This window comes from Miniopterus natalensis, chromosome 11 (genome assembly GCF_054644295.1).
Source record: "Miniopterus natalensis isolate mMinNat1 chromosome 11, mMinNat1.hap1, whole genome shotgun sequence".
Taxonomy (NCBI): domain Eukaryota; kingdom Metazoa; phylum Chordata; class Mammalia; order Chiroptera; family Miniopteridae; genus Miniopterus; species Miniopterus natalensis.
This window is the reverse complement of record NC_142091.1, coordinates 49,277,182-49,565,539: the sequence shown is the minus strand read 5'-3', so window position 1 is coordinate 49,565,539 and position 288,358 is coordinate 49,277,182. Positions and strand designations below refer to the sequence as shown.

The window sequence follows — 288,358 nt, the reverse complement described above, 5'->3', positions numbered from 1 at the left end:
AGACAAGTTCTAGAGAATCTCATTGGGTTCCCCACAGTCTTCAGCTTAATGCTGACTGATGAGTGAAAGAATGGGGAAGAACTACCCAAGGATGGAAAAAGAAACACTAGAAGGCCGTGAGTCAAAAATATTCTTACCTTAACACAGATCTGGGAAAAGTTCGGTCTCCTAGGCAGAGTAGAGAGACTTCGGGTAGTGTTTACCTGGAGTTGCAAGACTGCTCTGGGCCTGCAATGGCAAAGCTAAAAAGCTAACCTCAAAAGTACCAACCCGATCTACAATTTACTACAGTGTCTGTCAGAACAAATCCCAACATCCTTTAAATAAATACATAAAAATCTATTGCCCAAGATATAAAATCATAATGTCTGACAGCAATCACAAACTACCAGACATGGAAAAACAAAAACAAAAACATAAAAGTATGACTCACAGACCAAGAAATAACAGAGGGTGGAATTAGTAAACAGTTCCCTTAAAGCAATTATTATAAATGTTATTCATATGCTTAAATATGTAGAGTAAAACATGAACGTAATGAAGAGAAAAATTAAAAATATAAAAAAGGGCCAAATGGAACTTTTGGTGATTAAAAATAAATGGGGGGGGGGGATGTAAAATATATTGAATGAACTTAATAGCAGATTAAATACTGCAAAAGAAAAGTTCAGTGAATTTGAAGTCATAGCAGTAGAAACTGCCCAACATGAAGCACAGAAAATAAATGATTCTCACTTTTTAAATTATTCTACTAGTGGGTTTGTAATACTTGCACTCAGAAGCACCCTAACTGATAAAACTATGTGTCTTTAGGTAAATTAATTGCTCTGTGCTTTAGTTTCCTTGCCTCTAAATTAGGGATAATAATAATAATAATATTTACCTGATAGAGTTTTGAGGCAGATTAAATGAGATTATGCAAGTGAAGTATATAATACAATGCCTAGTAAGCACTCAATACAGGTTGACTGCTATTATTATTATTATTAACTAATATAGTGGCTCTCTCCCCTGCAAATGAGGAAAATTCATGGCTGAAACAGAGATTTAGTTCCATCAACAAATACCTATTGGCTGCCTGCTGTATGTCAAGCCCTATCACAGTATCTGTGAATGAGTCCATCTCTCAAAGCTCACAGACTACAGGGGAATAGAATCAAGAAAAGAGTCACTTATGGTCCAGTGCTTTAGTAATTTACAATTCCTTTGACTTGTTAAGTATGGGGTGTCAAAGTTACACAGAGAAAAGGGCCTTTAACCATGGCTTGGGAGAGTGTCAAGTCACTAAGAGTTACTGGAGGAGGTAACATGTAAGCCGGGGCCTTGAGAACACGAAAGAACTATCCAGATGAAGGGGATCCAGTAGACTATTTGGAAGGTGTTCCAGGGGGAGGGAAAAAACCACAAACAAAAGCTAGGAGACAAAGAAGAGCATAGGGTATGTCGGGAACTTCAAACAGTTCAGTGTGGCTAAGCCATAGATTGTCAGGCTCTGAGATAGGTAGGCAAGTTGAGGGCACTCATGTAGAGTTTTTCTAAGTCATGAAAAGGAGGAACCTGCAGGCTCCTTGGAAGAGCGTCTTCTAATTTAGAATCCAGCATAAAGTAGGTCTTAGTAATGAAAACTGTGCTGCTCCTGGTTCATGTCTCTAAATATGAATTTGACCTGTTATTTATTTAAAATGCGAAGCTCTTGCCTATACATCAAAGACCTAACTTAAAAAAACATAAAATCTGGCTCAAGTTAAGATTGGAACTTTTAAAGTGGGGCAAGTTATAAATTAACAAGTTTCCCACTATATGCATGAATTGGAGGCTTATACTGAACTAGGTCACAGACCTGGATTAGACTAATTGGCCTTGACTTTTGGGGTCGCCCCAAGCTGTGATATTCTGGGAAAGGCAGAGAGGGAAGTTGGGGAAACTGGACAAGTAGTAAGGTCCAGAATTACAAGAGTAATCAAATTTAGAGACAGTTCAGAAAGGCTCTTAGAGACTCTCTCGGGTCAGAGTTCTCAAACTTTTAAAAATCTGACACCCTTTCTTCAAATATTCAAGTTTATCTTGGTGGATTGCAAAACTGGCCCCAAATTCCTTCAAGCAATCCCTATATCCATTCCTTTTGTTTTGTGACTTCCCACTTTTTCCTATCAAGATACAGAGTCTGTGTCTCTACTCTTTAAATCTCAGTTTGGCCCAATTGCTTGTTTAAACCAATGGGATGTTGGCAAATATGGTGCATGCAGATACTTGGAACTGACTTGCTCAGAAGCACTTGCTCATTGCAGTTTGTCCTATTTTTCTTATGCTTTTGTTCAAACAGCGATGTTCAGCTCTATGACACATAAATTCTAGCAACACTGATGCCCTGACTGGGAATCTGACTGACAGCTTTTCGGTGCGTGGGATGACACCCAACCAACTGAGCCACACCAGCCAGGGCCTATTTTTCTTCCTTTTGGAACCCTAAGATTACCATGTAAATAAGCCCATGCTAACCTACTGGAAGAAAATAGACCGTGTAAAGAGAGGTCCAACACCCTAGCCATCCAGGCAAGGCTATCATAGACTGACCACCCAGCTGCCCTCAGTCTCATGAGGGCGCCCTGCTGAGATAAGCAGAAGCACCACAAAGCTGAGCCCAGCCCAAGTAGCTGACCCTTAGAATCATGATCTAAACAAATTGTTACTGTTTTAAGCTACTATGCTTTGGCATATTTTGTTATACAGCAAAAGCTAACCTATACAGTCAGTAAAAATTTCAACATAAAAAAACAACTGCAATAAGACTTGCTCATTGAAACAGTGTGAAGGAAAAGGAGTCTTTTGGCCACTCTCTTCCTAAAAGCCAGGATCATATCCCTCTCTCCTGGTAGTCGCTGAAGGGGCTCTGCAAAATCACTAGATTCCTGAATGAGAGTTTGACATACTTGTTAAAGTCCGATGCCTATTTTATAGATGAAGACACGGAGGCCCAGCGGTAACCCTGATTGGCCTAAGTAAATCCATACACTGTGAATGTCTGACCACGGTTCCCAGACGGGTACGTAAAAATGAATTAGACCCAATGAAACACTTACACTGAGAAGATATAACGCGAGGAGCAATTTCAGCCATGGTGAGAGACAAGCCTTCCTGAGAATGAAGTCATCATAGCATATAACAGGGGGAAAAGGTAAGTCAAATCCCAACGACATGATATGAGCCCAGTTGAAATCAAGCTAGATCTGCCTCTAGACTTTCCAGTTTTGTGATGAAAAATTCCCCCTTTGTTTCTTAAGCCAGGATTAGCAGTACTTTCTGTCACTTATAACCAGCATTCCTAACTGACTCACTTGTGCTGATACAGTTATTCAAGTTCACTTGGATGGTCAGTGCCCAACCTGAGATTCTACACTATTGATTCCAAATATTTCCCCCTTTGTCTCCAACAGGACAGGATGCCATGTAGCACTCATCTCTTGTATGTCTTCCTGAAGAGAACAGGAATCTAGAAACCTTTTCATACAAAGGCAGGGGTGCAGATCAGGTGAGAAGAATCTTATATGGTACCCCCGGAATCAGAAATAGATAGAAATCCACCCGGGTGGACTGGCAGTTTATGGAGACATGTCAGCAGGTGAAAGAGTAGGTTGGAGCTGAGTCCAAACGGCTAGCCTGAGCCACTATCAGGGTTCTTCAAGTGTCTCCTCTGGGATCAGAACTGGTCTCAGGATGTGGGTGGAAGAAAAGGGAGCTTTGCTCCTAGTGGAGATGAGGTGATCTGAGGAATGAGGAGACAGTGGCTGCATGGGACAGAGGCCAGACTCACTAATGCCACAAAGCAGACAGGAACCCTGACGTGCAGAACATCACCAGCCTGAGATGTCACCACTGAGAGCAGAACCCTGTCTCTGACGTGAACCCACAGCACAGTTGAACAAATGTAGGTCCTATCTAATCATCGGAAAGTAAAAATAAGCCTCTCCCTCCTCCACTTGTTTGCAAATTGAAAGTCTAACAACTTTACCACTCAACTGCTTGATGATTAGTAGGCGGTAATTTAAACTACACACATTATGCTAAGTATCCTTGTATTAATTCAGTCTGAGTGAGTTTTTATAAAATGCTTTGTTCTGCTCAATAAAGTTAATTATATGTTCTATGTTTCATAACTGAATGTCTTGATTTTTTTAAAAACATAATGGCAGCTTCAATTGCATTTCCTTATAAACTCGGTGTGTTACAAAAAGCAATTCATGTAAGGAAGCGGAGCTGTCCACTCCCCACCCCCTGCCCCTTACAGAGGTGGGGAGGTCCTGTATGTTTATAAGGCTGTACCTCAAGTATCTAGGAAACCAAAGTGCTGAGCAAATAGGTCCCTGGGAAATCTCTCCAGTGTGGAAGGGGAAGGTGAGACCAGGTATAGGAGCTATGAGCATAAGCACCCAGAGTCCGTTCTAGTGGGCTTTGAAAACAAGAGATTAAGTGGTGGCACTTAACCAACACCTGAGCAATTCCACACCACATAGCCCCGTTCTGGAAAGTGTAGCTCATGGACCCTGTGCAGATCCCCCCTCAGATAAGCAGGGCTGTGTGCTGCACCCAGCCTGGGTCTTGGGTCTAAGAGCCCAGGAAGACACGAAGGAGAGATATCTTCATATAGAGTTAAAACAAAAATATGAATGACTAGCATTTATGGAGCACTTCTTCTAAGCACTTTACATGTATCAACCCATCGAATCCTCCTTAGAATCCTGTGAGGTAGGTATTATTACCCCCAATGCAGAGATGAGGAAAACTGAGGTTTGGAAAGGTTAGGTAGCCTGGGCACAGAGCCAGGTAATTAATTCATAGAGTGAAGAGGGGAGATCAGGAGTCAGCGTCCTGAGGAGATAGTGAAATCAAGGCCAGGCCATTATTCTGAAGGGACTAGGCAGAAATAACACAGCTAGACGGCTACCAGGGGGAACAGGAAAGCGGGAGGTGAAAGGCAGAGGTGGGGGAGCAGAACCTACATGGGTTTCTAGGACGGATCATCTCTCTTTGCATTGAGCATCTGTGGCTTCAAGCACGTACAGGAAGGGAGCCATTAAGAAGCCAAAAGATGTTGCTAAACAGCAAGAAAACACGAGACCCAACAAATGCAAGGGGAAAACTAGTTGTTATTTATCTCGTGTTTACAATAACATAAAGTTAAAGTCATTTTAATTTAATCGATACAATTTACATATTTTAGTGTATTAGCTTATTTAATGATCTTATCACACTCCACCCAGCACGGTGTTTGGTACATGGTAGGAACTAAATAAATATTTATTAAATAAGTAGTTTTATTGATGGTTATTACTAAAAATAATGTACATGCACAGCAGTTAATTTATTGGAAAAGTGGTGAAATTGATAGAACAGTATTCAAGTCTAGATTCTAACTTTTTTGTCCGTGTGCTCTTGGAGAAGTCATTTCACCACTCTAAGTCTCATTTTTTGCAAGAGTAAATAGGAATAATATTTTTATAGTAAACTTGCCCTCAGGCCTGTTTCTAAGATCAAGTGAGATAAAGCATGTGAAATCATTTTAGAAACTATAATATACCATCTCCAAGTTAGGTGCCTTTAACCTAGCTAACCTTCCTGTTTACAAATACACTGCATTTGACAGTTAATATTTCACTTGATTTGTCCATTGGCAATGACATTCAGAGCAGAGTTACAGATCATCAGCCAGGGGTGGCTTCATACAAGCTTCTCTTCCTGATCCATTTATGGTGGAAAGCCCCCTGGGCGGGTAGGCAAGAACTCACACTGTAGCTCCTAGCTCTTCCGTTCAACTGCTGTGTGACCATAAATAAGTTCATGAAATTTCTGAACCTCAGTTTCACCCCTGAAAAGTAAGGGTGAGAATAATAACTGCCCTGTTCACCTTAGAGGGTTGTGGTGAGGAACCTCAGACTGCAGGAAACCTGAGCATTGAAAGATAACTTTAACCCCCCCTGATTCAGCCACTACCTGCTGGACATGACCAACCTGAGACACAGCATATCTAAGGTCAGCCTTGGGCACTAGGAGAAGCGGGGACAATACTCTGGCGGACTCAGACAATGAATAAATGTTCTGAGCACCTGTGAGTTCCCCAAATCCAATTGGGAAAATGAAGATGCATTTTGCAGACAGGAGAGTTTCCAAAATATCAGCTAATTCCCCTCACCACCACCAAAACAAACAAACAAACAAACAAACAAACAAACGGAAAACAACCCATGCTTTACCTAGATTCAACACACATCCCCTCTCAACCTACGAAGTGCTGGTGTCACATTCTCCCTGGCCCATTTTTATTCATGTTTTCAGTAATCTCCCAATAACCCAGGGAGATCATGGTTCTAGACCTATTTACAGAGAAGGAAACAGCTTCATAAAATGTCAGTGGTACATGTCAGGTTTCCCGTCTCCAGGGCAGTGCCAAGCTTCCTGGCCTGGGAACGGAGAGAGCCGCGCAGGGCAGCTGGCCCTTCCTCCCGAGCCTCAGTCTCCCCATCCGTAACACCAAGGGTGAGGGGGCTCTTGCTCATGGCTGTGGTGGCCCATGATTCTGAGAATGTGGCAGCTTTGTTTTTATTCTGCTTGTGTGAAGAGTCCTATGAATTATTTATGGCCAAAGCCTCTTCTTCGCTCTATGGTTCTTTGAACTTATTCCCAGATATTTGTCAGTTCAGTTGTGGGTTTTATTGAGACTTATGGGTCAATCACGCCTTGAAAAGCCAGGGTAAGAAAGATGCGGACTGAATGTTCCACTCAATTCTCTCCTCCAAGGAGAAACTTCTTTTCCTTCACCTTCTAAGGAGAAAAAGGAGTAGTTTTAACCACTAATTACAACTAAAGGAAAATGCACTCTGTTATTACTGACTACAATGGCTTGAGGCAGACCCCAGGGGACTCAATATTAGATCAATTTGAGGACAGAGGCTGTAGGAAGGTGTAAAAAGCTCCCACCATGGGGCCATTGTAGAGCCCTGTGGGGGCAGCACTTGACTGAGAAACATTTAAATCTATTTTCTTTTTACCTCTGAGGACTCTTAAGTGAAAGGGTAAAAGAGCCCTTTGCAACAGGTCTGATGTTTTGACTTTCATTTCCTAGGGCACAGGGTTTTTCTGGAGGAGAGGACAAACACTTACAGTTAATGGAAGCCATGCTGGGCAGCTGGTGTCATCAGAATTCCAGACTGAGCTCAGGGACAGGGCCAGAAAATTGGAGAAGACACCGAGGGGAGGTTTCCAGGGGAGGAAAATGAGAGGTGTGGACAACCTCAACCAAAGACAATGCTCAGAGAGTGGAAAGAGCCTCGAAGGCAATGAAGACAGTGGCTTCTAATTGTCACTAGTATTTAATAAGCACTTATCATGTGCCTGGCACTGAGGGAAAGACCAGTGTTTTACCTCTATCAGTCTCTCCAATAACCCCCTGTGGCAGATAATGTTATCCCCACTTTAAAGGTAAGGAACAGACCTACAAAATTGAGGTATCTTGCTAGTTTACAGAATCAGAAAATAGCAGACCTAGGACTCCAATATGGACCTGAACTTAACACCCATGTTCTTAATCATTATGTTATTCTACTTTCCTGCATTTTCACTAACTCATTGGGCACATGGAGCAAGAGCTAGCTTCTCTGAGCTTCATTTTCTGTGAGGGTTAATTTTATGTGTCAACTTGACTGGGCCATGGGATGTCAAAATTAAACATTATTTCTGGGTGTGTTTATAGATAAGTCCTGGTAAGATCAACGTCTGAATGGCTGGCCTCAGTAGATTGCCCTTCCCAATGCGGACGAGCACCACTCAGTCCTTTGGCTAGAAGGGCCTGAGTAAAACAAAAAGAGGAGGAAGGGACCACGCGCTCCCTTCCCGCCTGCCTGCGTGAGCTGGGCCATCAGCCCTCTGCCCTGGCACTGGGATTTATATCATCGGCTCCCCTGGTTCGAAAGCCCTTAGACTCAGACTGGAATCACACCACCAGCTTTCCTGGTCTCTAGCTCGCAGAGGGCAGACAGTATGACTTTTCAGCCTCTATAATCACATGATCCAGTTCCTCATAATAAATCTCCCTGTATATCTATAGTCTATATATTCTATACCTATCTAGCCTATATAGATAGATATAAATATATAGATGAGACAGAGACAGAAAGAAATGGAGACAGAGACAGATATAGAGATAGAGATATAGAGACACAGAGAGAGATACAGATGTTCTGTTTGTCTGGAGACCCTGACTCGCCTCAGCCGTCTGCCTATAGGCTGAATGCTGGACTCCTGCCCAGTGTCCAGGGGCTGGGACATCTCTCTTGCTAGGCGATGGGAATATTGGGGTATGAAGGAGGACAGATATTGGGGACCTATTGTTTAGTTACTCTATGGACTACCTCTGGTCAACTGTTTCTCCCTCATTTGGTTGGCTATAAATTAAGGTTTCCAAAGGCATAGCCTAGTTCTAGTTGAAAAGATTAACCTACTTGCCTGGGTACCCTTGAATCCTGGTGAGGAGACGATGTGAGAAGCCAACAGGAAAAGATGAGATGGCTCTGAGCCTAGCTTCCCAGCTTCCTTGAGGGACTGAGAAGTGGCAAGAGACTAGGTAACATCGGGAATATCTTGGAGACAGTTGCTTCTGTGGACAGGAACAGCAGTAGGTGGTGAGCACTGTGGGCTCTGCCGGACCTGGGTTCACATCCTTGTTGCATCCCTTACTAACTAATAACTATGGGACAATGATTAAATCTAGCTGAGCCTCAATTCTTCATCCTTAAAAGGGATCTCTGTGCATAAGACTTAACCTCTTAGAGATTTGTGAAGATTAGGAGGTAAGGCATAAATATGCTCAGCCTTGCACACAACAAATGTTACTCATGACTGTCACCTCTGTAAGAGAGAGGGCACAGTGGCTTTGGAGAAGGAAACAGGGTTTGAATGTGTGAGAGTGCTGGCCACAAAGCTGTGGCGAGCTTGGCAGAGCTCAGCTGCAGCGTGTAGGGCAGCCTGGTGTCCGCAGAGCCATCCTGCAAGGAGGAAAGGCTAGGCGACTCGCCCAGTTTTCTTACTTTCAACAGGCTCCCCCTGGCGCTTGGACCGGGCAGCCTAGACCAACAAGGCCCAGAGAAGAAAACAACACAGCAGAGGGTGGGAAGCAGGAGGGTAGTGGAACTTGGTAGGGCACAAACTGGACCCCAACTAGAGATGTGGAGTGACAGAACCTTGGAACACGGCCCATTCTATGTGGTGACGAAAGGGGGCAAGAAGTGGACTTGAAGGATTGCCTGTTGATGCAAACATCAGAAAAGAAATGGTTCTTCTACTGGGCTGAAGAATGTAAGAGGTTTTCTCCACTATATTCAATCCCCTGCTAGTATGAAAACCCCAAGGTTTGGATGGGATCAACTCCATCCCAGCTCCAGAACTGGGGCCTGAAGACTCTAAGCCGGGGATTGGCCAACTTTTTTGTAAAGTGCCAGATAGTAAATATTTTAGGTGTTGTGAGCCAGATGGTTGCAACTACTCAACTCTGCTGCTGTATTGTGAACTCAGCCGTAGACCTTAAGTAAACAAAAGGGCCTGGCTGAGTTCCAATAAAACTTTATTTACAAAAACAGGCAGCAACATGAATTTGGCCTGGGACCATAGTCTGCTAGCTTAAGCCAATCAAGGTAACCCCAATCCACACTTTTCCAGAATGATGCTTAAAACAAATAAATGGTGCATGACATTCCAGTGGCTACAGTGATTGGCCCTGGGATGGTCTAATCAGAGTTAATATTGGAGATTCTGCTTGATGGTTGGCATGGGGGACAGGCTGGTGGGTGGAGGGGCAGTGCATTATTTCTCCCTGTATATAAGAAAATGATCATAAGGAGAGGCAGGCGGAGAAAGAAGCCATTACATTGGAGAAGAAAAAAGCAAAGAATATATTAGAGAAACTGCACATAAGACATAATTGAACAATTTCTGGAGCCAGCCTCACATCCTGGCATCATAATTATAAAAATAAATAAATAAACTCCCATTTTATAAGCTATTTTGAGTTAGATTCCCTAGTACTATCAATCTAAAGCATCCTAACAGATAGAAATCTGAGATTATGTTAACTAACAGAATGGAAAGAATGCTGCACTTTCCCACAATTAAAACAAAATGTGTGTGATGTTTAATTTTATGTGTCAATTTAAATGGACCATGGAGTGCCCAGATAGTTGGTTAAACATTATTTCCAGGTGAGTCTGTTAGAGGGTTTTGGATGAGATTAACATCTGAATTCATAGACTGAGTAAAGCAGATTGCCTACCCCAAGGTGGGTGGGCCTCATCTAATATGTTGAAGGCCTGACTTGAATAAAAGGCTGAGAAAGAAAGAATTCTCTCTCTCTGCATAACTGGCTTCAAGTTGGGACATTGGTCATTTCCTGCTTCAGACTGGAACTTAAACCACTGGCTCTCCTTGTTCTAAGGGGTTCAGACTTGGACAGAAATTTACGTCATCAGCTCTCCTGTTGCTCAGGCCTTAGGACTCAGACTGGGTTCACACCACTGGCTCTCCTGGGTGAGGCTTCTCAGCCTTCACAACCATGTGAGCCAGTTCTGTATAATAAATCATGTATGTGTGCTTGATGGGCCAGGGAAGAAAGACAGTGGCATATATATATAGTTTCCAAAAAAAATCTATACACACTTTTTTCTGATCGCTCAATTGATGTTTCTTTCTTTTCAGATTTAACCCATTGGAATGAATAATTATCCAAAGTGTGTATACACTTTTTTTGGACACCCTGTATATCCATCCTATTGGTTTTGTTTCTCGGGAGAACCCTGACTAATACAAAATGGAACTGCTTTTGATGCAGCTCAGGGTAGGGAATAAACGTGCCCCAGGCTCCACCCACTCCCTGCCCACCCCCACAGTTCCTGAGGCATCTCCCCTGCCACCTCAAGTTCCAAAAGCACACTTTGAAAACCACAATCTGAGATCATCTCTGTCGGGCCTTTTGTTATTTTAGAAAACATATCTGAGAGAAGGAAAGTTGGCTAGATCACAGAAGCTCTGAAATGCATCTCTTCATACGCTCTGACTTGCTCTGGGAGTCCCCCTATGGGCCTCTATTTCCTCATTTGTAAAATAAACTTCCTGGATGAAATGAGCGTCAGAAACACCTCCTCCCAGCCAGTATCAGTAAGAACAGGTTGATCATCTCTCTGGCAGAATGAGACTGTGGGTAGCTAAAATTATTTTTATTCTTCACACAAAAAGGATACAAATTCCCTGGAAACATGTAGAAATAAACCTAAGGGGAGAAAAGTAGAAAATACAAATCATTCATAATACCTCACTTGAAAATAACAACTATGAACATTTTGGTATGAATATGTTCAAACTTTCTCTCTCCACCCCACTTCCCCACACATATATAAACAAATACAAAGTATCATACTGTGTATGCTATTTATAACCTGTTGAATTATCTTAAAATTATAGTAATCTTTCCATACCAATAAATATTCTTCCATACTATAATGTTTTAATAGCTGTAAAGAATTTCAATTGCATAGATGTACCAAAATTTATTCATTCAACTCATCTCTTTCTGTTGGAAATTTAGGTTTATCCAATTTTCTGCTATTTTAAATAGTATGATGAACATTATTGTAGCTAAATCTCTACACATTTGCATTATTATATCCTTAGGATTTATTTTTAGAAATGGGATTACTAATTCAAAGAGTATAAACATTTTAAAATTGTTTGATGCATGTTACCAAATTATCCAGAAAGTTTATGCAAATGTAAGCTCCCTTTCCCTGTATATGGGAAAGTCTGTTCACTCACTCTCACCACCATTTGGCTATTATGTTTTAAATCTTAATAAGTCAGAGGAAGTGAGAAAAATGGGACTCTGGATTCCTTATGAGAAGATACCTTGGAGTGCGTGTGTGTGTGTGTGTGTGCGTGTGTGTGTGCGCGAGCAGTGGAGGGGACAACCTCCCCCCCAGGTCTGATCTGTAATTGGACCCTGGAGCTATGTGAGGATCTAACTCTAGTGGCTTAGCTGCGATAAACAATGGTGGCACATGAGGACAATCTGATTCCTCTTTCAAAATCTAAAAATAGAGCAGAAATAGCCTCGTGGTACAGGGAGGAAAGGATGCTTGATGGGCCGAGGGAGGTCAGTGGCTAATGGGTATTAAGAACAATTCCAAGTTTTCTGAATCTTCCCACATATTCCCCTCTAACTCCTCGAGCCTCAGTCTTTACTGAGCAGCGTCTTAACTGCGACACAAGAGCTGGTCCAGATTCCATTGACAGAGCCAGCTTTAATTTGCCTGTCTTCCCTGTGATTCTTCAAGATAATTCTTTTTAAGTACAGCCACACAATTCTCCCAGGGAAGTCTGGGAGCAGTGTGTGACTGCTTTAAAGAAAAAAAAGACCTGAGCCTAAAATTAGAATTTGGCGTGTCACATTCTTTCACTAAGCAATCTAGTCCTTTCAGAAGTGGCCATTCCACTCCCAAAATGAATCGTTGGTACTGCTGTGTGACAGTGGCAAGATGACCTTCAAAACCTTGCCCTCAGTGGCCACATCACTGCAGATGAGCACAGGTGAGAACCACTTTGCCTACGAGGTGAGCCTCAGGTTTTCCATATCTGAACATGAACAGGAGTTTTTAATGCTTTCAATCCTAGCCAAGTCTGATGGTCGAAAACATCTTCCGTACTGTGACTGACAGATTTTAATGTGACATTCCAATGATCACACGGTGCTCCCAATTTTTATGTGACCTTGGGTGTGGGCAAGAGCTGTGACTGGCTTCTAACATTTACCAATAGACCATGGTAAAAGTGATGAGATGCCACTCCCATGATCAGGCTACATTATATGGCAAAGATGATGGGCTGTCACCTCGTAATTATGTTACAATACACTATATATACTATATGTATGCATATGACTACCCACCCCACCTCTCCCTCTGGCCTGAAAGAAGCCATGAGTTCCACAGCTTCTGTCAACAACTTTAATATGAATTTGGAAGCAGATTCTTTTCCACTTGAGCCTCTGTTGAGACCATAGCCCTGGCTACACCTGGATTACAACCTGCTGAGACCTTGAACCAAAAAAAAAAGGTAAGCCATGCTCAGACTTTTGACCTACAGAAACTATGAGATAATAAATGTGCTATTTGCCATTGCTAAGTTTGTAAGAATTTGTTGTGTAGCAATAGAAAACAAATATACCCACATATTCCTCTTTCTATTACCAATTTCTGTAATAAGGTTCTCAACTGCAGACCACACTTATCTGATTTAGACATAAGCAATTAATTGAGAGATAAACCAGATAGGCCACAGGATCAACAGAAAATCTATAGAACTGATCTTGCTGAATGAGCAGGAAGTGAAGGAGACCAGCAGCAGAAACCATAGCTAAGGTGCTTCAGCATCAACTTCTTTAAGATACCACCACTGGTACAGGTGCCAGTTACCACTCCTGCTAGACAATGCCACTGGACCCCCGTGCTACTGCTAGACCCTAAGGGTACCAATACTGCCACCACTGGGTGTAGATGCCATACAACTCCGCCATTGCATTCTCTACTGCCTTGCATCCTTGCATCACTTCGTTGAGATTCAAAGTATTAGGTGAGAGGATACTATTCTGAGGTTAAGGCACACATCCATGTACTAGTTCAGAAAGCAATGGGTTGGAGTGTCTGCTCAGGGACACAGAATTGCTCAAATCTGGAGTACATGTGAGTGTTTTATGTTGAGGGTGCCTTAGAGTATTTGGACAACTATAATAAAAATACCATAGATTATGTGGCTTATAAACAATGGGAATTTTTTTTTTCTTACAGTTCTGAAGGCTGAGAAGTCCAAGATGAAGGCACTGGCAAATTTGGTGTCAAGTGAGAGCCAGCTTCCTCATTCATAGACAGCCGTATTCTTGCTGCATTCTTGTATGGTGGGAGGGGCAAGGGAGCTCTCTGGGGTCTCTTTTATAAGAGCACTAATCCCATTCATAGGGGCTCTACTCTCATGACCTAATCTCCTCCCAAAGGCCCCGTCCTAGAAATATGATAAATGGGGATTTGATTTCAACATATGAATTGGGGGCAGGGGACAAAAACAATCAGCCTTTAGCAAATGGCATGCCATGGAGTTTGAGAGAATTCAGCTCTTCATAGACCACAGTGTAACTGGTGCCCTCTAGAAATATGCAGTATATAGCTATACACAGATATTACTATGAGAATGAGAACCCCTTGGACTTGCACACTGTGGAACTCTGTAATGCTCTCATCCAGCCTCTGTTGTGGAAGCAGAAAGTTCCATCCTATGAAGACTTTGACTATGGAATCTCCATCCCCATAGGAAGGTGCAGGGCAATCATGGAAAATTAAAAAAGATAAATGGCTCTTAAATGGGTAAAAAAGTGGTAACTGAAGCCATATGTCCAGATAAGATTGCTTGGTCCAGAAGTAAAGCATGAGGATAGAAGAACCATGGAAAAAGCCTTGAGGAACTCCAACCTTGCATGGCCAGGGAAAGAACAAGTGTGCAGAGATGGAGAGTGATGCATGCATCTCCCAGGTCTGAGCCTGAGAAAAAACTTCCCAGGCTGGCTTCAATTTCATATAACAATTAATTAAAGATCAATGAGTGTTTAATTAAACATAATTTTATTTCCAATGAAAATAACTGTAAAAAACATGCGCAACAATGTCTTTTCTTTAGACGTCATGTCCTGATTTGGGATTCAGAAGTTATGGTTACTTCAGAGGCAAAGTTCAAACTTCCACTTGGAGTCTGGAGTTGGGATCAGGGTCCAGGATTTGTGGCCCAAACATCTTTGTGGGGTCAAAATAATTTCAATCATATTGCAGCCTATCCAATCCCCCAATTCCTAATGTATTGAAAGATACATTTGTAAAGTTGAATGAAATCTTTCCTAAAATAACAAAAATAAATGTTCTTTAATCATTGAGAACATGATATGGTCATGATATAAGACTAAAAAGTTAATCAAGAAAAGTTGCAGAACTTAACAAATTGGGCATGGCAGGCAATCACATTTCTCTACAGAAAAGCAAGGATAACATCAAATTTTAATCAACCATGTCTGACTTTTCCGGTTCATGGAGAGAGTGGGGAAAGTCTCCCTGGAAAAGTCCATGAAGAAGAGCACAGAAATGAACTACATATTTATGCATGGGAAAGGAGATCATTCTTGCTAGAGGGTGGATTAAAAAAAATAGTGAAGAAATTCAAGAGGCGGTAAGGGAAGGTGGCAGAGAAAAAGAGCTTCTCGATTGACCAGGAATGACGGGATCCAGGGAAATAAACCATCATACAGAAGGGGGGAAGAGAAGCAAATGCTCTAGCCAGCTATTGGCTCTGGGGTAAGCTACAGGAACAGGCTATTCTTATAAGAGAAATTATTTTAGAGCATCTCTGTATTGGAAAACCCCATGGATATTCAAGGCCAACATATTTCCTTTGTCTAGGAGTAAATCCGAACACATTTGTTTGACCTTAAAAACTCTCTAGACAAACTGTCTCCATTTCTCTCTACTCTGACCACACTGTGGCCAAATATTTTGTTTTCCTTCCAGACCACTGCTCACACCAGGACCTTGTCTTGGTTTATTTTTCCAGACCTCCATGTAGCAACTCCCTCTCCTTGGAAACTCTGTTCCTGTCCAGCTTTCTTCCAAAGGTGGTCATCACCCAGCCCTTTGTGTCACTGCCCTGGCAGTTGGCACAGACTTTATGGAATTATTTGTCCTAAACCAGATAGGGTTTGTCATGACTAAGGGAAGGGTCTTGACAACAGCAATAAGTAGATAAGGGCTGAATGCAGGTAGGATCATTTGAGGAGAACCATGCCAACTATGAGGCCAGTCCTCAGCGGGGTTATCCAAGAAATCTGAAAAGGATGTCCAAGGAGGCACAGTGAATTCCGATTGATTAAGATTAGTGTTGACCCTTGAGTAGGAGCAGAGTTGATGTTCTGGTTGGTCTGTTTAGAAGAGGAAGTCAAATTCTATCCAAAGAAGATATACCTGGTCATAATGAGAAAAAGTCAGGAAAACCATAGACTTCGTAATAGACATTACTCACTAGAGCAGGAATCCATTCCTTGCACAAAAACAACTACAACGATTTAGCAGCAGCTACTACTGCTACCACCAGCAGCAGCAGCATTAATAGTTACCATCCGTTGAATCTCTTCACTGTTTTAGTCTCTGCAGCCAATTCCTTGTTAATGCCTCACAACATCCTTGAAATGGCATGTTATCATCACCTTTTTGCAGAAAAAGGTTATACAGTTGGATGGGCACAGCTAGAAAGTGGCAGAGGCAAGATTCAAACCACCAGATTCCAAAGCCTACATGCTGTCCTGAGTCACGGTGCCTCTGCAGAAACCGTCAGGCTGAAGTGGAAGCTGAGGCGAAGCTGTGCTCTGAGGAAGGGGTGGGAACAGTCTTCAGTTAAGGGCAAATGATGGTCTGGATCAAGCACACTGGGTCTCGGGCTGCTGGCAGCCCAACTAATTCCTTTCCCTGCACGCTGAAGGGGTTCAGCCTTTCCCATATTGCCTGTCCAGTGGGGATTGGCTCAGGAACTGAGTGAACATGGTTGAGTCTGCAGTTAATAGTGGCTGAGGGAAACCAGGGATGGCATATTCTACTCACTTTTCCAGCTGGAAAATAAGCCCCCTGATTAGAGGGACCAGGGCTTGTCTATCTTCTATACTCATCATAAGGCTGGCCCACAGTAGGTCTTCAGCATGTACTTGCTGATGGATTGATTGGTCGATTGATAGATAGACCAACTGACTGAATAAAAAGGCATTAGGGAAAGCAACAATGGGTTTAGTTCTTTCATTATCCATTATCCCCCTGTGTTTCCTCAGACCTGCCTTGCAGAGACGTGACTTATTGCTTCCCTCCCTCCCCTCCTTCCCAGATAACATGACATGACCTTTCTAGTTCCGTAGAGTACATTTATTTTCCCCCTGGGTACTTTCGATTTGCAATAATTTCGAAACAATGCTTACTTTGCTTTCTCCTCTGTCCTTAACAAGTGGGAGCCCTGACTATCTTCAGTAACCCAGACAAATAAATTGTGCATGTCACATGAGCTCTGAGCAGGTCTGCTGGCCAAGCTCAGCAGGGGCAGTGGGTGTACACGCATCCCATGCCCCTCCTCTCATCTCTCTGCCCCATCCTCTAGCTAACTTGGGTAAGATATGAAGGATGGTGCATTAAGCTGAGTGCCTCGAGGTAACATGCAAAATCTCCTATACTGGCCGGTGGAACTGATCAGGAAGCCAGAAGAGTAACGGGGCAGCCCTTCATCACAAGGGTTGTCTCGGGTGGCACTAGACATCACTGCCTGAACTCATCTCAGAGAAGGTCAAGTCCTTGTTTGTTAAATGCTGCACAAACCCTGACTGCTGTGCTGTCTCACGCACTAGGGTGCTGCCAGTCCTCTCCCAGGCATCCCGGGCTCCCCAAAATAGAACCATGACTTCTTGTCCTAAGCCCTCGGAACATTTTGCGTTCTTATCTTCCTTCAGAATATTCATTTATGGCCCGGCCGGGTGTGGCTCAGTGGCTGAGCATGGATCCAGGAGATCGCGGTTCGATTCCCGGTCAGGGCACATGCCCGGGTTGCGGGCTCAATCCCGTCGGCGGCATGCAGGAGGCAGCTGATCAATGACTCTCTCATCATTGATATTTCTATCTCTCTCTCTCTCTGAAATCAATAAAGATATATTTAAAAAACAATATTCATTTATGAACTCCTCTTTACTAATATTAGCATTAAGTTATTATTTGAATCAAGAAAGTGTGTAGAGTGAAAGAGATAACTACTAATAAACATACAGGGATAAGAGACATTGGGGCTGTCCTAGACAAACCAGGACATGCTGTAACCCTACTGTCTTCTCGAAGTACAACGAGAGCTCTCCTCTGCTCTCCCCTCTCCACTTAACCCCCGCACCCATCTTCTGAGACCCCATTCTATCCCTCTTTAGTCCCATCTTCAAAACAAAAACAGCTGTTGGTTGGCAGAAGGTATCTATTATCGCTTCATCCCCTGAATTCTTTGAGGATCTTGGTACCCGGGGGTTTCCTGAGTTGCTAGCGAACCAGGAGCAGACATCAAGTCTTAGTCATCCATCTCGACATTGTTGTAGGCACAACACCCACACTGTCTCACTGATTCTTCCTGCCAGTCCCATAAGTGTGATTACCTGCTTTGTCTTACATGTGAGAAAACTAAGGCTAAGCGAGTTTCAGTGGTTTGCCCAGAGTCACAGGGCTACTCTGCAGATTAAGACTCTTACTTGCTGGAAAGATACTGAACACTTGCTGAGACGCAAACATACAAAGTAAAACAACACTAGATAGGTTACCTGAGAAGTCCAGGGAAGGGGCCTGAGCAGGAGTCACCGTCTGGGAATCCTTGTCAGGACACGTGACTATATTGTTTCACTGTGAGGCATTTTTCTGTATCCTGCAGTCATTACCATGCAAACAACTCCCCAGGGTCGGCTAGGACCTGGGAGCCAGAAGGTCTCGAAGTACAGTCTCCTTAACTACTGTCCTACATTCAACAAATAGAGGCAAACCTTTTAATTCCGAGAACTCTGGCAAAGCTGTGTCCAAGAAAATATTTCAAGGACTTGCAGTTTAATGCTTCAAACTGTGCAATCACAAAACAGTAGCCAAAAACATGCAAGCGGAAAAGGGACAACAGGGAAATACATCAGAAAGCTAACGTGGCAATGGTAGAATTACTTCCAATTAATTTAAAATAAAAATCTAAGATTTTACATCATTATTCTAGTCTAATTTCTTTTAAGTGTAGTGGATAGAAAAGAACATGAGATTTGAACAAAAGCTCCACTCTTTATTGGGTTGGTGGTTTTTACTTCTCTGAACCTCGGTTTCCTCATTTTACAAACGGAAGTCATAACGGCAAAATAATTCTAGATATAAATAGTCTAACTCATTGTCTGATGTTTAGTGTTACTCCCCTTCCCTTCCCAACACTAAGTGAATAGGCCCAGATCTACTAGAGGTCAGTCATTTCCTGGTCTTCTCCTAAGGAAAGTTCCCCCAAAGTCGGGGGGCTGGCGTTAGGACCCAGCCCAGTGCCCACAGATCCATCCATCTCCTTCCACCACGTGCACAGCATCAAAAGAACAGCTCTGTCCATGGAAATCATCGCACCAGGAGGAGGGAAATCAAACCCAAAATTAATCAAACAGGATGTAACTCCCAGAGCAAGCACGCATCAATTAGGGGAAACGTTACCGTCAGGTGCCGGGTTTGGAATTTCACCGGGGACTCGTAAGGTGAATAAACTAAGCTCTGGCATTGATTATGGAAAGCAGTGGCTGTGTGATGTCAAGGCTGCTGTGATCAGTTCCGCCAGAAATTCACTTTTCAGAGTCTTGATTTCTGGGATTACCTTTGTGCTGACTGACAGCCAAAGAAAGAAGAACGGCACTGCTTAATGGGAAACCTTCTCTGATCTGTTCGTCTAACAGCCCACTGATACATCCATGCTGATTTTCTTTGCCTATTTTCCAGCCAGACGTATTCTCTAAATTGGAGCAAGTCAAAGCAAGAAATTCTTCATTGCCCCTGCTATGTACAAGGTGCTATATTGACACAGCGAAGATGATATGAGAGGAAAAATATCTCCTCTGTGGGAGGAAAGGGAAGGAAAGCTGACTGCTACTGAGACCTGCCTCTACGCCAGGTACTACGTCCCAGGCTTTAGGTCTATCATTACCTCATGTTTCCTCCCGACAATCATATGAGGTATGTGTATTGTTCCATTCTCTGGATAAGAAAACTGAGGCTCAGAGAGGCCACTGATTTGAATCCTCGCTTGGTGAATACTGAAGTCTCTAAACCTCATGGCCTCATAATCTATCCCTTGACCAATGTCCCCAAATCACCTATTTTCTGCAGAGACCACAGAATGGAGCAGAAGATAGGGAGCATCCGAGTGTTATGTCAGATTTGCTTGCACCTGCGGGAAACCCAGGCATCTGCTCCCACAGAGGCCGAACTGGGAGTCTGAGAACTTTCTCGACTCATCTCTCCCAGTCTGGGCAACATGACCCACGCCCTGAGAAAATGCTGCGTTCTCTCCACTGGGAATTAATCACTCCTTCTCCCTGCATTTTGTTTGAATTTCTCTTAGGAAAGTTATTATTTTGCTGAACCACAAAAGGCCCTGGTTGATTTCATGTCTATTCCTCCCCCAACCATTCTGCTATTTTGAATCTATTTATCCTCAAAGAGTTGACCCAAATGACAGATTTAGCAACGAACTGTTCTCTAGTTTGAGCCCATACGCACACCTTTATTCCTACCCCTTAAATCGGACGTGAATTTCAATCCATCAAATCAGCTGGACGATGTAACTTTTTCTCTCTAACTCAGCTGTCCTTTGAGAGCCTCCTCTCATTTGTTCCACATTAATCTCTCCCTGCCGGTCACTGACAAGCGGTCCCCCTTTCCGTCTGCAAGGACCCTCTCCGTCGTCGAGTCCCTCCTGCACTTCCATGTCATGCTGGAGGTCAGGGGTTCTCTTTGGTACTCTCCTGGCCCGTATCTCGCTAGATGCACCAAGCAGGCGTTTCCTCTCTGCCTCCCTGTAGCTCTACCAGAAGTGGGGACCCTCTGCTCTCAGGTCCCACAAACCCATCTGGAATCCTAGCTCTTCGGGGTTCCTTCCGCCTGGAAGTCAGAGTCCAAAAAGCTCCTTCTCCAGGGCCTGCCGTCACCTTTATTCACACAGCTTTGACAAAACTCTGATTTTCAACATTTTGAAGACCAGGAGGATCCTTTCTAGTTGGGAGTTGGGATGAGAGAGAATCTTTTTCCTCGAATCATCTAACATTTTGGCTATACCTGTAGTCTCTCCATTCTCCTAACAGCACCAGCATTTGGAAACTAAGGACAGTCGTGCCTTTCTCTTAAGGAAATAAATGATAAGGAATGACTGATATGATTAAATAGGGCAGGAGAAGTTTGAGGGGAGGAAGTGCGAGAACTGGCAGCAAAAAACAAAATGCCATTGCTTAATATGTCAAAATAGCCCGCTTTCCTCTTTATTGGCATTTAGCTCAGGGGACGATGGCTGACTACTTTTGGCTCTGCCTCCCCTGAAAACTTCACTGTTGTTGAAGTTGAGGGGCACAGCCTGGGATGGTGGATGGAGTTATGCATATTGGGTGTTGGGAGACTTGGGTTGTATTCCTGTTATAATATTAATGATATGTGTGGCCTTAAGAAGGTAATTTCCTCTCTTTCTATTTCTCCTTTTCATGAGCCATAAAAATCACTGGATTGTACCATATTTAATATTCCTAATTATTAATCATACTACTTTCATAATTATGCCAGATCTAATTGTCATCCGTATTATTTTTATTTAATCATTAAATTGACTCCTTTTTCCTTAAATTGTCCCACTTTTTCTTACTTAATTAAATCTACTGTCAAAGGAAACCTTATGTTACTGGCATATCATTTAACGAATCTAAAAAGTAACCAAAAAAAGAATCGAAAACCAAACAATGTTATTAAATTTTAGCTGAGCATTTTGCTTGCCAAATACTCTTTGTTAGAAAGTGGAACTAGCACCTGTCCGAGAGGTGTTAAACACACAGTAGCAGAAACGCTCAGCTTTCTTCTTGGTAAACAGGTGAGCTGAAAAAGATCCGAAAAGGAAGTAACTGCCTCTCGTTAGTGACTCAGTGTTACGTAAAGGTTGCCCTGTACTGGGCAAAAGCGTCCCGTGCCACCAGAGGTGGAAGTCCTGAGTTGAAAGCACTAGACTGGAGGATACTTTAGTCTCTTTACAGCTCTAACATTCGGCCTAACCCTGTTCTCTGCATTCTTGGGTTATTTGCACAAAAGCTGTTTCTTGTCCAGATCTTCATGTTTCACTTCAGTTCTCAGTCCAGCTGTCAGGCTTCAATTTTCCAGTCTTACTGCCCCCTTGAGAGTTTGGAGTGTTAGGGAGGTCCCACTTCTACCTCCTAGGTGTCATAGCATCTTCATTTGAGCTCTTCAGGGTTTGTGCTTTCCCTCTGTGCCCACTGCACTCCATCCCCAGCAGGAGGAGGCCGCCCCCTGAGGCTCACGGGCCGAATGAGCTCCTGGCACACCTGGCCACGCTGCTGAAGCCTGTATTTTTCAAGTCTCACACTTGTCTGCCTCTGTCACTCACACCTGTGGTCAGCACTGTCTTGAAAACACACCTGCTCCAGAGCCAAACCTGCAGAGAAGGTGTGTCAAGCATGGTTGACGCCCCATCAGGCTCTAGCCTGTAGGAACCTTGGGTGAACTGGTTTTGGTACTTTCCTTCCCAGGGCCAGGCCTCTAAGGAAGCAGGGAAAATTGCCCAGCATATTCCCAGTGGCAGATATGAGAACACAAACTCACCCTTTAAATCCATATCTAGAGTGGAATCAAAGCTGTATTTCACCATCTCTTAAAGTTCCTCTTTGGCCACTATAATTCTCATCCTTTCTGGTTTTGAAAAAGAGCACATAGAGTAACTTCTGCTCCTGAGAGTATGAGAATCAGATACGCAGAAGTGCTCTCCCACTGCACACCAATCATGTGCTGGATAAAAATACTGTTGAATGCATTGCTGGTCTCTCGGAAAGTACAAGAAATCTCCAAGCACTGACCTTCCCATTCCAAAGAAAAAAAGATAAAAAACATGAGTGTGACCTATAAGCAAATACGGAAGACAGGTTTCTTCTGAAGTAAATCTTGGTATTAGTGCTGTATTCTGGCAAATACGCCTTGGACCAGCTCAACAGTGGAGTCGTTTCCCCTTAGCCATCCACACTAAGCTGGAAACGCAGGAAGAAGTTTAGAGGTCCCAGGTAGGTAGCAATCTTTGCCTCCTGGCAGGAGCAAGTAAAAATTTTCTCTGGAAGAAAGCACCCCTTACTTAGGTCACACAAGACTCCTCAAACTTAGAATCAAGCTTATAATAAAATATCATCAAGTATACAAGAAAATGTATCGTCGTGGGTAAAGGGGAAATCAGCCCATGGACGAATTCTTCCTCACACCTCCCCCTGGATGGATGACTGGGAGGTAGTTTCTATGGCTGCCTGAGAGGATGTTGCCCAGCATAGTCCTATGCTGTGGACTAATCAGCTGCATTTAGTGGCAGCCAGCTCATAAGTCATCCTCACCTAGAGCGTCTCTCTTTCCCTGCCTCACTCCCTCGGTCCTCGCTCCTGCTCCCAGGACTGTACTCCCTAAAAAACCAGTCACAAATAACCTCTGATTCCTAGACAACTTAGACTAAGTTAAGTTAGGAACTTCAGATATTGTAGTTATCACATAAAATAGATAACAACTATATGTAAAATATTTTTTAAAGCAAGCAACTAAACACTATAAAATAGACAGGCAGATAAGAAAAGGCTTAAAAAAAACAGAAGTGAAAAATATAATTGTTGAAATAAATGTTTAAATAACTCACTGGATATGATAAATAGCAGATATGAAAAAGCTGAAGGGAGAATTAGTGAAGTGAGAATGAATAAAGAGAGAATTTGTGAAGATATATCTGAAATAATTACCCAAAGTGTCGCACCAAGAACAAGAAGATTAAAAATATGGCAAGTGAAAAGTTATGGTGCACAGAATGAAAGGTCCAACATATATTTAATCAGCGTATGGACCATAAAGAGAGAATAGAGAAAATAGTGGAAAATAAATATTTAAAAAGGGGTGAGAATTATGCATAACTAATGAAAGACATAAATCCATAGATGCAGGAAGCACCACATTTACCAACTAAGACAAATAAAAATGAGCCTATACTAGTAAAGCAGAGTGCCTTAGGGAAACAAAGCTTATCAAAATAAGCTTTGATATTATTCAAAGCTTAATAATAGGGGGAGAGGACACACACACACACACACACACACACACAAAATGACAATTAGAATAACTTTATTAGCCAGGGTTCTCCAGAGAATCATAGACAGACAGACAGATAGATATTATAAGGAATAGGCTCACATGGTTATAGAAACTGACATGTCTTAAAATCAGTAGGGTGAGTCAGCAAGCTGCAGACCAAGGAGAGTCAGCTCCAGTCCATGGGCTGGCAGGCTTGAGACCCAGTATGCGTCTGAATGCAGGGAAAATCCCAGGTCCCTATTCAAAGGTAGTCAGGTAGGAAGAATTCTCTCTTACTCAGTGAAGAGTCGGCCTTTTTGTTCTATTCAGGCCTTCAACTGACTAGATGAGGCCCACCCACAGTTGGGAAGGCAATCTGCTTTACTACTGATTTAAATGTTAATCTCATCCAAAAACACCCTCACGAAAACACTCAGAATAACATTTGACCAAATATTTGGGCACCGCATGGCCTAGCAAAGTTGATACATAAAATTAACCACCACTCTGACTATAGCTTCTTGAGTGAAATAATAAATGCTCAAAGACAAGGAGTATCTTCAGTGCTAAATAAAAATAACGGTGAAATTAGGTGTGTGTAAGCAACAAAACTTTCTTTAGGAAATGTGGATAAAATAAAAATCCCTATATTAAAGTTTGTCACCAATAGATACTCACTTTTTTAAAAACCTCTAAAATATATTCATATATCCTAAGCAGGAAGAAGGATAACTATCTGAGAATAAAAACTATTCCAGAAGGACATTCTGAAAAGCAAGAAGATACAGTGAGAAAAGAAAAGCTAAACTTTAGATAAATATAAACAGATCTTTTTGGTTTGAAATAATAATAATAACAATAATATCTAGTTTGTACATAAAAAAGAAAACTAAAATACTCAATAATAATGCCATGCAAGTAGGAAAGTGTCAAATTAAGTGTTACCAGGCCCTTCCATTGTTCAGGAAGAGAATTACAATATTAATTTCAGATTTCATTGTGTGTAAATGGTAAATATCTCAGATAATCATCAAAAATAGAAACGAAATGTATATTTTCCATGTTAGAAGAAAAAAAGAAAAAAGGAAACAAAATCAGGGGGAAAAAGCAAAAATGGAGAAAAACATGAAGCAGAGATGTACGTTAAAAAATAGTAAAGACAAGCTCAAATACATCACTAACCCTGAGAAGCACAAAGAGATTAAATTCACCAGCTAAAGGCAGCAATTCTCAGTTTGGCTAACAAAGCAACATCTAGTTTACCTGCTCTTTATAATAGACGTACATAACACGACAACTGGAAAGTTTAAAGGACAGAAAAAGAGATACCAGGCAAATATCAACCAAAAGAAAGCGAGGGTGGCTGTAGAGTGTCAGGCGAACCAGACGTGGGAAGCACCCCTGAAGGCGGCCCCCCTCCTGGGGCTCACGACCTTGCGCCATCGCCTCTCCTTGAGTAGCTTGCTTCTAACCAACAGAGTGACAACACTGAGTTAATGGCACCTCTATGATTCTGTTACGAGATTATACAGAACTTCTGTCTTACTAGCAGTGTCCCTCTGCTGCTCGGCCGGCTGGCACACCCGAGGAAGCAAGCTGCCACCCGGAGAGGCCCCGTGGCAAGGAACCGGGAGCAGCCTCTGGCCGCCACCCGAGACTGCCTGAGACCCTGGGCTAACTGCCTGCGAGGCATCAGTGACCCGCTGACAACCACAGACCCGCCCGCCCCTGCAGGGGGCCTGCAGACCCCGGACTGACGCCTTGCCAGCAGCCCTGTGGGAGGCAGTCAAGTGTGGGCCCAGCAAAGCCGTGCCCCGATCCTGCATAGAAACCGAGATAAGAAACGGGCGTTGTTTTAAGTTATGGGGTTGTTACTCAGCAAAGATAACTGATATACTAGAAGCATCATTAGATATGGAAGAATTGTTAATCACTACCTAGGATAAAGGTTCGATTTGCCAGAAAGACATAGAAATTCTAAACTTATGTGAATCTAATGTAACAGACTCAAGATACATAATAAAATTAACACTTTGGGGAAACGCAGGCGCATTGCAAAGAGCTTGGTCAAGAATGACAAACAAGCCCTCAGCTTGACTTTGCTGCTAATTCTCTGTAGAATCTTGTGCGACTTATGTCATTTTTCTGAACCTAAAATCCCTACATTTCTGTGACTATGTGTCCAATATATTTTACATTTCTTCTTCTTTCTAAGTTATTTTTAAGTCTATAAGCATTTACCAGATGATATAACTTTTAAGTGTTATTACAAATGCATGTGTTTCCCTTCTGTTAACTAACACTGGTTTGAAAGTTATTTGGGGCACCTGGACTAATCCAGGCAAACACCCCATCTTGCTTGCCAGAGTGCATGGAATAGCAGGCCAAAGTATGACTGCAGAAATCCGGGAGAGTTTCACTCAAAAAGAATATAAAACAGGCCCCTTTGGGACATGTCCCACTCCTCCACCCCAAATATTACAAAAGAGCTTTGTGCAATTTGCTCCCTCCCTTTAAATCAGTAGGTTGTCATCACGATTGAAGAAACCAAGCCAGATGGGCAGCAAGTGAAAAAGCGCATTTGCGGTAGGGCCAGATACGGCAAAGAATTTGCTTTCAGGGGGAAGTAGAAGAATTCTCCGCAGGAAGCTAGAGACCACGGAAACATGATCACACTGAGGCTGACAGGACCTGTCCCTCCCAATAGGTAAGGCCATTAAATAATGCAAAATCAGTCCACCAGGTATCGATTTGGCATAAAAAGTCTCACTGGTAAAACTATATACTTATGTATAAAATATATATTAAAAGCTGCAAGATGAAAAATAAATATGCATTCAGATATGTGTGTGTGTGTGTGTGTGTGTGTGTGTGTGTATTGCTTTATCCTGCTGCTTAGTAAATGTAGGCCCTGATTCTTTGTCTTCGGGCAGAAACTTCGCCACATTCTCCGGCAGGTAAGTCATCTACAAATTCTAGCCTGAGGGGAGACTTTTCTACTTTGTATTTAATGCTGTTTGAAGATGCCTGAGTGGAACTTATGAAATTCCCAGCATCACAGAAGGGGTTTGTATTTTCCATTTAACCCCTGAGTTCCGCCTCCTTTCCACAAACTGTCTCTAAGCTGGGGGCGGTCGCCTCCAGCCCGGAGCTGCCTGAGCCGAGAGAGGCCCATCTGAATCTTGCAGGACAGCTTGAAACTGGCATAAATATTTTCACCACGTCCAACCCCGGGCAGATGCGAAACTCGGAAATATTTGTATGAAGTCAGAGCGCATTTCTAGCCCAGAAACAGAGCTGAGCAAAGAAACGGTTTAATAGTGCTGGCATCAAGTGGTCCTGTTTTCAAATCCTTCCTCAGCCACTATTTAATTTGGGGTAAATTTCTTAATCTCTTGTAACCTCAGTGGCCTCCTCTGTAATATGGGAATGATGATGGCTCCAGTCTGAGAAGTTTTCTCTGAAAACAACCAATATTAAAATGTATCTAAAGTACTTATCATAGAACATGACATAGAGAAATTTCAATAAATTCTGGTTATTAATAATAATATAATTATCACATAAGGAAAAGCACATGAGCATTAGTATGTCAGCACTCCCCAACCAGTTATAAACCAGCTAACCCAGCACTGCAGGGACCAAAATGATAAAGTCCTCACCCCATTATTTCATAGGCCAGAAACCTGAGTCTCAGAGATGTCAAGCAAATTGCTCAAGCTCACACAGCAAGGTCAAGCATAGTCTTACAGACAAATAGGATTCACATTAACCAAAGCAGAGCCAGTAGGGACCCTGTAAAGTTAATTCATATAGCTCACCCCTAAAGCTAATATATTTTTAGGACCTATAAAGCTCGTATAATGGGGAATGCTCAGAATCCAGATCTACTTGGCATTCTCAGAAGCGTCCTTGGGATGCTTGAAGATTCGCAGCCTATAGCTTTTGGCAGTCCCCAAAGAGGGAGCTCTTTCCACTAACAAAATACAAAATGCAAAATTAATAAAAAGACCCTTTGAAACTGAAAAATGTGCCTCAGGCAAACTATCTGCCCAGCAGCTGGTTAAAATTTAATCAGTTAAAAAAAATTTTTTTTTTAGGCCTATACATCTTTTGTATGGATCTTCCCAGTCTGAGTGTGGTCAAAGTTTGTTAAACAAGAAATAATAGCTAAGGCTTTTTAATTCTGCAAATAAGCAGTGGATGCTTTAAATGGTTCTGCAACATTCAAGAAACTAATTGCCCAGGTCTCAACAAAGCTGGATAATTTTTTCATAATTTCTGTTCTTTTCCTTGGAAACTTAAATTGGCAACTATATCCAGTGCAGTGAATCTTAACATCAACTTAGGTTTATGAATTACATTGTGGCTTTTTCTGGGAAGTTGATCCTGCCCTAGATGGAGAAGAGAAGTAGAAGAGAGGAGGGAAAAAATGAGAATGAATCAGCTGTCATACGATTAGGATTTTGTATTAAAAAATTCTGTAAAAACTTAGAGTCTAAAGCTGTCACTGTCACTAGGCTATGGGGGAACCAGAGGATTTTCAATTCTTGGCCAATCAAATGTTCTCCTATCAAAAGTACCAGACAAAAGGGCCTGGCCCAAATTTGATTTTTTTTAACCTACTCCTCTCCCATAAACATGTACACAATTGGACCAGAGGGAAGCCCAGATAAACAACCATCTAAGAGTGAAATGGGCTACCAAGAAGTAAATTAGACAAGCCCCCAGTTGCCCACAAACTGTAGCCATAATCACACAACTTCTTCAGTTCCAAATGTAGCTTTATTCATGAGTGAGGAGAATGAGGGTTGGAAGAAAGGAGAGTTGCAGTGGATGGTGAACAAGATGACGTAGTTTTGCAGTAAAGTCTTAGCCTTACAAGAGAGTCTAAAAGAGCAAGACCTTGGAAGGGAATTCCTGGGGAGCGGAGGGAGGGCTGGGGAGGGGTGGTGGGGGAGTCCTCTAGGCGCAGCCTGGAGGCGGCTCACATGGGGGGGGGAGGCAGGGAGCGTCCCGAAGGGAAGCAGCTCCCCCCTCTCAGTTCAACAAAGTGAATAATTGCTAATAAACGCTTTCTTCTCTAAGAAGCCAAGTCATTTGTGTGTTTGTGGCCATAATATATCCCACGCTGCCCTATTTTAGGATAAGATCGGGTGACTCTGCTAAAAAGGGGGCGGATAATACCCACAGCTACAGCTTGCAGCCCTGGGAGGCAGGCTAGCGGGAGCCATGGTTATTGGCTTGAGAGTGATCTCGCTCTCTCCCTCCCTCTCTCTCTCTCTCTCTCTCTCTCTCTCTCTCTCTCGGCCCTCCACATGGCAACAACTTTACCTAAGCCATGACTTTCCCTCTTTGAAGCTTATTTTCTTCATTTTAAATTGAAATAATAACACTTGGCTTTCAGGGTTATTGGGAAGGTTGAATTAGGTAATGGTTAGAAAAGGAACGGCGTGGTGTATGACCTGTTATAGCAGAAGAGTCAGTGATAGCTTCTTGCACACATTTATATATACCTATTAGCTGTACACTCGGGAGCTCAGAGAAGCGCTCTGTCAGGCTGTGAGTCCTGCGAACTCACCCACTTCCCTGGTTCCAAATCCTTGGCTCCCGCTCCATTCCAGTTCCAGACTCAACTTGGCACTTGCGCTCGCTGGAAGGCCCAGTAGTTAACTCCTGGCTTCACTCTGTGGTTCTCCTCTTTGCTTCTAAGGTTATACTTAACAAAACTCTGGAAAACTCTGACAGTAAAATAACAACAAAAATAATTTCTGACACTTACTTGAGGCCAAATATATTAGGTACCATTTTGCTAATGAAAAAAACTCAGTAAGAGAGAAATGAAGTGGCTGGTCTAAGGCCAAGAGAGCGAGGATTGGAATTCAGGCAGTTGAGCTCCAGAAGTTTGTTCGTAAAACTAGAGCTGGTCTGCAGTGGTTGGATAAGTGGCATTGGTTGAGCACTTACTATGCACCACCTGTTAAATTAAATGCTTGATATGTTTCATATGTTTATATCTTCACTGTGACCTTGGGAAGCGGGTGACATTATTAACTTTACTTTCAGGGAAAATGGAAGCTGGGATACGTTCAGGGATTTATTCCAAGTCCATCTGACTTCAGAACCTACTTAACTGAAATTGCAGTACTACCAACAAATGCATCGTCTAAGTTGTCCTCTAGGGAAAGTCTTCATATATTAAAACCCAGAAATCAAGTAAACGATTCATTTTCAAACTCTAATTCCCAAGCTCTAATTCCCCAGTTTGGATGAACCAAACAAACAACCAAAGCAAATAAAAAGGAGTCCAAACTGGAAAAGAATAAGTAAAACAGTCTCCACGGGTGACATGATATTATATAGAGAAAACCCTAAACTCCACCAAAATATATTTTTTAAACCTGATACAACTAATAAACAAATTCAGTAAAGTTGCAGGATACAAAATCAATATACAAAAATCAGATCCATTTCTATACACTAACAACAACCTATGGGGAAAAGTTAAGAAAATTACCTCATTTATAGTTGCACCAAAAAGAATAAAATACTTACAAATACATTTAATAAAGGAGATGAAAGATCTGTACAATAAAAGCACAAAACACTGATGAAAAAATTGAAGAAGACACAAATAAATGGAGAGACAGTCCATGTTTGTGGGTTAGAAGAATTAATATTGTTAAAATGTCCATACCCAAAGTGACCTACAGATTCAATGGAATCCTTACCGAAATTCTAATGACATTTTTACAGAAATAGGAAAAACAATCCTAAAATTATATGGAACCGCAAAAGATCTTAAATAGCAAAAGTAATCTTAAGAAAGAAGAACGAAGCAGGAGACATCACACTTACTGATTTCGAACTCTATTACAAAGCTATAGTAATCAAAACAATATGGCATTGGCTTAGAAACAGACACGTAGATCAATGGAACAGAAATAAACCCATAGCTGGTCAGCTAATGTTGACAAAGGAGCCAAGAATATACAATGGAGAAAGGATAGTCTCTTCAATAAATGGCGCTGGGAAAAACCAATATCCACATGCAAAAGAATGAAACTGGGCCTCTCTCTATCTTACACCATACACAAAAATCAACTCAAAGCAGCTTTTCCCTCTCAATTAAAAAAAGTGAATAATTGCAAGTTATAGAATTGAATGTAAGACCTGAAACTGTAAAACTCCTAGAAGAAAACATAGTGGGTTAGCTCCTTGACAGTGGTCTTGGCAATGATTTTTTTGGATTAACACCAAAAGCAAAGGCAACGAAAGCAAAAATAAACAAGTTGAACTAAAACTTAACTAAAAAAAGATCCTATACAGCAAAAAAAAAAAACCAGAAAATCAGCAAAATGAAAAGACAACCTATGGAATGGGAGAAAACATTTACAAACCACATATCTGATAATGGGTTAAATAACATGATTAAAAAGTGGGCAGAGAATCTGAAAAGACATATTTCTTTAAAATAGTGAAGACATTCATATAGTTTGAACATTTCCATCTCTTATGTTTGTGGGATTCATTCATTTTTTTGTACATTGTGGTCTGTTCATTTCTATGGCATCTATTCCATTGTATGAATAATATCACAATTGATTTATCTATTCTAAATAGATAAATACTTTTGTTGTTATACTTTTGGGTTGTTTCCAGATTTGGGCCAGTATGAAAAGTGCCACCATGAACATATTTCCACATCCTTTTGATATGGAAAATGTACACATTTCTGTCAGGTATCAGTTAAGTTCCTTTCGAAACCTTGTAAGTGTCTTTCTTTTGGAGTGCCAGCGTGCCTTTTGGAACAGCATTGCCAGGGATTCTGAAGGGTGCTTTTATTTCTTTGTGCATGTGGAGAAAGCTCAACGATTCTGCATCACCCAAGCTGTGGCTGAGGTTCAAACAGCAAGAGGTCCCCATTAGCCCACTAATCTTCATATTTACCAGAAACAGTCATCACAGTGTGAAAGTTTCCAGAGGGAAAGCCCAATTTTCTTGGTGTTTCATCCGTAAGGATCAGAGGCACATATGAGGTGCTAATGATTGCCGGTCTTTAATCATGTGAGTTTAGTGATAACAGGGCTGCCAGTTTGGGGTTGTTCTGCCTAGATTTAGTGTTCTCCAGACCTCCCTGGCTATCTTCCAGAGTTCTAATGGTTTTTCTCCTGCTTCTGCACAAGGCTGGGTTTTAAAATTCACAGGAAACACTCTCTTATAGGCTCCTTTTTTTTTTTCAGTTACTAGGCGCTCTCCCCCACCCATCTACTCCATTCACCTACTTCAGTGCCAAGAAAAGGAAAGTGTGAAATTCTACCCAGCTGGAGTTTTTCTAACTACACATATCAGATGTCATTAGATGGAGAAATAAGTCCTTGGGGGCCTACAAGTCTACAGAAAATTCCTAGCCTGGTGCTTGAGCCTCTCTACAATTTGGTTCCCACATAATTTTCAATATCATTTCCTATTGGTTCCAATATGCCCTTTGCTGACACAGTTGTGCCGCTTTCCTCACTGCTTCCCATCTACTGAAGTCACATTCCCACCTCCCTGATTTCCTCCTGCCAGTTCTCATTCCTAGAAAGTCTTACTGCAGCCCTCCTCCTATTCTATTTAAATATTTCAACCTTGATTTTCTATATTCTCCCTGTGCCTGAGGCACTCTGCTAGGTGTTTGGGATAAAAATGGGTAAAACATAGACCTACTTTTAAGACACTGTTATTTTGATGGGGAGACAGGAGAAAGATAAAGGTAAGTCCTATTATCGGTGCAGGGAGACATCTAGGTAATACTCGGATGAATGTTACGTCTTTGTCTACACTGGAGCTAATCAGAAAGCTCTAGACAACAGGTCTGACTACAGAATTTGTAGGGTGCAGTGCAAAAAAAAAAAAAAAGTGAGGCTTATTTAAAAATTATTAAGAATTTAAAGATAATGACAACAGGGCATTAAACCAAGTGTGTGACTGCCCACGTTGCCCATGAAGCTGTCCCATTGTTAGAGACTAATCAGGAAGAGGAAATCAAGAGAATACTTCCCACATCTGCCTATCTCAAGAGGAAATTTAGACAATCAGTCAAGAATGGGATTGAATTAGTGACGAGTAAATAGAAAACTAAGCAAACATCAACAATAGAATAAGACAACTAGCCTTCTAGGGAAAAGAAGTTGGGCAGGGGAAAAAAAGTAATTGTTTATTTTCATGGCTCAGCTGTGGATACTGTGCGTGTGTGTGTGTGTGTGTGTGTGTGTGTGTGTGTGTGTAGAAAAAGAGAGAGATTTATTTTAAGGAACTGGCTCACAGAATCATGGGGCTTGGCAAGTCCAAAATCTGTAGGGCAGGTAAGCAGGCTGGAGACCCAGGAGAGCTGATGTTGCAGCTTGAATCCAAAGGCAGCTAGAGACAGAATTTCCTCTTCCTCAGGGGGTGTCAGTCTTTTCTTGATTAACGTTCTCAACTGATTGGGTGAGGCCCACCGCATTATGAAGGATAATCTATTTTACCCAAAGTCTGGTGATTTAAATGTTAATATCACCTAAAAAATACCTTTATAGTGACATCTAGACTTGTGTTTGACCAACTACCCTAGCGAAGTTGACACATAAAATCAACTGCCACACATAGTTATAATAATTTAAACACTAAATACAGATCTAACCAAAGTTACGACAAATTATATTGGAAGGATGGGGAGGACAGGAAGTGTGCCTGTGTACCTAGTTTGGGAACTGGAGAAGAACTGAAACAAAACCTCATCTTCCGCACAAAACGGGGAAGCCAAAGAGTAAAAACAAAACTGACAAATCAGGAGGAAGCAATACAGCCGTGTTTTTTAGAGAAAGGGAAGTAGGTGCTAACATGGTCAGCTGGAAGAGGTCAGAAGGGGTGCCTCTGGAAAGGGGAAGAAGGGTAGGAGGCGTGGGAAAGCGCTGTTTTACATAACACACCTGCAGTTAAATTTGGCTTTTTAAAGCATGTGCATGTATAACTTCGATTTCAAATGTAAACACTTAAGAAAGGGAAAAGAAAGGAAGAAAACATCCACGGGAGTAAAATAATAACAAGTCAATTATAAAACAATAAAAGACCAGTGAGATGTTGGCATAGAATGAAGCTTATGTTATGAGAATAAGGAAAGGCCCACTGAGGACTAACTGAGAGGGACGTTTCCTTAAAGGACTCGCTTAAGCCGAATAAGAATTTGCATGGAAAACAAGCACTTGGAAAAGACACTCCATGCAGATGTAGGGCCTTCCCTTCCCTGAGCTCCATTTTGCTCCCTCACAGAAACTTATCGAGAGCCCTGCTTAAGTCTCCACTCATCCTTGACATCTTTCTGAATCCTTCTAGAAAGCCGATACTTCCTCTGGACTCCTGCAGCACTTGGCGTTCGCCTGACATCTATTGAATCGTTTAGTAAGCGGATCCTCCTTCCTTGACAAGATCCCAAATGCTTTGGGGTCAGGATCCTGTCTGATAGTAATAAATCCATGGCCACCCTTTATTGAGCAACTACTTTTGTCTGAACACATATCACTTAATCTAGCAGTTACCGTATAAGTGGAGAGTTATAGTTACCTTTGTTTTACGGGAAAAGGAAATTGAGGCTTAGAGAGTTCACTTGACTTGCTGGCTAGGAAGTGGCAGAGACAGGATTCAGAATCTGATCTGTCTCCAAAGCCCATGCTTCCAATTTGTCTGCCGTATTCTGTACCATGACCTCAAACTGCCCGTTTTATGGCACGCGTTTAGGATAGTATCAAGCCTAAGGCAGGTGCGTGGAAAATGGTGGCTGCTTGGGGGAGAGAGAGGAACGGAGAGCAGCATTTGGAGGTACCTTGCTGCCCTCTTGCAGAAACACACGGAGCCAAGTTTCCCGAAGCCAACTAAGCTGTCATGGTGACGGAACGTAGCTCTTCTGACCTTACACATGCATCTAATGACAGCTCGCTGTGTGTAAACAGATGTCAGATTTAAATCAATCTTGCTTCTGACACCTTACTTAAAAACAATAATTATGTGCTCATTTTTGAATATGCAGCCCTAGGTAAATTGTCTATCTCCACCCTCCTCCCCAAGTTTTAATTTTTTAATATCAATTAAGGTGCGTTGTGTTTTTTTTAAGGAACTCACAGCAGGAGACACGCACAATGAATTCAAAACCAAAGAGTGAGCGTCTGCAGAGTGGGCTAGAGGAGAGGGTCCCAAAGCAGCAGCAGAGCAGTGATGTGAAAAACAGAGGTCACCTGCAACATAAGCAAGCACAAGGTCACGGTAAAAGGACAAAGGCTAGCAGGGCGCAGTGCAGGGACCCAGGCTGGTCAGATGCAGAAACAGGAGCAACTCCAGCAGGAACGGGCGTGAGAGGGCCGGCGCTCAGTAATGCTTTGATCTCTGCAGACTTACAGATTCCAGACCTGACAATTTGAGGCTCTTCAGTATCCCATGCCTGAGACAGGGATCGGATCCCTAATGATAGTGACACCTCCCCCTCTGCCACCCACCGAAAGATGCCAGGACAGGAGGAGAGTGATCCTCTCATCTCCTGGAAGGAAGCACGGGCTTTTAATTCAGATCTGGGTTTGAATCTCAGTTCTTATTAGCTGTGTGATCTCAGACAAACACTTAAGCTCTCTGAACTATGAAAAATTAACGGTGGAGCCCAAGAGGCTATGCTTTAATTAAATGCTGTGTAACTTTAAGTTGCCTAACATTTCTAAGTTTTAGTTTTTTCGGGTGTAAAATTGACACATTACTTGTTCCTACCTCACGGGGATGTTGCAGAGAATAAACATAAGACCGGTAATTCTCCTACCATATGGTCCACTAGTAATGACAAAATAATAATTTTCTTTCTTCAGGACTTTGATGAGTAATTAGACAAGAATGTATTTGAAGCATCTTGCTCAATAAATGTCAGCTTCTTTCTCCTTTTTCTAGGTGAATTATTGTTTAATCATGGAGGAGGGGTATCTGACCTTGGCCATCAGTATTTCATCCTGGGCAATGAGAGCCAAAATGGAAGGAAGGGGTCTTAACAGACAGAAACACAATAGGACAGGCTGACCAACAGTTGAATGAGATAAAGCCAAGTGAGGCCAAAGCAACATGCTCAACCTGAAGATTAAAAGTCACAGGAAATACAGATTATGATCCAGCTATACCTGAATCACACTGGGATTCCCCACCTTTTCCATTTGCTCTACCAGTTTCCATAGAGCAAATGTGACTCCCTCTCTGCCTTCCGAAATTCCATCAATCCGGACTGGAAGGCAGGAGGGTCTCCTACTACCCTGGCCACACTTAACTCACTGAAAGACTAAGCTAGGGGATGTGCAGGTCTCTCAAGGGACAGCTTCTCCTCTCACCTCTGCCTGGTCCTGTGCATTACTCTGCACCACCCCCTAGGTTCCTCCACTGGCATCTCAGGTCTGAACTACTTGCCAGGACCTAGGCCACCTTTCTCCCTTTTAGTTTGTGGTGCTTCCCACCTTCCTAGCTTCTGACCTAGTTACCTGTTCCCACTTTCAGCCCTAATTTGTCTCCCAGATTGGCCTTGGGCACTGGTTCAGGGACTACACCTTGGCTTCTCTTTACCCCCTCTCTCCATTGCTACAAGCTGCTTTAGCTAGGAACCCCTCAGCTCCTCCAGGGTTTTGCACCCTCTTCAGCATCCCTGGGGTTCACACAATCGCCAGCTCAATGAATGAGCCCTCCTTGCCCATCAGATGCATCCCAAACTCTAAAATGCCTATGGATGGTGGGAGATGCTGCTCTTCTGCTCCTCAGAGCAACACAGCCATTCTTTAAGGTCCAAATTGTGTGTGTGTGTGTGTGTGTGTGTGTGTATGTGTGTGTTTGCTTTGCTTTATTTACTCACGGAGAGAAGCCCTGAAACATTATTTTAACATAAAAAAGCTATTGTGGAAACCCAAAGAAATTAAATGTAGGAGCACAAGAGGACTCATCTAGAGACTCCAATATGTCCAAGCTGAAAGTACCTTTGGGTCCATCTTTCTGGTCTCTTCTTTGTATAGAAAGGGGTGGTGATCATTTGACCAAGGCCCCAGAGTGTAGTGGGATACAGCTAGGACTACAACGCTGAACCCCTATTTTCTGGCCCACTACTTATCCTGTCACACGTATCCACTTCTACCTGGTGGGTTTTAAACAAATCGACATTCATTAGCCTCTAGTAGCAAACCGGGCTCCCCCAACTGTGTGTATATGACTCATCAGGAATCTCTGCTGGTTTGCAGACTGCCCCTTGCTCCCATCTAGGTCCATCCACTAAGTCAGGCTCCATCTCTCATAGGTGATCCACTTGGCCCTTTGAACTGGAATTTTACCCCCTGCTTTGACTCCTCCCCCAGCACTCTGTGGCAGTTTCTCACGTTGACTGGCTCTCCTTGGGCTCTCTGGGACCCTAAACTCCAACTTGCCCAACTGACAAGTATGCAGTTGGGGCCCACCTGCTCCCTCAGGAAGGGACATTTTAATACCTCTTGAAATGACACTCCACAGGTGTTTACCCAACAGCCCCTTGAGCCCTCAGCTAATGGCAGTGGCAGTAACTCTGAGCAGGAGGAGGGGACTGTGCCCAGAGTCACACTTAATTTGAATCCATAGATGTAGAGGTATGGGAAGTGTTCTCATCAGTGTCAGGTGGCTGTGACTTTCCTGATATTTTGCTCTTCCTTCACTCACTTTAATGCCTCTGAGTAGCCAGGACTAGTGTCCTCCTGAAAGAATCTTCAATAAAGTAGGAGCTGCTCTGCAGATGTCCACAGAGAGAAGGGGTGTCAGGGACTCTCCCATTAAGAATAGGATGCCCTATAGGTATTGAAGGGACAGGTTTATAAATACCTCCCACCCCCCAAATACTGGATGGGGGCTCAGGCCCAGAGCCAGCTTCTCCACTCGGCATGAGGAAGCCATTATCACTTCATAAGCCTCTCTCTGCCTCCCTGGGAACCACCGCCTGAATGTCTACTTTGACCAGGCAACCCGGCCCCTTTCCTCCCACATTCCAGGACAGAAACGAGAGAGAAGCTGCAAAAACGTTCGGAGAGGGTCAGGTAACTGACACCTGCTCTGGGAACCATTCTCTTCCTTCCCCCCTTCACAGGGCTGCAACCCCATGGCCTGGGGCTTTCCTCTGAAGGCTGCCCTGGGGCTGGGTGGAGGAGGCACAGTGGTCTCTATTGTTCATCCCTGGCAAAGAAGGTTCCTGATGAAGCGCATGAAGTCATGGCGGCAGAGGCAAAGCATCTCCTGGGGGGTGGCTCCAGGTCAGTTTTGCTTTCAGAAACAACCATTTTTAAGATTCATCATGTATCAAGGTGTCCTGAGACCAGAGCAAACACAGATATGAACTCAACAGAGCCTTCTTCCTGTCTTCTGTCATGTCTCTGGTTTATTTGGGAGAGCTCTCTGCGACAGGCACTCATCTGAGCCTGGGAGAGTCAAAACAGTGAGTAAGTCCAGCTCCTCCCTGGTTGCACCACTCCAGGACCTCCACAGCAGGAAATACATACCCTGCCCCGACCCATGGCAAATCCTCCAAGGGAGCTTCCAGTGCTAATACCTAAGACAGAGGCTGCCACATGGTGTGTTCATTCATTCATTCAGTCAGTCAGTCAGTCAGTCAGTCACTTGGCATCTGTTTATTGAGCCCCTGGGCATTGGACATGCAATGGCGAGTAAAGCATCCTCCTCATGGACCTTGTAGTCAACACTATCAATAAGTTGTTTAAAATCATCACTGTGCTAAGTATCTTGAAGTTGTGCTGTGAAAGGATGAAGCGTGTCTATTACTGAGGCCATAAAGCCCACCCCCCAACTCAATTTGTGAAATTGGTATGTTATCATGCTCTATCTGATTTTACTAAATTCTATCATTTAGCAGATCCATAAAGTAAGATCTCTTCAGGCCCTTCTCCACTCAGAGATGGTGAACACCTGTCCTGTGAGCCACCACTCCCCCTGTCCTGGGGCATGGCAGACAACGCCAGGTGCTTACCACACGCTCACCACACGCTCACCCACTGAGCCCCATAGGTGGCTCAGAACAGTGGCCAGCACGAGCACTGGCCAGGTGAACAGAGATGCAGCTACTGGCCATCCAGTGATCTGTAACATTAACTTCAATCTTTGGCTGCACATTCTAATTACTTGAGGCGATTTAAAAAAAAAATGGAAAAGCAAAAACCTGGCCCACCCCAGCCAACTAAAGCAGACATTTCAGGGGTGGGACCCAGGGATCACTGTTTTCTCAAATCTTCCTAGGTGATTCTAATGTACAGCCAGTGCCAGGAACAACTGAGTGCTATTTCCATCACCAACGCAGTTTAAATGAGGAGATTCAACATCCCAAAGGCGCTGGCCCTCCGATTCCATTACTAACCGCTGGTTGTAGGTCAGAGAGCATAGGCTCAGAAGTTGGAGTTATGAAGAATGACAGAGATTTAGCACAAGATTTGCTTACACAAACTTTTTAGATATATCAGTATTATTTTAATATAGCACGGTGTTCTTCACGTTTAAGAGTTGCTTCATATTTGAAAATAAAAGTGTCATATCCTTTCAGAGTTCAAAGAATCTACAGATATTACCTAAAACCATTTCAAGCCCTCATTTTTAAAGGGTTGAAGTTGAGCTCCAAAGAGGCTGGAATTTACATCACTAACTAGTTGCTGATGGGGAACAAAGCCTCAGGCCTCTCATGCTAGTGGCAAAAGCTGGAGGTGCCATCACTGCTGTCCACCGCCCTTCCAGCTCAAACTGACCTGTCCCTACCTACTTCCCTCCCTCCCTCCCTCCCTCCCTCCCTCCCTCCCTCCCTCCCTCCCTCCCTCCCTCCCTCCCTCCCTCCCTCCCTTCCTTCCTTCCTTCCTTCCTTCCTTCCTTCCTTCCTTCCTTCCTTCCTTCCTTCCTTCCTTCCTTCCTTCCTTCCCATGATGCGTCCCACAGCACGGACACTACCTTTGGGTTATGCAGAAGCCTTTGCTGGCTTCTCGAAGAGCAGTCGTTTCCTGCCTTATAAACACGTGTGTTCATTGGCAACTGCTCCTTGCCTGCTCCCTGTCAGGTCATCGGCCTACCAACCGCCCAGCGGCTGGGAATGCCTTTCTCCCCAAATACAGACTCTGCCCAGCAACTTACAATCCACAGCTTCTGGCTCCCTTGGCAGGGAGGAAGAGAGAGGCCTTCCTTCGTGTCTTACTTCTTATATCACTCATCTCTAAAGGGGTCAGGCCCTCCTTCTGTACATTTTATGATTTACAGTTAGAAGAGTATATGGTCTGGACACTGTGACTAATCTTTTCTATAAGTAGTTTTGGTCCCCAAACTGAAAATCTCCAGAGATGAGGTATGTGTCCAGGGAGTTGATTCTGTTGGTTCGACATGCCAATGAAGCAGTGCACCTTGAAAATAGATTTCATGTCTTATCCAAATTTACAACACCCGAAGTCTCATGCTCAGACCATGAACTGTCCAGACAATTAACTTGGCCTTGCCCTCTGTTCTACAAGCTCTCACCTGCCCTCTGCCCTCTGACTTTGCTGATGCCTTACCATTCTTTCCACCCTCTGACATGCTTTGTGCCCTGATCTGACACCTGCCCTCTAACCCTGATGAGCTCTTACCTAACCTCTAACCTTTTATTTCTTTTCCTCTGTGACTGCCAAGCAGCCCCCATCTCAGTGTCCTCCATCCTCACTTGTACAGACTCAGAGCTCGGTGATCTGGGTCTTAGGCTGGCTCTGTCATGCTCCAGCCACATGGCCCTGGGCAAGTCACTTAACCTCCATGGACTTCATTGTCTTCGTCTATAAAAAGAGCACATTAACCCAGATGATCTCTAAAGTCCTTCTCAACACTCAACATTTTCTGGTTCTAAAACCCAAATGGTATATACGTGAATCTTCTCTATGCACACATTTAAACTATTATTATATTTATATTAAAGGGGGCATCCAACATAATACAAGCAGCAGTTCTAACAGATACCAGTGATTTTTTTTCTGACCTCCCTGTTCCAACGGGCCCTTTCCTCGGGGAGCACTTGTTTTCCCGCTGTCTTTGAACCTCTCACAGGCCTGCTCATTACTCTGTTGTCTGAAGAAGCAGAACATTTCTGTCATTAATTAAGCAAAAGGCCCTGGTGCTGATTGCGCAGGAACCATCAGATAATCACGCCTTTGGGGTACTCACCAGGCCTGGGGAGCGGCCGGGCTGGGGTCCTCAGAGGGTTGATTAACTCCTGGAATCTCTGGCCTACCCTAGACACATGGCCCCTGTAGACACCACCGCACCTTATAGAAACAGTCAAAGGCTCACCTCGCAGGGTGCTGCAGGTATTGGAGGGTTGGGGCTGCAAGGTTCCCCAGGCAGGCGTTCTGTTGGTGTGTCCAATGGTGGACCTTGGGGGTTGTTGAAGCTGGAAACTTTAAAACAAGAGTTTTCGCACCTTTCCTGGGAGACCCAGGGGTTCCACAGAAGCATCTCAGGAGCCGCCTGGGTTTGGGGGAATAGATGAGAGCAAGTGGTGGGGCTCTACCCCAATTCTGCTCGGTGTAGACGCATGTATCAGTTTCAGGGCTCAGCTCCCCCTAAGGTTGTCCTCTTCACGCCTGATGCTGGAGCTTGGACACTGTGGGGCAGACAGAAAGGGAAGATTCATGTGAAGTGGGAAAGAGCAAGAACAGACCAGAAGCCACAGCCATGAGCTGGAGCCCATGACAGGAGACCAAAACCAGTCCTGATCAGTGACATGTGTCGAGTACTTACTGTGCGCTATGACCTGTGCTATCATAGGCACCGCTTCTTTAATTCAATGGCAATGCTATCGGGAAAGTACATGCAACTCTCTCTGTTCAGATAAAGAAATTAAGCTTCAGGGACGTTAAGTCACTTGTTTGAGGCCACACATTTAGACAAAGGCAGGCTTAGATTTAAATCCAAATCTTCTGATGCCATGTCCACTTCTGGCTCAGAACTGGCAACGAAACCTATGCCTTCAGCCCTGCTTTCAGGCAATATTAAAAATATCAGTAGCATAACTCAGGAGAAAATCTAACTCAGCTTTGGAAGGCTGGACCCCGCTCTGGAGAAAGTGGAAAGTGCAGTGCCAGAGGCCTTAAGGCCGGGGTGTGAGAACCTTTAGCAAACCATCAGGCCTCGTGCTAGAGGGGAGGCTGTTTCCCAGGGAAGCGAGGAGCCTGCAAATGAGCCCGCACCCGCCAAGCGCCTGACCCTCCCAAAGCCATCCGTTGATTAAATTAACTCAGAAGAGGAGTTGTCTAGAGGACCTAACCAGAAAGAGGTGACAAGCAGCCAGTGGAGGGTGTGAAAAATGGGGAGGGGGTAGGATAGGAAAAAGGGCCAGAGGAAGATTTCTGTCCCCGAAAGGCTTCCAGGCGGGGAGAGGGGATTAGATTCAGGAAAGAGGAAGACGGGCCATCGTGAGCCAAGGGGGCTGGGGGGCTGGGGGGCTCTGAAATATCAATTCCCAAACTGTCCTTCCTGCGCCCTCAGCAGACGGAGGAGGTAGAGGCTTATCAGGAAATTTGGGCTTGGGACGAAGAGTGTCTGTGGAAGCAACAGGCCTAATCTTAAAATGAGTTCGGTTAGAAGGGAATGATGAAGGAGAAGGGAAGCAAGGAGGCTGGTGAGGGTGCTAAAATCGTCTACGAGAGAAGATAAGTTTCTCCGGCAAGAACAAGTTAGCTGGGGCTCACTACGAGGGGCGGAGGTGGGGTTAAAATGATGCCAGCCTTTTCCGTCCTGGTGGCAGAGGCATCTCCGGACACCAGCCCGTGGAGGCGCCCAGCCCTCTGAGCTCCTGCCTGAGGCTCTGGAGCGACGCCCCTTCTCCCGCACCGCACCTGACAAGCCCCGGGCCTCCCGCATCCCACACGCAAAGCCTCGAGCCGGGAACCCCGGTGCTCTGCTCGCCTGTCTCCCGTCTCCCACCCATCCCGCTGCATAATCACCCCGCAGTCTGCAGGAAGGTGTCTCATGGGACACCTCTTGGAAGGTGCACCTGCTAAGGACGCCTGCAGAGAAGTGGTGCTTGTGCTGATGACCTCAGGAGCAAATCCGGGTGTTCCTGTGTCCCCTTCCCCACTCCGAGGTTGGGCACTGCCGGGGCTGGGTGGGGAAATAAGACACTTAACCACTCTTCCTCTTTCTTCTATATTCCCACAAAACTTCCAGGGTGGAGGAAGGAAGTCTGTCTCCTTTTTCTGCCTGTCGGCTCAAGATCTGCCCGGATAAGCCAGCATCTAGTCCACCAGGCCCACCTTTTCACATATTAGAGGAAAAACAACCGTATGCATGAGAACGTAAAAGAAAAAGACATTCGCATCTTTCAAGAAGGCTAACCCGACTTAAATTAGAATGTAATTTAGCACTGATTGGAGAAAACTGATGCTTCTACAGTGATTCTCCCCATTTAAAACTTTGATATAATTCTCCATTTACTCAGTTTTATTCACTTCCCTTGATAAATTCTAATTTTTTAAATTAAAAAATATATTTTAAATAAATTATTGCTTTCTGCACCCGGCTCCTTTCTTCTACATTTAATTCCTTTTCCTGAAGTTCCTTCTGAATGTCTGTGTCAAAATGTTTTTAGTTTTCCTGAGGCTATTTTTACATTGCTCTCGCTTTACTTTTGAATGGTAATTTAGATGTGCATAGAATTCTGTGTTGATGCATAAATTTCCTCAATATTTTGAAAATAGTATTTCACTATCTGCTGGTCTCTGTTTTTGCAGTTGAAAGGTTTGATGTTCAAATTATCATATATTTGTTTCCACAGTCTTTCTTCCTAATTACTTCTGAGATCTTCTTCTTGATTTTGCTGATCCACAGTTTTATTAGCATGTGGCTAGAGTGATTTATTTCTACTTATTTTGATCAGAACTCCTTTTAAACCCAAGGCTTCATGCCTTTCATCAATGCTGGTAAATTTTACCGTTATTTCTTTGGACTTTGTTATCCCACATTCTCTTTACTCTCTCTTTCTAGAACACCTATTAGTTGCCTGCTGTGTTTTTTAAATTATATCTCTTAAATATTCATTTGTCTTTTCCATTTTTTCCCTCTTTGAATATCTTACCCAGATTAATCAATCAGCATACTCACTCTCTTTTCACTAGTATCTAACCTGCTCTTTTCTTTGTCAGTGGGGTTTTTGATGCCTAGAATTACATTTGCTCATGTCTTTAAGTTACAGTGGATACTCTGAAAGAAACCGCTCAGGTTTTTTCTTAATATCTCATTATTTTTTGAGTCTATTACTTATATTTCTATCCATTTTAAGGATACTTTTTATAGTCTTTCTTCAGATTGTTTTATTTGAATTTCTTGGGATTATAATCTCCCTGTTGCCTGCCATCTATAATTCACAGTGAGCCATCTCTTTGTATTTACATGTTATTTTGAATTTTAGCTCATCTTCAGGGGCCTTGGGAATGACACCATGTGGGCTGAGGTATGGAAGTGTTATTTCAGAGAGGTCTCGAATTTACTTTTGCCAGGCATCCGAGAGATATCTTAGCTGGGAAATAATTTCTCAACATCAGTTATGAACCTCATACGTAGTATAAATTTCAACCCCAAGCCCACACAAAGAGCAAAATCATCATTTAGATTTCTCAGGGTTTTTTTTCTGTTTTCTCCAAGGACTCAAAGACAGCTTTCTTTGTCCTCTCAAAGTGTGTCCCTTTGTTAGAAGTTTCATTTTTCCTAATCCACCCCTTGCCCTGAGGGAGATCCCCTTCAAGGACCCTGCTGGGGCAGGAGTCTCTCTCTGCCTTATGCGTGTAGGTATCGGCCTCGCCCCTGCGAGGGTGTTGAGAGCCAGCCCCCTGCTGCGGGCTCATGCCCTGAACTCTACTTACCACGGGGCGGCCGCTCCCCCACTCACCGCTCTGATTCTCAGGTTCTTTGCCTTATCTGCCTCCTGGGGGGGTTTCTTTCTTGAGAATTTAGCTAAGAATTTTCCCTTTTCCCTTATATTTAATCCAGCATTTCCAAGTTATTTGTAACAAAAGAGGTTTCAAGTATCTTGGTGTATCATCTTGCTAGAAATAGAAGTCCATGTTATTTTTCTTAATGAAGATTTTATATATTTCTTGGTAAATGTATTTCTGTTTGTTTGCTTGTTTTTGCTGGTGTTTTGTTGCTTTCAGGATTTAGATCTTTATTATTATTACTATTATTTGCTATTTATTGCTAATATGCAGAAAGATCACTGATTTTTATACACTTTAATCTTTTTTTCATTCTTTATTTTCATTATTGACACTATCACAGATGCCTCCGGTCCCCCGCGCCCACGTCCATCCTGCCACCAGCCCCTCCCCTCTGGCTATCACCACCCTGTTTTCTGAGTCTATGGGTTATGCTTATATGTTCTTTGGCTAATCCCTTCACCTTCTTTCATCCAGTCCCCCTTCCCCCCTCCCCTCCGACAGCTGTCAGTCTGTTCCATGTATCCATGCCTCTGTTTCTGTTTTGTTCATCATTTTATTTTGTTCATTAGATTCCATGTATAAGTGAGATCATATGGTATTTTTCCTCCTCTGACTGGCTTATTTCACTTAGCATAACAATCTCCAGGTCCATACATGTGATTTTTATACATTTTTAACCATTAACACTACTGAATAAAGCTAGCTTAAATACATTATCAAGTAATTACTAAGGAGATAAATGTATTTAATACAAAAATGTAACATGTATATTTTTTATTTTTTTAATTATTACACTGTGTATTATTTTTAATTTTGCACTGCGTGGGTAGAGCTTACATAAAAATATTTTAAAATAGTAAAAATAATAGGGATTCTTGTCTTCATTTTGAGTATAAATACTCCTGCTTTTTCAAAGTTTTCCATGGTACTTGTTTGAGAGACTATTTTTGTCATTTTAAGAATAATATCTCCTATTCCAAGTAGAGGGAGTTTAAAAATAAAAAATGGCGATTGAACCATCCTTGCATTTTTATAATAGGTTTTTTTCCCCTTAGTCTTGATACATGTCTTCAAATAGTATGTTGCTGGATTTGATTGGTAGGCGTTTTATTTTGAGATTTTTACTTTTAGTTTATAAATGACTTTGATCAGATATGATCTGCTGTTTCCTTTCTTCTTCCTCTCATTTCTTCTTTTCAACCTGCCTGCCTATCAGCTTTCTTTCTTCCTGTCTTATAGTTCAACAGTATTCATTTCCTCCCTTCCTCGTGTCTTTCTTTTATCCAAGCTTTTGACTTTAAAACTATGATTATTTAACTAAATCAATTTGGAAATGTGTCAGTTTTTCTACATTCTAGAAAAATCTGTTGGAATAATTTCACAACTTAAAAAACAACCAGAAAAGTCATATTGGCCCAGTGGATTTTTTTTATTGAAGCTAAACTTTCACATTTATTAAAAATTTTTATCTTCAGTTATTTTTTTCCAGGTTTTTTTTTTTACTACTTTTTGAATAAATTCTGGTATATTTTTCCCAAAATAGCAAAAGTTTTACTATCACTATCAAAATAATAGTTTAGATCTCAATGTATTATTCCCTTTTATTTCAGACATTACACACCAAAGATGAAATTCCTAACCTGACCTAAGCCGACTGCTTCTTTTTTTTTTTTTTAAGTGTAGTCACTGTGCTATACTTTATTATTCACTTTTAATCAATTTTGGTAAATGTCTCATCTTTTCCTTTTGTCTTTATCAGGGTTTTTCCTTTGCATAATTTTTCCTTTGCAGTTATAATTTTGTTGTACAGTATCTTAAAACCTATATAAATAAAATACTTTTCATCCTATCTTTTCTTGAATTATTTTGATTGTTAAAAATAATATAATTCCTGCTTTTCTTTTATTTGCATTTGCATACTTGTATTTTCTTCAACTTTTTTTTTCTTCTTTCTGAATCACTTATCTTTATATATGAGTGGGAATTTTTCACAACTGAGACTTGCTCAAATAAACATTTAATTAACCAAATTGCTTTTGTTGTAATAATTGATGTGCTTCTGTTGGTTTTTAAAATGTTTTGGGGAATTTCTTTGTGCTCTGTTCAGTTTCATATTTTAGTATTTGAGCTGAGTTCTTCTATTGTTTTAAAATAGATAAATAATTATTATCTTAATTCAAAGCATAACTGTATATTTCTCCAATTTTCAACATTAACAATAAACCAATGTTTATTAATTACCTTTGTAAAGATAATAAAATTTCACATTTTTATTATTTTATTAGCTTACGCATGTAAAGCCACAGGGAACACATTGGGGGAGACTTAATCTCTACAAATAAAAATCTACTTTATGTTCTCTAAAATTCCACATCTTTATTCTTCCTGTCTTTCCTTCTTACTATTACAGACTTTGGTTAAGAGCTGTGTTTTACATTTACTTCATAACTACCTAATTTTTACAATATGAATCTAAATTTATCAAGGCTAATGATATAAGAGTTTCATTGTATAACCAAATCATAAACCTGATTCAGGGTTTAAATTTAATCTTTTTACAGGACATATTTTCCATTTGTAAGTACTTTGTTTTGAGTAATCTTCTGGTTGCCTAGAGGACAGGTCTTCAGGGTTGATTATGTGTTCTTTGGGGGACATCAATACATTTCATGGGCTATATAGCTATAGGTAGTTTTAATATAATCATTTTTCAAAGCTTCAAACGCCACATGAACTTTTTTCTATAATTTAATCTGCTTGAGAATTCACCTCTCAGTGAGGCTTCAGACAAGTTCCCCTTCCCACCACCCTTTTACATCACATTTAGTCATACTTCTCAAATATCTAGTATCTCTCTAAGGTGCATTGCTCCAAAAAACAAAACTCATGGGCATGAAACATATGGATAACTTAAAATATCCAGAATCAGGGAAACTCATTTAAGCAAGAACTATAAACTCACACCTTCTGTCCATCTTATTAAGATACTTTCCCAATAAAACTACTGTTTATACTTAATATTTTTCAAATGTTTAATATATTTGTTTTTATCATGTGCTCAGTAATAATAATTATAATAAGTCAATTCAGACTAAATCTTTTAACTCTTAGTTTAATGCCATATTCCTAGGAAATAAAAAGTAAGCCTGTATTTATGTACATCTATTTGGCTACAGGGAAGTACAACAGGGAAGTTTTATATATAGTGCTTATAATCATTAAGAAGTTATAAGAGTCAATTTCTCTATGTAGATTGTACTTCAGTAAAGTTAACTTTTTTAAAAAAGTTATTTTTATATTTACTTTTTATATCATTTGCAACTATTCTAACTTATGATGCAAAATTTTAATGACAAGTTAAAATATGTGAAGACATTTTAGACAGTAGACACATTTTTTAAAATGAAGACCATTGGGCTTCATAAAAAAAAAAATGAATGTCTAAGAATGTATTTCTGGTGCACTTGCAGTGAAAAACACCTTAGCTGGATATAGAATTTCTGACTCACGTTGCCCTTCATAATATTACAGTTACTGTCCATTACCATCTGCAGTTCAGTTCTGAGGCAGAGAAGAGTAGGATCAGGCTGATGCATGACAAGGAACTCGATACTATTTGTCTACTCTACATTGGTATACGTGGGATGTTTTCTTTACTCTCAAAATCAAATTTTCAATAGAACAAATCTGTTAAACACTTTTTAAATTAATTTTTCCTGAAGTTCTTTTCAACTTGAAAATTTTTAGCTTTTAAATGCTGCGTCTTTTTTATTGCTTCAGACCCATTTTTTCTGGTTCCTATTTTCGAAACCCCAAATATCTGTACATTCGACTTCTTGTCTCTGCTCTCTACATCTATCAACTTAGAGTTTACAGTTTCCTTTTTAATCTTATTGCTTCAAGTTTTAGGAGAGAGTCTCAAAAAGTTTGTCTTCGTCGTTGCTTAAATTTTCTACAGTGCTTATTTTGTTCTTTAAGGCTTCCAACACAATTTAGGTTTCGCCTTGGCATTTTCAGCAATCTTTCTTTATCTTCTCCAGTTCCCCTTGGTAGTTTTGCCTTTCTCTCTATCAGCTTCATTAGTTTCTCAATCTCGTGTCTTGTTACATTGAATTTTATTAAGAACTCAAAGCAGAAAGAGAAAAACATTTACTTTAGTTTCTGCTTTTCCTCTGTCCATCCAGAGCTATGCTCTTTTTTATGTTGTGGGTCATTTTGAATAGGTGTTTCCTGTTACTTTTTCTAAATTCTCATTTTTGAATGATAAAAGCTCTTTCAAGACCTGATTTTATCAAAAGAGGATGGTGGAAGAAATTCCTTTTGGATTGTGTCACCGCCAGGGAGCATGGTTAGAAATGTCCTTCCTGCAGAGGCGTAGCCTGGTGGCTGTGATTGCGTGTGGCCTGCTCAGACCTGCCCGGAGGCGCAGGGCGAGGGCCCAGCCCGAAAGCTCTCCCCCGGGAGCGAGTGTCTCTGCGTGTCCTTGTATTTGCTGGAAGGCGGTGTGGGGCCACCAGTCCAGATGGGTTTTCTATTTGAACTGATCAATATTTCAAGCACCCTGGTCCTTTGACTTTGAACCAAAGCAGCGCTGGCACCGACCAACTTTCCGTGTATGTCACTCACATGCGGGTGATTTACCGTATAAATGTGACTGCGCGTCAGTGCTCCCCGAGGGTCATGAACATCTCCCTCACTCAACCATCACCATTTTGAATTAGGAGGAGACAGCAGAAGTTTCTTCTGTAGCCTTGTCAGGCCACAGTGTCACCCCCTCAAGAGAAAATGTAGGGGTCCGACTGCCTGCCCTCCTTCAGTCTAGCCCCGGCTTTATTACAAGCAGCAGTGACTTCTTGAAACTTCCGTGGATGACACACACTCTAGTTTCTAGGTACAGGTTTTTATTTTCTCTTTTTTTAATGATTGAAAATCTTTCTCAAATATGTAATCCAGGACTGGAAAATGGAGCATTCAATGTGGAATTTCAAAATTCCCCCCAAACTCAGAAATCTGCTTATTCGTTTAAGCATAGGTAATTGAAAGGTTAGGTGAACAATCGGAAGAGAAAATAGTGACCGTGTGAGAGCCCAGAAGCACTGCTGTAACTGACAAAGATGTGATGTGATGCTGAAAAGAGCTACTCAGACCCCCAACCAGGGCTCCGGTCCAGCCATGCCCTGTGTGTAAAGTGCTTTTATCTTTCCTCCATGTAACTGACTCACTGGACTAACACTGACCAGTCCCTCAGAAAAACATTGACTGATTCCCTCCACACCCTGAGTTCCTGTAGCCAACAAGCTGCTCCCTGGGGTGCTGCATATAACTGCTCTCATCACTTAGGTGCAATTGTACACAAACCTATGTGGGCCAATTCCACTTACTTTTAATTATATGCCTAATAAAATATCACACAATCAATTAAATACAAACATGAGAAAAGAAAAGTTTTGTTTCTATGAAAACAAAATTAAGTGCCTTGGAAAACTTTAGCGGGATTATTGCTAAAATATATTGTGAATTAAGAGTAAGCGAGACGAAACGAAATAAGCCAGTCAGAGGAAGACAGGTACCCCATGATCTCACTCATATGTGGAATCTAATGAACAAAATAAGCTGATGAACACGACAGATACAGAGACATGGAAGCATGGATCACACTGAGGAGTCTCAGAGGGGTGGGTGGGTGGAAGAGATTAACCAAAGAATTTATATGCATATATGCATAGCCCATGGACACAGACAATAGTGCAGTAAAGGCCTGGGGCGAGGGTGGGTGTGGGGTAGAAGGGGTCAATGGGGAAAAAAAGGGGACATCTGTAATATTTTCAACAATAAAGATAAATTTAAAAAAAAAAAGAGTAAGCAAGACAATTCTAGTGAATCAAGTAAGTTTAATAGTAAAAATCTAGAAGGATTCCTGTTTTAAATTGCTTCAAGGTATCATTAAGTTACAGGTTCACTTTAATAGAATCAAAACTAAAATTCAGAACCAATGAATTATGGAAATGTTTATGTGACAAAGATGATTCAGAAGTCTAGTAAACGCATACATGGAAGAAAGGCTTTGTCATTAAAACATATAAACTAATTGTCTTAGTCCATTCAGGCTGCTCTGACAAAATACCACAGACTAGGTTGTTTATAAAGAATAGAAATTTACTGCTCACAGCAGTGGAGGCTGGGAAGTCCAAGATCATGGTGCCCGCAGATTCAGTATGATGGCTGGCAAGAGCCCATTTCCTGGGTCATAGGTGTGTTTTCTTTCTGTGTCTTCACATGGTGGAAGCAACTAGGGATCTCTTTGGAATCTCTTTTATAAGGACACTAACCCAGTTCACGAGGGCTCCACCTTCATCTCTCAAGTAGCTCCCAAAGGCCTGCCTCCTAATGATATCACTTTTGAGGGTTAGGATTTCTACTTATGAATTTAGAGGGAATACAAACGTTCAGACCGTATCACTGCACTCATTTTGCTGGCTATCATTGATGCAGCACACAGGGGTCCAAAGACAGTTCTCTCTGTGCTGGCCTTTCGCTTTTACTCCCCAGTCCATGTTCTAACTCTCTCTCCCTTCCTCCTTCCCTCCTCCTGCTGTGTCCCTCTCATCTCCACCTGCCCTTCCCAGTCTCTCTTCATGTCACCGATTCAGTCCGTTACCTTTGCTCTCTAAGTCTCTGGATGTGACGTGTATGTTTTCTCTCCTCCCACTTTGTCCCTCAGAGCCATGAGATGATTGTCCCTTGGTCCAGATACTATAGAGCGACTAATGAAGCGTGAGTGGTAGACTGACGTGGTCTTTGAGGAACCACAGCCTTAGTCAAGGCCCACAGGCATTTGCTGGTGAAACACAGTTAAGCCAGGCTCCACCACCTCTGTATCTGATATTCCAGCTCTCTTATTAAGAATTAGACCTTCATCTTGGGCCAGTACTTGGAATTCAGGCCTGGAAGTTTTTGAAGAACAGACATAAGGGAAACATATATTAGAAACTTTGTTATCAGAACCCACATTGGTTGACAAAAAGTCTGTTTAAGTGCGGAATAAAAAACAGTACATATTTACTTCCAGCACTCCATTTTCTTGGTGTGGTTAAACCTGGTGAACGGTGTTTTTGAGGAAACACTGCCCTTGCTCCAATGGCCCCAGGTGGAAACAGAATCCTCAGCTGGACAGCCCAGGCTCTGATTTACACCTGCATTTCTAACGCACGTCTATCCTCACTCAAGAATCCAAACACACAGCTTCCCAGTCAAGGTGTCTGACTTTGTGGAAAGAGAATAGGATGTAGAATACGACAAAATTTCAAATATAAGACCTTGGGGAAGTTCTTTTCTCTCTCACATTCCATTTTCTCATCTATAAAATGGGCATGTCTCATCTCATGAAGATAAAACGAGATTGTGAAGATAAAACGAGATTAAGATGTGCATCTAGCTCATTTGATTGGTTTGGCCACCCAATCAAATCTTTGCAGTAAATCCTGGGGAATTTTCCACTCTCCAAGATTATGGCTACTCTAGATCCTATACCATATGGTCACAAAACTCCAAACACTGAGGCTCACTACATACAGACATCAGCTTACAATGTACTGTGTATAGGGAGACATTGCAATTGAGTCCAGGTTATGGTTTGAGCCTGTGTTATATGGAGGCATCTGGGCTGACCATGCAATAGTAAGAGTTTTCCCTTTGGATTCTTTCAGAGACAGGCACAGTAAAATGAATCCCACATCAGTTATACAGTGGTAGGGATTTGAGATAGAATTTTCCCCTTCCTCTATATACAACTCTGAAAAAAGGTGATGCCCCAGAGGAAGAAAAATCATTCTTCTTTCATGGGCATATGAGTAACTGTGCTGCCTTGATAGAAAATTCCAGACCCTTTTCTCTCGACACACACACACACACACACACACACACACGACAGAATCTTTTCAGTTGTGGAAACAAAAATGCCTCTTCAATTAATCTCTCCCACCCACTCCCCCACCCCCGCCTTCCCTCTGAGATCCCTCAGTCTGTTCCATGCTTCTATGTCTCTGGATCTATTTTGTTTATTTTGTTCATTAGGTTCTACATATAAGTGAGATCATGTGATACTTGTCTTTCTCTGACTGGCTTCTTTCGCTTAGCATAATACTCTCCAGGTCCCTCCATGCTGTCCCAAAGGGTAAGAGATCCTTCTTTTTAACAGCTGCATTGGGGGGGGGGGGGAGGAGATACCTGTAATACTTTCAACAGTAAAGATAATTTTTTTTAAAAAATGCCTCTTCAAGATGAATTTATGTGATAGAAGAACATAGTTAAGAGTAAGGGATTTGGAGTCAGACACATCTGGGTTCTGCCACTTAACTAGCTGTGTGATGTTGGGAATGTCATTCAACCTCTCTGAGCCTCAGCAAGTGCCAGGTAAGACTGAAAATAACTTTGCAGGATATTCTTTAAAGGAAGAGATATTATAGCATCTGGTTCACAGTCCCTGCGCACCTAGCGAGCAGCCAATAAGAAGCGCAGTGGTCGTTACCACAGCACATGCAGTTGTTGCCGCTGTTCCTGCGGTCACTGCCCGGCCTGGGAGTCAGGCACCTCTTCCCCAGGCGGTGAGCGGCGAGCAGGAAACAGGCAGTTCCCAATGGCACTGTCCCAGAATGAAGGCTCCCTGGGCTTTCTCCCCTTTTCCCTCCGCTTTCAAAAAAGAGTAGTGAATGTTCGCATGGTCTCCACAGAATGGGAATGAAATCTGCACCAGGCTCTGTGCCTACCGCCCACCCCGGGGATACCAGGCAACCTCACATGCTTTGTGAGCCTCATGCCAGCATTTGGAATTTTGAAATGGAAATGATGGATGACTTTATTCTGCACCCCAGCAATCTCAGCCCTTCCAACAGTTCCAACAGCTTCTAGTCATAACCCTGTGATTTGAGAACAATGAATCTTAATATAATTGAGTTAACTGTATCATTTTTAATGTAAGACAATCTTGATTACAGCCAAAGGGCACCATTAATACGCTGAAGGAATGGCCGAGATTTTAGCATGTGAATGTTGTACAGAAAATAGAACTAATTAGCACTAATTTAATTCGAAGATTAAAGAAAATTCTGCTTTTAATTTTTAATTTAAGACAAACCATTTTACTCTGAACAAAGAATGAATAATAAGTACATTTTTTTTCCATCTGAAAGGCAATTTTTACTTTTGCATTATTACGCTAATATGGGACTGTGGGAATCCTGACCCCATTAGAGATCAAATAATCAGCATTTAATTATTGACAGCAAATTAATATTTAATAAAGACACAAGGGTTCCAGTATATGAAAGAAAGACACCAAGGTTCTGCTGACCCAGAAATGTCCGGAAAGTTCCGTAGTCAGAACGTGATCTCCTTGCTGAGGATAACAAGTCGGGATCCCCAAAGGGTCATGGAAGTTTATTTCCGTCCCAACTACTAAGACAAGGAGCACGAAGTGCAGAGTCTGAGCAATTGTCCCTTTCAGTTCCTACTCCACCCCCTGCCAGTTCTTCCTTAATCAAGCACTTAAGCTAAATAATACATCGAATGTCATAACCAAAAGGAGGACAGTCATAATAAAAAAATAATAAAAGAAGTGGCCAATCCCCCTTTCTATTCCGCAAAATAATAGTGACTTTTCTTTGCTGTGGGACTGCTTGTCAGGGATAATTTCTAACCAAAGAAGACATAATGGATTTACAATGAAACTCTGATGCTTTCCTACAGCCTCTGGAAGATTCTGAAAATAAGCACGATTGCATTAGTAGTGCAAAGAAAGCCAAGGAAAAGCTGTTAGTCAATTTCCTGAGAAAGCTGGAGCTGTGTGCAGAAAATGGCCTGTGGGTGACCTGGTGTGGGCTCTAAAAACCTGTCTGCCATCCCTTCGGATCTCAGCACGAGAAATCAGACCAGGCCTTCTCTAGACCTGCAGAACTGATGGCGGCTGCCCTGAAGTGGGATATGCGTGAACCAGGACTGGAGGCTGTCTATTCACCAGGGGCCGCCTGGCTCCAGGCCTCAGATCCTCATATTATTTTTTAGGTAGCCGCTTTCAGGGCTTACAACTTGAGCATACAAGGCCAAGCCAGCTTACCTATCTGGAGATACCAAGTTAGACTGACGTGCTGGGTCTGTGATAAGGTAGAGGAGCTTTCTCGGGGCCACTTTCCATCCCCCACACTGCAGCGCTCCTGAGCTCCACACCGTGGACACCACACCCACTGAGCTCTCCACCTGGGTGACCCTGGGCTCCTCACGCTTTCCCATGTCCCAAACAGCTTCTCCGCACCGACTTACTCCTCCTGTAAACTGAAGATATGAACAGCAGATTCTCTCCCCTCCCTTTGAAACCCTTCAGTCCCTGTCCGTGGGAATTATGTATTTACAACAATTAAAAGTCTTCATATTGCCTCCCTTCCCAGGTATGAGATGTTGCCTAGAAATGCAGTTTGTTCTAAGATATACTGAGTCATCATCTCAAGGCTTCTTCTGCACGGAGTCTGTGTCCTTGAATGGGTAGAGTCTCTGTAAAGAACCCCATTTAGAGAGTTAATATAGTGCTATGCAGAGTGCCTGGGTACATGTGCCACCTCACCACCACTTAGCTGGGTGACTTGGCCACTGAACCTTTCTAAAGCCTCACTTGTTTCATCCATAAAATGGGGATTCTCATAGGTAGACTAAGTGAGTTAATCCATGTAAAGTGGCGGCACACAGCAGTGCTGACGTTCATACATGCAAGGTGCACCACAGACCCAAAATATATTCTGTAAACCAAAAGCCAAAGAAAAGAGGGCCTTGTGCTCCCTGGCATAGCTACACAAGTTCTACTCCACTTGGGGCAGGAGTCTTTGTAGACTGTATCTCATGTAGGGGATTGTTTTCCCTCACTAGTGGGGATCTAGACTTTTTCATCCAGGAACTAAGGTCCGTCTTTCTGAAATGTTGGTTTGAATCTGAGTCAATAGTAATGAATGAATTAACCTGCTGAGTAATGAATGAATTATCCCCCTAAAACCTCTTGGGTCTTACTCTAAAGAATTCATAGAGGGAAAATGTACGACTTAGGATCACTGCACCCCAAGTACCACCTATTAAAGGGGGAGGGAGGGATTCTAGCACAAAGCTAACTTGTTACTACAAATGGGGGTTTACCTCAAAAGGAGTGACCGTTCACATGGAGAGGGTTTAAGAAACGAGGTACCTTCTCAACACAGGGAGATCTTAAAGGCAGGGAACAAGGCCAGATTGTGCCCACAAGGGGACCCCCCCATGGAGGACTTATCTTCTGCAGTCAGATTTCGGTAAGAGGTGAATGGAGCAGGGAAGGGAGGCAATTTCATGATATTAAGATAGAAGAATCAATGTGTTTTATGGATGATAAGTAAGAGGAGTAGTAACCTGAATGTTACAATTTACAGGATTCCTCATCAGGAGTTTCAGTTCCATTTATTGCTTCCAGCTCTTCAGTAAAATCTGAGATGACCCTACAGCAGTGTGTGAGTCTAATGCCGAGAACAAAGGGTTTGTGGCAAACAAAGAAGGGTCACCTAGCCCCATTCACCCATGTGAGAGGAGCAGGATTCTGGTTAGGAGAACAGGTTGTGAACAGCACCACAGGCAGCGTGCTGCCAGGTGGAAGAGAGAGCAGCTGCAGGGACCTAGGAAGGGAAGTGGCCATCAGGGGGACGAGCCAGGCAATTCAGTGGTGTGTGAACTTACAACACACACCTGTCCTGGCGTATGCCAGAGAAAGGGATCTTCGAGAAGGGGAAGGGGAAGCTGGTTTGGGACTGCGCCTCTCCTGTGTTCACATCTTAAGGAAGGGGTACCCAGCCAACATGTCTAATAGGTAGAAGTCACCCATGACACCACTCTCCCCACTCACACCCACATCTAGTCATCAGCCAGGCCCCGCTGATTGGTATGTCTTAGCATCATGCATTTGTCCCTCTTTTCTCCTTCACCTTTCATCTCAATCAGACTTCATCATCTTTTACTTCAGTTTATCAACAGCTTCTTAATTGGTCCTCTGAACTCCAGCTTTATACCTTGGGCCCACCTACCATAAATTTGTAATTGTTAAGCTGGAGTCAAATGTGACTGCCCAGGCCTCACTCCCTCCATCTCCACAAAAGGCCAAACCCTCCCTCAGCTGGCGATGTGGCCGTGGTTGGGTAGGGAAGGGATAGGGGAGGGAGCAAACCGCAAGTGGAGCTCTCTTGCGTGAAGTTCCAGTTGTCTCTGGGATAAGCCTAGGCCTAAAGGGGGCACATATAGAACTCTGTGGTTAATTACCAGTGTTTGCCCAACCACTGCTAAGGAATCTGTAAGGCTCTCTTAAAGGCAGCAGACTATTTTAACTCAGGCTTCGTTTTCTTCTTGCTCTAACCCAGGAGCCTGTAACTTACACAGACCACTGTCATCACCCTATTAAATTGTCCTGGGCCTGTGTGTCCTCAGATATGTTTCTTGCCCTTTCAGGGGTCTCTCTGGCTTTGTATTACATGGATGCTGACTCTTGCAAGCTATCTTTCCAGGCTCCTTTATCATGTAGCTTCCAGATGGAGTCAGTCAATGGGAGGTATTGGAGGGAGATTAGAGGGCAGGAGGGGCAGGATTTCTCTGCCTCAGGGGGCTTCTCTTGCAGTAGCCTCATTTCCTCTTTGGTTCCAGCTCACATACAATAGGCCTGTCTTGGTTCCAGGTTCCACTGGGTGACCCAAAACACTGCCCCCTCCTTCTGTCCCTCCAGGCCCAGAGCAGTGGTGCCTTCCTGATTTCGCTAATCTCTGGTTACTACACTGACCTCTGGCTTCTGATATCTTCCAAAATCTCCTACATTAAAACCCATCCAGGATAAATACTTGAATATTTTTTTCTGGTTAGGCCATGACTGATACACACAGTGTCTGGTATATGGAATATCCACAATATAATATTTGTATTTGTACTCATTTAAGTATATAGGTACCTATGATACCCATCAAAAATTATTATAATAGCCCAGCCCACCTCCCTAAGGAAAGGGAGACAGGAAATGAACATTTGTTTAGTGTCCGTCCTATGCCAGGTCCTGTGGTAATTTTTCCATACATCATATTATTTAGGCCTTATAATAACATCATGTGGTATGTTTTAGTATCCACATTTTTAAGAATGAGAGAACTAAGGCCAAGAAAGATTAAGGAGTTTGGCAAACGCAGTCACTGGTAGGTCTAGCAGGACTTAGAGACCAGACCTGCTGAACTTCCAAGCAAGCCAGTCTCCTTTCACCTACACCGGAATTCTAAGGTGTTCTTGTTTTTGCTGTGTTTTTATTGTTGTTATAGTTGGCACTCCAAACCACTGTGCAAATACAACCTTACTGTGACCCCCATTTGATAAAATGAATAAAAGCTCAGCTGCTCTGAGGACTCTGGTTGGAGCAGGAATGGACCCCAAACTGCACCCTCTCACCTCCCCACCACCTCCACAAGGGCTTCTTGAACCACTTCGGGACCACTTGCTCCTCTGCACCAAACGGACATCTATTTGGCTCCCTTGCATCAAGCCTCTTTCCTTCTCAGCCCGTCCTATATTCAACTGCCCAATTAATTTTCCTAACTCTAAAATCATCAATCCCTGCTCAAAGAAGTCTTCCCTTTCCCTGCCAAATTGAGAACAAATTCCTATTATTGGCGTTGATGATTCAGTACAGGCCCATCTCACCGCGGTCTAACCTGTGTTCTACCCAAGGCCGAACTATTCCTATATTCCAAACATTCCCACATTTTTTGGCTTAATACCTTTCCCCAGCCTCCCCAAGAAAGGTGCCATCTGATTCTTCCAGCCCCTAATGAAGAGCAGCTGGCTCCCCACTTACCCCTTCACACACCAGAAGCAGTGAGCTGACAATACTTGTCTTGCCACCTCCCGATGGCAGTCACCCTCGCTCTTTGTAAATGAGTAAAGCGGTCCTAGATGCTGGCCTTGGGCCATCCAAGTCTAGGGCCTGTCATGCTATTCCCACTGTCATGTTCACTGGATCACCCTTACCGGTCTGACTGTTCCTACTGTCATTTTGCAATCGTCATATCCATGAATAAAATGTCCCCCTCCCATCACCCTTCTGTCTCTCCTTGCCTCATTTCCTGAGTGACTAGTTTGCTCAGTCAGGGACTTTTTTGTTGCTTTGCTAAAAGGACACTTGGAGGATGTATAACTATGCTCAATGGAGGCAGAATTCATCTGGCAGGTTTTGGCCTTTCTGTGTCCACATGGTTTCTCATCACTGCCAGGGTCTGCTTCTCACGGCGTCGCGGCTTCCTCTGCTATCACAATCCCCATTCCCCCATCACAGTGACAGAGAGCATTGCCTTTGGTTTGCCTTGGCTCCAGCTCTCCGTCTGACCCCTCGTGACCTTGTAGCTCTAGATCCCACCACGGTCTAATTGGTCTCTTTCTCCTTACTACAGAGCCTCACAATAGGGAATTTGATTGGCTTGACCCAGTTCCCGAACTGATCCCCGCTGGACCAATCATCTGTTGTCAGGGTCCTGCGGGCACATCCATCCCTTTGGCAGGGGGCCTGACTAAACTGTCATTTCAAAGTTGGGTACACAGTTCAAGATATTTGTAGGGATCTCTGATGAGACTTTCAGCTTATGAAAAGAGATAGAAAGTGAAAGAAGGAAATGAGAAAGGAAAGAAGGCCGGAAAAGAGAGGGGGGAAGAAGAAAGATAATAAATCTAAAGTGTTGAACCTCCGCTATGTGCTAAGCATAGGTTAGGCTCTTCAGCTTACAGCATCCTATTTTAGCCTCACAAAAATTCTTCCAAGTAACTGTAATCACTTCCTCTTTTCATGCTAAAGGTGCAGTCTCAGAAGAGTAAACTGAGTCATCCTAATGTTAGGGGAAGAACAAAAATTTGAACTGGGAAATATCTGACTTTAGAACTCAGGCCTGATAAGTTTCATCAGAAGAGGCTGTTCTATGTGATAAGTTTGAAGAAATAACATCAAAAACAGTCTTCCTTAAAACAAAACTAAAGAGTGATTATTAAAGAATGTTAATTGATATCTCACTGCACTGGTTACTTTTGCCTGATGGTTTAATTATTAGTAGCTCAGTGAGTTTCATTAGAGACCTATTGTGCTGCTGTTGGCAAAACAACTTGGCAACTCGTGTTCAATAATTAAAAGCAGGAAAAACAAACATTCTCTTTGGAGCCCTGAGTTTATAAATAGCAGTGGTATGTGATTTCTTTAATCAATAACTAGGCTATTAAGCCTGGCTTGGATGGTGGAGACGATGGGCCTTCTTGTCTCCTAATTCCCCCTGCCTGATCTAAATTTACAAAATCTAACTGGGCAGAAACTAGACTTCTTGGTAGCATCCTATTTGTAACCCTGCTTTTTGGCCACATGGCCGCTAAAAAATAGTCTTCTAAAAAGGCAAAATAATGACTTTTGTATATAAATGAATATAATATATAAGATGAACATGTGTGAAACAATTGGAAAAGATGCTACTACCTATTTAAAGGAGAAATGAACAACCATAAATTTATACAGAATAAAGGAATGTTGAAAAAAATTTATAAATTGATAGTAAATTGCTTTGCTTTTCTGAGGGGATAGAAGAGGAGAGTCAATTAAAACCATACTGGGCAGAATTTATTTGCATCTGCGTAGATAAAAATTATTTTGCTTTGCTATCACTTATCTATAACTTACATCGTAAAATAGCTCAAAGGCAATGAAAGGCTAAAACCAAATAAACCTTAAAAGTGTGCATGGTTTTCCACTGGATACATCCAGTAATCTTTCTCGCTTATTCCTTACATGGTACAGAGAAAAACATGTGCTTCAGGGTCAAATCTAGGTTCAAGTGCACTCTGCTGCTCATTTGCTATAGGTGACCTTAGACAGGTGATTAAACCTCTCTGACACTCAGCTTCCTTATCTCTTCATAGGCTTAAGAAAGGATCAAGTTAATAACAGGGAGCTTAACATAGAGCACAGAGTAGCATTCTGTACGTGTTCATTGCCATAGGCCTTTCCCCCACTGGGCATGCCAGGGATTCCAGAAATCGGCAGGAGGACTGTGTTAATAAAGTGGACACTGGACACATCCTCAGGTCCACATGTCTCTCCGGCCCTTGGCAAAATGACACAGAGCCATCGCATGTAATCAAATGCGACCAGAGGCTGTGATTCTCTGAGAGAAAGAAGGGAAAGAGGCAGAAAGATAACATCTCTCCTTGAGGTCCCCCAGGTCCTCAAAGCCAGCACATAAGGGATTCAGACCTGGGAGGAGGAATACTGAAGGGAGTGGAAGCTCACCTGATAGGTCAACCTGTCGATTCTGGCAGTGCTGGCTGTAAATCGTACAACACTATTTCATTCAACAAATGTATGGTTCACCTAGTAAATGACCAAAGCAACTGGGCGCTGTGGGAGGTGGTGTGGCCAGCAGTTCTGATCACAGCCACTGGAATCGGGCTGACCTGGGGCTGAATCCTAGCTCTGCCACTGATTAGCTCTGTGATCTTACATGAGTTCATTCATGTCTTTGGCCTCAAGCTCTTAACTACTTAAAACATGGTGCATCTTTTTTGCTCATAAATATTCTGTACTATAAACACTGTTTCTATAGTTTAATTTAAATGTTTTCTTGGTATTAGCTTTTCCCAGAAAAAGAGAAAGAGAGAGAATGACAATAGCAACCTACCTAAAGTATTATTTTCAGGATTAATGAGAAAATAATTTTAATGAGCTTAGTAAGTAGAGGAATAACAGATGACAGTTAAAATAAATAAAGGTGGAAAGGGAACCTGTGTTCCACGCTGGCCTGTGTTTATACTCACTGAGGGGTTCTTACAGCAAAGCTGATGACAGGACTAAAATATAAGGTAAGGAGAGCTAAGGAAAGGAGAATCTCCACCACCCATGGTGTCTCCCCTGTACACATCCAGTGCGTTGGTCATGTGGCATAGGAACAATCTCTCAGCCACTCAGAGGGGATATGACCACAGCCGCACAGCCTGTAGCCACCCTGGTCCAGCCTGGGTGTTACAGGAGCTGTAGGCCTCATCTTCCTTCTCCTGTGATCACTGGATGGGTATGAAGTCTGGGTCCCACCCAGAAAGGACGTTCCCTTAGAGACAGTGCTAGTGCCTTGTGCCCACATGCAGACCTGAAGCCATCAGGACCCTCTGAAAAATCCGAGTTTTGTTCTCACCCTACTAGACCACTAACATTGAGAAGCATCCCATTAAGATATCCGCTGGCTGGAGTTTCCTGTGCTCTGATCTCAGCATAGGGACTTAAGAAGAGGGCAAAGCCTTCCCCTGTGCCTGCCTCTCACTTGATGCCAACCACTTCCTGCTGGGACTTGATATGTGTCTGTCATTCTTTCACCTAAGGCCTGCACTCCTCGTCCTGCTATCCCACGATTACTGATGAGCGAGTCTGTGTAACAAGCCCTCTGAGAGTTTGTTGACACTGACCTTCTAGGCAGCTGTGCCTCTCCTTTTCCTGGGGAACTTGGAGTCTTTTCTCTTATAGGAGACACCAAGGACAGGCTCCTCAGGTATGTCTAGGGCAGACATGGGAGCCATTCCCTTAGACGCTGCCCTCTGACAAACTGCAAGTGTCCTGCATTTTCTCTATGGTCTAAGAGCCTCAAATGCAAAGGTGAAGTGTTTACCTAATTCAGCAAGACCTGAGGAGATAGGATTTCCCACCTGGAGACTGGCACAATCTGAATAGGTCATTGAGTGTGTCAGTGAGAGTGACCTGTTCCAAACCAAAAGAAAAACAGAAACCTGAGTATTAAAAAGGGAATGAGATGGCTCTCCATAGGGCTTATTTGTTTATTCTGAAAAGAAACCACTAGAATTTAAACAAAGGATGTTCTCCGCAATGTGAAAGAGAAATACTTTCAGAGATAGGTAGGTGAGTATGACTTGCTATTTTCTTGTGTATGTGACAAAACCTACCCAGAGAACCAATGATGGAAAAATCAGTCATTTTCCTGAATCAAACAGCCAGGGAGAAAAATGGGCAATAGATTCTAGAATGGACACCTTCCCCAGCAGCTGAGCCCTGGAAACTCTGGCCCAAAAGGCCAGACAACTCGCTCTCCTCCTCTCTGAGCCCTGGGGCTGCTCCTGGTCCCACTTTGCTGCCCAGCCTAGTGGATGTCTGTAGATGGGTGATAAGTTAAGCAAAGCTAATGTCAGATCAGTCATGATGGAGAGTGTGTATCCCTCCTTGAGATTCTTTATCACTCAGAGTGAGTGTTTTATAGCCCTGCATAGAGGTTGCCATAAAACACCATTTTAAGGAGCTTGAGGCCATATTTCATCCATTAATGTCCTCTTGCCCCAAGAGGCAAAACAAACTAGCAGGTGGCTCAGGATTAACATCTTTATTACAGATGACCTCACTATTGTGTTCTCTATAAAGAAAAAATATTACAAAGCATTAACGCACTTTAACTATTAAATTAATACAGATTTACGGCTCATATCCGGATCTAAATTTCTTGGCTTGCAGGGTCGTTATTTTTCTGAGATTTTTTTTTTTTGACAATATTGCTAATGGGGACCAGAGCAATATTGATATGAACTGTGATGGTGGATGCATGAATTCAGAGAGGCAGCGGGTTATGTCTCTTCGTAAATCAGTCTGATGGCAGTTTTGTACCAGAACTTACACAAGTATTTTCAATATTTGAGCAATAGCCACAGAAGGATATTTAGCTGAGAGGACGCAAGTGTTAAGATTCCAATATTTACTTTGTTCTGACAAATGGCAAAACATGAAGACTGTGCTTTAATTACCTGAAGAGGTTTTGGTGCATAACTCCCCCTGCCCCCACTCTTTCTCTAATGCTTAAAGTAGCCATTACTTATTTTAGCTCGATGGGTTGCTATTGAATGTTGCTTGTGCCCATATATACTATGAATTGAAGTTGCCTTCATTTCTACTCCCTTCCGGGTTTCTGAATGATGATATATATACACTGGTCACTAGTTAAATAAGACCCAAAGTATTAATTATATTGTTAATTACCAGCAAGCACCTTAAGTCCCAAAGTTGGGTAAAAATGGGTTGTAGAAGAGGGCTTAGGACTAAGGCTGAATGTAGTCTTCCTTCTTCCTTCTAAATCTAAAACTTGGGAACCCCACAATTGTTCATGCCTTAAGGGAATGAAAGAGAGAAATGGCCTATATGCCAGTCTACTGATTGTGCCACATGAGTGAGAAAAAGGCGGGAAGCTCAAGATAAGATGAGAGGTTAAGAGGACATTTGCATGAGCTCTGACCCTGAGCACAGAGGTCCCCTCTCCCTGGGGTAATGTGGCCCTCAAATGTAAGGTTTTCTATACTTGGGTGAGCAACTTGTCCTCTATGGGAAAATGTGGATGTGCAAGGTACAGAGAAGCGTAACTGTGGTCCCTGGGGGAGGAGAGAAAAGGGTCCTTGAAAATAAGTCTGTGTTCCCTGTGGGCTTGGGGTGTGGGGGGAAACCCTAGTGAAACGTAAAACATGGCATCTCATTTCAGAGGATTTGCAGTCCAACTTATTACCGTCTAGTCCAAGTTTCATTTAGGGTATCATTTAGGGTGAGATAATATCTTGACAAGTGGCTCTGAAAATATATAAACCATGCCTTGGCTCAGTAACTTCCTCCATGCAAAGTCTTGAAAGAAATATGTGTATGTGAAATAAAATAAAAGCAAAGCATCTTAACGTTAGAGCAAATCTGCTCTTTTATAACAGCAATATCTATGGCCCCAAATTCTAATGCTGAACTCCAGCCAGCTAGGCTGGCCTGGGAGGAAGAACACTTGGGTTAGTCTCAGATCCCCACTGGCTGCCAAGAGAAAAGGGTAGATCTGTGAATGTCACAATGAGAGCAGAGAGTGCATATGTCCTAGAGGTGATGTTGAGGTTGAGGAGGGAACTTCACCAGATCCTTCCATAAGTCATGGAAGCCCCTGTGAAATGGCCGCTCCTGGAAAACAGCAAAGAGCACTTTAAAAATAACATATGAGATGGAGATAAGAATTGACTTCTAGAAAGAAACATCAGCTGGGATTTCGCCAAAAGCCACCACTGGTGATAGCTGCCATCTAAAGAATCTATATCTCAGCTTCGGTAGTTTCTGAGTCTCTCCTCCTCATATCACTGATCAAGAAGCCCTCCCTTCATCTTCCCTTTTCCATAAAAGTCCAGAGAACAGTCAGAAGAGAGAGCTCCAGAAAACATTCAGCCCCATCAAAAGAAAACTCCAGTCCCAGCAGAAGGGGTGGGCAAGCACATGTCCCTGCTGCATTCTGATGGCTTTGGCCAACTAAAAAAGCAATTTTTAAAAAATCTTACTGAGAGACAATGTGGAAAACCGCTGGCACCAGTATATTTCTTGACCTCTCCCCAAAATATAATCTCAAGAAACATAAGAAACAGTTCTCTTTCTTTCTCCCTCTATCACATGGATATCCACTGGCGTCTAGTCTGTGTGTACATGCATGTGTACTCTGTGTGTGAACATATATTGCCTTCTATATTCTGGGCATGCAATGGGTAATCAGATGCATACATATTGGTATGCTTCCATGTACACCCCATGAAGAGTCAGGCACCTGTATCTATGTGTGTGTTCTGTGCATATCTTGCACACAATTTTGCATGTGTACATACCCAGGTGTGTTGTGCATAACCTGGGAGGCATGTCAAGTGCATGTACAAGTGCACGTGTAGCTGTGTGTCTGTGTGTTTGTGTGAGTCTGCGTTCTTAAGCCCTACCACGCACCAAGCTGTTTGCAGCCAACATTGGGTTGCTAATGATTTTAATGAGAGTGCCTTCTGGATTCATATTTTTTTAATAAAATACATCACACTAAAACCAAATCAATGAGAAACATTAATTAGGGCCTTTGTAGATGCCTTCTGTGGTGGTGTTTTTCTTTTGAAAAGCACCAGACGAAGAATGCTGGGTTTTATTTAAGCTAAGTTGTTTGACATTTAGATGAGAGAAAAAAGGGGAAGAAACTAGCCAGCCCAGGAACCGTTTTTGACAGCTCTTTGTCATGCAAGGGAGAAAAAAGGCACTGGCTGTGAGAGTCTACTTTGAAGCCCCAGAAATTTGTAATGAAAAATTTAAGATACAAGAGAGGCAGAAAGATGAGCTATTCACAGGGCTCTGCATATATTAACACTTGTAATGCAAACTAAAGGTTTGCTATGTGTTTTTATAATTTGGCCACTAATAAATATCTTCCTGAAGCACTTTGATTTTTTGAGCTCCGGTATGGAGTTCGAATCCATTTAAAAGTAAAATAAACAATTGGCATTGTACTCTGGTCCCTGATTAGGAGACCACGCACATCAATTATTGCAGGCAGACCACTGACTGATTTCAAAGGATGCTGGGAGCCCTCGTGTGCTTAGAGGAAGCGAGGCATCTGTGGGCATCTCCGCTGCAACCACCCTCCATGCCAACCTCCAGGTCAGCTCCTCTGGAGCAGCTGATCCCTCCTCTTCCTTGACCACCTGGGCATGATTACTGACACTTCTGTCCCCAGAGCCAGGAAGAAGCTGGGGATCCACAGCGGACGTTCTCAAAAAGCAACATCTTTATTACAAAAAGGACAGAGTTTCTATGATGCCAAGACAACTTTTGCAAATTTGTGATACTAAGGCAAACAATTGCATCCATGCGTTATATCCTACAGGCCTAGACCATGCTCCTCCTGCCCAGCCCCTTCAATTCCTGAGCCTTCTGCTATGTTCGGCCCGAGGTGTCTTTGCTTCCTCTTTCTAGATCTTCCAATGTCCTACCCAACCCTTTTTTTTTCCTGGAAGTTCTATTTCCTGGTTAACAAAAACCCAACACCTTTACACATTCCTCAAAATTCTCTCCTCTTCGCCTTATGAGCAGACACTCTATGTTAGCAGGAGTGCAGGGTTGGAAGTCAGGTGGACCTAATGTTCCAACCCCACATAAAAATTTGAGGGAGATGGGGCACAGAGGCCAAGGAGTACGGGAGGAACAGGCTAGCAGGTTCCAGCCTGAGCTTTGAGCTTTGACTCCTGTGCTGAGGCATTGACATCCAGTGCCCAGGGGCTTCACCTCGCAGATCGAACAAATACACAGTGCTATGTCCCTGGACACCTGCTCTAAATACACTGATTTTGGTCTCTCTTGGAAAAATTTTCATCCAGAATTCTCTGAGTTTCTGAACTTTACAGATCAATCCCAGAAGATACCCCTGTGGATTTCTTCTGATCCCTCAAGGAGAAAAAATACATTAGATCATGGTTTCTCAATCTCTGTTCTATTGACATTTTGGGCCAGATAATCTTTATTATGGGGAGCTGTCCTGTGTGTTATAGGATGTTCAGCAGCATCCCTGACCTATTCATCTTCAAAATGGGCAACATCAAGTGAATTGCAGGCCCACTGGCTATTCCCATGAGACCCAATGTGGGGATCCAGGGCCCAGGCAATGTCCCTCTAAACCACAGTCATGGTTTGTAAGGCTGGAGAAAAAATTACAAAAGGTCATGAACTGGAACAGGGGCATCAGCCAGGGACCTGGAAGCAGAGAGCACCATTTGAACTGGTAATTTAAGGAGAGTGTACAAAAGAACTATTTATAAGGGTGTGAGCAAGGCTTAAGAGAAGGAGACAGTGCTCTAGGGCTAAGAACAGTTAGGAACCACTCTTACCTCTAGGCCATAATGGGAAGAGAAGAGAGAGACCAATCAAAAAGTTGTAGGGAAAGGGCCTTCAGAGAACTCTGGAAAATAACCACCCACAGTGATGGGGGGGAGCAGAGAAGAAACTCCCCACCTCACTCCTTCCTCCAGAAACAATGGAGCCATCGAGGCAGGGTAGGGGGAGTGAGGGATTGAAGGCAACAGAAAATATCCAGCACAGGTGAGAAGGAAAAAAGGTGAAGGTGTCCCACAGAGGATTTCTGGGCTGCAACTATGGCCACGACATAGTCAAGGGAGTTAGGGCAACAATTAGAGGCAAAGCCCAGAGCCACAAAGGGCAAGGCTAAAGAATCAGCCTAAAGCTGTCAAAGTGACCTGGTCGAATTCTGAATGCCTGCTAATGGCAGTGGTGGCTCTGGGCTAGCTGTCAAGCTCACCTCTGAAGGTAGAGGGTGTGTTCGAAGGAGACTAGCATGGAGGAAACCATGTTTAACTATAAAAACCCTTGGGCTGTTGGCTCAGACTTTCCTGTTCTTATTTTATACATATCCAGCCAAAACCAAATTTCCATCAAATTACACGTCTCCCGAGGAGAGGAATCTTGTCTGATTTGCCTGTGTATCCACCAGCGCCCGACATGGTTTGAGCTCTGGGATGCCGTCATCTGTCTGACACAGCCCTGTGGCCACCACCTGTAAGAGTCCAAATCACCAAGGTGTACACCTTAAATATATACAATTTTTATCAGTCAATTATTTCCCAATAAAGATGTGTAAAAAGAAAAAGAAGAGTTCCCAAGAGTCACTGTCAAAGCAAAGGGCCCTGCATTCTCTTGTTCCCTTCAGCAGGGGGGAGAGTCCGTCCCACAAAGTGAGCACAGTTCGGGCAGGGCCCCTGGCCACCTGCCCACTCATCGTCTACTGCTCAGGGCACCTGGAAGCAGGGCAAGGAGGAGGAACTTGAGGTTACAATATGTACAATATTTCTTGTTCCCCAGGAAGCTGGCATTACAATCCTGGCTTATTCCAGCTGGCAGGAGGAGAGAGATGCCTTCCTCCACAGGCACAGCACCTTGCTCCTCAGGCACATTCTCAGTGCTGTGGCACCGGGCCACCTGGCTTCCTGAGAACAGCAAGCTTCCCTTGGTCCTGACTCCTGCCACGAGCCTGGCCACAGCCTCAGCCAGCCTCCTGGGACACGTGCAAACTGTCCAGAAACCAGGTCCCCGGGAATCCCTCCTCCAGGCCATCTTTTCCTGAGCAAGGAGCCAGGGCCCTAGCACACGCTGCCTCCACAGAGTCCTTGGGTGTATCTGGAATCCCCAATTAACAGCATTTCTGTGCTTCTACCCTGAGCTTGGTATGACGAGGGTCATTCAGAGACCTTAGAAATCATATATCACCTCCAAAGAATTATATCCAGCAGGAAAGGTTAAAAAAAAATCTCTCTCTCTCTCTCTCTCTCTCTCTCTCTCTCTCTCTCTCTCTCACACACACACACACACACACACACATATGTTTAAATTGATTCCCAGTAAAAAGGGACCAGTGGAGGTATTCAGAAGAGAAATCCCTGGCTGATAGGTGCCACTCGCCATGGGGTGGAGGAGGTGGTTGTGGGCAGGTGAGGAAGGGTGTGCAGAAGGCGCGCTTGAGCCAAAGCTTGCCTATGAGCAGACTCTCATCAGCTGGGACAGCCACATCTTTTGAGTCCTATCCAGTGTGTGAGACCTTCCCACTCCCTTCCTGCTGTCCCCCCTATTTGTGATCGCTGGGAAAATGTTAGGAAGGAGATGTCCTAGCGATGTTGCTTAAATAGCTCTGTCTCTGGCTCTCCATTTGAAACTAACTTCTTAATTAAGGCACCATCGCCTGGACCTAAATGCATTTATGTATATTAATTTTTGTTCCACTTAGTAGAGTGGTCACTTAATTAAATGTCTTCAGTTGTTTTATTGAGGGAAAAAAAATCCCTCCCCGCAAGGCATCCCTCCTTCCCACTTAGCTCCTCTGTTGTGCTGTGAATTTGAACAAACTATTTGTTGCTTTCCATTCGGTTCATTTGTAACCCCACTGCCACCGCATTTGTAGGAACTGATATTAAAAAGTAATATCTGAGGCTAAAGTCGCTAGACTGTTTAGTAGATTTTTAAATTGAAACCAAAATTATACAGATTTTTCATTCTGATAATTCCACCAATTCACTAATTCTTTAATCTTTACAGGTCATTGAACAGTTCCACATTAATGAGATGTAGTTAAGAACAAATTTTACACTTTTTCCTTTTTTTTTTCCTTGAAAAATGTTTCCTATCATTTGTAAATTAGAAAGAACTTGTTCCATTTATGGTCCATTTATTTAAAATAATCGAATGCATGGGATCTGGCTGAACACTGTGTGTAATGATGCTTTTAAACAAATTACCATTTATTTATAAGCAAGAAATAGACTTTTAAAAAGCACCCAGACTTGGTTACGTTATTAATGGTGTTCTCCAAGCCCAACAGTGCTGGGGGCTGTGGGTGTGTGTGCGTATGTGCGTCCGCGTGTGCAACACATGCGTGAATGTGCATTTTATTCCAGTGAGGAGGTTGAGGATTTGAGAGTAAAACCAAAAGAAAAACAAAAAAAAGGCTCCTAGAAAAGCAGCATGTTTTTCTTTTCAGAAAGTTGCACACATTGGTGAAATATACCCAGATAATCGGTCCCAAAACCCTCCCTGAAAATGTGTGGCTCTCATCACAAAGGACCCACAGCTCCCATGGGTGAGCTGCAGCGCGGCCTGCTCAGCGCTGAAAACGCGGCGCGAATGGAAAAAGCCCTGGGCCGGCCGGGCCAGAGGCGCTAGTGCAAGCCCAGCGCCTCCAGCAGTGGCCCAGAGCTCCTGCCTGGAGAATAATTGCATTTTCATAAAATGCTGTTGAGTTAATTGCTTGGATTCAAGTACTGTAAATTACTATTATTCCTTGTCACACACTATTGCAGAGATGAAAGTGTTTATCCTGGTAAGTGATAGTTAAGGAGCTTATGTTGTAGAGAACCAAGGGAGGTGCCTGGCGATGCTAAGGATTAATGGGGGGAAATCATTCCGGCTCCGTCAGCTTTGGCTCTACCCATTCATAAGACTGCCCTCATTCCCTTTATAATATCCCTTTTCTTTAATGCTGATCAATTGAAGAATAAATAAATAATAGGTAGCGCCTAGGACTTCCAATAGTCAATCCCAACCCCATCCTCTCAACTTCCAACAAGGGCAATCCCCCGCAAAATAAACGGAAATAGCCCTGTTCACAGACTTTTTTCCTTTGAGAGGGGAATCTATAAGCCTGGAAGGAGTTAAAGGAGAAATACACACACACACACACACACACACACACACACACACACACACACACACACACACACATATATATGGAGGAGAAAATGAGAGAGAAAGGTGAATAAGAAAGCGGAAGAAAAAATATAAATCTAGGGTGCCAGAGGAATCAAAACTGCTAATCAGAATAAGTGATATTAAAAGTTTTTAGGCCTGAGAGGATATGTGAATGGGACTGCTTCCTGCTAGTGTTTTTTGCGAAATCATGAAAAAAAACTAATCAAAAAGAAAGATGCTTAAAGGCATCATGAATGTATATAAGAATAACTCTTGTGTTGCCAGAACCAAAAACAGTGTCCGACATACAAGGGACACTCACTGAGTATTTGGTGAATAAGTGAATGAATGAATGATGCTGTGTTGGTTTTCAAAAAAGGCAGACATAGATCCAGACAGTAGAGGCTAGTTATTTCATCCACTAGCAAAGCAATAATTATTAAGTGGGCAGCTTTGGAAGCTTAGAAGACAGGCAAAATTGGCTAGGTCCCATAAGGACAAATCTTACCAAATAAACCTAATGGGGGTTTTGTTCATTGAAATGTTAGTAGATCAGTCATATCCTGTTTTCGGTCAGGTGTTTGACAAAATATATTGTGATAAGTCTGCAATCATAAAAATATGGGAATTTGCTGAATAACTGGTTGAACATTTGCATTGAAAGTGATGACACGCCCGGCCGGGTGTGGCTCAGCAGTTGAGCATCGACCTGGGATCCAGGCGATTGGGGTTCGATTCCCGGTCAGGGCACATGCCTGGGTTGCGGGCTGCAGCCGATCAATGACTCTCTCATCATTGATGTTTCTATCTCTCTCTCTCCCTCTCTTTTCCTCTCTCTGAAATCAATAAAGATATATTAAAAAAAAAAAAAAAGTGATGACTATTAGATAAAAATCTCTAGTGGAATGCTGTAGGCCCATCGATATTTGTTGTACCGATAATTGAAGGTCATAGAATAGAGTAGTTGTGATTAGGACCATTATAAAAAATTCCAGAGTTTATAGTCACCCTTAGTAAGAGAGATCTGTCCTTGCTGTAAACTATTTAATAGTTTTCCCAGAATTTTTTGTAGATGTCGACAGCATATCCATCAAAATCTACAGATGACAAAAAGTTGGAAGAGTAGTCAGAAACTGAATGAAACATAGACAGGTATCAACTTGACAAGGAATAAATATAATGTTTTCAATAGGTTAAAAAAGTCAACTTCTCATAGATAGGCATGGAGAAAACCTAGCTAAACAGCAGTCTACCTGGGAAAAAATATAAGCTTAAGCTGTGTTCACTAGTCACAAGTTTGATATGAAAAAGCTATGCAATGTAATTGCCAAATAATACAAGTTGTTGGTGTTTGTATCAACAGAGACCACCATTGGAAGATGGCAGTTGATAGAAGGAAATGAGAAGGGAGGGGATGTGATATATATAGCATGGAGATGATAAAATACAAATTACCCAAAAAAAAGATATGAAAATCAGGGAAATTAGAATAGAGGGCCAATTTTTTAATTATCTTAATCTTTTTGAGAAAAAGATTTCCTCTATACGAGGCAAACATATTTGAAAACACGGAATTGCTTTGACCTTCAAATTCCCCACTTGGTTAGACATTCTTTGGACCCCTTCCTACTCACTGGCTCTTAGAGGACTTCATTCTACTCTGCGGTCCCTGGACCTGTCTCTGCAATGTGGACCCAGGAGGGAGCTCAGTGGAACAGCTGCCTTTGGTCAGGTGATGCATGATCTGAGCATCTCAATCAGGCTCTTGAGTCCGACCATCTACACTCTGCCACTAACTAACTGCATAACTTAAGTTGTGTCTCCAAATCTAGCATCCTCATGTATAAGTGGAAAAGGTGTGGATACGTGAAGTGATGCAGGTAAAGTGGTGTGCACGTAAGTGCTCATTAAATGTTAGTTGGAAGTCAAGTACTGTATGATATCATTTATATGTGGATTCTAAAAAAGTTAATACCTATTAAAAAAAAATACCAGTAAAATGGTGGTTACCAAGATATGGGGTGTAAGGTGGGGGATATGAGTGATGGTATTTAAGGGTACAAACTTACAACAAGTAGTGATTAGCCATAGGGATCTAATACACAGTATCATGAATGCAGACAATAATATGGTACTATAATTACATAATGTGATAAATATTGCCACATCAGGCACCTTAAACTTACACAATGTTGCATATAAAATTTATTCAATAAAATGTATTTTTTAATTAAAAATTAAGGATAAAAATGAAAGCCTAAATGTTAGTCGGTATTCGGTTGCAGGTGGGTCTGAATCTGAGCGGCAAGGGTAGCCTGTGAACTCTGGGAGGTCTGACCGCTGAACCATATTAGGCCTGAATCGCATACTTTCCTGGGGCTCTAGCTATTCAGTTAGCATCAGCTAGACCGCAACTGCGAACTCAGCTAGGGGGTGTTTAAGAGACACAGCCTTTGCCCTGAGCTTAAGAAGGCCTCATTAGCCAGGGCCTCTGCTCCCTGGGGAACTTGACCTCCACACTTTGCAGAATGTGTTTACAAATATGTTTCCTGGTACAAGCTCTACCACCAGCTTCCTCTCTTGAATGGACAGGAAGAAACCCTCCCAAGAAATATCTAGAAGGAACGTTCCCTTAATGTTTAGCCCTGACTGCCTTGGCTCACAAGTTCACATATATTCTGGGCAAACTTGAGCACATGTAAACATGGAGAAGGCAGCCGGCACCCCTCAGAGCTGCACAATATTCATCTCTGCGATGGTGGAGTGCTGTGCAGAAGCTGGAGAAGATGCTCACCAAAGCTTTTAGAGAATTTTTCCAATCACATCCAAGGAGAAACCAGTGGTGTAAATAGTTACATCCTAAGGCAGATCCACAAGCCCCAAGTCCTCCAAGGCCTGAACCAGAGGAAACAGGCAAGGAAAATGCTTTTCATATCCCAAGTTGTTTGCTGCCATGAGGTTCCAAGCAGAACTGGAGTGACTGATCTCTGAGAAAGGATGCAGAGTAGAAGCTTCCGAAATGACATTAGTTTGAGTGCAGTCACTTGTTCTTGAACTTGACATCTCAGGGATGTGGGTCTCATTTTTAAAATAGGAATTTAAATAATGAAGACAAAAAAAGAAAGAATATAAAACAGTTGCCCCTGTCCAAATCCTTCCCAGAATCCTTACCAAGGAGCCTGGGCCTCAGTAAATTAAGAACTGCAGCCTGTCAGAGGTGGAAGGATCCTCAAAAATCACCTCCTTCACACCCCTCTTTAATAGCAGGGAGGCCGGGGCCAGAGAAGGGGCCTATGCCAGGTGTAAGGCAGCAAGGTCAGGGGCAGGACCAGGGCGAGACACCAGTTCTCCCAGCTCTCCCGTGGTGCTTCTCAACTGCCCCGCTCCACAGACCTGCACTGGCATAGTTCAAAAACTGCAGGCTGCGAGTTCAAATGATCTGAACCGCTTGGGAGCTTGTGGGCACCAGATGTTTTGCTCCTGTCCAGATGCTGTTCCATTTGTTAGAGGAAGGTCTCAGGGGCTCTTGTGAAGAAGTGCCTTTGAGGTGAAACTGAACTGTGGACTGGGTGAGTTAGATGGTCTTTGAACTTCAGGTGGCCTTGTGCCTCAGGAGTCAGGCAGTTTCTGGGTTGCTCCCAACTATTTCTCACTATCCCGCCAGTGGCACCCTGGTGCCAACCACCATCATCTCTAGCCACAGTATTTTACTATAACGCCACACAGTTGATCCCCTGCCTTCCCCCCATCCCTCCTAGAGTTGGTTCTCAACACAGTCGTCAGATTGGTCGTTTTCCAACATAAGTCAGCTTTATCATTCCTCAGCGCCAAATCTTCATGAAGAAAGAGCATTCTCCTTCCATCACGTATGTCCTCTTGGTGGCCATTCTCTCTTGCTAGGACACATCCCCTTTCATGTTGATAGTTTGTACAGTAGTGCCCTTTATCAGCATGGAATACCTCCCAAAACCCCCTATGTGTCAGGCACTGTTCTAAGTACTTAGGCTACAGTATTTGCAGGATAAATATGCAATTGGGCCTAACTATGTGCTTTGTAAATTAAATATAATTCAACCCTTGTGCATGATCAGCTATCAATGTTTCTATTTTCTTTAGAGAGTCTCGGGTTGAAAGAGGCCCTCCAGGCTGGTGGGCTGGGCCCTTAGGACAAGTTGAGGCCAGTTGAGAAGTGTAATCAGGGCCTAGGAGCCAAAGGTGAACATGCCAGGTGAGAGACAGCTCTGCCCAGCCCGCCTCAAAGAATGGCAAGTGGAAGGGCTTATTCTTTCCCACGGCGATGCATGTTCACACAGCAGAGGACAGAGATAACTGGAGCCACGGACTTGCGGCGCGGAAACTTACTGAACCAGATACAAACGGGGTACAAAAATGAAACGGAAATAGAATATTGAGCAACTAGCCTGAGGGGCAAGGAGTCCTAATATTTCTTCCTTTTTTTTCCTCCAGGTTAGGTATTGTTCGTTTTATTTTCTTTAGAGACAGGAACCAATGATAAGAGGTGAGTAGGAAAGTTTCCATTAGCAAGCGATCCCCTTCTTGCACTGCACACCCACCTTCAAAACCATATAGCAGCTTCCCTGAAGCACATGTTTTGCATTAAAAGAAATAACTTACAGGGTCTTCTTATAAAATACTATATGCAGAGTTCTCAGAAATACACATTTTAAAATGAAATATAAATTGTGAGTTCACTGAACTCCAAGAAATATCATCTTTATTACCATTACCACTCATACCAATAATTATAGCTGGTTGCTGTAATAAGTGCGTATTTCATCTTCTTTGACCCTCACAGTCTTAGAAAATAAATGTGATCATCCCCATCTTTGGGAGGAGGAAACTGAAACATGAAGTTAAGCAACAGGTCCAAGACCACTCAAGGAGACTATCAACCCAACCTCCACCGTGCCTAACTTCCTCTGTAGTAATAAACGCAGGCCATCCATTAATGTGTGTCCCAGAGAACAAAAGAAGGGTAAATAAACCCACATGGAAAAAGAGGGAAAAGATCTGACCATCAATGCCCCCTGTCCTGGCCACAGTCAATTGAACAGATAAACTTCAAGCAACCCTTTGCAAGATAAATCCACTCTGTGGACAACTGCTATCATTGCATTCCATGAGAAGCCTCTAGTTGTCAATTTATCTGCTAGCCAGACCCAGGACTGTCCTTTGGCCTGCAGATACTCAAAGACCAGAAAGAAGGGCCGTGATCAGAGCACAGATGAGACTGGGGCAGAGCATGCTGGAGAGGTAGGCAGAGGCCAGATCCTTCAGGGCCTTAAATGTCATGGGGAGGCTCAAGTTCAGATTTTATTCTAAGTGCATGAGATGTCATGGGAAGAATTTTAAGGAAGGATAGATTACAATCTGTTTTATGTTTCAAAAGACCACTCTAGTTGCCCTGAGGATACGAGATAGCAGTATTACAAGAATGAAATGTAAGAGAAGTTATTTCTATTTTTTTATTTACAATATTTTCTGATTTTACAAGTAAACAAAAGTGTAACTTTGCTTTTCTTATATTTTTGTTTCCCAATTTATGTCCTGCTCAAAACTCTTAAAGCAAATGAAGAATTCTCACCAAAAAAAAAAAAGAGAGAGAGAGGTTAGAGGGCCAATTTTTTTCAGTCTCACATAATTCTGCAACAAGATGAAAGCTGCCCTTAAAGTGAAATTAATTCACTAATATTAACACTGATAAGACTTTTAAAACATATACAGTCACACACTCTCAAAAACATAACACAACTTTACCTGTAAAGAGAAAAAAAAAAAAATCTCTTGTTTTCTCCAAACTGTGTTTTCTCATTTGTCGGTAGATCTGATAAAAAGAGTCATTAGTTATCTTTTCCCCTTGGCTGGTTCATGAATACTTCACTGGTAATTGCTTAGGTCCCTTCACAACGGGAAGAGGATTACCCAGCATGACAGCCAGTGCTGTCTGAACACACAGAAATTGCTGATGTTGAAGAGACAAATGGGGTGAAAATCGCTCCCACCACCGCCCATCTCCTGGGGAGTGTCTAGGCCTTCCCACCTGTGAGGGCGAAGGCAGCCTCGTAAAAACAGCTGTGAAGTCTAAGGTCATCATAGGGAGGCCAGAGAGTGTGCCTTCCAGGTTTCATTCATTGCCTCTAACACCGGGATTGCCACTGTTCTTTACTTCAGGCAAAACTGCAATTAGAGAGATCATCGGGATATATGTATATACACACTATTATTTCTTTTAAGAATTTAGAGGAACTCCAGACTAGAATAAGGCTTGCTTATCATGGGTCCTTTCAAAACCTACTTGAATGAATAAAGGGCACATTTAATAAGTTCCTTGATTTCAGTCCATTATATCCCTCACTCTTTTTCAAACAAGAATTTGAAGCGCCTTCGAATTTCAAAAAACACTTCAAAATTTTGCATCTGAATTCCATCTACCCTGCCTAGTAGCTCTATGAACTTATCCTCAGCATGTCTCAGTTTCCTCTCTGTAAAATGGGAATGTTATTAATTCCATAAAGTTGTCTTGACATGCAAATGAACGAGCTGATGTCAAGTACTTAGGAAAACGCTGTGATTATTATTGTTTGTATTACAGGTGCCTCTGAGCCCCAGTCTACATGACTCCAAAGCCTGTGTTATTAATCACACTTCTAGACCACTTCCCTTCGGGGAGACCCAGATGTAATTTGTACCATGGGTCCCAGAGGTTGTCAGCCCACAGCACGCTGGCTCTGTGCAGCCAGCAGGAAGTGGGTCTCAAGGCATCAGAGCCACCTCATGGGCCCAGCCCACCTCCCCCTCTTCTCTCCAGCCCCTCCTTCCCTCACCATCCGGGAGCTCTTGTCCTAGCTTCATGGGGATCACCTACCCTGGATCAACAGGCTTCATACTTTCACAACTCTGTGCCTTTTTCAAGAGATTCCCTCTGCCTGGAGTTCCCTGTCCCCCTTTTTCACCTAAAAAACTCCCATTTATCCAACTCGTTCTAACAAACTGCACGCCCACCCCCTCCACCCGAATGAGTCACTCCCTGGGCAGGGGAAGATTGGCAATGAGAAGAGAACTTCTCGTGTCAGCAGGACCAGGGTTCAAGCTCCATTTCTGACACTTTACCTCTCAGAGACTCAGTTTTAGCATCTATAAAATAGAGTTTGTATCTTCCTTTCTAGATTTTGTGGAGATTAATTCATGTACTGTACATAAAACTACCAGGCACACAACAGATTCTCAGTGATAAGCTCTATGAGCATGGTTTGCCCAAATGCCTATTAGAGACTTAACATATTGTTCAACCATATGTTTGCATATTGTTTCACTCACTAGATGGTGAACTTCTCAAGGTCAAAATGGTAATATCCCCGGAACAATGCCTGGCATAGACTGAACACTCCATACACATTGATTAAATTGACTTAAACAATCAGTCAGTTTATTCATTCATCCATAGAACAGCCATTCAGGACTGTAAGAAAGAAAACGATTCAGTGTGACTTGTGTCCCTATAAAGAATTAGAATATACACACAATTTCTTATTAAAGAATCCCCTATATCAGTGGTATGCATTGGAATCACCTGGAGGGCCTTAAAACACTGGTTGCTAAGCCCCACCCATACAGCTTCTACCTGAATAGGTCTGGAGTAGAACTTGATAATTTGCATTTCCATCGAGTTCCCAGGTGCTGCTCTCGCTGCTGGAACCTCGGCCCAGCCCTCAGTCTTATGCTCTCTTTAGATATCATCTGATAAAAGCGATTCAATTCAGCTCAATTGAAAAAAGTTTCGTTGAGAACCTGAAGGGTGCAGGCAGAGTGCAAAGGGCAGCCTTCAAGGCTTTACTAATTCAGTAAAAAGAACAAATCGCTACCCAAATGCGGTTAGCACCATAATTTTAAAGGCCCCTCTTGAAATAAAAGATCACCATTAGAACACTACCACCACCTTGGTAATAACTGCTGCAGGCAGGATCTACTGGTAAATGCTCAAATTAGCAGGCGAAACATGAAAGAAAAATAGGATATTTGCATAGTCTCAAAGTGTCTCTTCCAAATATTTATTTATTGCTGGGTGATTTTAACATTTGTTCACAAGTTGTTTGATATTCCCCCCTCTAGGAGGTGGGGCTTAATTCCCTTCCTCCCGAGTACCAGCTGGAATTAGTTACTTGATTCTAAGAGAGTTCAGAACAGAAAACAGAGTAACTTCATAGGGGGAAACCTGGCAGACAACACCCTCATCAAGTGGTCATGATAAGTCACATTAAGGAAACTTCACCTCTGTGGTATTTTCCCCCCAAAATCCGTAACTTCAATCTAAATCAAGAGAACACATCAGGCCGTCACAAACTGTGGAACATTCTACAAAGTAACTGGCCAGGGCTTTTCCAAAGTTTCCAGGTCAAAGACAAAGGAAGACCATATAAATGTCAAAGATTAATAGGAGACTGGGAGACACAACAACTAAATATAATATGGTACCCTGAATTAGATTCTGGACACAAAAACGACATTTGTAGAAAAACTGGTAAACTCCAAAGTCTGTAGTTTAGTTAACAGTACTGTACCAATGTCAATTTCTCAGTTTCGATACATGTATCACGGTTATGTAAGATCTTAACATTAGGGCAAGACCAGCTACATAATTTGGTAGGCCCAGTGTAACATGAAAAGGTGGAGCCACTTGTTCACCGTTCAAAATTACTAAGATTTCAAGACAGCAAGAGCACGGGACCCTGGCCCACGAGGCCACGCCTGCATTTGGGGAGGCAGAGCGAAGGGCTTTGTCGGGAGCCCGGCCGAGCTGGGAGAGTGAGCCGAGCTGTCTGTCAAGTGTCAGAGTAGCCGATTAAAGCACGAGCCCAAAATGCAGGCCTTCAGTCACTTGCCGTGCTGGTGTGAGAGGAGAAAACTCAGACACCCCTGTTCCCTTTTCCCCCACGGACGGGACGCTGGCTGAAGGTCAGGGGGTGGCACAGATGTGCAGGTCTCACTGCCGAGGGGGGCAGGCAGGCCTGTGGACTCGGGTCTGAGAAAGGGTGAGGCGCGTCTGGAGTAAAAAATACAGCAGATCCTCCACTAATGTGGTCCCAACAATGCCCTTACGTTAAAATATTGGTGAGGGGGAAAAATCGACTTCCTGCCGAGCCTCATAAACTAATTTCTAAAAAGTAGGTTTTTTTCCTTGGTCCCTCTTTCCACAGATCTTAGACACGAATCACTGAGGCTGGCGCGGGGTCTGCCACGGCCCCTTCACCTCCCTGCAAGGGGCGCTCGAGCGTCTCCTCTCAGATGCGCTGACATTCCCCCGAGCTCCTGGGAGCCTCGATGCAGGAGATTCCCCAGCTCCTCCAGGCCATCATGCCCAGAGAGGCAGCTGTTCCGCCACCGCCCACACTGCTTCCTTCCTAACGTCTGATTTTTAATGACAGTTTCATCTTCCCAGTCACCTGGGGCCTAGGACCTTGGCTGCGCTTAGGCTTCATTCTCCTTCCCACTGCAGTCAATCGGTTTTTCAGTAGTTTCCACTTTATCAATATCTCTCGCCCACTAAAGCCCCCGTCCATTCCTATGTCCCAGTTCTCGATAGCTCCTTCCTGGCCCATTGTAACAGCTTTGCTACCTATTCCGTCATCGAGGCTTTATGCTCTGCCTTTTGCATGCATATCCTCTCTTGCCTCTGAGCCTTTGTACAGGCTGTTCCTCTATCTGTCACACTCTTCCTTCTCTCCCCACAGCCCTCAAACGAGGTAATTCTCTTTCATCCTGTACATTCTTGAACCATCGCTTTTTTCCTGCTCCTTCCAAGGCCTGGCTTAGGTGACACTCACAGCCCTTAACTTCCCCCTACCGTCCTGTATTGTAACAACCCGGTGTGCTTGTCTCTCGTTTCGCCTTGAAGCTCTGTGACAGCAGGGCCATGGCATGATTGCCGCCTTAGCAACCAGCCTGGAGTACGGTACACAGCACGTCTTAGTTAAAACGCACTGACTGAAGGAATGAAGGAAGGAAGGAATGCTGGACACTCTCCTAGACTAAACCATAATTCCTGTTTTCAAAGAACTCACACTCCAGTGGGAAGGCGAAAGTACAACAATTTTAATAATAGCATTTATTATGTGCTTGCTATGTGCCAGGGACTACACACTTCACATGTATTAACTCACCTGGTCATCACAATAACTTTATAAGCCAGCTACTATTATCCCCACTGCACATGGAAAAACTGAAACAACAGAAGTTAAGTAAATTATTCGAGGTCATACAGCTAAAATGTGGCGGGCTGAGGATTCTTAAGAGCCGAAAGCAGGAAATAACCCAAATGTCCACAAATAGGAACAGGGATGAACAACTTTTGGTGCACATGTATAATAGAACACTACTCAGCACAAAAAGCAACAAATACAACATGGGTACAACAACATGGATGAATCTCTAAAACTTCATGACAAGTAAAAGAAGCCAGACAGAAAAGAGTACATACACTATGATTCCATTTACATGAAACTTTAGGAGGAAAAAACAGAAATCTAATAGATAGTGTAAGAAAGCAGGTCAGTGCTTGCCTAGGGCTGGGGAACTGGGTGACTCTTGACTAGGAATGGGAACTTGGGGTGATGAAAATATTCAGTATATAGATTGTGGTAGTAGTTAAATGGGTGTATATAGTTGTCAAAAGTCACCATACTATACACCTTTAAAATGAGTGTATTTTATTTGATGTAAATTATATCTCCATAAAGTTTATTTAATATTTTTTAAAGTGAAATTTAAAAATCCAACAGTCTAACTTTGGAGTCCTTATTTTTAACCACTAACAAATATGACATATGCATTTGTAGAGATTGTATCAAGTATTATAAAATACAAAATTTTGGTTTCTGCCAAGACACAAGTATTTTTCTCTCCTACCTCTTAAACTAACACTGAAAAAACTACAGAAGCAATAGCAAAATATAGGTTCCAAGAACTAACAACAACAGCAACAATAATAATAACAAATGTGAGCCCCCTGGGAACAGGGCCTGGAACTGCTGTGTGTCCAGGAGGTGAGCAGCTGTAGCTTGAAGCTGAGAGCAGCCAGTGACGGTGCCAGGCAATGTGTGGGAGCAAAGTTTTGAAGTTCTGCTCTCACCTCCCTCCTGCACCGCCTTAGACAAACCATCCCCTGTCCTCCCGGAGCCCAGCCTCGCCAACACCGGGGCAGCAGGAGAGGAAAGCCCTGCTGGGGTAAAGAGTTGATGACTTAAAACAACAATGAGATTCTACTACACCTATCAGAATGGTCAAAACCCAGAACACTGATATCCAAGTGCTTGTGAAAATATGGAGCAACAGGAACTTTCATATATTGATGGTGGGAATGCTAAATCGTACTGCCACTTTGGAAGACAGTTTGGTGATTTCTTAACAAAACTAAACATACTCTTACCATATGATCCAGAAATCACACTCCTTGGCATATTTCCAAAGGCATTAAAAACATATCTACGCAATAACCTGCACATAATGTTTATGGCAACTTTATTCATAATCGCCAGAAGTTGGAAACAACCAAGATGTCCTGCAGGAAGTGAATGGATAAATAGATTGTGGCACATCCACACAATGGAATATTATTCAGCGCTGAAAAGAAATGAGCTATTAAGCCATGAAAGATGTGAAGGAACCTTGAGTGCATTTTACTAAGTGAAAGAAGCCAATCTGAAAAGACCACATATTGTATGATTCCAACTCTATGACATTCTGGAGAAGGCAAACTATGGGGGCAATTAAAATATCAGTGATTGTCAGGGGTCAGAGATGGGGGGAGGGATAAATAGAGCATTTTTAGAGCAGTGAAGATAATCTGGGCGGTATTATAACAATGGACATGTTATTTTACATTTGTCCAAACCCATAAACTATGCAACACCAGGAGTAAAGTCTAAAGTAAACTGTGGACTTTGGTTGATTATATGTCAGTGTAGTTTCAATCCTTGGTAACAAATGTACCATTCTGGTGAGTACTATTGATAACAGGGAAAGTGAGGCATGTTTGGGGCCAGAATATAAATGGGAAATCTCTGTGCCTTCTTGTCAACTTTGTGTAAAGTCTTAAAAAGAAGAAGAGTTAATGTAAGCAGGTTGATCTGCCTGCTGTCCTTAGGCCTTTACGCTTCCACCCTGTCCCCTCCCAAACCCAGGGCTGGTGAACACAACCTAAAGCGACCACCATCTCTCCCTGCCCCTTCTCGCTACAGGTTTTAAGTGAAACTCCAACCAGTGGGCCTGTGGGACCTTAGGCTTCCTGCTCTAGAACTTATCTGTTCCCCTCTCCTTAAACCTACAGGGGCAGATACCTGAACTTGACCTCTTTCCCCAGTACACATTACCAAAGTGGTTGATTGATAGTTTCAGGGAAACACAACTTCATAAACCAAAATAACTAGATTTGAGGATATAATTACTATAAAAAAAAGGCAACACAGACAACAATATTTGGAGCAGATTTATTAAAATAAATTATCCAAAGTGTAAAATAGGCATGCCATATACACTTAAGGACATACAGGTGGGGGCAGAATATTAGCAATATGAAGTGAGAATAAGAAATCAGTAAGAGATATCAAGTAAAAATATTAAGAATAAAAAATATAAATAGCTGAAGTAAACAATACAGTCTATGAGATACACTTTTGAAGAGAAATGAAGTAGTGAATTGGAGAGTCAGGCTGAAGAAATGCTAGAAATTATTTTATAAAAAAGCTAAAAAATATTAAAGGTAGAATATTTGGAGTATAAGAGTCCCAGAGAGAGAAATTTTTAAAAAAGTACTGTGAAAGAGAGTACAACAGAGTCCCTAACTCTGCCTGGGAAACCCAAGAAAAGCTTAGGAAAGTTAACTCTTAAACTGAGACGTAAAGAATGGTAGGAGCTTGCCAGGTGGGCCTGGGAAGGAAAAGCATTTCAGACAGAGAACCAGCGCATGCAAATGCCTGAAGGCATGAGCGAAAGTGCTTGCTGTGATCCCGGGGGTAGGTGGTCCGGTGTGTTGAGCGAAGGCTATCTGAAGGAAAGTAACGAAGGCTCATGTTGAAAGGCAAGCAGCAGTCACGTGGGGAGGGTCTTGGGAAACAAGTAGTGTGATTATACCCATTTTAAATACGAGGAAGCTAAGCTCAGGTAAGTTAAGCGATTTGGCCCAGGTCAGGCTTCCAACTCTGACTGCATCACATGTCCTGCACTCTGGGGTGGCTCTGAGGTTGCTTAGCTTGGATGTCAGTGTTTGGCAAAGTCAGTTAAAATGTTTGAAAGTAAATAAAGCTGGGAAGTAGATGAGCTAGCTATAAGTTTGGGATCAGGTGGGTTGTTCTGAAGTAGCTGAGTTTCCAGTTGACAATTAGAAATTCAGGTTAAAAGTAAGAAGACCGAGGCTAAAGTTACAAATCTGGAACCATCAGCATATGGAGGCAGGTGCATTCATGCGAGGGGGTGGAGCTGCAGCAATAATGCCCCTCGTGATGCTGGCAAACACTTTCTCGGACAGAAACTTTTCACTGGAGTAGATCACTGGCCAGAGGGGAAAACTGAAAAGCTCATGATCACGGTGGCTTGGCGCTTTCCCCATCAGTCAGATCCCAGTTCAGTTGTGGCATCTTCCACCAACCAGACACTGTGCTGACATATCAGATACCCTTCAATAGGATCTGAAATGCTTCTGTCAGTCACCTGGTGAAGATAAGCCATCCCCCACACAGACTGTCAAAGTCTGAGTTCTTTTGCATTACACCTACTCCTGGCATCCAGGAATACAGGAGCGTCAGGGTTGCTGGGAAACCTAAACTGGGAAGAAACGTCTCTGAATTCCAGGTACAGAGAAGAGTCCTTTTATCCAGAAGGTAAGCATTATGACTCCTACCTCAGAGGTAAAGAAACTGAATCTTAGAGAGGTTAAGTGACTTGCCTAAGGTCATGCAACTATTAAGAGGCAGAGCTGAGATTCAAATGGAGAGTAGGTTGGCCCCAGAGCCTATGAGATGGGAATAAAAGGAGCCTGAACACTGAGTGTTCCCAGCACTCATTTTCACTCTTGATTTCTCAAAGCCCAACACTCAGAGTGGATCAGGAGGGAAAGGTTCATATCCTTGGTCCTAAAAAGCTTAAGAATTGAGGTCACCATTTAATGGAAAAGAAACAGCTTTGGGCTTCAAGGGAGAAGAACTGGGTCCCAACCCAAACTTTGCCACAACTTGCTGTGTGACCGTGACCAAGTGACTTCCCCTCTCCAGTTCCTCATTCTCAATGAATATGGAAGATTCTGGAATCCCAGGTTTCTGTGTTAGACCCTAAGCCCCACCCACCAGGGCTAGCAGCATCTAGTGGTCTCCTCCCAATGACTTTCCTCCTCTCCATTCACACCAGCCATTCCAGCTCAGGCTTCCCAGCTGAAGGCCGGGTGTGGATTGTTTGAAAAGACATATGGCATCCCAGCGCATCCGAGAGTCCAATCTCGAGGGGAAACCATTGTTCATTCATCTGGACCGAGTGACATTCTTTATGCAAGAATAACTCTTGATTAAAGGGTGAGTTTTAATGGAAACTAATTAGGCAAACTCTTTAGCCTGGGCCTAATGATCAAATGAGCTGTCACACGTACCTGATACAATGATCTCACTCGCTACAAGATTTTATTCCTTAGCAATTACACTCCCACATGGCACTGCGTGCCGTTATTGCCTGGAGCACACATGTCAAATTAAAGAGCAACTTATGCACCTGATATTTAATTATTGCCTAGTACTACAGACACCCGGGGAATGTCAAAGTGAGCAGTCCTGCTTGAGAGAGACAAAAACTGAAATCTTTTGCAATGGAGCGAAAAAAATAGAGATAAAATATGTATAGGTTACTATAGATTCTTATTCAGCCCTCTTACAATTCACAGTTACAAAACCTGCTCTCCTACCTTGAATAATTTACCATTTTTTTCTTTATCCAGAAAAGTCAGCAGAAGGAGACCTGTAGGTCAAGGCAGGGGACCCTATTGATATTTGTTTACCTACGTGGTTGATGCATATGGTCTGGATCTGGTCAAAGTTGAGATCTTCATGCAAGTGATTCTTTCCCAAACAGGCTCTGACAGGAAAGAGGGTGCCTCTTATGCCTCTCTAGCCCAAAGGAGAATGTTTGCCCTCAAGGCTGAGCACTCAGAAAGCTCCATTTTGCACTTTAGACACACTTGGGGACAAATTTGAAAAGCTGACCAAAGTTTCTCACAAATATATTTGTTCAAAAGTTGGGACGATGAGAGGCCACTGAGATGCAAGGATCAGTCTATACTTTGGCTGTATATTGGAATAATCTGGAGAACTTTACAAACATACAGATGTTCCGAATCCCCTCCCAGACTGATAAAATTAGGATCTAGAGAGGAAGACTGGGAAATTATTTTAGGCTCCTCAGATAATTCTAATATTCAAGTAGGGATGAGAACCACTGGTCTGGTTAGCAACCATTGATCTGGTTAGCCAGACACTAACCAGTACATAGTGTTATGGGAGCTGATTTCTATCCTCAAAAACACAGAGTTCCATGCCCCAGTGCCTTTGCACATGTTGTTTTCTCCTCTGGAATGCTCTTCCCCATCTCTTCTTTCTACCTGGAAAAATAATTATTCTTTAACATCAAGGGCAAATGTCACTTTCCTATGAAGTCTCCCCTGATTTTCCCAGGAAGAGTTGCACCAGCATCTACCAGGAGCCAGACACATGCTCAAAAGACCATTAACCCAAACTGCTCCCCTCATTGGAGGTTCAAGAAGGGAATTCCCATGTCTCCAGCAACCATCTGTGTGCTCCAGCTGAGCTCATTCTAAGAATGCCTTGGTCCCTTTTGCACCAAATAAAGAAATTCAGTTTCCCGTTATCAGAATTGCACGGCCTAATACTAAAATGCCTTAATATGAGTGCTTTTGTATTTAGTAAACTGCACAGCTTGTGAAAACCCCCTCCAAACATCTGGCAGGAGGCCCAGCGGAGGTAAGGCTGGAACCTCTAATGATGGCAACATGTAAACAAGTGTTTTGTTTCAACTGATAATCATTAACTTCTAGTGTCAGCCTTACCCCCAGAGGTCTGGTTCCTCAGCCTTGCAAAGGCCTCTGGGAAAACAGCAGCTGGGATGGAGCCTGTGCACAGCCGAAAGGGGAGGGAGAGGGCAGGCAGGCCTGCCACTAACAAACTGGAGAGGCAGGAGGTGACAGGAGCAGCCTGGAAGCATTTGCCGCAGTTGAAATGGCATAGAATTTAACTGGGGAGTCCTACCTGCCTTTCAGGGACTTTGATGCTGGGAAAGGATTGACTCTCAACTATGCAACTGTCTGGCTGTGTGACCTTGGCAAGGAAGCCTCCGTGTCTCTATCAAATGAAGTTAACAAAGCTTCTTACTTTACAGAGCGGTTATGAGAGGTATGTGAGATAATAGGTGCCAACGAGGCTGCTGGAATAGCACTAACTTACAGAAAGCAGTCATTCAAGGAAGTTTCTTTCTCTGTTTTTCCGTTCAGTCACTACTAACTGAGACCTAGATCAGCCTGACAACCCCTTTCCTAACTCAGCAGGTAAAGGCTGTTTGACCTCAGGATCACTGGGCTGAAGTTTGTGGTGTCTGTGCAATGAATACTTAAATAAAACCCATAAGGGAACAGCTGGATTTTTATTCTTTCTGACCACTAGCAAATACTGGTGCTGAGTAATCCTTCTTATTAGAACTCAAATCCAATTATCAATTCATTCAGTAAACGTTAACTGAATAACTGCTATGTTCTAGGCACTATGTTCCTGAGGGTGATTTAAAAGTGTTTGCAAGTTGAGTTTTCTGGAAAGCAGACTATGAGATAGACATCAGTGGGGGAAGGTTATTAAGAATTGTGTTTAGGGTCCATATCTGTAAAAGGGAGATGTTATGGACTGAATCGTGTCCCTCCAAAATTCATATGTGAAGCCCTAATTCCCAATGTGACTATATTTGGAAATAGGGAATTTAAGGAGGTAATTAAGTTAAATAAGGTCATAAGAATTATGCTCCAATTTTATAGAGACAGCGGAGCTCTCTCTATAAACACAAAGGAAAGACCATGTGAGGACACAGCAAAAAGGTGGCCATCTGTAAGCCAGGAACCAACCCTGCCAGCTCTTTGCTCTTACAATTTTAGCCTCAAAAACTGTGAGCTAACAAATTTCTGTAGTCTAAGACACCCAATGTGTGATATTTTCTGGCAGCCTGAACTAACTCAAGAGATGAAGGAAACAAGAAGGGTCAGAGGCAGACACTGAGCTATAATACAACCTGAGTGAAGAACCAAGGTGACTCCGTAGGGAGCTCGGGAGTTGCATGGCCTTCAGCGTCACCTCCAGTTAGAGTGAGGGATAGACCTTGATGTCCCAAGGCCATCAGGAGCGGGAAGCAGGCAGCCTCTGAAGAGAAGCAGACCCTGGAAGAGGCAGTTTCTTTCAGTCGTGGCCGGCAGGACTCTGCATCACAGCATCCCACCCAACGGACAGAGTGACAGTGCCTTTTCCCAGGAGCCACCATGTGCCAGAAGCCTCACAGATGTCATTTCCTTTGATCTTCATAGCACTCCTGTGAGACGATACCTATTTCACACAGAGCTGATAAATACAAAGCTGATAAATAACCAAGACAGAATTAAAGAGCCCTCTCTTTTCCAATGACCCCACATCACACTGCCTCCACTTTGAAATCTGTCACCTTCCGCAAGTAGTGCTCCCTGTCTACTTGCAGCTGTGAAGGGTCCTGATGGCCCTGCACATCTCTCTTCAAAGCCTATAGCACTTGGCCTTAAAGCATCATATTAGTTGTCACATATTTAGCAGCTACCATGTCCCAGGCACTGTTCTAGAGTCCTACATATATTAATTTATTTAATCTTCCCAACAGTCCTCTGAAGTATTACTTTTATCATTTTCATTTAGTGAGGAGATGAAAAGACCAAACCTCCTATCACCACAACTCAGAAGTGATACCCAGCAGTGATATAAAGAATATCTCGGTGGCCATTTAAGCCTGTTTCTATGTGAACTCTACTGACTGGACACATTCCCCAAGCATTCAGACCTCTATCCACTGGGATGCTTAGATGACCCTCGTGTACACCAAGCATCTAACAGATCATCAAAATGAGCCAGTGGCAGGGGGAGGCTCTGACAGAGATTATACCGAGTCCTCTCATTAACTCCAACATTGGCAGTTCACATTATATTCATTCATTCATTCATTCATTCATTCATTCATTCAACAAATGTGACCGGGTTCCTACTGTGTGTCAGGCAGTGTTCTAGGCTCTAAGGGTAGAGCAATGAACAAGCCAGATGAGTTCCTTTCTTTTATAGAGTTTAAAGTCTAGTGGGAGGAGACAAACAATAAATAAGTGGTAGAATTTCAACTCATGATAATTTCTATAAAGTAAATGAGACAGGTTAATATGATGAAAACGAATGAGGTACAGGCAGAAACTGGTTTTGTCAGGATGGTTGAGAAAGGAGCCTCTAAGGTGACATTCGAATTAAGATCTAAATAACAAGAGGTAGCTAACTTTCAGAGAACCTGGGAGAACAGCATTTCAGGCAGAGAAAAAAGAAAAGCGAAGAAAAGTGAGTACAAAGTCCTCGAGGCTGGACTCAGTGTGCCAGGGACAGAAAGCAGGCTGGTAGGAGTGGAGCAGACGAGCGAGAGAGAGAATGGTAAGATACCGGGCCTGAGCTGCCGAGGAGCAGGCAAGGAGCCTACCACCCAGGCCCTCACAGGCCAAGGCATGGAGTTTGGATCCTATTTCCAGCATAATGGGGGGCCACTGGAGAGCTTTAATGAAGAGAAATGCAATATGACTTAAGTGTTTAAAAGGTCACTCTGGCTGCCAAATGAAGAATGAACTATAGGCAACAAAAATGGAATTTTGGAGACTCAGTTCACCTTCTCCTATATGTCTGGACTGCTGTTTTGGCTCCTGTTTCCAACCCTTAAGTTCCTGCTGAAAAATTTAGATTCCCTATTTCTTCCATTCCCCACCCCCAGCTCCCCAGTACTCAACTGTTGCTGTTAGACACTTCAGCCATCATCTCACCTGCCCAGCTGACTCTGCACAAGTGGGGATCAGGTAGGTCCCCTGGATCCCAAAAGGCATTAGTTTAGTTCATAAATGTCAATAGTAAAATCCAAAGGTGTCAATTGTAAGACCCACGAAAGCAGAGAAAAGAGTTGATATTGTTGATCGAGGTTTCACCAATGCTATACAGAGTGGGTGCTCCAAAGACATTGGCTGGATGAATGGATGTACTGGGTGCTCACTGTCAGGCTGGGATGGAGGGAGCCTCCACTGATGGAGGAATCCTGGGGAAAAGCTGCAAGGAAGCTGGAGCCCAGCAAATACCCTCTTATCTTAAAGGTTCCGCACTGGTGGGGGTGAAGCTGCCCAGAGGCCCCTTCTTGGATCAGGTGGGACCCAAGAAGCTGCCAAGCTGACTCATTAGTGACCTGACACCACACATCTGCTATTGTGTAATTTCTATGTTAACTACTACCTCCCACCATAATGAGTGCTCATAACTATGTTTTATATAAAGCCCATTATGCATTTGCACAGAGCCCATAAAGGGACAGTGATTACGATCTGTGCTGGGAGGCTTGGGGCACCCACCATCTACTACCCAGTCTAGACCCGCTGTGGGATGCAATTCAGTGACAAAGGACAGGTAGATTGCGAAGGGAGGGAGCTGTGAGAGCAGGATTCCTGGCAGACCAGGAAGGTTTTTTGGGATTTGTCCTCCTAAGGCACCCAGGTGCCAACCTATTCAAATTCAAGACAGGGTAGGGGCTTAAACAAGAGATTAGGTCTAGAAGAGTGTCATTTCTAGCTTTTTTATTTTCTTAATTTTTCTCTTTCTCTTTCATATTTATATATAAGTGTATAAGTATATACAATATTTGATTCTGCTTTTATTGAAACTTTTTTTAGAAAGTCCTTATGTCTGGGGTTGGTGAATTTTAGAGGACTGGCATAAGGTCTGACCTATAGACTTGGGTTCTGTTATCAACTCCACACTTACTAGCTTGTGTTACCTTGAACTATATACACCACTTCCGTGGGTCTCAGTTTCCTTGCTCATAAAATGGGATCACCATAATCTCGCACTTTTTGGCAGGGTTGTTTTGACAATTAAAACATAATAGATGTATTGAGATTTATGCGTTTCAGGTCCTTCCTATGTGTTAATTCACTTAAACCTCTCAATAATCCTTGGTGGTAGGCACTAGTAACATCTGCTGTTTTAAAATGTAGAAACCGAGAAGTTAAGAGGTTGTCTTGAGGTCACAGAACTGGTTAGTGATGGAGCCAAATCTCAAACACAGGCAGTCTGACTCCAGAGCCAAACAACTCAGCACACTGCCTGGAGCAGAGTAAATACTCAAAAAATAAAAGACAGTTCCTGTCATTTTTACCACCTTTGGGCCAATTCCATACACAAACCTTTGTTACCATCATCAGACCTTGGGTATGGCTCCAGGTCCTTGTTAAAGGGGATAAGGGACACACTGAGGGGCCTTGGCAAGGCAGAGCCGGAGTTGCTGGGTGCACCCAGAGGGCTGATCCCTGGGCTACTGAGGGGACAGACAGAACCCCAGGAGTGAGAAAGGATGGCAGGAAAACAACACAGGGTAGGAAGCCAGAAATCTGGACTCTGGTCCCCGGCTGCCCCCTGCCTGCATGGGACACTGAGCAAAGCAAGCTCCCCTCTAGCTTCTGCCCAGGGGATGGCAAGGCCCAGCTGGGCTGGCGCTGGGACCAGCTGTGAGCACTGAAGCACAGGAAAGAGAAGCCAGGACACTCATCCTGAACTCCAGCTTAGACTGTGCAGGGGGCCTGGGGCTCCATCTTGCTAGTTTCCTTGCTGGAGGTCACCCATCTTGTCTGGTGATCCAGCCTTCTTGTCCTGAGATAGCCAGAAGCTCAAATGTGAAGACCTTGGTAGACAGGGCTGGGGAGCCAGAGGTCTGGCCCTGCCCACCAAGGATCTGTGGCATCCCCCAGCCCAGTTACAGCCCCTTCTGGCCTCAGTTTTTCCCATATGAAAAATGACAGGGTCGATTAAACAAATGTTAGTGGCTCTAACATCTTGAAAATTTAGCACCCCCAAGCCTGACTTCATCCACAGCCCTATACTAATATCCTTGGGGCAGAGCGATTTCTTTTAGGTCAAATGATTTCCCTGCACAGAAACAGGAGTGAAACAAAGGCCCCCTTTCTCTGAGTCGTTAGCTCCCTCACACACACAGGCACACACACTCACACACATGCATGTACACCCTCATAATGCTTATACAGCCCACCCCCAGCCCCAGTTGAGCACAAAGGCACACACACAGGCTCACAGAGGCACAAACACCTGGACTCTCTAAGCTGCTCCTTCCCCCACCCCCTCCTGCTCACCCCCACCCCCCACGCCTTTCCAACTCCCCTGCTGGGAAGCTGGGCTGCCAGGCGGCCTCCTCGAGTCATCTAACCTGATGGGCTGGTGCCACCCAATGGTCAGAATCAGAAATGCATCCCTGGTTCCAAGAACCAAAAGGATTTGGAAAGGATCCAGGGTCACTGGGTCCATCCCTCTCCCTCTAACAAGGCTGCATCCAGAGCTGCCTTAAACACATGAGGCTTTCTACGGTTTTAACACTCCTCAAATAAGGGTTTCCTTACATGATGCCTCTAATTCTTTCCCAAAGATCGGGGGATTATCATTGATATTCTGAGCAGCCTTGCACCAGAGCCTAAAATTATTGGGTGCAAACTGTGTGTTGAGCACCATTCTAGGTGATTTATGTGTGATATCTTTTTAATCCTCACAACAGCCATCTTTGCAGGGCATGTATTATTGTCTTAATTTTAAAGAGCTACAACTGAGAAGAAATGGCACTGAAAGGTTCTAGCTAACTCAGCAGCCACTTGGCCATCCTGGACCCCAGTTCCATCATTTGTACATAATTGGTTTCAATCATTCGTTCAATCATTCATTCTTTCAATGAACATTGATTGAGAACCTATTATGGACCAGGTTCTGTCTTAGAGGCTGAGAATTCAGCAAGTACCAATGCGTGACCTTTGCCCTTAAGGAGGTCTCAATTTTCTGGAGTCAATGATGACTCCCGTCCTCCCAGTGTCCTGACTCTATGACCTTGGTAGTTATTATTTTCCAAATTGTGCAGAGGCCCTAAGGAGAGGCCAAGGGGAAGAAAGTGAACAAGCTACTGTAGGCTAGGAAGGTGAAGCAGCCAAGTCCATAGCGCAGGAGGGAGGTCAGTGTCCTTGTCCAAGGGTCCCCAGGCCCACACCCTGCTAGTCTGGGACTGGTGAGTCTGGAACTGCCTCGAGCCTGCCCAGGGCCCTGACCCACTCAAGAAGGAAGAGGGAGGAACTGTGGTTATCTGGTTCAGAACAGATGCCCTTTGTGCCACACCTGAGACTTCTGGGAGTCCACCAGGTAGGTCAGAGCCAGCAGTGGGGAAGCACGTCAGGAGCTGGAAGATGAAGTGATGAAACAAAGCTTTCAAAATAATCGTGGTTGTTACTACAGCTCATTAATCTGACATTCACAGCCCCTGAAACCTGACCCCAACCTGCCTCCCTCGTGGGCTGTCTCTCCATTTAGTCCCTCCCAGGTTCACTCTCTTCCAGGCTTACTTCTTATGCCCCAGATACCCCAGGGCTCACCAGCTCTTAAGCTTTGCTCTCTCCCTTACTAATTGATGGGCAGAGTAATAGAATAATGGAATCCTAGAATGTCAAGCACTGGAAGAAGTCATCTAGTCCCAACTTTGCAGATAAGAAAAAAAGGACCAGAGAGGGCTTAAAACTTGTGCAAAATCACACAGCCAGTAAGTAGTATGGTGGATCTGGAATTCAGGCATCCCTTTCCAATGTAATTTTTTTTCTATTTTCCTTCTTTTTCATCCACATGCAGTTAGACACTGGTGAGAGTCTACTTCCATTCTGGAACATTTTTTTACGCTTTCTCTCCCCTCCACTTGCCCCATTCTACACTATTAGGTCGTAAGCCCCTTGAAGATAGAAAATATCTTTTCCTTTGCCACAGCCTTAATACTTAGCACAATGATTAGCATGTAAATCCTTAAGATTAGATGGAAGGAGGGCAGGAAGGGTGAGAGGAAATGGAAGAATGAAGCCTTTTACACAGCATTTCCACATTCACCTCCCACCTGCTCTCCCTGTCTCCCATTTCCCCACAACGTGGCCTATTCTCCACAGTGGTATTAGAGTGACCCTTTTAAAAATAAAACTAAGTCTTCCTCTTCCCTTGTGCAAAGGCACTTGAAGACTTTTCTATGATCTAATGGATAAGTCAAGACCAGGTTTCCCATCAAACAATCTAAATGGGTCATTCTTCTACCACATCAGCCTCATGTACTATTAGCCATACAAATCCACACACCCACATGCACACCCTAAACTATAGAAACACCTGACAACTTTCCATTCCCTGAATGAAGCATCATGCATGGCCTCATTTCCAGGACTTTCTCGTGCCATTCTCATATTCTCAGATTCCTTTCCTGCAGGCACCAGCATCTGCTAAAATCCCAACCAACCTTCAAAACCCAATCAAATGCTGCCTCCATGAAGTCTTCCCTAATTCCCTTGATGAAATTACTATGCTCAGAGCATGTAGCCCTTCAGGCCTTGGTAAGCTTGGCACACCGTATTTTACCCTTCCTATAATGACCTTTCAAGACCTTTATCTTGGGCATTGTAGTTGGTTGTTTCTATTTCCATTGCTCCCAACAGACTCTTGGCCACGGATCTGAGAATCTAACACAAAGTAAGTGCTTATTTGGCATTTGTTGAATGGACATTCTTCTTACTACACCATATGCTGCAATTGTCCCTGAGGGTGCAGTTATATTTTATTCTAAAACCACTTAAGTCACTTCCTAGGCCATTATATGCAGGAGCCCTACAGGAGCAGAACACCGTATCTCCAAAGAGCTCTAGCTAGTTCTAGGGCAGGGACAGGGTGGGATGGTAGAGCTGAAAATATTGTGTAAGCAAAAGCAGATCTCTTAGGGAAAAGAGTCCAGGAAAAAGAACTGAATCCCATTGGTAGGAGACCCAAGGAGTCAAAGTTTGGCTAAACACAAGGGCCTTATTCATGATGAGAGCTGTGCAGCCATGGACCAGGCTGCCTCAGGAAGTAGCGAGCCCTCTGGTCCTGCAAGTGGCTATAGATGACCGCTGAGGTCAAGCCGGAGAATATAGAATATTGTATAGGAGACCATAGCAATGGGAATGAGGTCAGACCACATGGTTTGTAAGGTTCGCTTCAACACTGAGAGTCTGGGATTCCATCTAACCTCCCAAGATTGGCCAAGCAAAATTATCAAAAGTTAGAATTAACTTCTATTGCCCTTACCCTTAATTTCAGCACTCCCTCTCACCTTGACCTTGCAAGAACTCTACCATGACAGAGTTACCAGTGATAGGAGATGCTCTGTGGCCCTCTCCTGTCCCCTTAGCCCATATGAATTTTAAGGAAGCTATAGTGGGATTGAGGCCCAGTGCCGACAGTGGCACCCCACTCACCTGTGCACCTTGGCTTCTCTCCTTTTCTGTTCACTTCCCCACTATCTCACTGCTTCCTGGGATCACTTTGTAAGTACTCTACTTGTACCCAATTCTTTGTATGAGGGTCTGCATTGGGAGATACAACACATTCTTCATGATGACTTTGTGGTTACTCAGCACTGGATAGGAAACCCACTTTGGTGACTTTGGGAAAGGTAATAGACATCTCTGAACCTACTTCAACATGTAAAAAGAGTTTAATAAGACCTTTCAAACTTCATAGCATTGTGTGTGACATAGTTCCCTATAGTTACATTCACTATGTGCCAGGAATTGTGCTAGGATCACGTTTTGTGTGTGTGTGTGTGTGTGTGTGTGTGTAATTTTCACAAAAACTAGGAAGAAGGTTGTAGTGGGCTGATAATGGTGGCCCCCCCAAAAGCTATGTCCATGCCCTAACCCCAGGAACCTTTGACTTTATTTGGAAAAGGGGTCTTTGCAGATGTGATTAAGTTAATGATCTGGAGATGAGAAATTCTGATTCCTTCTGATTACTCAAGTGGACCCTAAATTCAGTGGAGAATGACCATTAAGGGACGGCATAGGAGAAGACAGAGGAGAAGGCCACGTGAAGGCAGAGGCAGAGACTGGAGTGGGCATCTGCAAGCCGAGGGATGCCTGGAGTCACCAGAGGCAGAGAGAGGCATGGAAGGATCCTCCCCTAAATCTCTTAGAGGGAGCTCGACCCTGCTGACACTGTGACTTTTGATTTATGGCCTCCAGAACTGCCAGGGAATACATTTCTGCTATTTTAAGCCACCAACTTCATTGTAATTTGTTATGGAACCCCTGAGAAAGAAATACAAAGGTATTATTGTTCCTGCTTTACAGATAAGAAAACAAAGGTTCACAGAAAAGTGACCTACCCAGAGTCATCCAACCAGAATATGGCAGAGCTGGGACCTGAACCCAAGTCTGACTGCATAGTGGTCACTCTTAACTGCCATCAAGTTGTGAATGTGACTAGCACTGTGCCAGGCACGCTATGTATGCTCAGAGAGTATTAATTTGCTCTGTCTACCTAAACTCTCCCTTCCAGTTGCCCATCAATAGGTAGTCAAGAGTTAATCGGCTAACCCTGTTCCTGCTAATCCATGAGCTCTCTCTCTCTAGTGGAGTGGGCTTCTGCCTAGGATACAGTGACACAATCTAGAAGGTCCTTAAGGATCGACTTGTCCGGTAAGCATTTCAGCTCCAGGCAGCTGGCGGGAAGATAGATTGGGGCCTGTGCCTTGAGTTAATGTCAGTCTGAATTGAAGATGTGCCAGCATCATCAGGATAGATTCTTTAATTAACCTGCTAATCCTGTCAGCGATTGGGTTCACTCTCTTTCTCCAGAAATGTGTTATGTGTCTCTTCTTTCACCACTTTGTCATTCGCTCTATTTTAGACTCAAGGTGTCCTTTAAGCTATGCTTTAAAAGACTCTCTGTCCTCTAAGTCAACAGCTGTTGGAAAGTGGCCCCTCAAACAGTGTCTCATTGCTTAACCATCACGACTGTTTTCACGGTGTCTGCAAGGAGCAGATATTCAGCATTTTCGATGTAATAGTATGTTTTGAGCAATTGTTACGGGTTTGGATCTGATCTGTGCATTGAAGATGGCAAATGAGTAAGACCCAGGTCTTGCCTTCAGCACCCGCTTTCCGGGAAGGGTAAAATAAAGCAAGTAACTAGTGTTTCCCAGTGTCTTTCCTTCCTGATGGCATAGAAAATAATCGTGATCTTAAGGGAAAGATAGGACAGATTCACAAGGCTGCTGGTGGTCAGAGGCAATTGGCCCGGGGGTTCCAGCTCCCCAGGCCCCACCAAATCACCCCACGGGATTGGGGAACCAGTATCCCCACACACTAGTAGCCCATTTACCCTGTACCCTTTGGGAGTATATGCTGGTAGACAACCATGGTTCTTATCTTTGCTCTTTGCAGGCATTTGTATTCCACCAGTTGAATGTGGATTCTGCAGTAAAAATCCAACATCTCTAGTATTTTCCCAATTTGTAGAATACATGATATGAACAAGGAACATTTCTTTAGCTACAACCCTTTTTCCCCCACAATTTTTTTTTAAAACTTCCAATCCAGCTACCTCTAAACTGTTAGACTGAGCTCACAGGAAACAGAATGAATGGACAAGGAATGAGGTATTACCAGGAAAACTGAGCAACAAATGGTAATGTTTGGTTCAATAGTTTGTTTTGCTTGTTTGGCATGAGGACATAGGAGTGGTTTTACAGTTTGCTTTCTGGTGTATGTATCTAGGAAGAGTTTCTTTTTAAAAAATCTGTTAAAAAAAAGGGGGGGGGGGCCTGATTTTCAGGCATTCTACAACCTGAACAGTTTTTGAAATCCATTGAAACAAAGCAAGAACTAATAAATCCATCCTCAAAAAAAAGTACAGATAAGGTGCTCTGGAGATTATAAAATTCTGTGTGTGATGAATGTAATGGATAAAGACATGAATTTTCCTCTCAAAACTTATCCTTAGTGGTATTCATTATTATCCTGCTTTTTAATCCACACAGTAGAGTATGTTGTGGAGAGAGAACGCTGGTGAGACAAGCCATAATTGTGCGTGATGTGCTGAGAGCACACCGGAACCTCTTAAAAATATGACTATCTTTAGACTAGAGAATCTTTCCAGACAAAAAGAGACTAAAGATTCAAGGAAATTAAGTATAATGTGTGATCCTCTCTTAACCCCTGAGCCAAAAACAAAAAGCACAGTAAAATACTTAGTTAGAAAGAAAGGAGTATAGATATAAGGGATTATGGCAAAGTTTGACAGTTGGTGAACCTGCGTGTAAGGTATATAAGAGTTCTTTCATTAGTATTAAAATTTTTTGGTAAGATTATAAAATTATTTCAAGTTAAACAGTTAAGAAATTAAAGAGTTGTACATGAATCATGAAAAATTATACCTTGCCTTTACTTTCATTGCTTTCCATTTCCTGTATTCTTTTCGTCTTTCCTCTATTGCTTTCAAAACGTCCACCAAGCCTGGCCGGCGTGGCTCAGCAGTTGAGCATCAACCTATGATCCAGGAGATTAAGGTTTGATTCCTGGACAGGGCACAAGTCCAGGTGCGGGCTCGATCCACAGTGTGGGGTGTGCAGGAGGCAGCCGATCAATGACTCTCTCATCATTGATGTTTCTCTCTCTCTCTCCCTCTCCCTTCCTCTCTCTAAAATCAATAAAGATATATTTTTTAAAAAGTCCACCAAAAAAATATATGCATAGATCATTGAAAATAGTAGGGAAAGCCGATCTAAAATCTCCTAATACTGGGTAATAGAAAAAGTTTACTGATGTTCTTCAAATTTGTTGGTGGAGTGGAAAACAAGGAATTACAGTAGAAAGAATTTGGTAGAAAGGGCCTTTTCTCTGAAGAAGGGATCACACATGCAGGAGACCAAAGGATCACCTGAAAATACCTTCTAGAGCTAAGATTCTTCATATTTAACCAAGCTTGACCAAAATCATCAACTACATTGCCTAACCATTAGGAGCCTGGGCACTGGTCTAGGTTTAGGCTTAGTTTACCCTCTGTATTAATTTGCCAGAGCTGCCATAACAAAATACCACAAAATGAGTGGCTTTAAAAAACAAAGCCTCTCAGTTCTGGAGGCTACAGGTCCAAAGTCAAGGTGTCAGCAGGGTTGGTTCTTTCTGAGGCCTGTGAGAGAAGGATCCTCCAGGCCTCTCTCCTTGGCTGGTAGATGACCATGTTCTATCTGTGTTTGTTCACATTTTCTACCCTCTATGAGTGTCTCTGGGTCCAAGGTTCCCCTTTTTATAAAGACACCATTCATATTGGATTAGATCCCACCCTAATGATCCCATTTTAACTTGATTACCTCTCTAAAACTCTGGCTCCAAATAAGATCATATTCTGAGGTCTGAGGGGTTAGGACTTCTACATATAATGTTTTATTCAACCCTTAACACCCATCTATGAATCTGGAGTCCTGGATTCCATTATCTCTAGAGCTCTTATAGCAGTAACATTTTCCATTTCTGCAAGTTGAAGACTCTCAATGTCGAATCAATGCATATTGGCTGGCCAAATTCAACTCCTGTCCATTCCAAAGACAGAATTTTTCATTCCCAAACCTGAAATGGGGAAACAAATTAAACTTTGGAGAAAACACATCAGCATTACATCTCTATCCTCTTTTGAATCTTCAAAGTAGTAAGATGGAGACGTTGAACTAGACGGCAGGGACTTGATACCCACCATAGTCTTTCTCGTGTACTTCCTGTGGCTGAAGGTTTAAGGGTTAGCAAGTCCTGTCAGGCATTGTTTACATAATTACTTCCCCAGTACCTACTAGTGTAAGGCACAGTGCTAGTGTTGAACAAATGGTGAAAGAGACCAATGCTCCAGGGGAGCTTACATTCTAGGAGGAGTAAATGAGGGCCATGCTTATCGCCAACTAAACCTTGTGTTTAAATGGAATGGAGAGGAAGAGAAGGGGAGAGGGGATCTTGAGAGATAAGTGCTTCAACATGATGCTATACCACGCACAATGAGATTGTGCCCTGGAGGAAAATTGCTGTGGATCTACTACTTCCTCCATTGGCTCACTTCCCGTTGACCTCTCACACTGGAGCTTCTCAAATTTCTTGAGTGTGATTCTGAGAGATTTTTCAAGGCTCGTTTTGACTGTGGGATTTTTGCATTACATATTCCCTAGGTGAAATCAACTACTGTGCCCAGTTTATGGACCTCTGATCAATCACCAAGTTTGGTGGTTGAGGGTGAGAAAATGAGAGAAAGTGAACCGTTGACAGAAGATTGCAGACTAATAAACTCTCCTATCTATTCCTTAGTCCCCTAACGTAGTGCTTTCTGGATTAAGATAGCAAAGACCTGTGCCTAGAGCAGAAACTCCAGATGTCATGGTGCTGAAAGACTTGGCACCCCCAAGCGTAAGTTACAAGGTGTATGAAATGCAAGCATAGCTGTAAATTCATACAAAGTTTGGACTAACATAAAGTTCAGACTTTTATCTCAAAGGCATAAGAATTCTGTCCCAGTTCTCATTCCACAGTAGGCCCTTGATTAAAATATGTTGGTTAAAAAAAAAATTACCTTTCATTATGATGCATTTCCTCATTTTTCTTCCATATTGAGAGTGACAATTTCCATTTGTGATGATCAGCCACAACATAGATGCAAATGTGCTAAGTAAAATTAGGTGTATCAGAGCGGCCGTCTTATAAAGGACCATTTTACATGCTAACCCAGTAAGCGGAGAATTATCCCTGCTCTATGTACTATATGCAAATGCTCAGATTATAGCTAATTATTTTGTTGTAAAGCAGAGCCAAGAAACTGCTACAATACTCCTCGTCTCTCCGGGGAACGCGCCATGAAAAGAACTTTTTCTCTCCTTTGTAAATTACACTATGATATAATTGGGTCTCACTGTTCGTGTAACACTCGGCTCAGGGACAGCGCAAGAGAAACGAACAATGTCTTGCTAAGTCCCTGTTAAGATCATTAAATGTAGATCACAACACGCCAGCACGCGCCCAAATCTTAATGTATCACAGTAACAAAACTGGGAGAGAGAAAAGTGACAAGTTGCGTCATATTATTTTTCTCTTACAACGGAGTTCAAGGTAATAAAGTGTTAATATATTCAGCCCTGTGTGGTTGGCATTGTGAGAGAACTTTTTAAAAAATTTTTTACTACATTGTAGGAAAAATTGTCATATTCTGTTAGGCAGCTGTTTAGAGAAAAGCTTTGACAGAGTATAATTGACTCTATTTTTGCTGCATTTTTATTCCGCATTGTTAGGATTATAAACTGTATGAGTTCTGCTTTTCAGCTTTTACACACTCAGAAAATTTCCCCTTAGACAATTCTTTCACTAGGGATGAACTAGAGCCCAGCCAGCCAGTCAAAAGTTGCACATCCCCAGCTTCTCCCGCTGGACGCCCTGACGGGGGTAATTGAATTCTTGTCAGAATGCTTTCCCAGGGAAGGGGCCTCTAAGATCAAGCCCCTCAGCCCACAGCTGGCGGAATATATAAATGTATTTCTAAAATTACACACACACGGCTCACCAAAGTGCTAACAATAGTTCTCAGGGTTTTCAGAGGTTTTCTCTTAGGAGATAAGGATTTGAAAATTGTGGACGATTGACTGAGTGAGTTTACCTTCCCCCCCCATCAATAACCTCTTTCTCCTGGGGGAGGGAGGACTGCTTTTAATAAGCCAGCTCCCTGACTCCTATCACGGTGCCCTTTGCCTTCTACCATGCTGATTAAGTGTTGCAAACACACTTGATGAGCACTTTATTCCGAAGGGCATTTTAAAGTTTAGTTTTATTTCCCTTTAGATTCAAATCAATGTGTCATAGGTTCTAAGAAGATAATCCTCATTGGTCTCTTTCTTCCTGTTTCCTATTATAACAACGTAATATTGCCTTGCAGTCGAGAAAGGGGCCCACTCATCAGAAAGGACAGTGGCTAAAAACTTCCTGTGTTGCCAACCTGGCATGTCCTGGCTGGACATCAGCCCCAGCTAAGATCATGACCTTTTGGAGTCAGAAAGACTTGTGTTTTAGTCTTGGCTTCACCACAGACTGACCATGTGACCTCAGGCCAGTTAATCTCTTGAAGCCCTTCCAAATGGTGCCAGCCATTGAAATGCCACTAGGGTATTATGAGGCTTAAATGAGATAATACATTTATAAAGTGCTCAGCAACATGCCCGGCACACAGTGAATACTCAGTATGATTTCTATGGCTGCTATGATCCATGCCAGACAAAGACCCAGTGCACTAATTTTTTTTATATAAGGGAGGCATTAATACTCTTGTCTTGACAAACTGTAAATTGATTTTCTGACTCTCCCACTCCCACCCTCGTTTGTACACCTTCCTCTTGTCTATTCATATTTTTCCGTGAACTTGTGGTTGCTGCCAAATGAGTAGAGTGAAACGGGAACTCAATTTAATTGAAAATGCATGTGTCAATGTCACAGTGTGAGAAAGGTGCTGTCGTCTGTGCCATCACTTCCCATCACACACACATATTGGGGGGAGGGAGCAAGAGAGAGACAGAGAGAGAGAGAGAATAAAATGCACTGCATGTATCTGAGTTATTCTATGGATCTCCAAGAAAGGAAAGGCCACCATTTCTTAGTGTAGAGGTGATCATGTGTGGAGGCGAAATAATTATTTTCTAATAGTGACAATAATAGCTACAACTTACATAGCACTGCTACATGCTCTTTCTACATATTAATGGATTTACCACTCACTGCAACCCTACAAGATAAACAGTCTCATGGTACTTGTATCACAGATGAAAAAAGTGAGGCCCAGAGAGGTTAAGTAATTTGCCCCAAATCACACAAAAAGTAAAAGACTGAGCTGGGTTCACACCCAAGAAGTCTAGCCTCAGGGCATGTACATTTACTGTTGTTCTCTTACAATCTAACATCTACCACTTACTGGACCTTTCCTCTGTGCCAGGCACTCTGTGTTTATGGTATCTCATGTACCCACCCTTACTTGATATCATAGAATTAGTAAGGGATAGAACCCAGTTCAGACCTAGGCCCATCAGACTCCAAGTTAGCCCTGGAATACACAAGTGAATGGTGGTTTGGGAGGAATCTCTAGGAGACCCAACTCAAGCACCATCTCCCTTGGAAATGTTTCTGTGAGCACCTGCCTGACTTATCTCACCTTGCTGGGAACCTGCACAACACCAAGCACCCGCATCTCAAGATTTTGATACCTTTGGTTCCCGAATTGTGTCACGTGACTTACTTGAAATTCCTTGAAGAAAAATGTAAGTCACTTGAGAGCCAGGTTCACATCTTTCCCTTCTCATATCCCCAGAGCATCTGACATACTATCAGGCACATAATGGGCAATTCTCATTGTGGTGAGGACTTCATAAGAAATCTAAAGAATGGAAGTACCACAGAAAAGGTCTAGGCAATCTCTGTGCCCCCAGACTCACCCTTTGTCCATGCTCCAGTTATCCCTTTAGCAAGACAGGACCTTGTCATTTTGCATCAACAGCAAAATGAATTTGAGCAGCAGAGACACTGCCATTCTCAGAATAACCTCTACTGGTGAAGCAGGAGCAGTCAGGAGGCATCTCCGAGGCAAGTTTCATGGTAATTTTATTAAAGGACTCACCAAGCTAGTGCATTATCATGTGACTTGAACTTCTGAACTTGATAATAGTCTTATCCAATACAATCATCATGGCCACTGCTATCACCTTCATTCCTGTTCTCAGGGATTCTAAGCTGTCTCCCTATCTTACTCCATGACCCTCCCTTCCATCTTATCTATGGCAAAAACAAAAAGCTCTGTGATCACCAAATTCATTTTCTCTTCCATCTGGGCACTTAGATGGATAACATTTGTAGCCTTTGGCATTAGTTGGGGTCATATGACTACGTTCTGACTAATGAAATGTAGACCAATATCATGCATGTCACTTCTAGTGTGGCCCATATAAATCCCCCACTTGTGATCTTTCTCTTTCCTCCCATTTCACAGTGATCATATATTGATGTTGAAAATGAGATCATAAAACAGAAGAGCCCAAGTCAACATTTGTCAAAGAGCTGCCTGACTCTCACTGAACTGTGAAGAGAAAAAATAGAATCTTTATTAGATTATGTCACTGACCTTTTGGGGTTGTTTGTTACAGCAGTTAGTGGCTGCTTACTCTCTCCATGATGGCAGATGAGTCAACCTCAACTGGAGCTCCAATGGTATCATTTCTAGAAATTGCCAGACTTGTTGTCTCCCACATAGGAAAGCCTTCTGGATGGGGACCGTGACTAATTTATCTCTAAATCCCCAGTGCTCATCACACCTCCCAACCCAGAGAACCCCACCGTAAACCTCTCTATTTAGTAAATATTTGAAACTGCCTACTATGTACCTGGTATTCTCCTGGGCACCAGAGAGACCAGGTGAACCATACAAATTGCCTGATTTCCCAGAGTTCATATTCTAGTAGGGGACACAGACCACAACATAACAACAAAAACATTTTAACCTAATTTCAGATACTCATAAGTACTGTGAGGGAAATAAAATGAAGCCATGTGGTATAGAGATCAACTTGGAATGCAGGACTATTGTCCATAAGTTGGTCAGAAAGAGCCTTATCCAAGGATATGACATTTAAACTAAGACAAATTTATTTATCCTTACACTCATTTAACAAAGATTTTTGAGCATTTAATGTTACTCACTGTGCAAGGAACTAAAAATTGATAGGTGTTTGCCGAGTGTACTAATGGGTAAATTTAACAGGCAATCCAATTCTGTACGTTGGCATTCATGACCTGGCTTCAACTCACTTTCCACAAGGGGAGCAAGGCAGTAAGCAGGGAGGGAAAAAGGTCCGAGAGACAGAAAAGGGAAATGGGAAAGGGGACACGCACGGGGTAGTCTGCCCTGTCATTCCATTCTCTTTGCAGAGCCAGATAACAGGTGCCTCCAGAGAGACCTGGAGGTCTCCATCCTGCAATGTCCCATTCAACTCAGTGAAGGTACCTGGGATCTCCTTCCTAATGATCCTTTCATGCTAGACCAGCATTCTCAGCAAAGGACTTCCTAGGCTCCTCCAACTCTTGGGGTTCAAATGGGCCCCCTTTTTCTAGACCTTCATTCCCCAGTTCTCTTCTGAGAACAGGCTGCTTCTGGATCCATCTTAGGCATTCCCAGGAGGCCCAGGCCCGTGACTACTAAACAAGGGGGGAAGCTCCCAGCAACCCTTTTGAGGAACTAGAATTCAGCACTACCTAGAGAAATTCTCAAACCTCCCTGGATTTGTCTGAGGAAGACCAGATTGGGAGGTGGCTTGGAATGAGGTCAGAGGAGGAAGGGTTAAAGTTAAAAGGTCTGGAGAAGATGCCCCTCTGGGGGTCACAACCCCTGAGGTCACACCTCTACAGGGTGGTCCCACAGAAGGTTTGGGCTTGCTTTTTATTGACCCAAGAAAATAACACAGAACAAAAGACACAAGTTGAGGGTAATAATAAAGAGCTCTTTATAGTTAGCACTAAATGGGGATGGAGGGGAGTGGGGAGATTGGAGGGGAGGGGGAAGAGGGAGGGATGGAGAGAGAGAAGAAGGGGAGAAAGAGATGGAAGAAGACAGGGAGGGAGAAGAGGAGAAGGAAGGGGAAGGGGAAGGAAGGGGGAGGAGAGAGGAAAGAGGAGAGGAGACATGAAATATCTTGTATGGGTCTCTCTTCCCTGCAACCTATCAAGCCTGACTAGAACAACTTCCTGTGATGCTGGTAGGAGCTCATCAGAGTAACTATTATTATAGTTGTTGTCACTACAATTAACATTTATAAAGAGAATCTGAGCCTGGGGTGAGGTTCCTTCAAGCCCAGGAGCCCCCCCGTCCTCACTCAGAAAGCCCCCAAGTGAGATGCTTCCCTTCTTTGTAGCAATCTTGCCATCTCACCTCCTCTGCCCTTCACCACTGTCTCTTCAATCTTTCCACCTCACCAATTCAAAATATTTTCCTAACACATGACAATAAAGTGCAAATAGCAAGAATCAAGTCCCAAGTTTCTGCCAAACCACCTAATCATAAAACTGACAAAGTCAAATGGAGAAAGTCTGTTGACTAGAATTCTCTGGTACAACAATGAGCACCTGACCCAGAGCTCCAGCAGGGAGCTGGGCGCGGCATTAGCCCTCCGGACTCCACACCTCAGTGATGCTTCCAGGAATGCCTCCTGCAGCCCTGGCCTTTCCTGGGCCTGCACAGTGGCTGTCCCAGCACCACCAGAGAAGGCTAGGTGGGCCCCAGCTGTTTTGTTCCCTTTCAAGTGGTCAAGGTAAGATGAAATCCAGCTAAGAGGAAACATTGGGATGCAATGTGTAAACCTTTTGAAAGCAACAGAAGTATGAGAAGATTTCCCACCCAGAGTTCAAGTATAGCCAGGAGATGTCCCAGCAGAACACAACCATATATAACCAACTCCTCCTCCTCACATCGTTCTAAGTCACTGGCTGTGCAAAAAAAAAACCAAAAAAAACATGCTCACATTCTGGTGTAATACAGTATACTTATTTTTAAAATATTTATTGAACACTTACTATGTGCCAGGCAAATCCAGGCACATACATGTATACCATAAACATACATACATGGCTGCATAGGATTACCAGGACACACACAGATACACAAGGATACGCAGACACATATTCCACAAATGTCAACATATGCATGAATGCACACACATGCAAACACATAGCAGTGCAATGTATCCATGTATATAGTCACACAAAATCATGCATATTACATTAGAATCTTGGTGCAAGTGGCAGAAACCCAACTCCCATTGGCTTTAATTAGAAGAGGAATTTATTGTTCATCGAGATGAGATGGGACAATGAAGCTGGGTGCAGAGCAAGGATGAAACTGGGTCTCAGAAACAACTGAACTCAGAACCATGATTTTATCAATTTCATAACCCACTTGATCTCTATTTCTCTCTGTGCTAGCTTCACACAGAAAACATGTGTATAGCCAAATGTGGGAACTAGGACATTTAACCTTGAATGAGAAACATGGCCACACATTTCTTGATCTCTAGGCACAGATCAAAGTAGATAGAAACTACTACAAGTGCTTTCTGATTTCAAGATGAAAAGTCCAAGGGAAGGGACAACTGATCCCAGTGCCCATTTATTTTAGTCAGCTTAAGATAGGTTATGCTACAGTAACAACAACAACAAAAAAGCCCTAAAAATCTCTATGGTTTACGCCCACAAGGTTTATTTCTTATTTGTGTTACATGTTTATCATGTGGTGTCTATGGCTCTGGAACCCAGGGTGACAAAACAGCCTTTATCTGAATATTGCAAGTCTCATGGTAGAGGGAAAGGAGGAGATGGCAAGCTATGCAAGGGCTCTTAGTACATCAAGTGTGCCATGGGTCATCTGGGCTCTCCTTTCATTGTCCAAAGGAAGTCATTCAGCCATTCCTGACATCAATAAGGGAAAGGAGACAATAACATTTTGAATGGTAATCCAATCTACCACATCATCTTGTGATGGTCCATGACCAGGTGAGTGGGTATTAGAATGGTTCATCCCTTGACAAATTAAATTGGACAGGAGGAAGGACCAGCTACTGTGGTGGCTCCAGCAGCAGTGCTAGGAATAAATTGCCCCAAGTGAGGATTGCTGGGTAGATAATACCATTGTGTTACAGATAAACTAACGTGCGGACATGTGCTCAGCCCAACAAACCACATGGCATACACATGTATGCATACTTAACTCCCAGGTGCACATATATGCAGACATGTGCACACACATTTGAACCTGTAGCAGTGCTTGTGCATGCACACATCCATGCACCATGCACATGTTGGGGTCCAGTCTATCCTCATTTACATGTCAACCCACATGCCACCCTCAAGCACACATGCACACTCCAGCTCAGCAGGGAGTGGCTGCTTCTGGTGCTGGAGAGATCAAAGGCAGCTGCTCCCTCTGCATATTTAAGAACTCCCTGCTGCTTCCCTGGAGCTCTTAGCTGAGCCCCCTGCATAGTCAAAGCCCCACTCTGGGAAATGTTGCCTACCCCTCAACTTTACCCCAGGGAAAGGCTTTGGGATCTAATCACTTATTTCTCTAAGCCTTTTAGAAAGGACCCAGTGAGAAGCCCAGGGCAGCCTGGAGGAACAGCCTGGACCCCAGCTCCAGATCCCACTGCTTTGGTCAAAGTGGAGTTACCCTGAGGCAGCCAAGCCCAGCCCCAGGGAAGGAGGGACTGACATTACCCATTCACCCAGAACTTGTATTTCCTCTTGAGGAACACTCATCTGCCCATACTTGATGTCATATTTGAATCTTTGAGGAATAAGTCCCACACAGGGAATGGAGCCCAGGTCACAGTCCTGGCTTTGTCATAAACTCATTTGGACCAGTCACCTCCCCCTTTGGGCCTCAGTTTCCTAGAAAAGTAGAATTCAGAACTTCTAGGAACTGTCCAATCCAGGAATGACAAATACCTAGCACACCAACCACTGTTAGAGCCCCTCCAATGCCCTGGGGGACATCACTAATCCACGCAGCACCCTTTAGCCAAGTCTGAATGCAGCCTCTGAATAGTTTTGCACAAAATACTCTTTGTAGAAATATTGAGTCATCAAAGTAGAAAGAAAGCCTATCACCAGCCCTGATCTATTCCTAGGACTTCGTTGAGTCAATGAAGAAGATGAGGTCCAGAGGAGGAAGAGCTCATCTAACCTCCCAGAAGTAAATTAGGGGTTGAAATAGATGAACTCTCAACACTCCCACCCTCTCCCAACCTAGCTCTCATCCAAAAGAGGCAAATGGGTTTCATTTAGTTTGCAACCTCTGATTAACTGGCAAGAGCTGCAAGAAACAGTGTGTTGGGAACATTTCCCAAGACTGTGCCGAGGCTGGGTAAGAAAGAGCATCATAATCAATTACCTACATCTGCCATCAGCACAGGCACTCAGTGCCCAGTGGAGCACCAGGCCTGTTCTAGGCTAAGTCACGTTTATAATGAGAGAAGATGATGCACTTTCCTACACATGACCTATCTGTAAAAGGAAATACGTTTTCCCCAGAGTGGAGATGCTTTGAGTTGAGCCCTGGGAGATGTGTAGGATCCTGTTTAAAATGCCACTGCCAAGGAGGAGATAAGTCCTGGGCTCAACAGCCAGCCAGCATTCCCTTCCTTGCCTTGGGACCCTGCAGGGGTCTGTTTCCATTGCTGATTCAATCTGCCCACCAGAAAAAAAATGGGCATAGTATTCCTACTCTCTGGTTCCTTTATGAAATAATAACAATACCCAAACAAGAACAATATAATAACAGTTTATTGAGCTCCTACCATATGTCATGTGCTACTCTTGCTTCTTTATACAGTGTGTCTAATTCGCTCAACATTGCTGCAAGCTAGGTTGTATATTCACACTCTGCAAATAAAGAAAGGAAAGCTCAGAGAAGTTCTGTGACTTGCACAATATCGCTCGGTAATAAGAGGGTAGAATTGAGCCCATATCTGTCTGACACAAAAGCCTCTTCTCTTTGTCCTAAATAATGGTCAGATCTGTTTTGAATCAAAATAACGGACAACATGTGCTCTGTGAGTAAGAAACCCAGATAGATTTGGGGTAAGGGGATACTGATACACAAATCTTGATAGTGCTTCTCCCATCACTTGCTTCTTAAATTATGCATCTACTTTTCAATGGAACTTAAAACTAGAGCATGGATATCACCCCCCAATGAAGAAAATTTTAAAAATACAAATAAACACACAGAAGAAAATAAGACATACCCCAACTTCCTAATCTTTCCACCAGAAGTTGCCATTGTTACAGCTTTAGTACATAACCTTCCAGAATTCTCCTGTACATATTTTGTTTACATGAATTCATACTGCAATATTATTTTTATAACCTGCCTTTCCTTTCAATGATTTCATGTTCTTTATCTACTACATCATTTTTATTCACTGGTTAATAGTACATTGTGTGCATCTATCATATTTTATTTAACCAATACCTATTATTGGACATTACAGTTATTTTCAATGAAATATCATCATTAAAAAATAGTATAACTAAATCTTTGCATATCTTATGGTACGTAATTTTCTTAGAATAAATTCCTAGAATTTGAGGGTAAAATATTATCTCTTCCAAACTGCCCTCCAGAAAAAATTTATATCAATTTACAAATTCTATCAGCTTCTCCCGATTTTTGCAAATACTGGACATTTCAGTTTTAAACCTTCAACTGCTTCTTAACACTTGTGAACATGAAAATAGAGTGATGCACTTTGGAGGGGTCTCATGGGGCACCCGTGGTTCACAGGTGTTGACTGTGAAAATGGACGTGTTGATTTATCTAAGTGGACAGGGGTTAGCACCATTTAAAAAGAAGGAGGTGATACAACAGATCACGTGATGACACTCTACCACACAACAGCACTGCGTAGACCCAGGTATTCCACACTGCAGGGTGCTGTCTCTCCAGCCAGAGAGCAAGCCCTGTGAGGGCAGGGACTAAGCTGTATGTCTCTACACCCTGAGAGGGCCGAGTGCAGGGCCCTACACATAGGTAATATCTCTGAATCTACCGTCTTCATCTGTCAATGAAGAGATCACTGGGGGTTGAGCATCCAGCCTGAGTTTCCACTAGGAAAACTGGAAATGGAGATACCTAACTCAGGGGAGCAGGCAAGGGGTTTGAATTCAAGGATTCTGAGCTCAGTTCCTGGCTCCCCTGCTTACTTTGGGCAAATTTCTTAAGGTCTCTGAATCGATTTGCCTCATCCAGAAAGGGGACATTAATATTGACTCCATAAGGCTAGGTTAATTAATAAATGAGATAATGCAAGTGAAAAAGCCTTGCAAATGGCATGGTACTGATGCTCCTTGGACTATCATCATTTCAAACACTTGGAGTTGTTTTATGGGTGTCCCTTACCAGGGAAAATGCAAACTCAGAATTAATCGCTCCTAACTTTTCTCCTCTTTTAAAGGTTCTAATAAATGATGAAGGTTGGGGTATTCAGGTAGGAAGATCTGAGTTTGAATCCTGCCTTTCCCACTCACTAGCTCTGTGATCTTGGGCTAGTAACCTAAATATTCTGAATCTCAAGCCTCCTTGACTCTAAAGTGAGAATGATAAAAGTGTCAACTTCACAAAGAAAATAATATATCCAATGTGAGGACCAAAGGAGATATTAGATGTGTAAGTGCCTGGCCCAGCCTGGAGCTGTAAACAGGAAGTCAAGAAATATCCCCTTCTCTCTAACAACTGTAAGTAGGACTATCAATCAAACTCAGCCTCCTACTTGTCATTTTTGCTGTGTAATATATCACCTCAAGTTTATTGGTTTAAAATAACAACATGCAGTGAGCTCAGAATTCTGTGGATCAGCCATTGATCTGGGATCTGCTGGCCAGTTCTCCTGCTGGCCTCTGAGGGGCTCATGCATGTACCTGCAGTCCGCTAACAGTGAACGGCCTCACTCACATGTCTGGCAAAGGGCTGAGTACAAGCAGGGGCAGAGAATATAACTGGGTCATGGGTCTCATCATCCAGCAGGCTACTGGGGGATAGTTCACACGATGGTAAGTACAGATTTCCAAAAGTAGCAATAGGGCACGTCACTGTGAACAAGTTTGCTAATGCTCCTCTGGCCAAAGCCAGACACATGACCAGGCCCAGATTCCCAAGGTGGAGAAATAGATTCCACCTCTGGGTGAGAGGAGCTCCAACATCATATTACACAGGAGTATACATATGGGGTGGAAAGTATGTGTGGCCATTTTTACAATTTACTGCCGAGGTAAGTGCTTCCTCCAGGGCTGTCTGCCCCCTATGGCCCAGTTGTTCACATAGAAAGTAGATCCCTTCTGTGCATATCAGGAAAGTCTTCCATAACTTTCCCAGCGTTCCTGTAAATTAGTGCCAAAATGGTACTGTGATCTCTAGTCTAGAAGCCTGCAAACAGGAGGCAGAGACAAAAGAACAAATGCTTAAATTATCCCATGAATGTCAGATACATTAAACTAATTTATGTAATAATGTAAGCACAGTGATGGGAAGGTAATATGAGAGACATAAATTATACATTATTATTGTCAGCTCTAGCACTTATCTTAGTAGTGTGTCAAAATACATCCTGATATGTTAACATTTATAGAAATGAACAAGTGCTTGTGCTCAGGGATACGGCAGTGAGAAGCTAGGTGTTATTTGCATATATGCACCAAGCCATCATTGTCTCTCCTTGGGATGACAAGGTAATGAGAAGATGGTGCCTGGTGTGCTTAGCTTCCCTAGACAGCCCTGGGCTTGAATCCCCCTGGCATAGGTTCCAATGGGTGGTCTGTATGGGAAACCATGAAGGAACATGGTTTTGGGGTCAGACTGGCAACTTACCAGGTCTCTAACCAAGGTCATTTCACCTCTCCAAGCCTCAGTTTTCCCATCTGTGAAATGGGAATAATAAACCTATCCTCAAAAGTTTCCCGTAAAGGTAAAATTATTTTGTTACTCTTCTCACGGAGGCACCTGCTGGGTAGTGGCAGGAGGAGATGTGTCTCGGGCAATATTAAGCATGGGAAACCCAAAGGAAGACTGTTCAGCTTATCTCAAGCTCCGTTAGTGACTTTCTGACTATGGTTTTGTTTATTCATCTCCATCTCATCCACAAGATACTGCGTGATGTTCCCCTTTTCCTGTTGTGTTATGGTCAGACTCTAATTCTCATGCCCAGAGTGTAACACCAGAGTGCAACACTAACAGAATCTCCCAGGGCTCACAAAGGTCTGTAGGACACTGTGGATTGATCTTGGACCCATCCAGGGCCGAGCCTCTGAGGCAGGTGAAACTCAGGGTCCGAGAGGCTCAGAAGTCTCCGGACATTAGAGGAACCTGTAAGCAGGACGTCTCCCACTGGAAAGCATGGCCCTGGGGAGGGGAATCCAGCACCCAGGACCAAGCACGTGGGCAGCCATCCTTAGGAAGGATGACCCAAGGATGACAGCCCATCCCAAGGGAGCCAAGGGTGGGCCTCCAGCTAAACCAAAGTCAAGTCCTCGGCGTAAGCAACCCCGGGGCAGGAGAATTGAGAGGAAGAGCTGGCAGAAGCTCGGAAGAGAACCCCAGGAGGAAGACCATACACAGTCCCCAGAAGCTCACCATGTCCAGCAAGGGTGGAGATGAACCAGAATGTACCCATCAGTCTGGACACATGGGCAGCTGAATCTATTAGCGGACACAGTGGGGACTGAGCCCAGAAGTGGGGAGCTGGAGAAACAGAAGCCAGAGACAGAGGGGGCAGCAGTAGCCCTGAGGCTAGAGTCCAGGCCCCTGGAATCTGCCTCCTTTCCCCTCTCTTTCTTTGGACGTACAAATGGCCAAGAGAGCCCGGCCGGGCGTGGCTCAGCGGTTGAGCATCGACCTAGGATCCAGGAGATCGAGGTTCGATTCCCGGTCAGGGCACATGCCCGGGCTGCAGGCTCGATCCCCAGTGACTCTCTTGTCATTGATGTTTTTGTCTGCCTCTCTCTTCCTCTCCTTTCCTCTCTCTGAAATCAATAAAGATATATTTAAAAAACAAACAAACAAACAAACAAAATGGCCAAGAGACATTTGAAAAAATGCTCAACATTACTACTCATCAGAGAGATGCAAATTAAAACGACAATGAAGTGCCACCTCACACCTGCCAGGATGGCTACCATTAATAAATCAACAAACAGCAAGTGCTGGTGAGGGTGTGGAGAAAAGGGAACCCTAGTACACGGCTGGTGGGAATGCAGACTGGTACAGCCACTATGGAAAGCAGTGTGGAGTTTCCTTAAAAAATTAAAAATGGAACTGCCATTTGACCCATTGATCCCACTTCTAGGAATATATCCTAAGAATCCCAAAACACCAATAAGAAAGAATAAATCAACCCCTATGTTCATAGCAGGACTATTTACAATAACTAAGATCTGGAAGCAGTCCAAGTCCCCATCAGTAGGTGAATTGATAAAAACACTGTGATACATTTACACAATGGAATACTACACAGCTGTGAAAAAGAAGGATCTATTACCTTTGGGACAGCATGGAGGGACCTGGAGATGATTATGCTAAGCAAAATAAGCCAGTCAAAGAAAGACAAATATCACATGATCTCACTGTGGAATCTAATGAACACAATGAACTGATGAATAAAATAGAACCAGAGGCATGGGAATATGGAACAGACTGAGGGATCTCAGAGGGAAGAGGGGGAAGAGATTAATCAAAGAATTTATATGCATATATGCATTGCCTATGAACACAGGCAATAGGATAGTGAAGGCCTGGGGCAGGGTGGGAACTGGGTAGTAGGGGGCAAGGGGGAAAAAAAGGGGAGACATCTGTAACACTCACAACAATAAAAATAAAATAATAAAATAAAATAAATAAAATAAAATAAAATGCTTCCTTCCACAGATGCATTTATAAGTTAATCATGGGCCCAACTTCCTAAAAACCCAATCTCTAATAGGTCAGTAATATAATACAACAAGCCAAAATTAATAAATCCCAGCACTATAATAGCAGATTCCAAAGAAAGAGCTTCACCATTAGAATGTAACATCCCCAAGGTCAGGACACCTTTTTTTTTTTTTTTTTTTTTAAATCATCTGTGTATTTGTCCAGCAATGCCTAGTGCCCTAGATGAAAGTCAGAAAAATGCTTGATGACTGAGAAGTCATGGGTCCTTCTTAGGATATAATTGGTGAAGAGTAGTCTCCTTTTTATTGAATGTATTCTGGTTGGCACGGCCACATCTACATGTGACAGTCACTAGAGCAGGGTCAGCAAACCAGGACCCTAGGACAAGGATGGTCCCCAACTCCTGTTCTGGTAAATAAAGTTTTATTGGAACACAGCAGCTCCCACTTGTTTACCTGTTTCCTATGACTCTTTTCACACTACAATGGCAGAGTTAAGTAGTTGTGACATTAACTGAGTGGTAGGTCCTCCACAGAAAAGTTTGCAGACCTTTGAATTAGAGAATCATGGAATATAATACAGAGTCAAGTGCAGATTGCCATGTGAACAGACCTTAATGCTATGGTAAATACTTTCTCTGTGTCATTTCCTTTCTCTGCAATAGAGATAGTGACTTCCTCAGCTCAGCTTTCCTAGGCACTGTGTTGGTGTGATAATCACAGATCCTTCACCACCTGAAGGGGCAAGGAGGTGGAGGTGCCCCCAAAGCAGGCTTCAGCTGGTTGGGATGCCAATCCTCTTGTCATCTGATCTACAACCCCCATGACACCCAACCAGCAATATCATTTTCCCCATCTCCTTGCAAAACCAAGCAACTTTGCCCACCCATATGCCATTCGACGAACTCTTTTAAACAGATGACTTTTAATAAGTTCATCCATTCATTGTCTGGAGCTCAAAACTGACATAAAAGCACAATGACGCCTAATTAAACTTGTTCTGTGAAAACTAATTTGTCAAACCCAGAAGCACAGTTCATAGATAAATGCTAATATTTGAAAGTCAAATTAAAGTTGAAAAGGTTTGTAATAACAGTTAATTAACTCTTGTTTTGTTTTCCTTCACTGCAAACTGGAACCAACTGCATTGCGGGCGCCTCTTTAACATTTTGGACCACAAAGATAAAATTCAAAGCTTTGAGATAAGCCTTTGATGTTGGTATTCTCTGCAGATTCGATATTATTTTAAGTCTCTTTGTTTAAAAATTCATTTTTATTATCCCTGCATGAAATGCATGGCAATTCCCCAAATAACGAGCCATCAGTGCAATTAACATCGTCGATCGACACCAGCGTCCTGATAATTAATACAGACGCGCTGCCTCCCCAGCGAGAACTGCGAGGGCTTGATTTTTCAGAGCAACTGTTCATTTACAGACTCAGCTTCAACCTAATGAAAATGGATTGTGAAACTTTAATGAACAAGACTTTGCTGTCATAATAATAAAGACTTTGAAACAACGCAGAGGCCTCCATAGCAAGTGTCTGGCGCTGTGCTTGTTGCTACGGTACATCAAACCAATTAAGCCATATGATGAATATTTACACCAAGGTTTTTTTCAACTCTATGACATAAGATAAACTCATAAAAGTGAGCATTAATTCTGCATCAACAGTTTCTGACATTACATCGCAGCAAAAACACATCTGCCCAGCCAAAAAGGCTGTGTCTGTCCACCTCTGTTTTGTCTTAATAAATGTCAACAAAGGATTAGAACGTTCTGAAAATCTGATTTGCATGCACAGGTTGTCAGTACAAGTGCAAGGAAAATATCTACCTTGAGGTGCGTGTGTGTGTGTGTGTGTGTGTGCTTTGCTTGTGGATATGTGTATGATAGCATCCGGGTGGGCCTGATTTCTATGTTTGCGTCTCTGTGCCTGAGGGAGTGTGTGTCTGCCTTGTGCACATGGATCTGGGGAGGGGGTGATGCAGTAACAGTGCATAAGTTTGTATCTCTGTGTATATATCACATCTGTATATACATTTACATCTCCAATTATGTGTATATGTGAGTGATTTTATGGGTTTGTTTGAATTTGTATGACTATTTCTTATATCCAGTCAATAATATTTATTGAGCACCTATTATGTGGCAATGTGAAGTTACAATGATTATAAAATCTTTAAAAGCATCTCTACTCAGATAACTAATGTCTGGTGGGGGACTCTATACATCAGTTAATACTCAATCCCAGTAAAGCATGCAAGTGCTAAAATGGAAAAAGGAGAAAGTATTTTTGGTGTGCAAAAGGAGAATAGAACGTAAATTAAGAGAAATTAGCAAAGACTTCTCAGAAGTGTGATGTAAGCCGAGGCCTGAATATCGGGAGGAGTCAGCCGGGCAAAGAAATGGAACCAGGTGAAGAAAATGCACCTAGGTGCCTGTGTGTGCAGACAGGTACTGTGCACATGGCCAATGGGTTTTGTCTAGGGCCTGTATGGGTGCCTGTGATGTCCTTTGAGCAACACATGGGTGCATGCACCTGTGTATACCCAGACCTCAGGATGTACAAATCATAGCATCCCCTGACTTTGGAAGGCTTAGGGCAGCAAGTCAAGCTTTCATGTACCTGTGATTGCCTGAGGTTCTTATTTACAGAAACACAGAACTTCCCAAAGGCAAATGGAAGATAGATTTACCCTCTGATTTTGAGCACAAGGTTAGTAGCTTAGGAATTGGCAAGGCAGGGATATCCAAACAATCTTCTCCTTCAAGTCAGAGTGCCAGATATAGATAAGTCAACCAAACTACAGTAGCTTCTGAATCTAGCTGTATCTCAGCCATACACAATTGTGCACACTTCCATGAGCACAAAAGAACATGTCCCGATTTAGTATTTTTTAAATCAAGGAGTCAGCAATGCTCTCAGACAAGCATCAGAGAGCAGCGTAAGATTCCACAATTTGTTTTCCAGTTGGAGGATTGGTTATAGCTTACACTATGTGTGTCCAGAGAATATCCAGGTATAAGAGAGGAAACAAGATGAGAACCAGCCTAAGGCACTGTCACAAACCCAAATACTTTATCCACAAGCATTTGAAAACTCATTTTACTCACAAAGTTTTTGGATGTTCTTTTTCCAGCCTGCAGAAGAGAAGAGGCAATTAATTCAATTTGTAGAGAAAACTCCCATTCGCAGATACATCAACAGAAGTAAAGAGGAAGAAGTTGATTCTGGGCCATTTATGATGGAGGCACATGGCCCTACCCACCTTCCCCAGGGCATCTCTGAGCAGTGCTTGGTGTTTGTAATGACGACCTGGAGACCGTAAGAGAAGGTTAAATCATACTCAGTTTGCTTTGGTGAAAACAGGTAAAAAGATCTGCAGTAAAATACTTTTTAAAAGATTTGAATGTTTAAAGGGTTAGCCCCTGGCTATCCAGAAAGGTCAACTTTTCAGGTTCATATTCACAAGCATATACTGAGTGCCAACCAGGCCTTGGGCTAGATATTTCCACTACTCATCTCATAGAATCTTTGTCAAAATCCTGAGAAGCAGAATTTATTACCCCCACTTCAAAGATGAGGAAACCAAAGCAGAGAGAATTTGGGTAGTAAAGGGCAAGGACACTTCTTTTGTTTCTCTTTCGACTTCCACATCTTTTAAAACAACAAATTGCCTCAGGTTTCCAGAGACCTGAGGTGTTACAGCAGATGCTTAACATTTTCCCACATCTATCAGCAGGCAGTGTCATGCTAATTGGAGACTCTCTTTCCTTTGCATTTTTCCAAATCCTCTGTCAGTATCCTAGTTCAGAGTTGGTCTCCCCATCAGAACCTGCAGAAATAGGGACTTCTGAAGGCAAAGCTCGAAGACAGACGTTAGGTTACCTAGAGGGAAGCATCGGAGGATGCAGCCCCCTTGGCCGGCTAAAAGGGCTTGGGAGAGGACAATAGCATTTATGCTTTCCCAGTGTTCTCTCACTTGGTCCGCAAACCACCTTGTAAATATGCACATGTATAATGTGCCATTAGAGAATTCGCCTATGCTGTGCCAGGCACCATGCAAGCGTCATCTCTACTCTGTACAGTGCAGCAAGTGGGTAGCATGGCCCCAAGAAACCTGAGGTGCAGAGAGGTTCAGCAGGTTGCCCACAGCTACGGAACTATGGGTGGGAGTGCCGGATACGAATGCAGTGTTCTTTCAGTTACCTTGTGCTCCCTCTGAGAATAAGTCCCCGGGCCCCCAAAAGGCTAACCCTATCACATCTGGGAAGGACCTTCCAGTTTGGGGATCAAGGTACAGAAAAGAGTGTTGACTGTATGTCATCACTGGCCACTGGGACTGCCTAGCTCCCTGGCTGGAGTCTCCTGAGCCTTCAAGGGTGTGGAGAGAAGACCCTAGTCCTGTGCCTCCTGAAGACAAGAGAGTCTTGTCACTCAGCCTGGAGACTTAGAACAGAGACTCCCATGGACCTGTGGCCTTGCAGCAGCATCTTGTCTAATTGTCTAACCTCTTTACAATGTGCCAGAGGCCTCTATTGAAAAGCTCTCAGTAGCTCTGAATTTATCTCAGTGAGATACATTCCATCTTTACAGAGAGTTCTTGTTCTACAGAACTAAACTAGAGTTGAAATCTGTCTCTCTGTAGGTTCCATCCACTGGCTCACCACAGGGCCCTTCCTCCAGGGGACCCCATTTCCATTAAGAGGGTGGCAGCAGCGAGGCCACAGGCTCTTCCTCAGGATGACACCTCGGGTCTGCTGGTGGTTTTCATTCTCCTCAGTGAGCTTCAATGGGTCTCAGACCAGCATGAGCCCTGCAATGATCTGACTGGTCCTCTCTGCACTAAAGATCCTAAAGGGCCTAAAGATCTATCAAGTGCTTAGCAAAGTACCTGGGGCTGAAGGAAAAATGTGCTCTGGTCAGGCTGGAGCCTCTACAGCCTCTTCTGGTCAAACTCTATGAGAAGACCCTATCCCATCAGACAGCACCTCCTCTTCATCCTCAATACTGGGGCCCAGGACCTTAGTGAATCATTCACCCAAGGGGCCTAAAGACCTATCAAGTGCTTAGCAAAGTACCTGGAAGAAATGCCCACTGAGTTTATAGTATTATTATTATTATTATCATCATCATTGTTGTTACCAGGCAATAGTATCCTAGGGTGATTAGTAGGGGGGCGGCGCAAAGACTCGCCAAAGACCCCACACTGCCTTCAATGAACATAAATTGTGCTAATAAGAAAACCTGGGTTTCAATTACAGTTGCACCATAAAAGACGAGGAGGAGGATTTTGATGATAAGGGACACAAGAGCAATCAGCCTGTCTACTGTGCTTATGAACACCAGGCACACAGAACTGAATGCTTACAACAACCCTGTAAAGTGGGTAATATTATTTAGCCCCATTTTACAGATGAGAAAACTGAGAGTTAGAGAAGTTAAGTAACTTGCCAAGGCCGCATAACAGGTAAATGATGGGATTAGAATCTTAGTGGTTCAAGAGTCCCTGAGCCCCTGCTATTAACCACTATGTGATATTTCCTGTCAGTAACTTGCTGTGTGAGTTTGGGCAAGACACTTCCCCTTCCTGGGCCTCAATGCCCATTGCCCAGGGCTTTCACAGCTCCAGTAGCCCATAGTATTGACTTGAGAGAGGCTTGAGAGGTCCTGGAGAAGCTGAATCTCCCCCACTGGATACCCCACCCTCCACCTTCCCGCATGTGAATTCCCTCCTGGCTGCCAGGGCAGCTCTCAAGCTCATCTGAACATGTAAATCAGGATTAATTATTCAAGACTGGGCTACTTTGCATACCAATTCTATTTTCTTCTGCGAGAGAAGGTTCTCACCCCTTTTAACAGTTTGGAAGAATGTGTATCAGGCCTCAAAAAATGAAAACAAAAGTTTTAAAAAAACCTAGAGGAAAAGGTATAAGCTGGCTTTTTTTGCTGTTGCCCTCCCTGGCTGGGCCTGGCTGGGCTGGGCTGGGCTGGGCTGGGAACCAGGAGAGCAGGGGCTCCCGCAGGCTGGGATGGTCTCTGCCCTTGATGTTGGACAAGGGGCTCTTGAATTCCAGGGTCGTGAATACCTTTAAGAATCTCATAAAAGCTGTGAGTCTCTCCTCCAAAAAATTGCAAGTCTGTAAAATGCGGTGTATAGTTATGGGGCATTTTCTAAGAACCTGAAGTTCACTCCTGGACACCTGATTAAAAAGCCAGAAATGGCTCAGATCAGAAATATTGTGGGGATGAAGGCCCAACAGATTCCTGGGCACGCAGGTGTGTCAATGAGATTTAAGGAAGATGCCTGAGTCATTGGCCCCCAACCTGGTCAAGCACAATTTACCTGTGATGCCTAAAGACCCCTGTGTCCTTCATTGAGACAAAGGTGGACAAGGGCCCATCTCAAAGCACCAGAGCCTTGACTGGCTCACCTGAGAGCATGTGCTTAAAGGAAGATATCTTCAACCACATTTCTGCAGAAGATGTAAAAATGTTACTTATAAATTATACTATTTTATATAGCCACAACTATAAGAATAACCACACAGAAACAAAGATGAGAAAAAAATAAGTAAAATTTTCATGGGCATTACTGTTGAGTGTAATTAACAGGTAATTTTTCTTTTAGCTGATTTTCTATATTTTTTCTAGTTTTGCCCTATGATGAAAAACACATGAAAGTTTACATTAAAAATTTTAAAGGGAGGGGGCATGGTTAATTAGCCTCTGAACACAGAGACAAATGGATTTTATCAAGATTTTTTAAAAAATAAATAAAAGTTGGATTAACATCTGGAGATGGCTGTGATTACTTGAATGCAAACAGAGAAAAGAAGACTGGCCAGAGAAGAACCTGAACTAACCCTGTGCTCAGAGAGAGGCTGAGAGCAGAGCCTACACTGCTACTCCTCCCCTGAAAAACAAAGGGAAAAGTCACACCCTCGCTCCTGACTCCCCCAGGAAACCTGGCTGAGTTCTGTGACACAGCTTTAATCTTCCCAATAAATTCTCTTTTTGTCTAAGTAGATTTGAGTGGGCTCGGTCTCATGTAACCAAATGGCACCAAGGACAGTGTGAAGCCGAAAGAACAAGTGTGTGATTGAGTGTCTGTGACATCTGAATGAGAGTAGGTGACATCTGAGAAATTATGTGTAACATCTGCATGGGTGTGTTTGTGTAACAGGCTGAGTGTGTGTAACATCCAAGCATTTGTGACATCTTGAGAGAGAGTGTGTGTGAGATCAAAGTCAGTGTATGTAGCACTGGAATAAGTATGCGTAGTTAGCTGGAGTCAATAAATGTTTAAATCTGTGACCTGTCAGTTGTAATTTCTATCAATTTCCTTCCCACAATCTGGTCTTATACTCAGCCCAAGAGTCCCATCTTTGCAAATCTCAGCTGGGGTCAGGACAGACTTTCTCTGGACACTTTTACATCCAGCTCCCTGTGCATCCCCTCCCTGCTCTTCAGGCAATGCCAGCTGATTTCTCTGAACCCTTTTTTGGAAAACTCAAGCTCAGGACCAAGGGGCGGCTCCCACTTAATATTAGCATCAGGCCAGGGTCTCATCTGATGTTCAAAGCAAACTTGGGTGTCATTAGAGCAGAGATAACTATTCCCATGTCACAGATAAGTAAAACTGAGGTACATAGTGATGAAAAGACTCATCTAAGATACCCGGGTAAGGGGCAGCCAGGATTTGAACACAGTTCTCTTGACTTCAGAGCTGTGTCCTTCCCAGTATGTGATACTCCTCTCAGCCAGACTCTGCAGATGTCATGGTCTGTTGTTCTCAGCTCCAGTCTGGTCTCATTCACTTCCAATTTCCCATCAAGAGCTCCCAGATGGGCATCCATGGCAACACTGAGCCCCAGCAGCAGGAGGAACTACAGACCTTGCTTGCTGGTGGCTTTCAGCCCACTGGCACAGGGGTTGACATAGGGATGAAGGACACTGAGCCTGCAAATTGTACAGGCCTATGCCTAACCAGTGCTGGGAAGGCAGATTCATCCTGCTGGTTTCTTGGGATTGATTTAATTTGGGGAACTGATGACATGGAGATCTCTGCATGATGAAGCCCTGCTAAAAGTGTTTCATCCAGGCTGACACAGGATCCAGAATGCCCAGGAGATGCATCCTGGTTGTGCATTATAGCCTGTGTGTATGTTTCCAAAGCTCTATCAGAAAAATGGGAGACTCTAGTAGTATCCAGTGGGTGCTAGGAAGGCATCGTGCTTGGCTGAAACTTAGAAGAAGACTGTATTGTTTCACCAGGTGCCAAGGCCACTGGGGAATGTGGCACTGGGGGCTAACCTTGTTTTATGTTATTTCCTTCCCTGTTGGTCGAATGAGACATGTCCAGCCCATGGGGCCATCAGCAGTGAACAGTAAAATTGTGTGGGTAACTGCTGTTCCATTTACCAAACTATGTCTGCTTTTCCCAGAGGTCAATTCCTATAATTGGGCTTGAAACTCCCATGGGATTTGCTCTATAAAGGGTACCCTCTGGCTCTACCCCCACCCAGAAATCACACAGAACAATATCCTTCCTTGACACCTCACTATAAATAAATCCATCAGAGCCTTTCCCGAGAGCTGGATTTTGTGGCAAGGATGTGGGGAGCATATAAGGAACCTGGATAAGTTCGGGGAGAGGTGGAGGATGTGGAAACATAAAGAGAGCAAGCTGAAAGCTTAGAAGACAAACTACCAACAGCTCAATTTGCAGAAGGCCTGTCCACTCACATTCAAAGTGGAGATCCTTGTGGCTGAGCACTGATGAAATTATTTCTGCATGTTGGGCACAGTTGTAAGCACTTCATATCCATTAACTCTCTTAATCTCTTTTCTCTCCAGCTCTTGGGCTCACTACTTTGCACCAATAAAGTAATTCATGGGCTAGAAGATTAACAAAATGACTAAGATGGAGAGGGGTGATAGTGAGACAGTCAGAAGAAAGAAAGAAAATGGCCTACAGGGTATCTCTTTTGTGTCACACTGACATCAGTTTTGAAAACATTTTCCTGCCCATATTCTCCATAAACTATTTTCCATGGGTCTATTTTATCCTGGCTGTCTTTTTCCCACTTGGCTAGGAAACCATTGAATGAAAAATGGTAGATTTCTATTAGAAATAGAAGGCGAAATCACAAGCACCACTATTAATGAGGTGACTTAAAAATATATATATTCAATCAAGAGTAATTGGGGCTGAGCATAGTAAGTCATGGAAAATTATAAGCTCTGCCCACTCTAGGGCATGGCTGACTATTAAAATCTTTTTCACACCATTGCCTACAGAAAGCAGCTGGGCACCATGCCACCAGGGATGTGGCAGTGGAATGGCCTCATTCCCTAAGCAGGCTTGCAAAAAAAAGGACAGCCCGGTGGATTGCTGAATCAACTTAACCCTTTGTGTCGCGCTAAGTGGATTTTTGACAAAGAGCAATCAAGGGTTACCTCCTCAACAGGAAACCACCGGATGGTTGGTCCACCTGAAAGACACTCACTGAGTACCCACTGAGCACTTCTGCACTGGGTATCCCGTTTCCTCTCATTCTCAACAAATATATAGCCCATTTTACCCATCCTTTTCATAAAGGCAGAAACTGGTGTTGAGAGAAACCAAGGTGATCTGGCCAACCTCGCCTGTGGCGTAGAGAGCCCGTGGCAGAGCTGCGGGTAGATAGCTTGACCCCTTTCCCAGAGCTCTCCTCAGGACCTCACAGACACCTAGTTTGCTTGTCCTGCATCCCCCAGCCATGGTTCAATACAGACCAACAAACCTCAGTTAGCCAGAACTTCTGGCACCAGGGTTTTCTTTCATGTTCCCTCCCCATTTTATTCAGAGTTAAAGAAAAAGCCCCTCCTTTTCAGCCACAGTAGTTAAAAAGTTTGGAACACTCTACAGATCTGTTGCCTGCACTGGCCCATGCAGAGAGCACGGTGAGTTAGTCTTTCTAGGAAGGAGCTATGCACAAGAACAATCTCTTTGAACACATTCTCACTGTCCAGGACTAGGAGTGGTGGGAATCCCAGAACCCCTGAATGTCCAAGTTCTCTCATCTGTCTCCCTCTTCTTGCCACCCTTAACTTTACCCCCACCCCCACCATATTAGAGATTAAGACCCCAAAAGAGGCAGGGACTAAGCTGACTTAGGTATGGGCTGATCCTAGCTTATATGTCTTCTTTCACACTAATAATTCTTTAATATGAGGCTGTTTATTGTATTATACCCCATGTTCCATTTTTTAAGTACAGGGAAAATTAAAACGCTATTTCAGTGAAGTATTTGATTAGCTAGGATCTATTTTGTTAAGGTGAGAGGCCACATTGTATGATGAAAACTCTAAATCAAGCTTTAGTTAACAAGGGTTCTTGTCTGAAACTCACCGTCTCTTATAGGTGTAACCGTGGGACATTTACTTAACCTCTGTGGGTATCAATTTCTTCAACTTCAGGTGGAACTAATGTTATTTACCTACTTCACAAGATGCTTGTGAAAATCAAGTAACATAATGAGAATGAAAGTATTTGGAACATTTAGAAGTGCTGTCAAAACTGTATGTGTCTTGTGCTTGTGACTTGGCCCAACAACATCCCAATCTCTGACACATGTAATTTAAGCATTACCAGGGCCATAAGCAGAGTGGCATGAAAAGTCTTCGGGATCAGATTGGTGCTGGTTCAAATGTCGACTCTATCACCTGCTAGCTGAATGCCCTTGCACAAATTAATTATGTTTGCTCAGGCTCAGTTTTTTCATCTAGAAAGTGAAAATCGCAATACTTTAGTTATTGAGCATGGAGAGGACTACAGTAGCGTGCTGGAAAATGTTTAACCACCAGCTTTCTGAACTACAAAAAAGCCCTGGTTTGTAGCGTTTGCTGGTTCCTGTGGTGTAAATACTCTCACTGCAGCTGACAGCAAGTTACCAATGCGGCGTCACTGGATGCCGAGCTGGGAAGTTGTGGGCTCTTGGCTTTTGCAATCTTCAGCCTGAGCCAGCATTGCCAGCCCACCTCTCAGATTAGATGAGTTAATGAATGGGAAGCCCCAGGAAAAGTCTCCCATTTACCAGGAAATCAATATATGTCCATTGATTTTATTTTACTTGGGCCTGTCCTCCAAGGCTCAGAATCCGAGGCAGATGCTGAGGCAACTTGGGGAAGAACAGAGAGAATCTGCAAGAAAATACATTCTTGGGGTATCCAAAAAGGAAGGGGCATCTTGGTGCTGCAGTGGGGCCAGATAACTAAAGGAAGACCATCAGCAGAAAAAGGAGGACTTCTTCCCCCAAGCCCTGAAAACAATGAAGGCCTGGATCCTGCCTGGTCTTGGTATCACCCAGATCCTCCTAAGTCCACCATCACCTAGGTAACTGAGGCAAAGTGGGATTAGTTGCTGGCAACAATGCCCTCTACAATGCTCTCTACTCCATGTGCCTAATATCATTCCCTCCCCACAGGCCATTGCCTGTCCCAGCAACACATCCCTCTACTGCCACCCCCAGCCCCTGGATAAGTCAGGTCCCAGGCTTATTTAACCATAGGACACCTGCCCAGAAATCCACCAGTCAGCTTACTCTCATGGAGAAAAAGCACCAAAGACAAAGAGCCCAGGCCAGGAGTCAGGAACCTTAACGTCTCATCTCAGTCCAAACAGGACCAGCTGCTGTGGGACCTTGGGCGGGTTGCTTGACTTCTCTGAGTTTTTGGTTTTTTATCCCCTAAACAGAGAGTTTCCTCTTATCTGTGCAATGGGGATTTTCTTTCATCTGCAAATGGGGGGTTATAATACCTTCTGGGCCAACACACAGAGCCATCCTGGGGTCCATGTGTGTGGAGAGTCCTCTGATGCACCACAAGTGCAAGGGGAAGCGAGGTGACTGTTCCATTTGCCAGCAGTACTGGCACCAAATAGGCTTCCAGCCTCTCCAGAGATGAGTGAAACCAAATCCCTTCCAGGACAAAGCAGGTGACATGTCCTAATGGATTCTGAAGAGGGTTTGCACTCCTGCCCTTAACCATTGTAGAGCCATTTGTACAGACAGCCCAGAATCCTGCCCAAAAGCTCTCTCTCTCCTGGAAGAAAATTGGCAGCCCTGGGAAGTGAGCAGCTCTCAGGTTGGACTTGATTAGGGACCAATTTGGGACTGTTAGCCGAGCCTCCAGTATCATCTCAGCCAATTACTGGCCCGGCCTGGCCTGCAGCTTGCTGATCCCTTCCAAGCTGGACACTTTTATTTCCAGCAGAGCTCTCCCTGCACCTGAGGCAAGAGCCCGGGGTGACTGTGGCCTATTAAAAAGATGGAGAGAGAAATAACTCACTCAGTAAGGTAATGGTGTGGGTGGGGATGGAGCTGGAGGTTTAATTAAAAAAAAGTTCTCAATAAACAGTCTTATGCCTTGCGCGTAATAAGTATGGGAATTTATAAACTCTCCCCAGCTATGGGGCTCTGGTGACTATTAAACTTCACATCTGGCAGAGGCATTTTGGCCTTATGGGCTAACTGTGCTACTCCACCTCTGCCAAGGCAAACAGGTTGGCAACCCAGGAGGGAGGCCGGGGAAGCTGTGCTGAGACCCCCACCACCACCCTTCAAGAGCTCCTGGGGTCAGGCTATCCCCCAAACAGCCCTGGCCCTTAGTGAGACCAGTATGGGCCCAAAAGATCGCTCCTTTCCCGGCCTCTGCAGGAACCTGGACTTGCTCCTGCCTCCCTCCAGTCAAGGCGCTGCTTGCAGGAATGCGAGAGAGAAGAGTCAAACCTCAGAACAGTGTGCTAGCTCTTCCCGGGAGGCTGGTGTTGCCTTGTATATTTAACAGCCCTCATTTGTCAGCATGGTAGTCAAAGCCCTCCCCCGCCCCCACATCTGGCCCTCCTTCCCTAATTTCTTGCCACTCTCTGCTTCCCGCTCGGCCCTCCGCGCACCCTTCATGCTGTCTTTTGCCTTTGGGCTTCTGCTTTTGCAGCTCCCACTGCCTCGATGCCCGCTCCCTTATATTCTTGCCCAATGTAAAATAGTTGTTAAGTGCATGGACCCCAGAGCCAACCTAGAGTTTGAATCCCAACTCACTAGTTATTTTGCTTTGGGCAATTTTAACCTGCTAATACCTCCAACTTCTCCACTATGATTGGAAATTGTGAAATCTACATCACAGGGTATTGTGAAGATTAAACAAGTATAGTGCATGCACATACAGCGTGTACATGTGCATGGTGTTTGACACACATGATAACAGCTATTTGTTATTATTATTATCCTTGAATACAAAAGTTGGCAAATCTATCTTGTTCCCCCCCTTTTTTTTTTTAAACCAGATCTTACTTGTTTTGATAAATACAGTTTTATTGCTGGAGCACAGCCATGCCCATTGTTTAGTATTATCTATGGCTGCTTTCTTGCTACAGTGGCAAAGTTGAGCAGTTGTGACAGAGACCGTAGGGCCCCCAAAGCCCAAACAATTTACCATGTGCCTCTTTACAGAACAATTGCATTGACCCCTACTTGAAGATTCAGTTAAAGAAGATGCTGATTCTGCCACCCCCACCCCCCCCAAGCTGCACCGGGCGCCATCCTTTCTGTCTCTGTGCCCACCTCCTTTTGGATCTTTTCCCTTTTGCACACATATCCCAGCACTGTAGTGATCCGCTGGGATGCCTGCTTCCTCCTTTGGACTGTGAGCCTTCAAGGGAAGGAGCCACATTTTCATTTGTTTTTCTCCATAGGTCATAGCAAATACATTATAAATAATAGATGAACTAGGAAGGGATCATAGTTGATCCCTGAACCACAGAGACTCAAGCACAAGCCTAGCAAGCTGAACCATGCGCCCAGTTTGAGGCGGGGCAGACCCAGATCACCGAGTGGGAGCCTCAGCCTTGCCTGATTCTTGTCTGTGCCTCCCAAGGTGGAGCCATTTCATACTGAAATACTTTCAAAAACATGAGTTCATGGGGGAGAAGACAGAACAACCTAGATATCTACAAGCATTTCTATTATTAGTTGCGTGTTTTGAAATCTCATTTCTCCATCACCTTTCACCCAGTTATTCATGGGAGGTTGGAGGGAATGCGTGGTGATGAAGCAAGAATGGGGCTGGGGATCCAAGAAATACAAGGAATAGCATCCCCAAGTCATAGGGAGGCTGAGAAAATGGAAAGATGGCCAACTCTGAGGTTTTCTAGAACTTTCTTCTGCCTAGTCTTTCATCAAAAAAAGAAGGATGTCTAAGCTGGAAGATAAAAGTAGGAGGAAGGTGCTATGACCTTGATGAGCATCTCATGCCATCGTCATATAAGCAGGAGCTACTAACTCACAGCCTTGACATAAATTATTGTCCTGACAGCAGCAATAGAAAGCCCTCCATGTGCCACAGAAGGAAGGAGGGATTTAGTGATGGGCAGGTGAACAAGCACCGATGGAAAAGGAACCCCCATCCCTGCCTTCAGGGAGTCCACCATCTAATGAGAGGTTAAAACCGGTAGGACTGTAATTATCCTTGTAAACCTGAGTGAAAACCCAACCAACAATGTGCACAATGAGCCCCAGAGACTAAATCAGTTCCTATTACTGTGAAATCTCAGTTTAACCAAAGATTCCCAGCCAGTGACGCACTGACTGTAAGCAATATTTGAAACAATAAAACCTCCTGTAACAGGGAAAGAATTCAAAGAAGCCCTTGGGGTCTTTGTAAAAAGGTTTGGCCTATATAAACACTTGCTGTGTAACTGAGTACCCGAGAACACCAGGCAAAAGATGAGGTGGCATGTAACTGTGACAAAGTTACCGAGAGGACTAAAGTTCAGCCGCATCCCAGAATTGGAAGACACCACCAGTTCAGCAGTTTCTGAAGTGTATTCTCTGAGATGTTTCTAGATATTTTACCTGGGAATTGTTAAATAGGTATCTTCACAGTAGAACCTTTAGCAGGTTCTTATGTAGTACGACTCTTAGAAAGGAATAGAATATATGACATTTCTTAAATATCTTACATGTATTTGACCAGGACGCACCTCTTCTCTAGAGTAGCATCCAGCTCTCTTGTTCTGCAGAGCACAATTAGAAAATCATCAAGGTGTTGCTGATATTTGTGAGTAACTAGAGGAAAGAGTGACTGATCTTTTTGGTATTGCCAGCGCCCAGGACAGAACCTGGCACAAAGTGATTAGAAAAGATTTAGTGGAATGACACTGACCTAAAGTAAGAAGCTAACATCCTGAGCTTAAATCACAGATACACAGTAACCTCAGTCCTGTTTACTTTCCGTGTAGCACACAGAAGGTGGAGAGAAGTTCAAGGAGGATGCTTCTCTAGTCTGATTCCAACTAATCTCAATTTCATCTGAAATTAGCAGGTATTCTTGGCTGCTAATATTTCAAAGAATATTTTAGCAGAAATATGTAGGCCTGATATAAATACGTTTCTAATAATCTCATGAACATAATTCTATAACACTCTTGCTATACCCTTATACATACACCGTTAAAGTTTCTGAAAATTATAGAAATAATTTTATCGGCTACATTAATTTCCTCTTGAAACATCTCAACATATCAACTCGAAATTAAGCATCAGAATCCTGCAGTTGTATTTAAATATGTTAATAATCACAGGTAAACAAACCCAAGGCTGAAATTGGCTACAAAGGATGGAGGGCAGCTTGCTGGAGGTTCACAAACACAAAGTAGGATAATTATAGGCTAAAACAACCCTGGGAACACGCAGGAAATTTACAAAGATCAATTACTCATAAAAAAAGAAAAAAAATGTAATCAAATGAGTTATCTAGTAAATGGCTAGAAAACTTGATGGAAATTCCTTTGAGAACACCATTTGGATTTGATTAGTTGTACTATTTTTACATCTTTAGTAAACAGAGTTTGATTATAGAACAGCTCCTTTTCTGCAGAAATACTACAAATACATTAGTGGCAAAGAACAAAGTATAGAAGGAGATTTCAAAACACATGTTAAAAATTACAACTCACCCTTCTCTCTCCTCCTTGTGTTCTAGCGGTATAGTTTGCTAGAGCTGCCATAACACAATCCCACAGATTGGGTGCCTTACACAACAGAAATTTATTTTCTCACAGTTCTGCAGGCTAGAAGTCAGAAATCAGTGTCTGCAGGGTTGGTTTCTCCTTGGCTTGTAGCTAGCTATTTTCTTCCTGTGTTTTCATGTGGTCTTCCCTTTGTCTCCTCCTATGTCCAAATTTTCTCTTCTTATAAGGATAGCAGTCATATCGAATTAGGGTCCACCCTAGCAAACTCATTTTAACTTAATTACCTCTTGAAATACCTCACTTCAAATCCAGTCACATTCTAAAGTACTGAGGGTTAAGATTTCAACATAAGAATTTGGGTTTGGTGGGGGGCACAATTAAGCCCAGGACACTAATCTTCTCTTCCTCCATTTTTTAAAGGATTCCTTAAATTTTTTCTGCCTTAAAATTTTTCCTCTTAAAAATTTACATTTATACTCCCTAACTCTGTTACCCATATCAAATTATTAAATTACAAATGTGTCTACTGATTTTATCTCCTAAACTTCTCTCTCATTTCTCTTCAAGTCCTCATGATCCTTCACTTAGATTCTTGCCCCAACTTTCCCCCTGACTCCTCCTAACGTCCAGCAGCCAGAGTGACATTTCTGCATAAAAACCTTAGAGCTGCTTCTGCTTAAATTTTTTCTGGATATTTAAATATCCATAATTCTAGCCCAGTCAGTGTGGCTCAGTGGTTAAGTGTCAACCCATGAACCAGGTAGTCACAGTTCGATTCCCGGTCAGGGCACATGCCCTGGTTTCGGGCTCGATCCCCAGCAGGGTGCATGCAGGAGGCAGCCGATCAATGACTCTCTCTCATCATTGACGTTTCTATCTCTCTCCCTCTCCCTTCCTCTCTCTGAAATCAAGAAAATAAATAAAATAAAATGTTTTCAATAAATAAAATAAAAGGAAAAAATGTTTCAAAATTCTAAGAAGTTGTAAATTACACTCCTGTGGATTTATCCAAAGGAAAGAATCAGAAAATTATACAAGTGTGTACTTGCAAAGATTTTTCTTACAGAACTGTTTACAAAGGAAAAAACTGAAAATCACCCAATCCCCTATAACAGAAGACTGGATAAGTAAAATCTAGATGTGCATCCAAGCAATAAAATATCATGTAGTCATAAGAAGGATGACAATGAAAAAATGTCTGTCCTCTATTAATTTTTTTTATAAAGCTAAATAATGGTGTGTATAATATGTTCTTATTTAAAATACAGATGGATGAAAAATGAATAGATTGAGAGATAGATAGACAGAATTTTGGACAGATCTAGATCAAATTGTTACCAGCAGCTCTTTAGTGGTATTACAAGTGGCTTTTAAAACTATCTGGACAGAGGGATTGAACAAGATGGGGGCGTAGATAACCGTGTACCCGCCGCCTTCCGCAACCGCATCGAAATTACAACTAAAATACAGAACCTCCGTCACTCAGAGCCTCCTGAGACCTGGCTGCACAGAAGCCCTACAACCAGGGAGCTGAAGGAGCACCGAGACCAGGAGGAGGGGCGGGGACGCGGGCGGATCGGGGCTGAATCTCAGAGACGCGGCCTCGGGCCCACACCCGGTGCCTCGGGGTAAACCCGGGAGGGAACCTCGGCGGTGGGGGTTTCCCGGAGGAGGGAGGGGTCCCAACCCCACAGCAGGCCCCCAGCCCAGGGCCGTAGGGCCAGGAAGAGACGTCCCCACAACTTCAGGCTGTGAAACCAGCGGGGACTGTCCCTGAGGGTCGAGGAGGCTGCGGGAGCCCCAGCAGCTCCTCTCAAAGGGCCCGGCGCGGACTCACTCGGACGCTCCCTCTGAGCCCAGCGCCGGGCAGCGGCCTGAAAGGACCCGGGACACTCGGGGGGAACTAACCTGCCTGAGATCCGGGCGAGAGCTGGAGGGGCGGCTTCCTCCCAGGCAGAAGGGCTGGCGGAGGCCATGGCTCCTGTGGCGAGTCCTCCCCGCACACAGCCCGCAGGCAGGCGCCATGTTTGAGTCGCCAGCACCTGACTCGCACCTTTGGCCCCGCCCCGTGGTTCCCGGAGGCCCCGCCCCTCCCCACCTGCAGCTCATCCAGGCCATTTCCAGGGGCTTTTCTGTGCAAGTGGCCTCTCGAGCCTCATTCTTAGGACTTTCCTAAAATCTCTCAAACAAGCAGCAGCGGGCCCCATACGGCTTGATAAGGGGCCCCAGGCCTGGCACTAGCGGCAGCTGCACTGGCTCATAGCTTGGCCTCTCCTGGGGACCTCCAAGCCCAGCACAAGGAGCAGCCAACTACGGTTTGCTGTGTAGCTCATGCTGGGTGGCCCTGGGCAAGGCACTGGCAGAGGCTGACTTTGCACCTCCTGGGAGGCCCCAGAGACAGGGCACCTGGTGGTCAGACTTGACCACGCTGGATTACAGCCCTACCACATCCACGAGTGACACACTCAAGGGGTGCACTTGGTAAACACCAAAGCTCCACTGAAGTAAATCCTGCTCCATAGGGGTGTCTCCAGCACAGCAGCTCTTTGGCTGTAGTTGCAGGGGGTGTTCACAGCCAATTGGTCTGGGGGTTAATTCCTCCCAGTGACGCCAACAGCAACCAAGGCTCAACTACAACAGAACAGAGCACACAGCCCACACAGGGGAGCACCTAGAAGGCCCAGCTCAGGTGACCTACTACACAAAGCCACTCTACAAATTCCAGGAGACATAGCAGCTCTACCTAATACATAGAAACAAACACCTGGGAGCAGCCAAAGTGTGGAGGCAAAGAAACATGTCACAAAGGAAAGAACAGAAGAAATCTCTAGAGAAGGAACTAAATGAAACAGAGTCAAGCAAACTACTAGATACAAAGTTCAGAATAGTGGTTATAAGGATGCTCGAGGATCTTAGTAAGACTATTAAGGAAACTAGTGAGATCATCAATGACCTAATAAAAATACCAATCAGAAATGAAGGCTACACAAACTGAAATGAAGAATAATTTACAGGAAATCAACAGTAGAGTAGAAGACGCTGAGAATCAAATCAGCAATTTGGAACATGAGGGGAAAAAAACACCCAACCAGAAGAGCAAAAAGAAAAAAGAATCCAGAAATATGAAGATAGTGGAAAGAGTCTCTGGGACAACTTTAAGCAGCCCAACATTCATATTATTGGGGTGCCAGAAGGAAAAGAAAGAGCAAGAAATTGAAAACCTATTTGAAAAAATAATTACAGAAAACCTCCCCTACCTGGTGAAAGAAATAGACTTACAAGTCCAGGAAGCACAGAGACTGCCAAACAAGAGGAACCCAAAGAGGTCCACAGCAAGACACATCATAATTAAAATGCCAAAGGTTAAAGACAGAGAGAGGATCTTAAAAGCAGCAAGAGAAAAGCAATTAGTTACCTACAAGGGAGCACCCATACGACTGTCAGCTGATTTCTCAACAGAAACCTTGCAGGCCAGAAGGGAGTGGCAAGAAATATTCAAAGTGATGAAAAACAAGAACCTACAACCAAGATTACCCAGCGAAGCTATCATTTAGAAATGAAGGTCAGATAAAGAGCTTCACAGATAAGAAAAAGCTAAAGGAGTTCATCACCACCAGGCCAGTACTACATGAAATGTTGAAGGATCCTCTTTAAGAAGAAGCTAATGAACAAAAGAACCTGACAAACTAAATAGATCCAGAGACATTGATGCATGCAACAGGTAGTCATATCTCAGAGAGAAGAGGGAATGGGGGTGGAGGGTGGGAAGAAATTAACCAAAGAAGTTATATACATATATGCATAACCCATGGACACAGACAATAATGGGGTGAAGGCCTGGGGAGGGGGTGGGAGTGAGGTGGAGGGGATGAATGGGGGGGGGGGGGTGGGATACCTATAAGACTTTCAACAATGAAGATAAATTTTTAAAAATAATAAATAAATGAATAAATAAATAAAAACTATCTGTATTATCTAATTCTTTAAAAATAAATATATATTGGTCATGTAAGAAAGAAAATTTAAAAAGCAAAACTGTGCTACTTTCCTCTTTCCCACAGATACAGGTTTAAGCTTCTTATCCTGATATCCAAAGATCTTTACCCTAAAACTAGACTTTCCAGGTGCAACTCCTGTTACCCTAGCTCTCCCTCCCCCACCCCTCCACTGCACCAGTCCCTCTTCCCCTAGTATGTGATGATATCTCCTATCTCTGTGCCTTTTCATATGCTCTTCTCTCTAATGAATTACCTTTCCCTACACTTTTTGTCTGACAAACTCCTATTCATCCTTCAAAACTCGTATCACCTACTCCTTAAAACATGATTGCTCCCTCTTCTGGATCCCCAGAGTTCTTGTTTATGTTTCTATCACAGTATGTACCTTCTTCCATCTTGATTATATTTTATGTTCCTTTCACTACTGTGTGAAAACGTCAAAGATGTATCAGGATCTTAGGAGTTAAAGAGCCCATGAGAAGTTGGCCCCGCTGATGTAGCATCCTTGCTGAAACAGTGGGAGGACTAAAGGAAATCTTTCGAACTCAGATCCAGTTCCTTCCTTAGGGCAAGCTCTTTCTAACCAACCTTACCTTTGCCTCAGACTAGATAGGGCTCCCTATATTCTTTGAGTGCCAGCCTCCCTCTTGAGGTTGTTTTCTCCCTCAGGGCAGGATCCATGCATGCTCAAGGTGCTTACCAGTACACTCCCAGTGCCCAAGCCTGTAGGCACTCAGATATTTCTGAAAAAATGAATAAATGAGTCAAGTGCCCAGCCTAGTGCCTGGCCCACAATAGCCTCTAGGTAATGTATTCTCTTCCCTTTGCCTTTCCCTGGCATTATGAAGTCTGAATGGCCCATACTCTGTTCTGTGTCTAAGAAACTTCCACTTACTACAGGAGACCCTATAAGAAGTCACATTGCCGCTCTCTTTCAGAAGGATTTCGAAATATTTCCACCAGAGATGTTCCTCTGAGCCTAGAAAAAGCTCTGGCTCATGCTTCATAATGGGCTGTGACATTTCTCTGCGTTTTCTTTATGGCTTTTCCAGGAAGGACCATTAAGAAAAGTGTGGACATAGCTATATGCACTGCAAAAAAAAGAAAGGACCAGAAAGAAATATAATAAAATGTTAGCTATGGCTTTCTCAGGGTGGTGAGACAGTGGGAGATCTCCTCCATACTTTCCTGTAACTTCTAGATTGTCTATATTGAACATGTTTATAGTAATAAAACAACATTATTTTAGAGGGAAAAAACCAGTCTTGGTAAGTCTGCAATGACGCATGAGTAAATCTCAAGTTCAATTTCATCGTTGACAAACAGACATAATTTCACATTTGTGGGAAAGTAGGTACTTATTGGACAGCCAAATGGGAGGCAAAGAGGATGCAAATGACCTTGGTCAGTCTCCTTCCCAGATCATGGGACACCTGCCTGTCTGCGGACAGTTCGGAAAGCCTGGGCCAAATAAGCCAGATATGGTCTCTCTTCCCTGGAAAGCTCCGTGGACCTCAGGATGAAAGTCATGGAGCCTCCAGGGACAGGGAGGTCTCAGAGCCTCTGCAAATATTCTACAGCAATTTTCCTGGCCTCCACTCTTAGCCTGTTTTGTTTTGTTTTATTTTGCCATGACTAAACCCCCTCACTGGAGCCTAGTGTTCTCATAGGACCTTATTTCCATCACTCTGGTCACCTTCGTTTGAGGCAGCCCGCAATATCAACCATCTCTCTTAAAATTTGCTTCCAGATCTATCTTGACTGTGGCAAGCTGTATTAGGGCCGTCACCTCCCTTGCTTGGAACACGATACGTTAATCTTAAGACCCAGCCGCAGTGGAAAGGTAGTCCGGAACCTGTCTGCTTGGTCCAAATCCCGGGTCTATCACTAACTATGTGACATTGACCAAGCTCTCTGACATCCCTGTGCCTCAGATAAAGTGGTGATAATAATAGTATCAACCTTGAAGTAGCTAGGAAGGTTAATGAAAAGCCTTTAGAACAGTGCGTGGCACAAGGAGAGTCCTGAAGGATTAACTGTTGTGACCAAAACTGCACTGCTTTTCATTTGGGTTTTTCTGTTTTGTTTTGTGGGGAGAGAGGACTTGGCTGCTAAAACTCCTTATAGACTCATACTAAAATTAAAACCAAGCCCCCTCAGATCTTGGAGTTTCCCTTATTGGAATCGTGCAATTGATTTTTGAACCTAAAGGCAAACAAATGAATTTGCATTCTTACCAAAGAAATTTCAGAGAGAAAGCCTGGGAGGGGGGCCAGAGAAAGGACAGTGACAGAGAGAGACAGACACAGAGCAGACTGAAGCTGCTACCCTGGCATCAGGAATGAGGCCTTGGAAGAAGCAGTTCACTTCCCAGCTGGTTTTCTTTCTTTTTTTTGGTTCGTTCCTCTTTGCCATTTGCGTTCGTACTTCCCCCTCTTGTGGCTCATCAGAAAATTACAGGGGCTCCTAGCCTTCCGATGGACTCAAAACTGGTGACCGCTTAAGGCTGCAGTTGCGGCCAAGGTGGCAGGGCCGGGCCGGGCAGGGGTGGCGGCCAGGCTGCGGGCACCTGCTCCTTACCCAAGGGTCACGCGAGATGAAGAATCTGCGGCCCTCTTGCCTCAGTAAAGGGGGAAAAAAAGCTCCAAGAGTGACAGTTACTCTACGGAATGCCCTCAAAAGGCTTTTTTTTTTTTTTTGGAGGAAAGGTGCATTCATTTGGGGCCAAACCAGCACAGGCCCGAAGGAGAGCTGCACCCTTCCTTGCTCCACGTACCCTGCTGCAGCCGTCTCGGTGCCTTTGCCCAGACCCTGCCCTGCGCCGGGCGCCTGTCCTTCGAGAACTAGCCTAAGCGTCGCCCTTTCGCGTGTTTCTTACCAAACCCTCCCCGGCCCCGGCCCTCGCCGCAGCTCGAGCGTTTGCTCCCCCCTCCCTGCAGCCCCGCATCCAGGGCTCTAAGGCGGGCTGGTCAGGCCCGCTCTCTGCTGCAATTCTGCGTGTCCTTGTCCTACCTTCATCCCGCGACACAGCCGTGGGGACAGGGGAGAGGCTGCTGTCGTTCATCTTCAAAGACCCGGCCTGCAGCACACGCCTGCTGCACAGGAGGTGCTTCGACGACACCCAGTGACTGTTCTCTGGTCGCGCACTCGGCCGGGGCCTCCCCCATGAGCCACGAGTGTCTCCCTCCCATGACGGGGGCCAGGGTGCGAGGGCAGCAGTCCCGGGGCGCCCCCCCATTTCCACGGGGACCTCCCAGGCCCACAGTTCCTATTCGCCACCGCAATGCCATTCGAGAAGAATTTCAATGGCCTCTGCGACTTATTTTCACATGATTCGGAAGAAAAGAAAGGATGGGAGGGAGGGAGGGAGGGAGGGAGGGAGGGAGGGAGGGAGGGAGGGAGGGAGGGAGAGGAGCAGGAGAGGAAGGTGAGCAGGGGGACAGGAGGGAAGGGGCCCGCAGGTCATGGCCAGCTACGAACTGCAGGGGAGAAGAATCACTGTGCCTCTCTCTCCATTTTCCTGTAGCTCTGAAGTTTTTCAAAACAGAAAGTTGGGGAAAAGCACACAAACGTCTTTAAAATGCTTTGAAAATTTAAAAATAAGAAATAAAATCAAGACACAAGTAAAAATGACTGCCCCTCAAGCTAGGCACCACGAGTGAGCTTTAGGGGTTACAAACCTTGGGAAATTTTAAGTATAAATTCTATGATTTTGCATTTTTCTAGGGAGGAAGTTTATATCTTTCCTCAGACTCTCAAGGGGCTTGTAACTCCCTGTGCCCCTCAAAAATGTGCAAACAGTAACCTAAAGGGACCTGAGAGAATCTCTGTTACCAGACACAGGAGAGTCAGCAGCTGTCAAACAAGACTGAAGTCATCTCATTTCAGAGACAAGAAGTCCCTCGGAGAGCACGGAGCCCAGACCTCCACGTCCAGGTGGGGAAACTAAGTCCAAAGAAAGGTCAGTGAGTTTGACTCCGACGAATTTAACATGTTTCACTGGCTCATAAATGATGGCCCATAACGCTCTCCTTATGCCATGGGGAATTTTTCCCCCCCGAGAAAAGCCATCCTGAAAAACACTGCCAGACAATGGCCATTTGTGGGCCCTCCTAGACAAGGACAGGCATCTTTGTTCTGAACCAGATGACCGCATTCTTACAGGGCTGATTGAAAAGGAAGCTTTGTCGAGGAGGTGATGGGTGTCTCAGTGGGACAGGGGACACTCTCAGCTGTAGGGTAGAAGGAGCGGGCCACTAACTAAGATTGATGGATGGTGCGAGCTCTGGCAGGCCAAACACAATGCGGGGATGGCCAAGTTGGGGAACAAAATTAGTTTGCAAGATTAGGACATATTAACACAAGTCAGACAACTGTCATGTCACAGCTTGTCACCGTAATGCTGATTGGCAGGCAAGCATTTCTGATTCCGATGGCCACGGAGGCGAGGCGTCTGCAATCTGTCTCGCATGACATCCGCCGGCTGGCAAATCCCCCCTGCTGGAGAAGTCAGCTTTTCTTAGAAAACCGTGTCCCCTGGGTGTTGTTCGGCAGGCCTCCAGGCCGAAGGTGCATGGTAAGGTTAGGGAAGGCGGGAGGAAGAGGCCAAGGATTGCAGCTGGAGAGGGAAGGTAGGTCTCCTGAACTCAACGCAACAAGTGCCTCTGGGCCTGACAGGCCCGGCACAGGGATGGAGATGACAGGGGGACGCAAGAGGCACCATAAGCCCTGCCTGAAGGAATGCTTACCTTCCCCGTGGAGCCCAGGCCTACGCTTGGGGCCAAGTTCAATAGTGATGCAAAGCAGGCCAGAGGCAGCCAGCCCCTCCCTGGCCAAGCCCACCCTGCTGCTTCGTGTGAGCACCTGCTTGTCTCTGCCCCGCTCCCTCTTCTCTGGACCTAACAAAAGATCAGAGGTTCAGCACATCCATTTTCATTACCATTCTAAATCTGAAGAATTTGGAAATATTTATGATTGACTTACCATTTATGATCGACTTGGGTGGTGCTTTTTCTTCATTTTTTTTTACGTTACTTAGATTTTTGAATCTGGGCCTTCTACACTGTCTAATAAATATTGAGTAAACACAAAAGAATATCTGTAAAATATGTGTATTAGTCCACGTGGCTAAGTTATACCACAGTGACAAGCAACCCTAACATGCCAGTGGCTTAAGACAACAAACGTGGATCTCTTACCTCTGCAAAATCCACTGCGGATCCAGATGCCTCTCCAGAATAACTCTTGGCAAGAATGAAACTCAGCGATCCAGGCTGCTTTGATCTCGTGTCACCTTCATCTCAACGTGAAGTCATGAAAGAAAGAGAGTCAGCTGGAGGTCGCACACCAGCCTTTGTATGGTTTGGTAACAAATATCTCTCTCTCTCTGTGTGAGCACAGAGCAGACACCTTTGTACTACTCACCAACAAATTTAAGAAAAAGAACATTATTGTTATATGTGTCCTGTGTGCTCTTCTCAGGTGCCAGCCCCTTTCCTTCCCCCTCAGAGGTAACTGTCATCCTGAATCCTGTATTTATTATTTTTTTGTTTTTCTTTATAGTCCTACCACATATCTTATATCCTTAAACAGCATAGTATTCAGGTATGCATTTTTGAAACTTTGTATAAATGGATGCAGGTATTTTGCTACTTTACTTCTTCTGCTCAACAGTATTTTACTAATATTTATTCCTTTTTCTGCATGGCTGGAATTCACTCATTTTTTTACTGTTTTATAGATCTCCACTAAAAGAATATAACAAATTATTTATCCATTGTACTTTGAATAAACATTTAAGCTGTCTCCAGTTTGGGAATTATAGATGATGCTGAAATATACATTCTAGTACTTGTCTCCTGATAGTCTTGGGAAAAAATTCTCTACAAAATGTTATCTAAGATGAAATGTCTGAGGTGCCAGTAGGAATGATGAAAGTGAGTATAAAATTTTAACTATATAAAAGAATATAATAATGTCTTATGAGTTAAAAAATAAACAGGAATAAATATACCAAAAACAATAACCTTCTGGCAACAGCTGATTGAAGTTAAGGTGCCTGTAATGTTTGGGAGGGTGGTAAACATACTCTTCACTTTTTCACTTTGACCTGATAAACATGCATGGTACATTTCTAGGGTAACCCCTAAACAAAGAGAAATAAATAAAGCTGAAGAACACTCAATTCAAAAAAAAAAAAAAGCAAGAGGAAAGAGAAAAAGACAGAGACGTTAAGACACAGAGAAAGTACAAAATAAGGTGGTAGAAATGAATAGTTACAATAAATGTACATAGACCTAGAGTTTTTAAACACAAATATTGTCAGACATGATTTTAAAAAACAATCAAACAGCCATGTCTGAGTGGGATGTGCCTCCAACAGTTGCACAAGACCCCACTCAAGGCTCTCTGGAACTGAGGTGGGACCCCACATAGGATCTATACCCTCCGGCTGTGGGTTTGAGGCCCCAGGGACAGAGTTTGTATTAATGCTCTCTTAACGGTTTTGAAATAAGTTGCAACCTTTCCATGTTTGTCCCTGGGGTGGAATAGGTTCAGCACTTACTTTTTTCTTTCAATGTTAGCTCAGACGCAGCTCTCAAACCATGAGTTTTGGATGGATGATTTTTAAAATTTTCTCATGGAAGCAGTAAGAAAAACCATGCCCAGAAGAACTAAGTAAGATGGGTGCTCAAATGGAAGTTGGAGAGAAGCAGGTCTGCTGTTAAACTTGCTAGGGGTTGTGAGAAAAAGAAAGAATCAGAAATCTATCGAAGCCTTTCATCCTGAGCACCCAGAATAAGGATTTGTCACCACCTGAGATGAAGGTAACAACAAGGGCACAGGACAAAACCCTCCTGGATGTAGGAAAGCGCTCGGGCCATCTGACATAAAGACTTCCATCTCGTGAAAAGCACATATATATAAATCTTTAGTGAGGGTTTCAAAACAATGAAAAAGCTGTGAAAATCCAGATCACTCCTCTTGAAGAAGACCTCAAGGTTGATTAACTATACAAAATAACTATAATGATTTACAAAAATTTATACGTACTGACCCTGGGGAATCTGAGGCTAACTTGGCCCAAGGATGCAGTGTAAGACACGCTTAGGGGTGCAGCATCTAGCACCCCAAGAACAGTGGCCCCCAAGAACTGTGCACCACATGGCCCTCACTCGACCAATCTAATTCTGTTTGGAAGAGGTGCGGGGATAGAAAGAAGAGTGAACCTGCAGGGGGTGCTCGCAGTGAAAAGCCTCCTTGGTGAAAGTGAACCGTCCTGTGCTGGCGCTGACCATGGAATCAAGGCTGGGTTGGCACAGAAAGCCAGTCTGATCAACAACGTGGGAACATTGCTTTTTGATTCCTGGAAAACCACAATTCTTAGCTATATGGGCAAAACTTTGATTCCCACGGAGCTGAACAAAGAAGACCAACAAAAAAGAGAGACGAGAAGATGTCAAGCTGGATGCTGTTCAAAAGATGATCTATTTTATCGGTTGTGAACACTTCTTTTCACAATAGGGGCTTCCTCACCACTGCTGATGAAGGCATGCCCACCAGAGGTTTGAAGAAAAAGGGGCAAAGTCCAAAAGACACCAGGACCCCCAAACAGCTATGGGTGGAGACGAGAAGCGCCGTGTCACAGCTGAGCACGAAGGAAAGGCCTCCAGCGAAGGGGCAGCCAAAAGCATCACGTTGGAAGTGACTAAGCTCGGTTGGGAGACTTTGGCCATTTGACTACAGGTTAGAAAAAGGGGCGTTAGTGCCTCAGATGAAGGCTCAGAGCACGTGGCTAAAGCCCTGGATTCTTATAACTGCATCTAACTGAATACTCAGTAAGTTCCTTTAATATATAACAGACAAAGATTTCATCAAAGTGCCCATTCCAAAAGGGTAAGTGAGTATTTGTGAGTGTATGAGCACCTGGAAGGGAAAGTATTGCTGTGCTGATATAATAATAACTGCTAATGAAATAGCTAGACCTTTGAAAACAGAATTGTTGACATACTGAGTGGAGAATCATTGTCTCACAAGCAGTGGCTGCTCGTTCATTGGGATATCTTATCACAAGGAATTCAGATTCCAATGAACGCAAACATGTAAACATTGCAGATTACCCTGTAGTGCTCTGTGATTAACAGATGTTACATTTCCCGTACGAATTTGAAGTTAGCATTATAGGTATTTGAGGTAATTCCTACTTTCAAATCGCTTTTTTTTTTCCCCAAGAAACTAAAGCTATGCAAAAAACCACTGCAGTATATATGCTGTCCATATAATCATACATTTCAGCTTCTGTGACCACTGCTCAGAGGGTTAGGTTGAAGTTCCAGGGCGATGCTAAAAGTGGTGTGCCAGAGTGTAGAAAAGGCCCTGTTCGTGACCATCTGCCGTGTGTACTGGAGCCTCCCATTGCTCGCTGATCATGGCATCTGAACAGTGGGCTCTCATACCAAAAGGATGCGTATATTGAAATACCTTACAAGTTGGACATAGGGTTTTTATATAGCCTGCCATAGCAACCAAGGTGTGTAGGAAATACATACATTGGTCTTCTAGCTCTTAGTTCCACCCATTTCAGAAGACTTCTACTTAGCTCACTCCTTATAAAATTTAATGACCCATTCCTCACAGATTATAGATAAAACCAGGAAGCCTCTACCTCATTAAAGACATGGAACAGTGAACGATCTGAAAATTGCTAACAGACCCCTCTGAAGGCCCGTGCAGCTCCTAAGGCATCGGTAGAAGTTCTGTTCTGATGAGCGTCCGGCATTCGGATGGTAAACAATGTACAGAGGAGCTCTTTGAGGTTACATCATGTTCTTCATTGACTGAATTCCATCCCTGGCCAAACAGTGAACACAGGTGTGACATATTCCTTCAATTTGTCATTTAAAATGTGGGTCAAGAAATGATCTGGAAAATGCAGGCTGCCTTCGCTCCTTCCTCAGGAACATTGGGAACATTGGGAGTGTGTGGTTTCACGGCTGCCTTTATCTGTAACTAATGCTGCCCTGATGACTGTTGGCCACATACCTTATTTGGCACACTCGCTGTGAATGACCACTGAGTCCCTCATTGAAGCAGGATCCAACTCTAAACTTGTGTCCTAGTATATACGTTTCCCCAATAAAGGCTGGACAAAGGCTCCCCTTTACTCTAATGGAGCTTTTAAAAAAATCTGCCTCTTATCTAGATTCTATCTAGTCTTTTCTAGGTGTAGTCTCATTAATGAGGAATGATCAATATTCCTTTTAAGGGCGTTTACCCTGCAGTATTCCAAAATTCCATATCGTTGATGTAAAAACTCTGATGTGTTTTCTCTTAATTGGAAAAAAAATCCAAGGAATGATCTAGACACATTATGTGGATCTTCTTTTGACCCTGTGGAGATATCCAATCTATCTCATAAACATCTTACTTTGATGAGAGCCCTGATGATATCTCTTTGATGAACAGTTGGCAAGATGATTTTGGCCTTGGTTCAGTGTGATACATGGTAAAATTGTGATGGTTTCATCTCATCTTAATAGTATAAATGTGCCTGGAAATGCTTGCAGATAGCCTTAAAAATATCCAAGTGAGCCTTAAAGAACATCAGATGATGTTTCACTGAAGAACAGTGTTCCTGGTATCTCTTTTATCCCTTCTTCTATTAGCACTGGAGTGTGTCATCCCTTCACTAATGATGTGCAGATGTGTGACATTTCTCTTTTTCCCGTCACTCAAAGGGGCACAACTTATATTTACCATGAGACTATGGGCGCCACCTTTTTATGGACAAATAACTTTAGAACCTATCTTTATCTCATTCTAGAAAAGTCTTAATTTTAACCAATTTTATTCCCTTCTTCAAAAAGACAAATTATATGCTTCTTAGGATAAAATTAATTCTTGGGTAGATTCTCACTTTTTGTCCACATCTAAGAAGCATTTTGAGACTTTATCCGTATAATCCGGTGGAACATGCTCTATTCCTGAAAATCACGTCAGAACCGGACAAGCATCTGTCTGTGGTCGCAGGCCTATGGATGGTGTTCCTGAGTACCTGCAGAAACTTCTATCCCCAGGCCTATCACAGGCTCTATTGCATCCATATAACATTTCAAATATACAAATAAAAAAGCAATAGTAACTAGCCTTTTAATTTGTACCTTTAAAGTGCAAGGCCCTATGTTAAACACATTTCATATATAATTTTTAATTCTTACAACAACTCTGTGAGCCTGGTGTTATTCTCATTTATAGATACAATGCAGAGATATTAAATTATAGTCTTAGATTAAATAGTGAGTGGCTGAGCCAGGACTTCTAGCTAGACCTAGATGGCCCCCATACCTGCATCCTGTCCTATGACACCAAAAAGAGACACTAACTAAACATTTAGTAAATGAATACATTAGATCCCACATTTCATTTTGAGAATGTTTCTCAACTGAATTCTATTGTCTTTCAAATCACCTAGTCAAGAGCATGGCAACTGGATGGATCCAGGTGACATTTATAGTTCCTACCCTGTGTCCCAGAGGGCAGACTGGGTTAGAAACTTGCCTCTGGCATCTAAGAGCAGGACTCAGGGTTTGGGAGGGTGGGCCAGGTGTCCCCAGTCTGGCTGGGCTGGGAAGGGTCCTCCCAGCTGTCCCAGCCTCTTGGACCCCTGCCTACCTTGACCGTAGAAGTAAAGCTCCACCTGTGTCACCTTCACTTATTCACTGATTATTCCGCCATTTTCACCTTCAGATTCTCTCGCATGTTGGAGCACAGAGCAGATTCAGTTCTGAATGCTGGAATTATAGATATTTTCAGTCATCTAGGTACACAAAAGAGATCTAAGTAGAATCCAGTAATTTTTTGCATCCAGCAATTATAATAGAAAGTAAATAACATTATACAAGGGAAAGGGAGTGGGCTTCCCAGTCAGATAAAACTGAGTTTTTATCCTGGATCTGCTACTTACTAGTCATGAAGTTTGGAATAAAGTATTTAACTTCTTTATCTGTAAAATGGATCATAATAATATCTGTTAAGAATGAAATCCAAGGAGGCATGTAAAGTGTCTAGCACAATAATAAATGCTTATCTCCTTCCTTAATCCTGTCTTCTAAACAGAAGGAGTCTGAGAACTGACTTTTATCCCACCATAGACAAATATGAGTGAAATTTGCTTAAAAATCCAATTTTAACTCAAATCGTACAACTCTTTCTTATATTGGAAAAGTATAGGGTGGAAAAGATAAAAAATTAGTGATTTGTTATGATCAATAGTTCCTTTTCAAGAAGAAAAAACTGATTTCATTATTATCTACAAAAGTAGTTTTCACCATTTATACCCCAATAGATTATTTTCATAGATAATCCCACCCTTAGAAAAAAAAATTCTGTCAAATAAACTGCAGGTATTAAGTAATAATTCACTTTCTTGTCTTTATTAAGCGACAACAAAAATCTAATGACAGAGCTTTCGGTTGGCATGTATCAGCATGCCCCAAGCAAGGGAACTTGGTGTATTAAGTCTCTGAACTGCCTCTTCTTGGTTCATGGATCTCCATTTACATTTTTACTGACTCTCCTAGGAATCCATAGAACCCAGTGGCATTGGAATTTGACCCTGGAGAGATGTCAGGGCAGCGAACTTACATCTAGAGCCCAGTGGACCAGAATCTGACAAGATTTCCTTTCCTGCTGCACAAGGACAGAACAATTGCTGAGTTGGGCCCTGAAAACAAGGATTTTATTTTGTATGGTTACCACATGGCCCCTTCCTCTCTCTTTGGAATTAGACAAGCAAATTGGCATTTGTGTTGCTGAGACTGCCATAGAATAGTGATTGTTAATTACACCCTAGATGCCCTGCCTCGTTCTGCCATGGATGCATTATGCTAAATGTGTGCAGTGAGCAAAAGATCTTAAATTTGATTTCAAGTTGCATATGCGGGTCTTGCATGTGCCAGACCCGCCCAGGGCAGAGAGCTCCTGGCGCGGCTTTTGGGAGTTCTCCAGAATTCTGGTTCTAACTTAGACCAAGAAGTATCCAAAGGGTCCAGCAGATGTCAGTGTGAATTCTGCAGTCTCTCCAGGTTGAGTATTAACATCAAATTTCAGTACCCACTGCCCTGGAGAGCTGCCACTGTACAGGAGACAATATTTTTCATACGGATCAGAGATAATATTTCTCATAAGGAGCTCCTGCTCTAACTGGTAGAATTCTCACCTTACACTCTTAACCCCAAAGCAGGATGAATGATGCAGTCTCAGTTATAAGGGCTGGAGAAGTGGCTAAAGTAGCTGCTTCTGAAATGGCCTAGGCCAGGCCGTCTACACGGCGCTCCCTGCGTGGCCCATCCGGATTGATCCCCGCTGTCTTCAGCCTCTGACTCAGCAGGCCCTCCCCTTGGCACCGAGGACGAGGCCAGGCTTTAGGTGTACGACGGCCTTAGAGTCAGCGCCAGAGGAAACACGCCGCGCTTGTCTTAGGCGTTGCTGAAATGCTCCTCTGAATATCTCCGTGATTCATTTTGGGATTCTTTACATATTTGGAAAAGTACAGAGACTAATCTATAAGTGCCGTACCCAGATTTAACAACGAGTAACATTTTACCGCACATACCACAGATCTTTTCTTTTATTATTAATGAAATAAAGTTCTCATCTATCCCTCCTCAATCCCATTCCCTTCCCTCCGGCCCCAGGGATAAGCATTATGTTAAAGTTACACACGGTTATCTTTTCCACCTGCTAGCCACCTGGGGTTGCCATGACAAAGTACCACAAACTGAGTAATTTGAACAACAGAAATGTATTGTCTCACAGGTCGGGAGGCTGGATGTTAGAGGTCCAGGTATGGACAGAGTCATGCTCCCTCCCAAGGCGCTAGGGAAGCATCTCTTCCAAGACTCTCCCAGCTTCCAGTAGATTCTTGGCTTGTGGCAGCACATGGCCTTCTCCCTGTGTGCATGTCCCTGTGTCCAAGTGTCTGCTTTTGATGAGGACACCAGTCATATTGGATTAGGGGCCCACCCTACTCCAGCGTGAACCCATCTTAACTAATTGCAGCTGCAATGACTCCACTTCCAAATAAGGTCGTGTTCCGAGGTGCTGGGGGTTAGGACTTTAACATATGAATTTAGAAGGACAAATTCAGCCCATAACACCACCCATGTATTAAAACTTTTACTACATATGGTCTTCCCACAAATACATATATTATTTTTGTATATTGACTTTTATATAAACGGTATTATACCGTATGTATTCTCTGTAACCTTTTAAATCCAGCAGTCTATTTTTGAGATGTATCAATGTGACCAATCTGTACTAGCTCATTTATAGTACATCACTGTATGAATGTACCACCATCCTCTCTATGCTAAAATTTAAAATATCTACAAGGTTCAAAATGTCACACGTTCAGTGAATAATAACAGATACATGGGTCTGAGTCTTAGACTCCATGAGTTCTCTGGTTCTAGTCCTTGCCAAGATCACACAGATCTGTAATTGCATTTTGTGGCCCTGCAATGTTATAATTTCAGGCCTCAGTAGTTTTTGTTGTTAAGGAAGTTTCAGGCAGCAGGAGGAGAGCCGCTTCACGGTTGGGGAATATCACTAAGCAACAAAGAAAGAAGGAAGATATCTGAATAGATGAGTAAGTATGAAAAGTGGGAGTTTGGTCTGAGGGAGCTCTGGGTGACAGGGGGACTCTCCAGCCTTAGGGATATGCCTGTAGAGGAAGTCAGCGGCTGGAGATGAGGCATGTGCCCCGCTCCCTCAATCTCCGGGGCTGGTCTTAGGGGCAGGAGGATGACCCCACTGTCTTTTGATCAGAAGTCACAGCGAGAGCAGCCAAACCCTGCAAAGGGGAGTTAAAGAGCAACCTGAAAGCCACAGAAAGGCTTGCAGACATTTTTCAAGCGCACAGCCGGGAACCTCACCCGCTCTCTGGGATCTCCCTTGCCCAGGGTTCCAGCCATGGCTCACCCCAGATTCGGCCAAGTGGAGAAAGGCCTGCTCTTCAAGGCAGACGACACGCACAGCTGAGGCGGGCCCACGTGGCCAGGCGCGGGGAGGAGAGGCGGCGGCCGGCGGGGCACGGGCTCCACGAGGCCGTCAAACGCAGGCGCCAGGAGCTGGACGAGGAGGTGGCCGGCCTGGGGAAGTTCTCAGAGAAAGTGCAAAGGCCCGCCGGTCACTTAAATCAGCTGCCGGCGTGGCTGGAGTGATGGGAGCCTTCCTGAGAAGGAGCCTCGGAGGGGGGCGTACTGACTGCCCCGGCCCAGGGCCGCTTTCCTCCACTGGATGGTGTGACATCTGGCGTCCGTGAGGGCCTTCTGCTTTTGTGTCCCTCCGTCTCTATTACTCTCTAAAGAATCCCTATGGAGGAGCTTCATGTCACTTCCAAATACTAGGCCCTTGAGGAACATGCTGGAAAATCAGATGGGATTTGTCTTCTGGAGGTGGGAAATGAGGTTGGATGTGAGTTTTAAGGAAAGATTTCCACATTCTTTGTCTGCCGCATGGGCCTTTGCAATGTCCTGTTCAAATATTGTTAATTCTCTCCAAGATCCTCCATAAGGAAAGTGCCAACCTGTATGTGGCGGGAATGACCTCAGATGGGTCAGATGAAGCATTTCTCATGACAAACCATCTACACATGAAATTCCCCAGATGAGCTTTTAACTTTAGAAGTATTTTAGAGGTGTAGGTAAGTTCATTATTAAATTGTAACATGTTTGAGGTCTAAAGAATAAATTTTTCAAAGACTGTTAAAACTGATCATGCACCTCCTGCCACCTCCTGCCACCTCCTGCCACCTCCTACCTCAAGGCAGGCAGGGATTCAGCCGACAGCACAGCACAGCTGGAAGCAGCCTGAAATGGAGCTGAAGATGCCCGAAAGCTCCCCTCTCCCCGCCTTCCGGGGGGGCAGAAACCCAAGGAGCCTGAGTCTCCTGTCCCAGCTGTCATCCCCATCACCCTGGCCTGCACCAGAGAGAGAAATAATGCTGCTTTAAAGTATGACGTTGGGAAAAGCCTGCGGGAGAACTGATTCAGTCTCAGGCTGGAGAAGAGATAGGCCATTGGCTTTGTTTTCTTAATGCCATGTAAATGCTATAGATAAACTGATAAGATCCTTGTTTCTATATGATGCCAAAATTTGAAAACACGTAAATAGCCCTTTATGGATTTTTCTAAGAATTTCTATTTGGATTCCATGGTTTCCCTTGAGGGCCTCACGTCTGAGACTCACATACACACACACACATACACATGCAAAGAAATACCCTCTAATTTCTGCTATCAGTCATGGAGAGCCAAAAGCTGTATGATACACCAATAATAAAAGTCATGGGGAAGGACGCTATAAGACTGTGGACATAAATGGAATCTCTACAAAGGGACCATCAGAAATTTCTAACAGAAAGAAATTTTAAAATAATTGTTCCCAAAAGCTGCTGTTGCTTTAAAAATGGAGCTGGTAAGATGCCATTTACTTTTATTTATTTTTATTTGTCTTTGAGGCTTTAGTTTGAAGCTAGACTAAGGAGGAGCTATTTTAGAGATTTTCATGGTATTGATCATAAACTATACAGGATTTCTACTTTGATTATTTATGTTATATGCCATTGCTTTATTTCTATTCTCTTTCTCAAAGTACTCTTCATATCTATTACTGCGATTTTAACAAATGAATAGCTAAAGTTGTGTATCAGTGCTTAAAATTATTTAATTAAAAGTGCAAATGGTTTTTGTTTGTTTTTCAAATAAAAAGGAAGTTCAGAATTTGCCAAAGTGCTATGCCTCTATTTCTAAGATCCGCGTGGTGTTGGGCTTATACATACATGAACGCGCATATAAAATGTGTGTGTACTAAAGCGGGAGGATCATGGACTTTGGTGTCAATCCTGGTCTTCCATTCCCAGTTATGAGAGGTTGGGCAAGGCAGAGAGTCTCTCTCAACCTGTTTCCTTATTTGTAAAAGGGTATTAATAGTAACTTAGAGCTGTCATTTTAGAAGTTTAATGAAGCAGTGTATGTTACATTTCCCAGCACGGAGCAGGTGCTCCAAAAATGGCAGCTGTGGAAGTAGTAGTTATTTCTTGGATCCAAATCCCAGCCTTTCCATTCATTTCTTGCATAATTTTAGGCAAGACTCTTTACTCCCAAGTTCAAAGTGTAGAGATGGGATGGGATGGTCTTTCCATCCCTCGCAGAATAAGTCTCTTTCCACCACGCTATGGGTCTACATTTGAGGCACCATCAAGAAGGACCAAGCAACCTAAATGAAGCAAAGGTGGGATTTGGTTGACTGTGTAGCCACATTTATTGTGCACTTGTCATTCGGCACTATTCTAAGCCTTTCCCATGCATAAGGCACTTAATTCTCACAGCTCCATGATTAAGGCAATATCATTAACCCCATCTTACAGATGAGGAAACTGAGACACAGAGTGGTTATGTACCCTCCCCAAAGTCACAGTTAGTAAATGCAGAGGCAAGATTCAAACCAAGATGACTACGGAGCTCATATTTGCTTTAACCATTTCACTTTACAGCTTTTCTAAGGGGATTGGTTTACTGACAACTAACCCAGCATCCTCCAGTTTAAATTCACAGGTAATCGCAGCACTTAGTCAGTTTTACTGTTTTTTCTCGTGCCCAAAGCAGACCCTCATGATATGTTTGCTGGAGGATAATGGTTCTATATAGGTCCAGAGCCATATTTACCTTCTAGTAAGTGTCTGGTGCTACATTTCTGCTTTCTTCCTAATTAACCTCTGAAGTCAGAGTGATGTGGGTTCAAACCCCTACATCAGTATTAACTATTTGATTCTGGCAACATTACATAAACTCCCCAAGCCTCAGTTTCCCCATCTGTAATGGAGGGTATAAATGGGAATATTAATAATAGCACCTAACTCGCAAATGTGAAAATTATGAGAGGTAATACATGGTAAAATGACTACATGTAGGAGGTAGTCACTAAATAGGATTGGCATTAGGACTGATCCTGGGATACACTTCAAATGGAGCCACTGAGCTGAGGAAGGGCTCTGTCACTTCTCCCTTGTTCTGAGCCTAGAGTGGGATTCTCTGGCTTGGCTAAGGCAGCTCATGAAAGGTCAAAAGCTGCTTACAGATACAGCCAAGCACACAGTCAACCTCCAGGCTGTAAAATTGATGGGGGCAGGGGATGGTTTGAAGATTTCATCACATTGATGTTTCTCTTTCCTCTCTTCTTTCTCCCCCCCCCCCCCCCCCCCCCGCCCCACTTCCTTTCTCTAAGCATGTCCTTGGGTGAAGATTTTTTTAAAAGCTCGCTTTGTAGCATCTGCCAATTTCTGTGGTGTAAATATTCTCACTATTGCAATTTCAAGCTACCAATAAGAGGTCACTGAATGTGGAATTGAAAAGAAATCCTCACAGTTGTCCCTTGCAAGCTCCATACAGCACACCACTACTCTCAAGTATACTTTGGAAGAGGTATTTTTCACCATGAAGTTACACAAAAGTGGAGAAGCCAAGAGAAACTGAGTTTCTGGAAACTTTGGAAATATTTTTGATTTCTCACTAAATTACTCAGAATTTGACCCATTTATGGAAACAATACAACTCTCTATGCAGTTTTAACAGTTGGAAAATTTTGTGGCATAAAACCTTGGGAAGCAAGAAGTTAGTCTAAGACATAATTTAATCAGAAAAATCCAAGACAAATTTAGTATGATTTCATTTATTAAAGAATAAAAGTTTCCTTCTTATATATTCTGTCCAACTATGAATTTCATTTAAAATCTTTTAGAAAGAGCAAATCCACTGTTTTAAAAAATTGCTGGTAGTTATAATACTTTGGTTGCCAAGTTTTAAAAAATGAGGCAAGATTATATAGTGAGAGTAGAAAAAGCAAGATGAAGTGAAACCACCCATGACAATCTGCCTTATTAGTCATTATGAGTTTCAACATCTGCATCCGAAAAGTCACAGAAGTCAAAATAAACACGAAAAAGACTTCTAAGGAGCACAGACTGCCAGATGATGTTGCTGGAATATTTAGCCCTACGTCCATTTCATGTAAAAAATAAATTAAGTATAAATAAGGAAGTGAGGGGACTGGTGTGTACTCGGGTGTGTTCACAGGTGTGTACTCAGAGGGGGCATGAGAATGGGCCCAAATGCCTTTCCTCTCCTGCACTCGCTACACGAAACTCTCCTCCATGTTGCTGCAGAGTAAGAAAGAGTCCACAAGCCGGGGCTGGACCAGTTGCTGGAAGTCAGAGTCCTGGAGGCCTTCAGGGCAGACCCCAGCCAATCTGCGCAGAGCAGCCTGGGAAGAAAACAGAAGAGATGACACAGGTCAGACTGGGCTCTGCTCAGGTGCTGTATTTCCTTCAGCTGCTGGGGAGATGTGCTTCAGAAAGTGGCTTGTTTACAAGGTAATTTGAGCCGATTATCACCTTGACCCCTTTAGTCATCTGGTCCTTTTGGTTGGAGAGAAGAGAGAGGGAGGAAGAAAGGTCATAAAGTTGAAGGAGGTGGAGATTCTGCCACCAAGATGAGGATGAACAGGGAAGACAGGTAGAATGAAACCACTGCCCAGATCTTCATATACTGAGAGTTTCACTCTTACCTGAATACACCATCCTGTTTCATACCCCTGTCCCCTTGCTCAGCTCTTCTCCATGACACAAAGTCCCTCCCCACTCTTTTCTAGCCAGAAGTTTCATTCAGCTTGCAAGGTCTGTCCAACTGTTACCTCCTCTAAGAAGCCTTCCCGGATTCCTTAAAGCAGAGACAGTTCCTCACTCCCCTGTGCACCCACAGCCCCTGTGCTGACCTTAACCTTCTCATACCCAACTGCAATTGTCTTTTAGGTGTGTATCTCCCACACTACACTCTGAGCTCCTCAAGGGTAGAGACTCTGTTTTATTTTTTTCTGTATCTACAGCAGGTAGAACGGGAGCTAGCACAGGGCTCAATAAATGTTTGCTGGAAAAAAAAAGATCAAATAAAGTGCTTTAAAATTGAGTCTATTGTTAGAGCTACCTGACCCTGCACATGTAAGCTGTGCATCGCTATAGATCTCTTTACCAGAGCGCTGAAGTAATGCATACAAAGTGTTCAATAAATTCTAATTCCTTCCCTCTTCTAGAACCTGTACATCAAGAAGCAAGGTGAGAAATGATGGATGCCCTTACCCTGGGAAACAAAGACTGGGGCCAATATCTGGAATGGCAGAAGCAAAGAAGGAGGAATGCCAACCTAGTCATTCATTGAATCCTTACGGGATACTGCAAGGTAAGTACCATGATCCCCAATTTGGAAATAAGGACACTAAGACTCAGAGAGGGAAGCGGCCTTCCTGAGATCACACAGCAGTTCAGCTCCAGGGCCCTCATACCTACACACACAGCAAGACGCTGCAAGCCCAGGACACTAGTTTATACTGAGTATAAGACAGGCAAAGAACTCATTACCTAGACATGAGAGGTAACTTACGGCTGAGAAGTTGCCAGGTTGTTGAAAAGAGAGGGCGGCTTTAGCCTGGCTGTTGGACTAGTAGCTCTGCCATGTCCAGTGGATCAAGAAGGGACACGTGTCTCTGTGCACAGGGGCAGGTCTGAGACACCAGTGGCAGGAAGTACATTTCAGGAGACCGTCTCTTATCGGTACGTCCTCGTTCCCCTGGGGTGCGATTTCCCTAAGGGCCAAAGAGGCTGATTCCATGGCACTTTCTGATTCCCCTTGATCCAACTGGGAGAAGTAACCCTATTACCCTTGAGTTGTCACAGTAAAAACAAGCCAGGGACCTTCCGCAGGTGAGCACATAAGGCCAGCGACGTATTTTACATCAACAGGGACAAAAATAAAGTAAGAGGGAGGAAGAAAGACAAAGAAATAGAAAATAGACCCATAAAGAGAGAAAATAAGATAGAAGAAAGAGAGGGAAAAGGAGACAGCAGAAAAACAGAACAGAAAGGAAATATTACAACAGAGAGACAGAGGAACTAGTGCAAAAATGAGAGCAAGCATGAAAGGGAGATAAAAGGGGGAGAGGTGATGACAAAGAAAACGAGAGCGCACCCAGGGCAGGAGGAGCACAGGAGGGAGGCAGGAGGAGGTGAGGAGGCAGGAAGAGGAGAGAGAAGGTGGGGGGGGGGGTAAAAAAAAGAGAGGGAAAGGAGAGAGAGAAACCCCTAAGAGAGGAGGTAACCTCTAGAAGGAGCGAGAATCAAAGCAAAGCACAAGACATAGAACTAGAAACAGACCTGAAGAAGCAAAAAGGTAGATAGACACCCAGGGCCCCAGGAAGTCCGCAGGACATGAACCCAAGCTGCCTTGGAGCATCGTCTCTCAGTGTCCAGGGGCTCAAAGGACCCTCCACCCTTCAGAAGCCTTTCTCTCGGCCTCTGCTTTCCTCGGAGAATTAACAGCCAGTCATCCCAGGATCTCATTCCCAGACAGTCTGAAAACACCTAAGTCTTTAACAAGCCCAGCAGCCCACTGACAGCTGCTTCATTAAGAAAAAATCAATCCTGTTTGCAGAAGGCAATCTGTGCTGCCACTTGCCCAGACTCGGGAGATGATGATTGAAATGTCTTCCATCAACCTGAAAAGAGCCCTTGAAACTGGAAAGAACGCCTTGAGGACAGACAGGGGAGGTAGTCCCCAACTCTACCCGCCAAAGCCAGGCTCCTAGTGGCCCCCATCTCACCAGCCAGGGGCAGCCGAGCCTCAAACACCCGCCAACACAATGGTGCTGAAGGTGGAAAGACAAGTTTATCAGCCCCTCAACCAGGCCAGAAACAGTCACTAATCCCAAGGTCCTCTGAAGAAACAAAGAGCTGGAAAAAGATCCTGACCAAAAGAAGGTCCCAGGCTAGAGGGGGAGAAATTCATATGCCCCCAGGAGCCAAGGTAACAAGACCAGGGCTATAAGACATGGGGGGAAAGCGCGGCTGGAAACAAGGTGGTCTGGTCAAAAGTCACGACCTTCAGCATCAGGCAGGCCTGTGTTTGGAGTCCAAGAGCCTCCCTTTATAAGACCTGGGACACAGGACTCCACCACCTGCCTCCTACTGCGGAAAACAGAACCTGAGCAGGCAGGCCCAGGGGCACGCGTGCGCGGCCCGTCTTGGAGCATGGAGAGCACCCAGGAGGCTGCGTGGGGGAGGGGATTTTGATCTAAGCCTTGAAGGGGATGCTGGCAGAGCTGTAGAAAGGGTATCTGCTTGGGACAAGGGACAAGGGCAGTATTGGGGTGGCTCACAGCATTCTGGCCTAGCTGGAAGGACGGGACCTGGAGGCAGTGGGAGGCCTCCGGACCCCACTGTGAAGGGCTGGACCATGGACAGCAGGTAGATAAGGGGGACCGTGGAAGGGTTGGTCATGCAAGTGTCATGGTTGTAAACTGTCATGAGGAAAATCAGCCCAGCAGCCAGATGGAGGGTAAATTAGGAGGGAGGGGTTCTCTTCAACATCCAGCAACTGGTCCACAAGGAGAAATGTAATCTCTTTTCTGCTGGAAAGCCCTTTAGGAGACTGAAGACAATGGCCAAGCCTTTCTGCCTGCTCTTCTTCAAACTAATGACGAAAATGAAAAAGGAATCGCAGTAAGCCCACGTATCTGAATGGAGCGTTAGAGTTTCCCAGCATTTCCTCAGGGCCTGACCAGTGTCAAGCAGTTGCCAGCTGCCTGGGTTGTGACGATCATGGTAGCTGGGGCCGGTTACTATGTGTTTGCCAGTATTAATCTTCTCCATTTGACTCACTAGACTGGACAGAATTAAGAAGCTCTGTGAACTTGGATGAAAACATTACATCTTTACATTCACTAAGCTCTATCTGAAACTTTGCCTTTCTTTCAGTTGCAAATGTAGCCACAAACAATGAAGGCTCAGTGATCCCTGTGACTTGTTCACCCATAGAAATCCCAGGTACTTTCATATCTCACAACCATGGTGGGTAACTTCAAATGTCATTGACGCTCATCGCCAGGCAGGTTACAATGCTTATTAGACCCCCTGCTCAATCTTATTTAATTTATTAATTAAAAAGTACATATATTAACATATCACATGCCTAAATACTTGGTAATTATTTTAATATAATTGGTTTCCTTTTAAATTCTATGTATTTCATTGTATGCGTTTAAAACATCATTCTGAGAAGGGGTCCATAAGTTTCACCAGATCACCAAAGGTGCAAGAAAGGTTAAGGTTGTTCTGCATGTACCAGAATAAAAGCCCCATGAGAGCAGAGATTTTTGTCTCTTTTTTTAAATTACAGCTATATCCCAGTAGCCTAGAAGAGTGCATGATAGAATTACTCAGTAAATATTTATTGAATAAAATGCATAGCATTTAGTGACCTACCCAATGTCACACAGCTCATTGATGGCAAAACCAAGACAGGTGTGTCTGACTGTGATTCCCTGCTATTTCTACCGCACAATGCCCATCGGGAGCTCCCAGAAATGAGAGGAACTCAGTTAAAACAAGATGGATGCTTTACTGTGAAACAGTTTGAAGGGTCTCTAAATCCATCACTTCTCCCTTATACTCTCTGAGGACCAATCAAGGATCTGGACATTAAACGGACTATTTATCCAGTGGCTTCCCTGGTCCTCCATGCTTCCAACTGGAAGCTTCTTGGCTTTGGGAGCTGTTACCACCCCGGCAGGGAGGAGTCCAGAGACAAAGCATATATTCCCCATCTGGTGTGACCGGATGAGTTAAAGAGTGACCCAAGCATCAAGGAGAAGTTGAGTGGGGACCAGGATGCACTTGCTTGGTTCAGGATGAAGGTTCTGGTGGCTGGCTGAATAATATTCTCCATTCTGTCCTACTGCCTTCAGTCCTATTCCACAAAGAATGGAAGGGAGGCTTTCTCACCGTGTCCAGTTTGGAACAGGCAGGAGAGACTCATACTCTAGCTCCCACGTACATCAGGCACCATGGCATCACTAACACCCATCAGCACTCCGCCAGCCACCACTCTAGTCTTAATCACTGTTCAGATTCCCTAGAACCTAGAGGTTTGTGGTTCCCAGCCTCCCATCTTTCACATACATGACCTCATATAATTTTCTTCACAACTTAATGAATTAAGTGAACAAGTATTACTCTTATCACCATTTTTTTAAAAAACGAAGCCCAGAGAAGTTTCATGGCTTACCCAAGTCAACCATGGCATAGCCAGCTCTCCTGACCAGGGAGAAAGACGGGGGAAGACTGAGAACTCACCAGGCAGGCCACGAGCACGGCGTCACTGCTGTTCCTCTCCGAGGGTGATCGGCAGAGCTCAATGAGGCGGGACATACCTGCGTGAGACACGCGGAGAACCTCAAGCCCTGGATGGGGACCAGCCTGGCCAGGCCCGACCCAGAGGTGGAGCCTGTGGAAGCAGGTGGCTCCCAGGGCCCCTGTCAGCCCACCAATCAGCCAGGGATGGAGAGTGAACACGCCTGGAGGAGCTTGCGGTGGAGACCTGCTCCCTTAGGTGTGAACACACCCTCATCGGGGCCAGGATGAGCTGCTGCAACAAAACCAAACCCCTAAATGCCAGAACCCTGGCAGGGACTGAACTTGGTTAAAACTGCAGTGAAGGTAGCCCAGGTCTCTCTGGAAGAGCTGCTTCTGGGGAGGCACCTCTGATTTTACCAGAGCTCTGCTTGGTGTCTACATCTTTATCAGTGAAATTGTTGGTACCTTTTCTTTCCCAATTGCCTATCAGTCAGAAAACATATTGCAGCTGAAGCTACAGAAAACTGCAGATTGAATAGGTTAGTGTTGCCTGGGCCTTACAGAAGAGAAGTTAAATAAATGTTTTCAATGCAAATTTACTTTCTTCAAATTTGAAAAACACAACAACCCTCATTGTAAGATAGTGCTAAAAGGTGTGCAGACACATTAAAGAATGTGACTCCATAAAGTCTTACGGAGCTGGAACCTTCTGCTGCCCCAGGGTCACCTCTTGCCATCCTTGTTGACCTGAAGGGCAGGTGACACTGCCAGGCCTACGCACAGGCCTCCACCTGGAGTGCCCCTTCTCAGCCTTCACACCAGAAGAGCCCCTCGCACCACAGCTGGAGACGCACATCCTTGCTAAAGACCTTTGACCCACCCAGATGAACGTGGGCTACTTCCCTTGAGTACCAAGCGTCCCATGGACATGCTCTGAGCATTGCTCTGTGGCATTCTAGTGCAAATGTGTCTTTTCATACCCGCCACCCCATTACGTCCATAAGTGCCTGTGGTCAGGACAGTGTTACAGTCGATGTTACATCCCCAGCACTCAGAACAGAGCCTCGCACAGCGTGGGTATCGGAAAGCATTTGTAGGGTAAAATAAGTCACTAACTGAATGAATGATTTGATGAGTGAATTAATAAATGAGTTAATGGTGAATAAATGAAGGAATAAATGTGCTAATGAATGAATAAGCAAAAGGGTGAATGAGTGAGTAAATAAATGAGGAGACAAATGAGTAAGCGAATTACTGAGCGAGTGAGTGAGGAAATGAATGAGCGAATGAAAGATGGGGTCCTGATTAACAGAAGTCTGCAGGCCAGTCGTTGTTCCGGCCAAACTAAAGCCTCTATAGGCCCTTCCTCCCTCCTGCTTCAGCCCCAGATTACCAGCCAGACTAGGGGCTGCATGCTGGGCCTCCATCTGATCCCAGCATTTCGCAGCACCCAGAGAGTGGGGCTCACCCCAGCCAGCCCTTGCCCTGAGTCCTCTGTTTCCACAGTGAAATCCAGGCTGCTCCCATTCCCAAGCCCCCCGCCCTGACTCCGCTCCTGCCACAGGCATCACCACTTACAGCTCAGCCGCACAGCCTCCCGGGCCACATCTGGGTCTCGGCTGAGCCGGGCCAGGGTCACTGCAGCCTTCTGCTGGACTCGCTCGCAGGCCGCCACCTCTGCAGGGGTCCCAGATCTTGGCTTTTCGGACAGCATGCCCATGATAAGCTGGACGCCTGGGCAAGAGGCAATGAATAGTTGGCACCCATTGCAGTGGGGAGCCTTCCCCTTGGGACCAGCTGGATAGATAGCTGCAGGGCTCGAGTACAGGCTGTCAGATAGACCTAGGGGCTCTCAAACACAGGAAGGAAGCTAGAAAAGGCCACCTCTTCTACTACTTCTGCCCTGGTTCCATGTATCAAGTCATCATACTTGGAAGGGACATCTGGAGAACGTCCCTTTTTACTTTTTTAATGCTATTACTGAGCCTTTTTACTGCATGCCTGGCACTGTGCTAAATGCACAGTAAGTGCATGATCCCCTAAAACCTCCAATAGCCTCCTGTGCTGGGTACTAGTATAATTCACTTTGAGGCCCAGAGAGAAGTGCAGTGTCTCTTCAGGGTCATGCAGTCAGCAGTTGGGGAGCTGGCATCAGAACTCAGATTGTCTGGCTGTTCCCCATCACCTCTTCACCTCTGATGCCGGCTGTGAGTCCCCCTTGGGGGAGGTAACCCAAAACGAGGCTGGATAAGCAATAGATCAAGTATTTTAGAGGTGATTTAAACACTGGTGGAAGCTAGGGTAGTTGAATTGAGAGATTTAGGCCTGAATTTGGTTGGCTGAGAAGCCTTCCCACCCTCCCCTGAAACCAGATCTGTCTTCTGATTGTCCCACAAACTCACACCTACATCCACTGCCACCTTGTGCCTTTGCCTCTGACTGCCATTCAAAGTCCATCCGCCTATACAACAGGGCTTGCCCTGTGCAGCCCAGGAAGCCTACTCTCGGTGTCATCACTATTGCTGATCGCTCAAGTCCTGCCCCACTTTTCTAAATAGTCTCTTCATTGAACTCTGAAGAGAGTTGGACCATGGGAGGCTACCACTGCCTCCTGAAAGGGCAGGTACACTTAGCACAGTGCTCATTCTCTGCCAGACACGCTTCTAACATGCTATCTATTAATCCTCTCGTCATCCCTAGGAAGTAGTATTACTATTGTTCCCATTTTGCAGATGGAAACACAGGTCATACAGCTAGTAAGTAGCAGAGCTGGTCAGTCTATTTCCAGTTTCATGATATCAACCGCTAATCCGCCCTCCTTTTGCAGGATTATTTTATTACAGATGTCACACTTTTGTCTTGTTATCACTTTTGTCAAGGTGGCCTTCCATTCTAGACTGTGATTTCCTCAGGGACAAAAATAAGTTTATTGACCTCTGTGTTCATTTGTTTAGCACAATGCCAGACACATAGTAGGTCTCAATAACTACTGGCTGAATGAGTCTGTCCATAGCCGTATATAAACCATAAAACCCTCTACAGATGCCAGATATTCCAACCACAAATCCCCAGGCCTCTGGAGACCCACTCCTGCAGACCACTTGAACTTAAGGCTCCAAGTGCTGAAGGAATAGGCCACAGATGACACCCCTCAGACTCCCAGCCTCAGCTAACTCAGGAAAGTTTTTCATTATTAGCTCATCACATAGAATTAACACAAAATTATGTCCAATTAGTAATAGAGCAGTGAGGAATGTGTATGTTTGTTAAAACTGCAGGGCAACCTAGGAAAAGGGGACTTAACAAGAACAGAGGCAACTGGTGGGCTCCCAGTTCCCCTGTCCTCATTAGCTTCTCCAGTTTCCAACCAGGTGCTAATTGCTCCCTTATTTCCCAGTCGTAGGAAGCCCTCACCATTCTGTTCTCAGCTGCAAGGTGGCCAGCCTGTCCTCCAGCACAGACCACTTAGATCAGCTTTGGGCCAACAAAACCTGGCCCACTTCACGGGGACCTCGGTGATGCCCCCAGCACAAGGTGGGAGCAGGGGAGAAAGTGCGAAAGCGATGCTCTCGGGTGAGGGGTGGGGGGATCCGCTGGCCCTGACCTGCTCCCTCACTCCTCAGGCTCTTCAGCTTTCTGCTGAGGCCACATCCAATTGGATCACAATGATTGAAAATTGGAATGCCTCCTATTGTAGGAATAGATTTTTACTTCTTGGATCATAATGAAATCTCTTTACCAACCTACTGAAAATAACAACTCACCCTCCTACCTTGGGCCTTCCTCACCCCCTTCCCTGCTTTATCTTCCACGTGGCATCGCACCACCTGACCTGCTCTATCTCCTTGCTCCCTGTCTCCCGCTGGAACTGAAGCCCCACGAAGGCAAGCAAACATGTACACATTGGCCCAGCTGCACACATACGCACATGTATACATGCTCATGCAATTGTGGAGACCTACATGTACAAATGTACATGCCTCCACACAGGCCTTCACACAAACACAAAGGCATGTGGTTCTGTATGGCCACATAACCCATACAACGTGCTGGTAAGAATACATACCGTTCTCCTGAATGATGTCAGAGGCGCACTGCTCCAGGACAGACATGTTTGCCAAGATTGTCACAATCTGGAAAAGAGAAGTGAGAAGTTAAGAAAGTGGGCGCGTCTGAGCCAAAAGGCGCTCTCTATAGACCATCGAGCCAGAGGCTACAAAGCTTTCCTTTAGCCTGTGACTCCTTACTGTGCGCCTGGCTCATTCTTCCCTGGTATTTTCTTTTATCCCCATGGGCTCCTGCCACCCAGATGTGTTTCTCCAGTGAGTGAACGCCTACTCATCAGCACAACGCCCTGGGGTGAAACCCAGGACTCCACTGGAGAGGACAATGGCACCTGAGTAACAATGGGGCTCCCATCATCTTTCTGCAGGGTCCGTCTGGTCCCAGGCCCTGGGACACAGACAGAACTGGCAGGTCCCTGGCTATCCCCTGACCTGGATTGGGTTCCCTCCATCCTAGCTTTTTGCCCTGATACTGAACCCCGCTTACTTTCAACCCAAAATTAACAGAGACTAAGGTCAAGTTAGAGAACATGAGTGGGATAGAAGGGCAGCATTACACCCAAGTATCAGGCATTATATGGAATCTGATGAGAGAGTTCATCCTCAGCTGCACTTTACAAGTCTGTGGCTGTAGGCCTTGCTTGCTGGTCATCGCTGAAGGTCTCTGCCTATAGGAAAGGGATGCTGCCACCAGGTGGACAGTGAGCCATGGTCACAACCTCACAGCTGGGCAGCCAACGGCCCACCCCATCCCCAACCCCCTGCCTAGTCAAGGTCACAGAGAGAACTCACAGCACAGAACTGGATTAAGGCATGGACCATGAAGGGACCCACTGCAGACCCCCAAACTGCACAGGGTGCCGAAATACCACTGGAAGATGTTGACAACCTGGCACCTATTAACTCAGGTACCACCCATGACACTACTGCTCCTAACATAAACAGCAACATGAGTATCCAACCACTTCCATGAAAACAGACAACATTCTCACATGGTAATTACAATAAGTAATACAAAATGAAATAACACTTCTCATTGGTGCAGGCCTATTTCCGGTGAAAGGTTTCTCCAAAGCTTGGGGCACAGTATAACCAGAGGCCATGCTCCTGCCTCTGGGGTGGCAGCTGGCAATCTCCTGAGGACAGTTTAGGCTGCTTAAATTCTGAAACTGGATTATTACTGGATAATAATGTGACATTTGCCAAGAAAGAGTATTAGCAAGATTTTAATTGGGTCAATATTGGCTTATTACTCTGGGTAACAAATGCATGTAACAAATCTCCTTCCAACAGAAAGAAAAAGTTTGCCATATTCAGAAAAGATCCCTCTCCCCACTTCCCCACTAAACATGTTGGGAAGGGATATGCGTCTCAGGCTGCTGTGGCACCGTGCATGCCAGCCCTTCCAGCTCAGACCGGGGCAGGGGCCTGGCTGGGTGAGCATGACTGGAGTGGGTTGCCAGGGGAGAGATGGGAGAGTCCCCCAAAGCTTGATCTGAAGGCACGTCTGCCCCACCAGATGTTTTAGGGCAGGAGTGACAAGCTCCTGTTTGCATTTTAGACAGATACTAAAGGAGGGTTAGTCCTTGGAAGCCCCCCCACTTAAGATTGTGAGAGTCTGTGGACTGAGTGGAAGGAGTTAGAGGAAACATATGGGTTGAAGAGGTAGTTAAAAGGTGGACAGTTCCCCAGGAGGCAGAGACTGCACAGTCTTCTAAGGAAGGAGACACAAGGCCAAGTCCATGTCAGATTACAGTCCATTTGGCTTTCTCTCTGCTGTCAACAGTAGCAGGGAGCATGGCCTCTGCTCCCACCACACTGCAGCTGCTACACTCCAACCATCGCCAGCCCAGCCTCTCTGAATAGACACTTGTTTGATATACAGATCCAAGAGGGAAGGGAGGGAGGGAAGAATGGAGGAAATGAGGGAGGAAGGAAGGGAGGGAGGAAGGACATTAAAAAAAGAGAAACTTTTGTCTGCAGCATCGGGTTCATTACAGGGCAATTATTAGCTGTGTCACAGACACAGGTAGGTCTTTGTGTCAGACTAATTTAGCTCCTGTTAATGAAAATTACTTCCTCTTTACAGAGGTGCAGATGAAGTATTCAATTAAGCACAATTTGAATAAATGCCAATTAGGCCATGCTTGGCGTTCCCTTTTTGAAACAGCCTTCTGTGCATTGTGATACAGAGGGGAAGGGGCATCAAAGTTTCTTCTCACAGTCAAGCCCAGGGCCGGGAGTTTAGGGACAACTGGCCTATCTCGTTGGATTCAGGATAGCAGTGCTGTCGGGGGACAGAGAGCGGGAGCCAGACAGATGGTTTTTCCCTGGCCCAGGCTAATTCGATGCTGTCTGATGCTTTTCAGTTAAGTCCTATTCCTCCTGAGTGAAAAGGCATCGTTCCCTATGCGGTTATTTGGTGAACTGAGAGGACCCCAGCCTCTGGAGCAGCCCTAGGTGAGAAGAAATGTAGTGTAGTGGCTAAGCACATAATCAGCCTACTTCCAAATCTTGGCTCTATTGTTCATTTTCCATGTGATCTTGGCCATGGTTCTTAACTTCTGTGCCTTGGTTAATGAAGATGTATTAGATCACTGTTGCTGCTATAACAAATTACCACAAACTTGGTGGCTTACAACAACACAAACTTATCTTGTAGTTCTGGAGGTCAGAAGTCCTAAACGGTCCAGTGGAAGGGAAATCAAGGGGTTGATGGAGCTATGTTCCTTTTGGAGGCTGTAGGGAAGGAGAATCCAGGTCCTTGTCTTTAACCCTTGTGGTTACACTGAGCCCACAGGGACAATCCAGGACAATACTCCTATATCAAGAGCCTTAAACTCATCACATCTGCAGGATCCCTTTAGCCATGTAAGGTAGCTTATTCATAGATTTGGGGATTAGGATGTGAACATCTTTCAGGGGTGCACTATTTGGCCTACCACAGGAGCTCACTATGAAATCATTGATAAGACTATTATGAGCATTAAATGAGTTACTGTTTTGTCAAGCACCCAGAACACTTGTTAAACAAAATGAATATAACATGCCTGAGGGAAACAACCTGAAAGTACTCAGACCTTGGACAACTGTGTCAAGGAGTCCTAGCCAATACAACGCCCAGGGTTGCCACATGTTCTGCTGATGTGAGATCATTCCCAAAGGGGTGCAAGGTCTCAGCAGGAGGAGCCCTTCCCAGCAGAGAGCCCAACAAACTTTGTGCTTATGACTTTCTGCAACGCTCTGAAATCATTGTCCCTTTGGCATCCCAAAGACTGACTGACCACCTTAGGAAAATTGAGGTAAATAGCAAATTGGACCAGAAGAGCAGGGGACCTTCCGTGTCATTGGCTCAAGAAGAAATGGCCCTGTGTGGCAAGAAGGAGGTTGGCAAAGCCTTTTGATGTGAGCACATATGCTGAGGAAAAGGTTTACTGTCTGCTGGTCCAGGGCTCCAGGAACACTTGTCCACAGCCCATCTCAAGGAGGGAACCGAACCGAACTTGTCTCACATCTGCCTGTGATCACACACAGGCTCTGCCTTGGTCCCTTTTGTGCGCTGCGTGTAAACACTGAGGACCATACCACATAAACACGAGTGAGGAATACCTGGGATGCCCAAATAGAGGCAGGTGCTCTGATTTCATAGCTGATGACAGACTCTCTGACATGCATTTAATGAAAGTTATGATTGCCTTTATGCTGTGCAGCAATTAGGACAAAAAGCCAACAGTTCATATGACTGTAATTAGAATTACTCTTTAATTGCTAGATGGAATATTTAGATTTCTGTTATCACTGTGTCAACTCCCTAAAAGCTATATCAACCATGCCAACTGCAGCCCTGAGGCCAACCAGCAAACCCCTTTCAGCCTCTAGGGCAAGCCCACTGCTTCTGTCTGTCCTGCCTGCTCCGCTCCACACAACTTCCTCCAGGGGAGAGCAGAAAGAATCAAGACAAGGACACTGGTCTGAAGGAAGAAGCGTCTGAGAGAAGAAGGGTGTGGTCTCTTTGAATACACCATGTCCACTCCTTTAAAAAATATATATATATGTTTTTATTGATTTTAGAGAGAGAGGAATGGAGAGAGAGAGGGAGAGGAACATTGATCGGCTGTCCCCTGCTGGGGATCGAGCCTGCAGCCCAGGCACGTGCCCTGACTGGGAATGGAACCAGCAACATTTTGGTGAATGGGAAAACGCTCAACCAACTGAGCCACACTGGCCGGGTCTGTGTCCCTTCCTTTAAGTGGCTTATAGCCTTTATCACATACACACGCAACTTGCATATACTCACACACATATTGAAACAACACACCACACATTGCCTCATACCACACTACACTCACCACCACATTAACTACATCTCCTGGCCCTGCCTTCCTGCCCCAAAGCTCACCTTCCCTATCTCAGACCCGTCCCAACTCCTGGTTCTACCACAGACCTGTGCCCCGCTCACATCTGAGCATCCACTTTGGTGCTAACCCCTTTACGAGCATTATGCCATCGGATCATAATAACGACACTGGGGGGAGGAAACACTGTTATCCCCATTACCCAGATGAGGGAAGTATGGCTTAGAGAGGTCAATGATTTGTCTAAGGTCACACAACTAGAAAATGGGAGAGCCAGGGTTTGAACCCAGGTCTGCCTGAACCCAAAGCCTGTGCTGTTTCTACTATGTCACATTTGTATGTCAGAGGGCTTTACAAACTCTAGAGGTCTTTTTCGATGTGAGTCAAAATTATAATCCCTAGTAACTGGCATTTCTATATAAAAGGACTCCTAATAATGGCATTCATAGTGAGATCTCAGAAATGCTACAAAACCTGGACACTCTAAAATGCCAAGTGGACGACACGTTTCCATGGGAAGAGTGTACCCGCACCCTCCACCTCTAGGAGAGCGATTAATTTCTGAAGGCCACACAAGGTCCTGCTCAGTGGAAGTCTCTGTTGTGGGTTAGTTAAGATAACAGGGTCTCTCGCCCTAGGGAGTCACTGCTTGACGGGCAGGGCAGAGGCGAGCCAGCCAGAGCCGGCCCATCTCCCACTGCCCCGTGTCACGCCTGTAGCCGGATTCCCTAGGCAGCACGACCCCTAGAAAATACCTCCTGGGGATTAAATTGGGGCCGCACAGATGGTTTATTAGCAGGGAGTTCTGGGTGCCTGACCATAATGGCTCCCCTAAATTAGCCCAGGGGGAGGAAGAACCAGACACAATGCTGCCCTCACCTCATCCACACCCCAAGGGTGGGTCCAGGAGACGCATGGCCAGTGAGGCTTCTGTTGGACAAATTAAGTAGCCTCTGCTTGCTAAGATGATGGAGAGGTTCTCACCGAGATGTCCAAATGGAGGTGGCCCAAGAATAGATCCCAGACCAAGAGGCTCCGCACAGCATTGGCGTCACTGGCAGATGCATTACCGGAAACTTCACGGGCATTTAATCTCCTAAGTGTTTCAGGGGGCGGTGAACACTTCAGAGTCTAATTCATCTTCTTTGTCTTCATTACACAGAGCTCTCTGATCACCTAATCCTCCCCCTGCCACGGGGAAGGGCCATTTGTTTCTTTAATGGGCGCACTCTCACTAGCTAAGAGGCTGCTCTGAGTCAGAGCAGAAGGTGAAGCCACCCTGAGGACGGTGGGGGCGGAGCCTGGCTCAGACTTGAAGGGTAGGGGCTGGGGGAGGACGGGGGATGGGGAAGGTGGGATTGGGGAGAGAGGTTGGTTGGGTAGTGAGGCAGAAAAACTCCTGACTCCAGATTCGGAAAGAGTTGCCATCTACATAGAACTTGACCACATTCTGTCCCCATCCTGGACCCCTTCTTCCTAGGAATCAATGAGGTTTCAAGAGGGGCCAGTCGCTCCTCATGATGAAACAAGGGTCTCAGCACAGAACACGGGGGATGTCTGAGCTGGAAGAGATCATGCCCCTTCTATAGGTAAGAAAACTCCACTCCAGAGACCCCCTACTCAGGGCTATGTGCCACATTCAAGGGCCAATAGTAACGATAACACTGATGTGAGCTTCCATTTATTTAATAGTTTCTTTGTGCCAAGAATTGTACCAAGAGTTTATATTCATTCATTCACTTAATTCTTATTTTAACTTTGTGAAGTATATTTTATTCAACCACAGACACAAATGAGAAAAAAGAGGCTTAGAGCAAAATACGTAATTATGTGATTTTCATAGCAGAGAAGCTTTGAACCCAGGTCATCTCACCCCCAAATTCCTGTTCTTATTGTTTGATTACTAGATCTTGTATGAAATGACCAGAGTTGGCCACAGGAAGGCACTAGAAGGTGAAGGGACCTAATACTGTGTCAGGTAGATGACAAACCCAGAAACCAGAGGTGTCTGGCTGCAGAAGAGAAAGAAAGAGTAAGGTCCAGCACACGGGGGCCTCCACCCTACTCCCCACAGCCAAGGGCTGTGACCTCACTGGACACTGGGCAGGTCCCCCACAGAAACCAAGCAAGCCCCTGGCCAGCCCCGGGGGCCCTCACTCTTTGACTCTGTACAGTCACACCTGCTTCTATGGGGAGCTTGTCCAACCCTAAGGAGGGAGAGATTTGACTGGAAAGGAAGTCAGGGGCCATATCATGCATGGCTGGGGAGGCCAAGTCGAGGACTTTGAATAGTTCACTGTTCATGCTCTTCCTTAGAGCATCAAGTTTAAAAAAACAAGAATATTCATCATTTATGAAGGACTTAGTCAGAGCTAAGCATTGTATCAGGTTCTTTCCATGTATTATCTCACTCACCCTCACAATAACCCTGCAAGGTAGACATTCACGTCCCAGTTAATAGTGAGAACACCAACACCCAAGAGGCTGTGACCTGCCCAAACAACCCAATGAATAAATAGCCAGGATCGACGCTCAGCCTCTGTGACTCCACAGCTACACGACCTCCCCTTCATTTTCAAAGATGACAGCAGGTGAGAGTCAAAGACCAACATCTAAGTCAGGCCAGGTGTAAAGGTTGGCCGCTACTTAATTAGGGGGCCATCCTTTTGAGCCTCAATACTCTTATCTATAAAATGGAGCAAATATTACCAGGCTCACAGAAGTATTAGAACCCTCAGAGGCAAAGGCTTATACACTATAAAATTGTCTCTGAATGTGAGTTTCTATGGTCAGTGATTCTAAGCATAAGAAAGAACTGAGGAAGCGCCATCCTGCTCCTTCCTTTCTATGCCCTAAGGAAGCACTTGGAGAACTTCACCGTGGGGCCAGCTTTGGGTCAAGGCATTAAGAAATCCTGGGGAAGTATAAACATGGGAATGGGGGTGGGGGGAAACTGACACAAAATAACTAGAAAGGAATGGCTATCATAAGAAAAGTCAACACTGCATTGTGAGGCGTCGCCTTCAAGAAAAGGAGGCCATCCCAGAGAACTGGAGCCACCAGGGAAGGCCCTGCAGGGCTTGCTGGGGTGGGAGCTGGAATGAGAAGCTATGGCAGCTTTACAAGGTGATGAGACTGAACGATGCAGGCAGGGATTGGAGGCTGAGGCGCAGACAGGGATGCGCTGGGTTGGAGGTTAGAGATCATCTAACTCAGAGCTCAGGCACCTGGTGCAATTTACAGAGACCTGAAACCCACCTGATCCACCATCCCACCCTTGGTAGAGAAAGGGGAAGCCGAGTATGGGAGGGGTGGGACAGGACAGAATACCACAACCTCTGAGCTCAAGGCCCTTTAAAACCCCCTCACTCAATATTTTCTAACACATTAAGCAGTAAAATCCTTGTTTCCGAAAAAAAGCTTTACATGGTGCTCAAATCTACAAAAGCACTGAGACAGATACGGGAGCTGAGGCCCAGAATCCAGGACCTGCTCCCAGCCCCTGTTCTTATGGAGGCAAAAAAGAGACAAAAGTTGCTGCCGGGCACAATGCCAGACAGGCGCCAACAAGAGCGGGAACAGACTTTTGGAGTAGGAATAGGTCCAGGGGCCTTCCCACGATGCCCCTGCCTCCTCGACGGACAGCTGTGAATCTAGAGAAAGGCCTGCGGTTGTTGGGACGGGGAAAGGGGTGGAGATGGGCTCGTGCAGATGCTCCAAGGGCAAGGAGGCAGAGGCAGGCTGAAAGCGTTTCCCCTTACCTTCCTACAGAATGCGACCGACAGGACTGACCGAGCGCTGCCAGGCCATGCTGTCCCCCCAGGGCCTCAGCCCTGACCTCCTGACCTCTGCCTTCATGGTGACAGGCCCCGTGTCTGGTCCCCCCTAGCCCCCGAGCTTCTCACCTGGTCCCGGGTATAAGGCGTGTCCACCCTCTGCTTGTCACTGCAGGCTTCCAGGAGGACACGGATGGCGTTCAGCTGCAAGAGCATCTCGCAGGCCATCGTGTCGAAGAAGGTGATGTTGGCAAGGGCCGCAGAGGCCAGCAGGAAGACTTCCCCAGACGAGGCCTCTTGGCACAGTTCTGGAGGTGGAGAGGGAGAAAAGGGCTTCGCTTAAAGTGCTTCCACACCAGTGTTCTCGTGTCGCTCCCACCATGGCTCTGGGAGGAAATCTGGGCGAGCGTTACAGCACCCACTTTACAGATGAGGAAAGTAGAGACTGAAGAGGGAAAGACGTCTGTCTGCGCAAGGGGCAGGTCTGGGATTTGCTCCTGGTGTGTGACCCCTACTTGCTTCTTCATCCAGCGAGTCTACTGAGTGAACGCTGTGTGCCAGGCCCCGCTGGGGTCTCAGGGCAACACGGCGAATGAAACGGATCAGGGCTTTGTCCCTGTTGAACTCACATCCTAGTGGCGAGCAGGAGAAAATGAGCTTTTAAAAAGTTAATATAAATAATTGCAAATTCTAATAAATGTGAGAGAGAAAATAAACAAATGCTAAGACGGAGAATAACTAGGAGCCCAATGGGGTGCATAAGGAAGGTCTCCTTAAGAATGTGACAGCTGTCCTGGCCTGTGTGGATCAGTTGGTTGGAGCATTGTCCCAGGCATGGAAGGGTCATGGGTTCGATTCCCGGTCAGGGCACATACCCAGATTGCAGGTTTGATCCTTGGTCAGGGTGTGTGCAGGAGGCAACAATGTTTTTCTCTCTCTCCTTCTCCCTTCCTCTCTCTCTAAATCAATAAAACCATATCCTCAGGTGAGGATTAAAAAAAGGAATGTGACAGCTGAGTCCTTAAGGGGAAAATGCAGCAGTCATGAGAATATTTGGGTGAAGAGTATGTTCCCTGCCAAAGGAACAGCATGTGCAAAGGCCCTGAGGCAGGAAAGAACTCCTAGTCCATTTACATCTCCAGTGACATACACTAGACTGTTGCTGCATTTGCCGGGAGAAAAAGGCTGAAGTTCAAACATAAAGATTCTACTTCTCCAGCTGCCATCAGTAGAGCTTCAGTATTTCCTTTTTGTTCCAGAGTAAGTCCTACACCATGACCCTGAATGTTAGGTTCTTTCTCTCTGATCCTAGTGGTCATAACAGACCTAACCAGATTCCCCTCCTTACCCATCTACAATAGTACTGATGGGCATCGTGGGTCTCTAAGGCAGGGAGGGCCACCCCAATCCCTGTATCACCCCACCACCCAACACGTCCCCCAAGGGCTCCACTGGAGGGAGAATGAACTCCGGCCTTAGCAGGAGGCTGGGAGGCTCTGTCCATGGTGCTGCCTCCCATTCCCACGGACCTGACTTCTGACTCTCAGCTCCAGCTTAGCCATCAATCAAGGTGCTTCCTGGGTGCAAGCCCTCTCCTGTTGATAACACCTCTATGAAAACACAGGATGAGAAGCCGTACTTTAGGAAAATGATTCCAGGAGAGAAACAATTTTCCAACATCCACATTTTCTTATGTTTTATCCTGATCCCCAGTTCTTGCTTCCAGAGTCTGTACTTCTAGGTCCTAATACTGAAGCTGGCACCTTTTGGCACCTTCCAGGGTCTTATCCCTACCTGCAACGGGACAGAAAATAACATTAGTTGAACCCCTGCAGTGTGCCTCACACTTTGCCATTAAATTCTCAGCACCCTCAGAGTGGAAAATGGTTGCCTCCACTTACAGGCGTAGAAGGTGAGGCCCAGAGAAGCCAGCAGCAGCAGCAACCACTTACATCGAGTGTCTACTCTGTGCAAAGCACCGCTGCACATTTTTTTTCCTCATGAAGTCATCCCATCCTCACAAGCACCCAATGTTTATCACAGTTTTACAGATGAAGGAACTGAGGAGTCAAATGTTAAGTGATTTTCCCAAAATTGTGGAATTGAGGATTGTTGGTATCTGTTAAAACCTAGAATCGAAACCAGGGGTGCCTGACTCCAAAGTCCCCATTCTTCCTGTGCTCCAGGATGCCTCTTGTCTCTGGGCCTCTTGGATTCATTCCCAGCGATGCTCCTACGGATCCAGGTTTCAGTTCTATCAGGAGGCCAACGTCTGCCTCTGGGCATCCCTGCTCCCCAGAGCCCAGGTGTGACCACTAAACAACCCAGAATCCTGATCTAACCACCCACAGTTGAGACACTGGATTAGCCAAGGGGTTAAGAACTCTACAGTTCCCCCTTCCAATGTCTGCCCTATCCTCTGATTTTAGGGGAACCACTGAGGACAACCACCCCGCTCCAGGCCACCTCTCTACACCCAGAGTTTAGGGTGAGCCCATAGGACTCAGTGGCCCCCTTTGCTTCAAGCTCTCTTCTAGGTCTGAACACCCACCCTCATTCTTAAGCAGTCAACATTGCTGCCGACACAGCAATTAACACAGCCACCTAAGTGCCTTTTAATTTTGGTGCACATTTATTTGGTGCACATTTACAGTCTGAGTCACCTGGGATGTGTTAGGAAGATTAAATTGAGGATTCCAGTGACTCATTTATAAATGTTTCCAGTGAATGGCAAGAAATTGGAGGGCTATTTCCCACCAAAGAACAGAGCCCTGGCATCCTGCCCAACAGATATATCCCATCTGCTGACTCTCAGGACAGGCTCCACAATACATCTTCATCACAGTGAAATAAGTAGGGAGACTCCTCTCCTCCGGGGAGAAATCCAGCCTGGGCCAAGAAGCAGAACTGGACATGTGGCAATAGTGTAAGGTCATTTAGACTTTATAAAATAATTTTCTATCATTTATAAATTGGGAGGTTTTCTATAAAACTTAGAATTTTTGTCTTATCTTTTCAAATAGGCCTTTCCTACATGGCAAAAATCAACTGGAGTTTATCGGTGACACCACCCTCCTGTTAGTCACTGCACATGCTTTTCAATTCAATACAGGACCCTAATCTCCTTATTTTCTCCTTCCATCTGGACTCCAGCTCATTCCTATTCCCTGCCTAGCTCCTGTGAATGAGTGAACGTGAGACTCCTGGCAGAGGCAAATCCTGTGTCCGTGGCCTCGAGAAAGTCCCTCAACCTTTCTGGGCCTGGGTTTCTTCTCCTATAAAGAGAGCATTAAAGTTCATGATGTCCTGAGTTCCCTACAGCTAAGACTTTCAGCAACTGGCTTCTGCATTTTCCCAGCTTTGAGTAGATGTGGATGTTGGGAAATTGATTTCTCCCAGCCTGGCCTGTGGGTGCCACAGCCCCAGAGACTGGAATCAGCCACAAAGTCACCTTAACTGATGCCTCCTATGTGCAAAGTAATTGTAGAACTTCAAATTGTAGAGCTAGAAGGACCCTTGCAAGGAACGGGTCCCAACCCTTGTTTTCTATGTTAGGAAGATTGTAAAGTGAGCTTCGCAATGTGACAGGGTAAGTGAGTGGCAGGATCCATGCGGCACCTGCACGGGGCTGCCGGTCAATACCTCTTCGGGGACTGGATGAATGAAAGAGCATAAACCAAACCTCAGTGTTTTTTCTCCAAGTCCACTCTTCTGTGTTGCCCCTAAGTTTGTGCTGTCCCAGATATTCCCAGCCCTGGTGCTAACCCTACATTTTCTGACAAAATTAATTTTCACTCAGTTTCAATAAGATATGGATCTAGAGACAGTGGCAGATGGGGATGGAAGCAGAAACACAGATCACCTCCAGCACTTATAAAGGAAAGAGCGTGGTCTGCAAAACAGATTTCCTAGGGATTGTGATCCAGGTGAGATCTAGTTTCTGCTGTTTTGCAAAGGAAAGCTGGAGGAAGAGTGTGTTCTAGATATCGGGCTACGGTTCTCCTGCCAGGAGTACATATGTCTGAGTTGGGGAACCTGTAAGAGTCGAGGCCTCAAGGCCCCATGACTTGAGACCAATGGTGGGATTGCAGGGAGCAGTTTGGGGTGAACTGCTGCTCTCTGAGAGGCTGCTGTCCCCAGTAGTTGCTGTCACATTCACTGGATACAACAGACCGAAATGTCAGGAACAAAGCCCATCAGAGTCTCTCTGGTCAAGTATCTAAAACTCAAAATTTGAGCCCCACTCCCCCATCTTCCCTGGTGCTTGTTCTGGTCTCTGATCTGACAGGTCAATTAATCCCAATCTGACCTCCACTCAAGGAGCCAGAAGGGCTGCATGCATTTTAATAGAAGACTTGTGGGTGACTTTAATAGCTTGTCAACAGAGCTATTTCGAGCCTGACTCTGACGCTTCGGTGGTGGGATCTCAGCGACAGCGATCATCTGCGAGGAAGACATGTGGCGTGCCGCGAGATCGACCTGTCCTTTCCTGAAGACATCTGCGACGAGGCCCCCTCGCTCAGTGGCGCCCACCCACCCGGGATGACTCACTGACGAGAGCTGTCACGATCTCCTCCATGCTCTCCAGGAAGCTGCTGAGGTGCTGAGTGAAAGGCAGGTGTGGGGAGGTGACCTGGGCAACCACGGCAGCGGCCTCAGCCCGTGTGGCCTCCGAGTGGCTGTCATCAGTCAGGATGTCGGCCAAGCACAGAACGCCATCCACCTGCAGATGGAAAGAGGACAGCCTGTGCATACCAGGAGAGCATACCGCTCATGATGACAATGACACAGAGAACCAGGACCCCGCCCGGCCTAGCCCTGGGTCCCCAGTGACTCTGGAGGCCCATCCTTTGGCTCCAGCAGAGGTCAGTGGCCTCCCATGGGCTTCATTTATAGCAGGCATCAAGTCAAGCAGCCAGGGGCTAGGCCCTGGTCATCCACCACAGCAAACTGTCATAGAAAAAAACCACTTAGAACTCTCACGTCCCAGAGCTCCCATCCTGGCTCCCTCTCGCTTGCATATGTCTTGGCATTAGTCACTTTGTTTTTCTGAGGCTGTTTTCTCACCCACCCACAGGGTGCTGAGGGGTTAAGGAGATGAAGCAGGTGATGCCAGATCCAGAAGAAACATTTGTCAAATGTTGCCTCTCCCCTCCCTTCCTTGGGTTAGTAGCAGGCTGAGCTCAATGTGGCTCCTTTCCCACCTTCCCCCACCACGCTCTCCCACCAAAAGGGCTGCTTTCCTGGAGGCCTATGTCTCTGCCCAGCCAAAGAGGAACAAAGTTGGGCACGGTGGGACGTGAATGCCAGATAAAGACCACCTCCTGGTTCTCTCCCAGTCGGACCTGCTCTTGGCATAATAACAACTTCTGCTTATTGAATGTTTAATATGTGCTGGCTACCACTCTAAGTGCAATGCGTACGTTAGTACACTGTTTGATCCTTGTAATAACCCTCTAAGGTCGGTGTTATCCCCACTTTACAGATGAAGAAACTGAGACACAGGAAAGTTCATCGACTTACCCCAGATCACAAACTTTAAAAGTAGTTGGTTTGAGCCCGGCTGGTGTGGCTCAATGGTTGAGCATCAACCTAGGATCCAGGAGGTCTCAGTTTGATTCCCAGTCAGGGCACATGCCCGGGTTGCGGGCTTGATCCCCAGCAGGGTGTGTGCAGGAGGCAGCCGATCAATGACTCTCATCATCGATGTTTCTGTCTCTCTCTCTCCCTCTCCCTTCCTCTCCCTGAAGTCAATAAAGATATTAAAAAAAAAAAAAGTAGTTGGTTTGATATTTGAACCCAAATGGTCTAGTTTCAAAGCCCATGGTTGTGAGCAGGACATTATCCTGCCTCTAAGAAGGGCCAGCTGAGCTCAGGCCCTCTGCCTCCACCAAGGGTCCATAGATGAGACTTTTTGGAGAAAGGGGAGCAGTAACTTGTCAAGGTTACTCAGCAGTGCTCCTGCAGCCCCTCAGACACTCCAGGGCACCAGCCTGCCTGAGGTCCCTGCAGCCGAGAACCGAGGATTCCTTTCTCTTTAGGCGTAGCAGGGTAGGGATGGGACAGGAGGAAAACCAGGGAGAGGCGATTTGAGGAGATGCTCCCCACACCTGCCACAGGCCTGAGGCTCCTGTCCCTGCACCCCGACATCCTGCCACTCAGCTCCAGAGGCCTGCGTTTTGTTTGACAAATTACCACTGGGGAGTTCTGAGCCTCCCTTAAATGGCCCCTGGGAGCTGTAAGGTCCATTAGCTCTGAAAGCCTTTGGCGATCTCAGACTCAACAGAGACAAATGTGGAAAACAGAGCCCAGGGAACTGTCCTCAATAAAACTCACCTGGGTGTGCTCAATAAAAGAGAACAGCAGCCAGGCTGCGCCGGCGGACTGGATTCACGCCAGGTGTTGACTAACAGGCCCTCAGAGACAGGGCCCTCACTTGGGCCTAGAAATAGGAAATAGCCCTCTCATTGCCAACAAAAAAAACCTCTTAGGCCTGTCTGGCCGGCAGCCCTTTCCTCCTGCCAGCACCATCCACGGCTGTAGCTAAGGAGCTGCAGGGTCTCCAGTGGGGGAATGTGCCAGTCATCCAGTTTCCCTAATCTCACCCTGGACGCCGAGGGGGTTACATCCCTGACCCAGTTGGGAACACTGGTCAGACCCAAAGCTAGTCCCCAACACATGCTTGGAGATGAGCCAATGGGAACACACCAGAGAGGCCGAGGAGTTGATGGTCCCCACGGGCCTGGTGCCACCCACAGCCTGGATGCCAGGCCAGCTCCCCAGTCCAGAATGCTGCTTGGCAAACCCACTGAGCAGTTTCCCTGAGCACATATTGGGTGCCAGCCCTTGGGCTGGAGCAGTGGGGCAGAGGTGCAGTGGGGTGTCCACCAAAAACCATTGTGCAACACGACTTCCAATGAGGAAGTGGGGGGGCCTTCCACAAGCCTCCCTGACGATGCTCACACCCCAGCTGGAGGAGGCGGCCCTCCTTGTAATCCACACCCAAGCCATCCGATATCATCATAGCATTTATCACACTGAGCAGCCCTGTGTCTACAAGGAGGGTGTGTGGACAAGCTGCACCGCTGAGGGTTTCTTCAAAGCACACTCCAGGGCCCCACCCAGACTTATTCAGCTGGACTAGGGGGAGACCTGGAAGCTGCCTTTTCACAAGGTCTGCAGCGAGCTTCATGCACCAGCCATTTGGGGAAGCCCCACTGTAACGTGATCATCTGCTCTCGTCTGTCTGTCTGTCCCCCCCGTTCCACAGGGAGCTCTGCAGGCCTGGGGACCCCAGCTTGTTCACTTGTCACTGCTCCAGGCCAGGCACATAGCAGGCTTTTGGAAAATGGGGGAAAAGTTCAGGAGAGCAAAACTTAATGAAAGGCTCGAGGACACACCTCAGACAAGCAAAGGTGGTTAGGAAGCGCAATGCAGATGGAGAGCAAAGCACGAGCAAAGGCCACTGCAGGAAAGCTTTGGAGAAACAGCCAGCTCGGAAAGGTGGATGCTACAGATTCCTGACCCCAGGAAAGTGACCCTGACCCCACCCCGATGTAGACTCCAATCCCTCCCTGCCCTTACATTTCCCAGAAGAGGGGATCTGGTGTCCTATCTCGGCAACTGCCCACTGTCTTGCTTTCCTTCTAATGTTTTATATGCTTCAGATCGTTTTTGGTAATTTATTAATTATAAAACATGTCACCCCTTCAAAAGGAAGCATATATATTGCAGATTTATAAGGTATCAAAAAATAATAAAATAAACACCTATACCATATGTACGTGTATATGTCTAATATGTGGAAATGCTAACCTCAGGAATGAAATAGCACCAGAAAACCCCTGCACACCATTCTTTGAGCCTTTGATCTCATGCCTCTGCTTTTCTCCCCAGGAGGGGCCACTCCCCTGAATGGTGTGCTTGTCTTCCCCCTGTTTTCTTTAGAGATATATTGCATGTGTATATTGTTTCGTTTTACAAGGTTTTGAACTTGACATAAATGGAATTATACTGTATATAGAAATTTGCTTTTTTCCTCTCCAGTCAGCATTGTGTTTGGGAAACTCCTTCCTGTTGTTGCCTGTGGCTGAGGTCACTGCTTTGTGGTATTTCATTGTATAAATCAATTGCAGTTGGAAAGAGAATTCATTTATGCACTCTCCTGTCAGTGGCCATTTGAGTGGCTTCCCAGATTTTGCTACAATGTACGGCGCTGCCATAAATACTCTTCTAAACATCTTCTGGTGCACGCGGGCCAGTTTCTCCCGTGGCCTCAATCTAGGAGTGGGATTAGCAGCGCGTAGAGTCTACACACCTTTCATTTCACTGGTGCTGCCAGACTGCTCTGCAGAACAGCTCTAGCAATTTATAGTCCCACCAGCAATGTATTAACTCATTTAACTCCACATTCTTGCCAACTTGTGGGACTGTGGGATTTTAAATGTTTGTCATTTGGGTGGGTGTGTAAAATTTTTATTCTAATAAGGATGTCTCCACTTACTACAATGAAGCTAAGAGGCTTTTCACATGCTTTAGTTTAGCTTTGCTTTGGATTTTGACATTTGGATTTTGTCTTCTATGAAGTGCCTTTCACGCATTTCGCTCCTTTTTCTATTGGGTCCATTGTCGTGTGTGTCTATTTCCCAGGCTTTTGGCTCTAATGTTGTTGGCCTGTCACTTAGCCTGCTGCCGGCCAGCTGCCACCAGCTCAGGTTGGCCTCTGTATCCATCCCCATCTCAGCAGCCAGCTCATCCCGGCGGTGGCCCTGAGGGTCCCACCACTGGGCTCTGGGCTCCCCGGTGCCTGCACCAACTCCTGCAGCGTCAGAACATGCACAGGCTCTGGAGTCGCACCCACCTGGGTGTGAACGCCGCCCCTGCATCTTACCAGCTGGACAGTTTGTGCACCTACTGTGAGCCTTCATCTATAAAATGATAAAAATGCCAACCTCCGAGGACATCGGGAGGAAACTGAGATAATGCATGTGCAGTACCTGCCACGAGGTGGCGCCACCGTCCCCCTCATTCCCACCCGGTGGCTGCTGCAGTCACCGCCTTGAGACCAGGGACCCCGTCCTACCTCGTTTTTTTTCTGCAGGCTCCTCTGGGACTGAGGCCCCACTGAGAGCCTTGGCCCTTTGGGTTGGGGCCCACAAGTTCACCCGTTTGTTTGGACATTGTCGGATCACGCAGCCCAGAACTAGAACTTTTAAAAGCAGAGTGACTCCTGTTTTAATTCCTGACCAGGACCAAGAAGGTGAATAATTACAGTCCCTCCGAGGGGAACAGAGAGAAAAGTAGCCCACCCCTGCATCTCCGTATAGTTCAACTAATACCAGCGGAGGGCTTACCTTGGGCTAGGTGCTGACCTTGCCACTGGTACAGGTCAGGGAGAAATAAGAGGAGAAACAAAGACAGACAGGCAGGCACACAGAGAGACAAAATATTGAGAGACAGACAGACACAGCACAGGCCCAACCTCAAAGTCTTCCTTGGCCCTTGTAACGCCTCCTCCTGCTGAGAACTCTCTGTCTCAGCCTTCTTTCCTTCCTGGGACTCCCTGATACCCCACTTTTGGGGGCTCAGCTCCTTCCCAGCTAACCACAAATCATCACTTTCTCTTTTAGCCTCTCCTCCTCCGAATCCATCTAAGGCGGCTCACACCAGCCCGCTTTGTCCCATCTCAGCCCCTAGCACCCAAACCCAAGTGGCCTCGGGGACTCACCACGATGACCCCCCACACACCTAGCCCTCCACCCCTGACTTTCTAACTTTCTTTCCTAAGATCCACAGCTACATTCAAACCTCTGCTGGGCCTCTTTAATTCCAAAACTAACTTGCTGGCTTTCCATGGGCACGTCAAACCCAGTTCCCTTAAACCTGAAGCGATCGTCTTCCCTGTCTCGCCGCCTCGCTCCGCTCTCAGCCCCAGGTGAGAAGCCGCCTCCTCTGGGCACATGCGCCCGTCCTCCCAGCTGCCACCCCACCGGGTCCGGCCACCGCTCCAGCGCTCAGGCTGGATTATCCTCACCTGTGTGCGTGTTCGTCCCCGCACCGGATGTGAGCTGCTCGGGGCAGCTTCGATGCTAAAGCTCCTCCGGTCCCAGCACCCAGCTGAGCCCTGACACACAGCAGTGCACTTGTCAGGTGTGGGCTGAATGACCAAGAAACAGAGACCCAGGGAGGCAAGAGCTTGCCTAAGCCACACAGCAAGTTAATGCCAGGGCCGGGACCTATCCTGGTCCCCCCTCCGGGCCCGGGCCCTCTAAGTGGGCCTTAGGGAAAGGCAATGAAGAAAGAAGGTGGCGAGAGGGCCAGGCCGGTGGGGGCTGCTCAGCTCAGCTCAGCTCCTGCAGTGGGCCCAGGAGTAACCCAGCTGAGGCCAGCTTCCTCACACACGGGTCCCGTTTCTGGAACGTCTCCATCCCCAAACCACCCACTACCCATCCCCAGTCATAAACTTAATGATGCCAAGAGAACAATCTAATCAAAGCACTTTCACATCCTAAAGAAACTGCTGCTGGAAGCACTTATAGGTAATTAGCTTTTCCATGGAGTGGGATGGGCCCAGGCCCGAAGCCAAGCGTCCCTCGTGGGCGGGTATGCCAGGGGTCATGAGGATGGTCCGGCCTGGCCGTCACCTGGGCAGCAGGACCGACGCCCCCACAGTTCAGACACAGAGGGTGTCCAGGGCTGGTGAACGCTGAGACTCTCCCTGGGAAGTGGGACAAGGAGCATGGACCCCACACAGCTGAGGAACCCAAAACATACAGTAAACATCACAGAGATTCATGGGCGATGCTTCCCTGCCGATTACTGGAAGTGCGTCGGTGGTGGTCTTTATGAGACTATCTAAGGGACACGGGGGTACACAAGGGCCCATCCTATATGCCTGGTGCTGGTCATCTCACTTCCAGCTCCTTTTTACATGTCTTGTCTTTAGAGGAAGGCAGAGGAATGGTTGCTGGGTTGTAACAGTTAAACAGAATCATGCAAATGCAGGAGAGGGAGCATGACCTAAACCCCCCAAATTTCCTCCTTTCTGTCCACTCAAGATATCTCAATTCTGCATAAAAAAAAAGAAAACAGACAAGTGGGAACCACAAAGCAGTTGGACTCCTGCTCACAGGTCCAGGCAGGATGGACCAGTTTGCCCAGGGTCTAGCCGGAGGGCATTTCAATCACAGCAGAGAGGGAAGAAGGACCATGCCCGGGGAAGCAAAGCCAAGCATGAGCCAGGGGCAGGGCGAAGCTTTATGTGGAATAAATGAACCTGTGGGCCAGAAGCAGGACCCGAATGTGGGATGTAAACCGGGTCAGGGCAGGGTTCAGGACAAAGTCTGTGCACAACGTAAGGGGCTAAACGCTTGCTTTATAAAATGAGGCATTTGTTTTAAGGAGCGTTGGCAGAGCTAACAGCTCAATAAAAGCTACAGAAAGTAAAGCAAGTCTTCTAACCTTCTTTTAAACCAGCGTATCCCAGACCCCTCTTAACCTCTTTCGCTATTTCAAACAAGAATCGTTGATGAAAGGTTAAGTGCCAAAATGGATAAATACAAATATTAATATGTAATAGGGAATGGAACAATAGATGGGAGAGATTTATATAACCTGTTTGGCAAGCAAGTCAGTGAGGTAAAGAAAGCTGAGTTGTTGAGGTGGAAAGAAATCAAGAATTAAATCACTTCAGAATATAAATAGAAAATAATTTCCCTGTCAAGCAGATGATTTTTCCTTATAGCAGATTGTCAAACAGACGCTCTGAAGGCATTTGTGGGCGAGAGGAGTGGAGTTCATGAGGAGACATCAAAAGGTCACCAAGAACAAGTTCATCCCCTTTGGGTTAGATTATTAGGCATGTGCTGATGTAAAAGTATCATGTTTTCAGCAAAGCACTACTAGTACCCAAAATGCTCTAGATCAGTGGTTCTTAACCTAGTTCTCAGATGATTAGAATCATCTAGGAAAGTTTTAAAATACGAATGCCAGGCTTCACCACCAGAAATTCTGATTTAATTGGTCTGAGGTGGAGTCTTGGCATCAATATTTTTTAAAATCCCTTAATTCGTTCTAATGGAGATCCTGTAATTCTAGCACCACCCTTCTAGAGGTGCCTGTGGTGCAGTGGAAGTTACACAGTCTCAGGAGTGAGAAAAGCCTGGGTTCACAACTCGGCTGTGCTGCCTGCTGACTTGGTGACATGAATGAGCAAGTTACTGATGTTCTCTGAGCCTTGGTTTTCTAATTCTTAAAATGATCATGATATCACCCTTGATAATGAAATAGTGAGTAAAATATTAAAATCATTCCCTCTGAAATCAGGAACAAGACAGGGATATCCACTTTCACCACTCCTATTCAACATCTTTTTTTTTTTTTTAAATATATCTTTATTGATTTCAGAGAGAGGAATGGAAAGGAGGAGAGAGAGAGACAGAAACATCAACGATGAGTCATTGATCGGCTGCCTCCTGCATGCCCCCGGCTGGGGATGGAGCCTCAACCCAGGCATGTGCCCTGACTGGGAATCAAGCTGCGATCTCCTGGATCCTGGGTCGGTGTTCAACCCTGAGCCACACCTGGCCGGCCCTATTCAACATCTTACAGTGGCCCTAGCCAATGCAATATGACAAGGAAAAGAAGTTAAAAGGTATAGTGATTGGAAAAGACGAAGCAAACTCATAATTTACAGATCTCAAATTGTATATAACTATAGAATCTCAAAGAATCTACACACCATTAAAATTAATAAGTGACTTTAGCAAGGTAATGATATACAATATCCAAGACTGTATTTTCTGTGATTAGCAACAAAAAATTTAAAAAAAAATTTTTTAAATAACACTTATAAACATAAGTGTAAAACATAAAAACATACCTAGAAATAAGCCTAAAATAGATGTGTAAGATGTTGACACTAAAAACTCAAAACATTGCTGAGAGAAATTAAAGGCAGTCTATATAAGTAGAGATGTGTACCACACTAATTGATTGGAACACCCTATATTGCTTAAGATGTCAATTATCCCAAAATTTCTTTATAAATTTAAAGAAATCTCAATCAAAATCTCAGCAGGTGTTTTTGTGACATTAGTAAGCTTATTCTAAAATGTACATAGACATGCAAAAAAAAAAAAAAAAATAGAATTACCAAGGTAATCTTAAAGAAAAACAAAGTTGTAGGATTTATTCTACTAAGTAAGAAATTTTATTGTTTTGTTATTTAGTTATTCAGGAACTCAAACAGTGCCATATTGGCAAAAGGATGGCCAAAAAGACTAATGGAACAGAAAACATTCAAAAACAAACTCATACATATGTCATCACTTTCCTTAGAACAAGGCCATCCCTTTAATTCAGTAGTGAAAATACGGTCTTTTTTGACAAATGATTCTAGTTAAATTGGGAACACCATTGAAGAAATTTAACTTAAGTGGATCATATACCTAAATGTGAAAGGTGAAACAATAAAACTCTTAGAAGAAAAAAAATAGGAGACTATCTTCATGATTTGGAAAAAAACAAATTACTTTTATATATTTTTCAATTACAGTTTACACTTAATATTATTTTGTATTAGTTTCAGGTGTACAGCATAGTGGTTAGACAATCATCTACTTTACGAAGTGATCCCCTCCAGTAAGCCTAGTACCCACCTGGCACCATGCATAGTTATTACAATGCTATTGACTATATTCCCTGTGCTGTACTTCACATCTGGGTGACTATTCTGTAACTACCAATTTGTACTTCTAAATCCCTTCCCCTTTCCACCCAGCCTCCCAACCCCCTTCCCACCTGGCAACCATCAGTCTGTTCTCTGTATCTATGAGTCAATAAAAACAAACCTTTTTTAAATGGACACAAGAAGCACTAACTACAAAAGAAAATACCAATAAATTGGACTTTATGAAAGTTACAAATTTCTATTCATCAGAAACCACCATTAAGAAAATGAAAAAGCAAACCACTGACTGAAAAAAAAAAAAAAATATATATATATATATATATATATATATATATATTCTCAATACATATATCTGACAAAGAACTCGTGTGTAGAATATATTTCTTAACGTTTATAAATCAATAAGAAAAAGACAAGCAACTTAGTTTTTCTTTTAATGGGCAAAAGCTTCAGACCAACATTTCACAAAAGACAATAACCAAATGGTCAACAAGAATATGGAAAAGTTTTCAAAATCAATTCTCATCAGGAAAAAGAAAATTAAAACCATCATGAGAAATTGCGATACACCAAGCAGGTCACGATTGGGGCACTGCATGTGCAGCTACCACAAAGCTGCAAACTAGCTTGTTTGTGCTTTTGAAGCAGCCTGAGGAGAATGAGGGTGTGTGTTCATTATCTCTGTGTGTGTGTGTGTGTGTGTGTGTGTGTGTGTGTGTGTGTCCTCCCATCTACCCCCAAACCCCCCCCCCTCCTTCCTCTCTAAGTCTCTTCCTCTTTCTTGCCACCTTCCCTCTCCCTGTCATGGTTTATCACACCACTTACGTAGGATGAGACGGGGCTCGGAAGGGTGCAAGGTCAATATACAGAGAGTAAGTGGTGAAGTTGGGCACGGCACCCAGGCCTGCTTTCCAAAGGGGCAATGTGCTGGAGGCAGCTTGCTCTTAGGGCGCTGTCAGTGTCAGGCTGAGGGGTCTGGATTTTTTCCAGTGAGAAGTGGGGGACTTGGACTAAGGGTTCTGCTCCAAGAAGGCACAGGACAGACTTTCTGGGGGAAGCCAAGTTAGAGACCTCTCACATCATGGAATCATCCACATTCTCCTCCTGGAAGAGACTGGCTCAGGAGGAAGAGTCCCCTGTTGCTCTGAATTTGTAACTCTTCCCCTGAACATGATGGACACCCGGGACACGCCAGCCCTGACCTTGGTTCCTGGCCAGAGCCCACAGCCTGCCAATTCCAGGAAAAAACCGCCCTAAGCCCCTTGGCGGGACCGCCACTGCCGCTTCCGTCCACCAGAGGCCGCTGTTGCACAGCACATGGGGACGTCCCAGGCTCGGCGAGCAGAGCCTCCCCTGCTGCTGCACTTCGGGCTCAGGCCGCCAGGTGGCTCCAGGCCGTCTCCAAACGCAGGCTGCACCTTGCACTTGGGGTGCAGACTCAGAGAGGGGGCCTTCCTTTGGGCTGGGCAATACTGGCCCGAAATCTCACCGTGAATCCTCGTGGGGAGAGGCCCGGGAGGAGGGGCATTGTACCTAATTTTTTCTCACTTGCTCACTTCCTGGCCTCCTTGGAGTCCTAACCACCTCCCTCCACACACACACACACAGACACACACACACACACACACGTGGCTCTGTGCCCCCTGCCCCTGGAGAAAGATGGGTGAGGTTGGGAGAACTGGCAGTGAGCCACAGTCCCTTTAGAAAGCCCCACTTGCAGTGCTGGGGAAGGGGACAGGGGCAATCCCCACTCCAGTCGGCCTGTTGGCCAGACACAGCACAAACAGCTGGCCTGGCACCCTGGGGCTCTCTGCACAGTCCTAGCCCACTCCCAGGGCAGCTGAAGGCCTGTGTGTGGGGTGTGAGGGGTGGAAGAAGCTGATAAGCCTCCGTGAGTTAAGTCCAAAGAGGAGCGGGGAGGCGTCTGGGATCTCCATTCAGAGGCTTTTTTCCCTCCCTCTTTCTCACTCCTAGGTAAAGCAGGGGCTGCAAGTCAAATTAAGCAAATATTTCTTGCCTGGCACCCATAGCTCCTGTCTCCCTACCCAGCCTCATCTACATATTAAGACTGACTCAATCGAGGTGAGGTGGCTGTCTTGCCCTGGGTCTGCACACCAGGCCTTTTTCAGCTGGCGTGGGGGTGGGGAGTTGAAGCAAACTGAACCTCTGGCTGGGAGCAAAAGCATGGGGTTCCCAGCCCAGGCGTAGCCTCCCTTAGTGTCTCTATGCCTTCCAGCCTCAACTTTCCCTTCTGTAAAATGGCCATAACCGTCTCTCCCTGCCTTCCTTGCAAAATGATTGTGAGAATCAAATAAGCAAAAGAGTAAGAAAAACTGGATGACTGTTTTGGTTTTTCATTTTGTTTTGTTTGACTTTCTTGCAAATATTACCTATCTCTGGCCACCTGCACCCCTGCAGGCAGCAGGCACTGGAGCATCAGAGCCTGCCCGTCTCCCTTGCATACCGTTTCCCTCCCGCCAGGGGTCTCTGTGATTTCACAGGCGGGTCCAGGCCTCCCTGCCTCCAGCCTGGCCATTCAGATGTCAGCCCATCTCAATCCCAAGAAGCTGCCCCAGGACACAAGGGTGGGGGCAGTGAGGGAGCCTCATGGAGACAGACAGCAGTTCTCACATCCCTCCCCACGAATGATTCCCTCCTCAGACTGGAAATCTAGCTCTCCTCTCCTGCCCCTGCTCATCTTTAATTTCTCCATTGATTTTCATTAAACTCTCCCCTTGGCTCCAGCACAGGGTGAATTACTTATTTGAAAAAATAAAACAGGAGGGAGGGGGACGGGAGTAAAAGGAAGCTCTGTGGAAAGCAAGATGGTCTCTCATCTCAAGGCTGGAAGAAGCAATTTCTAGAACTCTCTTGGAGGTGCCTGAGCATTGGGCTTTAAGAGCCTCCTGCCCTATGACCCTAGACCTGTAGGTTCCTGCCCCTCAGGTCCCCAGCCTCCCACCTGGACAGAGCCCGCAGTCCTGCTCTAGTTCCCAGCCCTCTCCAATCCCATCCTGGCCCCTGGCTCTGTCCAACCCCAGCCCCTGCACCAACAGTGCCCTGGCTGTCCCATTAGCCATTAGGAACACCCAGAACTCTGCCAGGGCTGTTGCAAAATTTCCAGGACACAGCCTCTTTGGGGGTGCACAGGTTTTCCCCGACCAATCTGAAAAGGTGGAGGCAAATGGGCCATCCCAGGAGACAGGGAACAAGGGAACACAGCTGCTTGTCTCTCCTCCCCAGAGCCCAGTGTAGGGACTGGGGATGAGGGGTGCTTGTCACCAAGGACACAGGGAAGGTAGGACAGGCTTCCTGAAACTTGCTGTTCCCAAGGGAATATGATGGTGGAGAATCTGTGGCCAGGATGACAGAGCTCTGGGAAGAAAGAATGGGAGACGGTCCAGACACCTCTGGAGAGGCCTTGGTTATATATGACATCTTGTCGTCCCCCCCCCCCAGCTCTGCTCAGGGAGTCCCCATCTCTGCCCCTCAGCCAGGCCAACACTCAGAGCCTGGCTGCAGAAAGCTCTTCCCTGGAGCCCCCACCTCAGAAGGGCCAGCTCTCCCCAGGGTCACAGAGAATCAAGAACACGGGTTTTAGAACCAACCAGACTTGGGTTTGAATCCAAGCTCTACACTCATGAGCTAAGAGAACACAGGCTTCGAGTCTCAGTTTCCTCATCTGAAAAATGGAAAACACCTGCTCCCACCGCACCTAACACCTCCATACTGTGCTCTGGGCAGTGTCTGTGACCACGCTAGCCCCCCCCTCCCCCCACTGACACATCAAAACTCTCCTTTCTCCACCAGACCCTAATCTTCCCAAGGCCACTGATTTTTTTAACCCCAGCAATTAGCATTGTACCTGCCGCAATGAGAATGGCCACCATTCACTCGTGCCTAGTGCAGGCCGGGCACCGTGTTACTGCACATCTATCCTTCTCTGAAAGTCCTACGGGGGAGATTCCATCATGCCCATTTCACTGATGACACCACACCTCTGGGAAGGCAAGTAACTTGCCCAGGATAACATGTCCAAGTTCACAGGTGGAGAAGCCTGGGTTCCGACCCAGGAGAGCCTGACTCCCAGGAGCCTCCGTTTCCCACTGTGTCGGCTGCTTCACAACAAAAATGTGATGAAGAAATGAATTAACAGCGTGATTAGCTGGCGAGGGACTGGGTAAACGGTAAGCAAGTAAGTGAGCACACTGAAAGCGATGTGAGTGAGTGAAATTGCAGCGGAATCTCCAACCACACAAGTGCCCCAAACCCGGCAGAGCTCGGCGTTGCACAGCAGGGCTGGAACGGAGGGGTGTCTGGTGACCTGGCTAGACCCACACCTCTGCCGCGGGGTCTGTCCGTGATTTAATGAACCTCTTCAAGCTTGAGGGGAGGAGGGGGGAGCTGCACGACAGAGATGAATTTCACCAAATCCAGCACAATTTCTCACTGCCAATTAATTAATCGAGCTTCATTGAGGAGGCCAGGCCAGTAAATCAGGGGAAGGCTGGGACTTTGATATTATCTAATTAGGGCACAAACTGTGCCTGGTGAGTGGGGGTCTGGTGGGAGCCTCAGGGCACCCCACTCTCCCACCCTATCTTCACCCCATGTGTCCTGTTGTGGTTTCTAGCATCCAGCCTGTCCGTGGACTTCACTTTTTACCCCAAGCACAGCACCAGCACTGGGCAACTGAAGTTACAGAAGGGAACAGGTATTGGCAGGGCCTGGAGGGGGACCGGGGTGGGGGGGCAGAGACAGAGGGCAGAGAACACCCAGGCCCTTCCTGGGTGCCTCTAGAACTTCCCACAACTTTGGAAGCAGCATGATGGGGAGAAAAGGGTGTGGACATGGGCCTCACAATATGGGATGTGAGTCCTGTCCACGTGGTGGGTCACATCACAGCCTGGCTGGTTCTGGCTCAGCGGAGCAGGCATTCAATTACTGCTAGGCCGTTTATCTGCCGTGTGTTCTTAGGCAAGTTGCTCAGTTCCCTGAGTCTTCCTTTCTTCTAACTGCACCAGTGCGTAACAATTAAATGACACAAGGAAAGGAGGGGCTTAGCAAAGTGCTTGCCCAAAGCAAGCATCCCATATCTCTCAGTTACTGTCCTTTCCATATTGTCATGATATCCTTATTACCTGATAAAACAGGAGCCGATAATCATTCCCTATAGAGAGCCAGGCAGTAAAGATTTTTTCCTTTGCAAGTCACATGGCCTCTTGTGATCATTCGATTCTGCTGTTGTGGTGTGAAAGCAGAAGTAGACAATACCTGAACAAGTGAACGTGGCTGTGTTCCAATACAACTTTATGACTCAAAAATCTGAATGTCACATAATTTTCATGTGACACAAAATGTTATTCTTTTTCTGATTTTTTTCAACCATTTAAAAATGAAAAAGAAAGAAAAATTCTTAGCTCCTGGGTCATATATACCAAACAGGCAGCAGGCTGCCACGCCCTGCACTAGAATGTAAGTTCTGTGAGGACAAGGGGTTCTGTCTGCTTTGTTCACTGCTGTTCTCCCAGCACCGAAAACAGTGCCTGGCAAATAGCAGACAGTGAATAAAGACTTGCTGAATAAATTAATTACGAGCTGTGCGATTTTGTGCGATAAATCATTTAACCTCTCTGGGCCTTGGTTTCTTCATCTGTACAGTGGGGATGTTTGCACTGAGGAAAAACCCAATGAAAGGAGAATGCATGTGGATGGAGCCACTCTGCAAGCTCTACAGCTGCTGTAGCTGCTGTTTCTCACCACACGGTGGCTCTTCTCAGGCAGCTCACTCCCCTTTCCAGACACTCCTGAAACAGCCCCTTGCTACCCTGCGCGGAGGGGGAAAGGGAGTTGCCTGTGAAGGGAAAGAAATCTGACCTGGAGAGGGGAATGCTCGGATACGGATACTTTCTCCTGTGCCAGTTGGGGGGGAAGGGGAGGGGGCATTGGCCAGGAGCATCAAGCTGGTCCAGTGTTTATTACAGGGACTGTTTTTGGAGCTCTGAGAGTATCCGACCAGCAACGCAGTGCAGTAGGCTGGGCATTACACTCAGGCAAACTGGGTCCCAAGTCTGGCTCCAAAACTTACTACGTGATTTCAGGCAAGTCACTTAAACTGACTGAGACTCGGTTTCTTTGTCCTTAAGATGGAGATATGAACAGAGCTCGCCTCACAGGGTCTGGTGAGTTAATGAAGGGTGTGTGTGTGTGTGTGTGTGTGTGTGTGTGTGTGTGTGTGTGTGTGTGTGTGTGTGTGTGTGTGTGTAGCAGCCTCAGGAAGGTAGTACAAAAAAAAATCGCCTCCAGCTTCCAGCCTCCTTGCAAAGGTTTTCAACTCTAAACAGAAAAGCCCTGCTGTTTTTCTTCCCCAGACTAACTCCTGCTGCTTTGCATACTCTCTATAGCCAAGAAATCCACTGCTTTTGGATAACTTATTCTAGTCTCTTCTATTTTTCTCCTCTTATCCTCCAACCAGCATAAAAGAGATGAGAACCACACCCGGTCTGGCCATCTTCCCACTGTCCAAGGTAAGACTTTACAAAGGAAGAAAGGAATATTCGGCACACGAAGCTGGAGATTCTCGATGTCTGTATTCCACGGATTCCGTGTCTCTGTCTCTCACCATCGCCCTGCTCCATCTGGCCACCTAAGCCAGCACACACAAGCAAGGCTGCCGACCCTGTGGGAAGGCCGCGCTCTGCCCAGAGGGCTGGCGCTCGCTCCTCCGCCACCTTGCTGTGTGACCTCAGACAAATTGCTTCCCCATTCTGAGCTACAGCCTTCTCATCTAGAAAATGAGCATATTCACCATCTACCCTCCATCCTCAGCTAAGGGCATCTCTGAGCCCATGATGCTGTGACCCTCTCCCCTAATCTGAGTACATTTGGAAAGAAGCAGGATGATCTGTCCAGGAGTCCAGACCAAACTTGAGAAGCTGGAGGAGAGTGCAGGTTTTCTGGGGAGCCCGAACCAGTCTATGGGACACAATGCAGAGAAAGGGGAGCAGTTTGCTTGTCCCGTCCCCATGTAGATCAGTCCCAGGAACAGACTCAAGGTACCTACCCCCAACCCTGTAAGCACCACAACTGTCACCAGGACACACCAGGCCTTTCTACCTCTCTTCCATAAAAATTTTCAGCATCTTCCCTTGAAACTAGCTTCCCCAACCCTCCTGGCTAAAGTCCTTGAGGGCCCATCTGCAGGCTCAGACCCACTCAGGTCCTGGTAAAGGAGCAGCCTCAGCCCTACAGTCTGGGGTGAGTGTGATGGCTGGAATTGGTCATGTTGCCCAGGTTGGTCTGGAGCTGAGGCACCTGGACCTGGTGCCTCACACCCTTCACTTTAACCCCACCCAACTCTGCACCATGTTGACCTGGCATACGCTTGGATTTAGGCATCACTTTCTCTTACCCAAGCTGTCTAGTCTCTAGTCTTGGGGGAGCTGCCCTCCCGCTTGCCAAGACATCCAGTGCCTACCCTGCTCTTGCCCATTCTGTCCCCTGAGGAGCTGGGGTCCTGCCCTGAGTGAAGAACCAGCCACCCTGGACACCAACACCACTCACCTGTCTTCTTGCCTCCAGCTCTGTTCCACCCACTGACTCTTTTCCACTCTGCCCAGGGAGTGCCAAGTGCTCCTCTGGACCACACCTTTCTGGCCTAGCTCCTCAGCCCCTATTCCCTTCACACCTTTATCAGCTCCCATAGTCAAGATCCCAGCAGCCCCATCTCAATGATGCCACAGGAAAGAAGGGTCTCAGGGGCTGGGTCCATGAAGAGGCCCACATGGCCACCAAGAGGTCTCTCCCCCCATCTACCCACCTGGCTCAGGGACCTCAGGCCCCGCCCAGCCAGCTGCCCTCTTACCTTCTCCAGCTGGTGGACACCCTCTTCTACGCAGCAGATGGAGGCAAGGGTGCGGAGCGCCTGCGGATACAGGCACCGGAAACTGTCCTGCCGGCAGACCTTGAAGAGTGCCACCACCCCACCCTCCTGCAAGGGAAAGAAAATGTCTCATGACCTCACCGTGCGACCTTGCCTGGGGCTGACTCAAAACACAATGAACACCCCTCACTCAGCAGGTCCGTAGGGTGGCAGAAGATGGCACCCCAAAATATGCCACTTTGGCATAAGGACTATTTTGAACTAAAGGCAACTGGGAAGAAACAGATACAAGAAAAGATCTCTGCCGCCCTCCTATTTACCTAAAAGCAGGACGTAAATTTATGAAGTTAGCCCCTCTCCTCTCCACTGGGAAGGACAGTTAATCACCAGAGACAGCTGTAGGTGAGGGGAAACTGCAAAACAAACTTTACTTCCAGCCTTTACCTGCTAGTACTTTCCAACGTATTTGCCCTCCCACAAGTTGCTGCTCCAGAGACTCAAGGTCCTTTTTCTGTGTCTTGTCACTTCTCTAAAAATGTACTGTTCCTTTGCTAAGATTCCATAGAAGCCCAAGTTCTAACCCTTCTCTTTGAGTGTCTCATCTCTGAGCGCTCCTGTGTGTAAGTGATGATAAACTTCTGCTTGTTTTTCTCTTGTTAATCTGTCTTTTGTCAGCCGGATTCGCAGGGCACCAGCCAGAGAACCTAGGAAGGTAGTTTAAAAAGGTTTTATCTCCTCCACACACACTCACATTCACACACACACTCCCATGCTCACATCCATGCTGCAGTAAAATGCTAGCTCCAGAAATAACGTCACCCTTGAGAGCCTAAACTTGATCGTCTAAACTGGAGGTGGGAGTCCGGTGCTCTGGGCTGAAGTGCCTGGGGCCAGGGCAGGCGTGTTTGCTAGGCCCAGGCTCAACTCCATTCAGTGCTGCTCCCAGACACCTGGCGACTCCCTCTCACAACACTCTACAGAGCAAGCCTGCAGTCACCTGAAGCAGGTTCTAGAAACAAGTCTGAAGCAGGTGGAGGGAACGGACGCCTAGAGGCCCAGTGTTGGCTCTTGCCCTGCCAACAGATTAACAGATTTTCTCTCATTAATCTGTCTTTTGTCAGCCCGACTCATAGGGCACCAGCCAGAGAACCTAGGAAGGGAGTAAAAAAAGTGCTGGCTCTTGCCCATTACTTCTCAGGTCCTACCAACCGCCACAGGCAGGAAAGGGGTCTTATTTCTATCAATACTATAATTTATTCCCATTTTGTAATGGAAAACACTGAAGTCCGGATGGGTGAAATAAGTTACCCCAAATCCACATTGCCTTGTTTTAACTCCTTCACTCCTGTTTGTAAAAGAAACAGAACAACAACCTTTAGCACCGACCAGCTTGTACTTGAGTTGAGCTTGTACTTTTTCTGAGAGTTGTTCATGCAGACACCTCCAACTTGTGGAGACTGCCCACGCAGGCTCATTGAAATGAGTCATCGCCTGTCATCCCTTCCCCGCCGCCCCGCAATGACAGGCTCGGGGGCCCTTCTCATCCTCAGAGTTTGCGGCTTATCACTGCAGGGACCAAGATGAAAGTGTCTAACTCTGGGGGCGTATAAATGCTGGCATTTTGTAATCAGCTAACAGTGAACCTTAACTTTTCTATTCCGACTTCCTGTCGAGGTAGTTCATTTGGTGGGAAAGAGGCATATCTTAGGGCTGGTAAATTCGTTCAAGCAGCCAAAAGTATTAATGGTTTATTATGTGCCAGACACTGCTGAACTCATGGTCCGACAGACGAAGAGCCGGGGGAAGGCAGATCATTTTAAAGGCAGAAAGAAATCTGGGTAAAGGTGCAGTGAAATCGGGGGGGGGGGGGGGGGCGTTACAGGGACACGGAGCAGGCACTCCTGACATAGCCTGAGGGGAATTGTGGAAGGTCAATGAGGAGAACTCCAGTTTCAGGTGCACATAATCACTCTGATAAAAACCTGCTCTGGCATGGGACAAACATCCCCTCTGAGTCCTCGCTCCACAATCCTTCAGCCCTGCCTTCCCGCTTTCCCACAGTTCCTGGGACACCTTATAAGGGTTCCACATAAGGGCCTTACTGAGAGAGCCACTGAAGTAAAACCAAATTATTCTTTAAAGTGGAGAAAAAAGAAACAGCCAGGCCTGCTGGTCATTAATGACCTCCCTCCAGATGGAAATATTTGTACATGTGTGTTTACATATGTATGTATATTCACATATGCCTGTATTTGTACTTAGTCATATATATTATATGAATATTATTTTTATATGTACGTGATAGATATAGATGATAGATAGATGATGATGATAGATAGATAGATAGATAGATAGATAGATAGATAGATAGATAGATAGATAGATAGATGATAGATAGATAATTGTAGATAAATTATAGATAGGTAGATTGACTGATCAATAATCATACATTAGATAAATGATTATAAATAGATTGATAGATAATTGTACATTAGATAAATGATGATGATAGATGATAGATGATATAGATAGATGACAGATAAGAAAGAAAGAAAGAAAGAAAGAAAGAAAGAAAGAAAGAAAGAAAGAAAGAAAGAAAGAAAGAAAGAAAGAAAGAAAGAAAGATGATAGATAGATAGATAGATAGATAGATGATAGATAGATAGATAGATAGATAGATAGATAGATAGATAGATAGATGATAGATAGATAGATAGATAGATAGATAGATAGATAGATAGATAGATAGATAGATAGATAATAGATAGATAGATGATAGAATTTATATCAGGAATAGCCAATGAAGAAATGGTGCCAAAGAATGCAGGCTGAGAGCCAGGATCAATGTGGCCGCCTTCCTTTGGCTCCGGAAGCACTGAGCCCAGCATAACTACATTCAAGCCTCTGTGCCCCTTTGCATTTATTCTCATTACCCCTTCCCAAGCCTGTGAAAAATGGCCTTCTTAGCATTTTAAGTTACTGGGAGAGGAAGGAGGGCAGTTCAGATCCCAAGCTGAGGGGATTCTGCTTCAAATTCTGGTTCTGTTGCTGGATAACTTTGGCCAAAAAATGGGGTCATGATAGCTATGTGGTGGAGCCTTGGGGGGAAAGTGAGTTCATGCATGTGAAAGAGCCTAGCACCGAGTTCTGGACAGAGGGGGCTGGTCAGCTATGAAAGGGTTTCTGGTTAGAAGAGTGTCGCTTCCCCCCATGAAAGGTAGTGTCTCAGGTGCTGGAATATGTGGGAGGGTGAGGAGGGATGAGTCAGTGAGCAGGTGAGATGGATCAGTGACACAGACCACCCTGAAGTCCCCACCGAGGACCCAAGAGCAGCACTTGTCTCAGGTGGAGCAGGGAATCGCCTGAGCTAGCAGAATCGTGCTGTTGGCTGAAGCTTATTTAATTTTATAGAAAGCTCTGGGCTCAGAGCCCAGTTGTATAGTATGCATTAGTCAGACAGACTTGGGACAAACTATCAAAACTGTGGGGTGTGTACACTAGTGGTGGGAAGAATCACAGAGGAGCTGGGGTGCAGGGTTATTTCAACAGAGCGTGGGAGTTTTCTGTGCTTTGCGCTCAGGAAGAGATGGGGTTACTGCCATAGCCATAGGGAAGACTGGGCTGGCTCCTTGGCCTGCAGAGGAGCCCAAGAAGCTGAGGTGCTGGACCTCAGACAGGCTGTCAAATCATCTCCCAGAGGCAGCTCAGAAGAATGGAAGACCCAAAGACAGGTCACACTGGGCCCCAAAGAGGGGGCTAGAGAAGACCAGCGGGTGAGTGCCCCTCATTTCCTGAGCACGGACAGTGAGGATGCTGTGTGGCATGCCAGGTAGTCAGCTGCTCCAGGTATTCAACCACTGTGAGTCCTGAATGATTTTTTGTAAAACAGGGTCACTGATACCCTTCTCAGAGGGGTGTATGTAGACAAGATCTAGCTGGGGATAGCGCCCATACTCAAAGGACCATCCACATCTTTAAACAACTACTGGTCATAGTTCTTGAGGGCCCAGGGCTGGTGCTGGGATTGAAGGTAGTTAGATAGCTAAGGAGCGGGTCCCAACCAAGGCCTTTCTCTGCTGCTTTCCTAACACTGGAAATGTTAGGGATGGATATTTCATTTAACTGGTGGTAGCTCCTGGTCCCCAAAGGAGACTAATGACATCTTCAGCTTGGCTCCCTCTCTGCTTTCCTGGAAGTGGAGTACAAATGGAGGCAGGCAGAAGGAGCCTCCTGCAGCACACGGAGACAGAGCTTGGAGTGCCAGGCCCTGCAACAGAACAAGAGCTTCGGCAAACTTTCCTTCCCAGAAAATGTTCAAGGCCTGTTCTTTCCAAAGCAGAAAATCATTTCAGACCCCACAGTGCCATTCAGAAGAGCTTCCTTGCCCAGCTGGGCATGGTTCAGTGGTCGAGCATCGACCTAGGATCCAGGAGATCGTGGTTCGATTCCCGGTCAGGGCATGTGCCCGGGTTGCAGGCTCGATCCCCAGTAGAGGGTGTGCAGGAGGCAGCCCATCACTGATGCCTCTCTCTCTCTCCTTCTCCCTTCCTTTCTCTGGAATCAATAAAGATATATTTTTTAAAAAGAAGAAGAAGAGTTTCCTTGCCCCTTCCACGCCTAAGATCCATACCTGGAGCCCAAACCCAGCCAATATTTTCAAATCATACTGAAAGGAGAAAATAGTCCTCATTCCAAAAGAGAGTCAGCTAACTTCTGTTTGAAGTCCGTCATTAAACTGACGTTGAGTCAGCTCCAGCCCCTGCAGCTCTCTGTCCCCAGAGTGCTGAGTAGACCCCTGCAGAGTCAACACTCTGGACCAAGCTGAATGACTGAGCCACAGAGCGCTCAGAGAGGACAGACCTGGTGCCACCCTCTCCATCCCCTTTGCCCAACAACATCACAAACTTTCTAAGTAAAATCACACCTAAGTCACTTTCTGAGAGAGCAGGGTCTTCAAGTAGCACATTAGAGTCATGCAGAATGCTAAAATATCCACCTCAGATGCTATTCCCAACCAAGTAAGTCTGAATCAGAACATCCTAATGCTCCCCAGTGATTCTAATGTGTAGAGCTGAGAACTTCTGAGTCACACTTTGGTCCAAGAACCTGAAAGTCCAAAGATTGAACCAGAAGTTACCACTGTGGGCTTTAGGACCATGAACTCTAAATTAAAGAGACCTGGGTTCTAACTAGGACTCCACTCTTTATCAATTGTGGGACCCTGAGCAAGTTCCTCAAACCATTTCTTTAACTACTTCATAGGATGGTTTTGTGATTAAAAAGAGATAATGTGTGTAAGGCATTCAGCACAGTGGACAGCAATACTCAAATGTCAGCTATTGCTGCTATAAAGAATTTACTTCTCCCCTGACCAGGATTAATAAGCATTTGCCCTACTCTTCCAGATTTCCAATGGGCTTAGATCAGTGATTCTGAGAGTCTGGCCCTGCCTCAGAGTCACCTGTAGAGCTTATTAAAATGCAGATGCCCAGTCTTATCCCAGGACCTCAGTAAATTTGGGGTGGGGCAAAAGGATCTGTGTTTTTTCCAAAACTCCCTGAAGCAGAGTTGGAACTGGGAACGCCTCAGCCAGAGCATCTTCCTGTGACTGGCATCTTAAATATATTCAAGGACATTACTTTGCTTCCAATAGAACCACTGGTTCTATCCTCGATGTCATTTCTCAAGTAATAAAATAGGAATGAAACAGACTCTAGTGAGGTCCTAAGGTTACCAATTGTCTATATTGCCCTAAATATTTGGACCCCAAGTGCACGAGCAAATTGATCATGAAGCTAATGAATTATAACTCCCATTATAATTGCTGAAAACCACTGTCTTTTCAATTGTGTCTTCCCCCTGTGGCTACAGACATTTTTGGGATCCAGCCAACCACTTGAGTTGGGGCATATGTTCAGTTTGGATTTGGTGGGATATGTGGAGATGAGGAAAGAGGGTTGATAACTATAACAGACATCTTACATGAAGAAAGATGGTAGAGCGTCTGAGGGCACTGAGGCATCAAGTAGGGAAAGAATCAGAGGGGCAAGCCACTATTATAGAGGCACCAAGGCCCAGAGAGGGGAGGTGACTCTTCCAAGGTCACACAGCAAGAAAACGCTAGAGCCAGGACAACTTGCTAAGCCAGTTATTCGCACCAAACTAGCTTCCTCACACTCTCCCCAGGCCTGTCAATTTTTCCCCTAACCATGAACCTCACCTTGGCTATTATGCGGCACAAGGGAGCCCCCTCCTGGGTCAGGCTAAACAGGTTTCCTGTGGTGGATTCCGTGGTGTAGATATTGTCCGAGGCATCGATCTTTCTCACCAGTGCCTAAGAAAAGAGAGCAAAGTCTAATGGTTACTTACCCCCACCTACCCTCTGTTCATCTTTCTTAACAAAACATCAGTGGGTCCATGCTCTTAAGAGCCCCCAGGAATCTATTGTCTTGTCCCACCCACCATCCTCCTATGGGGGTGATGAGGTTCTGACTTTGGGAAAGACATGAGTCAGCATGGAGTCTGAGCTACACTGAAGAAATATGGGGTAATTTCAAACCCCTGGGACCTGGACGACAAGTGTGCCCTGCTCCAGTGGTTCAGAAAATCAGCTCTCAGCACTGATGGTCTCAGCAAAGGACCATTTTGTTGTGCTACTGACTCCTAAGAGAACAGAAACCATCAGTTACATAAACAAACCATCAAGTTGGAAACAGCTACAGCTGTAACCAAAGAAGCTTCTTATTTTGGTGGCTACTAGCCAACAGAGAACCCCAGCTGGGTAATGGATTAAGGGGCTGAGTCAAAAGAAGCACTCTACAGTAGCTTATTGCTGGCGGTCATAGGGGGTGGGGGTGGGGGTACATACGCATGCATTGGGTCTCTAGCCAGGCCAAAATAGCAACACTGGAGTCCTGTCCAAAAGTGGGTAAACTCAGTGAGGAATGTCACACTGATCAAGGCTGAGGAATCCAAGGCTAGGGGTGAGAGGGCTGGGAGCACTGAACATAGGACCCAGGGAGGTCTGGGAAGAAAAGCAAATGGGAAATTTACCAACAAGGTAAGAATATTATTCTAGAAGAATTTAGCTTATTTCTGAGAAAAACCTTTTTACGTATCTTGAAACCATTTCACAATCAGACGTTTGCTTTGAAGCATGTTACTCATTGATTATAAATGATTCCTGCCTGCTAATTAATGCTGATTTTTTTGTTTTTTTCTAAGAGGTGTGAAGATGGAGATCAGGGAGAGCTGCCTTCCGGGGGCCTCATGCAAGAAAGTAAGGTCTTTAGAGATAGGTGCTCTGAGCAGCCACTTTTGCACTTTCAGCTGCCATGTTTATTTTGAAATATTAAATGGATTTGTTTTTAATTAGCTCTGGTATTATGGAAAAGATACTTAAGTGGAAATAAGGAGATCCGAGTTCTAGTCCCAGCTTGTCTTTTAAACATACTATGTTGATGGGGAAGTGTGTATGTGATAAAAGCATGGACTTCAGAGCCAAACTGCCAGGGTTCAAATCCTGGCTCTGCGACTTCTATGTATGTTCCCTAGAGCAAGTCACTTAGCCGCCTATGCCTCAGTTTCCTCATCTGAAAAATGGTGGCAATAACGGTGTGTATCTCTTATGGTGATTGTACCCATCTCTTAAGGTTGTCAATACATAAAAAGGACTGTTAAAGGTATCTGGCACTGAGAAGCAAAATAAAATTGTTAGCAGTTATTATTTTGTGATCTTGGGCAATTAAAATATACTCCCTGATTGAAATTAGGGGGGTTGGGGCTCCAAATAAATGGCTCTCCCTTTTTTTCTTTTTTTATTCAACCTCATAGGATTCTTCACACTAAGATTAAGTGTGTATTTAATCAAATTATATTAAATATAGATATTATTCCCTAAGATTTGATAGTTTTTGTAAGATATTCAACAAAAGGTAAAATTAATAATCAAGATTTGTCCCTACAAATCTCTATAATGAGTGTGGTTCTTAGAATCCTCCCCCATTGTTACCGTAAGTGGTTACATAACTGATACTAATGTTCACATGAAAATGCAGATGTCATATATTGGGTCCTGTACCTAAATGATAATTACCTAATATTCCTGATTAGTGTTTGCACTTGAAGCAAATTAGCATTACATTAAACAATTCAAACCCAGTGTCTTTTGCAAGCACCTGATACTTAGGCAATTTATGTCTAATTTTTAATGTCCATACGCATATATTAGTGTAATTGCCCCCCAGCTATGTCTCAGTGAATCAGCTCTCTGAAAATGAAAAATGGTTAGCATCTTCTTTACTTTCACAGGTATAAATTGGAAAAGATATGAGCTCAAAGGCTCCTCTGGAATGGTCAAGGCCCTAAGGGTCACAAGACGTCAGAGCTGGAAGGGCCCTCAAAAGTCTTGTCCAAACTTCATTACACAACTGAGGAAACTGAGACACAGAAATCTGACATGTGGTACATAGTGAAGTTGGACCTTAACCATGTGAATCGACTCCCTGTTTTCAAGTCAGTGAACCCTTCTTCTTCGATGCCTGCAGGACCTCAGCTGGGCCTCAGCTGGACCAGCCGAAATGAAGGTATCAGGGCAAGGGGGCCATCCAGCCTCCTTAGCCGCTTTCACCAAGTTGGAGAGCGTTCTCCATCCGGCTTCCATAGCATCTACACCGCTCTGCCGCTTGGTGGCCGGGGCTCCTGCTGCAGGGGCAGGGGTGACAGAGTCCCAGCAGCTGCCCCTTGGGATCCACCACTGTGCTCTTGCCAAGGTCACACTTCCCCTGAGCTACTCCCAGCTGTGACTGACCAGAGTGCTGGCCCATGACTGTGGGGCAGGGGACTCCTCTAATGGGTGACTTCGGCTTGAAAATTCCAAGTCTTTTTCTATCCAATTCTTCCTCCCTTCTTTACTTTCTCAGTTGTCAAAACAATAACGTAGTTTTCTACCCCTGCTCCTGCTTCCTTCCCTTCCCTTCACAGGCATTTCTTATCAAATTCTATCTTGGTGTCAGCTTTAAACTCACACAGTCTCTGAAGTCAAGTTTGTTCAGAAAATCAATGAGGAATTGGATAAGCTTCAAAAACCTGCTTCATTCACCCTATATCATGAAAAGAGTGTTAAAAAAGTGGAAACAAAATAAAGGAAAGGAAAGCAATTAGGCTGAATGACAGATGTATTTTCTTAAAAGATAGACTATGCAGACGGGAAACACAATGAGATATTGAAAAGTGGGAGAAGGGAGAAGAAAGAGTTAAAGAGATGCATGCAATTTAACTGCTCTAAATAAGAAATTAGAAAGGGGGATAGATTTTTAATTGTTTTTCAATCAGAAAGAATGACTGCAGCCCAGTGATATTTATCAAGAGAAGTAAACTCTCGAAGAGCCTGGAATGAGTTTCTCAGACGGAGCCAGGAAAATATTATGAAGCCTCTTCCGAGAGCTTCAGGTGGAGAACCCACACTTAGACATGGTTGGGGCAGCCCAGCTATGCAAAAGGATTATATAAATGTGGGCTGATCGGGCAGGGTGCAGCATGTTAAAGACGGTCGCAAATGCTTTGCTATTCCTCCCAGAGAGACGTGGGCTCCAGTTTTTTTCCTTTTGAATCTGGAATGGCCTCAGTGAGCAACAGAAGTCAGCACTTGGCAGAGTGATGTTCTAGGATGTCCAAGCCTAGGGCATAAGAAACCTTGAAGCTGTCTCTCAGACTCCTTGGAATATTCTTGTCGGAGTCCTGAGTTACCATGTCAGAAGTTTGATAACTCTGAGACTGCCACGCTGGAGAAGCTGTGTGTAGGATCCCTGATCAATACTCTCAGCTGAGAACAGCTTTGCAGCCATCCCCTCCAAGACACCACACACTGATGAAGCTCTCTAAGACTGCAAACCATCTCCCGGCCAATACCACCAACAGAAGACTCTCTCAGCCAAGCCCCCCCCCCCCAAATTCTTGGCTCTTAAAATTATGAGATATAATAAAAATTATTGTTGTTGGGGTTGTTTGTTATGCATTATTAGAGTTCTGGAACACAGGGAAAAAAAACACAGAGATCAGCACGAAATAGTCAAGGGATTACTAGATAAATTTCCAACTGAAATGTTTTGAAAAAGTGGCTATAGTATTGCCTCTGTCCTAAGACAACATACTGGAGAAATGCATGAGTTAGGGCTCAGAGGAAAGACACGGAAAGATTAGACATACTCAACAGGAGATAGCCAAAATAATAACTCCACCCAGGCTTGGATTAGCTATTGGTTTGGTGGGAAAATATCTCCTGGATGGGAATATCCAATTTAGGGAGGCAAATGTGGATAAGATCTCTTAAAACTGGAGGTTTGGGGTAGACCCAGACCTTAATTGATTTCATTTCTCTCAGCGAGGCAAATCCCAAAATCTAGAAGAGTTTTTTGGAAAAACAAAAATATGTGCCAAAAAAGAAAGAGAAGTTAAAGTAGGAAAGACAGTCAGATCCGGAAACTAGTGCTCCTTCTGTGAATTAGAGAAGGAAAAGGACTCACATGAGATCCAGGGTAAATTTAAAATTCAGCTAAGTCTCCCTAAAAACAGTAGGGGAATAATAGAGGGTGAGAGAATGCTGGAGGCAGAATCCATTACTGGGGGGTGGGCGGGGGGAGATGTAACAGAAAGAAATGCTACTCAAGGCTAAACTATTCCAAAGAGCTGGAAAGAAAGACTGCGTCCCGCGAAACACATGGCTAAGGAGCTCGCTAGGCCACAAGGGGCCAGGCTTCAGGAGGCTCGTGAGGAACAGCGTCCCCAGCAGCGCGGTCCCAAGGCCTAGGCGAGTCTCCAGCAAGCGGCAGGGCCCACAGCCACCCGACCAGGAGCCGGAGCGCCCGGGGGCCCTAGGCAAGTTTCTTTTCTCATTCAGCCCTAACAGAATTTTAAAAATATATGACCCCTTGCACATTTTTAACTTGACAGGTAAAAGTTTTCACTGTGAGTTTAAAAAGCAATGTTTGGAAGGACGTAATTTCCAGCAGATTGTAAATATTGACGTAAAATATGACCATTGTACCGCTCTTGCAGATGTATTCAGTGAAATCCAAATGCCGAAACAACTTGGTACCATTCTCATTTTATCCATATAAAAATACATGAATAATCTCTTTAACATTGAACAATTTGCATTTTTCTCTTTTCATCCTTATATTTAATTCCATTCCAGTTCTCCCTCAGAAGTGTATCCTAATGTGATACATTTAAGTTTTGAAGTATTTTATTGGTCACCCTTATCATACTTAACATTGAAATTTGAAATTTTATTTTCTCTGATTATAAGGCTCTACGTGTTTAAAAATAATCTCTTCTTGGTTGAGTTACCATACAACCATTACAAGTTGTTTTCAGTACAACTGGTCGAAACAATATAGATTATAAGTTTAATAAATAATTATAAATCATAAAAGTTAAAATATTATAAATAGATCTTTGACTGAGATGAATGAGGATTTTTATTCTTTTTAGACTTTCTAATTCATCCACATATCCGTGATTGGATATTGACTTAATGCTATATTTTTAGCCATAAACCCTGAAAAATCTTGTTCCCATAAATCTGTAGAGAGGAATGGGAGTATTAGCCAAGTTGTATAGCCAAGCTATTCGGCCCTTTGAGACCATTCTGAGCTATGTAATCACACGGCGATCTATCATCAAACACTATTTTTAATGATCTGCCAGCTGATATCTCCTCTAAATTGGTCCTCCCTTACATTGGTAAAAGAAAAGAACTGGAAACCATTTGACTTGCAAAAGCATTTGTTACCCAATCATTAAGGTCATTCATTCATATCTCAATTTCTGGGAAGAATTCCAAGAGTATTTTACCAAAGCTTATCAAGTAACTATTCGTTATAACCACTGCTCTTTCACTTAGAGAACCCTGGGTTATTCAAATTATTCAGAAAGAATTAGGAAAGTCAAAATATTACTAATTTTATTGCCAATGCAATTTTTTAATCAAATATTTTTGTGGGTTTCAAATATGTTTTACCAAAACATTGAAGCTATAGCTTTCCCTTATTTAATTTGTGGACAATATCCACCCTATACACTAACTGGCAAAGACAGTTCTTTTAGTCAAACTAATCAGCCAAATCAACTTAACTTTCTCTCAATAAAGACCTGACTTCATTTTAAATTTTAAAATGTTTTGATGTGTGTTTCAAAAAATGCTAAAAAACAAACAAACAAACAAAAACACTGACAGTAATTAATGGAAACCATTTTCTAAGGGAAATTGCTAAAAACTATCAACATTAAAATAATGCAGACATAAAGTAAATTTTGATTTATTTGTATAGAACCAAAATAAAACAATTTACTAATTTTTTAATAATGCAAAGTAATATGTAGCTAACATTGTAAGTTAATTATAAATCTAGAAATATGGTAAAAAGATATTTTATTCCTTCAGTAAATAGGTGTGTATATGTATTAAACTCTGGTGTCCATTTTACAGAACAATTAAACAAGGTCTGAGAAAAAAACCATAAGGCGTTTGATTATATTTAGTAGCTCTCATGATCAAAATTCATGTATTTCAAGAAGAAAAAAATATTTACTGCTTAACCTAATTAGTTCAGCTGCTAGCAATTAATTTTATTTTTTGTTAACAGGAAGTAGAATTACTATAAATATTTCATAGAATGTTTTGACAAAATGGGCTTTAATTGCATTCTTAAATTATGTGCACCAAATCTGAAAAAAATCATGTAAAATTTGTCTCTGTGGATATTTAACCACTACCTCTTGAAAAACTTGGTTGTTCTAAAAAACATCCCAATTACATTGAAAAGAATCAGTCTCATTAACCTTTAGAGTCTTTGGATTTTCAAAGATACTTTTCTTTACAGCTAATGACATAGGCCTGAGTATGAAATATAGCTGAAAAAATTGCTTGCATTTAATTGTGTTCTCCCTAAAAAACATTCTTAGGGTTCAATGTGTCCCACCAGCGCTCTCTTTCCTTTGTTTATGGAGAATGTCCCTCAAAAGCCATTCACAATTTGAGATGACATGGAGATGGGGGGATAAGATAAACAGGAAACTTTTATAACTTCCCCTCCAACTAACTCACTCCCTCCCTCTCTCACTCTACCATATATCTGAATTCTAAAAAATCCCCACTCTGGACAAAAGACACAATTTTTAGTGCCTTTCTCAACAGAAATATGTGTAGAACAATTCATGAGACCTGAGGGTTGTACGGTTTGTGAATGAGGTTCTCCTTTGCCTGACCTCCCACTCCCATTCCAAGGTTTCTGCACAGCAGGCGATGCACTGTAAGATTTGGGATGTGTGATAAGTGTTTCTTTGGAAACTAATAGGACTCTTATAAACTCTGTGTAGTATTGGGAGGATCATTATAGGAGGAAAAAAAAACAAATGAAAATTAAAGATCTGGAAATTAATTTCCTTAAAACTGTGTGTGCTTGCATTTCTCCTGGGAAATCTTTGGGAACCTGGAGAACGCAATGCATTTGAAGTGATTTGAAAACCACTGGCCTAAGTCACTTCCAGGATCCCAAATCACCGCAGCCCGGGATGGCAGCAAAACAGTATTTAGAAGGGAGCTAGAAATTAAGTAGTGTTTAAAATGCTGGATGGGACAGAATGCAACTCAAGCAAGTCCTCTGGAAGGAGTTGCAGATGCCTGACTTTGCAGGAAGGTGAAATCTTATCACATGCCCTCGAAGAGAAAGGAGACATTGAACACCCCTATATGGTGGACATTGTACACAGTTAACCTGTGATGACACTTTCCCCCAGCGAATGTATGTTGATAAACCCTTGGGGACTATGGACAAGTAAAATAAACTGAGTGACAACCTGCTGCAGCTGCAACCAAGATGGAATCAACGCCACCCTCTTTCTCCCAGGCACAGATGAGTGAGTATCTGCGAGGACTTTGGCTACAAGGATGGAGTCCTGGAACAACACGCTGCTTGGAGTCCCTGCTCTAGAAAGTGAGGTTTTAAATCTGCGAATGTAGGGGCAGTGCTGTGATAAGATCGTGTATCCAGTGCACTTACTCTCGGGCCCTCTCACCGATGGTGGGGAAAGGTAAGTTGAGAAGCCCTGAAGGGCCCCCTCCCACTGCTGGAGAGGCATCCTGGGCTGTACCTGCCCGAGGAAACAAGACTCGCCACCCACGCTGGGGCAAGACCCTCCTGGTTGAAATGAGCAGAATAGGAAAATTGAAGAGAATTGTATTAACCTAAGAATTTGGGACTTGGAATTATTCCTAAGGGTAAAGGGGTTCCATATTTTTTTTCTTTTACTTTATTTTCTCCAAGGGAACTTTAAAATGAGATAGGAGACTATATTAAATTTTTGGACATCTTTATATTTCTCATCTGGCAATTATGTTTGGATTATCTTTGTGCTGTCATTTAATCACATTGCCGCTTCTAATTACCGATTTCAGGCAACAGAGCTAAGCTAACTCTGAGAATGGGAAATAAAACAGGAAAGCAATTTTAAGCTTTAGTTACAAAGCCTCCTTAGAGTTAATTTAATGAACGTAATATTGTGAGTCATTTCTGAGCCTGCTGGGAGCAAAGTCGAAATTGCCCGCTGTGATTCCAAAAGAACCTACAAAGGAGTAGGAGTTGGTGCTCGGGGAAATGGCTTTGTAGAGGTGGGAAAGAACCGATCCGCAGGCAGCTGACTCCTCCTTCAAGGGGCTCAGCCACACTCCTGCCTCCGCACAGCCTAATGGATGAAGCCAGTAAGATAACAGAACGAGAACTAGGGACTAACTACCGAGGAGCAAACTTGGTCCCCACTTCTCCTGTTCCCCTCTGTTGGGATTTCAGCATCACCAGCTCTGTGGGCCTCACTCCCTACCCCTCCAAGTCACCACGCTGAGGGTAGGGATGGGTCTAGAGAGTTTGGAAGAAGGAACTGAGAATGTTCAGTTGGTGCCTGCCCCTCGTCACTTAGAAAGTGTCCCTTTGGGATGCTTGGTCAGTGTGGCTCAGTGGTTGAGCATCAACCGAGGAACCGAGAGGTCAGGGTTTGATTCCCAGTCAGGGCACAGGCCCCAGTTGCAGGCTCGATCCCCAGTAGGGGGCATGCAGGAGGCAGCCAATAGATGATGTTTCTCTCTCATCCTTGATGTTTCTATCTCTCTATCCCTCTCCCTTCCTCCCTCTCTCTAAAAATCAATAAAATCTTATTTTTAAAAAAGAAAAAAAAAGAAAGTATCCCCCTGGGAAGAGATTAACCAATGAACTTATATGCATATGGGCATAACCCATGGACACAGACAAGAGCGTGGTGAAGGCCTGGGGTGGGGGGCAGAGGTGGGGTAGAAGGGTCAATGGGGAAAAAAGGGGCACCTGTAATACTTTCAAAAATAAAGATAATTTTTTTTAAAAAGTGTCCCTCTGGTTTTACCTTTGTCACAGGACAAGTGTTTGTTCCTCAAAAATATATCCCCCAGACAGTTTTATTAGCATCAATGCGCTACTTTAAACTAAAAGAAAAAATGGATTGACAGCATGAAAGGATGAATAAATATAACATCTATCCACATGAAGATGCTCCAGGGGTTCAGTGGAGAGTGTCCTAGATGTCACCTTCAAGTAGATCAGTTTCTGTGAGTCAAGTCTTCTCCTTGTACCTCCCACATGGCCAACCCTTTATTCCCAGATAGACTATCAATGCTCATTAATTTCCCATTTGTGACTCCTAACATTTAAGCCTTAAATTTTTCCATGACCACCAAATAAATTATTTTAATAAACAGTTAATTAGGTGATTACAAGTTCTTTTAGCGAAGCTTGCTATTGGTTTCTAGTGAATAAGTCAGTTGACACTTTCAGAGAGTGCCACCCAATACTCATGTGTTCTCATTTAATCCTAACAACCCACTGAAGAGGTGGGGAAACTGAGGATCTGAGAAATGAAGTAACTTGCCCAAGTTTGCATATCCAGTAAGTAGCATGGCCAGGATTTGAACCCTGATATGTCTCCAAACTCCATGCTCAGACAACCCCACAATGCCCACATTCATACAATTGCATCCTATCAAGATTAGAACTCTTGCAAGCCACCCAGTCTAAGCTCCATCCACTGCCAATGTCCTCCAAGGCATGACCTGCCCATGTCAGCGATGGGGAGTCCCTAAGGTGGCCCCTTCCATTGTGAGGCAACCCTATGGCTTCATAAACTTCTTACATGGACTATCTTGTAAATCTGCTTCACTGGCCTGAGGTCCTTCTTCCCTTTGGGCTCCGAAGCACGGAACTTTGGAGATAGCAGAGTGCCCATCCTTAGAGTAAACACCCCCTGCTCCTCCGCCTATTCCCCACTTATGTTGATCACCAGCCCTACCCCATCCTTCTAGGGACCTCTGAGCACAATCACTGCCAACGACATATCTGGGGTCTGGAACTGAGCATAACATTCCAGGATGGACAGGCCAGTGCAAAGTAGTGCTAGATTATCATTGCCTTAACTGTAAGCACCATTCTTCCATGTATTATTTTTGGAGGGCATGGGGAGTAGGAAGAGCAATGTTCCTCTGCTCAAGAGCCTATGTGGCTCCTTGGTGCAAAAAAAAAAAAAAGTGTTTCAAAAATTGATTTTTCTGAAACACCAGTATCCTAGAATAAGTGAATAAGTGCTTTTTAATAATAAAAAATATCTGTGACTCTGTAAGCTTGGAATATACTGCTAACTATTAGTAAATCTTTATTGAGTGCCTACTGTGTGCCAGGTACTGTTCTAGTCACTAGATATAGATCCATGAACAAAACACGCCAAATTCAATGAAGTACAATGAATGCGTGAAGATCTTTTAGGAGAAACTAGATACATAGTCCAAAAGGCCCAAGTAGGCTTTTTGCATCCCAGGGAGCTTTTCCCAGGATTCTGTGACCTAGAACATCAAAAGGACACCCTACCCTTTGCCCCCTGATAAAGAGCTGCTGACTACTTCCAAACCCAGCTGGCTTCTGTTTACAACCCAACATAACTCTTTCATTTCAGCCCTTTTCATTGAACCTGGTACTTGCAGGCAAGAGAGCACAAAAATGGCATGAAAAGCATCAGCTGGACCTGTGCCCGCACTCAAAAACTCCTCCAGGCTCCCCTGCTCCCCACCACCAACTTCAGATCCCCGCTCATCACTCCCCCAATTTCTTCACCCGTTTGGCCCTCATGTTCCACTGGGTCACTCTGCGACTTAATGGTTCAGTTGGGACACTGGCCCCAGCTTGAACCACCACCTGCCCCTATATGTGACTGTCAGCATTTGCTCGTCAGCTCGAAATGCTGGGCCCAGCACCCCAGCCCTGACCCTTTCTTCCCCTGGTCCCAGTCTCTCAAGACAGGGAGAGTGGCCTTCTCAGACCCTTCGGGGTTGGAAGGGTGAGAATGCATGGGGCCCGATGCGCTGCCCGGCAGGTGAGCCGGGCAGAAGGACCCAGCCCCATGCGAAACGAGCCAGACACAAGAAAGAAAGAAAGCAGAGTCCAGCCTCGGTGGAGAGGCTGAGTTTGGAGGAAAGCCTACATGGAAAGAGATTTGTTATTTGTGGAAGGCTTTTATTTGGTGGTGGGAAAAGAATGGCAACTATGTAACACAATATTTCTGTAACTATAAATAGCATGTAAATACCTTTCATAATGAAAACCTTATGGAATCTGCTTCACTGGAAGGCTTTTAAAATAGGAAAAGGCAAGAGAGCGAAATAACATGTACTTAACCCAGACTATGTGTTAAGCATTTTCCATATGTTGTTTGCTTAGTTCTCTCACTTTCCTTCTGGGGAAGAGTTGCGCTTGATTGATTGATTTATTTGTTAAATATGGGACGCTTCGCGGATTTGCGTGTCATCCTTGTGCGGGGGGGCGGGGGGTCCGCTCCAGAACCCTCACCCTTTTTTTTTTAATATGTTTTTATTGATTTCAGAGAGAAGAAGGGAGAGGTAGAGCGAGAAACATCAATGATGAGAGAGAGTCACTGATGGCACTGCCTCCTGCACGCCCCCTACTGGAGACGGAGCCGGCAACCTGGGCATGAGCCCCGCCAGGAACTGAACCACCATCTCCTGGATCATAGATCAACGCCGGCCAGGCAACCCTCACTCTTTCCGGAATCAGGCTTGAGCCTGCCTAGAGGCCGGGCTGGACAACATAATCTTTCTAGATTCTTCTCTATTGTCAGGCTTTCCAGGATCAGTTTGTTTTCTTCAGGTGCCTTCCGTCTTTCAGGACAATAAAAATCCAGTGTGTGCGCTGTGAACAGTAATTCAGCAGAGAAGATTTAGGGCAGTGGGAGCAATTCTGAAAGTGCAATAGAGCAATGTCAGGCTCCGCCACTGCCTTGCTGTGTGACCTCAGGTAAGTCTCTCCTCTCTCTGGGTTGCAGTGTTTCCCTCTGGAAAGTGCAGGGTTGAGTTAACTGCTTGAGAAGCCCCTGCTCAGCCCTGACAGTCCTGCCTTTGTGTGTTGGAGTTCATGTGGGTGGTCTAAGGAGGATGTCCCCCAAGAAAGACCACTTCGGAGCTTCCCCTGGCCTGCTCCAGTTTCTCTGCCCACCCCTGCCCCACCCCGGCAGCCCAGCCTGCACGCACCTGCACCTCCCTGGTCAGGGCCAGCTCTAGCAGCTGCCCGAAGTGCTGGCCCAGTGTGCTCAGGGTCTCACTCACGCAGGCCTTCATCGACTTCAGCACATGCTCATTCTCAACCTGGAGGCACCTGGGGAAAATACAACATTTTTTATTTCCAGTGGGTGGGCCACTGTAAGGGGCAGGCGGTCAACCCAGAGCACTGCAGGGGCCAGATATGGGCCAGCTGCAGCCTGGTGGTGGCACAACTGCCTGGGGAAAACACATCAGTTCCTGGGGGGTCTAAGATGGAATATTCATTCCATAGATGGCTTGACCCTAGGCCTCCTAGTGTTCAGATAAGTGCTGGCCTGAGATGGGAGATCATAGTCCATTGTCACTAGGAAGAAAGGCCACCAGAAAGCATCCAGATCCTACCTCTTGGCTTCTCCCTGGGAAAATCTGCCATCACTGCAGCCAGGGTCTGCGGAAGGGGGATGGGAGCTGCAGCAGAGGGGTGCCAGCTTTGCCTGTGCTCACTCTGGGGATATATGGCAATGCTCTTTCAGGAAGCACTGCCTATAATGTGCAAAAAGCAGCCTTGAGGATTTTCACCCCAAACAGGAAAAACTTCTGGGGATCAGGCTCAAATGTATCCCTGGGGCCTGAGAATGTTCCACACCAGAAGGCCAAAGACCTCATGGGGGCCTGAGGATGCCCAGTTCCAGGATTTTCTTCCAGGGCATGGGGGCTGGAAGGGGTCAGGGAGAGTGCCAACATATAACTGGGTGTGTGTTCACATGAGATTGAGTGTGTGTATGTGTCTGAGTATAAATAATGTATGTATATGTGTGTGAGATACAAAGGTGAGTGTATTTCTGTGATTGCACAAGTGTATGTTTATATATCTGCATATGAGCAAGTGAGTGTCTGTGAAATTTTTGTCTGTGTGTATGTGAGTAGGAGGGTGTGAGTGTCTGCTTTCACCTTGCCTTGACTTAGGGGGTCAGTGGGTCTTCCCAAAGCTGTGGGAAACCTATCCCTTATTAGCCACCCTCAAGAATCCTTTCTTCCCATGCCCAGGCCTCTCCTCTGCCTTTTACATTCTCCCTAGGGCCTGAAAATGGGACAGAAAATCCCAAGGGAGTTTTTCAATGTTGTTGATAAAAATCAGCAAAAGGAAATTCCCAGACCACCACCAGCTCCTCCCCCCTCTCACTCCCTCTCTCTCCCTTCCACTGTCTGAGGACAGGTCTGCAAACCCTGTCCAGGCTTTTCCAGTATCCAAATTTACCTCTCTGTGACTGCTGAGAGCTCTGAGCATTTCTCCATTAGCAGCTTCTCAACCTGTAGAAAAATAGATCGATTTTGTTGGATTCAATAAGCATTGATTGAGAACCAACTGCTGCACTGGGCCTTCTGGGGCATAAAGATGAAGAAAGAAATCTGATTTGGGAAACAGGCACATAAACTATAACACAGTGTGATGTGACAAAAGAGATCATCATCAGCTGCTTGGGGAGCTCAGAAAAAGAAAACTGAGCAATTAGTTATACCTGAGAATCTAGGAAGCTTCAGAGAGGAAGGGGCATTTGAGTTGGGCTTCAAAGCACGAATAGAAGTTTACTGTCTACAAAGCGAAGTAAGGAGAAGGGTAAAGCACTAAGGTGGAAAGTAAATGCCAGAGGAAAGAGAAATAATAGGGGGCGGGGGTTTCAATGGTTCGCTTTGGGCTTGGAGAAGATTGAAAGTCATTGGCTTTGGAATCAGAAAAACTTAGGTTGAATTCTGCTTACACCATTTACTGCATAACTTTGGACAAGTTACTTAGGTTCTCTGAGTTTCTGTTTCCTCATCTATAAAGTCAGGATGATAATACATACTAGCTAATATTTTTAATCAACTGTTTTTAATGTTCTACATGTAATAACTCAGTCCTGTGAAATAAATATGATTATTATACTGATTAGGACGATAGAACTGGGCACAGAGAAGTGAAGTAACTTGCCAATGTCAAACAGCAGAGCTGACATTTCAACCCAGGTAGTCTGGCATTAAAGTGGGTACCCTTAGCCATTGCACAGCCCCTCATAGTGGTTATATCTGCTTCAGAGGTTGTGTAGATTAAATGAGATGTATGTGAAAAGGCCTAGCACACAGAGCACATACTCAGTAAACGCCCTTACTGTCTTCCCTGCTTTACTGGAGGAGGAAGGAGGTCCCTGGGGCCAGAAGAGTTCAGATACCACACAATCTAGACCCATTCTTCTAGAAGGCATGCCCCCCCCCACCCAACCCAGGGCAACTGACCTGGCCCATCTCCTGTGAGGAGCTCCTGCTGACAGCACTGTACTCACTGACCATGGAGCGGGCGTGGCAGGTCAGGCGCACGCTCATGCTATGGACGCGCGCCCAGCGGTCCTGGGCCAGCTTCTGCCCAATCCTGCGCAGCTCCGTGCTGATGACCCAGCCCCGCTTGAGCAGCAGCTGCAGGGGATCTCCGGGGCCCGGGGCGCCCGCCAGGATGAGGTCACCTTGTGCGTCTTCCTCCAGGCTGATGGGCTTTGCTTGAAGGACACACATGCACTCGCACTCGGTCATGAGCTTCAGGTCCTCCATCCAGCGCTGGACCGAGTCCACCTGCATCAGGTGCAGCCTGCAGCCAGGGAACAGGGCCATGGCGGCTGTCAACAGTCCACAGTTTCCAAAGGTTTCAGTCCCAGCCACCTGCTGTCCACTGAACATCTATGTGCTCATCACTGTTTCCCATTCAGTTACCTTAATCCTCTCATTTCTATTATGTCCATCTTACAGGTAATGAGACTGAGGCACAGTAGTTTTGGGGGAAGATGACCAGCCACAGGCAATAAGTCTGCAGAGCAGCACATGATCTTTGCAATAAAAGGAAACTGGAAATAGTATAAATATCAAATATTAGTTAAGTGAGCTATAGTACAGCCCCTTGGCTATAGAGTATGCACTTATTTAAAATAATGCTTTCCAAAAGTTTAGAGCAAAGAAAAATGTGTGCACTAATGAAGCGGGGAAAGCAGTACGCAAGACCGTAAACACGCAATTATTATAGTTATGTTTAAAAAACTATGTCTGGAAAAATTGTTTGAAGAAAAGATTAAAATGCTAACGGTTCTTTATGGGTGGTGATACTAAGGCTTTTATTTTTTTCAACTTTTCCCTAATTTCTCAATTTTCTATCATTAGCATGTATACCGCTTTTTTAATGGAACAAAATTAACTCTATTTAGTATAACAGCATGAGAATATAGATGAGTTCCCAAGATCTTTATTGAATATAATTCACTCTGAAACTCACTTAGTCAAATAAAGTTCAGTAATAACATCATTAATGAAGCATTGAACATTTGTCGAGTGCCTCACATTTAATATCATATAAATGCCAGGCACTGCGGGAAAATGGAGATGATCATGCCAAGCCTCCACTCTCGGGGAGCTTTTGATCTGCCTAAAGAATCAAGACAAAGTAGGGAGGAATTTTTAAATGACAGATTTCCACATCATTTGAAGATTACGCCAGAAGACGTGCGCAGTTAATCGTTAAGGCTGGGCTCAAGTTCCTTTGTCTTTGGCTTGCAACAGTCCTCTAACTAGTATTTTTGTCGCTAATCTTGCCTGCTTCAAGCCATTCCCCGCCTGCCTCCAGCTTTCACTCATTCTAAAGATATGTATTTGGTGCCTACTGTGGGCCAAGTATTGTTCAAAGCCCCGGGCTGTAATGGCAAACAAGTAGATAAAAATCACTTCCCTTGTGAAGCTTATATTCAAGTGAGGTGACAGTCAAAGTTCAAAGTAATTTTCAAAATAAATAAGCAATGCATGTAATGTGTTGGAGGTGGTATGTGCTATGAAGGACAAGAGAACAGGAAAGAATACTGGTGGAAGGGGCAGCAGGCATAACAATTTAAAATAAGTGGCTTAGGCCTGGACAGTGTGACTCAGTATTTAGAGCGTCAGTCCGTGCACCAAAGGGTTTCGAGTTCGATTTGCCATCATGGGCACATACCCAGGTTGCAGGTTTGATCCCCAGTGCTGGTCGGGGCCCGTGCAGGAGGCAACCAGTCGATGTGTCTCTTTCACACTGATGTTTCTCTCTCTCTCTCCCTCCCTCCACTGTCTCTAAAAATCAATGGAAAAAATATCCTCAGGTGAGGATTAACAAAAAAATTTTTTAAATAAAAAATATTAAGTGGATCAGAGAAGGCTCACTGGAAAGGAACATTTGAGCCAAGACTTGAAGGATATGAGGGAGTGAGCTACATGGATATCTGGGGGCAAGTTGTTTTAGGGAGAGAGAACAGCAAGTGCAAAGGCTCTGGGGCACGGGTGTCCTTGAGATGTGTGAGGAATAGCAAGGATGCCAGAGTTGGCCAGGAAGAGAGAGGGATGGAGGACATGAAGTGAGAGAGGTGGAAGGGGGGAGCAGCTCCTGTACGGCTGTGTAGGACATGGTGAGGATGTGGATTTTATTCTGAGTCAGGACAGCACGTAAAGGGCACTGAGGAGGCCAGCTAGGTGAGGCAAATGCACCCAGCAGAACTAAAATTATAAAAGCATGCTCCAATTATTGTGATTAAATCATGCCTTCATATTTACTGTTATTTATTGAGGATGAGTGGGACTTTCTGAACAATGTAACTGTTTGACTACTAGGATTTTAAATGTAATTTTTAACCACAAAGTTTATAATGTTTAACCATGGGAATTGTACACTTGGTTTCTTATAGCAACTTGCCTTTTAATTTGTTAAAAACAAAAACTCACCGATGACCTTTTTTTCTCACTCTCCCTTCATAAAAATAGCTATTATATATATATCACACACATACACACATATATATAATGAAAGAGAGTCACCTGAAATCACAGTGCCCTGCTGCCCATTCCATCTTTATGAACACACATTTAATTTTACATTAGTGGGAATATATGTATTGCTGTCCCCTGTATGCCCCCCACGATTGTCCCCTGCATGAGTCAAAATTCATGAGACTAAGATTGGGGGCTTCCGAGATCTAACACCAGCCTTCCTTCCCACACCTCTCCCTTTTCCATCTTCTTGCATCTCTTAGCACCCTTACCAAAAACGCACACTACACTCCAGGCACACTCAACTTCCCTATTTCCCAACCATACCACTCTCTTTTACAAAGCCCTATGGCCTTGCACAGACAGTTCTCTCCAACAGGAATCCCTTTCCTTCCTCTCTACCTGGCAAGCTCCTACTCACCCTGCAAGACCCAGTTCTAATGTTACTTTCTTTGAAAAGCTTCAGCCAGAGCTCATCGGCTGCTCCCAGGGCCCCCATAACTCTTCATGCATCCTCCATTGGAGCACTAATAACATTCTATTATAATTGGTGTTTGTCTGAAATTCTCCAAGTCCTATGAGGGACATTGCCTCGTACCTGGTTTATTACCAGTGCGCGACATATACCAGCCACTCAGTAACTGTACATCAGCAGAATGCAGGCATTTCATGCTCCCCCCTGCAGAAGGCTCCCTCTGCCTCCATCACTCAGGCTACCCAGAGAGTGCCCCAGGACCACAGGATTCGACAGGGGAGATAGAAGATGGAAAAACATATGATCCTCATGTTCTAGAGATAGAGAACTGGAGACAAACTGATCTCGGGGTTCTAAAAGGCAACAAATGAACTAATCACTCACTCATTGACTCATTCACACCAGAAACACTTCGCAGCAGACATCTGTGTCCTTGGCTTCCCATCACCCTTCTTCCTTCTTCTGTCAACAGCAAAGACAAGTTGCATTTAGCTGCCTCCTGGGGTGGCAACCTGGGCTTCAGCTTTTCCCTCCTCTTTGGGAGAGGTCTCTCCTTCCAAATATAGGAATGGTCCCCCAGTGGGCCTGTCTGTGTTGTGAAAATGTCCCCAGCCAAAGCTGCTGGCTGATGTATAGGTGGGCTCCGGAACCAAGATGCACTCATCCAGTTCCCTCCCCCCAAACTGTAAAACTTCAGAACAGAGTTACAGAGACTGGAGCTGTTGAACGTGGGTCACATTCACGACAGTAGCTTCAATTAGGGGCTAAAGAATATGTCCAGAGTTCATTGTCATTGCCTGTAATGAATAGAACTTTTTCTAAAACACAAGGACACAAATAACTGAGCAGAGTTGAGTGAGAGCCATCCCTTAGAGAAAGGTTTTCTGGAAATTCAAGGAAGGGAGCTGTCCTGACCATTAGAGGACAGGGTAAAGTGCTTGGAGAAGGTGGCTTTGGAGCTGAGTAGGGTTTGGACACATGAAGACATTGAGACATATTCCAGGCTGGGGCAGACAACAGGACAGTGAGTAGGTCAGCTGGGCTGAGTTTTACATTAAGGAAAAGAGGGAGCAGTGAGAGGGAAAGCAGGAGAGGTGGCCCAGGACCCAGATCTTGAGAAGCTTTGAAAGCCAGAGTTGGGGTTTGTGCTGAAAGTTCTGAGACATTACTGAAAATGGACAGGGAAAGGAAATAGAGGTAGGGACCAGTGGGGTTGAAAGACTGCTAGATCACAGCACCTGACACAAAGGAAACCTGTGGTACCAAGTGGGTTCTCAGCACGATTCCCTGTGGAAGAGCTCTGAGGCCCTCAGGTAGGAGACATTCATACCCCCTTCTTTCTGGCCTGGATGGTAAAGGGCCATGGAAGAGCCAGGAAGTGAGAATATAAAAATAGCTGTGGGACATTTACACCGTGGAATACTATGCAGCTGTAAAAAAGGAGGATCTCTTATTCTTCGGGACAGCATGGAGGGACCTGGAGATATTATGCTAAGTGGAATAAGCCAGTCAGAGAAAAAGTATCCCATGATCTCACTCATATGTGGAATCTAATGAACAAAATAAACTGATGAACAAAATAGATCCAGGGACATAGAAGCATGCAACAGACTGAGGGATCTCAGAGGGAAGGTGGGGGTGGAGGGGGAGAGATTAATTGAAGAATTTATATGCATAAATGGGCTGTCCCATCTTTAAAAAATACAGGGTTTGGGGAAGGAGGTGTCTAGATGACAGGCCTGAGGACCTTTCACCCCATCCCCCAGAAAGAACCTCACTTCCTTGCTTCCTTTCCAGCCAGAAGCCCAGGCTGAGACAAGTTGTCTCTCTGGCTTTGCGTCACATGCCCCACAGAAGGGAGACCTAGAGAAACCGAGCGCCAGTGGATGGGCACGTGGAACCTGGCCACAGAGCCAGGAGTGAAGCTTCCTCAAAGAGCCCGAAAGTGGAAGAGAAGGGGTCCCCAGATAGGCTAGAGGACAGAAATTGTTCTCTCAGGGGAAGAAGCTTGGCAAGCCTAGCTGGGTGTATCTACCCTTTGGCCCCATTATCTGCCCTGGAGCCCACCAATGGCCGAACGCCAGGCAAGGAACCCTGCACCTTCTGTGCTTAGCTATCTCTGGGAGACCTCCCTCTGGCAGAGGCAGGCCCTCAGACCAGCTCGTGATGACCCTGCTCCCTCCCTAAGTGCCTGAGCAGGCCTTGAACTGGAGCTCCCTTGGGATCCCTGGCCCCAGAGATGTAATTACTGCTCTCGGGCCACACCCACTCCTGGCTGCCCGGTGTCAGGAGCCACTTCCAGGGTGACCGCCTCAGAAACGAGGACAGGACAGCGGGCGCCTGTGGGGAAAGAGGAATCTGGTTTCCTTTAAGAATGAGCTTAAAATAACTTCTGTTTAGAGAGCTTGTTTAAACAGATACCTCCTCCTCCCCAAGTAGGTTAAACACAGAGAAGACTAAACCGAGCAGATAAGTAAAGCTGTGGATCCCGCCTCCTCTTAACCCCCTCAGTGGCTAGTCCCCAGCTCCTGGCAAGCAGGCACACACGCCCCAAGGCTGACTCTGACAAAGACAAGAGAGGATGCCAGGGGCTCCCAGCCGGTCAGCAGGTGGAAGGCAAAATGGATTGGCTGCCCGAGGCATCGATAGGCCTCCCATCCAGCCTGACTTCTCCCAGCATGTTTTGCACCCAAACTGCCCAAGTTACAACTAAACCATTAAGACAGTGACAGAGCTGTGTTTAGCTTGGAAAAAAAAAAATGAAGAATAGGAGGAAAAGCAGTTCTGAAGTCACAGGAAAAGGGAAAGTAGACAAAAGCCACCAATAATAATAACTAATTTTTATTGGACTCTCACAGTGCCCCAAAGGCTGTGCACTCATCAAGCATTATTTTATTCTCACAATAACCTCATTAAGTGCACACTGCCATTGGCTCCATTTTACAGATGAAAACGTGAAGATACGGAAGACTTACATGACTTAAGAGAGCCAGAACTCCATGCCAGCAGCCTGATTCCAAAGACTGAGCCCCTACTGATCACGCCACAGTTTCTCCACCTGCCTTGCTCCTCCAGCAGACTTGGAGATTCCCTCAGTGACAGGCACCGTCTGATTTATCTCAGCATCGCCAGCACTCAGCGCGGAGTCTGACACATAGTAGGCAGCAATAAATATTTCATTGAATCAAGCAAACCAGAGACTGCCTGGGAACATCAAACAGCGTCGTAAGCCTTGCTCCACCAGCTGCAGGTGTTTTCTGAACTTGCAGAGTGTTTCTCAGGATGAGCATGAGAGCCCTGGCCTGGCACACGGGAGCCCCCCGAACTCACTCCCTCCTCTGCTGGAACTGCATTTCAGGATTTTCAGATTCTGTCTTTGGCTGGGATCTCAGGCAAAATATAGGTGAGTTCCCTGCACTGTGGTAAAAAGTTTGAGAGTCAGACAAGTAACTAACTAGGTCCCACAAAAGACAATAATAAAAAATTTTGTTTTAAATAGAAATACCTGAAGCAGGCATCCGTAGAACCAGAAATACCTTTTATACAAATAGTTTTGCAAACATTCCTATACTCCACTAAAGCAGGGCCCTGGCTGGGTAGAGCTCGGACCCTGAGCAATCCCTGTCCCAGCTCTCAGAACTTACAGGTAAATGGTTTCCGGTGAAGTGTGTGTGTATATACTCAAGCCCCAGGGAAGTGGCTGAGGGGAGATCTGAGCTCTTAGGGGACGTGTCTGTCCCCACGTGATACAGTAACAGACATACGATATTCTCAACCGGTTCGATAAGGTTTAAAACATTAATCAGTGTCTCTCAGTCAATCCCTGATCGACCTGATTTCATGAAGCATGTTTGATGCTAATCATGTGCCAGGCCTTGTGCTGGTGATCACTGCCTGCCCTTGGAAAGCTCGCACGGTCTAGAAAAGACAGACATTTAAAAATGTAGCCCAACCTCACTCTCATACCAAAATGATGTGCCGTAAGTCTCAAGTATTTCCAGGAGTCCCCAGAGTTCATCTCAGACATATTGCACCCCCCCCCCCAAAAAAAAGACTAATTCAGGCAGCCACCAGGTGGCACTGGGTGATTCTGTCATCCCTTCTTCCTTTTGCGCCTTGCACTGGGCATTACTCTAGCTGCGGGTCCCGCCAGGCCCACCGGCACAGCCACCTTCCCTCCTGGGCAGTGGCACGCTGTCTGGGCCCCACTGGTCATCTCCGGCTGTCACAGTCACCATTTCTTACCTGTACATTCGCTCAGAACAACCATCCCTGACAGGTAGTGTTATATGTGTTAGTGATTATTCAAGCATCATAATTAAGAAAGCTGTATCATCAGAGCTTAGTTACTTAAAAGTAAGAGAAATAAGAAAAAATCGAGAAAGGTGACAGGGGTGGCATCATAGTTTTTTTAACCTCTTCAGATCCCCACATAAAACCTGACAGAGCAATTAGGTAACAACACGGAAACCCCACGGATAGCATTTACAAGAAAACGAGATGTTCAGACATCCCCACAAACCTCGAATGCAGGCAGGTGAGGACAAGCTACCTAGAGCTACAGGACCTGCCTGGTGTCATCTGTAGGCGAGAAAGAGGAAGGAAGCAATACGGTGGCACCTGAGGACTATGAGAAAGGAGAACCCCAAAGTAGCCACTGGGTGCTGACTGGGAAGCACCGCAGGACAATTTGAGAGCCGTAACTGAAACTCCGAGGGTTGTCTCTCCGGTATCAGGTGAGTGCAAGGCACCGACTGTGAACTCTCAAAGCCCGTCCAACAGGAACCTCCTCTCCAACAAAGCGCCACACTGAGAAGAAACTTCTGGGGGTAGAATGGGAAGCAGGCAGGGCGGGGAGGCTCGTTTGGGCAGCGTGGGGGGGGGGGGGGCGAGGCACGCTCAGAAGGCAGAGCACCGTGATTTTGAACCCTACACAACAAGAGATGATGAAGCTCTGTGTGCTTAGAACAGCTTTGAACCCTGCCTCCCCCGAAATGTTCACGGTGATTGCAACGGCCCTGGAGAATAATTATTCCAGAATAATTAAAACCAGAATGATAAAATCAACAGGGCTCCGATACTGACTCACCCTGTGATGAGTAACTCGAGATAATCAAAGATGTGACGCAGATTTTTTTACTTGAGTTACTGAGAGAGTTGGAGAAACAGGTTCAGAAGGCAAGAAGATGAGTTCGGTTTGACAGGCTAAGTCTAACGGGACCGCTGTCTCCTCCTTTGAAGATGTCCAGCCCCTCTCACAGGCCGGACCCCCCAAAACGCTGCATTCCAAAAGCTGCTGGGCACTCCCAGCATCCATGCAGAAAATGCAGCCTCCGTGTTCTCACCAGTCCCACCCTGAATAGTCATTCACTCGATAAATATTCCCTTGGTGCCTACTACGTGCCAGAAACCGTCCTAGCTGCTTGGGGTACACTGGCAAACAAACAAACGACAACAACAAAAATCCCTGCCCCGTGAAGGGTACGTTATAGCAAGGGAAACAGACCATAATAAACTTAAAAGTATGTAGTATGTTACAAGCTGGTAATTCCTATTAAAGGGTAGAATCAAAATAAGTGGGGACAAGACTGTCCCTGTAGGAGGCAGGGAGGTAATTGCCATTTTAAATAAGTGGTCAGGTGGGGCTCTTTAGGAACGTAAGACTTGAGCAAACAGTTCAGAAAGGTTAGAGAATCAACTAAGTTGAAATGTGGGCACTGAGCATTCCGGAGGGGGAACAGACAGTGCAAAGGCCCTGGGGAAGTATGCCTGGTTTGCTCGAGAAACAGTCCAGAGATAGGTTAAGTGGGCTAGAGGGCAGGGAGCGAGGGAAAGATTAGAGGAAGTGCACTCGGAGAAGGGACTAGGTAGGGCTAGATCACGTAGGACCTTGGAAGCCATTGCAAGCACTCTGGGTTTCACACTAAATAAACAGGAGAATTCTTTCTGAGTTATCTCAGGAATCTTGTCATCGGATGTCAGCTGGGTCCCCCTTGACCCTACACCTCTCCCCAACCCAACCTGGAAGGCTCTGTCACTAAGAACTTTCTAAAAACAACACAGATTAATTTAGCATGCCTTAACCTCTGTGATGCAGTGAATTATAAACTGTTTACCAAACAGTTAACTTAAGCATAATTATTTATGCAACAAGCTATAAATAATTTACAGTGTGGTTGGGGTATTAACTTCCAGCCCCTCCTCACGAAGGCCCTGGTGAAGCCCCAGCCGGTTGTAACTCAAGGAAGTGTTGCTTCTCTGATCTGGTTTAAATCTCCCACTGTTTTCATGAGCCTGCTTCTGCTCCGCTTCTGAATCCCATGCTGAGCTGCCCTGGCACAGGCCTTTCTGTGCATTGCAGCTTTTGTGTAAGGAGCAGACCCTAGTCCATCCCTAACTCCAAGTTCACACTTTACGTGTAGAACCTTCTCGGTGTACAGCTCACAGCAGTCCTGTTTCTAACTTGCAGCTTATCCATCTGTGCAATGCCAGAACCAGGAAGGAGAGAAAGCCTTCTGTGGACGCTACAAAATGCCTCCTGCATCCACCTATCACCCTGGGGTTGGCCTCTTTCCCTCTGTGGTCCTGTGTTCTCTGCCATCTCCTGCACTGACCCTCTGCTCCAAGCTGTAGCACTAGAAAGAGTTTTCAGATTGTTACCCAGAAATCCCCAGTCTAACACGGTAGGAGGTGGATCCTACATTTCAGATGTCCCCAGGAATGCTGGGGAAGGGGCAGTGGGGGCTACCATATACCTCAAAGCTAATAACTGGGGGTAATTTGTGAAGGGGCACAGATAACGTCACTTTGCCCCATCCATTTCTCTAGGTCGAGGCCTTCCATCAATCTACAGAAGGGCTTGAAGGTAGGCAAGAGGTTTAACCACTCTAAAAATTCAATCAGAAAAAGCTAGCATATTTCCAAGCTTGCTATACAGAAAACCTTACTGAGTGCTTTCTGTATGCTGGGCACATAGCAAGCGTTTGCATACACAATATCTAGCTTGTATTCACAGCAGGACTATTTGTTATCCTCATTTTACAGAGGAGGAAAAACTGAACCTCAGAAAGTGCCTAGAGCTAGTCAACAGCAGAACCTAGACTTCAATCCAGGTCTGCCTGACCCCAAAGCCCTGGCCACCTCCCCTGTCGGTCCAGCACCCTGATAGTGCAGGTTGTTGTTTATTTCAGAAAAATCAAGGAACATGAATTTGGCTCCAGGTAACTGTTTCCAGTCCAATGAGCCAGTGCAAGTGCGTGCATTCGACAACTGCCTCCTCTCGATGACTCAGAGCTCATCATCTCACTCTGTCAAACCCTGGCATTTCGGATGCCCTCAGAGAGAGCGGGGGCACTGTGAACATTTCCTAGCCTCTATTAGCGCAGGCACGACTCATTTTCAACAGCTGAAAAGGATCCATGTGTGCGTGTGCATTGCCAATATATGTATGAAAACCAGGCTGACGGTACTAACAGCAAGGACACCTAATGAGGAAGCACCATCTGTCCTCCGCCCACTCCTGCCCCTTAATAGCAGTGCATTCTTCTATGCGACACGTGCCCTCTCTGAGCCACAGTCCCTTACCTGCCTTTTCCCTCACCTCCAACCCACTGTCCCAGCCCCATTTTCAGTCCCTCTGCTGTGACTTCCAGCCTCTCAGACTTGGCTCACACTGATCCCTCTCCCCCATCTCCTCTTCCCCTTGCTGATGCCTGTGTGCCTCAAAATCCCAGCCTAAGTGTCTCTTCTGAAGGAGGCTTCTCAGGCTCCTCCATGAACTTATGTCCCATGTTTCCCGCATGTTTGCGACACCCTGTCTTTCCCCGATCAAGACACTAGTCTCAAATGTTTAACTCTTTGATAAGCAGAGGAGAGCTTGTGTCTGCCGTGTCCTCCCTACACGCCACCCCTAGCACTGTACCTGATACACTGAAGATGCTCAGTGTATGTTCCTAAAACTGAATTAAGCATCAGATAGGAATGACAAGAATCTGTACTGTTGTGCTGTCTGTCTCACTGGGTTGTTATGAGGGTCAAGGGGGAAAATCATGTAGAAGCATTATCGCTAACATTTATTGAGGCTGGGCCCTGTGCCAACTATCATGTGGTCGGCTTCACATGTATCATCTCATGTAGTTTTCACAATGACCCTGTGAGGAGCATCCTTGTATTATCTTACTTGTGCAAATGAGCAAACTGAAGCTTGGAGATCACCCAGCTTGTGAGTGGCAAAGTCTGGCTCTGAACCCAGCCTGCCGGACTCTGGACCCTATGTTTTTAATGCTACTCCAAGTGCTTTATAAAAGGCTGTGCTCTGTCCAAATGGCGTATCAGCACTGCCAGGTAAAATTACAAGTACATTCTCACAGGCACTAAGTCAGCCCTAGCTGCCCTCAACCTCCATGGCTAAGCATGGGACCTGATGTGTAAACTAAAAAAGGGCTTGGCTTTGGCTTTCCTGTTCTGTTCTCCTCCTTCCTTTAAGAAGAGATTTCTTCATTTGCTGAAGTTGAACGTTTAAGAGCACTCACAGATCGAACATGTCAGTTGCCATCCTGATACCTCTGTGTGGTTCTGGAAAATGCAGGTGAGAGTAGGGAAGTCACCGCTAGAGGGCGGTCAAGAGCCAGTCTACCCAGTCTGCAGAGCTGCATGGACTCCCCACCACCTGGACCCCTTCCTTCACCACACCCTCGCTCTAACCTCACCCTCAGGCTCTGACCAAGGGTTCTCTATTCTCAATTGTGGGAAGACTCCAGGGACAGAAGATCCTTCACGCCGTGTTGCATTGGCTGGGCTGCCCTCCAGAAGGGCCCCCAGAGGGCAGAGGCCGGAAGAGGTTTCCTGTCCCACCAGGTTCCACAGTCAATGCATGGTGGGGCCAGGCCTGGAGCCTTGATGTCCCCGTGTTTTCTGTGCACCTGCTTACCAGCCAGTTCTAGAGCTGAGGACAAAGCTGACCAGGAGAAAATCCCCTGGCTCAGTCAAGAGCCCAATCAGGCAAAAACCAGGAATCCAGTGTGGCGATGACTATAACAGTTGCTGATGTGCTGTGTTCCAGCAGTTAGCAGGCAGTGTTCGAAGCCCTCTCTCTGTATTATCTCCTTTAGTTCTCTCCACAATCCTGTGAGAAAGACTATTATTACCCCCATTTACAGACCAGGAGACTTCTGTCCAGAGAGGTCACATGGTGAGTAAGTAGTGAAGCCATTAAGCAAACTCAGTCTCTAGAGTCCAGCATCTCTGCTCTTATCAACTGAACACCACATGGCCACCACAAAGCTGTGAGCAGGAATCTGGGATCGCAGGAGACAGGGGGCCTGACTTCGCCTGGGAACATGTACACAAAGGAAATGACATTCGCCCAGTTCTTAGAGGAGAAGAGTTGGCCAGGATGACAGGGCAAAAGGATTGCCACATAAATGTGAAAAAGCCTTGAGGTACAAAAATAGCAATATGACAAGAAGTTTCATTGGACTCAAGCAAGCATCAGGGGCCTGTGAGGGAGTGGCCAGGAAGGGGCCTAAGGAGAGAAACAGGGCACCCAGCTGGTGTGTCTCAGTTGGTTGAGTGTCGTCCCATGCACCAGATCACCGGTTCAATTCCTCGTCAGGGCACGTGCCCAGGTTGCAGGCTCAATCCCCAGTAGGGGGAATGCAGGAGGCAGTCAATCGATGTTTCTCTGTCATCAATGTTTCTATCTCCCTCTCCCACTCCCTTCCTCCATCTGAAATCAATAAAATCATATTGAGAGAGAGACACACACACACAGGAACCAGTTGATCAAAGACCTTGATGTGATTCAGAATTTGAATTTAATCCTGAAGGCAGTTTGGAGCCACTGAAAACATCTTAGAGTAGGGCAGTGACATAATTGTGCAGAGAGTTAGTAGAAAATGAACCAAAGCAGGGTTAGATACTAGATAAGAGGGTGAACTGTTGGGAGATGATGGTTATAAAACAAAGAGAGGACAGAAGCCTGAACAAGGGCAGTGACATAGGACAGGAAGAAGCAGATGACCTGGGAGGGAGATGAGAAAATATGAGGGTGAAACAGAGGAAAATAGTGAGGCTGACTCTTGTGTTTCTTGTCTGGGTGATGGTACTGCCTGGGCTGAGATAGGAAACCCATCCAGGGGGGATCTGGGGCTTTATTTTGCTTGGTTTCAATGTGAGGCACTATGACAAGTGGGATATACAAGGCCACAGCAGAAGGGGCCCGGCCCTGCAGAGAAGTCCATCAAAGAGACCCCAAACCTTCCTGGGGAGGGGACCAGGCCCGGTGAACCCGCATGGCCCCACCACTAGCCAGTCCACTCCCAGACTTGGCCACTGTGCCGCCACATAATGAGCTGCTCTTCTCAATTTTAGAGTCTAGGGACTGCGGCTCATTAAGGTTTGGCCTGTGTTAGCGCTGAGCATCCCATAATTGCATAGCTTGCCTGACTCTCTGTCATTAGCTTTCTGATCCTCTGGGTTCCACCTCTCCTACTGGATTTGTTGATTAATCCTAATATACAAAGTCTGGTTAAACTGGGCAGCTCTTGCTGTGCAGTGAGGGCTGCTTGCTGTCCCTGCACCTCGCAACTCCCAGTGGTTCAATTGTCTTAAGCAATGAACTTGAAGGTGCCATCTCACTATGCATGAAATCTTTCCTTTGCAAGTACAGGCAACTGCTCTGATTACTCACACAGAGGAAGGAAATTGAAAATTGAGGTCAAAGCAGATGGACTGGCAATGAATCACATTCCCTTCGTGGAGCCGGTAGGGTTTCCAGCCAAGGCGCTGGAGGGGCCAGGGGCCAGGGGCCAGGACCAGGGTTAGATTTCCTCTGTCTCCACAGTGAACTAGAATCTGAGCCTGATGCTATAAACATTGCCCCCATTCCTAGGGAGCAGGGAGGGCATCCCCGACGGTGAGTGGGGCTCACAGGAGCCCTGTGCAGTTCTCAGCAGAGGCCCTGAGAGAAGCAGATGCCTACTCCCCAAGTAACCCCACTCCTTGCTCTCTGATGGCAGCTTTCCTGGAACATCTGGAAGGAGGTGACCAAGCCACAAAATCTGGGCTTTCTGGAGCCTGGCAGATTCTAAACACAAAGCCAGATGTAACCACAATCATCTTCACATACCAGGCTACTGGTCGGATGAATTTTTTGTAAGCTGGAATTATTCAGGGTGGAGTTGGTGTAGGAGAAAGGAGTAGCATAGTATCAGACTAAGAAATTGCAGTATGAAACAATGGGCTCCCTAAAGTGTTTCTAAAGTGAGAGGGAACTAACTACCCACACAGCAAGCAGGGAGGATTATCAACGATAGATAGAGCACCCTTGTGTACCAAGCGCTCCCTTCTTTAGTCCTTACAGCTGTTACACGGTTGGAGATTACCATCCCATTTTACAGATATAGAAACTGAGGTTTAGAAGCATTACATAAGTTGTCCAAATCTCACTGCTAATAGTGATCATAAAACTAACATTATTGAGTGCTTATTACATTCTAGGCACTGTGTTAAGGGCTTGATTCAATCTTGATTACTCACTTAACCTTCAAAACAATTTCACAAGGCTCACATAACTGAGTTTTAACAGGTTAAGTGACTTGACCAAGGTCACTCACTGGATAAGTGGAAATAAGAAGCTAGGTAGTCTGAGACCAGAGCCTTGCTCTTGACTATCGTACGAGGCTCTTTGATATCTTTAGCAATTTAGGTGATATTCAAACCCTCGAATCCACAGCCAGGGCTCTTTCTACTATACTAGACTGCCCTTACATGACATATCAACAGCCTTTTTACAGTTCGTGATCATTTAGGCTATGGTGTGTCAAGTCATTTTTCAAACCCTTGCCTCATTTCTTTCTGGGAGAGAATCGGTTATACATTGTTTCAAGTCAAGACAGAACCGCTGGCCCACTGGCCCCATCGTCACAGATGTCAGGGAAGCCCGGAAGGCCAGGCACACAGGGTAGGAAGTGACCCTTTCAGGACTCCAGCTGTAAAGAGTTCTCCCCACCCCCTCACTGGCCTTGCTCTGCCTCTGCTTCTGCCCCTGGATTGCCCACTTTGTTTGTCTAAGCCCATCACTGGGGGAAGGAAACAGTGCCTCACCCTTCAGATGCCAAAGGGAACAATGTTTCCCAGCTCAGCACATCCATACCCTGGCCCCCAGCTGCTGGTATCAGTTCCTCATGCCCAGCGAACCCTGGTGGCCTGGCATCTGGTGTTCCCCAAATGTTGGGGGTCAATAGTTTATGGAAACCTATGCCTACACTCTTGTTGGTTTATTTTAATCTTTTTTCACTTAGAATGGACTTCAATTGTTCCTTCAGAGTCTAGAATTATGATGTCTCTGCCTTACTCTATCCCACCTGCTGTGGGAAGTGGTGAATTCTCTGTAAAGGAGCACTTTACCATGCCGAGAACACTTTGTGATGGCCCCCAAACCTTACTAGGCACCCCAGTGTGTCAGGTACTGGGCTGTGAAAGGGCAGGGCCTTCTATTGCACAGTGACATCCTCTCCACCCAGCACAGCACCTGCATTTCATAGGCACTCGATGAGCACTGAGTGAATAAATGAATGAATGAATGACTGCAAAGAAGCAGTTATGGCTCCCTGTGCTTCACAGGGCACTTGGAGGTACGCGGAAAGAATTGTGGAAGCACAGGGAAGGGAGGCTTAGCCCAAGCTTGACTCTCTGAGAAAGCCCCTAGGCCAGCACTGAAGGATGCCTTCAAGTCCTCCCGCAGATGAAGCAGAGGGTTACAGACAGAAGAAACAGCATGTGCAAAGGAGTGAAAGCATCGCACCACATGCTGAGAAAATGGCAAGATGCTAAGTATGGGGGGGGGGTGAAGTCAAAAGCAAGGGCTTGAAATCATGAAGCATGTGGGAGTGCTGGGATTTAGAAATTTATCTGTATTGTATCCCATCAAAGTAGGGCAACCTATACCCCTCCCCCCCCATAGAACACTTCTGAATATACCCAAGGCTTCTATAAAACCTGAACAGGGCACAGCCCTGGAAGGGGCTGGAAGGGGCTCCCACTCTGGTATGTCTTACAATTTCCATCCCAGCTCCAAGGCAAACACTAGACCTCTGTGCAAGTCATAGGAAGGAATAGAAGACCTTGTTTGGGTCAATGGATTGCTTTCCCAGCCCTGAGGCACTAAAGTGAGATTTATTTTTTCCAGAAAAGAGAACAGACTATCCAAAACTCACCCACAGATTCCTAGACTATAAAGCCGGAAGGGTCCCTGGGGAAGCTTTGCCCCTCCTCATCCTCACATGAAGAAACTAAAGCTCAGAGAGGGGGAAATTGCCTGATGACACACAGTAGGTTAGTGAAAAGCAGGTGCAGGGAGGGAGGGCTGGTCAGACTTTGGCTCCTAGCCCATGCTCCCCACTGCATTCTATTCTCCTGCAAGAGGTTCAATGATAAAACTGCAGACTTTTTTCCCAGTGAATTTAAAACTAAAGACTAAAAGTATTTCTGAATCACTATTCTTTAGGAAAAAAAAAAATGTCTCTCCAGCTCTCTGACTCCATCAACCAATTAAACCTTTGGCTTTCACTCAGAAAGAGTATTGAAATTAATGAAGATAAAACTCTAGCTTACTCTTTCCCTCTAAGCAGCAGTTTTCTACCAAAAAGAATGAGAATAGCTTGCTGGAAATAGGTATATTTTGGAGAAAGAAACAAAATCTAAGTTATTTAATTCTCACAGTCACCTGAGACTCCTCAGCCATGTGTCATTCATTCATCAAACATTTATTAAACACTTATTCATTCAACCACTTATTGAGTTTCTACTGTGTGCATTCTAATCATAGGAGCACAGACATGAATCAGAAACAAATTCAGCCCTCAGGACATTTATTATTGAGTAGGAAGGATGATATTTACATAAATCATTATTGTACTACTCAGGGCCTGGTCGAAAGTAAGTTCTTTGTCCAAAGTAAATCTCACTTGAATGAATGAGTGAATGCATGAAATGGCATCTATTACAGATCATCATACGGGGGCTTGGACACAGAGCTCCTGGGACTAACTGAAGTCTCGGTGGGGGAATGAGCTTAAGAAGCACAGCCCAGAGAAGGCAGGACTCCACAATGGGCAGGAGGGGGCCTGAAGAGCATTTTGGCAGCTCCATCCCCTTCTCTGGGCCTCAGTTTCCCCATCTTATCAGGAAGGGATGACACAGGTGAGCTCTGAGGACCATCCAGCAACTGCATTCCATGCTTCTATGATCCCAGTTCCCAGCACTGTCTGGGAATTTAAATCTAACCTCTCTTCTTAAAATAACTGTTGAATGACTGTCCCTTTGCCTTCACAAGGTCACGCCCTCTGTTTCTGCGGATTTCTCTTGGGAGATGTTGAGAAGGGAGGGAATTTGATTCTAACTTTGATTGGCCTTCCTTTTGGTTTAAACAACAGGAAAATATCGAATTATCCCATTGACAATTACAGTCTGCACATTTCACCGCAGGCACAGAAATCAGCCCGGCAGCAGAAAAACAGCCACAGACCAGGGGCACACACATGCAAGCCATTATCTGCTTGGAGACAGGCTGGCCCGTGACAGTCCCCACTGCCTTCAGAAGGCTGGAGGGCTCCTCACCAGCAGGCCAACAGTGACCCAGGAGGCTGCTGGCCACTGGCTGCAGTTGCACCCAAGCCCCAGCTCATCTCAGACTCCAGGCTGAACAGAAACCATGGGAGAAAGTGATTCACAGTGAATCCCTCAGACTGGCCTCCAATCCACCCACAGGAACCTATGCATAGAGATGGTTAATGAAGGAAGTGTGCCATCAGGATCCCTGCAGAAAATGAGAGCTATGCATGATGACAGAGGGAGTATGCAAATAGATACCAACGTGCTGACGACATGGCTGACCACCAAGGCTAGGTTCCAGCAGCATCGCCCCCATGCCCAGAGCCAAGGGGAGGACCGACAGCCCAGATGCAAAGGTGGGAGCCCAGAGGCCAGAGAAGAAAACAAAATCAGCTAGGGCACAGCACCCACAGCCTCCTGCTCTCCAAAGAGCAGATCTCCTGCCCTCTTCACTCCCACCAATAAATCATGGAACCTCCAGGGAGGTGTTTGGACGTGAACTCGCAGGTGTTTCCACTACCAAGGGATGGAGGAAGGGCTGGTTGATGTCACCGGATGGCCTGGTGAAGTGTGGGTTGTGCACTGCCAAGCATCCTGGGCCCATCCTAGAGAGACCTTCTTTCTTGAACCCCAGTACTTACACAGACTTTTAAAGCAATGATCACCGCCATCCTGTTATAGAAGATAAAACTTGTGCTTAGGTTAAAGGCCAGCCAAGGGCACATAGCTGGTAGGAAGTGTAGTTGGGACTTGAACCCAAATCTAATTCCAAGGCCTGTAAGCTTTCACAAAACACTTAGCCCCACATTAAATTTTCCAAGAGTAGGGTTTTTTACTTTGGCTTGCTTATCTTATTACTTTTAAATATAAAGCTTCCCAGGATGCAGTCAGAGTTGCGAACCTTGTCACATCCCTTCCTGACACCCACGCCAGCTCAGCATGGGATCCCAGCCCCTGGCCTGAGATGCTGTTGCTCCCTGCCCTCTGTTCTTGCCCATGAGCCTGCACCTAGAAAAGCCCTTTTGATGCTATTTACTCATAAGGGTCTCAAATACCAAAGGCCTAACCCGTGTGATGCACCCAGGCTGCTGGATGATCCCACACAACTCGACAGCATTTATTTATTTTATATATAGAGATGAACTACGGCACCATAGAGTGAAATTGAGTTTTGGCAGAACACAACAGAAAGAAGTCAATTACCGAGCATTAATTATTTATCCGGGCACAATAACCATAGTGTTATTCCCCGAGAGAGAGGTCTCCGCAGCTTGGAACGAGAGGGAAGAAGAGGTGCCTCCTATTGTCTGCCCATAGTGCAGCCTCGGATTGAATGAATTACCCCCTCCAACATCCTGTAAATACATACGGGTCTTCTCTGTGAATGTGGCCCACGTACATGACCCCAGAGCACACACGATTGAGAGGTCGCTAGGCACAGGGATCGTGCTTCCCCAGTGCCAATGCCAGTCTGTGACTCTATTAGAGGAAATGCCACCTTCTCTTTGCAGCCCACCCTGTAAAGATAAGAGCACCTAAACAAACATTTTCTCAGGTTGCAGGGTTTATGACCAGCCAGGACTCTTGGAGTCACGGTCCAGGGTTTTCCTACCAAGGTATTTACTGTACAATATCAACTGGGAACTCTATCCTGCCTCCTAAAGAAGACAGCATCCCCCCCCATCTGCAGGGGATACGGTCCAAGACTCCTCGTGGGTGTCTGAAACCACGAGGCATACTGCTTTTCCCTACCAGTACATACCTAAGATAAAGCTTAATGAATAAGTTAGGCACAGGAAGAGATTAACAACAGTAACTAAACAATAAAATAGAATGATTATGACAATATACTGTAATAAAAGTCTTGTGAATGTAGTCTCTCAAAATACCTTATTGAGCTGTATTTACCCTTCTTTTTGGGACGTGAGACGACTCGAATGCCTGTGTGATGAGGTGAAGTGAGGTGAATGGGAGACATAGGCACCGACATAGCCCTGGGCTGATATTAACCTTCCGAAGATACATAACAAGTGCTTTCTGGCTTCTCCCTGGCATGTTGAAATTGCCAGCATCACTGTTCTTGTGGCTTTAAAGTAAAGTAACTTTTAAAGTAACTATTAAAATAAGAGTTGCTGGAACACAAGCACCGCAGGAGGCAATCTGATAACTGAGACAGCTCCTCAGTGACTAACAGGCAAGTAGCGTCTCCTGCGTGGACAAAGGGATGACTCATGTCCCAGGCGAGACAGAGGAAGACAGCACAAGATTTAATCACGATCCTCGGAACATCACACAATTTAAAACTTATGAATTGTTTATTTCTGAAACTTTCCATTTAATATTTTCAGGCCTCGGGTGACCACAGGTGAATTAAATCTAATTTCTAAATCATTTCTGTGTGATTTAATTTCCTTTTATCCTTAGAACTTCTGAGGGGGTTGGAGGTGCGAGAGAGATGTCAGTGGTTCCCAGAGGCTTGAGGGGCCGCCAGGATCTAATCTACCCCAGCCCCGTGTGCTCTTCTCCGGGGACCTAGTCCTCCTTGGGAGACGCTGACACTGATGGAGCAGCTCCTCTGTCAGGCGGGTAATGCAAATTACCCCAAACTCTCATAACAACCTGATGATGTAAGTATGAATATCTGTTTCATAGATGGAGAAACTAAAGCCCGCGGTTACAGCTAACAAGTAACAGAACCCAGAATCAAGTTGAGGCTGTCCCAAATCCTAACCACTGCCCTCAACTGCCTAATGATGACAGCTTCCTCACCCCCTGCACAGGCTCTGGTCTGACCTTCCAGGGACCCATGAGGCTCCGTGGAGGTGTCCTAAGTACTACTGTCAGGGTTGCTACTGCCATCTGGCTCCACAGGTATGGACCTACTGCCTGGTTGGGACAGGAACTGGGAAGACCAAGACTCCACTTCATCTACATCTGTTCACCTTTCTCCTGGTTTACAATATTAGGCTGCTGAGAGTGTCTGTCTGTGATTTCTCAGTGAGGTCACTTGCTAAGAGGGGTCACAGGAAGGATTTCTGGAAGAACCAACCACCCCCCCACCACGATCCCTACATGAAGGGCCACAAAGGACCCCTGGTGCACAGCAGACACTCAATAAGCAACAGTTCCCCCTGTGCAGCTCTCTGGGCATGACAGAGAGTTGATACATGTTAATTCATTTAATCTACACATCACCCCTATGAAGCTGGTACTATTATCTCCCCCATTTTACACACAAGGGAACCAAGGATCTGATGGGGCACCTGAGTCTCTCCTCCCAGCCTCATCATCTGGGCTTCACCTGCTCGGTATATTCCTCCTTCACCCCCCTGGTCCCCCTACTGCCCAACTCAGGGCAACAGTTATTTCCCAAGGATCAGCTCTGAGCTCAGTTCTCTCCCTGGTGCCCTGGGGGGAAAGAGAAGACAGCTAAGGGTAGACTGACCCTTCCAAGAGGCTCAGAGAGGACCTTCACCAACCCCGAGGGCCCCCAGTGGCTCCAGCCTCCAGGCCTAGGGAGCCCTGAGAGGCAGCTGTGGGGACTTACCGCTGACCCGGTAGGGTGATGGAGTCCACGTGGCGGCCTCCAGGCAGCGCCATCATGTTGATCCCGATCTGCAGCAAAGCCTGCCCGCAGCGGTCGGGACCCTGGAAAGAGAGGGTGGGATGGGGTCAATGAGGGCCCCGACAGAGGAGGTGCAATCACTTTCTCTCTCAAATCCTGAGCACAAGGAGCCAAGGCAGGTGTGGCAGAAAAGCCCCCTAGCCCTCCTCTGCTTTTTGAACCAGTTTACACTCAGCCGTCCTCACACAAGTAATGCAAGACTCAGATCTGATCCTGGTTCTAAGTCCCCAGCCCACTATGAACTCCCACAATCTTTTATCTCCCACAGTCAAGTATGTGCCTGACCCATCTTGCTTTGTAGCAAATGTTGGAACACAGGGACCAGCAAACATAGCATGGGAAAAAACTTATACTTAAGTCTATGGTTTATCTGAAATTCACATTTAACTGGGCATCCTATATTATTTGCTAAATCTGGCTACTCTACATGCTAATTCCCTAGCTGTACACCATCACAACACCGGCTTATTCACTTCGATTATGCCTGGAAAATGTGACTCTGTAATGGGCATGGTGGTTGCTTCCCCAAACCCATTCCACTCCAGATGATGTCATTTCACCCAAACTGCCAGTAAATGGTTCAGGAATAGAGACATGTGACTCAATTCAGACCCATGAGCCAACACAAGGTACTTCTAGGAAAAATTTTCTCCTAACTGCAAGCCACAAGGTCAGCCTGCATCTCTCCCAGTGGACCTGAACAAGGAAGAATGTTATTTCATTGCTGCTAGAAAACATCTTGCAATCAGACAGGACCTAGCTAGAGAAGAAAGCTCTAGGTCCTTGGTCACTGAACCCCTGAGCCGACTGACCCTGGAGTTGGGCCCACCTCTAGGCTTCCTCTTATGTAAGATAATGGAGTTGATATTATTTAATCGAGGATTTGGGTTCTCTACAGGCAAAAGCGGGCTAACTAATCAGGGTGAACCAGGTCCCAGGGGCCCCAGTCCCAGCACCGAGGACCCACCTGGCTTGCCTGCACTTCACAGGTTGGATCAAGACAACAGCATCCTTCTTCCCCCATTAAGCAAGCTCCCCACCGGTTTGTCTTCTCCTGCCTTGCCTTGCCCCTTCCCCACTCCTCCCTCTCTGCCACCTCTTTCTCCAAGCCAACAAAGGAGCCCTCCCTGTGGAAAATGGAGATTCTATCACCGTTGCCTGGGTAAAGTAATAAAAGACAGGGTTGACTGTCACCTGACAAGCCCTGAGCTTGACGACAGCAGATTTCAAGACATTCCAAGAAAACACAAGTATGAACCGGTGGAAAGATACAGCGGAGGCGGGGGAGCTAAGCCCACAAAAATTAAACTCTTACTGTGTGATTACAAGTGACCCTTATGAGAAAAGGACCGGGGCGGACTTTAATTAATGGTGATGTGGCTGGACATACAGTACCCCTTATGAGGCTTGGAATAAAGAATAAATGCCCTGATTAAAAAAGTATGGGGAGGCAGGGGTCCAGAATAAACTAGGGCTTTAGATAACTGCAGAGACTCACTGCCACTACGGGCCCCACTAGACTGTGAGCCCCTCAAGGGCAAGAACCACTTGTGGTCTCGCCACCAAGCGAAGAGCCAGACACTCAGCAAGCACTCTATGTTGCCTGTTGAAAGGAGGAATTCAATGGATTTTTAATACCTTTATGTTGAGCCCTAATTCTTTATCTATAACTGAGACTAATATCTGTTTTACAGAACTCTATAACGACGGCATGAGATCAGGAATAGAGATGCGAGCTCAGTAGATAGAAGCTGTTATTATTATTGTGTGCTGAGAGTCTGCTGCGTGCTCGGCCCTGTGATCAGATAAACGTTACTCGGAAAATGAGATGAAGCGAGTGAAGCATCTCTCACGATGACAGTGTGCGTCACTGGCCTCGGCATTGTTATTTCTACCATTATCATCATTACTGAGAAAATGTATTTTGGGAGCCCAGTGAGTCACCCGCCTGAAAAGTATGACACAAAAGAAAAAGTGAGAAATAACCAAGTGAGGTACCTATTCCCTTTTCAATGTGTCTGACTAAGGAACCAGAAAGAGGAACACTGACTCCTCCGAGCAAAGTCGTGATGTGATCAGAGAGCGTGAACAAGCAGACCTTATTTTATTGCCATCGTTGTCATGGAGAAGAAAAGGGGAGCAGAGAAAAACTGTTGACGAGGGAATTAAAGCTCAAAGCAGTTGAGGAGACAGAGACCAGAAGGAAGTTTAAGGTCCTTTAAAGGGTGAACCGGTCAGGATTCTGTGAGTAGGTGCAGCACATCCTAGAGTATTGGAGGAGCCTCTGGACCTGATCAAGTCACATCTGAGGGACCCTGAGGGAGAGCTGTCAGGAGCAGGAGCCTGGATGCAAGCAGATGTCCTGAATTTCTAAGAGGTAGATTCCAAGAACACAGCTTGACGACCATGGAATTCTAGAACAGATCCCTAATCATTGATCTGGGGGCCTTTAGGGCAAAAGCAGTGGGACAAGAGGCCAGCAAAGGGCATAGTAGGAACAAGTCATGCCCAGACAACCAGTATGCTTTTCATTAGGGACCACTGGACTCTCGGCTGAGGGGAACGCAATAAATCTAATATAGCTCGGTTTTGTTAAAGCGCCGTCGCAAGATGTCCTTGTTTATCCATTTCATTCATAGTTTCCCAGCAGTTATGCTGGTGGAGGCTGCCAGCTAACAAAACCTTAGTTCATGTGATCCCATGTGTTCCCAGAGGCTGGGGAGGCCTCTTGGGGACATCTGGACAGTATATGAATCACTGCCCCAGTAACAGACTGCATTATTTATGCCTGCCTCCTTTCCCTAATGGGACAAGACTCCTTGATGTCTGAAACGACATCTTGCTCAATGTGGGACTAGGCACAGGATCCTACACAACGAACTGCTCAAAGCTGGGACTGTGATTCTGATTAGGTCTCAGAGGAGCTACAGCTCATGCTCACTGGGAATAAGAAACAGGTAAGAGAGAATATCTAAAAGGTGGCATGGGGAATATCAAAGAGTTTAACCCAGCAGCTTCACCTAGGGCCGGCCCTCAGTGACACAGCCAGAGGGCAGAGGAATTCTCAGAAAAATGAAACAAATCACAAAAACTGCACCTAAATGGTGGGAGGAAGAAGAGCAGAGACAGTGGGGCAATCTCCCCTGTTCCTCATTTGTTGGTTCCTTTCATGACATGGACAGAGTCATGGGCCCTAAAGGGATCAGGAGAGGGACACCGCAGTCCCAGTTAAGCCTAACGTGTCACTAGGTTTATAGAGAGACCTGTTTCAAGCATGCAGCCCCCAGGAAAGCCCCCCTGGTCTGCCACCCTTGCAGCCACCCTGTCCCTCTGCCCTGAGCCAAACTCCTTTTAAAGAGCAGGGACTCAGAGTAGAACCCCTCCAAAGCTACACAGCACGTCAGGAAGCCAAGAATGGACCCAAGGTATCCCCTTGCCCTATGCTATCTGTCCTCCCTAGTGTTGCAACATGAACTTAAATTTGGGAGTTTGACAGATCTGGATTCAAATGCTGACTCTTTGCCTCACAGTACGTGGCCTTGGGAAAATCATCAACCCCCATAAAGGTGTTTTCTCACATTACACCTGTCTCCCAGAAGCCTCATGAGGACTGAATGAGACCACTCACAAAAGTCCCTAATAATACAGCGTGTCCCCAAAAAATGTATACACACTTGGAATGATTATAAAACCAGTGTTTATTAACATACAGTTCGTTTTCAAAATTTAAAAGATTCTACAAAAATGAATACTTTTTTTTGTCAATGCCTGTTTTCAAATTGATGACCGTTCTGGTCCAGGCACTGCTGATAACTCAAAGCAATGGAATCACAAACATCAAGAATCATTTCGTTCAGTATTTGTGTGCCGGTTTTGTACTGTAAACTTTATCTTTTATGTATCCCCATAAAAAAGTCTAGTGGATGAATTTTCTTTGTTCAAAGCTTAGTCTGGCTTCAAATCAGTTAAACCCAGAAAGCAGTGAAAACTAAGTGAGTTATCAGCTGTTCCCTTTTTTTAGGCAGAAACACCCAGTGCCCCCCAAAACTGTATACACATTTTGAATAACTATAAAGGCAGTGTTTATCATTCAACTTCGTTTTTAAACTCTAGTGGCATTTTAGGATGAATTTCCTGCATTCAAAGCTTAGTCTAGCTGAAAAGAAAGAAACATCAATTGAGCTACCAGCTGTTAAAGTGTGCACACATGTTTTTGGGACACCCTGTAATCATATATCATATCATATCATATCATATCATATCATATCATATCATATCATATCATATCCTGTGTTTGGCACACAGTAGCCTCAAAGAGGGAGTGTCCTTTCTCATGGAAGTAGGAGTTGAGACATAGCTCAAGGCAGAGATGCTACCTTGCCTGTGAAAGAGGTGAGAAGGACACATATGGGAGTGAGCAGGAAAGAGGAAACTCCACCACCTCTCCCGACCCCAAAAGCCTCCCCAGTTCTCTAGAAATTTCACCCTGGAACTGCAACCTTGGTTTTGCAGGGCTCTGGGCTATGCCTCCTACACCGGAAGGGGCTAGTTTCCAAAAAATTGAAGCCTTAAAAGTTCACTGATTTAATTCAACACCTGCTGGGACAACCGCTCATTTGGACAGCTCATTTCTCTCCTGCATCCCATTAGAGGCAGCCCTTACTCACCTCCATTTGGCTAACAAGCCAGCCTAGACTCTAGAGGAACCAGAGGCTATTTACAGTAAATTATTCAATTAGAACCAGGGGCAAGGGCGGTTTCTGCCGTTGTCTAATGGCCCAATCGGAGTACAGCTCACAGCCGGGCTAAAATTGTTTAATCTGCAGAATCCATTAGGGCTGTCAACAGGAACAGGACAGTAAATATTGTGGAAAGTAGTTAAGCTCTAGGTAGGAGGACGCAGCCCGGGCGGGGGCGGGGGCGGGGGCAGGAGTGGGGGTAAAAGAGGAATGAGACCTGGGGATGCAATCAAGTCCTTCATTATATGACTCCCTACCCCTCTTTATTTCTCATCCCATAGAATTTTCCACAACTGTAATTAAACAGTTCACTGTGAAATTAGTAGCTTAGCATCTTTCTCTGCGGAGGGGCCCAGGACTAGAGGCCTGTCCTGCCCACTGCTGGATCCCCAGGGCCCCTTCCTGAGACAGCGCCTCCTGCATAACGGTCAGATGAATCAACATTTGCTGAATGACTGGGTGGGCTCTTGCTGGAGGAACCTCAGCTTCCTCCCCGGTAATGGGAGATGAAGGTGCCTGTCCCAGCTCATGTTATGAGTCCTCAGTGGGACGATTGTGGGAGGGTCTTTTGCAACTATTCCTGCTGCCTAGAAAGGGCTCTGCATCCTAATATCCATTGAGCCAAAGGCCCCATCCATTCTGAGTTCTTGTAGTCCGCACTGTCTGGTCAGACCCAGCTGGCCAGCCTTCCTCCTCACCCCCAGCTCTGTGTCCATCACATTCTCCAGACAGACAGACAGACACATGGGCCACAAACAGTCCCAATCCTGCATGAAAACTGAAGCCACAGGTAACCAAGAGGATGCTAAGGAAGGTCCAGAGGGCTTCCAAGCAGTACTAGGTGAGAGTGGAAGGTGGGGAGAAGAGGTCAGGGAAAGTTTCTCAGGACCTGATCTCAAAGCTGACACTTGAAAGAATGTGGAAATAGAGGAAGGCCAGGGGCCTGGGAGGGAGAGAATGCAGGCAGATGGGAGAGCACATGAAAGGCACAGGACAGTAAGCATGGAAGTGCTTCTCAAAGGCTGGGTGGAGCATGCCGGGCTGGTGGTGGAGTTTAGAGGAAACTATCTCAGTGGCATGGGAATTCAGAAAACAGAGTGGTCACTTTCAGCTGGGGGGGGGGGGGGGGAGGAGTAGGGCAGACTTCTTAGAGAAGGTGACATCTGGGTCTTAAATGCAGGGTGAGATTTTGTCAGGTGAAATGGGACACAGACTATCCATGCCAGGAGAGCAGCGCAAGCCATGGCAAGGAGACCAGAAAATGCAACAGGTATTCAGAAACCCAGATATCTCACAGGGACTGAGAGAAGGGGCCTCTATGGCCCTGCATATGAAAGGAATTGGTTCTTTGGATTCTATGTTGTGGCTGGTAGGGAGCCATTGAAGGTGTTTGAGATAGGGGCAGGAAATGATCAGAGTGGAATTTCAGGTCCCATGGTGACCAGTGGAGTGGATGGACTCCAGGGAATGAGACCACCAGCAGTTTATTTAAGAGAAAGATGTAAGCTCCCAAGGGGACCACAAAAGCCAGGGGCTGAAGAGGTGGGGACCTGGAGGGCTGCGATGAGCTTTGGGAAGTAACGACAATAATCATCCTTCCTTACCCTCATTCTGGGCTGCTGTTTGACCTGTAGGAGGGTGGCAAGAGTCATCAGAGATATTTCAGTACCGCTAGGTGTGGTGGCCAGCATCCTGCAGCAATCAGATACCTTAAGAACCCCCATTCCCAGGGGAGACGCAAGCTGTCGCCCAGCCCTGCTGAATGGACCGAGCCTCATGAAATATAGAGAGCTCTGGCTCCCCTGAGGAACCCCCAGTGGCCCCTCACAGCTGCCAGGCGACAGAGGCCAGCAAGTAGGCAGAGCAGACCTCAGGGAGCCAGGCCTTGCCCCCTCAGGCACTGAAAACCCTGGTTGGACAGCCCTAAAGGACTATGTATCAGGTAGAGGGCACCCACCCAGACCTCAGCCCTGCTCAGGTTCAAGAAGAATTTTAGAGGGTTGATAAAGGATAAATGAGAGCAATGGCTCCTTCCTCATGGCACGCCATGCAGATCAGTAAGATCACACATGTGAAGCACCTGGCACACAAGGGTGCTCCATGTAGAGACTGGCTCATTCTCTCCTCTGGTGAGGACAGTGCCTAGCAGTAGGGAGGCAGCCAGAAGGAGGCCATTCAGAACTATGTGCAGCTAGTCAACTGCTCTTTACTCTTTAACTTTTTAATGATCCCTTTTTACTTTCTAACCCATCCTGATGTGACTGTTAGTCAGCTGCTCGAATGTTCCTCAGCTTTGATTTGCAAAAGTGAGAGCCCTCTCTCATTGGGCCCAGGTCCCAGGGTGCTAAAATTAACAATAAGTGTACTTTAAGCTAATGACTTACTGGTTGTGGCTGCCACGAATAGACATAATTCTCAGATAAGGGCCATTAGAGAAAATTGAATAGCTCCAACGTGGCGAAAATTTGGATACATCCTGTTTCATAAATCATAATCAGAGGTCATAGTGGGCAAACTGCTTCACTCTCTGAGTCATGATGAGGGCCCAGGTTGAGGGGTCTACATACCCTTGGGAAAGCGAACGTGGGAGAGAGAACTGTACAACATTTTGTAGCTTCACAAATACAATTTTCTCTTATTTCTACATCAACAACCATAATAATCCAACTTTCTCCAATTTTATCTCCTTCTCAAATCCTCCAAACTGCAGTTTGCTCGGTAACACTTGGAAAGTGTTATTACAGAAATTATAGAGCCCGGCCGGGCGTGGCTCAGCGGTTGAGCGTTGATCTGGGATCCAGGCGATCGGGGTTCGATTCCCAGTTAGGGCACACGCCCAGGTTGTGGGCTCGATCAATGACTCTCTCATCATTGATGTTTCTCTCTCTCTCTCCCTCTCCTTTCCTCTCTCTGAAATCAATAAAGATGTATTTAAAAAAGAAAAGAAATTATAGAAATCCAAAGTTCACAATGAGATTCCAATCCCTGTTCTGTCTCTAGGCCTCTCTTACCTTTAGCCTCTTCATCTGTAAAATGGGAGTAGAACCTGCTCTCATGGATGGTGTTAGAATCAGTAAGATCATGTATCCTGCATGATACTTACAAGAGCAAGTGAAATAATAATAAAGTAAGTTACATTGACCCAGGAGGCTAGTTAATGGTGCTACACAGAAAATCTCATGATATCCATCTTTGTGCCCAACAAAAGATCCATTTCCTACCAGACCTCAGTCCCAAAAAGCTGTTACTCACTAGGGGATTAAAAAGCAAAATATATTAAATATATTGGGAAGAGAAAAGCCTTCCATAGATGAGATTTGATAAAGACCTAGTCCATAAAGACCACGCTTTGAATAATTACAAGCAACAACAACACTAAAACATTTTAGGTGATTGCAACATTGGCCCTGAAGAAATAATTAACATCCCACTCATACCCTCTGTGACCTAAGTAGTATGGGGCATTCAAAGGAAAATCCAGACGGAACCAAAACCTTGGCTCAGCCACAATGACAAAGAGTTCTCACCAGCTCATTAGTGAAAGGAACCAAAGACAGAGAACCAGGGTCACTGTACATAAACAGATTAACCTCAAGAGTGAGCACAGTGTAACCAATCTCAACAAATCCTACTGTCATATTCATAATATCCTCAGATAAAGAATCATTTATGGTCCCTGGCTGGCATGGCTCAGTGGTTGAGCATCAACCTATGATCCAGGAGATCACGGTTTGATTCCCGGTCAGGGCACAAGCTCGGGTTGCGGGGTCCATCCCCATATTGGGGGGTATGCAGGAAGCAGCCAATCAATTACTCTCATCATTGATGTTTCTCTCTCTCTCTCCCTCTCCCTCTCTCTGAAGTGAATAAAAATATATATTTTTATTTTATTTTAAAGAATCCTTTATGTTGGAACACGGTGTCAAGTACATGGACCACTGGTCCACGTATAACAATTTGAGTTAATTAATTGGGGCACAGAATGGTTCATACATGAAAAACAGCCCTTTCACAGAGTGCTATCTTATCAAGGCTCATTTATGTCTAGTCTTCCATATGTCACAGTGGCATCCGAACAGCGTATTATATGGTATCCAGCACAAAGTAGGCACTCAGTAAGTGTTAATCGTTCCGCAACAGAATATTCCATGGTTCTCCAAAAACACCTAGCTCTTCCATAATTCTAAGCATTGCTCATGGCACCCAGCACATCCACACTGAAATCTCTTCAATTCTCTTTTTTCTATTTCCAGGTAATACCAGTGTTTCAGGACTCAGCTCTAATCCTACCTCATCTGGTAGGCCTCCTCCAATCACCCTAACCTATAGTAATTTCTCCTTCCAAAATGTTACCTAGGAATAAATAAAACTGTGAGGTCTTGAACAATTTTAATTATAAGAAAAGGTATGTTTTCTCCCTAATCCCTCTCCCTTCCCCTTTCTGCCTACTGACTGATGCCAGAACAACTGGAAAGTCACAATATGGCAGGACCAAAAGATGAAAGAAGATGAATCCAGAATCACAGTTTGGAGTAGGGCCACCCCACCCACAACAGTCTGTGGGGTAAGCAGCAAATGAACATAATATGCTAAGCCACTAATACTTGGAGGGTTGTTTTTACAGCAACTAATCTTCATTAACCTGACTAAACATAAGAATTAAAGTAAATGCTATATTTAAGGCACCCATAAGCATGCTAGACACTGATCTCTTCATAAACATAAGTTCCTTTTCTCTTCTGCCTTAGTCTTGGAGAAGAGGGTGGAATATTGTGTTTGTCTGCTGACAATTACTGGACATTGTCTAGTCTACTGGACATTGACTCTAGGTTATGCATAGTACAGCCGGGATCCAGAAGTTGATGAGGTGAGGGTGGGATGAAATAAATATCTGCAAACATTTAAAGTCCTCTCTTTTCTGAGACTAAGATTCTGTTTCTTAGCCTGTGCCTTCTCTGCTCCTATGCATCCATTCACATTAATAGCTAAAACTTACTATAGTCAGGTGGTTCTAAGATGCTTTTTTTCCCTTCATATTTTAACATCTGAAATTAGGATGTATGTTTCAGCCGATGACATCTTGGCATTGTATCACAGTTTAATTAGAAGCATATTTTCTTTTTTGTGAAGTCACAGGGAAGCTTACAGTCTATGGTATCTTAAATTCAGTGAAATGTGATATTGGGCACTGTGTACCAAGCACTTCTGAACACTTCCTATAAATAAAATCATTTATTTCTCAAAAATCCAAAATAATTAATACCACTATTACCCCATTTTATTGACATTAAAATGAAGACATAGAAAGATTCAATAATTTGCTAAGGCACACAGCTAGCAAGTTGAGCGAGGGAAAAGACTATACCCTCTCTTTAAGGAGCTCCATATTTTTTAGCACCTGATTTTTACTTGACAATTGGTGCCTCTTCCTATAAAGAAAACTCACACAGAGATTCTACATATATTCAGCAATATCGTAGACCATTATTCTAAAATACTTCTCCATAAGAATTTTTAAAAATTGATAAAGATGTTCTTAATGTGTTTTTTAAAATGCATCACTGAGCTGGTGAAAATGAAATCTAGAGGAATGGAAAGGAGAGCAATAGCTGGAACCAGGCATAATAAGCCAGAGTAGACAGGAGTGTTCACCTAATCACATCTGCTGAATGTTGTATTCCCTAAGCTTCTGTTTCATGTGTGCATGGGGCAGGACAGACTAGGGAAAAGCTTAGGGACTAGGGGAAGAATCACATAGGGATCCAGGAGGCCAGAAGCTCCGTGTAAGGATAAATGAGAAATAAATCTTTAATACACGTTGTTTGTCCCAACTTGGGTACTGGGTAAAAGGAAATAAAATCTCTCTTAAGAATTAATTATCACAATGTGACCTTCATATAGTTTTGTTGCCTGAGCACACATTATCTGTGCGGGAAATAAAAACTCAAAGACTTTAGTTTCAACAAATAAAAGAGAATCTTGGAAACATTTTCAAGAAACAAAGGCTATGAACTATAGCCAAGAAGATCTGAGGAAGAACCAATTAAAATCTATAAATTAAAAACATAATAATTTAAATGAAAAACTCATCGGACAGATTGATCATAGCTAAAGAATGGATTGGTGTATTAAAAGATAGAACAAAAGAAATTATCCAAGCAGCCCAGAGAGACAGGGAGACACTATGAGAGAACTAAAGCTAAGGAAGAGAGAGTAAAATAATCTAACAGGTATTTAATCAGATTTCCAAAGGGAGGTAAGCGATAGAACGAGGAGGAAAGTGATACTCAAAGAAATAGTGGCTGAAAATTTTTCCAGGATTTTTAAAAGACAGAACAGCTTTAAAATACAGAATACCAGTGAATCTGGGCAGGAAAAATACAATAGATATTCACACCTTAGACAACTCACAAGACTAAAGAACACCAAAGAGAGAAACTAGATCAACAGGTGACTGCTTAATAGCAATGATGAAAGTCAGCAGACAGTTAGAAAACACTTTACAGAAATGATTGTCCTAAAATTCTATACTGAGAGACACTCTCTTTCAAGAATAAAGATGAAATAAAAGTTTCTTCAAACAAGTAAAAAACCTCACACTAAGGGAATTCTAAAGGACTTATATCAGGCAGAAAGAACAGATGGGAGGTTTGAGATATAAGAAAGAATCATAAGCAAACTAGTAAATTCAATCAAGTCTTGACTGTAAGAAACAATTATAATACCTCATTTGTGGGATAAGGGAACAAGTTAAATATAAAATATTGTAAATAAATTCAGAAGGGGATGACTAAAGTAAGTTAAAGTGTTCGAAGTACTTTGGGAGGAGGAAAGCGGAGATGTAAATTAACTTTAGCCTTCTTAGGTTATTTTTTAAAAGATTTTTTTATTGATTTTTAGAGAGAGAGGAAGGGAGAGGGAGAAACACTGATGTGAGAGTGAAACATCAATCAGCTGCCTCCCACACACCCCCTACAATGGATCAGGACCTGACATGGAACCAGAAACCTCTCAGTGCACCGGGTGATGCCCAGCTGAGCCACAGCAGCCAGGGCCTTAGGTTATTTTTAAGGTTGTAATGTCTAGGGAAAACAGCTAAAAAGAATGCACATAAAGAAAGAATCATTACCCTTCAAATATGTAGGGGCAACAGGGTGAACAAATGAGTAATAAAGAAAAAAACAAAAGAAGAAAGTAAAAATGTGGATTAGGGATTATCAATGTATAACAGGGTCACAGTAAGGGGAGGTGAGCTAATCTAGCCAACTGTAAGCCAAGATTACCAAGCACTCATTACAGAGAGAGAGAGAAGAGAAAAAGTGTGCTATGTGCTGGCTACAAGAAATGTCTGTAAACTTAAAGACACAAAGCAAAATACTTGAAGTTAAAGGTTACAAAAGATATACCATAGAAATATTTACCTAGAAAATTTGGGTGCTAATGTATTCATAAACTACAAGATGAACTTTAAGACAATAAGTATTATAGGAAAAAAAAGATTCACTACAGAAAGATAAAAAGTTCAGCCTGTCAAGAAAATACAATAATGAGGATGTGCCTAATAACATTAATATAATACATAAAAACTGATAAAATGTCAAGAAAAAATGAACAAATTCAGAATCACAGATGGATATTCCAACACATTCTGTCATTAATTAATAGGTTAAGTAGGAAAATTATTAGTAAGAATATAGGAGATTTGAATGGCACGATTAAGTAATATTTATGACTAGAACACTGAATTCAACTTATTGGGAATACACATTCTTATCAAGGATTAATGAATCTTTTTTTTTTAATGATTAGTGTCTAGATCTTAAAGCAAACTTCAGCAAATTTCAAATGATTGGCTCCCTACAGATTTCAATTTAAATACCCCAGTACAAATACCCCCATACATGCGGGTATCTTAAACATAAAATAATTGGTCAAAGGAGAAATTATAACAGAAATTAGAAAACAAACCTGAATAATTATGAAAATATACATAAACATCATATAATATACAGATGAGTAGAAATGATAGCAAAAAATTACAGCCTAAAATTAGAACCTGAAAATTAGAATGTCTAACTTCTAACAACATAAGAAATTTTAAAAAGGAGAGGAGAATAATCCCAAAGAAAGTAGCAGAAGACAAATACTAACATAGGAGCAAACAGTAAGCAAAGCACAGCAAAACAAAACAACATGTAAACACAAAGGAAACAGTCAATCAAGTTAAACCTAGTTTTTCAAAATACAAATAAAACAAATTTCTTCTAAGATCATAAAAAAGGAAAGGAAGCACAAATAATCAATTTTAACAATAAAAGGGAGTTTATTAATACAGATGCAGCAGAGATAAAAGAATGTTATGCACTATCATTGAAATCATAAATAAACTAGATAAATTCCTGGAAAAATACAATGTGCCAAAGTTGACTCAAAAAGAAGTAGATCTGTAACCAGTAAATGAATTAATCAGTAGTTAAAAATCCTCCCGTAAGGAAAATATCAGGCACAAAGACGTTCACAGGTGAGTTGCTACCATTCAAAGGAAAGATCACCTTACCCAAACTCTTCCAGAAAATAAGAAAAAAGAAAAAAACACTTTATTTTTATGAGACTGACATAATTTTGACACTGAAACGAGACAAGAACACAAGAAAGGATATGTATAGGCCAATCTCATGTATGAACAGATGAAAATATATTAAAACATTAGTAAGCAAAATCCCGCTATATATGAAAAGCGTGGCCAAGTTGGGTTTAGCCTGAAAGTACATGGCTGTTTTAACATTAGAAAATAGATTAATGAGACTTACTACATTAATAGGCTAAAGAATAAAACACTTATGATCATCTCAAGAGATGAGGAAAAATAATTTTATAAAGTTCAACAGCCATTCAGGACAAAACCTTTGAGCAAACTAGAAATACAAGAGACCTTCCTTAAACTAATTAAAGAAGGTCTAGAAGAAGAAGAAGAAGAAGAAGAAGAGGGGGGAGGAAGAAGGAGGAGGGAGAGGAGAGGGAAGGAGGAAGGAAGAGGGGGAAGACTCCATGCATCCATGTCTTCCCAGACATGGTTTCTTTCCCGAATTCTTATAAAAATGTAGCACAGTCTAGCAAGTCACGCTCATCGTCAATGTAGAAAACCTGAAAGTATCTAAAAATAAATTATTTTAATTTACAAAAGGGCTTAGAAAGTTGTCTAGAAATAAATCTACAAAAGCAAGTACTGTATAGTGCTAGACACCAGAGCCCGTAAAGTGAAATTTAGGAAAGGACATAGCAGGAGCAAAATATATAGATAAGGTATATAAAAATGAATCATAAAATGTTCAAGTCCTTCACTGAGAAAATTATAAAATATTATTAAAAGGTATTAAAGAAGGCCAAAATAAATGAAGTATTTCATATATTTAGCCAGGAAAATGTTAATTCACCATAAACTCATCTGTAGATTCAATACAATCCCATCAAATTCCCACAGGATTTTCTCCTGCAATCTGATGAATTGATTCTGAAATGTATAAACAAATTATTCCTCAAAAAGAAAAAGAAATTAGGGAGACTTTTCTGCTAGATAATGACTTATTTTCAAATAGTAAATACAATGTGATAATGCCTGGAATAAACTTAAAGAATTAAATAGCAAACCCCAAAATAGGCCAAAGAAAATGGAGACACTTGAGTAATGACAGAGAAGGGGAAAAGAGAGGGAGACAGAGTCAGAACACACATGCACCCCAAACCAGAAGCAGAGGTGAATTGGATGAGTGGGGAGGGGATGCCCACTATTGCTCCTGCCTGTCCTATAAGGAGAGGGCTCCTTCTTGCCCACAGACTCCTTCCCCTGAGGCTGCCTCTTGCCCCAGAGTAAAGATCTAGCCGGTCTGAGCTAAAGAGGAACAACTAAGAGGGTTGCTCTAAGAGCCCCCTTCTGTAGACAGAACAGTCCAGCCCATCTCCAGGACAAAGAGATGAAAAAGCTTCCGAAAATGAGAAATGGAAAGTTAATTTAGAAGACCTGGCATATAATCTTTCTAATGTGGTGCTTTGAATTCAGTTTGAATGATCACGTGGGATTTGTCCCTGGGATGCAAGGATGGTTCATATGAAAACTAGAGATAACATACCTTTGGTTACCTGGCACTGTTGTTGTAAAGACTGAAATATAATAATGGAGGTGACTCTGCTTTGTATTCTAATATGAGGTCATAAAAATCAGAGGGATTTTATTAGGCAACATGGTCTATGGAAATAAGTCCCCGAAAAGACCCAAAGAAATGAATCTATAAAGGTGGAATTTCAGGCAAAGTGAAAAATAAGCCCTTAACCAAAATAGAAACCTGTAAGTTAAGGTCCTAACCAAAATTCCTGTTAGCATAATGTAAGCAAGAAACCTAGAATGTTATAGGAGGACAGAGGACAGGTCCTCAGGAATTTCTTTTCCAATTCTGTGGTTTATGGCAATGGAAACAAAGGCCCAGAGAGGGCAAATGACTTGCCCAAGTCACAGAGCAAATTTGTGGTTGAACCCAGACTGGAACCCAAGTCTTCCTTCCCTCTCTCTCAGGTTCTGTCCATAACCTGGGCTGATCCATAATGCTACATAATTCCCTAGGTCATTCACTGAGGATGCTGAACCTGGGGGCACTTACTTTCCTGTGTCTACAAGTTCAGTTTGCTCATGTGTATCACTCATCTTCCTCCTTGTGGAAATCCCTCTGCCAACTCCAAAGCACAAGACCAACAGAATGTGTTGACAAAGAGCTTACAAAGCAATTACCCACCCAGTACTGACACAGACACAGGGGCCTAAGCTGGGCAGGAGCTACGGCCCAAATCCCTTTGACTTTTCAGGAAAATGGTCTCCAGCTCAGCCCTCTCCACTAAGATCCTGAATGCAAGGGCCAGGACATGACAAAGGACAATTGCATCTGAAATCCTGCTGTTAAGTCATAGACCACTGCATGCTGCAGGAACACAGAACAGGACCTGTTCATAAAGAAGCAGCCTTCCGCTCCTTGGGACAGCAAGGGAGCAAACAGGTGTGTTGGTGAAATCACTGGGGGCCCAGCCTCAGGCCAGAAACAAGCACTGAACTTAAGCCCCAAATATGCATCCCAGGTGTTCATCTGGAGGCTGTAAAATCCCCTGTGGGTTGCTCTTCTCCCTCAAGCTGAGCAGGGACTTTATCTCCTGCAGTGGCTGAAGGTACAGGACGTGCCAGCCCTCACCCACATCTGTGTCCCTCTCCCTCTTAGCAAGAACATTTGTGGCAACAGCTCCCTTTACTCATTCATTTTCATGGCTCCTAATGAGCCTTTGCCAAGAGCTGTAAGTATAATTGAGGTAGAAATGGTCACAGGTCAGGCCAGATAGTACATGAGGGATCAGGAGCCAGGCTCTACCCCCATCCATAAGCAGCTCTTTCTGATCCCATATCTGGACCAATCTAAGAACAGTCTAACATCAGCCTTGCTCTGGGTCAACAGGGCATCTCTTCTGTATCAGGCCCCAGCTAGATGACACAGGAGATGCATAAAACAATTGTCTCCTTAGATTTTCCTCTTCCATTGAAAAAGATATGTAAACACATAATTATATAAAACAGTAATTCCTCCAACATGAGTGCAAATAAGATGCTTAAACTTTCTCTGTCATAAGTGCTCTATATGGCCTTGGACAATTTATGCCCTTTTGCTGGGCTTCCAATTTCCCCTCTGTAAGAGGAGAAGGCTGGATTAGATAGATGAGCTCCTACTCTGATTCTAATGTTTCTATGATTTAATGACCCACCCCTCCCCCCAGAAGATTCTAAAAGAGTCATTCATGACCAGTGGCCAGCTCCAACTCCTTTCTGTTCTGCCCAGAGCCCAGGCTGCTGTGTGTTCTTTGTTCAAAGACAGCTTTAAGTTACAGCTTTAAGGAGACATCTGGGGCCCAATGACAGCCACTCATATCACCTGCTACATGTGCTAGTCATTAGAGCTCCCACATCATTGCATCCTGGCCCACTGTGCATCTGGGGGCCACCCCAACAGTCCCCCCAACCTCAGGGCCATTGTTGGCCGTAAGGCCAAGAAGGCTTACAAGAAGGCAATTGTCTTCTTGCTGGTCTTCCAGCTCCCAGCCTATCCCTCTTCATGCCAATGTTAGTTTCAGCCTCTTAAAACACAGCTCTTGTTGTAACATCTTGAACACCTATTATGCCTCCCCAGTGTCTCTCAACTCAGGTCTGAACTCCTTAGCCTAGAATACTGAAGGACTGACACTATTCATCTTTTGCTTGCCAGGGCCTGCTCAGTTTTGTAACTGACTGGTGATCTCCAATGGGTGCATCCTGTCTCCCCTGCTAGGGCCAAAGTCCCAGAAGAATATACCCCTATCGACCAACATCTGGCATAATGCTGTATATGAAGCTGGTAAAGATTTGTTCAAAAGCAGTAAAGATAGTTGGACAGATCACTGAAGGACAGAGGGAATGGGTGAATAGCCATGGAGGGTGTCACACATAGGCAGTGTTGCATAGACCTGGAGAGAATAAAAAGAGAAATAAATGGATAAATAAATAAACAAGTGAACTTTGGTTCCAGCCACCACCATCTCTCACCTACATTACTATAATAGGCTCCTGCCTTACCTTTCTCCCCTCCCCCTCAACAATCTATTATCTTCATAGCAGCCAGGGAAATTTTATGAAAATAAGCTTTATTACATCAAGTAATAAATGCATACAAAGATGCAGACAGTTTTAGTCATTTTCTTCCAGATGTTTGGATCAACTTACAGGAAATCTACACAGTCTTATGGAAAATTTCAGGGGTGCTTGTTAGGTCAGGTTTGGTAAGCTGCTCTTCTGTTTTTATAACTTGCATGTTTTTTAAATTAATTTCAAAGCACTAATAGTCAAGCAAAAAAGAAGCTACATTAAGCAAAACCTTTCAAAGTCCACCCATATTACTCAAATTAAAAGCCCAAGTTCCCCAAATAATCTGTAAGAACCTTCCTGATCTGGCCCCCATTTTTGCACTGAATTCAACTCGTTTGAGTCTCATATCACTAGTCGTCATACTGACCTTCATGCTCTTCCTCAAACCTTCCTTTGGACTTTTGCCTTTCCTCTTCCATTTGATTGCTCTTCCCCAAAATATCCACATATATGACCCTTTCACTTCCTCCTGGTCTCTGTTTAAATATCTGCATATCAGAGAGAACCTCCCGACACTGGATAAATGTATACACCCTCTCCTGCCCTTGGAACTCCCTTACCATTCTTAATATTTCTCTGTGGCACTCAGCACCATGCTGTATCTCAGCCTGCTTACTGACTGTCTTCCCCGACTAGAAAGCAAATTCTACAAGGGCACATGTTTTGCTTACTGCTGCATCTCCAGTGCCTAGAACACTGCATGACACAGAATAGGTACTAAGTAGGTAGTTGTTGAATGAATGAGGGAGGGAGGGAATGAGTGAATGAGTCTGTAACTTAGATCCTTAGCACCTTTCGGCATTTTTCCAAGATGCTCTTATCTGATGTGGATGCCATTGTCCTATGTCTGCTCAGTTCCAGCCTGTCCGATGTCGTGACAGATGGATGGCATGCATACTTGGGGGGAGGGCTCCTTGTAAATGACAAACTCTGGAGGGATGGGGCCAGGATTAGTCTACTGCCTGGTTTCTAAATGCCACATTTTTAAAACCCATTCTCCCACCCTTCCCCCAACCTCTCTGCAAATTCCACAGGGTTAAAAGTGCAATCCTAGCAGAAAAATGAAGAAAACAAAAGCATCTTCTTTTCTATGGTGGGGCTCTTAGGGAGCTGTGCCTCTCTTTGCTCTTTGGGCCTGTGTCCCAAGCCCCTCTGCAGAGCCCAGCTACTACCTTGTATCTATCTGATCAAGGAGCCTAATTCCTAAGTTCTCATCACCACTAAAAAAGGGAAGAGGGGGCTAGAAAAGCAGAAGGCAAAGCAAGAGGAGCAATCAGTGTGGCAGCATCTAGTCTCCCTCTCTTCCTGTTAACACCCTGCAATCACACATGGCCCAGCACTCAATCGGCACAGTGACATCTCCCCACCTCGACAGTCTCCTCACCTGGGTCCTGGGCTAGCAGGACCATATGAAAGAAGGCTGAGGGAGAGGGGTGTGGGGGTGACTCAGCCTTGAGTCCTGCTATAAATCCAACATAAGTTCATGTTTGTGGATGAAAAAGTGCGTGCTAGATGGGTAGATGGGTAAGAGACTGAGTGGAGGCAAAGTAGGTGACTGAATGAGTGAGTGAGGAATGCAAGAGTGAGCGAGCCAGAGTGGCCGAATGGGGTTTCTGTCCTCCTGCTAATGGCATCTTTGTAAGGATGGCTCACCGGGCCTAGTAAGACCCTCTCTCTGAATCCTCTTTTAGGCCTATGTCTAGTGATGAAGGTTGGGTGGGGTGGAGTGGGTGTGGGGAGGCAACTCCTGACTAATATGAATTACGCAAGTAAATAACTCTCAAGTTCCAAGGAGTCTTCATAGGGGATTGTAAAGATCCTTTATACAAGCAGTCAAGGAGCTCACTCAAAACCACTGAAGGCCCCTCCGATCTCCTATACCCTCTACAAATCAGATGGGGGCGGGTAAAGAAACCACAGCTCAGGGACACCATGCGACTTAGCTATCTCCTCCAAGGGAGCTCCTTAGAACCATCCAAGAATTAGATGTCAGTTATCACCAGTCCCCCCCAAAGTCCCTGAATAACAGTCAAATTTTTAATTTGTAATTTGTTTGCCCAGAAGATGGTAAGCACTTTTGGGGTCAGGTATGTGGCTGACAAATGTAACACGTCATAAAATAAATTATCTTCCTAATCAAATCTACTACTTCCTTAGAATTTTTATTCTACTGAATGATTTCACCATCTCAACTGATAAAACTTCATTCATTTATCCAAAAAATATCTGTGGCATGTGTCAGTAATATGCTACCTGCTAGAACAGAGTAATGAGCAAAACCAGATATGTTCCCTGACCTCATGGAGTTGATTATCAAATAGGAAAAACAAGCATTATTTATCATATATTAATTGTAAGTAAATGTAAAACTGCAATTATAATAAAGCCTTGAAGGAGGTACAGTGTGTTTTAAAGCTTTATATAAAATGGAATTTGACCTAATGATGGAGGTCATGGAAGTGACAATTGAACTGTGACCCAAGAGATAAGTGGGAATTCAGTAGGCAAGGACATAAAGGAAGAGTACTGTAGGTCGAGACACAGCAAACGCAAAAGCCTACGGCAGGAGGCAACATTACAAGCCCAAGGGACGGAGACAAGGCCAGTGTGAAAGGAGAGAGAGCTGGGCAGGAGGATGTGACACCAGGGGCCAGACACACTTGCAGGACTTACTAAAGAGTTGGTCTTGCCTGGTTGGGCGTGGCTCAGAGGCTGGGCATCAACCTATGACTAGGAGATTGAGGTTCGATTCCAGGTCAGGGCACATGCCGGGGTTGTGGGCTCGATCCCCAGCCGGGGGCGTGCAGGAGGCAGCCAATCAATGATGCTCTCCTCATTGATGTTTCTATCTCTCTCTCCTCTCCCTTTATCTCTCTGAAATCAGTCAAGATATTTAAAAAAAAAAAAAAAAAAAAAGGAAGCAAGACGGCGCGTAGGTAGCAGCTGCACCCGCCGCCTCCCGCAACCACATCAAAATTACAACTAAAATACAGAACCACCATCACTCAGAGCCTCCTGAAATCGGCTGAACAGAAGCCCCACAGCCAGGGAGCTGAAGGAGCACCCAGACGGTAGGAGGGGCGGAGACGCGGGCAGATCGGGGCTGGATCCTGGAGACGCAGCCGCGGGCCCACACCCACTGCCCCGGGTTAAACCCTGGAGGGAATCTCGGCGGTGGGGGTTTCCCGGAGGAGGGAGGGGTCCCAGCCCCACAGCAGGCCCCCAGCCCAGGGCTCCAGGCCAGGAAGAGACGTCCCCACAACTCTGGGCTGGGAAACCAGCGGGGACTGTCCCTGAGGGTCGCGGAGGCTGCGGGAGCCCCAGCAGCTCCTCTAAAGGGCCCGGCACGGACTCACTCGGACGCTCCCTCTGAGCCCAGCGCCGGGCAGCAGCCTGAAAGGACCCGGGACACTCGGGAGGAACTAACCCGCCTGAGATCCGGGCGAGAGCTGGAGGGCGGCTTCCTCCCAGGCAGAAGGGCTGGCGGAGGCCATGGCTCCTGTGGCAAGTCCTCCCCGCACACAGCCGGCAGGCAGGCGCCATGTTTGAATCGCCAGCACCTGACTCGCACCTTTGGCCCCGCCCCGTGATTCCCGGAGGCCCCGCCCCTCCCCACCTGCAGCTCATCCAGGCCATTTCCAGGGGCTTTTCTGTGCAAGTGGCCTCTCCAGCCTCATGCTTAGGACTTTCCTAAAATCTCTCAAACAAGCAGCAGCGGGCCCCATACAGCTTGATAAGTGGCCCCAGGCCTGGCACTAGAGGCAGCTGCATTGGCTCATAGCTTGGCCTCTCCTGGGCACCTCCAAGCCCAGCACAAGTAGCAGCCAACTATGGTTTGCTGTGTAGCTCACGCTGGGTGGCCCTGGCAAGGCACTGGCACAGGCTGACTTTGCAACTCCCGGGAGGCCCCAGAGACAGTGCACCTGGTGGTCAGACTCGACCACGCTGGATTACAACCCTACCACATCCACAAGTGACACACTCAAGGGGGGCACTTGGTGAACACCAAAGCTCCACTGAAGTAAATCCTGCTCCATAGGGGTGTCTCCAGCACAGCAGCTCTCTGACTGTAGCTGCAGCTGGTCCTCACAGCCGATTGGTCTGGGGGTCATTCCTCCCAGTGATGCCAACAGCAACCAAGGCTCAACTAAAACAGGACAGTGCACACAGCCCACACAGGGGAGCACCGAGAAGGCCCAGCTCAGGTGACTGGAGAGGCTGAGCCACTGGACTCTACAGGACACCTACTACACAAAGCCACTCTACAAATTCCAGGAGACATAGCAGCTCTACCTAATACATAGAAACAAACACCTGGGAGCAGCCAAAATGTGGAGGCAAAGAAACATGTCACAAAGGAAAGAACAGGAGCAATCTCCAGCAAAGGAACTAAATGAAAAAGGTCCAAGCAAGCTACTAGATACAGAGTTCAGAATAATAGTTATAAGGATGCTCAAGGATCTTAGTAAGACTATTAAGGAAACTAGTGAGATCATCAATGACATAATAAAGTACCAATTTGAAATGAAGGCTACACTAACTGAAATGAAGAATAATTTACATGGAATCAACAATAGAGAAGAGGACACTGAGAATCAAATCAGCAATTTGGAACACAAGGAAACAAAAAAACACCCAACCAGAAGAGAAAAAAGAAAGAAGAATCCAGAAATATGAAGATAGTATAAGGAGCCTCTGGGACAACTTCAGAGGCCCAACATTCATATTACTGGGATGCCAGAAAGGGAAGAAAGAGAGCAAGAAATTGAAAACCTATTTGAAAAAATAATTACAGAAAACTTCCCCTATCTGGGGAAAGAAATAGACTTACAAGTCCAGGAAGCACAGAGGGTCCCAAACAAGAGGAACTCAAAGAGGCCCACAGCAAGACACATCATAATTAAAATGCCAAAAGTTAAAGTCAAAGAGAGAATCTTAAAAGCAGCAAGAGAAAAGCAATTAGCTACCTACAAGGGAGCACCCATACGACTGTCAGCTGCTTTCTCAACAGAAAACTTGCAGGCCAGAAGGGAGTGGCAAGAAATATTCAAAGTGATGAAAAACATGGAACTACAACCAAGATTGCTCTACCCAGCAAAGTTGTCCTTTAGAATTGAAGGTCAGATAAAGAGCTTCACAGATAAGAAAAAGCTAAAGGAGTTCATCACCACCAGACCAGCACTACAGCAAAAGTTGAAGGGTCTTCTTTAAGAAGAAGCTAATGAACAAAAGAATCTGATGAACTAAATAGATCCAGAGACACTGATGCATGCAACAGACGATCATATTTCAGAGGGAAGAGGGAAGGGGGGTGGAGGGTGGGAAGAGATTAACCAAAGAAGTTATATGCATATACGCGTAACCCATGGACGCAGTCAATAATGGGGTGAAGGCCTGGGGAGGGAGTGGGAGCAAAGTGGAGGGGGTCAATTGGGGGAAAACGGGACATCTGTAATACTCTCAACAATAAAGATAAATTTAAAAAAAAAAAAAAAAGATGCAAATGGTACCTTGAACTAGAGTGGTGCTGATGAAGATGGAGACATGATGAATTTGAGATTAATAAGAGAACATCAACCGGTACTAGACTTATGGAGGGAACCACCTCATAAATTATATAAATGTCCAACCACCATGCTATACACCTGAAACTAATATAAGTTAATACTGAATATCAATGGTAATTGAAAAATTTAAAAAAAGGACACCAACCAGACTTTTCAATGGATTGAATATGGGCTTTTGGGAGAGAGGGGTGTTGAGGATGATGGCCTTCTCTCTCTGAGCTATGCAGCTGCGTAAATGAAGGAGCCATTCAATGAGAAATGAATTACCTGAAGAGGACCATATATGCACAGGATAGTGCTGACGAAGAATGCAGAAACTCTGTTTGGATAGGCTGAGTTTGAGAGGCCTCTGAAACGTCAATCTGAGAGTCCCCTTGACTCCACTGTCTCCCTGACTTTCAATTAGTCACCTGATTCAGCCTCCTCTCTATCCTGTCTTAATTCTGGTCTTTCTAATTATCTCCTGGATAATTAAAACAAAGATGCAAATGGTACCTTGAACTAGAGTGGTTCTTTCTATTTCCAATCCATCCATTCCACACTGTAGGTCTTTCTAAATGTTGCCTCCTCAAAGAAGCCCTTCCTGATCACTCAATATAAAGTGCCACTCTCCAGCCTGGATCCCGTGGCTCAGTGGTTGAGCAACAACCTATGATCCAGGAGATCATAGGTTTGATTCCCAGTCAGGGCACATGTTTGGGTTGTGGACTCGATCCCCAGTAGGGGGTGTGTAGGAGGCAGCCAATCAATGACTCTCTCATCATTGATGTTTCTATCTCTCTCCCCCTCTCCCTTCCTCTCTCTGAAATCAATAAAGACATATTTTAAAATAATAATAAAATAAAAATAAAGTACCCCTACCCTATTACTCCCTGTCTCAATCACTTATAAAAACATATAATAATGTGTTGTATTTTTATTATAGAAATAAATATGGACATATACATGTATGTCCAGCTCCATTTGCTAACAGGGCATAGAAGCAATAGTACACCAAAAGCAAGGAGTACATGTAGCCCCAGAGCTTGGTTTCTAAATGGCATTCTCCACTAAAAGAACCCATGGCTCCTTGGAGATATAGCTAATTCCAGGGCTGGAGCAAGAAAAGAATAAAATGAGCCTGGAACACCATCCTACAGCAGATAGTAAGCAAGTGCTCAGAGAATAACGAGGAAAGTCAAAAGAAACAGAGGCCAGTTTGCAGAGGCTGCCACTATCAAATGTGGGACAATTTGAACATCAAAATAAAATATATTAATTGATCATAACACATTGGATAAATAAATTAAGAATACATGAGTCCATAAGAAGAAAGGAAAGAAAGGGGAGGGGAGGGGAGGGGAGGGGAGGGGAGGGGAGGGGAGGGGAGGGGAGGGGAGGGGAGGGGAGGGGAGGGGAGGGGAGGGGAGGGGAGGGGAGGGGAGGGGAGGGGAGGGGAGGGGAGGGGAGGGGAGGGGAGGGGAGAGATGATCTTTCTTAGGGTAGAATGCCAACTAATTAAAACAAAGGAATTATGGATCCATAAGTATCAATGATGATAAAATTAGTGAGTAAAAGTTTCATGAGGAGCAGGTTATTTCCATAATCTCAAAGTAACTCCCCACAAATTATGTATTAAATACAAAGGAAAAAATAGTAATTTCACAGTGGAGAAACTGGTGAGTATCACCTTAAGCAAGTGATGAAGGGTTCTACCACCAGTTTTGGGATGATCCCCACATCCTGTGCTTGCTGATATAACAACCTCACTTCAGTGTTATTCCTGCCCAGAATGCATAGCTTGAGTCTAATCACACAGAACCATCACATAAACCCAAATTGAGGGGTACTCAACATAATAACTGGCCTGTGCTATTCAAAAACATAAAGGTCATGAAAGCTAAAGCAGAGGAATTGCTCTGGATTAAAGGAGACTGAAGAGACATGACAACTAAATGCAGTCTGTGGATTGGGTCCTGAATGGGGTGACGGAGATGAGGGAGCTATAAGGACATTATTGGGACAGAACTGTGCTGTGGTAAAAATATATGCTTTTAAGGAAATGCACACTGAGTATTTAGGGGTGAAGAGGCATTACATCTCCAATTTACTCTTCAAATAATCAGAAGCACAAATATTCTATATGTATTTATATATACATATAAATAAAACAGTACTAATAAATATAAACTATATAGATGATTAAAATATACATAAATAATAAAAATAACATATTTTTATATAGTTGGAGAGAAAGGCAACAAAAGCAATAAAATAAATGGAACATTCTATAAGTGATTAAGGGATGTGGATAAAGAGGGATTTCTTTTACTAGTTTTGCAAATTTTCATCAATTTAATATGATAGCAAAATTAAAAGAAACAGAAAAATGGTTTGTTTTTATGTTTTCTGAATGAATGATTGAGCCCATATCCAACCATGACCTGCTTAAAACACTTCAGTGGCCACTAGTAACAATCATGAGAAAAATCCAAACACTTCAGCACAGCCTTCAAGGCACAACATCCACCAATAGCCTTTAGTCGCGTCTCCCATCTCATTTCTCATCATTACTGACCCCCCACACATGAGCTCCATTCATGCTAACTGCTTAAAGTTCCCCAGCTTTTCGCACTAGGCAACACTTCTGTGCCTTAGCATGTGCAGGCCTCTCCACCTAGAATGACCTCTTATCTTCCTGGCACCTTCCTATTATGTTTCAAGATCCAGACCAAGAATTTTCACCTCTAGGAAGGCCTCTCTGATAACCTCAGTTGGAGATGACACTACCTCTTCTGACACACCAACACCTACCTCCAGGACCTGCCATGCCCATGGCCACAGGCAATCCTGCCACTCTTCGTTTACAAGCCTATCTTGCCTCACGGTCCGACTGCTGCTTGAGGACAGGGATAGTCCCACTCACCTGTATGCTCAGTGCTTTGCACAGGTCCTGGCACATCACAGGATCTCAATTAATGTTTGCAACATGAATCATAGTGTCTGAACTTTCTGCATCTCCCAAGGGGGCCCTGACTTCAGTCTCTTTCATTATCCTCAAAAAATACAGAAGAGTGAAGGAAATTAGTTCTTCCCATATTTTACACACAAGGAAAGTGAGGTCCAGAGAGGAAAAGATAACAGTGCACCCAGAGCTGAGCTACAGCTGGAATCCAGATCTCTTACCTATCAGTTCTTTCCCAGAAGGTCGGTGGGTGGGACAAGAAGGAAGAAGATGCCATTTGTGGTTCGCTTAGTCTATGTCAGGCTCTAGGCTTCAAATAAACTGGCTGGTTTCAGCATCACCATTGCATTGTAAGGAACCCCATTTTACAGACAAGGAAGCTGAGGCTCCAAGTCAGAGCTGTCCGACCAGAAAGCCCATGCTCTTTTCTCTGCAAACTGCCATATGGAGGCTGACCTCTGACCCTCCATCAGAAAACATGAGAGGCCTGAGTCAATCATCCTGTCCCTCAACAGCATCTTTTAAACCAGCACCACACACAAGCCCACAGTGCAGCCCACACCCCTAGACCACAGGCTTTATTTCACATGGTTTCCAAACCCAGAATATTTGGGTTGTAAGACAAAACCTCCATTTCTCCAGCAGAAAGTGAACGCTATACACAATTATCCAGCCAAATTGCTGACGCTTACAGACGCTGCATCACGCCAAACAGGGTCTGGTCTGCCCAAAGACGTCTTCAGAGGATCTGGGACTCCCCCAGGGCTTGGCACTGAGGGGACCCTGGAGCTGGGGGAGGGGAGGTCTGGCTGGCTGGATCACAGAGTCTGGGCGAAGGCTCCATTCCCAGGACAGAGATTGCTCCAGGGGAGAAGTGATGCGCAGAAGCCCAGTGTCACCCACCCCAAGAAGGTGGGGGGCCTTCCCCACTCAACCCATGTTTCCCACAGAGCAGCAGTCTCTGCCTCAGGCTGGAAAGGCCAATGATGTTGATGACATTCAGGTCCAAGAGCCAGAGAAGCCAGCCCCTTTGACATTACCCAGGTGGCCCAAAGGGGCGGATTCTTCTGCTTTCAAGGCCTTTGAACTGGGGGACTGATCAATGGACATTTAGACCTGGGATGGAATCGTTGCTGGCTCTGACCCTGAGCAAATCACTTAACCCCATGTGCTTCAGTTTCCCTTTCTTTAAAAGTAGCACCTGTCTCACAGGGCTCACCCAGAAGTTTCATAAAACGAAAGGTGCAAACAACCTAACAAAAAGCTTGGTCTTAGTAGATACTGAAGAAATGTGCGTAACTGTGAGTGAGCCTTCCCCCGCAGAAGTTCTGACCATCCCACCCAATATGCTCTTACTGGATTTTAAACCTGTTTTCACTTGATTAAGATTAAGTCCAGGGAACAACCAGGATCCTCAGCAGAGATGCAATCAAGTCTTAGTCTTACCTTTCTGAGATGACATTTACTGGGGAAGGAACAAACACCTCACCCACACCAACCCACCAGCACATCGCCCAGTGCCAGGCATATCCCAGAGCCTCAGGCCAGTGAGTCCTCCTTCCCACTTTGTAACCAAATGCTCTTGGAAGGGTTAGTCTTGAGCGTGGGCAGCAGCCACCAGTGTGGACTGACCTACTGCTTACTGAGAAGCGGAATCTCAACACAGTGCCTAAAAACCACCATCAGGGTCCTTCTAAGCATTCTTTAGTGCTAAGCCTTGATGCCACTGCTCCCCTTTCCAAATATTAATAGCCTTGGGAGGGGTAAGATAATCAGCCTTGGAGTGAATTAGTTAGAAGCTTCCCCAACTTTGCAATGTGGTTAGAGCCCTACCCTGCATTCAGATGCTCCTGGTAACCCACACCTCTTGCAGGTAAGAGGTGACAAATGACTCCCTAATCACTTGGTAGGCTTGAGAAAGCCCTCATGAGGAAGGGGAAAGGAGTGAGCACTAGCCTATGGCCTCACAGATCCAGGGGAGGGGGCATAAAAGCACCCTCAAATGCCCCTTTACGTTCCAAAGCCCACACTTGTCCTAAGCTTTGGCTTCAGAAGGGCCATCCCTGATCAGACAGCGCGTGGCCCAGGGGGAGGCAGAGCTGAAGTCCAAGAGACACAAACCTCCCAGCAGAGCCCTGGGCATAGGCACGATCACGTGAGGCAGAGGCGGCCACAGGGCCAGGGCCAGTCTGAGGGCAGGGGTCAAACTCCTTCAGGAACCCAGACACTCATGCCTTTGAGTCAGGAAAGAGCTGGCAGCTGAAACACTCAGAGCAGAGGGCATTTATCAATGGCCCAATTCATTCTCAACAATCCCCATTGTCTGAGCCAACACAGAGATGGGCATTATCTCCCAGAGCCACTAGAAAGAAAAGCTCTAAGACATGGTCACGAATCAGAGTCCAAAGATACAGAAGCCAAAACTGAGACATATGGTTTGAAAATGAGATAAAATATTTGAAATTGGAGATGTTCCCAAAAAATCCATGCAATATGGTTCCCATCCTCAAAGACCAAGAGAATGCTCAATTGCTGGTTGTTCATTCACTTATTCTAATCTCTCTCTACAAAAGATATGGGAGTTTACAATTAAAGATGTGAATACTATAAACCTGTTTAAGCAGAAATTAAAAATCAAAGCCAGGGTTCCGATTAACACTGTTACTAGAATGGAGCAATATGATAGACAAAGGGCTTCCTAGCAGCCAGAGTAAAAAGGGAAATACACAGATTATGCCAACAGCCTAGGAGTCACACAAACCTATAGAAATCCCTTGATCTTTCTAAGCCTTCATTTCATTGTAAGAAAAAAAGTGGAGGGAGGACTACTGACCTAACCAAGTTGTGAAAAGTAAATGAAGTAAAGCATATATTAAAGGTTCAACAAACGGTGGCTGTTATTACTATCGTTATTCTGTTGTCTGATTTCTCTTATTTAAACTGAAACTATGTTAAGTTAGTGGGGTTGCCCTTGATGCTCTAAGGTTCCTTAGTGTTATGCTGAAATTCTCATTGGCAGATATATGCATTTGATTAATAAAGAATGGGGAAATGGCCTGAGACTGAGTCACCATGACTCCTCCGGGGTCCTAAGGTTGTTGGGGACCTCACAAAGGAGCAGGATGGGGAATTCCTCCTCCCACCCCCCACCCTTCACTGCAAGAAGGCTGCCAGGCTGAGCACAGCCTGCCTATTTAACCATCCCCAAGGGTCAGGCCGAGGACCAGGCCAGGCCAAGGTAGACCCCAGCTCCCCCTCAGGAAATGGCTGAAGACCATCTGCTCCCCTGCATTAGGGGAGTTGATGGAGTGAGGGCTCAGGCACTCCTCCAACCAAACCATAAACACTAAGGAAGAGAAAGCCAATGTCATCTTTCTAACTTCCCAACTGAAGGAGCACAGTTGGTCTGGCCCCCTCACTGAAGCCTGCCCAGAGGAGAATGGCCGGGACGGGAGAGGTCTAGAGGCAATAATAATAACAACAACCAGCTGATGTTTGAGGGCACCTAGAACAAGATTCAGCCAAGGAACCAGAGGGACAGGGGAGAAGAGCAAAGCAAAGGCCAGCTCTTCCAGCCTCACCTGCAGATGAGACTCAAAATAGTGTCGATTAAAACCAAAGAAGAGAAGGAATCAGCCCAGCTCAACACACTGCTCCTCGCTATTACATGGCTGCCCAGGCCCCAGCCCACACACAGGAGGACCACCGCTGTTCCGCTGCAGTGGGAACCCGGGGATAAACCAGAGCCCAGGGCAATCACAGGGGTGAGCTCCACCTCAGCCCTGCAAGACTGGCCTTTTCACTTGGAAGGGGGCAAAAGCTGCTTCTAAGGGGGCAAAAGCTGCTCCACAGGCAGCCTCAGTTCTAGATCAAATGGGACACCCCAAAGGCACTGTGTCACCATCTGCCCTGACCCCCAGCCGAAGCCCCTAAGTTAAGATATTCCCTACTGAGGCCAGTTTATTGGACTTATTGTCCAAGGTGCTATATGTAGGCTAAAAGGAACTGAAAAGTGGGGGGTGGAGGCTGAGAGTGGGTCAAACCGGGGGCATGTGTTTGCACATATGCATGTTTTACGCATGTAGGTGCCCGTTGCATACATGTCATTGTCCACAGTCGTACACGTTGGAAGTAGGTGAGTGTTTGCTTGGACGTCCTGAGAGGACGTGCGAGGCTGGAGTGTGGGCAGGAATGTCTGCACACATGAGCAGCTGTGCGTGTGGGTGGGGGCACCCTGGGAGTGTTCCTGGGTGGGCATGACCGTGTCTGCTCATCCCCTCTCAATGTCCTCCTGACCCTTCTGGTGTGGCAGGGGGGTCCCGGCTAAGCTGTCTCCCCACCCTGACCAGCTGGCTGGGGTCACTCTAGTGTTGGGTGAAGCCTCCCAGCTCTTGCCCTGCTCAGTCCTGAGAAACCAAAGCCGCATGACCCACAGAGGAGACAAGCCAGGTGGGGAGCAAGTCAGGTCACCCTAGAAAGTCTGAGTTCAGATAACACTCCTTACTCCCCAGCCCCTCCATCCCCGGCTCGCTCGCTCGCTCGCAACCCAGCAGCGCACTCAGCCGCCTGCAGCCTTCGCCCACGCCTGCGGCTGCTTCCAGGGGGCAGACACGGTCCACACGGGGCTGCCCCGACCACGGGCACATGCCACCTGTGGGCACACTCCAGACTCACCCACATGCAAGTCCCCACGCACTGGCGGCTCTCCCACCCACGCTCACACCAAGGGACGCATGCTAGAAAGTTCCACATGCTAACACATTGGCCCGGGCGCGCTCCTGCCCACCGGCGTTCACACCCGCACACTTGGACCCCTGTCCGAACAGTGACACACGTGCTCTGTCCCTGATGAGGCCGGGGGTCCGGCACCGGCCCCCCGATCCAGCCGGCAGCGTGGCTACTTACTCTGAGGAAGGTGGCGGCCCGAGGCGGTGCGCGCAGGCCGGCGGCGGGCGCAGCTGGGGCTCCGGGGCCCGCGCAGGAGGCTGCGCTCGGCCGGCCCGCCCGGCCCGCTGCCCCGCGCCCGCGCCCCCGCCCTCGGCCCCGCCCGCGCCTCCGGGCCGCCGCGGGACCTTCAACGACCGCGCGCCCGGCCGAGCCTGCGTCCCGCGTCCGCCTCGGATCCTGGCGCCCCGGCCGGCGGCGAGGCTATTTTGGTGGCCCGGCAGCGGAACCGCGCTGTCGGCGGGAGCGCCGGCACCGGGACGCGGTCAAGTCTAATTAGAGACCCGGCTCGGCCCGGCTGGGCGGGGGCACCCGGGAGCCTCCGCGCCGGCCGGGTGGGGGTGCCCGCATGCACCCCTCGTGCCAACATCTGGAGAAGGAAGGGAATGCGCCGTGATTGTTTCCCTTGGAGCCGAAACAAAATAAGGAGGGGTTTGGGTGCGGTTCACATGCTCTGCAGAGGGAGCCGCCAAACTTTCAGCAGTCCCCAAACGCCGGAATGCAGCGAGGTTTACTCGCCGCAGGTGCTTCCCTTTGGAACCTAAGCCCACTAAGATCACCCAGCTCCAGATCGCCCACCTGCCAAAAGTGACAGGCTCCTTCCAACCTGGGGCACACCAGACTTCCCTCTAGACGCCTTTGCCTCAGATGGCTAAGTCTAGAGAAAAGGCTGATTCCGACCCAAAAGCTCAGGAATGTTGTATTTTGAACTGGAAGGAACTTGAAGGAAGCTTCAAGGTCATTCCATCTAACTCCCTCCACCCTGCCGAGAATGGGGGGAGGGGGGCACCGGAGGGCCTCTTCCCACTCTTAGGGATGACCAAGGAAAGGCAGCCCCTAGCCTCCCTTGGGCCCTCTCCCCAAGTTTGAATCCTCTCTTTGGCAGGAAGCTCTCCCTGGCATCTAACCTAAATCCTTCGCTTGCTAACTATGTCAGTGTGTCCCTACTATGTGTTCAGGGAGAGGGAGGCCGGCTCCATCTCCATGGCACAATGACCACGCCAAGGTCCCATCTCAGCCTTCTCTTCAGGCCCTGGCAAAAAATGACCATTGATCCCTGGCCCAGGGTACATGACAGCTCCTGATGTTAACTCAACAGCCTCAGCTCTCTGAGGACCCCAGGCTCTGTGGGTGCCCAAGTCATTCCCTCCAGCTTCAACTCTAGCCTCCATACACCTCAGGGCAGCCTGATTCTATCCCCCCGATTTCTGAGAGTAACTTCAGTTCCTGACTCAACAAAGGCCATCTCAGAGCCTGGGGACAGAGTTTGAGCCCCAGCTACCCACACGGCTGGGCATTAACACTGGAGTTTGTGACATCTTTTCTCTGAGTCCATTTCTGATAGGTCAAGTGGTGTAATAAAAGTGGTCTGGCCCTGGCCCGTGTGGTTCAGTGGATAGAGCGGAAGCCCGCGGACCAAAGGGTCCCGGGTTTGATTCCTGGAAAAGGGCACATACCTGGGTTATAGGTTCGATCCCCGGCCCCAGTCGGGGCGTGGGTAGGAGGCAACCAATTGATGTGTCTCTCTCACATCGATATTTCTCTCTCCCCCCCCCTCCACTCTCTCTAAAATCAATGGAAAAAAATATCCTCCGGAGAGGAATAAAAAAAAAGTAGTCTGGACTTTGTCCTCAAAGAAACCCGACTTTGTGTCCTGCCTCTAGAAGTTTCTAGCTGTATGTCCTTGGGCAAGTCACTTAATCTCTCCAAAGCTTGGTTTTCCCATATTTACACTGACGATCATAAAAGCTCATGGGTTGTTGAAAGTATGAGATGAGATCAGTAGTGTAAAGGTACCTACAGAGTTAAGATATTTTTTAGTGTGCTAGAAATGGAATGACACTTAGATCATAAACAAGATAAACATTAGCAAAAAGCCTAAGAGATCTTCTATTTCCAGGACCAAATTCTGTGCCTGGGTTTCAGGGAAAGAGAGAAACAGACTTGGTTTGCTAAATGTTCCCTTAGGACCCTTGGTATGAATATCTCCCACCTGCCTCCCACGGTGCAGCACACACACGCATACACACACACACACACACACACACACACACACACACACCCCTACTTTCCCAGATACGTACTGCACAGCCCAGCCTCTTCGGCTCCTGTCGGCCCCATAGGCCCCAGTCGCCTGTCCCCTCGCTGGCCGCCTCTCCATTCTCGGGAGGCCGCCTCATGGCTCCAATCTTGGCTGCAGCAACTCCAAGTTTTTCTACCATGGCCCATGGGGGCAACTCCTCTCTCCTTGCCCATCCTTCTGGGCCATGGCCCCAGCAAGGCCTGAAACTCAAGGCAAAGGTGGCAGAGGCCTTTTCTGAGACAGCCCAGAACTGAGGCCACCAGAGGAAGCTCAGAGTTGGAGCATCACCCCCCTCGACCCCCTCCCCTCAGCCTGCCTGGCTTCGTAGTGCTGTCCTGCTTAATTCTTAATGGAAATTCCATCCCTGGCGCCAGCTCTGGCTGGCTCCCGGAATCCGGGCTTGGGCCAACAGCAAACTCCACCCAGAGACAGGAGGCCTGCCGGGTCATATAAACACAGATACACACATACACACATGTACATACACACACGAGCAGAGGCAATCACAGACTCAGAGATTCTTGCCCAGACACATCCATACACAGTAAGACTATAAGCAGTGTGATCACTAGTAGTTATCGCAGGGTAGTAAGTACAAATATCACCCTCCCTAATCCTCACAACACTAGGTTCTGGTATTAGCCTCAGTTTACTAAACATGAGGAAACTGATGCATGAGGAGCTAAGTTAACTTGCATGAGGCATCTAGTAATAATAGCCTCACGCATGAGCACTGGGAACTGTGCTAAGGGACTTACGTGCATTGTTTCATTTCACCACCACAGTAACTGTTTGTAGAAGTTATTATTATTCCCATTATACAGACAAGGAAAATGGAGGTTGAATGGTTTCAATTGCCTGCCTGTGGCCTCTCAGCTTGTGAGACGAAGGGAGACTGTACACATATTTGCATGGGAATCCTCATGGATAAACAAGGGGGTGCACAGATAGAGAGATCCAGGCGCATGCACACACTCAGAGGCACAACAACAGGTAATTTCTTCTACCAAAGAAGCCTCAGGAATGGTCCAGAGCTGCACCAGGGAAAGGTGCAGCCTGCCTCCATGTTCTTCCCTCCCGACAGCTGATCCCAGCTCCACCAGCTTCACAAGTCACTTCTGGAAGGACAAGTTCAGACCTAAATGAAGGGAAGATTTCAGGTTTATAGGTCAGCCAGCCAGGTCAATAGTCAACCCCCAGCCCCAGCTCCAAATCCAGTTAGCCCAGCAGGTCCTGCATGGTCAATGGAGGAAGGAGCAGGTGTACTCTTCTGAAGGGACCATTAGGTAGGGGGCCCCTCAGAGACTCTGGGCACTGTCCAGGAGCCGGCCAGGGAGGGTTCTGGCCTCCAGGATCAGATGAGGCTGGACGAGGCCCATAGAATAAGGCACAGCCTGAAAGCCCAAGCCTCGGGTAGTACAGAGCAAGTGCTGAGGAGGGAGCTGGAGCCGTACTGTGGAGATGGCAAGACTCTGGTAGGAGGCGGAGTGGCGGAGAAGATGGGGCAGGGCCATGATGGAGGACAAGTAGCAAAATCCAGAGCCAGGAAAGTAAAAAGGATTGCAGAAGAGAGGAGTGTAGCAGTCTAGGAACTTGTCCACTGCCTGAAGTTTCCACACAAAGCAGGACATCTCCAAGCCTGATGACCCCAGGCCTCCTCCCAAGCAGCACTGCTAGAGAGCACCCAGAAAGGCCTGTCCTATCCAGAGCAATCTCCTTTGTCTCTTGCAGTTTCCCACTTCCATCCCCATCCCAGAATTCCTGATCATTTCTGCGGTCACAGCCCATCCACTCTGTGGTCTAAAGTCAGCTCAGCATGACAGCCATGTGGGGCATTTGGACTAAAAAATGGGTTTCTTAAGAGAGGACTACTTAACCCCCACAAATGAACCTGGGATCCTGTTGTAGGCAATGGATCTAAAAGGGGGGACACTCTCAGTCTGAGCATTTGTGTTTCTAAAAAGTTCCCAGATGGTGCAGGTGCTACTGATCTGAAGGGGGAGGGGGGTGTCACACTTTGGGAACCACTACTTTAGAGCACAAGAGGAAGTCAGAGATCCTTCCAGCTCAAAACTGAATGTGCAGCCGAACATCAGAGTGCAGGCGGTTTCTTTTGAAAGTTCCCTAAAGAAAGAATTTACACTCCTGTCAGTAGTTTGTACTTTCCCCTCCCTGTCCCCAGCTCCTCAGCTTCCCTGCTTCTGCTCCAGCCCTGCTCCCTGTTGGCGGGTCTCCCGCTGGCTCTGTGATGGCTCTTCTGCCTCAGCACATAAGAGATGTTGTCCTCACCCTGTCCTCCACCTGCTCAGAGAAGGTTATCAAGATGAGAAGCCTGCACAGAAATAGCTGAGGACCGGGCAGGCTCGCTGTCCTGGGGATGGAGATAGCAGATCAGAAGTTCAACGTGATCGCAGTGGAAAGGCCGCCCCACCCAGAGAGAGGAGAGATGGGCCAGCATCCCAGTGCCCACAGCTGCGGCCCCATGCCCCGCAGTCCCATCCTGCATCCCTGAGACGTCCACCTTGAGATGCTGCTGCGCTGCCTCCAGGAGTAATGGCAGGACAGGGCATTCACGGGGGCCAGGGAGAGGTGGATCTGGTGCCAAGGTGCCACACAGGCTGGTGCAGATGCACATTGGACTCACTTGGGCCCATCAATCTCTCCAGGTCTTCCTGTGCATTGCTCTCAAAAAAGAAAATGTTCCCCAACTCCCAGAGCCAGTGTGAGAACTTATAATATATTTAGAATGAGGCAATGGAAGGACTGGAAAGGCCCTCAGAGATCTCTGAGGGTTGGACAATTTTATTATCCACCAGAATCCGTGGGGGTGACATGCAGATTCCCAGGCCTCCCTCAGAGGTTCTGGTTCCGCAGGCGGGTGGTGAGCGGGAGCCTGGTGCAGCTCTCTTCCCAGCTCCTAATTCAGTGACTCCACTTTACTTGCTTGAAGTTGGCCACAGTGGGGTATTTATTTACACCCTGGAAATTGGGCAAACGCTACAAACCAAGGCATTTTGTTTTGTTTTGCTTTGCTTTCTTTTGGAATTCCTGTCATGGGCCATTTAGCAGCACAGCATGGAGCACATGGGCCTCTGTCTTCAAGCATCCAAGCAGTTATGATGCAGGCACATGGGGGGAAAGAAACAGTGATCCGGTGATGAGGTTCTAACCCTCATTCTACAGATAGAGAAACTGAGGCCCAGTGAGGGGAAGAGTCTTGGTCATGGTCACCTTAATAGGCTCCTGTGGGATCAGAGCTGCTCAGTTCCAGGCGGTAGGGCCTGGGGCAGCCCTGCCTGTTTTCCGGACCCTCTCCTGCCTCCTCTCTACCACACAGCTGCACCCTCTCCACCACACGCTAGCTGCGGTTTATTGGCTCGGGAAGGGAGGGACGGGCAGGCCCTGCCCCTGTGGGCCAGTCAGATCCCTCTCCTCAGCATTTGGAATTTGAATGGGCTGAACTAGAGGCCAGGAGTGGTGAGATCACTGGACTGGAGTGCCCTGGACAGCAGGCCTGTGAATTTGAGGTGCTGAGGCTCCAGGGCTGCCCTGCCCTAACCAAGCTCCAACTATTCGACTCTTCTCTGAACTCAGGGAGATTCCCGGAGCCCAGCAAATCCCCTGTCTTACTTAAAGAAACAAGCTATTTTCCATTACTCACAACCAAAGCCACCTTCAGAAATGCAGCCACAGAGCAAGTTAGTAGAAATAAGAACTCAGGATTCCTGCATCTGTGCCTTGCCCCGACATCCTGCTCATACAGGATGAAAAAGAGCGAATACGCATATATCCAGTCTCCCAGGGCAGCGGTTTTCCGAGAGCGACCCCAGGCCACGGCACCAGCAATCCCTGGGATTGCATAGGAAATGCAGATTCTCAGGCCTCCCCCCAGAACTACTGAACCAAAAACTCTAGAGCAAGGGCCCAGCAAAGTGTGTTTTAACAAGCCTTCCAGGTGATTCTGATGCCTGCTAAGCTTTGAGGACCACTGCTCCAGTGGGAGGAGCCATAGCTTCTGTCTCCCTAACAATGAATCAAAGGCCATCGGGGTGCCAGGCCAGCACTGGCTGTGTGGCCAGTCACACTCCTTCCTGGCAACCTCCTTAGCCCCAGGCTCCTGAGGAACCTGGGGAGTCTGAGCAGTGGCCATGCACCCTGAACTAAGACAGAGCCTCTTTCCAAAGTCTAAGGGGCAACACCTTTTCAAAAACAGTGGGACAACCTCAGCAGAGACATGCCAGGGAAATGCTGCTTCTGTCACTGTCTTGGTGCCTAATGGAGGGGGTGACTCAGTGGACATTCCCCGACCGTTTAGATTCTCGGGGGTTTGCTCTGGCTGGCCTAGAGATGGCCTCAGGTGTCCTGGAAGAAAGCCTGCCAAGGGCCTGGCTCTAGAAGTCACTTCGGCCTGTCCAGCATGACTCTGTTGTTTTCTCTGCTTCTTGTGCTCCCAGGTTCAGGGTGAAAGATGGGGTTTGAGGGTAGTTGAAAAAGTGAGGTTTTGGGGAGAGGCACAAAATTATAATAATAGAAACTATTGCTACACTAACAGGTATTGACTTTTTCCTGTACACCAGCCCTGTTGAACTAAGCATTTTCTATTCCTTCCTTTACTCTTAAAGGCCCTACCCCACTCCTGCCCCTGAATTCACTGCAAGTCACCTGGCCTCCAGCTTTAGAAAAGGACCTCTCTACCTCTCCTCCTTCATTCCATCTGAGCCAGTGCCTGGCCTCCTCTCAGGAGCAGGTGCACTTCCCCCTGCCCCAGGTGAACCTCTGCCTCTGTGTTCTTGTGCACCTGTGGCACTCATGGGGCTAGACTCCCACAGACTTGGGTTTGACTCTCTGATCTCCCACTCATTGGCTGTGCGATCTTGGGAGAGCTACTAACCGCTCTCAACCCCCCTTCCCTTACCTCTAAAGCAGGGGTAGTAATAACTACATCATCATATTGTGGTGAGACATAAAGGAGGTAAACCATGGGAAGTGCCCCCTCCCTGTATCTCCTCAATAAAGATAGCACCAAGAGAAGGTCCAGCAGTTCGTGGGGACAGTACAGACAGGGGGAAAGAATGTGAGGCTTCTCTCTTACCTCTGTGACCCTAAGTGTCTTTCCTTCCCTGAGTTGCGGGATCTGTAGCACAGGGGATCTAGTCCAAGAATCCTCTCAGGTGTACCTGACAAAGCCTCTGAGCCCATAAAGTAAGGATGGGAGTCATCTTCAGGCATTCATTATGCATATTCTGCACAATTTCATATCCCAAGCAGGTCCCGGCAGGAAAAGAAGTCCACTCAGATGGGATTTGGAAGACAATTTAATAAAGGGCTATTTATGGTCAATGTTAAGAGAATAACAACTGGTTTGAAACACCCAGGGACAGACAACTGGGAATCTGTTACCATCCCTAAGTCTAGAGGGGCCGGGGGGAAAGTGGCTTGCTGCTGTTCTGGTAGAACCATCGGAGAGGAAATCTCAAAACCATGACACCAAAGCCAGGAAAAAATTCTCTGCTCCTCCCCCTGATCTCCAGCTGGTGCCTCCGCTCACAGAACCTGACCAGAGAGCCCAGGTGATGTGATCTGAGGCCCAGCTCCTCGGGACACAGAGCAGAGCAGAGAAGGTGGAAAAGCTATCGGGGAGGGGGGCCAGTACAAATGGAAAATAACCAAAGGAAAGCCAAGACCTACAAACTCTAAATCCTCACTGTCTCCCTCTCATCTAAATCTCTCTATAGATGCACCAAATCCTCCAGAAAGCTGCTGAATTGCCATCATCATTTCCCAGATTTACAACCTTTGGCTAAGGGCCTGCCAAAGACAAAGGCAAGAGCTTTAGCTAAGCTAGCAAGCACACACAAGAGCTTCCACGGGAGCTTCCAGAGACGTATCACCAGGAGATGAAAACTCTGACAATTTGAATAATTGAAAAGCCTTAATGCCAATGCCCAGATACATTATTGAGGATGGATGGATGATTACTCAGAAAAGATTCTGCTAATAGAAACCACGCCCAGCCTTGGACTTTGTAGGAAAGAAAAAAAAATTGATCTACTTTAAATTCTCTGCAATTAATACCCACCTGTGGTTTAAAAAGTCTGGCCTCAGACATATTCATTATTCATAGAGGGAAATTCTCCAGAACCCATCCATGCCCAAGTCACGTCAAGAAAGCTGGGGGGAGGACAGGTATTAATCCAAAAAAGTAAGACTTTTCTAAGAATAAGAGCATTCCCAAATAAAGAATGTGCTACTTCAGAACATAGTGGCTTCACTGTTGCTGGAAGAAGTTTGGTTCAAAAAATAATGAAGGCCAGCCTGTGCCTGGCACTGTGCACATTGCTTGGGATACAGCCATGATCAAGGTAGCCTCTGACCTTGAGATACTCACAGTCGCATAGTAGAGAAAGATATAAATAGACCATTCCCATACTAGGAGATAATAACAGAGACGTGTGGAGATGTCTCACCATAATGGTGGATTTATACTTTATATATTTTGAGGCTATGTTATCAGGTGCATATATATTTAGAATTCTTACATCCTGCCAAAAAATTTAAAATTTTATTATAAGATGGCTTTCAATATCTCTCTGATCCTTTTTGCCTTAAAGTCAATTTTATTCCAAATTAATGTAGTTCTACCATTATTTTGGTTACTGTTTTCATGGTAAATTGTTCATTCTTTTACTTTTTACTTTTGTGTATTCTTATGTTTTAGATGCCTCAGTAAAGAGCCTATAGTTAGACTGTTTCTTTTTAATCCAGTCAATGCAAATGGAGGTAAAGGAGTTATGTGCTCTGCAAATGGTTATCTGTGAGAAGAGCTTTCCAAGAAAAGAAGGCAAAGTAAAGGCTCTCAGGCAGGAATGTTCCTGGTGTCTTTGAGCAAGAGCGAGGAGACTAGTGAGGTGGAGGAAGAGATGAGGGCAGAATTAGATTAGAGAATAGCCCATGGTTACTGGAAAGGGGATGGGACTCTGCGCCCCCCTGGAAGAAATGGCTTTAGCTAGGAGCATGGGAGGTCCATCTGTGGATACTAGTGGGGGATGCACACCTGGGAGCAGGTGCCAATAGTGTGCAGGGGGTTGGTTGGGGTCTGTGGAGACTTCCGATTGATGTTATTTTATCAGTGAAGTAGGAAGCAAGGGCTGGAGTTGAGACTAAGGATGGCGGAGGAGTATTGGAGTTTTGAGAAGAAGGTGTCAATAACAATCTGGAAGTAAATGAGAGAGTGAATGGACTAAGGTCATATGATATCCTGCAACAAGAAAGGCCTAATTAAGATTCATGGTCTTAGTTCACGGATTTCAAATGAGGCAATCATTCAGTATGGTTGTGTGTTTTTCTCTCCAAGCCTTAAATGTCCTTGGTCCATTTACAAAGGTGCTGAAACCATCTGTACCACATTCTGGTGAATGGTTACCTGGCCTCTCCTTGACCAACTCCAGGGGCAGGAAGCCTAGCACTTTCTGAGAAGTCTGTGCTATCATTAAACAGTTCCGACTGGCAGAACGTGTTCCCCCACATCAAGCTGCCATTTCTCTTCCTATTTGTTGCCCTTATATTTGAACCTCTGGGTTTTTGTCTGTTGTTTATATTGATTTATCTTCTCCCCCACCCCCGCCCCACCAAGTATATCTAGTTGCTGAGGCTGATTTTAACAAGAACCCTTACACATGGTTGGTGAGAATGGAAAATGCTATATTGCCTCTATCTAGCAAAATTACTTATGCATTTACTCTTTGACTCTTACAGTCACACTTTTAGAAAGAATAAAAATAGTATCACATCAGGTTAAAATTAGATTAAGGTGATCCCAGATTGTATATATGCATAAGGAAATAAATATAAATCTTTTGCAAAATATAGCTCCAAAGATGATTATTACAGCATTTTTACAATAAGGAAAATCTGGAAACAATTTGCATATATATAAGGAATTGATTAAATAAACTGACACATTTATTCAATGGGATGTGAAATGGACATAAATTATGCAATAGAAGAAGACAGAATGACAGAAACATGTACACTGAGAAAAGGCAGCTTCAAAGTAGTTAGTTTTATATTTTTATAAATATGTGAATAACATATAAAGAAAAGATCATACACCAAAATATTACTGGTGGCCTGGCCAGACTGGCTCAGTTGGTTGGCTGGTTGTCCCGTGCACTGAAAGGTTGCAGGTTCAATCCCAAGCCGAGGCATGTACGGAAGGCAACTGATCAATGTTTCTCTCTCACATCAATGCTCCTCTCTCCCTTTCTCTCTCTAAGCATGTCCTCGGATGAGAATTAAAGAAATAAAAAAGTTATGATAAAAAATAAAAACTTGATATTTAAAAAATATATGTTACTGGCGAATTTCTCTGGATGATGAAATAACTAAGAAACACACTGCCTCCTTTTCCTGTATTTTCTATATTGAGTATTTTTATTTTATAATTAGAAAAAGACAGTATTTAATTTTGTAATTAAAAAAAAAAAAACTACCAGCCCTTTGACACTGAATTCCAGACTAACTTCTCCATAAAACGTCCCTAATTTTGTCTTCACCCACCCCCCAACTCCAACCAGGAGCTCTCTAAGCCTCCTCTGAGCTCAGGCACATTTTGAAATAATAAATCTTAGTGAGGAAAGACGGGCTCAGGAAGAAGGACAGTCCTGCGTCAAAATGTGAGACCCCAGTTCACGCCCTGAGAGGGTCCCCACTCCCACCATTCCCCATCTCTGCCCCAGCTTTGTCCTTCGAGGGAAATCAAGAAGGCGACAGAATGAGTCTTACTATGGCTGCCCTTTTCTCAGTCCCCAGGGGTCTCAGTCGAGGTCCCTTGGGCAAGAGGGACTCTCCAGCCTCCCTCCACCCTAAGGACTACCATCTGCCCCCAGAATCCTAAGTGCCGTTGGTGAAACATTGGTTCACTTGTGTGAAGGGAGGCGTCATTATCCCAAACTTACAAGCCAGCAAACCAAGGCTCAGAGAGAGGGAAGAGTGAGAGGTCAATCTGGGACCCAGTGGGAGGAGAGGAAGTTGGCAGAGCAAGCTTAAACGCCTGCTTGGTGCGCCCTCTGGTGGAGAAGGGGCTGCTTGGCACCCAGAGGGAGGGCCGGGGCAGAGAGGGTATTTTTAAATGCTGCCAGGCCCCTACTTTTACTTCGGACATTCTCACCTCACATGGTAGTAAAATGCACCCGGATTTCGCGTTAAATATAACGTATAGACAACTAACTAAGAGTTGAGTTGGAGTAGACCAATGGACACGTAGATATTTAAATAAACATTTTTTATCTGTTTTACCATTTTCGTGTTTTGAAATCAAGAACGTAATTTGGAAGCTCAAACATTCTCATGGGCCCTTGAAACGTTTTTAGACCCTTAGCTCATCATTCTGGGGACTAAGAGGCAAGAGTGAGAATTCATCTGTAAACCCAACAGGTCTATGTTGTCACTGTGATAAGACTTTACAAAACTGATTCAATATATTATAGTTATAAAATTACTCGGGATGTCCATTCCTAGTCGAGTGAGTTCTAGTAAGTTTTATATTTGCTAGGAATTTTTCCATTTAATCTACAATATAAAAATTATTGGCATAAAGATAGCTATAGTGTTCTTTACTGTCATGTCATCTCTGCTGTCTGTACAGGTATGTTCTCTTTTTTATTCTTGATATTATTTGTGTCTGCTTTTTTTTCTGCTCAACCTCACAAGAGGTCTGCAACCTCATTAGCCTTTCCAAAGAACAAACTTTTAGCTTCATTGGTCCTCCTCGTTATAGCTTCATCTTATAGTTAATTTCTGTTTTTAATCTTTATTACCTCCTTTTCACGTTCTTTGAGTTTTCTCCACTTTTCTTTTTTAATTTCTCAAACACCTCAATTTAGGTGTTCAATTTAAAATTTAGCTCATTACATTTTACCCATTTTCCTTCTTTAGCATTACATAGGGCTGCATCATTTCCTAAAGTGACCACTTTCACCAATTCTGACGTGAGGCCTTTCCATTATCATTCCATTGTAAATATTTTAAATTTTCCATTATGATTTCTCTTTGAATCCTGAGTTGTCTGAATCTTACATAATTTCAAGTATTAAAATTATTATTGTTTTCTTCTATCTTAATTGTACTATGGTCAATAACTGTGCTGATCGAAATGAAGAAAGCCCACTACAACCTGTCCCTCGCAGTGATTTCAGCTAAAACCTCCAGCCCTAGCTGGTTTGTCTCAATGGTTAGAACACTGGCCTGAGGACTGAAGGGTCCCAGGTTCAATTCCGGTCAAGGGCATGTACCTTGGTTGCAGGCTCCATCCCGACAATCGATGTGTCTCTCTCACATAGATGTTTCTCTCTCTGTGTCTCTCCCCCTCCCTTCCACTCTCTCTAAAAGAATCAATGGAAAAAAATATCCTCAGGTGGGGATTAACAGCAACAACAAAAAACCTCTGGAGAGAATACAAAAAGGATCTGCTTGAGGACTCTTAGAAGTAAGCAATATCAGGTGCTCCAGGGAGAAGGGAGAATGGATAAAAATGCCAGTAAGTCTCCTGGGGCTTTTTCCTCTTTTATCTTCTAAATTTAACCCAAGGGTGGGCTCAATCATGGAACTGCATTGGGCACAAGTAACAAAAACCTTGAGAGAATCCCGCTTTCTGGCCAGAGGAAAGAAAAGAGGAGCCCCTCCAACCCAGAACTGCCATTGGCTATTCTTTCTTTTTCTACTGGCTCTGTTCCAAAGCCAGCCCAGGGTCAGTGATGGCAGCGAGGTGGGCAACTAAAACCTGTGTCTCTGACAAAAGTGCTGTAAAAGGGACTCTTTGGGTGCCACAGGGTATGAGAAAAATTTTTTCTCACTCTCTTGTTTTTTGATGCTTCGTCCAAGATTAAGTTAAATTCCACAAACTCAAACCCATGAACAGTGTATTCTATGAGGTAATAGTGAATATTCTTTAAATCAATGAAGAGATAGCATTTGTTAACAGAGAAATAAAAAAGAACAAAACGGACATTAAAATTAGAAAATATAATATCCAAAATAACAAATTTCACTGAATGGGATCAATAAAAGAAAAGAATCATTAAACTTAAAGATAAATCAATAAAAATTATATAACCTAAAAAACACAGAGAAACAAAACTTTCAAATTGAACAGAATAAAATTGTGGAACAATATTAAAAGACCTAACTTTGTCACTGGAGACCCAAAAGGAAAGGAAAATATTGGCACACAAAAGTTAATGGCTAAAAACTTCCCAAAGTTAACAGAAAACATATATTTATAGATTCAATCTCAGAGAATCTGAACCAGAAAAACAATTAAAGAAAATCATACCTAGACACATGTTAATTGAACAGTATAAAAAAAAAGCTTAAAGAAAAAAATTTGAAAGCCACCAAAGGAAAACAATGCATTACATATAGAGGAACAAAGGTTCAAATTAATGCAAATTTCTACTAAGAAACCATAGAGATGAGAAGAGAATGAAACATCTTTAAAATGCTAAAAGAAAAAACTGTCAATCCATAATCTTATATCCAGTGAAAATATCCTTCATGAATGGAGGCAAAAAGAGTTTTGTCAGTGAAAACAGCGGAGTAAGGGTCTCCAAAAATTTCCTCCTCCATAAAAGCAATGAAAAGAATAACAAATATTGTCAAAATTTACTTTTTAAAAACTCTAGCAACTAACCAAAGGTTTACAGCAATGCAAGAAGCAATTATTCAACAGAAACAGCTGAATTCCAGAAATAACGGTGAGCTTTGCGGTGTTTTATTTATTTATTTTAGAGAAAGAGAAAGAGAGAGAAAGAGAAATATCAACTTGTTTTTCCACTTATTTATGCATTCATTGATTGATTCTTATATGTGCCCTGCCCTGGGATCAAACCTGCAACCTTGATGTATTGGGATGATGCTCTCTCTAACCAACTGAGGTACTAGGGCCCATGGTATTTTAACTTGTCTTAGTCCTGTGTCCTGCTCTCTTACTCTGTGGTAGCTTTAAATACTAACAGCCCAGCTTCATGGAAAAAAAAAAAAATTAGTCTAGCAAATGAGAGTGGCCCTCCTTCGAAACCTCGTTCCCATAGTATCATCATTATTTGATCTCTCTGGTCATTCCTTGGAAGACTTCATTTGCAATGCTGTCTTTGATCTGACATGGAGCTTGCCCAGTGCAAAGCCTTTTCTTTGGGAGCATTTGTGAAAAACAACTATAGGCACTTATTTAAATTTACAAATGCCTGAACTAGTAGGTAATACTTGGAGTAAATAAAAGACTAACCAAAAACATTTAAAGGAAAATCTGGCGCCCAGCCGGCATGGCTCAGCAGTTGAGCATTAACCTATGATCCAGGAGATCAAGGTTCGATTCCTCATCAGGGCACATGCCCGAGTTGTGGGCTCGATCCCCAGCAGGGGGCATGCAGAAGGCAGCAGATCAACGACTCTCTCATCATTGATGTTTCTATCTTTCCCTCTCCCTTCCTCTCTTTGAAATCAATAAAAATATATTTTTTAAAAAATAAAAATAAAGGAAAATCTGGGGAATGTGATGTCTATAAGAACTTTGAAAAGCTCTAACATATTTCTGGGAATCTAGAAGGCCAAGTGCATGCATGGAGCTGCATGCATGCTCAGGAAAACATGAGAAAGCCCTGAACAATCACCTCACTGACCTTGAGGCTGTCTGCAAGCAGAAAGTCAGAACTATGACAAAGTTGTCAACGACTTGGCTGAGTGCTGAAGGTATGTCCCAACATGCATGTAGAGCTCCTTGGTAAAGATTAAAAGACTTATTGATTCTAGACAGTAAGGAAATATTTGTTCCATCATTAACTGACCATTAAGCTAACCAAGCAGAGACTTCAGTGGCCACATGACAAAGAATAAAGACTTTAAAAATGTAGTTCAGACAAGTCACTAAGCAAACAAGTAACAACAACTACAACAAAAACCAACAATTATAAACCCCAGCGTGGGTGGCGGGGAAGGAATATGATTTCCAAAGTTTCCACATTATACTATTTAAAATGCCCAGTTTTCCAAAAAAAAGTATGGGACATGCAAAGAAACAAGAAAGAATAGTTTATATGCACAAGAAAAGCAGTTAACAAAAACTGTTCCTTAGGGAGCACAGACATTGAACTTATTAGACCGAAAGTTCTAAATCAACTATTTTATATATATTGAAATACTATCTAAAGAACTGAAGGAAAGTATGAGAATGCTGTCCCACCGAATATAGAATATCAATAAGATAGAAAGCCAGTCTTTCCTATGCCCTGCACAGTCCCCCATGTTCAGTCCCCCTACCCCCATTACTTCTCTGAGTTCATCTCCCACTTCTCTTTCCCCTCACTCACTAGAGATCTGACTCACAAGAAAAACATAAGGTAAAGGAACATGTTACAAACCTTACCCATGGGTGTAGTCATCAAAATTAAGAATGTGAGAGTCCGGCCGGGCGTGGTTCAGCTGTTGAGCATTGACCTGGGATCCAGGGTTCGATTCCCAGTCAGGGCACATGCCCGGGTTGCGGGCTCGATCAATGACTCTCTCATCATTGATGTTTCTATCTCTCTCTCCCTCTCCTTTCCTCTCTCTGAAATCAGTAAAGATATATTTAATTAAAAAAAAAAAAGAATGTGAGAAACACTATTGGACAAATAACTTAGTTTCTCCAACAAATAAATTGCAGGAGGGGGGGAAAAGATGGAGGGGGAACCTCTACATGAGAAGAGTCTTAAAACATATGAACCAGCAGTGATGTGAAGACCTAATTTGAGCTCTGATTTTATACATATATGTATACATAAATGTATTTTATATATGTGTGTGTAATACATACACATTTTTATAATTGAGAAATCTGGACTATCACTAGATGTGAGATATTAAAGAACAGTAAGAAATTATTGTTAATTTATTTTCATTATTAAATGGTATTGTGGTAAAGGGTACTTCCCTTTTAGAGATACATGGGGAAATAGTTATAGATATGCTGATGTAATAATTCATGGGAGGGGGAAATAGATGGCACATAGACTTAATAATATTGACCATAAATTGATCATTGAAGCCAAGTGAGTGTCTTAGTCCATTTGGGCTGCTATAACAAAATGCCACAACAGACTGGATGGCTTATAAACAACAAATATTTATTTCTCACAGTTCTGGAGGCTGGGAAGCCCAAGATCAAGGCACCAGCGGGTTCAGTGTCTGGTGGGGGGCCCACCTCCTCATTCACAGCAGTCTTTTCACTGTAACATAACATAGCAGTGGAAGGAGTGAGGGGATTCTCTCTGGCCTCATTTTTAAGGGCACTAATCGCATTGGTGAGGGGACTGCCCTTATGACATACTTGCCTCTGGAAGGTCCACCTCCTAATATCATCACTTGGCTATTAGGTTTCAACATATAAGTTTCAGTGAGAGGTTCCAAGGGACACAAACATTCACCCTGTAGCACAAAGGAATGGGTAGAAGGGATCCATTTTATTAGATAAAGATTAGGGTGTGTATATGTGTAAATTTTCCCATCTGTCTTCAAAGTCTGATGGTCTACCATGTGAAGCAGCTAGGTTAAAGAACTGCTCACAGGTCTCCAGAAAACACCAAGAGCCATTGCTGGGAGGCATACAGTGCAGTGGTTTCAACGGTAAGCTCTGGAAATCAACACCTGAGTCTGTGTGACCTTGGACTTGACTCCTCGGTGCCTGTTTTCTCAGATGAGAAGTGGAAATAATAACAGTACCTACCCCATAAAGCTGTCATGAAGAGTAAGTGAATTCATGGGTATAAAGCACTGTCTCAGAACATTGTCTGGTCTAGCGTAAGCACTAAACAAATATCAACTATAATTATTATTATTGTTTCATTCTCACCCAAGGATATTTTTCCATCACTTTTCAGAGAGAGTGGGAGAGAGAGAGAGAAAAAAAAAACATTGTTGTGAGAGAGACACATCGATTGGTTGCGTCCCTCACGAGCACCAACCAGGGCCTACTTGGACCAGGGATCAAGCCTGCAACCGAGGTACATGCCCTTAACCAGAATCGAACCCAGGACCTTTCAGTTCGGGGGCTGACACTTTAACCACTGAGCCAAACAGGCGAGGGCTCAACTATTATTATTATTATTATCATTATTATTATTATTATTATTATTACATAGGAAAACAAGTTGAAATAAACCACAGGTCTTGAAACACATGTATCCAAAATATGTTTTTAATCTTGATGAAGTTCACAAATGGCACAATACTGACATTTCCTTAATTAAATTATACAATCAGGCTCTTAGACAACAAAGCGTAGCGTCACCCCAGAGGCCACGAGAGGCAGTGAGCTCATGTCCCCCTGTGGCCTGGCAAAGCCACGGTGATCAACAGGATATCTCTCAAAGAACCAGTCTGCTACCAGATAAGCTGTTGGGAGACGCCATCACGTTTACCGCGCATAGAATCAAATATAAAAAGGTGCACAACAGATATGGAATTAGCTTATTTTTCATTCGATTTCATTCCTTTTGATTGACAAGGGTGCTTTTTCTTGGTATCTATTAGGATGCAAACATGTGTATCTTCCATGGGGCCTTCTCACCAAGCTGTTGTCAACAGAAATGAACAGAAGCGGTGAGTTCAGTTTCATGGGGACCTGAGACGGAAAAAATTAAAAGCAGGGGAGAAAGAAGGAGACATAAAATGAGAGCTAGAACCGAGGGACAAGGGGAATAAACGCCATCGCTGCCGAAAGGAACATGCACTTACAGAGGGGCTTCTTTAACCAAACAGCGATTATAAATCATGGATACGAGATGCAAGCAGGCTTTTCAAACAAAAGATAGTAATAATAACTATTTAACTGTCACTGTGAGCGCCAGCAGAAGTATTCTGATTACGGCCCTTTGGACTGGACCTGGGAACACTGGTCAAGGGTTGAGGGCTTTCCGAGCCTGGGCTCATCCTTGAGGACTGGCCTGGCAAAGGTTTGCGGGGCCCCCCTTTCTGAGTTCAGCAAGTATTTTTTTTGTTCATTTCTCAGAAAGGCAAAATCGCATCTCTGCAGCCTGCCCTAGTGCTCTGATTTCAAGCTTAGCTGGAGAAAGAACTCACTACCTCAGGAGGAAGAAAGTAATTGGAGAGAAGCATCTGAGGAACCTACCAGGTCGGTGGGTTTCAAGAGGTGGATGTTAACCTCCAGACCCCTTCCCCTCCCGTCCAACAGTAAAAGGCGGTCACCTTCTTCCTGGAGTGGGTTAGGAGCTCAGGCCTGAAGGTCTCTACGGCGACGGCCATAGCTACCGGGGCCCACATCGGTGGGCACGAAGTCGTTCTTCGCCATTCCCCCGAATTTGCTCAGCACATCTGCCAGCCTTTCGATCGCACATGTGGAAGTGTTACAGGATCTCTTCTGGGAAGTGACACTGCTTTGCAGAATGGAGGAAGAAGAGAAAACCTGTTAGTGAGAGGCTGGAGTCAGGAGCCTACCCCATGGGACCTTCTCGAAGAGAATGGTAGCTCTTCAACATACCACTTAAGTGTTTCTCCTAAATTCAATTACCAAAGCTGTTAGAGGAAATGGCCTGGCAGCCCCTGCTAGGAGCCCTTCATGAAGAAACTCAGTTCCTAACCATGGACACAGGCTGAAAACCTACACTTATCGTCCTGTACGTATAATCCCTTTGGGACCAGGAAGGAGTGTTCAGCAAAGGCCCAGGCCCACCCCAGGACACACAAGAAGCATACAAAAGCCATACCCCAGCCATGAGCACCAACAAAACCACTTTCCATGAGAAAATGAAAATTCCCTGAAGTCTTACCTGGGAGAGGCTCAGAGAACAGGGCTTGCAGGGTCCTCTCCCAGAAGTGCTTACCTGCACCTGTTCTTGATGCTGGACCCGGTCACCAGGGAGCACTCACCAAGCCCTGTCTCCAGCTACCCTGAGGCTAAAATTACATTTAAATGCAGGCCTTGGGCACTCTTAAGCCTTGAACATGGACCAGAATAATGGCCACCACAGTGTAGATCCTTTCAGAAAACAGGTTTATTCATCAAGGTTGATGGATGAGGGATAAAGCAGGAACTGGAGGGTTCTGCCATGATATCCCCTGGGATCTCAAGAGGCTTCCCTCTCTCTCTCTTCTCTCTAACCTTCTCTGGGTGCTCTGCTCTCTTTTCTTCCATCCTGAGGTCCCCAATATTCTGTCATAAGCAAAGCTACCAATACCAGCTTGAAGAACAATCAGAGTGAAATCTGCATGCATTAAGTTCACCAACAGGAGCAAGAACGGAAATCTGGAGGGAGTGGAAAAATTTCACTTGGAATCCTGGGGCACCCCAAAGTTAGAGTAGATGTCCTTCTCCAAGCCACTGGCCATATCCCTTATCTTGCCAGGTGTCTCAGCCCCAAAGCCAATGCCAGAGAACATATGGAAGTTATTCAGGTACTTCAAGTGTGTGCCCAGCACACAAGCACTCAGATTACTGCACGGCTTAGCTCTGGAGCTGCCCAGGCTACAGGGAAAAGACCTGCCAGACAACACCATGCATGAGGTTGGCCCCAGGGACAGTCAAGCAGAAGATTAGACCAAGGAGGGGGTACTTCGAGCAGGGGCAGGAGGGGCAGGCAGGAGGGCAGCTCACACATGTTCCATTAGGAGAACTCAGACATTTGCTGAGTCAGCACAGTGTGGGGAAGGGCTTCGGTGGGGAAGGGGTGATCTTTCCTGCTCAGGCCTTCATGCTCTGCAGAGAGTACTACAGGTACAACCCGTTCCTCTGCCCAGGCAGTGCTTCAAGCTCAGGGTGCACAGGGAGGTGGGGCTGGGGAAGGGTGCTCTCCCCAGCTCCATGCCAACATGCACTACAGATCCTACACACGTAAAGGCCCCAGAACGACCTCAAACACTGCTCTACCTGAGCCCATCCTCTGCAAGGCCTTTGCAAAGACATCATAAAGGCAGGTGTGAGAGAACAACACACACATAAGCTCAATTTCTAAAACGTCTGAGATCTACTGGGTCCACCTGTTGACTTCAAACTTACCAGCCTGAATTCATCCAGTGCTGGAAAGTGTCCACAGTAGGGCAAGACCAGTCCCCAGAGAAAGTGATTCCTCACCTCTTCATTCCATTTCCTAGGGCCTTTCAGGAATGAATCTTTTCACTGCGTCTACTCACAATCCCTCCAGCTGCCCTGAGCCTCTGTATTCCATGGCGCATGAGAATGGCTGGGCCCCCAGGGCCTGGTGAACGACAGCCTCCTGGACTCCTGGCTGGGTGTTATTTTTCCTGCCTATCTGGGATGTTTCTCCTCCCTATGTCAAGGTGAGTGGGGAGCCTTACCTGGAGTCCTTCGTCTTCTGCTCCTGCACCTCCTGCTCCAGCTCACTGGTCTTCTTCTGTACATAGGCCTTCAACAGTGCAGCCAGTAGGAGGTAGCCTTCCTTCTCACTGAGTGCAGCAGAGTCGGTGTCTGGGAGGCTCTCCAAAGCTGATCTGGGGAGGGGAAGAAAACCCAGTACAGGCTCTGAGTCCCTGTCTGGCCTCTCCCCAGGATAAGCAGCCAGGCTTCCTGCTCACTGTGACTTGCCCTGAAAATGTGCCCTTCTGTCCCCACTCCTAGCCCACAGGGTTTGAGGCCAATGTCCAGCTGAGGGTGTTGATTCACTGGGAGCCTGGCTGTTGTGACTTCAGAGGCACAGAATTGCCTGATCCAGGGGCAGAGGCTAGTAGCTTCAGGCCCTCTCACCTGAGCCGTGCTGCCTGGAGGCCGCCTGCCTGGCACAGGACCAAGATGCTGAAAGCCAAGAAGGGGGAGGACTTCCCGAAGCCCATGATGCCTCTGTAAAGGAGAAAAACATTACCGCTGCACCAGAGCCAGCCCGGCCTGGCGACTGCAGACCTAGGCTCCAGCCCTGCTTCTGCCAGAGCTGCCTTTTGTCCTCAGGCAGGTTACCCCCACCTCTCCAAGCCTTGGGCCCTGTTCATTTGCCAGATGGGCTGCTGTGAATTTCCTAGTGAATGGCTTGGTGGAGCAGAAACCAGTGTCCTGGGGTGAGGGTGGGAGAACTCTGGCTCTGTTCTGTGGGGAGCCAGAGAGAAGCCACAGACGCGGGCTGCACACAAACCCACACCTTTTGCCCTCTGCAGAAACCAGGTGCAGACGCACGCTGCTGTAGACGTCATCTCCTGTCCTCTCAGGGACTGAGAAATCTAGGAGCACCTTCCCCTCGCCTGAACTTCCCACTAACTCCGGGAAGAGGAAAACCAGAAGGGCAAATGGGAAAAGAGTGCTGTGGGTTTGGGTTTGGGGAAAATTTTTTAACCTGCCAGTTACAGGTGTCTCAGGGCTTTGCTGCAGGGCAGTTTAGCAGCGGATCCTGGGCGCCAGCGCTCCGAGTTGAGCCCAAGGCTCTGGTGGGATAACCGCACTGCCTCAGGTCCCTGCCAATGCCCCAGGGACCCTCGCGGGCCGGAGGCGCCTCAGAGGAAGGCTCAGGGCTCCAAGTCCCGGGAACCAAAGTGGTCACTGAGGACACAGATCGGGCAGTGCGCTCCCAGACCAAACTCCGGCAGGCTCCTGCACGCCCGACAGGCACCAGCGCGGGGCCGCAGACCCGCCTCTTTGGACTCGCCGAGCCTCCAGCGCCGGGACGAAGCCCTGGGGATGCTTGGGGTACCACTGGTGGTAATTAGAAGAAAACGCACTGGCGGCCCCAACCGCCCGCCTTCTCCCGAGAGGGACGGAGAGCTGGGAGCATCTGGCTGGAGGTGGGCCGAGATGGTCGTGAGAGGCAAAGGAAAGGCAGGCAGGCAGGCAGATTAGCAAAGTGGGTGAACTGATCCAGAAGCAGGTTATTAGAGTGAGTGGGAAGTTCCTCACCTGGAGACTTGCGTTGCAGGAGAGCGCAAGCAGCCGGTCCCCCCGGATGGACACAACGCCTGCTGTGGGCGTCTTCCTAGGGGAGCTCTTGGCTCTTATTTCAGTGATAGTGGGAGGGGGTTCCCCACCAGCCGGCGCGGCCAATCCAAAGTGGCCAGGGCCCATCCGGCTCCGATGGCGTCATTGCTCCCGCTCCCCGCGCCCGTCCACTAGGGAGGGGAGCCACCGCTCAGACTGTCTTTTACAATGAGGTCATTGCTTGGAGAGCTTGAGGGCTGGGAGAGGTTGGAGAGCCTCCTAAGTCCAGAAAGTGGGGACAAATCGGGGAGTTTGGCGTCACCAAAAGTGAGGAGCCAGAGTTTCTCTCACTTTCTTGACGCCTGAACTCCGGCCTCGCCCTCCCCCCCCCCCCCACTCCAGTACCGCCCCAGGCCTGACACCTGGACCCCCAGGGGGACTGAACAGTGGTCCTGGCTTCTAAATGGAGCTCAGCTGAAACAGCCCAAGGCTAAGGAGGGAGGGGGGAGTCCTGGGGAGAGGGGCCTTGAAAGATTGATCTCTTTGGACCACCTGGGGTGCTCCTATGATACCCTCAGTTTCCTCCCCTCCCTCCTCCCACTCCCCTAGAGTACGCCACCCCACCCCCGCGCGCCCTGCGCCCCTCAGAGAAGTTTCATTCCCCGCCTGGCAGCCTAGCCTCCTCCCCCGCTCTTCTGGGAGGGGGAGGAGTGGGTGAGGGGACTGGGGAAGGGGCTGGGCCGGTGCCGCCTGCGCAGGGCCAGGCGTCCCTTTCTGGCCGCCTAGTCCTCCAGTGGGAGTTCAGCACCCCCTGAACCGGGGACCCTCCGCGGCAGCGCCCACCTCGGTTTACGCAGCTGCCCCGCACCACTGGCTCGTTTGCCAAACTGCCGGGCGGGACAGCCTGCGCCAGGGTCTCTACCTGCCCCGCCCCACTCGCACCCTGAAGCGCCGCATTGCTCCGCGGGCCGGCGTCCAGCGCCCACCCACCAAGGAGAGCGAGGCTGCAAACCCGAAGGTGCCCTCGGACTTTCACGCGCGCGCCGCTCAGCTGCGGACGCGCGGGGGGGCGCGCTCAGGCTTCCTGCCGGGCTCAAGGCCCGCACTCCCGTACCTGGACCCCAGCCAAAGGCTCTGCCTGTCGCATTCACACGCGCACACCCCTCCCCCCAAGTAAGCCAGTGCTCTCCGGAGCGTACGCGCCCTCGCCAGCCGTTTGCGAGTGCGCGCTCTCACCCGCCCCAACCAACTTCGCCGGGACCCGAAAGCAACCCCGCGAGTTTCTGCTTTGGGAAACAGGCACGTTTTATATGCACAGGGGTACACGTTGTCCCCCCCAAGCACGCGCATCCACGCGCAGGGACTCGGCCTCTCCCTTTTTCTTAACGGAAGCCTGGTTCTCGTGTCCACGCGGTCGGCGCCGCGCGCCCGGCCGGGGGAGAAGATTCCGTCTCCGGCGGTAGATTCGGCGGCGAGGTGGAGGCACTGCGCCAAAA

At 45.1% G+C, this 288,358-nt stretch overlaps 2 protein-coding genes across 3 annotated transcripts; both read right to left on the bottom strand.

Annotated features, from left to right (window-relative positions):
• Positions 1–152,983: 152,983 nt before the first annotated feature.
• INSC (INSC spindle orientation adaptor protein) lies at positions 152,984–267,056 on the bottom strand. Its single transcript, XM_016225219.2, has 13 exons — positions 266,961–267,056; positions 233,899–233,999; positions 212,732–213,077; positions 211,716–211,768; positions 210,449–210,572; positions 198,053–198,166; positions 191,815–191,940; positions 174,812–174,983; positions 170,390–170,568; positions 162,132–162,198; positions 159,644–159,799; positions 158,066–158,142; positions 152,984–153,147 (listed from the first exon to the last, which is right to left on the bottom strand). Exons 1-13 carry the CDS (start codon positions 267,054–267,056, stop codon positions 153,019–153,021), a joined length of 1,740 nt encoding a protein of 579 aa, XP_016080705.2. The 3' UTR covers positions 152,984–153,018.
• Positions 267,057–282,188: 15,132 nt separating this feature from the next.
• On the bottom strand, positions 282,189–285,796 carry LOC107546742 (calcitonin gene-related peptide 2-like). 2 transcript variants are annotated; one of them, XM_016225220.2, is made up of 4 exons: positions 285,711–285,796; positions 285,305–285,457; positions 283,199–283,383; positions 282,189–282,614 (listed from the first exon to the last, which is right to left on the bottom strand). In XM_016225220.2, exons 1-3 carry the CDS (start codon positions 285,794–285,796, stop codon positions 283,224–283,226), a joined length of 399 nt encoding a protein of 132 aa, XP_016080706.1. In that variant the 3' UTR covers positions 282,189–282,614; positions 283,199–283,223. The 2 variants fall into 2 exon arrangements, with proteins under 2 accessions (XP_016080706.1, XP_087678381.1); XM_087822255.1 differs by lacking the exons at positions 282,189–282,614; positions 283,199–283,383 and adding an exon at positions 284,276–284,474 and having other exon boundaries at positions 285,305–285,505.
• Between the last annotated feature and the right edge of the window lie 2,562 nt (positions 285,797–288,358).

Bases quoted from the DNA above. Each gene is read 5' to 3' on its own strand.
- LOC107546742 (XM_087822255.1), bottom strand. From the start codon at position 285,796: ATGGGCTTCGGGAAGTCCTCCCCCTTCTTGGCTTTCAGCATCTTGGTC. The intron at 285,506-285,710 runs GTGAGAGGGCCT...TCCTGGGGAGAG, and splicing joins CTCCAGGCAGCACGGCTCAG to GCCAGACAGGGACTCAGAGC. The intron at 284,475-285,304 runs GTAAGGCTCCCC...TTTTCCCTGTAG, and splicing joins CAGAAGACGAAGGACTCCAG to CCTGGGCAGCTCCAGAGCTA.
- INSC (XM_016225219.2), bottom strand. From the start codon at position 267,056: ATGAGGCGGCCTCCCGAGAATGGAGAGGCGGCCAGCGAGGGGACAGGC. The intron at 174,984-191,814 runs GTAAGAGGGCAG...TTCCATCTGCAG, and splicing joins GTGTCCACCAGCTGGAGAAG to GTGGATGGCGTTCTGTGCTT. The intron at 170,569-174,811 runs GTGAGTCATCCC...CTCCACCTCCAG, and splicing joins GATCGTGACAGCTCTCGTCA to AACTGTGCCAAGAGGCCTCG.